We start from the raw sequence: 202,500 nt of genomic DNA, 5'->3' as shown, positions 1-202,500 counted from the left end.
TGGTCTTGGAAGTGATGTGCGTTCAGATGGATGTGCCCCACACCATCCAAAGCAGGGACCACAAGGGGCCAGGGACATGCACGACCTCGCCTAAACAGGCAGGCCGTCCAGGTACCTGAGGTGGAGACAAGGACACATCAAAAGAAGAAACATTGCACCCACCTGCCCTCTTGCCTACCAAACCCTGGGCTCAGGCCCCCACCTTAACTGTCTCCTAGGCAGCACCAGGCAACCATTCTGACCTACCTCCAGCTCTGTTACAATCCCTCTCCTCTGCACAGCCCTCCACCTCCCACCCCTAACCTCCCACCTCCCGACTCTACCCTACACCAACTACCAGGCACCACTCAGGAAACTTCTCTTTCCGTTCTCTAACTTCCTCAAGACCCTGTCAGGCATGGAACTCTCTGTATCCTCTGTGGACACCCACGTACCTGTGGCAGGGCCTAGGCACACACAGGATTCAGCTCTCTCAAGAGATTCAAGTGGACCAAGGACAGGCAACATAAAAGCTGAGGGACAAGAAGCAATTCTCACTCTTAACACCAGGATACCTGCAGCACACACCCACCCTGTGTGTCCTTATGGATTTCCCTAAACATTCCAGGTGTCATCACCAAAATTCCCTCCAGGGGCCCAGACCCATGGAACAGAAAAAAGTGTTCATAGACAGAGTGGGTCTGCCCACCAGCCTGCATGAAAAAAAACACCAACAATCACGAAAACCCCCAACATCTCACAGGCAGATTATCATTTGCTCTCACCTCACTTTCCTTCTCGCATTTATCTATCCTCCTCTACCTCCAACTCCAGCTCTATCTCTGTCTTTCTCTGTCCCTCTCCTATGTACAGTCCCATCCCTGGTATCCAGGGTAGCTAGGCCATGTTCAGTTGGGAAATGCTTAGCACTCCCAACATGAAGTCTTCCTTCAATGAGCACTGAAAGTCTCCAGAGGCTCTCCTCCACACTGCTGACATCTTCCATGATGGAGCCTTGAAGAAAATCACTCTCCCTGCCACCTGGAGACAAGCCTGTCTATGCTCTTCCAAATCTCCCTCTCCACAAAAGCTCCTGGAGACATTTGATGAGGCTAAAAAGGGAGCTTCATACTGCTGGGGGTGGAGGCCCTGACTTCCTAGACCTGCCTGGCAGGCCACTCTAAAGGATGGTCCTGTCACCTTTCCGATGGTTCCTACACAATGCTCTCATCCACCGTTCCCTGGCACGTCCATGAGACCCAAACCACAGATATGATGCACCAGTCTAAACCTTGTGCTCACCTGAGCTGGAGCTGAAGGATGGAGCCCTAAAAGGCTTCCCTACATGCCAACCTGTCCTTCACCTTCAACCCTGGCCTGACTATCATAACTCTTAAATACTGTGCCTGTCAGGCACTGCTTATGGACACTCACAGGATTAGGCCACAACAAACTCAGGCACACACAAACAACCAATACACATACACACACACACACACACACACACACACACACACACACACACACACACACATACACACATGCACACACACACAAAGCAGCTTTCGGAGTTCCAGCAGTTTTCTACATGAATCCACCCACCAGGGTGACCAGTACAGCTGCCAGGATGGCCTTGGGTCTTCTGGCCCACCCTTCTAGGTCAAGCCGGCCACCCAAAAAGGGGCCTCTCAGGCTGACTCTGGTCCTGCTAGGGCAGTGCCTTGGTGGTGACCCAGAACCCTGAGCACACGGGAAGATTTCAAACCAAGTGAGACGACCACCCAACTCCATGAGACGCTAGGTCCAGCACAGAAGTCCCACCTGGCAGAAGGCCGCTCCCAGATGGACACAAGGCAAAAGGGCAGGCCGCTGTGTGCACTGGTCAAGACTCCAGGGTCAGGGGCCTGAGTCCCGTGTCCCATGCTCCGTTGGTCTGATATTGAGATACGAGAAGAAAAGGGCTTCCTTCCAAAACCTTGGCCTCCATGGTGAAGTGAATTCAGGTGGATGCTGCTCCATATCACCAGAAGCAGGGACCACTGGGGGCCTGGTACTTCCACAACCTCGCCTTAACAGGCAGGCCAGCCAGGGCCCTGAGGTGGAGACAAGGACACATCAAAAGAAGAAACATTGCACCCACCTGCCCTCTTGCCTACCAAACCCTGGGCCCAGGCCCCCACCTTAACCGTCTCCTAGGCAGCACCAGGCAACCATTCTGACCTACTTCTAGCTCTCTCACAATCCCTCTCCCCTGCACAGCCCTCCACCTCCCACCCCTAACCTCCCACCTCCCGACTCTACCATACACCAACTACCAGGCACCACTCAGGAAACTTCTCTTTCCGTTCTCTAACTTCCCCAAGACCCTGTCAGGCATGGAACTCTCTGTATCCTCTATGGACACCCACCTACCTGTGGCAGGGCCTAGGCACACACAGGACTCAGCTCTCTCAACAGATTCAAGTGGACCAAGGACAGGTAACATCAAAGCTGAGGGACAAGAAGCAATTCTCACTCTTAACTCCAGGATGCCTGTAGCACCCACCCACCCTGTCTGTCCTTATGGATGTCCCACAACATTCCAGGTGTCCTACACAAAATTCCCTCCAGGGGCCCAGACCCATGGAACAGAAACAAGTCTCCATAGACAGAGTGGATCTGCCCACCAGCCTGCATGAAAAACAGCCACAAACTATAGAACACCCAACACCCCACAGGTAGATTCTCATTTGCTCTGGCCTCACTTTCTCTCTCTCCTCCTTCCCCCTCCTATTTCTGTCTCTCTCTCTCTCTCTCTCTCTCTCTCTCTCTCTCTCTCTCTCTCTGTCTCTCTTTCTTTCTCTCTCTGTGTCTCTCTGTCTCTGTCTCTCTGTCTGTCTGTCTCTTGCTCATTTATCTATCCTCCTCTACCTCCACCTCCATCTCTGTCTTTCTCTATCGATTGCTCCTATGTACATTCCCATCCCTGGTATCCAGGGTAGCTAGGCCATGTTCAGTTGGGAAATGCTTTGCACTCCCAACAGGAAGTCTTCCTTCAATGAGCAGTGAAAGTCTCCAGAGGTCCTCCTCCAAACTGCTGACATCTTCCATGATGGAGCCTAGAAGAAAATCACTCTCCCTGCCACCTGAAGACAAGCCTGTCTATGCTCTTCCAAATCTCCCTCTCCACAAAACCTCCTGGAGACATTTGATGAGGCTAAAAAGGGAGCTTCATACTGCTGGGGGTGGAGGCCCTGACTTCCTAGACCTGCCTGGCAGGCCACTCTAAAGGATGGTCCTGTCACCTTTCCGATGGTTCCTACACAATGCTCTCATCCACCATGCTCTGGGACGCCCCTGAGGCCCAAACCACACACAGGATGCACCACTCCAAACCTTGTGCTCACCTGAGCTCGTGCTGAAGAATGAAGCCCTAAAAGGCTTCCCTACATGCCAACCTGTCCTTCCCCTACATCCCATAGATGGCCATGAGAACTCTTATACACTGAGCCTCTCAGGCACTGCTTATGGCTTCTCACAGTACTAGAACACAATAATGCCAGGTGTACACACACACACACACACACACACACACACACACACACACACACAGAGACATCACAGTTCTAGGACTTCAGATAGTGCCCTGTTATTTTCAGAGCCTTCTCTAAGTATTTTTCCTGCTGAGATGATGCCTGGACATGTGAGTGCAGGACAAGAGGCTTTCCGACATTTGACCCTGGGAGTTCTCCCTGGGTTTAAGGCAAAGGGAGCTAGGCAAGAGAACACAAGAAGGAGTATGCGGCCTGCATGTATCCTGCATGACACAGAGGAGGCTTGTCAGGGGAGGCAGGGACCATGAAACCTGGCCACCATGGTACCTAAGTTCTGCCTGGCCTCTTTGTGAGCACACCAATGTCGATGCTTCTACTGGGATACACTTTGAGCCAGCACACTGCCTTACTGGATACACACAACCAGTCTGCATAGGATGAGGATGGGGGGGCGGGGCTGGCACACCACATGTAGGGATCAGGGGATGGGGCTCTGTAGCAGGAATCTTTTCTGACTAGTCCTAGTCCCTGAATTCCACCTGAAGCACAGCTCAAAGGGAAACCCTGTCAAAGGAACAAAAGGCAAGCCAGAGAGAAGGCCTGGCAGCCAGAGAGGAGAGAGATGTCAGGAGGAGTTAAATGGATGACAGACATTTGGCCAAGGCGGCTAGCAACCAGGCCTGAGACCCTGAGCACCTCCCAGAGATGCAGGGCAGACTTTGTGTGGTCTCCGGAAGTGAGCTGTGGATACTGCTGGGGAGGTTCAGACAAAAGCTAGGGGGTCCCTGCGTGGCCTTGTGCACCACGGTAAGGGCAGGCGGGACGGCACACGGGTAGGAAATTTGCCAAAAATGACCATGATGCAGCCCAGACTGCACAATCCCCTGCGGAGAGGTCCTCTCCTGCTCCCAGACATGGCGGCCACAGAACCCAGGAGGCTGTGCTTCCCTGAACCCCAAGCCAGCCACGTGTCGCCCGCCCAGAGCCGGTCATCTGGACCCTGCTTCCTCCTCCAGCTCTCCTGGGTCATGGAGCGGGCCAGAGAACCACTTTGGTCCTGGGGGACCCAGGCGGGAGCCCTTCCCTAGGCGGCATGCCTCCATTTCCCGGGTAGCACAGGGACCTGCTGGCGGAATTGCCAAACTGAATCCGCGGGATGGCAGCAGGGCACCGAGAATGCCAAGGGCCAAGGACGAAGGGTGCTCTCTCTCTCCGCCCTTCACAAAGCAAAAAAAAAAAAAAAGCCAAAGCTCCAAGATGGAGGACAACCATCTAGGCTAGGACTGGACAGACATGCCACTCTAGGGCTGCTGCTAGGGATTCAGTGGTGTGCAGAAGGTGAGGGTGTGGTGTGTAGATGGGGGTAACAGACTTTAACTGGTTCCTCCATTGTAACCTCCATGCACTGCACTTCCCTGACACACTCGGCTTTGTGCTAGCCCCTGAAGGCCCTGCCTGAGGGTATGGTGGGGTGCAGGGAGAGAGGGCAGGTGGTGGAGGGTGTCATGGAGGGGGCCAAGTGGGGAGTGTGTGGATGTGGGGGCAGGCTCACTTGAGAGTCTGAGCCACACCCTAAGGAAGTCCTCCACAAACCACATCTGAACTATAGGGGAGGAGCCAAACAAACATAATAATTGGGTTGGGGTTCTGGGGCAGAGCATCGCCCCCTAGCTGCCAAATCAGGGTATTCTAACAGCTGCATCCCTGCCCTAGCCCAGCCTTCAGCCCAGACACACAGACATACACACAGACACACACACACACACACACACACACACACACACACACACACAGCAGCTTTCAGAGATCCAGTGGCTGTCTACATGACTCCACCCACCAGGGTGACCAGTACAGCTTCCAGCATGGCCTTGGGTCTGCTGACCCAAGCTTCCAGGTCAAGGTGGCCCGGCAAGAGGAGCCTCCAAGGCTGTACCTGGTTCTTCTAAGGCAGTAGGATGGAAGGTGTTGCACCAAGGGAGACGACCACCCAACTCAATGGGACCCTAGACCCAGCTCGGGCTTCCCACCTTGCAGAAGGCCGCTCCAGGATGGACACAAGGCAAAAGGGCAGGCAGCTGTGTATGCTTGTAAGGGATGCAGAGTCAGCGGCCTTAGTCCCGTGTCCCAAATCCGATGGTCTAATACTAAGATGGGAGAAGAAGGACTTCCTTCCAAAACCTTGGCCTTGGTAGTGATGAGCGTTCAGATGGATGCTGCCCCACATCATGCGAAGCAGGGACCATAAGGCCCGGGACATCCACAACCTTGCCTCAACAGGCAGGGCGTCCAGGTCCCTGAGGTGAAGACAAGAACACATCAAAAGAAGAAACATTGCACCCACCTGCCCTCTTGCCCTACCAAACCCTGGGCCCAGGCCCCCACCTTAACCGTCTCCTAGGCAGCACCAGGCAACCATTCTGACCTACGTCCACCTCTGTCACAATCTCTCTCCTCTGCACAGCCCTCCACCTCTCATCCCTAACGTCCCACCTCCCGACCCTACCCTACACCAACTACCAGGCACCACTCAGAAAACTTCTCTTTCCGTTCTCTAACTTCCCCAAGACCCTGTCAGGCATGGAACTCTCTGTATCCTCTGTGGACACCCACCTACCTGTGGCAGGGCCTAGGAACACACAGGACTCGGCTCTCTCAACAGATTCCAAGTGGACCGAGGACAGGTAACATAGAATCTGAGGGACAAGAAGCAATTCTCACCCTTAACACCAAAATGCCTACAGCACACACCCACCCTGTGTGTCCTTATGGATTTCCCTAAACATTCCAGGTGTCCTCACACAAATTTCTCTCCACGGGCCCAGACCCATGAAACAGAAAAAAGTTTCCAGGGACAGAGTGGGTCTGCCCACCAGCCTGCATGAAAAAAAAAAAAAAAACACCAACAAACTAGAGAACACCCAACACCCCACAGGCAGATTCTCATTTGCTCTCGCCTTACTTTCTCTCTCTCTCATTTATCTATCCTCCTCTACCACAACCTCCACCTCTATCTCTGTCTTTCTCTGTCCCTCGCTCCTATGTACAGTCCCATCCCTGGTATCCAGGTTAGCTAGGCCATGTTCAGTAGGGAAATGCTTTTCACTCCTCAACAGGAAGCCTTCCTTCAATGAGCACTGAAAGTCTCCAGAGGCTCTCCTCCACACTGATGACATCTTCCATGATGAAGCCTAGAAGAAAATCACTCTCCCTGCCACCTGGAGACAAGCCTGTCTATGCTCTTCCAAATCTCCCTCTCTACAAAGCTTCCTGGAGACTTTTGCTGTGGCTTAAAAGGGAGCTTCCTGGTGATGGGGGTGGGTGTGGAGGACCTGACTTCATGGACCTGCCTGTCAGGCCACTTTAAAGGACGGTACTGCCACCTTCCCAATGGTTCCTACACAATGCTCTTACCAACCACGCTCTGGCATGCCCCTGAGCCCTAATCCACACACACGAAGCACCACTCCAAACCTTGTACTCACCTGAGCTGGATCTGAAGGATGGAGCCCTAAAAGGCTTCCCTACACGCAAACCTGTCCTTCCTCTACATCCCAGAGCTGACGACCATAACTCGTACATACTGTGCCTCTCAGGCACTGCTATGACTTCTCTCAGTACTGGGCCACAATAATCCCAGCTATACACACACACACACACACACACACACACACACACACACACACACACACATACACAAAAGCGCTCCTGCATGCTTAGTAGTTGTAGGACTCCAGATAGTGCCCTCTGTTAATTTCAGAGCCTTCTCTAAGTATTCTTCCTGTTGAGATGATGTCTGGACATGAGAATGCAGGACAAGGGGCTTTTGGACCTTTGATGGTGGGAGTTCTTCCTGGGTTTAATGCAAATGAAGCTAGGCAGGAGAAGACAGGACTATGTGTGTCCTGAATGACACAGAGGAGGCTTGTCAGGGGAAGCACGGGCAGTGAAACCTGGCCACTATGGTACCTAAGTCCTGCCTGGCCTCTTTGTGAGCACCCCTGAGTCCAAACCCTGTTCTGGATGCTTCTACTGGAATTCACCTTGAGCCACCACACTGCCACACTGGGTATGAACAATCAGGTTGAATAGGATGATGATTGGGGAGTTGAGGGTTCCAGATCCCTTACAGGGATCTGGGGATGTGGCTCTGGAGCTGGAACCTTTTCTAACAGGTCCCAGTGCCTAAATTCAACCTGTGGCACAACTCAAGAGAAAATCCAGTTGTAAAAGAAACAATAGGCAAGCCAGAGAGATGTCCAGGCAGCCAGAGAGGAGAGGGGATGGCAGGAGGAGATAAATGGATGACAGACATTTGGCCAAGGTGGCTAGCACCCAGGCCTGAGACCCTGAGCACCTCCCAGAGATGCAGGGCAGAGTTTGTGTGGTCTCCGGAAGTGAGCTGTGGATACTGCTAGGGAGGCTCAGACAAAAGCTAGGGGGTCCCGGGGTGGCCTTGTTCACCACCGTAAGGGCAGGCTGGCTGGCATGGAGGCAGGAAAATTTCCACACAACCACCCCCATGCAGCCCAGGCTGCACAATCCCCTGAGGAGAGGTCCTCTCCTGGTCCCAGACATGGCGGCCACAGGACCCGGGAGGCTGTGCTTCTGTGAACCCCAAGCCAGCCACGTGTCGCCAGCCCGGAGCCGGTCATCTGGACCCTACTTCCTCCTCCAGCTCTCCTGGGTCATGGAGTGGGCCAGAGAACCGCTTTGGTCCTGGGGGACCCAGGCAGGAGCCCTTCCCTAGGCAGCACGCCTCCATACCCAGGGTAGCACAGGGACCTGCTGGCGGAATTGGCAAACTGAATCCGCGGGATGGCAGCAGGGCACCGAGAATGACAAGGGCCAAGGGCGAAGGGTGCTCTCTCTCCGCCATTCACAAAGCAAAAAAAAAAAAAAAGCCAAAGCTCCAAGATGGAGGACAACCATCTAGGCTAGGACTGGACAGACATGCCACTCTAGGGCTGCTGCTAGGGATTCAGTGGTGTGCAGAAGGTGAGGGTGTGGTGTGTAGATGGGGGTAACAGACTTTAACTGGTTCCTCCATGGTAACCTCCATGCACTGCACTTCCCTGACACACTCGGCTTTGTGCTAGCCCCTGAAGGCCCTGCCTGAGGGTATGGTGGGGTGCAGGGAGAGAGGGCAGGTGGTGGAGGGTGTTATGGAGGGGGCCAAGTGGGGAGTGTGTGGATGTGGGGGCAGGCTCACTTGAGAGTCTGAGCCACACCCTAAGGAAGTCCTCCACAAACCACATCTGGACTATAGGGGAGGAGCCAAAGAAACATAATAATGGGGTTGGGGTTCAGGGGCAGAGCATCGCCCCCTAGCTGTTAAACCAGGGTATTCTAACAGCTGCATCCCTGCCCTAGCCCAGCCTTCACCCCAGACACACAGACACACACAGACACACACACAGACACACACACACACACACACACACACACACACACACACACACACACACAGCAGCTTTCAGAGATCCAGTGGCTGTCTACATGACTCCACCCACCAGGGTGACCAGTACAGCTTCCAGCATGGCCTTGGGTCTGCTGACCCAAGCTTCCAGGTCAAGGTGGCCCAGCAAGAGGGGCCTCCAAGGCTGTACCCGGTTCTTCTAAGGCAGTGGGATGGAAGGTGTTACACCAAGGGAGACGACCACCCAACTCAATGGGACCCTAGACCCAGCTCGGGCTTCCCACCTTGCAGAAGGCCGCTCCAGGATGGACACGAGGCAAAAGGGCAGGCAGCTGTGTATGCTTGTAAGGGATGCAGAGTCAGCGGCCTTAGTCCCGTGTCCCAAATCCGATGGTCTAATACTAAGATGGGAGAAGAAAGACTTCCTTCCAAAACCTTGGCCTTGGTAGTGATGAGCGTTCAGATGGATGCTGCCCCACATCATGCGAAGCAGGGACCATAAGGCCCGGGACATCCACAACCTTGCCTCAACAGGCAGGGCGTCCAGGTCCCTGAGGTGAAGACAAGAACACATCAAAAGAAGAAACATTGCACCCACCTGCCCTCTTGCCCTACCAAACCCTGGGCCCAGGCCCCCACTTTAACCGTCTCCTAGGCAGCACCAGGCAACCATTCTGACCTAAGTCCACCTCTGTCACAATCCCTCTCCTCTGCACAGCCTTCCACCTCCCACCCCTAACCTCCCGCTTCCCCACCCTACCCCACACAAACTACCTGGCACCATTCAGGAAACTTCTCTTTCTGTTCTCTAACATCCCCAAAACCTGTAAGGCAAGAAAATCTCTATATCCTCTTGGACACCCACCTACCTGTGGCAGGGCCTAGGTACACACAGGACTCATCTCTCTCAAGAGATTCAAGTGGACCGAGGACAGGCAACATAGAAGCTGAGGGACAAGAAGCAATTCTCACTCTTAACATCACGATGCCTGCAGCACCCACCCACCCTGTCTGTCCTTATGGATTTCCCACAACATTCCAGGTGTCCTCACACAAAATTCCCTCCAGGGGCCCAGACCCATGGAACAGAAAAATGTGTCCATAGACAGAGTGGGTCTGCCCAACAGCCTGCATGAAAATAACACCAACAATCACGAAAACACCCAACACCCCACAGGCAGATTCTCATTTGCTCTCCCTCCCTCTCTCTTGCTGTCACCCCCCTCTCTCATTTATCTATCCTCCTCCACCTCCACCTCCACCTCTATCTCTGTCTTTCTCTGTCCCTCACTCCTATGTACAGTCCCATCCCTGGTATCCACGGTTGCTAGGCCATGTTCAGCTGGTGGGAGTGGAGGCCCTGAATTCCTAGACCTGCCTGACAGGCTACTCCAAACGACAGTCCTGCCACCTTTCTGATGGTTCCTACACAATGCTCTCATCCACGATGCCCTGGTACCCCCCTGAGCCCCAAACTACACACAGGATGCACCACTTCAAACCTTGTGCTCACCTGAGCTGCAGCTGAAGGAAAGAGCCCTAAAAGACTTCCCCTACATGCAAACCGGTCCTTCCCCTACGTCCCCAAGCTGACCACCACAACTCTTACATACTGAGCCTCTCAGGCACTGCTATGACTTCTCTCAGGACTAGGCCACAATAATCCCAGGTATACATGCACACACACACACACACACACACACACACACACACACACACACACAAAAAAAAAAGCGCTCCTGCATGCTTAGCAGTTCTAGGACTCCAGATAGTGCCCTCTGTTAATTTCAGAGCCTTCTCTAAGTATTCTTCCTGCTGAGATGATGTCTGGACATGTGAGTTCAGGACAAGAGGTTTTCGACTTTCACTCTGGGGGTTCTCCCCGGGTATAAGATAAGTCCAGCTAGGCAGGAGAAGACAGGACTATGTGTGTCCTGCATGAAACAGAGGAGGCTTTTCAGGGGAGGCAGGAGCCATAAAACCTGCCCACTATGTTACCTAAAGTCCTGCCTGGCCTCTTTGTGAGCACACCTGAGTCCAAACCCTGTTCTGCCTGCTTCTACTGGAATTCACCTTGAGCCACCACACTGCCATACTGGGTACGAACAATCAGGTTGGATAGGATGATGATGGAGGGTTGAGGGGTCCAGACCCCTTACAGGGATCTGGTGATGTGGCTCTAGAGCTGGAACTTTTCTAACAGGTCCCAGTCCCTGAATTCCACCTGTAGCACAGCTCAAGAGAAAAGCCAGGTGTAAAAGAAACAAAATGCAAGATAGAGAGAAGGCCTGGCAGCCAGAGAGGAGAGGGGATGTAAAGAAGGGAGTTAAATGGATGACAGACATTTGGGCACAGGGGCTAGCAACCAGGCCTGAGACCCTGAGCACCTCCCAGAGAAGCAGGGCAGAGTTTGTGTGGTCTCCGGAAGTGAGCTGTGGATACTGCTAGGGAGGCTCAGACAAAAGCTAGGGGGTCCCGGGGTGGCCTTGTGCACCATGGTACGGGTAGGCGAGCTGGCACGCAGGCAGGAAAAGTTCCACACAACCACCCCAATGCAGCCCAGGCTGCACAATCCCCTGTGGAGAGGTCCTTTCCTGCTCCCAGACATGGCTGGTCACCTGGACCCTGCTTTCTCCTCCAGCTGTCCTGGGTCACGGAGCAGGCAAGAGAACCTCTTTGGTCCTAGGGGACCCAGGCGGGAGCCCTTCCATAGCCAGACCACCTCCATTTCCAGGGAAGCTCAGGGACTTGCTGGCGGAATCGGCAAACTGAAAATTCGTGATGGCAGCAGTGCACCGAGAATGCCAAGGGCCAAGAGCAAAGGGTGCTCTCCCTCCGCCCTACAGAAAGCAAAAAAAAGCCAAAGCTCCAAGATGGAAGCCATTTATCTAGGCTAGGACTGTCCAGACATTGTGCTCTAGGGCTGCTGCTAGGGATCCGAGGGTGTGCAGAATGTGAGGGTGTGGTGTGTAGATGGGGGTCACAGACCTTAAGTGGTTCCTCCATTTTAACCTTTAAGCACTGCACTTTCCCTGACATACTTGGCTTTGTGCCAGCCCCTAAAGACCCTGCCTGTGGGTATGGTGGGTTGTGGGGAGAAGGGACTGTTGGTGTAGGTTGTCATGGAGGGGGCCATGGGGAGAGTGTGTGGATTTGGGAGCAGGCGCATTTGAGAGCCTGAGCCAGACCCTAAGGGAGTCCTCCACAAACCACATCTGGATTCTAGGGGAGGAGCCTCACAAACATACTCATGGGGTTGGGGTTCAGGATCGTAGCCCCCAGCAGCCAAACCAAGGTATTCTCACAGCTGCATCTCTGCCCCTTTCCAGCCATCACCCAAGAAACACACACACACACACACAAACACACACACACATACACACACACACAGCTGCTTTTAGAGATTCAGCAGCTGTCTACATGACTCGACCCACCAGAGTGACCCTTACAACTCCTTGGGTCTACTGACCCAAGCTTCCAGGTCAAGGGTCCAGCAAAGAAGGGGCATCCCAGGCTGACCCCGGACTTGCTAGAGCAGTGGGGTGGTGGTGTCCCAGAACCAAGAGCACACGGGAAATTGTGTCACCAGGGGAGACTACCGCCCAACTCAATGGGACCCTAGGCCCAGCACCAGGTTCCCACCTGGCAGAAAGCCGCTCCCGGATGGACACAAGGGAAAAGGGAAGGCAGCTGTGTACACTGGTCACGACTCCAGGGTGGGGGGCCTGAGCTTCGTGTCCCATGGTCCGATGGTCTAATATTGAGATAGGTGAGGAGAAGGGCTTCCTTCCAAAACCTTGGCCTCCAAGGTGAAGTGCATGCAGGTGGATGCTGCCCCACATCACCAGGAGCAGGGACCACTGGAGGTCGGGGACATCCACAACCTCGCTTCAACAGGCAGGCCAGCCAGGGCCCTGAGGTGGAGACAAGGACACATCAAAAGAAGAAACATTGCACCCACCTGCCCTCTTGCCTACCAAACCCTGGGCTCAGGCCCCTACCTTAACTGTCTCCTGGGCAGCACCAGGCAACCATTCTGACCTACCTCTAGCTCTGTCACAATCCCTCTCCCCTGCACAGTCCTCCACCTCCCACCCCTAACCTCCCACCTTCCGACCCTACCCTACACCAACTACCAGGCACCACTCAGGAAACTTCTCTTTCCGTTCTCTAACTTCCCCAAGACGCTGTCAGGCATGGAACTCTCTGTATCCCCTGTGGACACCCACCTACCTGTGGCAGGGCCTAGGCACACACAGGATTCAGCTCTCTCAAGAGATTCAAGTGCACCGAGGACAGGCAACATAAAAGCTGAGGGACAAGAAGCAATTCTCACTCTTAACACCAGGATACCTGCAGCACCCACCCACCCTGTCTGTCCTTATGGATTTCCCTAAACATTCCAGGTGTCCTCACCAAAATTCCCTCCAGGGGCCAAGACCCATGGAACAGAAAAAAGTGTTCATAGACAGAGTGGGTCTGCCCACCAGCCTGCATGAAAAAAAAACACCAACAATCACGAAAACACCCAACATCTCACGGGCAGATTCTCATTTGCTCTCGCCTTACTTTCCTTCTCTCATTTAGCTATCCTCCTCTACCTCCAACTCCACCTCTATCTCTGTCTTTCTCTAGGCCTCACTCCTATGTACAGTCCCATCCCTGGTATCCAGGGTAGCTAGGCCATGTTCAGTTGAGAAATGCTTTGCACTCCCAACAGGAAGTCTTCCTTCAATGAGCAGTGAAAGTCTCCAGAGGTCCTCCTCCACACTGCTGACATATTCCATGATGGAGCCTAGAAGAAAATCACTCTCCCTGCCACCTGGAGACAAGCCTGTCTATGCTCTTCCAAATCTCCCTCTCCACAAAACCTCCTGGAGACATTTGATGAGGCTAAAAAGGGAGCTTCCTGCTGCTGGGGGTGGAGGCCCTGACTTCCTAGACCTGCCTGGCAGGCCACTCTAAAGGATGGTCCTGTCACCTTTCCGATGGTTCCTACACAATGCTCTCATCCACCATTCCCTGGCACGTCCATGAGACCCAAACCACAGAGACAATGCACCAGTCTAAACCTTGTGCTCACCTGAGCTGGAGCTGAAGGATGGAGCCCTAAAAGGCTTCCCTACATGCCAACCTGTCCTTCACATTCAACCCTGGCCTGACTATCATAACTCTTAAATACTGTGCCTGTCAGGCACTGCTTATGGACGCTCACAGGATTAGGCCACAACAAACTCAGGCACACACAAACAACCAGTACACATACACACACACACACACACACACACACACACACACACACACACAGAGCAGTTCTAGGACTGCAGATAGTGTCCTCTGTTAAATCCAGAACCTTCTTTAAGTGTTCTTCCTGCTGAGATAATGTCTGGACAGGGCAGTGTAGGACAAGTGGCTTTGTTAACTTTATCCTGGGAGTTCTCCTTGGGTTTAAGGCAAATGGAGCTAGGCAGGAGAACACAGGAAGGAGTATTTGGACTGCTTGTGTCTTGCATCGCAGAAGGGAGGCTTGTCAGGGGAGGTAGGGGCTGTGAAACCTGGCCTCCATGGCACCTAAGTCCTGCGTGGCCTCTTTGTGAGCACCACTGAGTCCAAAACCTGCTCTGGATGCTTCTACCAGGATTCACCTTGAGCCACCACACTGCCTTACTGGGTAAACACAACCAGCTTCCATAAGATGATAATGGGGCGGGAGGAGCTTTCAGACCTCTTGTAGGGATCTGCGGATGTGACTCTGGAGCAGGAACATTTTGAGACAGGTCCCAGTCCCTGTATTCCACCTGTAGCACAGCTCAAGTGGAAAGCTATTTGTAAAAGGAACAAAAGGGAAGCCAGAGAGAAGGACTGGCAGTCAGAGAGGAGAGGGGATGTCAGGAGAAGTTAAACGGATGACAGACATTTGGCCAAGCTGCCTAGCAACCAGGCCTGAGACCCTGAGCACCTCCCAGAGATGCAGGGCAGAGTTTGTGTGGTCTCCGGAAGTGAGCTGTGGATACTGCTAGGGAGGCTCAGACAAAAGCTAGGGGGTCCCGGGGTGGCCTTGTGCACCACCTTAAGGGCAGGCGGGCTGGCACGGAGGCAGGAAAAGTTCCACACCACCACCCCCATGCAGCCAAGGCTGCACAATCCCCTGTGGAGAGGTCCTCTCCTGCTCCCAGTCATGGCGGCCACAGGACCCGGGAGGTTGTGCTTCCGTGACCTGCAAGCCAAGCCTCGTAGTGCCCGCCCGGAGCTGGTCACCTGGACCCTGCTTCCTCTTCCAGCTCACCTGGGTCATGGAGCTGACAAGAGAACAGCTTTGGTCCTGGGGACCCAGATCAGAGCCCTTCCCTAAGCCGCTGGCCTCCATTTCCGGGGAAGCACAGGGACCTGCTGGCGGAATCGGCAAACTGAATCTGCGTGATGGCAGCAGTGCACCGAAAATGCCAAGGGCCAAGGCAGAAGGGTTCTCTCCCTCTGCTCTCTGCAAAGCAAAAAAAAAAAATAAAATTAAAAAAAAAAAAAACAGAAAACAAAAAACAAAAAACAAAGCTGTGCTACAAAGCTCCAAGATGGAGGCCAACCATCTAGGCTAGGACTGGCCAGACAGGGGCTATAGGGAGGCTGCTAGGGATCCGAGGGTGTTCAGGGGGTAAGGGTGTGGTGTGTAGAATGGGGTCACAGACCTTAACTGGTTCCTCCATTGGTTCCTCCATGCACTGCACTGCCCTGAGACACTGGGCTTTGTTCTACCACCTGAAGACCCTGCCTGAGGGTATGGTGGGGTGAGGGGAGAGGGAGCTGGTGGTGGAGGGTGTCATGGAAGGGGCCAAGCGAGGTGTGTGTGGATGTGGGAGCAGGCACACTTGAGAGCTTGCCCCAGACCCTAAGGGAGTCCTCCACAAACCACATCTGGATTCTAGGGGAGGAGCCTCAGGAACATACTCATGGGGTTGGGGACCAGGGGCTCAGCCTCGCCCCCTAGCTGCCAAGCCAAGGTATTCTCACAGCTGCATTTCTGCCCTTGCCTGCTCTCACCCCAAACACACAAACACACGCACACAAAGACACAGACACAGACACACACACACACACACACACACACACACACACACACACACAAAGCAGCTTTCAGAGTTCCAGCAGTTTTCTACATGAATCCACCCACCAGGGTGACCAGTACAGCTGCCAGGATGGCCTTCGGTATTCTGGCCCACCCTTCCAGGTCAAGCCGGCCACCCAAAAAGGGGCCTCCCAGGCTGACTCTTGTCCTGCTAGGGCAGTGCCTTGGATGTGACCCAGAACCCTGAGCACAAGGGAAGATTTCAAACCAAGTGAGACGACCACCCAACTCCATAAGACGCTAGGTCCAGCACGGAAGTCCCACCTGGCAGAAGGCCGATCCCGGATGAACACAAGGCAAAAGAGCAGGCAGCTGTGTGCACTGGACAAGACTCCAGGGTCGGGGGCCTGAGTCCCGTGTCCCATGCTCCGATGGTCTGATATTGAGATACGAGAAGAGAAGGGCTTCCTTCCAAAACCTTGGCCTCCATGGTGAAGTGAATTCAGGTGGATGCTGTCCCATATCAACAGAAGCAGGGACCACTGGGGGCCCGGGACGTCTACAACCTCACCTCAACAGGCAGGCCAGCCAGGGCCCTGAGGTGGAGACAAGGACACATCAAACGAAGAAATATGGCACTCACCTGTCCTCTTGCCTACCAAACCCTGGGCCCAGGCCCCCACCTTAACCGTCTCCTAGGCAGCACCAGGCAACCATTGTGACCTACTTCCAGCTCTGTCACAATCCCTCTCCCCTGCACAGTCCTCCACCTCCCACCCCTAACCTCCCACCTTCCGACCCTACCCTACACCAACTACCAGGCACCACTCAGGAAACTTCTCTTTCCGTTCTCTAACTTCCCCAAGACCCTGTCAGGCATGGAACTCTCTGTATCCTCTATGGACACCCACCTACCTGTGGCAGGGCCTAGGCACACACAGGACTCAGCTCTCTCAACAGATTCAAGTGGACCAAGGACAGGTAACATCAAAGCTGAGGGACAAGAAGCAATTCTCACTCTTAACTCCAGGATGCCTGCAGCACCCACCCACCCTGTGTGTCCTTATGGATTTCCCTAAACATTCCAGGTGTCCTCACACAAAATTCTCTCCAGGGGCACAGATCCATGGAACAGAAAAAAGTGTCCATAGACAGAGTGAGTCTGCCCACCAGCCTGCATGAAAAACAGCCAAAAACTAGAGAACACCCAACACCCCACAAGCAGATTCTCATTTGCTCTCCCACACTCTCTCACCCTGTCCCTCCCCCCTCTCTCTCCCTGTCGCCCCCCCTCTCATTTATCTATCCTCCTCTACCTCCACCTCCACCTCTATCTCTGTCTCCCTCTGTCCCTGTCTCCCATGTACAGTCCCATCCCAGGTATCCAAGGTAGCTAGGCCATGTTCATTTGGGAAATGCTTTGTATTCCCCAACGGGAAGCCTTCCTTCCATGAGCACTGAAAGTCTCCAGAAGGCATCCTCCACACTGCGGACATCTTCTTGATGGAGCCTAGGAGGAAATCACTCTCCCTGCCACCTGGAGACAAGCTTGTCTATGGTCTTCCAACTCTCCATCTCTACAAAGCCTCCTGGAGACATTTGGTGAGGCTAAAAGGGGAGCTTCCTGGTGCAGGGGGTGAGGTTGGAGGCCCTGACTTCCTAGACCTGCCTGGCAGGCCACTCCGAAGGACAGTCCTGCCACCTACCCGATGGTTCTGACACAATGCTCTCAGCCACCATGCCCCGGCACACCCCTGAGCCCCAAACCACACACAGGATGCACCACTGAAAACCTTGTGCTCACCAGAACTGGAGCTGAACGATGGAGCCTTAGAAGGCTCCACTACATGCCAACCTGTCCTTCCCTCAACCCTGGCCTGACCACCATAACTCTTACATACTGTGCCTCTCAGGCACTGCTTATGGACACTCACAGGATTAGGCCACAACAAAACCAGGAACACACAAACACCCAATACACACACACACACACACACACACACACACACACACACACAGAGCAGTTCTAGGTCTACAGATAGTGTCCTCTGTTAATATCAGAGCCTTCTTTAAGTGTTCCTCCTGCTGAAATGATGTCTGGACAGGGCAGTGCAGGACAACGGGCTTTTTGAACTTGACCCTGGGAGTTCTCCCTGGGTTTAAGGCAAAGGGAGCTAGGCAGGAGAACACAAGAAGGAGTATGCGGCCTGCATGTATCCTGCATGACACAGAGCAGGCTTGTCAGGGGAGGCAGGGACCATGAAACCTGGCCACCATGGTACCTAAGTTCTTCCTGGCCTCTTTGTGAGCACCCCTGAGTCCAAACCCTGGTCTGGATGCTTCTACTAGGATTCCCCTTGAGCCACCACACTGCCTTGAGCACTTGGATCACTGGGTAAACACAACCAGCTTGCATAGGATGATGATGCAAGGGGGGGGGGACCTCGCAGACCACTTGTAGGATTCTGGGGTTTTGCTTTGGAGGGGGAACCTTTTCTGACAGGTTCCAGTCCCTGAATTCCACCTGTAGCACAGCTCAAGGGCAAGCCCTGTCAAAGGAACCAAAGGCAATCCAGAGAGAAGGCCTGGCAGCCAGAAAGGAGAGGGGCTTTCAGGAGAAGTTAAATGGATGACAGACATTTGGCCACAGTGGCTAGCACCAGACCTGAGACCCTGAGCACCTCCCAGAGATGCTGGGCAGAGTTTGTGTGGTTTCTCAAAGTGAGCTGTGGATACTGCTAGGGAGGCTCAGACAAAAGATGGGCGGTCCTGCGTGGCCTGGTGCACCACGGTAAGGGCAGGCAGGCAGGCACACAGGATGTTTCCCCAAAACAACCATGATGCAGCCCAGGCTGCACAATCCCCTGCGGAGAGGTCCTCTGCTGCTGCCAGACATGGCGGCCCCAGGACCTGGGAGGCTGTGCTCTTGCCACCGGCAAGCCAAGTTTCGTGGCCCCCACCCGGAGCTGGTCACCTGGACCCTGCTTCCTCCTCCAGCTCTCCTGAATCAAGGAGCGGGCAAGAGAACCTCTTTGGTGCTGGGAGACCCAGTCGGAGCCCTTCCCTAGCCAGCCCGCCCCCAATTACAGGGAAGCACAGGGACTTGGTGGCGGAATCGGCAAACTGAATCCGCGTGATGGCAGCAGTGCACCAAGAATGCCAAGGGTCAAGGACGACAGGTGTTCTCCCTCTGCCCTTCGCACAGCAAAAAAAAAAAATTAAAAATTGAAAAAAGCCAGAGATCTCCTCCCAAGCTCCAAGATGGAGGCCAACCATGTAGGCCGGGACTGGACAGACATGAGGCTCTAGTGCTGCTGCTAGGGACCCCAGGTTGATCAGCAAGTGGGGGTGCGTGGGCAGATTGCGGTTACAAACCTTAACAGGTTCCTCCATGCCCTGCACTGCCCTGAGACACTCGGCTTTGGGCGCTTACCAGCCCAGAAGACCCCGCCTGAGAGTATCATGTGGTACCTGGAGAGGGGCCAGGTGGTGGAGGGTGTGATGGAGGGAGCCAAGTGGGGAGTATGTGGATGTGGGCATAGAAGCTCTTGAGAGCCCGCACCAGACCCTAAGGGAATCCTCCACAAACCACATGCCAATCTGGACTATAGGGGAGGAGCCTCAGAAACATACTCATGGATTTGGGGACCAAGGGCTGAGCGTCGCCCCCTAGCTGCCAAACCAGGGTATTCTCACAGCTGCATGCTGCCCTTGCCCCGCTAGAACTCCAAACACACACATACACACACACACACACACACACACACACACACACACACACACACACGAGTAGCTTTCAGAGATCCAGCCACTGTCTACATGATTCCACCCACCAGAGTGACCAGTACAGCTGCCAGGATCGCCTTGGGTCTGCTAACCCAAGCATCCAGGTCAAGGCTCCAGCCAAGAGGGGCCTCCCAGGCTGATTCTATTCCTTCTGGGGGCAGTGGGGTGGTGATGTCCCAGAACCCAGAGCACAGAAAAGGTGTCACACCAAGGGAGACGTCCAACCAACTGAATGGGGCCCTAGGCCCACCCCCAAGCTTCCCACCTGGCAAAAGGCTGCTCCCTGATGGACACAGGGCAAAAGGACATGCAGCTGTGGGCACTAGTCGGGGCTCCAGGATAGGGGGACTGAGTCCTGTATCGTCCCATATCCCATGGTCCCATTGACTAATATATAATGGGAGAGGAAAATGGCTTACTTCCAAAACCTTGGTCTTGGAAGTGATGTGCATTCAGATGGATGTGCCCCACACCATCCACAGCAGGGACCACAAGGGGCCAGGGACATGCACGACCTCGCCTAAACAGGCCGACCGTCCAGGTACCTGAGGTGGAGACAAGGACACATCAAAAGAAGAAACATTGCACCCACCTGCCCTCTTGCCTACCAAACCCTGGGCTCAGGCCCCCACCTTAACCGTCTCCTAGGCAGCACCAGGCAACCATTCTGACCTACCTCCAGCTCTGTCACAATCCCTCTCCCCTGCACAGTCCTCCACCTCCCACCCCTAACCTCCCACCTCCCCACCCTACCCTACACCAACTACCAGGCACCACTCAGGAAACTTCTCTTTCCGATCTCTAACTTCCCCAAGACCCTGTCAGGCGTGGAACTCTCTGTATCCTCTATGGACACCCACCTACCTGTGGCAGGGCCTAGGCACACACAGGACTCAGCTCTCTCAACAGATTCAAGTGGACCGAGGACAGGTAACATCAAGGCTGAGGGACAAGAAGCAATTCTCACTCTTAACTCCAGGATGCCTGCAGCACCCACCCACCCTGTCTGTCCTTATGGATGTCCCACAACATTCCAGGTGTCCTACAAAAAATTCCCTCCAGGGGCCCAGACCCATGGAACAGAAAAAAGTGTCCATAGACAGAGTGGGTCTCCCCACCAGCCTGCATGAAAAACAGCCACAAACTAGAGAACACCCAACACCCCACAAGCAGATTCTCATTTGCTCTCCCACACTCTCTCACCCTGTCCCTCCCCCCTCTCTCTCCCTGTCGCCCCCCAAACCCTCTCATTTATCTATCCTCCTCTACCTCCACCTCCACCTCTATCTCTGTCTCCCTCTATCCCTGTCTCCCATGTACAGTCCCATCCCTGGTATCCAAGGTAGCTAGGCCATGTTCATTTGGGAAATGCTTTGTATTCCCCAACGGGAAGCCTTCCTTCCATGAGCACTGAAAGTCTCCAGAAGCCATCCTCCACACTGCTGACATCTTCTTGATGGAGCCTAGAAGGAAATCACTCTCCCTGCCACCTGGAGACAAGCTTGTCTATGGTCTTCCAACTCTCCATCTCTACAAAGCCTCCTGGAGACATTTGGTGAGGCTAAAAGGGGAGCTTCCTGGTGCAGGGGGTGAGGTTGGAGGCCCTGACTTCCTAGACCTGCCTGGCAGGCCACTCCGAAGGACAGTCCTGCCACCTACCCGATGGTTCTGACACAATGCTCTCAGCCACCATGCCCCGGCACACCCCTGAGCCCCAAACCACACACAGGATGCACCACTGAAAACCTTGTGCTCACCAGAACTGGAGCTGAACGATGGAGCCTTAGAAGGCTCCACTACATGCCAACCTGTCCTTCCCTCAACCCTGGCCTGACCACCATAACTCTTACATACTGTGCCTCTCAGGCACTGCTTATGGACACTCACAGGATTAGGCCACAACAAAACCAGGAACCCAATACACACACACACACACACACACACACACACACACACAAACAGAGAGAGCAGTTCTAGGACTGCAGATAGTGTCCTCTGTTAATTTCAGAACCTTCTTTAAGTGTTCTTCCTGCTGAGATAATGTCTGGACAGGGCAGTGTAGGACAAGTGGCTTTGTTAACTTTATCCTGGGAGTTCTCCTTGGGTTTAAGGCAAAGGGAGCTAGGCAGGAGAACACAGGAAGGAGTATTTGGACTGCATGTGTCTTGCATCCCAGAAGGGAGGCTTGTCAGGGGAGGTAGGGGCTGTGAAACCTGGCCTCCATGTCACCTAAGTCCTGCATGGCCTCTTTGTGAGCACCCCTGAGTCCAAAACCTGTTCTGGATGCTTCTACTGGGATTCACCTTGAGCCACCACACTGCCTTACTGGGTAAACACAACCAGCTTCCATAGGATGATAATGGGGCGGGGGGAGCTTTCAGACCCCTTGTAGGGATCTGAGGATGTGACTCTGGAGCAGGAACATTTTGAGACAGGTCCCAGTCCCTGAATTCCACCTGTAGCACAGCTCAAGTGGAAAGCTATTTGTAAAAGAAACTAAAGGGAAGCCAGAGAGAAGGCCTGGCAGCCAGAGAGGAGAGGGGATGGCAGGAGGATATAAATGGATGACAGACATTTGGCCACAGTGGCTAGCAACCGGGCCTGAGACCCTGAGCACCTCCCAGAGATGCAGGGCAGAGTTTGTGTGGTCTCCGGAAGTGAGCTGTGGATACTGCTAGGGAGGCTCAGACAAAAGCTAGGGGGTCCTGGGGTGGCCTTGTGCACCACGGTAAGGGCAGGCGGGCCAGCACAGAGTAGGAAATTTCCCCACAAGGACCCCCATGCAGTCCAGGCTGCACAATCCCCTGTGGAGAGGTCCTCTCCTGCTGCCAGACATGGCGGCCACAGGACCCGGGAGGCTGTGCTTCCATGACCTGCCAGCCAAGCCTCGTAGTGCTCGCCCAGAGCTGGTCACCTGGACCCTGCTTCCTCTTCCAGCTCACCTGGGTCATGGAGCTGACAAGAGAACCGCTTTGGTCCTGGGTACCCAGGTCAGAGCCCTTCCCTAAGCCGCTGGCCTCCACTTCTGGGAAGCACAGGGACCTGCTGATGGAATCGGCAAACTGAATCCGGGTGATGGCAGCAGTGCACCGAAAATGCCAAGGGCCAAGGCAGAAGGGTTCTCTCCCTCCGCTCTTTGCAAAGCAAAAAAAAAAAACAACATTAAAACAACAACAAAAAAAAACAAAAAAAAGAAAAAAAAAAAGAAAAAAAAAACAAAGCTGGGCTACAAAGCTCCAAGATGGAGGGCAACCATCTAGGCTAGGACTGGCCAGACATGGGCCTGTAGGGAGGCTGCTAGGGATCAGAGGGTGTTCAGGGGGTAAGGGTGTGGTGTGTAGAATGGGGTCACAGAACTTAACTGGTTCCTCCATTGGTTCCTCCATGCACTGCACTGCCCTGAGACACTGGGCTTTGTTCCACCCCCTGAAGACCCTGCCTGAGGGTATGGTGGGGTGAGGGGAGAGGGAGCTGGTGGTGGAGGGTGTCATGGAAGGGGCCAAGCGGGGTGTGTGTGGATGTGGGAGCAGGCACACTTGAGAGCTTGCCCCAGACCCTAAGGGAGTCCTCCACAAACCACATCTGGATTCTAGGGGAGGAGCCTCAGAAACATACTCATGGGGTTGGGGACCAGGGGCTCAGCCTTGCCCCCTAGCTTCCAAGCCAAGGTATTCTCACAGCTGCATTTCTGCCCTTGCCTGCTCTCACCCCAAACACACACACACACACACAAAGACACAGACACAGACACACACACACACACACACACACACACACACACAGACACAGACACAGACACAGACACACACACACACACACACACACACACACAAAGACACAGACACAGACACAGACAGACACACACAGACACAGAAACACACACACACACACACACACACACACACACACACACAAAGACACAGACACAGACACACACACACACACACACACACACACACACACACACACACACACAAAGCAGCTTTCAGAGTTCCAGCAGTTTTCTACATGACTCCACCCACCAGGGTGACCAGTACAGCTGCCAGGATGGCCTTGGGTCTTCTGGCCCACCCTTCCAGGTCAAGCCGGCCACCCAAAAAGGGGCCTCCCAGGCTGACTCTGGTCCTGCTAGGGCAGTGCCTTGGTGGTGACCCAGAACCCTGAGCACACGGGAAGATTTCAAACCAAGTGAGACGACCACCCAACTCCATGAGACGCTAGGTCAAGCACGGAAGTCCCACCTGGCAGAAGGCCGCTCCTGGATGGACACAAGGCAAAAGGGCAGACAGCTGTGTGCACTGGTCAAGACTCCAGGGTCGGGGGCCTGAGTCCCTTGTCCCATGCTCCGATGATCTGATATTGAGATACGAGAAGAGAAGGGCTTCCTTCCAAAACCTTGGCCTCCATGGTGAAGTGAATTCAGGTGGATGCTGTCCCATATCACCAGAAGCAGGGACCACTGGGGGCCTGGGACTTCCACAACCTCGCCTCAACAGGCAGGGCGTCCAGGTCCCTGAGGTGGAGACAAGGACACATCAAAAGAAGAAACATTGCACCCACCTGCCCTCTTGCCTACCAAACCCTGGGCTCAGGCCCCCACCTTAACCGTCTCCTAGGCAGCACCAGGCAACCATTGTGACCTACGTCCACCTCTGTCACAATCCCTCTCCTCTGCACAGCCCTCCACCTCCCACCCCTAACCTCCCACCTCCCGACCCTACCCTACACCAACAACCAGGCACCACTCAGGAAACTTCTCTTTCTGTTCTCTAACTTCCCCAAGACCCTGTCAGGCATGGAACTCTCTGTATCTTCTATGGACACCCACCTACCTGTGGCAGGGCCTAGGCACACACAGGACTCAGCTCTCTCAACAGATTCAAGTGGACCGAGGACAGGTAACATCAAAGCTGAGGGACAAGAAGCAATTCTCGCTCTTAACTCCAGGATGCCTGCAGCACCCACCCACCCTGTCTGTCCTTATGGATGTCCCACAACATTCCAGGTGTCCTCACATAAAATTCCCTCCACAGGCACAGATCCATGGAACAGAAAAAAGTGTCCATAGACAGAGTGGATCTGCCCACCATCCTGCATGAAAAACAGCCACAAACTATAGAACACCCAACACCCCACAGGTAGATTCTCATTTGCTCTGGCCTCACTTTCTCTCTCTCCTCCTTCCCCCTCCCATTTCTCTCTCTCTCTCTCTCTCTCTCTCTCTCTCTCTCTCTCTCTCTCTCTTTCTCTCTCTGTGTCTCTCTGTCTCTGTCTCTCTCTCTGTCTGTCTGTCTCTTGCTCATTTATCTATCCTCCTCTACCTCCACCTCCACCTCTATCTCTGTCTTTCTCTGTCCCTCACTCCTATGTACATTCCCATCCCTGGTATCCAGGTTATCTAGGCCATGTTCAGTTGGGAAATGCTTTGCACTCCCAACAGGAAGTCTTCCTTCAATGAGCACTGAAAGTCTCCAGAGGCTCTCCTCCACACTGCTGACATCTTTCATGATGGAGCCTAGAAGAAAATAACTCTCCCTGCCACCTGGAGACAAGCCTGTCTATGCTCTTCCAAATCTCCCTCTCTACAAAGCCTCCTGGAGACATTTGCTGAGGCTAAAAAGGAATCTTCCTGGTGCCGGGGTGAGGGTGGAGGCCCTGACTTCCTAGACCTGCCTGGCAGGCCACTTCAAAGAATGGTCCTTCCACCTTCCTGATGGTTGCTACACAATGCTCTCATCCACCATGCTCCGGGACGCCCCTGAGGTCCAAACCACACACAGGATGCACCACTCCAAACCTTGTGCTCACCTGAGCTGGAGCTGAGAATGAAGCCCTAAAAGGCTTCCCTACATGCCATAGCTGGCCATGAGAACTCTTATACACTGAGCCTCTCAGGCACTGCTTACGGCTTCTCACAGGACTAGAACACAATAATGCCAGGTGTACACACACACACACACACACACACACACACACAATAGAGACATCACAGTTCTAGGACTTCAGATAGTGCCCTGTTATTTTCAGAGCCTTCTCTAAGTATTTTTCCTGCTGAGATGATGCCTGGACATGTGAGTGCAGGACAAGAGGCTTTCCGACCTTTGACCCTGGGAGTTCTCCCTGGGTTTAAGGCAAAGGGAGCTAGGCAGGAGAACACAAGAAGGAGTATGCTGACGGCCTGGTTGTCCTGCATGACACAGAGGAGGCTTGTCAGGGGAGGCAGGGACCATGAAACCTGGCCACCATGGTACCTAAGTTCTGCCTGGCCTCTTTGTGAGCACACCAATGTCGACGCTTCTACTGGGATTCACTTTGAGCCAGCACACTGCCTTACTGGGTACACACAACCAGCTTGCATAGGATGAGGATGGGGGGGCGGGGCTGGCAAACCACATGTAGGGATCAGGGGATGGGGCTCTGCAGCAGGAATCTTTTTGGACAGGTCTCAGTCCCTGAATTCCACCTGTAGCACAGCTTAAAGGGAAACCCTGTCAAAGGAACAAAAGGCAAGCCAGAGAGAAGGCCTGGCAGCCAGAGAGGAGAGAGATGTCAGGAGGAGTTAAATGGATGACAGACATTTGGCCAAGATGGCTAGCAACCAGGCCTGAGACCCTGAGCACCTCCCAGAGATGCAGGGCAGAGTTTGTGTGGTCTCCGGAAGTGAGCTGTGGTTACTGCTGGGGAGGTTCAGACAAAAGCTAGGGGGTCCCTGCGTGGCCTTGTGCACCACGGTAAGGGCAGGTGGGCCGGCACACGGGTAGGAAATTTGCCCAAAATGACCATGATGCAGCCCAGACTGCACAATCCCCTGCGGAGAAGTCCTTTCCTGCTGCCAGACATGGCGGCCACAGGACCCGGGAGGCTGTGCTTCCGTGAACCCCAAGCCAGCCACGTGTCGCCCGCCCGGAGCTGGTCCCCTGGATTCTGCTTCCTCCAGCTCTCTTGGGTCATGGAGAGGGCAAGAGAACAGCTTTGGTCCTGGGGGACCCAGGCGGGAGCCCTTCCCTAGCCGACCGGCCTCCCTTTCCAGGGAAGCACAGGGACTTGCTGGCAGCAATGGCAAACTGAATCCGCGTGATGGCAGCAGTGCACCGAGAATGCCAAGGGCCAAGGCAGAAGGGTGCACCCCCTCTGCCCTTGGCAAAGCCAAAGAAAAAATAAAAAAGCCAAAGCTAGTCTACAAAGCTCCAAGATGGAGGCCAACCACGTAGGCTAGGACTGGCCAGATGTGCCGCTCTAGGGCTGCTGCTAGGGATCGGAGGGTGTTCAGCAGGTGGGTATGTGGTGTGTAGATGGGGCTCACAGACCTTAACTGGTTCCTCCACTGTTTCCTCCAAGCACTGCACTTCCCTGAGACACTGGCTCTGTGCCAGCCCCTGAAGGCCCTACCTGAGGGTATAGTGGGGTGCGGGGAGAGGGGGCGGGTGGTGGAGGGTGTCATGTAGGGGGCCAAGTGGGGACTGTGTGGATGTGAGAGCAGGCACACTGGAGAGCGTGAGCCAGACCCTAAGGGAGTCATCTACAAACCACATGCCAATATGAACTATAGGGGAGGAGCCTCACAAACATATTCATGGGGTTGGGGTCCAGGGTCTGTGCATCTCCCCCTAGCAGGCAAAGCAGGATATTCTCACAGCTGCATCCCTGGACTCACCCCGCCTTCACCCCAGACACACAAACACACAGAGAAACACACACACACACACACACACACACACACACACACACACACACATCCACTGGCTGTCTACATGACTCCACCCACCAGGGTGACCAGTACAGCTGCCAGGATGGCCTTGGGTCTGCTGACCCAAGCTTCCAGGTCAAGGCAGCCAGACAAGAGGGTCCTCCCAGGCTGAACCCGGTCCTGCTAGGGCAGTGGATTGGTGGAGTCCTTGAACCGAGAGCACACGGGGAAGTGTGACAACAAAGGGAGATGACCACCCAACTCAATGGGACCCTAAGCCCAGCACGGGCTTCTCACCTGGCAGAAGGCTGTTCCCGGATGGACACAAGGAAAAGGCAGGCAGCAGTGGGCACTGGTCAGGGATCCAGGAACAGAGGCCTGAGTCCCCTCTTACAGGGTCCCATGGTGTAATCTTGAGATGGGAGAGGAGAAGGGCTTCCTTCCAAAACCTTGGCCTTGGTAGTGATGTGCATTCAGATGGAATTGCCCCACATCATTCGAAGCATGGACCACTGGGGGCCGGGGACATCCATAAACTCGCCTCAACAGGTAGGCCGTCCACGGCCCTGAGGTGGGGACAAGGACACATCAAAAGAAGAAACATTGCACCCACCTCCCCTCTTGCCTACCAAACCCTGGGCCCAGGCCCCCACCTTAACCGTCTCCTAGGCAGCACCAGGCAACCATTCTGACCTACCTCCAGCTCTGTCACAATCTCTCTCCTCTGCAAAGCCCTCCACCTCCCACCCCTCATCTCCTCCCTCCCAACCCTACCATACACCAACTACCAGGCACCACTCAGGAAACTTCTCTTTCTGTTCTCTAACTTCCCCAAGACCCTGTCAGGCATGGAACTCTCTGTATCCTCTGTGGACAACCACCTACCTGTGGCAGGGCCTAGGCACATACAGGACTGGGTTCTCTCAAGAGATTCAAGCTGACCAAGGACAGGCAACATAGAAGCTGAGGGACAAGAATCAATTCTCACTCTTAACACCAGGATGCCTGCAGCACCCACCCACCCCAGCATGCCCCTGAGCTCCAACCCACAAACAAAATGCACCACTCCAAACATTGTGCTCACCTGAGCTGGAGCTGAAGGGTGGAGCCCTAAAAGGCTTCCCCTACATGCCAACCTGTCCTTCCCCATCAACCTGGACCTGATCACAATAACTCTTATATACTGTGCCTCTCAGCCACCTCTTATGGACCCAAACAGGACTACACCACAATAAACCCAGGCACTCACAAACACCCAATACACACACACACACACACACACACACACACACACACACACACACACACAGCAGTTCTAGGACTCCAGATAGTGCCCTCTGTTAATTTCAGAGCCTTCTCTAAGTGTTCTTCCTGCTGAGATGATGTCTGTACAGGGGAGTGCAGGACAAGGGGCTTTCTGACCTTTGACCCTGGGAGTTCTCCCCGGGTTTAAGGCAAAGGGAGCTAGGCAGGAGAAGGCAGGAAGGAGTATGCGGTCTGCATGTGTGTCCAGAGGATGCTTGTCAGGGGAGGTAGGGGCTGTGAAACCTGGGCACCATGGTACCTAAGTCCTGTCTGGCCTGTTTCTGAGAGCCCTGAGTCCAAACCCTGCTCTGGATGCTTCTACTGGGATTCACGCTGAGCCACCACACTGCCTTACTGGGTGCACACACCCAGCTTGCATTGCATGATAATGGGGGGGGGGGCTCGTAGACCACTTGTAGGGTTCTGGGCATGTGGCTCTGGAGCAGGAACCTTCTCTGACAGGTCCCAGTTCCTGGATTCCACCTGTAGCACAGCTCAAGGGGAAACCCTGTCAAAGAAACAAAAGGCAATCCAGAGAGAAGACCTGGCAGCCAGAGAGGAGAGGGGCTGTCAGGACCAGTTAAATGGATGACAGACATTTGGCCACAGTGGCTAGCACCAGACCTGAGACCCTGAGCACCTCCCAGAGATGCTGGGCAGAGTTTGTGTGGTCTCCGGAAGTGAGCTGTGGGTACTGCTGGGGAGGTTCAGACAAAAGTTAGGGGGTCCCTGGGTGGCCTTGTGCACCACCGTAAATGCAGGCGCGCTGGCCATCTTGGAGGAAATTTCCTCAAAAAGACTATGATGCAGTCCAGGCTGCACAATCCCCTGTGGAGAGGTCCTCTGCTGCTGCCAGACATGGCGGCCATAGGACCCGGGAGGCTGTGCTTCTGTGACCTGCAAGCCAAGCCTCGTAGTGCCCGCCCGGAGCTGGTCACCTGGACCCTGCTTCCTCTTCCAGCTCACCTGGGTCATGGAGCTGACAAGAGAACCGCTTTGGTCCTGGGTACCCAGGTCAGAGCCCTTCCCTAAGCCGCTGGCCTCCACTTCCGGGGAAGCACAGGGACTTGCTGATGGAATCGGCAAACTGAATCCGCGTGATGGCAGCAGTGCACTGAGAATGCCAATGGACAAGGGCGAAGGGTGCTCTCCTTCCGTCCTTCCCAAAGCAAAAAAAAATAAAAAATAAAAAAATAAAAAAAATTTAAAAAGCCAGAGATTTCCTCCCAAGTTCCAATGTTGAGCCAACCATGTAGTCAGGGATTGGACACACATGAGGCTCTAGGGCTGCTGCTAGAGATCCCAGGGTGTTCACCGGCTGTGGGTTTGGTGGGCAGATAGAGGTTACCGACCTTAACAGGTTCCTCTATGCCCTGCACTGCCCTGAGACACTCAGCTTTGGGTGCATGCTGCCCATGAAGGCCCTGCCTGAGGGTATCACGAGGTACCTGGAGAGGGTGGTGGAGGGTGTGATGGAGGGGGCCAAGTGGGGAGTGTGTGGATGTGGGCACAGAAGCTCTTGAGAGCCCGCACCAGACCCTAAGGGAGTCTTCCACAAACCACATGCCAATCTGGAGTATAGGGGAGGAGCCTCAGAAACATGCTCCTGGATTTGGGGACCAGGAGCTGAGCGTCGCCCCCTAGCGGCCAAGCTAGGGTATTCTCACAGCTGCATCCCTGCCCTCGCCCCGCGGGAACCCCAAACACACACACACACACACACACACACACACACACACACACACACACACACACACAGCAGGTCTAGGACTCCACATACTGCCCTCTGTTAATTTCAGAGCCTTCTCCAAATATTCTTCCTGTTTAGATGGTGTCTGGACAGGGCAGTGCAGGACAAGGGGCTTTCCGACCTTTGACCCTGGGGGTTCTACCTGGTTTAAGGCAAAGGTGAGCTAAGCATGAGAACACAGGAAGGAGTATTCGGCCTGCATGTGTGTCCTGCATGACAGAGAAGAAGCTTCTCAGGGGAGCCAAGGGCCGTGAAACCTGGCCTCCATGGTACCTAAGTCCTGCATGGCCTGTTTGTGAGCACCCCTGAGACCGAACCCTGCTCTAGATGCTTCTACTGGGATTCACCCTGAGCCACCACACTGCCTTGAGCTCTGGGATCACTGGGTACACATAACCAGCTTGCACAGGATGATGATGGGGTGGGGGGTCCCGGACCAATTGTTGGATTCTGGAGATGTGGCTCTGGAGCAGGAACCTTTTCTGACAGGTCCCAGTCCCTGAATTCCACCTGTAGCACACCTCAAGTGGAAAGCCATTTGTAAAAGGAACAAAAGGCAAGCCAGAGAGAAGGCCTGGCAGCCAGAGAGGAGAGGGGATGGCAGGAGGAGTTAAATGGATGACAGACATTTGGCCACAGTGGCTACCAGCAACCAGGCCTGAGACCCTGAAAACCTCCCAAAGAGGCAGGGCAGAGTTTGTGTGGTCTCCGGAAGTGAGCTGTGGATACTGCTAGGGAGGCTCAAAAAAAGTTAGGGGCTCCCTGGGTGGCCTTGTGCACCAAGGTAAGGGCAGGCGGGTTGGCACTCTGGGGCGAAATTTCCCCACAAGGACACCAATGCAGCCCAGGCTGCACAATCCCCTGCGGAGAGGTCCTCTGCTGCTGCCAGACATGGCGGCAGTAGGATCCGGGAGGCTGTGCTTCCGTGAACCCGCAAGCCAAGCCTCGTGTCGCCTGCCTGGAGCCGGTCACCTGGACCCTGCTTCCTCCTCCAGCTATCCTGGGTCATGGAGCGGGCCAGAGAACCGCTTTGGTCCTGGGGGACCCAGGCGGGAGCCCTTCCCTAGCCAGCCGGACTCCATTTTTTGGGACGCACAGGGACTTGCTGGCGGAATTGGCAAACTGAATCCGCGTGATGGCAGCAGTGCACCGAGAATGCCAAAGGCCAAGGGCGAAGGGTGCTCTCCCTCTGCCCTTCGCAAAGCAAAAAAAAAAAATTAAAAAATTTAAAAAAAGTCAGCATTCTCCTGCCAAGCTCCAAGATGGAGGCCAACCATGTAGATAAGGACTGGACAGACATGAGGCTCTAGGGCTGCTGCTAGGGATCCCAGGGTGTTCAGTGAGTGGGGGTGTGGTGGGCAATGGAGGTTACCGACCTTAACAGGTTCCTCCATGCCCTGCACTGCCCTGAGACACTGGGCTTTGGGCACATGCCAGGCCATGAAGGCCCCCCCTGAGGGTATCATGTGGTACCTGGAGAGGGGGCGGGTGGTGGACGGTGTGATGGAGGGGGCCAAGTGGGGCGTGTGTGGATGTGGGCATAGAAGCTCTTTAGAGCCCGCACCAGACCCTAAGGGAATCCTCCACAAACCACATGCCAATCTGGACTATAGGGGAGGAGCCTCAGAAACATACTCATGGATTTGGGGATCAGGAGGTGATCGTCGCCCCCTAGTTGCCAAACCAGTGTATTCTCACAGCTGCATCCCTGCCCTCGCCCCGCCCTCACCCCAAACACAGAGACACAGACACACACACACACACACACACACACACACACACACACACAGATACACAGAGCAGCTTTCAGAGATCCAGCAGCTGTCTACATGACTCCACCCACCAGGGTGACCAGTACAGCTGCCAGGATAGCCTTGAGTCTGCTGACCCAAGCTTTCAGGTCAAGGGGCCTGGCAATGGGATGGTGGTGTCCCAGAACCGAGAGCACATGGGGAGGTGTGACAACAAGGGATACAACCACCCAAATCAATAGGACCCTAGGCCCAGCATGGGCTTCGCACCTGGCAGAAGGATGCTCCTGGACACAAGGGAAAAAGGCAGGCAGCTGTGTGCACTGGTCAGGGCTCCAAGTTGGGGGCCTGAGACCCGTGTCCCATGGTTCGAGGGTCTAACCTTGAGATAGGAGAGGAGAAGGGCTTCCTTCCAAAACCTTGGCCGCCATGGTGAAGTGCGTTCAGGTGGATGCTGCCCCACATCATCTAAAACAGGGAACACTGGGGTCAGGGATATCCACAACCTCGCCTCAACAGGCAGGCCAGCCAGGGCCCTGAGGTGGAGACAAGGACACATCAAAAGAAGAAACATTGCACCCACCTGCCCCCTTGCCTACCAAACCCTGGGCTCAGGCCCCCACCTTAACTGTCTCCTAGGCAGCACCAGGCAACCATTCTGACCTACCTCCACCTCTGTCACAATCCCTCTCCTCTGCACAGCCCTCCACCTCCCACCCCTAACCTCCCACCTCCCGACCCTACTCTACACCAACTACCAGGCACTACTCAGGAAACTTCTCTTTGTGTTCTCTAACTCCCCCAAGACCCTGTAAGACATGGAACTTTCTGTATCCTCTGTGGACACCTACCTACCTGTGGCAGGGCCGATGCACACACGGGATTCAGCTCTCTCAAGAGATTCAAGTGGACCGAGGACAGGTAACATCAAAGCTGAGGGACAAGAAGCAATTCTCACTCTTAACACCAGGATGCCTGCAGCACACACACACCCTGTCTCCTTATGAATTTCCAACAACATTCCAGGTGTCCTCACACAAAATTCCCTCCAGGGGCCCATACCTATTGAACAGAAAAATGTGTCCATAGACAGAGTGGGTCTGCCCACCAGCCTACATGAAAAAAACACCAACAATCACGAAAACACCCAACACCCCACAGGCAGATTCTCATTTGCTCTCGCCTCACTTTCTCTCTCTCTCAGTTTCTATCCTCCTCTACCTCCACCTTCACCTCTATCTCTGTCTTTCTCTAGACCTCCCTCCTATGTAAAGTCCCATCCATGGTATCCACGGTAGCTAGGCCATGTTCAGTTGGGAAATGCTTTGCACTCCCCAACAGGAAGTCTTCCTTCCATGAGCACTGAAAATTTCCACAGGCCCTCTTCCACAATGCTGACATCTTCCATGATGGAGCCTAGAAGAAAATCACTCTCCCTGCTACCTGGAGACAAGCCTGTCTATGCTCTTCCCAATCTCTCTATCTACAAAGCTTCCTGGAGACACTTGCTAAGGCTAAAAAGGGACCTTCCTGGTGCCTGGGTGAGGGGGGAGGCCCTGACTTCAAAGACCTGCCTGGCAGGCCACTCCAAAGGAGGGTCCCAAAAACTTTCCAGTGGTTCCTACACAATGCTCTCATCCACTATGTCCCGGCAAGCCCTGAGCCCCAAACACTACACATGAGGCACCAAACCTTGTGCTCACCTCAGGTGAGGTGAGGTGGACGTAGGTCAGAATGGTTGCCTGGTGCTGCCTAGGAGATGGTTAAGGTGGGGGCCTGGGCCCAGGGTTTGGTAGGGCAAGAGGGCAGGTGGGTGCAATGTTTCTTCTTTTGATGTGTTCTTGTCTTCACCTCAGGGACCTGGACGCCCTGCCTGTTGAGGCAAGGTTGTGGATGTCCCGGGCCTTATGGTCCCTGCTTCGCATGATGTGGGGCAGCATCCATCTGAACGCTCATCACTACCAAGGCCAAGGTTTTGAAAGGAAGTCCTTCTTCTCCCATCTTAGTATTAGACCATCGGATTTGGGACACGGGACTAAGGCCGCTGACTCTGCATCCCTTACAATCATACACAGCTGCCTGCCCTTTTGCCTTGTGGCCATCCTGGAGCGGCCTTCTGCAAGGTGGGAAGCCCAAGCTGGGTCTAGGGTCCCATTGAGTTGGGTGGTCGTCTCCCTTGGTGTAACACCTTCCATCCCACTGCCTTAGAAGAACCGGGTACAGCCTTGGAGGCCCCTCTTGCCGGGCCACCTTGACCTGGAAGCTTGGGTCAGCAGACCCAAGGCCATCCTGGCAGCTGTACTGGTCACCCTGGTGGGTGGAGTCATGTAGACAGCCACTGGATCTCTGAAAGCTGCTCTGTGTGTGTGTGTGTGTGTGTGTGTGTGTGTGTGTGTGTGTGTGTCTGTGTATGTGTCTGTGTGTCTGGGGTGAAGGCTGGGCTAGGGCAGGGATGCAGCTGTTAGAATACCCTGGTTTGGCAGCTAGGGGGCGATGCTCTGCCCCTGAACCCCAACCCCATTATTATGTTTCTTTGGCTCCTCCCCTATAGTCCAGATGTGGTTTGTGGAGGACTTCCTTAGGGTGTGGCTCAGACTCTCAAGTGAGCCTGCCCCCACATCCACACACTCCCCACTTGGCCCCATCCATGACACCCTCCACCACCTGCCCTCTCTCCCTGCACCCCACCATACCCTCAGGCAGGGCCTTCAGAGGCTGGCACAAAGCCAAGTGTGTCAGGGAAGTGCAGTGCATGGAGGTTACAGTGGAGGAAACCAGTTAAAGTTTGTTACCCCCATCTACACACCACACCCTCACCTTCTGCACACCACTGAATCCCTAGCAGCAGCCCTAGAGTGTCATGTCTGTCCAGTCCTAGCCTAGATGGTTGTCCTCCATCTTGGAGCTTTGGCTTTGTTTTTTTTTTTTTTTTTTTTTTTTTTTTTTTTTTTGGTTTTTAAAGGGCGGAGAGAGAGAGCACCCTTCGCCCTTAGCCCTTGGCATTCTCTGTGCCCTGCTACCATGCCGCGGATTCAGTTTGCCAATTCCGCCAGCAGGTCCCTGTGCTACCCTGGAAATGAAGGCGTGCCGCCTAGGGAAGGGCTCCCGCCTGGGTCCCCCAGGACCAAAGCGGTTCTCTGGCCCACTCCATGACCCAGGAGAGCTGGAGGAGGAAGCAGGGTCCAGATGACCATCTCTGGGCGGCGACACGTGGCTGGCTTGGGGTTCACGGAAGCACAGCCTCCCGGGTCCTGTGGCTGCCATATCTGGGAGCAGGAGAGGACCTCTCCACAGGGCATTGTACAGCCTGGGCTGCATGGGGGTGGTGGTGTGGAACTTTTCCTGCCTCCGTGCCAGCCCGCCTGCCCTTATGGTGGTACACAAGGCCACCCCGGGACCCCCTAGCTTTTGTCTGAGCCTCCCTAGCAGTATCCACAGCTCACTTCCGGAGACCACACAAACTCTGCCCTGCATCTCTGGGAGGTGCTCAGGGTCTCAGGCCTGGTTGCTAGCCACCTTGGCCAAATGTCTGTCATCCATTTATCTCCTCCTGCCATCCCCTCTCCTCTCTGGCTGCCTGGACTTCTCTCTGCCTTGCCTTTTGTTTCTTTTACAACTGGATTTTCTCTTGAGTTGTGCTACAGGTTGAATTTAGGCACTGGGACCTGTTAGAATAGGTTCCAGCTCCAGAGCCACATCCCCAGATCCCTGTAAGGGATCTGGAACCCTCAACCCCCCAATCATCATCCTATCCAACCTGATTGTTCGTACCCAGTATGGCAGTGTGGTGGCTCAAGGTGAATTCCAGTAGAAGCATCCAGAACAGGGTTTGGACTCAGGGGTGCTCACAAAGAGGCCAGGCAGGACTTAGGTACCACAATGGCCAGGTTTCACAGCCCGTGCTTCCCCTGACAAGCCTCCTCTGTGTCATTCAGGACACACATAGTCCTGTCTTCTCCTGCCTAGCTTCATTTGCATTAAACCCAGGAAGAACTCCCACCATCAAAGGTCCAAAAGCCCCTTGTCCTGCATTCTCATGTCCAGACATCATCTCAGCAGGAAGAATACATAGAGAAGGCTCTGAAATTAACAGAGGGCACTATCTGGAGTCCTACAACTGCTAAGCATGCAGGAGCGCTTTTGTGTATGTGTGTGTGTGTGTGTGTGTGTGTGTGTGTGTGTGTGTATACCTGGGATTATTGTGGCCCAGTACTGTGAGAAGTCATAGCAGTGCCTGAGAGGCACAGTATGTACGAGTTATGGTCGTCAGCTCTGGGATGTAGAGGAAGGACAGGTTTGCATGTAGGGAAGCCTTTTAGGCCTCCATCCTTCAGATCCAGCTCAGGTGAGTACAAGGTTTGGAGTGGTGCTTCGTGTGTGTGGATTAGGGCTCAGGGGCATGCCAGAGCGTGGTTGGTAAGAGCATTGTGTAGGAACCATTGGGAAGGTGGCAGTACCGTCCTTTAAAGTGGCCTGACAGGCAGGTCCATGAAGTCAGGTCCTCCACACCCACCCCCATCACCAGGAAGCTCCCTTTTTAGCCACAGCAAAAGTCTCCAGGAAGCTTTGTAGAGAGGGAGATTTGGAAGAGCATAGACAGGCTTGTCTCCAGGTGGCAGGGAGAGTGATTTTCTTCTAGGCTTCATCATGGAAGATGTCAGCAGTGTGGAGGAGAGCCTCTGGAGACTTTCAGTGCTCATTGAAGAAAGGCTTCCTGTTGAGGAGTGAAAAGCATTTCCCTACTGAACATGGCCTAGCTACCCTGGATACCAGGGATGGGACTGTACATAGGAGCGAGGGACAGAGAAAGACAGAGATAGAGGTGGAGGTGGAGGTAGAGGAGGATAGATAAATGAGAGAGAGAGAAAGTAAGGCGAGAGCAAATGAGAATCTGCCTGTGGGGTGTTGGGTGTTCTCTAGTTTGTTGGTGTTTTTTTTTTTTTTTTTTTTCATGCAGGCTGGTGGGCAGACCGACTCTGTCTGTGGACACTTTTTTCTGTTCCATGGGTCTGGGCCCGTGGAGAGAAATTTGTGTGAGGACACCTGGAATGTTTAGGGAAATCCATAAGGACACACAGGGTGGGTGTGTGCTGTAGGCATACTGGTGTTAAGAGTGAGAATTGCTTCTTGTCCCTCAGATTCTATGTTACCTGTCCTCGGTCCACTTGGAATCTCTTGAGAGAGCCGAGTCCTGTGTGTTCCTAGGCCCTGCCACAGGTAGGTGGGTATCCACAGAGGATACAGAGAGTTCCATGCCTGACAGGGTCTTGGGGAAGTTAGAGAACGGAAAGAGAAGTTTCCTGAGTGGTGCCTGGTATTTGGTGTAGGGTAGGGTCGGGAGGTGGGAGGTTAGGGGTGGGAGGTGGAGGGCTGTGCAGAGGAGAGAGATTGTGACAGAGGTGGACGTAGGTCAGAATGGTTGCCTGGTGCTGCCTAGGAGACGGTTAAGGTCGAGTCCTAGGCCCAGGGTTTGGTAGGGCAAGAGGGCAGGTGGGTGCAATGTTTCTTCTTTTGATGTATCTTGTCTTCACCTCAGGGACCTGGACGCCCTGCCTGTTGAGGCAAGGTTGTGGATGTGCCGGGCCTTATGGTCCCTGCTTCGCATGATGTGGGGCAGTATCCATCTGAACGCTCATCACTACCAAGGCCAAGGTTTTGGAAGGAAGTCCTTCTTCTCCCATCTTAGTATTAGACTATCGTATTTGGGACACGGGACTAAGGCCGCTAACTCTGCATCCCTTACAAGCATACACAGCTGCCTGCCCTTTTGCCTTGTGTCCATCCTGGAGCGGCCTTCTGCAAGGTGGGAAGCCCGAGCTGGGTCTAGGGTCCCATTGAGTTGGGTGGTTGTCTCCCTTGGTGTAACACCTTCCATCCCACTGCCTAAGAAGAACCGGGAACAGCCTTGGAGGCCCCTCTTGCCAGGCCACCTTGACCTGGAAGCTTGGGTCAGCAGACCCAAGGCCATGCTGGAAGCTGTACTGGTCACCCTGGTGGGTGGAGTCATGTAGACAGCCACTGGATCTCTGAAAGCTGCTGTGTGTGTGTGTGTGTGTGTGTGTGTGTGTGTGTGTGTGTGTGTCTGTGTGTGTGTCTGTGTGTGTGTCTGTGTGTGTCTGTGTGTCTGGGGTGAAGACTGGGCTAGGGCAGGGATGCAGCTGTTAGAATACCATGGTTTGGCAGCTAGGGGGCGATGCTCTGCCCCTGAACCCCAACCCCATTATTATGTTTCTTTGGCTCCTCCCCTATAGTCCAGATGTGGTTTGTGGAGGACTTCCTTAGGGTGTGGCTCAGACTCTCAAGTGAGCCTGCCCCCACATCCACACACTCCCCACTTGGCCCCCTCCATGACACCCTCCACCACCTGCCCTCTCTCCCTGCACTCCACCATACCCTCAGGCAGGGCCTTCAGGGGCTGGCACAAAGCCAAGTGTGTCAGGGAAGTGCAGTGCATGGAGGTTACAATGGAGGAACCAGTTAAAGTCTGTTACCCCTATCTACACACCACACCTTCACCTTCTGCACACCACTGAATCCCTAGCAGCAGCCCTAGAGTGGCATGTCTGTCCAGTCCTAGCCTAGATGGTTGTCCTCCATCTTGGAGCTTTGGCTTTTTTTTTTTTTTTTTTTTTTTTTTTTTTTGCGTTGTGAAGGGCGGAGAGAGAGCACCCTTCGCCCTTGGCCCTTGGCATTCTCGGTGCCCTGCTGCCATCCCGCGGATTCAGTTTGCCAATTCCGCCAGCAGGTCCCTGTGCTACCCTGGAAATGGAGGCGTGCCGCCTAGGGAAGGGCTCCCGCCTGGGTCGCCCAGGACCAAAGCAGTTCTCTGGCCCGCTCCATGACCCAGGAGAGCTGGAGGAGGAAGCAGGGTCCAGGTGACCGGCACCCGGCGGGCGGGCGACACGTGGCTGGCTTGGGGTTCATGGAAGCACAGCCTCCTGGGTCCTGTGGCCCTCATGTGTGGGAGCAGGAGAGGACCTCTCCGCAGGGGATCGTGCAGCCTGGGCTGCATGGGGGTGGTTGTGTGGAACTTTTCCTGCCTCCGTGCCAGCCTGCCTGCCCTTAGGATGGTGCACAAGGCCACCCAGGGACCCCCTAGCTTTTGTCTGAGCCTCCCTAACAGTATCCACAGCTCACTTCTGGAGACCACACAAACTCTGCCCTGCATCTCTGTGAGGTGCTCAGGGTCTCAGGCCTGGTTGCTAGCCACCTTGGCCAAATGTCTGTCATCCATTTATCTCCTCCTGCCATCCCCTCTCCTCTCTGGCTGCCTGGACTTCTCTCTGCCTTGCCTTTTGTTTCTTTTACAACTGGATTTTCTCTTGAGTTGGGCTACAGGTTGAATTTAGGCACTGGGACCTGTTAGAATAGGTTCCAGCTCCAGAGCCACATCCCCAGATCCCTGTAAGGGATCTGGAACCCTCAACTCCCCAATCATCATCCTATCCAACCTGATTGTTCGTACCCAGTATGGCAGTGTGGTGGCTCAAGGTGAATTCCAGTAGAAGCATCCAGAACAGGGTTTGGACTCAGGGGTGCTCACAAAGAGGCCAGGCAGGACTTAGGTACCATAGTGGCCAGGTTTCACAGCCCGTGCTTCCCCTGACAAGCCTCCTCTGTGTCATTCAGGACACACATAGTCCTGTCTTCTCCTGCCTAGCTTCATTTGCATTAAACCCAGGAAGAACTCCCACCATCAAAGGTCCAAAAGCCCCTTGTCCTGCATTCTCATGTCCAGACATCATCTCAGCAGGAAGAATACTTAGAGAAGGCTCTGAAATTAACAGAGGGCACTATCTGGAGTCCTACAACTGCTAAGCATGCAGGAGCGCTTTTGTGTAGGTGTGTGTGTGTGTGTGTGTGTGTGTGTGTGTGTGTGTGTGTGTGTGTTTGTGTGTGTATACCTGGGATTATTGTGGCCCAGTACTGTGAGAAGTCATAGCAGTGCCTGAGAGGCACAGTATGTACGAGTTATGGTCGTCAGCTCTGGGATGTAGAGGAAGGACAGGTTTGCATGTAGGGAAGCCTTTTAGGCCTCCATCCTTCAGATCCAGCTCAGGTGAGTACAAGGTTTGGAGTGGTGCTTCGTGTGTGTGGATTAGGGCTCAGGGGCATGCCAGAGCGTGGTTGGTAAGAGCATTGTGTAGGAACCATTGGGAAGGTGGCAGTACCGTCCTTTAAAGTGGCCTGACAGGCAGGTCCATGAAGTCAGGTCCTCCACACCCACCCCCATCACCAGGAAGCTCCCTTTTTAGCCACAGCAAAAGTCTCCAGGAAGCTTTGTAGAGAGGGAGATTTGGAAGAGCATAGACAGGCTTGTCTCCAGGTGGCAGGGAGAGTGATTTTCTTCTAGGCTTCATCATGGAAGATGTCAGCAGTGTGGAGGAGAGCCTCTGGAGACTTTCAGTGCTCATTGAAGGAAGGCTTCCTGTTGAGGAGTGAAAAGCATTTCCCTACTGAACATGGCCTAGCTACCCTGGATACCAGGGATGGGACTGTACATAGGAGCGAGGGACAGAGAAAGACAGAGATAGAGGTGGAGGTGGAGGTAGAGGAGGATAGATAAATGAGAGAGAGAGAAAGTAAGGCGAGAGCAAATGAGAATCTGCCTGTGGGGTGTTGGGTGTTCTCTAGTTTGTTGGTGTTTTTTTTTTTTTTTCATGCAGGCTGGTGGGCAGACCGACTCTGTCTGTGGACACTTTTTTCTGTTCCATGGGTCTGGGCCCGTGGAGAGAAATTTGTGTGAGGACACCTGGAATGTTTAGGGAAATCCATAAGGACACACAGGGTGGGTGTGTGCTGTAGGCATACTGGTGTTAAGAGTGAGAATTGCTTCTTGTCCCTCAGATTCTATGTTACCTGTCCTCGGTCCACTTGGAATCTCTTGAGAGAGCCGAGTCCTGTGTGTTCCTAGGCCCTGCCACAGGTAGGTGGGTATCCACAGAGGATACAGAGAGTTCCATGCCTGACAGGGTCTTGGGGAAGTTAGAGAAAGGAAAGAGAAGTTTCCTGAGTGGTGCCTGGTATTTGGTGTAGGGTAGGGTCGGGAGGTGGGAGGTTAGGGGTGGGAGGTGGAGGGCTGTGCAGAGGAGAGAGATTGTGACAGAGGTGGACGTAGGTCAGAATGGTTGCCTGGTGCTGCCTAGGAGATGGTTAAGGTGGGGGCCTGGGCCCAGGGTTTGGTAGGGCAAGAGGGCAGGTGGGTGCAATCTTTCTTCTTTTGATGTGTTCTTGTCTTCACCTCAGGGACCTGGACACCCTGCCTGTTGAGGCAAGGTTGTGGATGTCCCAGGCCTTATGGTCCCTGCTTCGAATGAGGTGGGGCAGCATCCATCTGAACGCTCATCACTACCAAGGCCAAGGTTTTGGAAGGAAGTCCTTCTTCTCCCATCTTAGTATTAGACCATTGGATTTGGGACACGGGACTAAGGCCGCTGACTCTGCATCCCTTACAAGCATACACAGCTGCCTGCCCTTTTGCCTTGTGTCCATCCTGGAGCGGCCTTCTGCAAGGTGGGAAGCCCGAGCTGGGTCTAGGGACCCATTGAGTTGGGTGGTCGTCTCCCTTGGTGTAACACCTTCCACCCCACTGCCTTAGAAGAACCGGGTACAGTCTTGGAGGCCCCTCTTGCCGGGCCACCTTGACCTGGAAGCTTGGGTCAGCAGACCCAAGGCCATGCTGGAAGCTGTACTGGTCTCCTTGGTGGGTGGAGTCATGTAGACAGCCACTGGATCTCTGAAAGCTGCTGTGTGTGTGTGTGTGTGTGTGTGTGTGTGTCTGTGTGTGTGTCTGTGTGTGTGTCTGTGTGTGTCTGTGTGTCTGGGGTGAAGGCTGGGCTAGGGCAGAGATGCAGCTGTTAGAATACCCTGGTTTGGCAGCTAGGGGGCGATGCTCTGCCCCTGAACCCCAACCCCATTATTATGTTTCTTTGGCTCCTCCCCTATAGTCCAGATGTGGTTTGTGGAGGACTTCCTTAGGGTATGGCTCAGACTCTCAAGTGAGCCTGCCCCCACATCCACACACTCCCCACTTGCCCCCCTCCATGACACCCTCCACCACCTGCCCTCTCTCCCTGCACCCCACCATACCCTCAGGCAGGGCCTTCAGGGGCTGGCACAAAGCCGAGTGTGTCAGGGAAGTGCAGTGCATGGAGGTTACAATGGAGGAACCAGTTAAAGTCTGTTACCCCCATCTACACACCACACCCTCACCTTCTGCACACCACTGAATCACTAGCAGCAGCCCTAGAGTGGCATGTCTGTCCAGTCCTAGCCTAGATGGTTGTCCTCCATCTTGGAGCTTTGGCTTTTTTTTTTTTTTTTTTTTTTTTTTTTTGCTTTGTGAAGGGCGGAGAGAGAGCACCCTTGGCCCTTGGTCCTTGGCATTCTCGGTGCCCTATTGACATCCCGCGGATTCAGTTTGCCACTTCTGCCAGCAGGTCCCTGTGCTACCCTGGAAATGGAGGCGTGCCGCCTAGGGAAGGGCTCCTGCCTAGGTCCTCCAGGACCAAAGCGGTTCTCTGGCCCGCTCCATGACCCAGGAGTGCTGGAGGAGGAAGCAGGGTCCAGATGACCGGCTCCGGGCGGGCGACACGTGGCTGGCTTGGGGTTCAGGGAAGCACAGCCTCCCGGGTCCTGTGGCCGCCATGTCTGGGAGCAGGAGAGGACCTCTCCGCAGGGCATTGTGCAGCCTGGGCTGCATGGGGGTGGTTGTGTGGAACTTTTCCTGCCTCCGTGCCAGCCCGCCTGCCCTTACGGTGGTGCACAAGGCCACCACGGGACCCCCTAGCTTTTGTCTGAGCCTCCCTAGCAGTATCCACAGCTCACTTCCGGAGACCACACAAGCTCTGCCCTGCATCTCTGGGAGGTGCTCAGGGTCTCAGGCCTGGTTGCTAGCCACCTTGGCCAAATGTCTGTCATCCATTTATCTCCTCCTGCCATCCCCTCTCTTCTCTGGCTGCCTGGACTTCTCTCTGGCTTGCCTCTAGTGTGTGTTCTTTTATGCCTTTGAAGATATCTGTGATGTGCAAAGGTTTTACCACACTGATTACATTCATTGGGTTTCTCTCCAGTATGGGTTCTTTTATGCATTTGAAGATGACTGTGATATGCAAAGGCTTTACCACATTCTTTATATTCATAGGGCTTCTGTCCATGATGTGTTCTTTTATGCATTTGAAAAGTACTGTGCCATGAAAAGACTTTACCACATTGATTACATTCATAGGGTTTCTCTCCAGTATGCTTTCTTTTATGTTCTTTAAGATGACTTTGCTGTACAAAGGCTTTACCACACTGATCACATTCATAGTAGTTCTCTCCAGTATGTTTTCTTTTATGTGTTTGAAAAACTTTGTACATGCAAAGGTTTTACCACATTGATTACACTCATATGGTTTATCTCCAGGAGGTGTCCTTTTATACCTTTGAAGATGACTGTGAAGGGCAAAGGCCTTACCACACTGATTGCAAACATATGGTTCCTCTCCAGTATGTGTTCTTTTATGACTATTAAGATGGTTATGACTTGTAAAGGCTTTACCACACTGATTACATTCATAGGGTTTCTCTCCAGTATGTGTTCTTGTATGCCTTTGAAGATTACTGAATTGTGCAAAGGCTTTACCACATAAATTGCATTGACAGGGTTTCTCTCCAGAATGGGTTCTTGTATGCCTTTGAAGATAACTGAATTGTGTGAAGGCTTTACCACACAAATAACATTCATAGGGTTTCTCTCCAGAATGGGTTCTTGTATGCTTTTGAAGACTACTGAATTGTGTATAGGCTTTACTACACGGATTACATTCACAGGGTTTCTCTCCAATATGAGTTTTTTTTATGCATTTGAAGACTACTTTGACATGAAAAGGCTTTATCACCATGATTTTTTTATAGGGTTTCTCTCCAGTATCCTTTCTTTTATGTTCTTGAAGGTGGCTATGAAATTCAAAAGCTTACCACATTGATTGTATTCATAGGGTTTCTCTCCAGTATGTTCTTTTTCATACATTTGAAGAGTACTGGGATGTGAAAGATCTTTAACACATTGAGTGTATATAGTATGTTTCTTTCCAGTTTGGTTTTGTTCATGACTGCAAAAATTATGGGACATGTAGAAATATTATCACATCTAATACACTGTTTAATCGTTACATCTGTATGAATTAATTTTACAATTTGGATCAGTTGTAAAGAAGAACGAGATATTAAGTTTTATCATTGTTCACACTCATCTTATTCCACTTTATTAAGAGTTGGTTTGTATCTGTGAAGACACTTGTGTTGGTAAGATCCTTTATTACATGATTCACATATACAGAATATTTTTATATATGAGGTTATTCATATATTTGAAGAAAACTGGAAAGTGACAGAGCTTCAACATCTGCATTGCATTAATAAATTTTCCTATACTGTGGTATAGGCATTAAGGTTTCTTCACAATAACTGACAGTAGACTCTTGACTCTAACTGCCCCCTCTCATAGCAGCACAATCACAACAAGTATACAAACTAGATTACCATTACTATTCACTATTTGTTTATTAAAAAGCTTTAAAAATATAATTATCACTTCTTCACTATGTATAATGTTATAATATGTGTGGAGCTCAGTACAACAGCATATGCTTGACATTTGCAAAGACTACATCCCAGGCCCATTGTCCAATAATATAAAAACAAAACAGCCAGGAATGTTAATTACCCACATTAGTCTGTGGACTTGGGAGCCAGAATCAGGGGTATTTGTGAGTTCCAGGCCAGCATGGGTTACAGAAATCCTTTCAGGACACTCAGGGCTACACAGACAAACCTTGTATTCAAAATAACCAACATAATTAAAAGACCAGGTTAACAAACTGCCTTAGCACTGAATAGCAACTGCTTCTACTCAACTTTATGTGATACAGAGATAGAATCTCTAATGGTGGTGAAGGCATGACAATAAAAGGAAGCTGGCTGATTAGTTTCAACCACAACTCAGTACACACGAAGAACAGGAAATCAGTTGAGGCTATAGGGATGCATATCACACAACTAGTGAGGAATTTTCTTCCAAAAGGCTCCTCCTCCTAAAGATGCAATCAAAAGAAAGTCACCAAGGACAGACTCATGTTCACATATATCCTTGTGTCTGAGAGGTTTTCCATTCAATCAAAGATGTTCTAAACCAGGTACCTATAGGCTCATGATCATCTAGGAATAAAATGCATTTAGTCACTTCAATGATCCTCATAGTTTGCAACATCCCCTACACTATTTCAAATGTTCAAAGCCTCTTCTGACATACAAGATGCTCTCTTCATGGTGACATTTGTGAAATCAGAAAATAGATTATAGCTTTCCAAAATACAATGGCACAGAAAACCATTTAAAATATAACATAGCGAAATGGAGACATATCAAGGGAAGATTAGGCAAAGACAATACTGAAATAGAGCAGGACAGACATCAAATTCTCTATCTCCATTTCAGATGCATGAGGATTCATTATCAACAGGCTCAGATGGCCCTATTCATGCAACTTCTCATATAATTCTCTCTTTACATCATCTCCATATATGCAGCTAGTGCTCCATGGGTGATGTCCCATAACTTAGGTATCCCAACATCATGTGATCACAAAATGTAATCCAGGCTGTTGCAAAATATTATTTTAAGATGTGTTATATTTGTCTATGCTGTGGAAAAATTATTTTAAGATACAAAAGTAACTTGTATCCTTGTATGTTGCATATGTTTAACTCTGTGAGGCTGTGATACTTTGTCTGTCTAAAATACCAACTGGTCTAACAGCCAGTAGCTTGGCAGAAAAAGTTAGGCAGGGCTGTCTGGCAGAGAGAACAAATTGGAAAAGACAACTGAAAAGAAAAAAGGAAGGAGCAAGAAAAAGAGAGGACACCAGGGGGTAGCCACCCTGCTACACAACAAACCATTGAGTAAAAAGTAAACAAAGATATACAGAATAGAGAAAGACAAAAACCCAGACGTGTAAGGTACATGAGAGAACTTAAGTTAGGAAAAGCTGCCTAGATATAACCCATACTAAGGCCAGACATTTATAAAAAAGAATAAGCCTCCCTGTGTGTGATTTATTTGAGAGCTGAGTGGCAGTCCCCCAAAAGAGTAAAGAGTTAAATAACAAAAACCAGCAACACCAGGCTTCATCCTCACAACTCCATGCAATGGACTCTCACAGTCTCCTCACTAGGTTTCTGACTCTTAAACATAGAATTCTGCAACAATGCTGAACTGAACCCCAGACTAAGAATCCATGATGTTAAATATTGATTCTTTATTGTTTCCAGGGCCAGTAGATAATGGGTGATCCTGCAAAGCTTGACTTCTTAATTCAGTGGACACTGACATGCTTGGACCACAGGTGCAGCAGGTTTTGTATGAAGTTGCTTTCTAGGAGTAGGAATTACCTTGTTTAATCGTTCCATGACTTAAAGCCAAATAAAATTTTGTAGTCAAAATATCATACAAATGGCCTCTAGCTTACTTACTTACTTACTTACTTTATTTATTTATTTATTTATTTATTTATTCATTCATTGATCCTTTTTTTTTTGTTTTTTTGGAGCTCACCAGATACCCCAGGATGACCTCAAACTCACAGAGATCCACCTGGTTCTGCCTCATAAGTGCTGGGATTAAAGGTGTGCAAAACCACAGCCAGGCTTAATAATTTAAGGGTTTTTTTTTGTTTTTTTTAGACAGGGTTTCTCTGTGTAGCTTCTGAGCCTATCCTGGAACTCACTCTGGAGCCCAGGCTGGCCTCAGATTCACACAGATACACCTGCTTCTGCCTCCCAAGCATTGTGATTAAAGGCATGGGCCCTCACTGCCTGGTTGCTTAATTTTTATTGAGTCTATTTCCTACTGAAATTCTATACTCTCAATCTCCACTTTCTGCTATTATTCTTAACATTTGTATCTTCCTGGTCATCCAGACAGGCCAGTAACGTTTTCTGTGAAACTTTCTATGATTTTTGCCCCCTAAAGTCCTGATATCTCCACATTCTTTCAAAAGACAACATTCTCAGGTTCTACGTACCAACAAAATCACCTTTGGTGTTCCATTTTTTGTTTTAACTTGCTCTTATCCTGCTGTGATTAAATTTTGCATTCCACATATTCTATCAAGCTTGTGACATAGAGGTTCAGGCTCCAGGTTGCACATTGAACAAGTTAAATAGGGACAGAAGACTGCAAGTCTACCCCCTTGTACACATGGAAAACTTACACAGTAAAGACATTTCCAAATTTATTACTTAAGTATCCAGTGATGTGAAACATCAGGACCTTCTTCAGTGATAGGGTCCTGAGGTGAAGATCACAAGGGATGAGAAAGAAAGCAAATATAAGGTAGAAAAGATAAAAGCTGGGGTGGGGTGTTCTTGCACAAGGTATGCCTCATGTCAACTATGCTTCTTAAGAAGAATAGCACCTTTATACTACTTCTAGGGGCAAAATGGAAGGAAATGGGGAACTTCTGGTAAGTCAGCAGAAAGTATCATACAACAGGATAGACTCAGAGAGGAGGCTAATCAAACCATGCTGCACAGGGGGGAAAAGGGTATCTCAAGCATATTACTGACTAAGCCCACAGTGATCTGTGGACGGATAACCATAGCCATATTTGGTGAAAGAGTGGGATTAATGGGATCTGAAGCAACCCCACCACAAAGGCCCTGATTCAAGACCATTGCCTGCTCTTCAAAGCATATTTCTGGTTTTAGTGAAGGAGCTCTGTTTTATTGTCAATATGTTATGCCTTTAGGGAAAGCTCCCAAGGCCTAGGCCCCAGGCTGTTACTAGCTCTCCCAAGAATTTTCCTAATCCCTGCCTGAAGGCCTAAAAAACGTAAGAGTGTTCTACTTTTCTTTCTTTCTTTCTTTCTTTTTTTTTTCATTGAGACAGGTTTTCACTGTGTCGCTTTGGAGCCTGTCCTGGACATAACTCTTCAGACCAGGCTGGCCCCAAACTCACAGAGATGAACCTGACTCTGTCTCTTGAGTGAGTGCTGGGCAAAGTCATGCACCACCACTGAACTGCTAGTGTTTTACTTTTCAAATAGTTTTCACCTGGTGTCATATTGCCCATATGGCAGACCTTGTTTTTTCTTAAGAAGAAAAGTAGAATTTTTTGGCATATGAGGATTTAAGGTTGGTTATGACCCTGTAATTCCTCAATGAGCAGTTTGTTAGAGTCCCATTCTTTGATACAGTGTTAGGCCTGGTGGCTTGTTGTAAATCAGGGGTGGCTCCTTTGTAATTGTTTGGTTGCAGCCAAAATTCTGGACAATCTTGGTAAACAAATGTGTATCCTATTGTCCTAAACTCTAACAAGCTTGGCTACAATACTCTTTACTTTGAGTGGTTTTATTTTCCTTCTTTTCTTTAACACAGGGTTTCTCCGTGTAGTTTTGGTGCCTATCCTGGATCTTGTTATGCATACCAGGCTGGTCTAAAACTCACATAGATCTGTCTGGCTCTGCCTTCTGAGTCCTGGCATTTAAGGTGTGCGTAACCACTGCCTGGCAGGGTTTTTTTTTTCCAGGCAGTACTCCCTCAGTTAAATTCTATTTTGTGAGACTTACTATCTCCTAAGAATTAATAAATCCTTTATATCACCATTTCAACTCTTCTCTCTCACCTTAGTTGTAGAGTGCAACGCAACACATGAGATGCCTTTTACAACCTCCACAAAATTAACTATAAATAGATCTTACACATGAAAGTTAAGTACAAAGTGCTGAACCTCTAGAAGGTACTGGACAAAGTAGGTCTGCTTTCAATGAGTGCACCAAAAGCATATTAAAGTTCACTACAAAGATGTTTCTGTACACACCTCCCTACTCCCAATTATGTGAACAGATTCGGCCCACAGAGAAAAGTTATCCAGAGTCCTGCCCTGGGAATAGGAAGTTTCAAGGACCATATGGGACCTCACAGGACAGGGATTCTGGCTGAAGTTTCCCACCCAGATCTGAGAAGGACCCACCACTCTGGCTCCTGAACCTTACTCACAATGCTGTGGTTTTCACGCTCACCTAGGTTGTCTGTTCAGCTCTCTGCACCAGCACACACAGCACAGCACACAACACAAAACTGCTGCTTCCAGTTTCTCTTCAAAGTCAAGCTTGAAGCTAGCAGCTGGAAGAACCCTGTACCACTCTGACTGACAGATCACCTGGAGGGCCTAATTGGCTAGTGAGGCCTGAGTGACCAGAGCACCTCCCATAGGGTTACACTGTGCTTAAAGTCACAGCACAATGGTTCCTGATCCTGCCTTCCACCACAGACCCAGACCTTTTCTAAACATTTGCATTTCAATAGCACTTGTCCCTGGATCCAATAGCAGACCCTGCTGTCTTTCTGCTCTTGGTAGGTACTTCTCCTTCTTCATCCTGGACACAGTGAGGCTAGCATATACAGCCCACTATACTATGTGGGGTGGAGTGATTCCAGGTCCCACAGGTGGAAGGGTGACCAGAATATTAACAACTAAAGAGAAATTAAAAGACAAAAAAGGAGATGTTTGTTTTGTTACTTCAAGTTGAGGTCAGGTGAACTGAACCCACTTTTTACCTAGTTGTTACAGGGACTTCATACAACCAGGAAAGAAATGGAGGAAGTGGATCACAAACAAGATAATAGGTCTTTCTCCCATCAGAAATGGCTTCATTGCTTTAGGATTTTTATTCCTGAAAATCAGAGCACACTGTTGGCAAATGAATAATAATGAAGCATAGGCTTCAAGGAAAGTTGAATATTTAAAGTATAATGAAGCTAGGAAGAATATACTTGCAAGCACTGTTAATAGTCAGCATATCATACTCCTAGGGCAGGTGAAAAAACAAAACAACAAAACCACTGCATTATTCAAACTTCTGTACATGAACCATGTTATGAATTTTGTAAAGAAGTCTCTGGCAGGTAGAGAGCCAAGGTTCCCTGCTGCTGGTTACAGACAAAAATGACATTCAGACAGCACTCAGTGAAGAGGTCTATTTAGTGGAGGAAGAGAGAAGGGGAAGAGAAAGAAGGAAAAAGTGGGTGGGGGAGAGTGAGGAATCCAAATGTGCTCACACTTCCTGGGAGAAAAAAGGACAGAGAGAGAGGGTAGTGGGTGTAAATTTCCCTTAAGAACAAGCTTTTATGTCAGGACATTGAGTGCTACCAAGGGCCAGGATCAGAATATTAATAAACAGGACTAGTAGAATGAATCTCTCCATGTGTGTACAAAGTGGATTTATTAGAATGTCTCACAAGCTGTGGTAGAGCTAGTCTAACAATGGCTGTCCACCAATGGAAATTTGAAAAGTCCAGTAGTTATTCATTACACGAGGCTGGACATCTCAGCTGGGCTTCAGTATACACCACAATTTTAAGGAAGTAGGCTCTAATGCTAGTGAACTAAAAAACTTGATAATCAGTGCTAGGGCAAGCAGGTGAAAAGAGAACTTCCTTTTTCAATATCCTTTATATATGTAGGCTGACACCAAGAGTTGCTACCCAGATTAAAGTTGGATCTTATTCTTTGTTGATTGGTTTTTTTGGTGATTTCAAGAAAGGTTTTATTGTTGTTGCCCTGAAACTCATTCTGTTGAGCAAGCTGCCCTCAAACTCAGAAAATCCAAATGCTTCTGCTTCCTGGGGTTAAAGGAATGCACTGCCACCAAGCAGCTAAAAGTGGATCTTATCACCTAAAATGATCCAGATTAAAGATGTGTCTTTAACTTCAAAACCTTTAAGAAAAATCCCTCACAGGTGTACACAAATTTTTGGGTTTTAATTAATTAAAAAGGTAGTCAGCAAGCCAGGCGGTGGTGGTGCACGCCTTTAATCCCATCACACGGGAGGCAGAGTGATGAGGATCTCTGTGAGTTCGCGGCCAGCCTGGTCTCCAAAGCGTGTTCCAGGAAAGGCATAAATCTACACAGAGAAACCCTGTTTCGAAAAACCAAAAAAAAAAAAAAAATAGGTAGTCAGCTTGACTATTAAGAATAGCCATCACGGCTAGGTGATGTTGGCACAGGACTTTAATCCCAGTACTCAGGAGGCAGAGGCAGGCAGATCTCTTCAGAGTTCAAGGCCATCCTGGTCTCCAAAGTGAGTGCCAGGAAAGTCACAAAGCTACACAGAGAAACTCTGTCTCAAAAAATAAAAAAAAAACCAAAACAAAAAACAAAAAAAGATTAGCCATTACCACAGACAAGACAGATAAAATGAGAAAGATTTCCTAACTGCAGAATGCAAGGAGAACATGGGAGTCATTTCCAAAACAATGCTTTTCCTAAACAAAGGAAGCATGTGGTTTTTGAGTAGGGAGCCTGGACACATTCCTGTAACACTCTTCATATTCTTAAGCATGCTCAGTTAACAAATCAACTTCTGATCAGGATCACAATGTAAAAGCAGAGACATTTACGGATATTCTTACCTCAAAGTTATGCAGAAACATATATTAATTATAAAAATGATGGAAAGAAATGTCTTTGACATGTTCATCTTGTACCACAAGATCTTAGCTGAAAATCAAGGAAATAACTTTGTAAAATGTAGATTGTTTTGGGGCCCAAGTGACCTGTCAATCTTGATGTTTGATCTAAAATATATCTGTACCATTGCCACAATTCTCACAGATACAAAAGATAGAGAACATAAATACAGAAACCTTCAAGGAAAAGTCACCTAACAGCACTGTTTACTTTGCTCCTAGACAGATGGTTATAATGATTTATATCAACCTCAGAACAAAACTGCTTTTCCCTCTGAGGAGGCTAGCCTAGCATGGGGGCACAGCTGCTTCCATGCAACACCAGCAGGAGTTCATTTGAATAAGCCCTGGCTTGTTTCATGGCTAAGGGCTATGACATCATAGTAAAAACTCTTATTGTTTCCTTTTCTAACTTTTTAAAAAATTATGTATACAATGTTTTGCCTGTATGTGTCTCTGTGTAGTGCCTAACAAGGCCAGAAGAAGGCAGAAGATGCCTGAAACTAAAGTTACAACAAATGGTTAGCTCCTGGTGGGTCTTGGGAATGGAACATGGGTCCTCTATGAAAACACCCAGTTCTTTTAATTGCTGAGCTGTCAATCTAGCCTCCTTTTCATTTAAAATTTCTTTCCATAAATTGATAAGCAAGAGATATTACATTACTTTCCCCTTTTATCTTTTCATTCTACCCCTTCCCACATACTTTCCAACTTATTACTTATTAGATGTTGGTGAATAAGAATGATGATATACATTAATACAAACTGCTGCATCCACTTTTGTTGGATATCTATATCTAAATCTATATCTATATTTATATCTATATATCTATATCTATATTTATATCTATATATCTATATCTATAGATATAGATATATATAGAGAGAGACAGAGAATGGGTTGACCATGTTGTATTAGATAAATAATTAGGGATCTCATCTTTGCCTGAGGTTAATTCTCTCTGGAGAATTCCACATTTTAATCAGCATCTGGTGTCTAACCATGACTGGGTTACCTTGGATGGGAAACATAATCAAGAATAGAAAACATAGGTAGGAAAATTCATCACCGGTTAAGAGCACTGAAGATGCTTTTGGAACATCCAGCTTTCATTCTCAATACATTTAAAGGGTCACTAATACCTGTAACTCCAGTACCAGGGGTCCTGACACCATCTCCTTGCCTCCCTGTCCACCATAAGAAAAGGAAACTTAGATCATAAAAATTATTTTTCAAGCTGGAAGTGGCAGTGCATTCTTATAGTGCCAGCAAACTGGACACAAAGGAAGGAAGATCATTGAGAGTTTTAAAGCCTATGCCACAGTCTACACAAACACATGCCCATACACACACAAACACACACATACACACACACATACAAACACACACACACACACACACACACACACACACACACACACACACACAAATAAGAAAACTGAATTACATACAAGAAAGGGAGCATTAGAACAATACAATACCACTTAAAGTCATTTCAAGTGTCTGCCACTGGTGCCCATAGAATCATTTTCAAAACTAAATGTGGCTCAGATCAAAAACACTGAAGACAGCTTATGTTGGAGAGTATGTGGAGCATGGGGAACACTCCTACACTGTTGGTGGGAGTGCAGACTTGTACGGACACTCTGGAAACCAGTATGGTGATTTCTCAGAAAACTGGAAATCAATCTCCCTAAAGACCTAGCTATACCACTCTTGGGCATATTCCCAAGGAGTGCTCATTTATACCACAAGGACACATGCTCAACTATGTTCATAGCAGCATTATTTGTTAGATTTTTCAAACAGGATGAAAATGCAGCTGTCCTGGAATTAATATGACTTCCCAGGGAGAAATCACACATAGGCTATTAATAAAGAAAAATACCTTTAATTATAGTATGCATCCATCTCTGGCAAATGCTCAAAGAGGAGACAACCTAGACATATTGTACATTCACCATATGCTGCCATCCTTGTGTCTTTTAGCTATATGCTCCAGGTTTCACTTTGAACAATATAAATACAGACAGGCAACTGTAGGTCTAGCCATTTGGGCAGATGGGTGAGTTAGACAGCAAAATTTCTCCCAGGATTCTTTCTTAAACATTACAGACACCTGAGACAGTAGGTCATTCTTTAGTGATATTGTGCTGGGTTGAAGCTGACTATGGATGACAATCATGAAAAAAGTGGAAGGTAGAAAAAAAAAGCTGGCATGGGATAGCCTTGTACAAGCTACATTGTAAGACATGTAAGCTTCTTAAAAAGAATAGTACCTTGGATACTACTTCCAGTGATGAAATGGAAAAGTTCTGGGAAGTAAGCAGAAACTATCATACAATGGGACAGACTCAAGAGGAGGCTAATCAAACAATGCTGCAAAAAAACACAGGATATTTCAAGATCATTACTGAGTAAGCCCATCAGTGTTCTTGGGACTGATAACCATAGCTCTATGTGGGATCTGAAGCAACCCCACAATAAAAGTCCTGGTTCTAGACCATTACCAGTTCACCCAAACATATTCCTGATTCTATGGAAAGAGCTCTGTTTTATTGTCAATCAATCAGGCACTTAGGGAAAGCTCCCAATGCCTAGGCCACAGGCTGTTAATAGCTATTCCAAGAATGATCCTTTTCCTTGTCTGAGGGTCTAAATGAAAGCCTTGCTTGATCAATCTAGTCCTTAATACAACATTGTTTTACTTTTCAAATTCTTGTCACCTGGTGTCATATTGACCTTTTGGAAGAAATAAGCTTTTCTCAAGAAGAAAACTGGAACTTTATGGCACACCAAGCCTTAAAGTTGGTTGTGACACTATAATGTCTCAATAAGATGCTTGTTAGAATCTCATTATTTTATATAGTATTGGGCCTAGTTTTTGGTAGTAAATCAGCAGTGGCTTCATAGTAATGGTTTGGAAAAAATGTCTGGACAATCCTGGCGAACAATAGTGTATCCTACTGTTCTAATCTCTAACAAGCCTGGCTAGAATATACTTATCTTTGTTTGTTTGGTTTTTTTTTTTTTTTTGAGACAGTCCTCTCTCCACTAAATTCTATTTTTTGAGACTTACTATCTCCTAAGCATTAGTAAATCATTTAAATCAACAATTCTACTAATCTACATCATACGTTAGTAGTGGCATGCTACCCAATACATGAGGTGCCTTTTACAACCACCCACAAAATTAACTGTAAATGGATCTTACACATAAAAATAAAATGCAAAATACTCATCCTCACTCAACAAGGTACTAGAAGGTACTCTCCAAGTTTGGCATCATGGTTTCCATGGGTTCATCAAAGCATATTTGAGTTCAAAGATGGCTTTAAGCACAGCTTCGTACTTTCAATTCTGTGAGCAGATTCAGCCAACAGAAGAGGTATTCAGAGGCCTGTCCCTTGATCCAGGGAGTGTCAAGTACCACATGGGACCTCAGAGGACAGGTATTCTGAAGACAGGTTCCCACCCAGACCTGAGAAGGACCCACCATACTGGATCCTCCACCTCACCATCTGCTACACCCCATCTAGAGATAGCAGCCCCTCACTCACCATGTCATAGTTTCCTAGCTCAGCCATGCTGTCTGCTCAGCTCTCTGCAGCAGCACTCACAGCACACCACACCACACAAAACTGATGGTGCCAGCTCCTCTTCAAAGAAAAGTCTGAAGCCAGTGGTGGCAGGAAGAACTCTGCACCACTTTTGACTGGCAGGCCACCTGGAGGACCTGATTGCCTAATGAGATCTGAGTGATAAGAGCACATCCCATAGGGTTACAATGTGCTTAAAAACACAGCACAATAGTTCCAGTCCCTCCCTTCCACCCCAGACAAAGACTTGTTCTAGATCAGGAGAGATATGCATATCAATAGCAGTTGCCCCTGGCTGCAAAAGTAAACCCTGCTCTCCTTAGGCACTTCCCCTTCTTCCTCCAGGACACAATATGGCTAGCTAGCTTGTAAATACTAGAAAAACAAACCACCACCATTTCAAGCAAGCCCCTTACCCCAGCTTGAAACAGGCCTGAGTATCAAAGTTCTCAGAGCTGCTTACATAGGTCCCAGGACAAATTTAGGATGTTTGAAGAGCCATCTGGTAACAAATAATTAACCATAGAATGCCCCAATACCGGAGATGGTCAAAAGTTCAAAGTCAGAATGTTTGAAGGACTATCTGGGAGCAACTGGTTAACCACAGAATGCTCCAATGCCAGAGGTAGTCTATAATGAAAGACAAACAACTGGTTAAATCTACAAAGTAAGATAACACAGAAAATCTGAAAAGCCCCTCAAACTTGAGCCAATCAAAATTGTACCCATTCTAGCATCCATAAATGATGTAACCTTATCCTTTTGCCTTTAAAACCTGAGCTTGCAGATGGTCAGGTACCTCCTCCAGCCTCTATGGTGTGGGATGGCTGGACAAGGTCCCTAGATCAGAAACAAGATATTAGGTCTTTCTCCCATCAGAAAGCTGGATGATGGTTCTGTTGAGCCCAGATCACGACCCCCAGAGAGATCACCAAAGATGAGCATGCCGGAATGCAAAAGCAAGGTTTAATTCTGGGATATCCAAAAGCAATACATGCCGAGGCAGGTACTTCGTCCAATACATCCAACACAGTGGAGGCTGGAAGAAGTGCCCGCCTGTCCGAAAGCTCAGTTTTGAAAGGGAAAAATCACAAGGTTACATCATTTAGGGGTGCTAGTATGGTTACAATTCTGATTGGCTTGCTTCTAGGGGCTTCTAGAAATTACTTCTAAGGGAGTGGTTGCAGGGTACCATTTCTCATTGGCTGCCCTCAGGTGGGGACATTTTTATGGTCAGTTACCCTGGAAACCAGGGAGAGGACATTCCATAGTCTGGCACGCATTCCCTCCTAACTATCTTGTGACTCTGTACTTTTACACTTCCTGGTTTCTGGAATCTGGACTGACAGGTTTCAGTAACTAATGGCCTATTCCCAAAAGGAGAAATCTTAGGCCTTAGTTTTTGGGTAAAGGCATTTTGGTCTTATTTCTAAGATGGCTCATTTTGGTCTCACAGTTCCATTGCTTAAGAAGTTTTATTCCTGAAATTCAGAGCAAACTGTTGGCAAATTAAGTAACATAAAGAGTAGTCTTCATGGAAAGTTGAATACTTAGAGAATAATGGACCTAGGAAGAATGCATTTATGAGCACCATTGTTAGCCAGCACATCTTCCTTCCTGGGCAGGTGAAAAAAAAAGACAACTGTATTATTCAAGTTTCTCTACATGATCAGGATTGCTAGAATAAATCTCTCCATGTATGTACAAAATTGATTTCATGGAATGTTTTACAAGCATTCAGGATGGGAAGGAGATCCTTTTAACTAGCCCTGCCTGCTGTCTGTCTCAGGGCTGGAACATCATTGCAGAGAATTCCATTTTTAAGCTTTATTTTATTTTATGTATGAGGGTATTTGCCTCCAGGAGTCTGTGCAGAGGAATTGCAAGGCCAGAAGAGAGTTACAGGAGATGTTTAAATATAATGGAACCTTTGTCCTATGTAACGTCCTGGTGCTGCTTTTAACTTTTAAGCTATCTCCCAGGGACACTTCTTTATTTAAAATTTATTTTCACATATTTTAATTAATATGTATAAGGAACATGTAAGGCCTAGGGTGAGCAACCCTGGTCAGGAGTGATAAGCAATAGAGTGATGTAAGTAAACCACAAATGGAGTAGTGATAAGCTATAAGCTATGTGTGGAAGTAAGGATAAGACTAGAAACCTAGCCAGAAAAGAATATAAAAGATGAGGCCTCAAACCCGACCAACAGGGCTCGTCAGTCCCTCACATGAGACGACTCTCCCCCGCCAGAGATGTGAGATCCTGTCCCCAGTGCAGATGTTGCTGACCTGAGGAAGGCTGACCCAAGATCTAGAGGAACAGACATGGCGAGTCCTGACCTGTACACTTAGAGAGGTACTCCTGCTTCCATTTGGAAGACAGGATGAATATTGCTTGTAATCTTACTGTGTGAATAAATGAGTGTTATTCCAAGTCTGAATCAAGAGTGATTATTCCTCCCCCATAACTGGAATACGTGCTCATTACAATATGTATTAAATCAATTTCCCCTTCCTTGTCCTCTCACCATCCCTTCCCAAATTCTTCCCTTACAGAATTTCTTCCATGTGAAGCATGTGAGAATATTTATGCACAAATGTATGAATAAAACCTTCTGAGTCCATTTCTGTTGGTTGTTCGGTTGGTTTATAGACAATCAAGGATGAATACATTGTATTAGGTATGCAGTTGGGGATCTCATCCTTGCCTGAGGCTAATTCTCCCACCTGAAGGATTATTCCACTATTTAATGAACAACAAGAGTCTTATCCCCAAGTGATCTAGGTTCTTTGGACAGAAAACATTATAAAGAATAAAAAATATTATCCAGAATAGTAAACTTGAGTTGGTAAATATAAGGTATTGGTTCTTAATTATGTCATCAGCTTTCAAAGGCATCCCAGGCTAAAAAGTGGTTGGGCCCTCTGTGCGCCCTTCCTCTTCCCTCTCTTTCCTCTCTGTTCCTCCCTTCCATCACCCTCCCTCTCCCCTCCTATGCTAATAAGGCTCTAAAAAGATAACTATGGCTTGTGATTCTCCTCCATGCATGGCCACTGTGGACAACAGCCAACCACGAGGAGCAGCACCAGTCTAACCAACAGTAAATACCTCAGCTAACAATTGCTGATGCCATGACCCTGAAGTTTTGGAGCTGCAGGGAAGACTATGGACACCCTCCTAAGCCAATTACAGTTTTCTTAAGTTCTCTGGTCCTCCCACCAGATCCCATTGACCATTCTCATTTTGGATGACTTTGTAAACTTGAAATTCCTACCTCCACATTCTAAGTACCATGATTACCGGCCTGAGCCACCATGTCTGGCTTAGTTTCCTTCAAATGCATTTAGTGAGGCATTAGAATGATGGGATGAGTTACATGAACATTTATACTTAACTATATTCAAAAAATACTTATCTCTGTGAGCCTGGCTTTCACCATCTGCAGAATAAGGACAGAACTCTTACCAGGTCATTCTTCAATTATAACAGACTCAATAATAAAGAAAAATAAAATTTCTCATAGTTTGAAGACAGTAGACATTAAGGCAGGAAGGCTACATTTGATGGGAACCTTTTTCTGTTACTGGAGATAGGATCAGAACCTGTGTCCTGGTTACTCTATCTAAGCAGGCTCAGTCATTCATCCCCAGTAAGCCAATCAAATGAACCACATTATCCAGTGAGTGACATGCCCAGCTACAATGCAAGCACTGTGGTGACAAGGTGATGAGATCTCTCTGATGTCCTAGGACAGGCTAGTCTATAGTGTGAGTTCCAGACCAGCCAAAGAGTCAAAGTAATAATATTCTCTACAAAAAAAGAAAACAGAAATAGAAAATGGAATAAAGCAAATTATTAATGAAAATTAAAAACATGATATTTATTAAAAATTGACTAATTTTGAACAATAAAGAAAATACAAGATAACTAACCTACCCTTGAGTTCTTAGATGGCAATAGATATGTAAATAAAGCCATATAATGAATTTTTCCCATCTATAAAACCCTCCCATATGCTCATTTGGAGAATTCAAGTCTTTTCCCTGAAAGACACACTCAGTGAAATTAAAATTTCATGTAGTAAAATTTCACTGTTTCACTTGTTGACAAAAGGAGAGATACAAGTGTCTCTTTAGAACATCCTTATTCCTACCAGGAGTGTAGGATTGAGAGGGTGGGGACTGAGGCGCTTTAAACCCCAAGTGTGAATCACAGAGTGTGGGCCTGCAGGAATTTGTCTCTTACACCTACATGTGTTTGTCAAAAACAGGAAAGAGTGGAAGACCTGGAGTGCACTGATTCACTGAAAACTTCAGGTAGAAAATATGTTACCAGATAAGAAAACTGATCATTCTTTCAGCACATCCAGCTTCCATTCCTAGTACATACAGAAGCTCACTACTATCTGTAATTCCAGGATCAGGAGTTTGTAGCTCCAGATCTAGGGGATCTGACACCTTCACACAGACATCTGTCAATCTTGATCTTATCTATTCTTATGTAAGAGTTGGAATGTTTGGAATGTCAGGTACTTTCCCTTAGATGCTGGCCCATCCTTGGGTGAATCCCTGGGTGGTGTCAGCATAAGGATCCAGATGTTGCCTACCAGTAAGCCTATTATGACAGATGTACCTGGGTCCCAAAGCCTGTCATGACAGCTTTGTGGTCAAGCTGTTTTGGGCTCTTACACATTTCACCAATATCTTCAGGCTTTTGCCCAAATGGGATTGAAATGCTGCAGCTGTCTACTTCTGGGTGGTGCCTGCATGATGTACAGGACCATCAACTGACCCTAGTCTTCTCTTAATTCAGCCAATCATAAGGAATACCTCATGAGACTCTAGGTGTGTGCTTGGCAGCAGAAGGCATTGTAAGAGGAGTAGAAGCCTGTAACTGGATTTTTCTCCAGGCCCACAGTTGCTCAGAACCAAATAAACACAGAGGCTTATATTAATTAAAACTGTATGGCCTAATGGCTCAGGCTTCTTGCTACCTAGATCTTACATCTTAAATTAACCCATTTCTTTAAAGCTATACCTTGTCACGTGGCTTGTAGCTTATCGGTATCTTTACATTTTGCTTTTCATGGCGGCAGCTGGTGGTGTCTCCTGACTCACCCTTCCTGTTCCCAGAATTCTTGTCTCTTTTTGTCCTGTGTATACTTCCTGCCTGGCTACTGGCCAATCAGCACTGTACCCACACCCCTTACTCCCAGTTTGCTCATGTAGAGCTCATCTATTTTTCCTTTGTTGGGCTATCTATGTGTCCCTCTTAGGGAGCACGACTGTGCTTTGAAATGTCCTTGTTGACATCACTGTGAAATGCCAGCACTATGTTTGTGTTGTTTCTATGAAACACAGAGTTCCAAACTTAAAAAGGCCTGGTCCCTCCCTTATCTTGCAGAAGTCCTACACTTTGAACATTTAACATTAAGATTTAAAATCTAACTGGAATTAATTTTAGGAGCTTGTAAAGAGTGTTTCCTCTGTAAAGTTGCACTCTAATGCTAAACTGTGATTTAGAAGAGTAGAATTCATGGTAATAGAATTAATGGTCCATGGTCTTTCCAGTTCTAGGAGAAATTAGTTCACAAAGTAGAATTTAGGTAAGAGAGGGCTGCATCCCAAATTCCCAAAAGATAAGTAGTATGATAACCATTCTGGTTAGAAATTACTATGATAAGATGTAAAAGTTTTTTCCCCAGGATTAACCAGCTACATTCTGTAACAATTGAGACAACCTTAATTTACAACCAGTGGAAATGCCCAATCTTTCACTAAAATCCTGGCCTCTATAACATGCTGCTCAAGAGACCGTTACAGGGTCACAACTAACATTAAGTCCTGGTATGCCATGGAGGTTTATTAATTCTTGAACAGGGAGTCTCCAGTCTTTTTGAAAAGCAGTTTTAAGTCAAGGTCTCCTACACTGGTTGAGGTGGACTTGAACTCTGTCTGTATTCCCACAAAACATTGCCTTTATTATTTCCAACTAATCACCCTAATTTCTGTATTAAATGTCTGCACCACCACAGAGTTCTAAAATTACCACTTTGAGTCACATAGTGGACTGTCCATTGCACAACAGGGAAAGGAAATGTGTGTGGAAAATGGCTTCTTCTTTCAGACCAGAAGGGGAGGAAGAGTGGAATTGACATGCAGACAGGGCTGGGACCTGCAGACAGGGGCACAGGCCACTGTGTACACTGCAGGGGGCACTAGACTAGGCAATAGCTTGATCACAGACTGAAGTTGAGTGCAGTAAGCTGCAGGGGTCTCTATTACAAAGAAGGGCTGATGGGGCATGGTGAGAGACTTTCTCTGTAATTTCTCTGCATGTATTAATTCCTCCCATGTGAATGAAGACTGACACTATTGTGTGATGTACAGTTTATGGAGGATAGCTTGAACTTCTAAGTATTCAGTTTCCAAATAGTGAATTCTCCTATGGAGATATTTGCAATCCTTATTGATACAGTGAAGTCAGATGAGAGGTTTGAGATACAGGCCACTGGCTGTAACTCCATGTGTTTGCTTACAACACTCAGTGACTATCATTTTATGTGGGACAAAGTCATACAGTCTCTTATTAATGGTATTCACTCTACCATGGAGGTGCCTAATCTGATTCAAAGTCAGTATAGCTACATATGCTTTCAATTATTTTGTCACTTTAAAACATCAATTATTGGTTTCCTTTTTAATATTCATTTTCTTTTAATGCACTACTGATAATTTTTTCTATGTTTCCCAGTTTAAGAATTTTACTGCATTTTTTTTTCTTAACTGGTGTTTGCTTGTGTATTCATTTAAGTCATTTTATAGCATCGCTACTCTACCTTAGAAATCATGGCTCCCTTTGGGGGATCAAATGACCCTATCACAGGACTGGCCTAAGACTGTCAGAAAGTGCAGATTTTATATTATAATTCATAGCAGGAACAAAGTTACAGTTATGAAGTTGCAGTGATAATAATTTTATAGTTGGGGTATGACCACATCATGAGAAACTGTATTAAAGAGTCACAGCATTAGGAAGGTTGTGAACCATTGGTTCAGGTCAATGTCTCTTGTAACCAAGGCTTGCCTCACACTATATAATTGAGAATTACTTTGAACACCTAATCCTTCCTCTGCCTTCCAGTGCTGGAAAGAGAATCCTGCAACTAATTCCAGGTTGGGCCTTGACTGATCTGTGGGAAGGAAAAATAGACCAGTGAAGGAGTATTCTCCAACTTCTCTAGATTTTATCATGAATTTACAAATGATGTGGAACTTGTGTAAGAATTGAGTTCACTGACCAACTATAAAGCAGGTGTAGTCACAGCAGAGTGAAGGATGAGCAAGAAAGAGAGTGAAAACTTTCCTTCTGTGATAGTAGTTGACCTTAGCAATGAGTAGTGAGATAATCAATGTTACAAGATCAATAAATGTTCTGACTGGCCATTTCTTGGGTCCTCAGACCAGGCAATCAAGAATCTGGATAAAAAAACCTGAAATTTGGTGAAACCAAATTAGAGTAGTTACACCATTTAAACCAAAGAAATAGAACTGGATAGAATGGTGTGTCACTGCCTAACTGTGTTTTCCAGGTTTAAGATGTATACCCCAGGAGAAATGGTGTGAGCAGTACTTGGTGTCCTCTAATACAAATCCCTGGTCTCTGGAACACATAGCCATAAAGCATGTTTCAACATTTTAACTAAATTATTTGGGATTATATTTACAATATTATCACTATGTCTTCCCTACATTCATACCCTCCCACAGACCCTTCATTGTGTTCTAATTCATGACTTCCTTTTGTTTCAGAACGGTTACTGTTTGAAAGTGTCCTGTGTTTGGTTGCAGGATTTCCTAGCTATGAAGCAACAGGTTGGTTGCAATGGACAATGAGTATGTAATGAACTGTGCACCTATAGAACCATGTGCCTTGTAAGAAAAACAGGAAGTGCTCTAGGATATTAGAGAATTTTAATAAACTACCAAATCCCCTGGTTAGTGTCCTATCCAATCATAGTGTGGAAGGACCCACCTGGGAGGGTTTTTTCTCTCTGAGTCCTTTGAACTCTGCTCACCCAGTAGGGAAACTGCTAATGTCCTGAAGCCCAGCTTGGTGGTACTAGCTGATGAGGGACTCTGGAAGTGTTAGCAATCAGGAACAGCAGCAGGAGGTAGCTTCCAGTTTCTTTACAGGATTATCCTCTTGTTCTGCTGTAAGGAAGTCCACAAGCCATGCCGTGGTGAGTGTAGCATGTTCAGAGCAGGTCTGTTGAGGAGTCTTTTCTGCTGGGACTTGGATGAACCATGATCCAGACTGTGGTTTTGTTGGTCCGTGTGGTGACATGGGCACTAGTCATTGTCCTCTGCGCCTTCTTGTGTATGGATTCCCTGGATATGTGGAGACTCTGAGGATCTGGCATGGGAAGATATGATGCTGGTAATATGACTGTCCAGTGTGCACACGGCACAGTTTTTGTGTGTAGTGGAAAGACAGATTGCAAAACTGAAAGTCTAGTGTCTATAAGTTCTGAACATTGCACTCCACTTTCAGGTTGGTCTTATAAATATTACAAATATTTTAGAAACTGATAGAAAGATGGTGATATGGATTGTCTTTCAGCAATACATGATTAGAATGCTTCTAACTTTGCTACAACCAGCTACAATTGGTATGATTTTGTGAAGTTTATTTCTGGGGATAAAGGCAGTTTCTGATCTGCAGAAAATTCTCAGGTGTGCATGGTGTTTTTAGGGTGGATAAGGCAGAATGTACATCTTGTGCCATAATCCATTTGACCAGAAAGCATCCATAACTAATAAGAAGTCTTTGTGTCATGATTTGGGAGCTGGTTGGTGTGCTAAATGAAAGCATGCTCCATTCTCCCACTCATTCTTTCTCAAACTGGTTTTCTCTTTAGATATTACTATTGCATATGTATTTATATGTCTATGAACATAAATAAATATGAGCTGCTGAGGCTATTTTTCATTTTTTCTATTTATATGATTTCAGTACAACCACTTTGTTTTGGATAACCAACTAGGAGTCTCATCCATGGCAAACACAATTCTCCCTCTCAATAGTCATTAGTTTCCCCTAGTACTTGGTCTAGCGAGAGAGTTCATTAGATCCCTTTAAACCTTCTATGTTACTATGTCTACTGGCCTTGTTTTCTCTTCCACATGAGATCTTCTTGCAGGGCTCAGCATCTGTGTACTTTGTCAGCTGTGGCTTTGGGTTCCCAGCTCCTGTATGAATGCAGGTCTAGAGTAGGTATCCTCTTCCAGAGCCCTGTGGTTGTAGTGGATGGGCTGCTCTGCTGTCTCCTCTGGCATTGATCTTAGGGAAGCTCTCCACTTTAGCTGCCAAGTACTCCCCATTCTGCTACTTTCCCAAAAACTGAGGTCACTACAGGATTCCCATATCCTCTGAGTCCGGCTAAAAATAGAAAGTGTCTAGAAGGTTATTTCCGGGGAGGAGGAATGCCTGTGAGAATGTTCTGTGGGTATGTCTGTGAGGGACTTGCCTGGGGGATGCATCTGGAGATTGCAGTGCTTGCGAGGAGAGAACCGGAGGAATTTCTGTTAGAGTTTGTCTCAGGGAGAGGGTGTGTTTAGTAGGTGATTTGTGGACTTGGCCCAGGGAAGTAGGAATGCAGGGCTGCAAAAGCTCACAGGCCTTGTGCACCGACACTGCTCTTTTCTTGCCTATCTCAAATATCTGTGGAACTGAAGGAGGTGTTCATGGAGTGTCACCTGGCCTGATCTTTTGCAGCCCTGGAACTGCTCCCTGGAAACAGCAGACCTGGATCTAGCTGAACAAGGACTCAACCAAGCCTGATGATGAAACCCAGAGATGTGGAGCTCAAGGTGCTGCTGCTGTAGTATTTAGGAGTAGCAGGATGCTGGGAACAGTGCAAGAACAGCTTACCATGGTCATAGAGGTGAGAACCAGCTGCAGGAAAAGTGAGACAGAAATCCACCCACTGTTTTTAAGGATTTTCCTGACACCAGGTTGCCTTCTGATTCTTTAGTATCTAAGCCAATCTCCAGGCCCTTGTTTGAGTCCATATGCCTTCCAAATATGTCCTAGTGCTCAGCTGCCATACTTAGCTTTCCAGGGGACCCCATTATCTCTGAGACCAGATATTGCTAGAGTCTTGGATTTTCCTGAGACAGCATGGTCGATCCTCATATGTGAGCTCCATGGGAAAACTGCAAATGTTATAAGGCAAATAATCTTGTTTCAGTTGTTTTGAGTCATTTGCTCTTTTGTATTTAAAACTCTTGTTATATTGGCTCTTATGAGAATTATGGAGCTTGTTGATATTATAAATTATTGCTGTTTCTATAGATTGTGGTTTTGGTCTGTTGGAAAGAGTTGTGGTAATTGAAAGGACCAAGCAGATGCCATAAAAGGCTGCTCAGTCTTCTCTCAGAGATCAGGCCTCAATTTCAGTTTCCTGAGACTGAGCAGGCAGTCTCTGGGAGGGCTGTGAACAAAAGACATAGTCCTTGCAGTAGTTCCCTTTCTGCATGTACTCTGACTGCTCAAAGTTCAGCCAGATGTTTACTGTCTGGGACCCCTCACCAACTTAGAGTTATGTGCACGAGCCAAGGACAGAGCCTAGACCACTGAACCAGCCCCCACAGTCAGTACGTGCTAGGCCAGCCAGCCCTCATGGCACCTCAAGGACAGAGCCTGGACCACTGAGACAGCCCCCACAGTCAGTACTTGTTTGGCCTGCCAGCCCCCATGGCAGCTCAAGGACAAAGGCTGGGACTTGTGCTGGACTGCCCCCAAAATGATAATTTTATCCCCCACCTGTAAAATCAAAGCTTCCATACCATCATCTGTGAGACCAAAATGAGCCATCTTAGAAATAAGACCAAAATGCTTTCACCCTAAAATTAAGGCCTAAGATTTTTCCTTTTGGGAATAGGCCATTAGTTACTGAAACCAGTCAGTTCAGATTCCAGAAACCAGGAAGTGTAAAAGTACAGAGTCACAAGATAGTCAGGAGGTAATGCCTGCCAGACTATGGAAAGTCCTCTCCCTGGTTTCCAGGGTAACTGACCATACAAATGCCCCCACCTGAGGGCAGCCAAAGAGAAATGGTGGTGGGCAACCACTCCCTTAAAAGTAAGATTAAGCCATGATTTCTAGAAAGCCCCTGGAAGCGAGCCAATCAGAATTGCACCTGTACTAGCACCACTAAACGATGTAACCTTGTGATTTTTCCCTTTAAAAACTGAGCTTGCAGATAGGTGGGCACATCCTCCAGCCTCCACTTCGTTGGATGTATTGGACAAAGTCCCTGCCTAGGCTTGTATTGGTTATCCAGAATTAAACCATGCTTTTGCATTCCGGCATGCTCTTCTTTGGTGGTCTCTCTGGGGGTCGCGATCTGGGCCCAACACTTCTAATTAAAAGAACAGAGACCTTCAAAAATAAAAATAAACCAATCTGAGTTGCACCAGTGCCAAACCCCCCAACTGGCCTGAATGGCTTGTGATTTTTGCCTTTAAATAGCTAGCCTCACAAAGAAAGAGCAAGTCCTCCCTGCCTCACTTTATTGGGTGTGGGAATGAATTCCCTGTCTAGACTTGTATCTATAGAATCAACCTTGCTGTTGCATTCTGGACATCCATGGTCTTCAGTGGTCTCTTTGGGATTACATTCTGGGCATAACAGTAATTACATTCAGAATGGGAAAGACCTGCCAAACAACTGACAACAAGTGCTGGAGAAGAACTGGGACAAGAGAGTAATGTCATGAGCAAGAATAATATGTGTAGTTAGTGTGACAAAAATTATATTTTATGATGTTGATGGTCATCACACAAAGTTCACACTCCTAATTCCTAACTAAGATCCTAAGACTCCTTCCTCAAGGCTGCTCACCTGTTCTAAGTATGTTTACTGAAGGTCAGGTCTAGTCTCTAATAGGCATCTGTTTTGAAGTTTGGGATCCTAGGGGGAGACTTTTCATATGTAGATCAATGTGGTGTCTCTCCAGATGTGTAGACCAGAGCATTGCTCTTGATTTCTGGTTATATATTGTCCAGTGTGTGTCATGGGGTTCTGGGACTGTATCGGCTTGTCATTAGTGAGAGATGTCACTGAGTTCTGTTTATCAGGTACAGGTTTGGGTGTAGTGAAGTTACTGACTAAGCTATTTTTAGTTGTCTAAAAGATCTTTCTTATAATGCTCATTCCAATTAGGGTTCTGATTCACATATACATATGACCATGAGTAACAAATAGTACACCAGGATTCCTTGGAATGAATAATGGTATAGCTTTTCATTATGTACCTAAAAATGGGAAAAATAAAAGTTTAACCTAAAAAAGTTATTGGCAGCAAAGTTATTAAAACAGTCAACTCAAAAAAACATAATTGATATTGAAGAAGTGCACAACTGGACACCCTAATCACTTCGAGGACAAGGAGCAACCTTGTCATTATTCCCACATTGGGTTAAATGTGAGCTGAATATTTCACGTAATCTGTCATGGGGACTTAGGTGGGCCCTAGCAAAATTTTTATGGTCTAATAAATTATAGTATGGAAACAAACTTATACTTTTAGTCTTTCTCAATAGAATGGGTTCATGGTTTTCTCACACTGGACATATCATACTTCTTTGTGAACATTATTACTTAGTACCTGTGGTAGTCTGGATGGAATTTTCCCCCATAAGCTCATAGGGATTGGCACTATTAGAGGGTGTGGCTTTGTTGGAGGAAGTGTGTCACTGTGGAGGTGGGCTTTGAGATCTCATATATGTTTAAACCATGTCCAGTCTCCCAGATTACCTGTAGGTCATGGTGTAAATGCCCAGCTCCTTCTCCAGCACATTGTCTGCTTACATGCTGCTATGTTCACCATGATGATAGTGGACTAAACCTCTAAAAATGTAAGCCATGCCAATTAAATATTTTTCCTTTGTAAGAGTTGCCATGTTCATGGTGTCTCTTCACAACAATAGAAACCCTAACTTAGGCAGTATATGATTCATTAGTCTTTAGGGAGGAAATACTTTTGAGAAACACTGCTAATTTCACTTTTTTGATAGAATCATATTATGTATAGACTTATGTGATTTCTCTTCATGTTTTATTAATTGAAATCCTAGTAATCCACTGTAGTCATTCTTTATTTCATCTTGCATGTAATAACAGGTATTTAACTCAAAGTGTTGATAGCCTACTAAATAATTGTATAATTGTTTATCAACAATCTCCTTCTATTTTGATTCCAGTAAAATTAAAAATAAAGGAATATTCCCAAAATTTCAATACAATTCTTGGAAAATTTCCATCTATTTTATAAAAATATTCTTAAAAATTCATTGTGTAACTGGTAGCTACAATATTTACTTTTATAGGCATCGTTTCAGCTTCCACAGTTGGAGTCTTACCATTAAAACAAAATAAGGAAATACCTCAATTTACAAATAAATTAGTTAAAATGTTTCTAAATTAGAAGAAGTTCAAGAAAAAATGGATATTAATTTCATAGAATGATTGGATGGAGGAGAAACAAGCTAGGAATGAAACAGTCTAAATTTTCTCCCACTTCCAGATCTACTGAAGTTTAAGGAAATATAAAGACCATTGTTTGAAAGGTCCCTCCTGTTTAGAAAACTGTCATTTTTGAATAATGAGCCATTGGTATAGAATGAAGTGTTTTCTGGGGTTTGTTTTAAAATATTCAATATATATTATCCATTAAACTATACAGTGTGAGGATTATGCTTAGTGAGATCTTGTCTCAAACAACAAAGCAAAGTATATTCAACAATATTTGTGTGTCTGTGGGTGTGTTTGCATGTGTGTGTGTGTGTGTGTGTGTCTGTTTCTGTGTGTTATTGATGAATGTCTTATTTTCATGTTCCCTTCATAGACCCAAATGTCTTGAATTCAAGGAGAACTGCTTGGCTCTGCTACCATACTAAGCTATATTATTTCTGAGAATGGTTTGACAGGGACCAGTGGCTGATATCTGAAATTACTTTAAGAGATATTGTCCTGAACCATGAGACCTCTGCTGAGATGAAACTGAGACACTTCAATTCATTTTGGAAAATGATTTCAGGATGAGACAATACAAATCAAACTTGAAATTTTATTTTGAGACAGGGTTTCTCCTTGTATTTCTAGCTGTCCTTGAACTCAGAATATAGATGAGGTTGGTCCCAAACTCCCAAAACTCTGCCTACCTCTGCTGCCCAATTATTGGAATAAAAGTAATGAGCCACATCATCCAATTGTAATTATATTATTTATTTGCTTATGACAGTTTTTATCTGTGTGCTAATTTATGTGTGGATAGGCATGCATGTGTTTTGTGGTTTAGTTATAATAGTCAGAGAACATTTTGCTTGTTGGTCCTTTCCCTTCAGCATGTTTGAGACAGGATCCTTAGTTTACTACCACATGTAAATAAACTTGCAAGATTTCTTCTGTCTGCCTTTTATCTTGCCTTAAAATTACTGGATTAGAAGCATGCATGTGGCAACTGTATTTATAAGACAGAAGTAAAGTGATAGTTGCAAGGTGAGTACTTTATTTGTCAAACCTTTTTAACAGCCATGAATTTTATTGAGTAGAGATTTTTGAGTGCATCTGTTTTGAGACTCAGTCTCACATTCTAACCCTGTCTTGCCTTGAACTCACTAAGTAGTAAATAGGCTAGGCCTGGAACTTGAAGAGACCCACCTGCTTCTGCTTCATGTGACCAGATGTGGATTAAAAAGAGACTTTTACTATAGATTTAACACAGATATTGGTAGGTAATAGGGACTTTGGGAAAGTGTCATTTTGTGAGGGAGAGCTACACTTAATTAATGCAGAGCCTTGTTACAGTTTGGGGGACATTGTGAGTTCAAGTTCAGTGAGTTTTTTGGGGGAGCTCCTCTCTCTTTCTGTGTTTCTCTCTCTTCTCTGTGTCTCTCTGCCTCTTTGTCTCTGTCTCTCCTTTTTTGATACAAAAAGGAGTAAAAGTACCAAGCCAGAGACATGTAAAAAGCATTTCATGGATAGAGCTATGTAAGCCCTTTGAGAATGAAGCTGCACCTGTCTGAAACAGAGCTACAGGATTTGTTATCTTTCCACACTGTGTCCACATTTCAATCTTTCTTTTTTATTTTTATTTATTCTTCTGTCATACAATACATCCCACCTGCAGTTTTCCCTCCCACCACTTCTCCAATCCTCTCCATTGTTCTCCTCTTCACCAGATCCACACTTCCTCCATTTCCTTTCAGAATAGAGCAGCTTTCCAGGGTTATCAACCAAACCCTGCATAACAAGTGACAATAAGAGTAGGGAGGAACCCTCATATCAAAGCTGGATGAAGCAAGCTAGTACAAGTCACAGAATGTCAAGAGCAGGCAAAGAAGTCAGAGACACACCACCCATTTCTACTGTTAGGAGTTGGACAATACCACCAAGCTATACAATGGTAACACATATGCAGGGGAACAGGTGTGGACACATGCAGGTAGTAAATGCATTTTCCATCTCTGTGAGCCTCTGTGAGCTCTGCTTAGTAGATTTTCTGGGCTATGTTCTCTTCTGTCCTTTTAGTTAGAAAAATTTGTTTGATAATCATTTTTGGGATTTGAGCTGAGAGTTTCCTCCTTCTACTCCTATTATTCTAAGGTTTGGTCTTTTAATAGTGTTCCACATTTCCTGGATCTTATGTTTCAGGAAATCTTTCAATTTAACATTTTCTTTCATCAATATAGCCATATTTTCTGTCATATCTTTAAAGCCTGAAATTCTCATTTCATGTTTTGTAATCTTTAGTGAAGCTTGCCTCTGTAGTTCCTGCTTGAATACCCAGATTTTCATTTCTAGAATTTCTTCAGTTTGCATTTTTTAATTGCTTCTATTTCCATTATCAGGTCTTGAAGAGGTCATTTATTACCATCAACTGTTTTTTGTCTTTGGCTGTCTTTAAGGTATTTGTTAATTTTTTCCTATATTACATTTATCCTTTCTATACTTTCTTTAAAGGGATTCAATTCACTTCCTCTTTAAGAACTCCCATCATCTTTATAATGTTTGACTTAATTGTCCTTTACCTGTGATGCAAAGTCAAGGGCATGCAGTAGTAGGATAGCAGGAATCTGGTAGTGAAAAATTACTCCAGCTGTTGTTATTATGTTCTTATTCTGGTGTCCAGGTATCTGGATTTGAGGTGATTGTGGCTCTGGGTGCTGATTTCTCAGTTGGTCTTTTTTGGATGGGTGTTTTATTCCTTGGTTTCTATTTGCTCTCTGTTCTTCTCTTCTTTGTGGTCTATGATTGAACAGGAGTTCTCATCTCAAGTGGGGCCTTGAAATCTTGCAGTGTTACCTTTGTTCCAGCAGAGAGTATCTGCCCAAGTTTCAGGATGACCAAAGGGAGGAGAAGAGGAAGTTTGGAGATAGGGTTGAGGGGGCATTGAGAAAGTAGGGGAGGTCTATGGGCAGGTGGCCTACATAGACATCTGGCAGATTGTGTGTCCTTTGTTAGAGAAAGGAGTCAACCCAATTTTGAGGCAACAACACAGAGATGAAGAGAGAAGTGGGATGGAGAATATTGTTAGGGGATTATTGAAAGACTGCATGATGTCCAAAAGTGAGCAGATTTTTTGGATTTCTGGTGGCTCGCCTGGCCTCTGGCCCAACAGGGCATCTTTACCACAGGTTGCCCATCTGTTCTTCTGACTGGTGTGGCTTGCTTTTGAGCAGAGGATATCCATCCAATTTGGGTTTGGGGATATGGATTTGGGAGTGGCAGCTGTAGGGTTGTTGGAGGATTGTGTGTGTGGAAATATGTGGATGGTGAAAGTTTCATGGGCTGGTGGCCTGGCTACTTAATCTTCTGGCTGGTGTGATATGCACATGAGCCAGGGATGTCTGCTTGTGTTGGGTCCAGGAACACAGTCACATTCCTTTTTTTTCTGAATGGTAATATATACTGTGGCATTATTTGTTGGAAATCCTTGTCTCTTAATTTGTACAAGATGTGAGAGGCAAGAGATTATCTTGAGTGTCAAAAGAAACTGAACATTTGAGCTGTTTGGGGCTCTTAAAAACAATGAGGATCATTGTACTAAGATTAAATGCATTTCCCTTTTTCTTTTTCTCTTGGTATTCTTCTCTCATACAATACATCCTAACTTGCAGCTTCCTTCCCCTTTCTCCACTCCTTCTAGTCACCACCCTGAAATCCTCATTCCTCCAAATCCACTGCTACTCTGTTTTCCTTCAGAAAATAGTAGGCCTCCCAGGGATATCAACCAAACACATCATAACAAGGTGCAATAAGGCTAGCAACAAACCCTCATATCAAGGCTGGACAAGGTAACCCAATAGGAGGAAAGGGGTCCCAAAAGCAATCAAAAGAGCCAGACACCAGGACTCCTACAGTTATAAGTCCCACAAACACACCAAGGTAAACAACTATAGAAAGTATGCAGATGACCTGGCACAGAACCATACAGGCTTTATGATTGCCACTTCAATTTCTCTGAACCCCTATGCACCCTGCTTTGTTGATTCTATGGGCCAAAATTTCCTTGTTTTCACAACCGTTCTGTATCCTACAATATTCATTCTCTCCTTCCACAGGATTTTTAGAGCTCACCCTCATGTTTCGGTAGGGATTTCTGCATGTGTTCCCATCATCTACTGAAACAATCCTTTCCGATGACAATTAGGCTAGGCACAAATCTTTGATTATAACAGAATATAGTTATACATCATCTCATTGTATTTTCCTTGGTCAGTTGTACTTGGTCCTTTCCTAGTTTTCTGGACCATCCTATTGCAGTTCCTATCCACCTAGGCTTTGTAAGGCATGAGCCTCCTTTCATAGCTTGGGCAACAATTTACCCTAGTCATTCCTTTGTTAGACACTCTGAGCCACGATTGCTCCAGCATATCTTTCAGGCAAGACAAGTGTTAGCTGAGTGTTTTGTGTCTAACTTGGTGTCCCAATCCTACCACTGGGAGTGTTGAGTGTTTATAGAAGATGGTTGGTTCAGCCTCTGTATTCTTTTTGTATGTTTGTTTATTTTTTCTCTTTGTAGCTTTTGGAGCCTGTCCTAGAACTCACTTTTTAGAGAAAGCTGGCCTCAAACTCACAGAGATCTGCCTGCCTCTGCCTTTTGAGTACTGGGATTAAAGGTATGTGCTATCACTACCTAGCCAGCCTCTGAATTCTTGATAACTAGGACTCCTCACTAGGGTCACCCTATTAGGTTCCATGAAGTTTGCACTGCACTGTGTCCATGTCTCCTGCTAAAATCTCCCCTAATCCAGTTATCTTTCCCTGTCTTCTCCTCTGTCCCTTCCTTACTCACCTGAACAATCCTGTTCCCATCTACAAATGCCTCCAGTGCACCAATAAAATCTATTCTATATACTTCTCCCAGTGAGATTCATGCATATACCCTAGAGCTGCTCTTCTTACTTAGCCTCTATGCATCTGTGGATTGTACTGTAATTAACTATGTTTATTGTGAGTGTACTTTACTTAACAGCTAATTTTCATGTATCAGTGAGTACAACATGTTTGTCTATGTGCTTCTGGGTTTTCTCACAAAAGATAATAAAGAACTCTAGAAACTAAACAACAAACCAAATAATGCAATTATAATGGGGTATACCTCTAAATAAAATTCTTAGTAGAAGAATCTAAAGTGGCTGAGAAACACTTGAAAAAATGGTCAATATTCTTAGCCATCAGGCAAATGCATATTGAAACTACTTTGAGCTTTTGTCTTACACTTGTAAGAATGGCTAAGATCAATAACACAAGTGACAGCTAATGTTGGAAAGGATATGGAGCAAGGGAATTCATTGCTGTCACAGGTTCAAATTTATACAGGCACTGTGGAAATCAATATGATATCCTCAGATAATTGGAAGTCAATCTACCTCAAGATCCAGTTATACCACTTTTGTGCATATACCCACTGTTACTCTTCCATCTTACCACAAGGACAATTGCTCATCTAGGTTCTATCTGTCTTGGACCTGATTACATAGACTATTCTGGCATTCAACTCTGAGGCAGATGTACCTGCATCTGGCTTTGAAGTGTTGGGATTAAAGTCGTTAGCCAATAGCTTGTCTATCTTATTTCTTCTTTGTAATTAGTTCATACAATTTCTCTCATGTGTACTCTGTAGTATTGTTTTGTTTACTTGTCTGTATATGTTTGTTAATTGGCATTTTTCTTGTGAGGTGATACCCCTTTCAAAGGGTACAGAATTGACAGATGTGAACATTCTATTCAGTTTTCCTCTACGTAGCAAAGTAAAGATTAATAGAAATGGGCTAAATATAAGAGTGAGAGCTAGACAATGATAGGCCTGAGCTAATGGCCAAGCAGTTTAAATAATGTAAGAGTCTGTTTGTTTATTTTATAAGTGCACTCTGGGACTGGCAGGACTTGGCGGTGGGAGCTGGAAAAAAATTCTCCAGCTACAAATGGCGCCTTATGGCTCGAGTTTCCACCTTAAATCTGAGAATATTTAATAACCAATTCTTTTTTTTTTTTTTTTTTGGTTTTTCGAGACAGGGTTTCTCTGTGTAGCTTTGCACCTCTCCTGGAACTCACTTGGTAGCCCAGGCTGGCCTCGAACTCACAGAGATCCACCTGGCTCTGCCTCCTGCGTGCTGGGATTAAAGGTGTGTGCCACCACCGCCCGGCTAATAACCAATTCTAAACAGAGCCAAAACCAGGTTCCTGCTTCATGTCTCATATGGGCAGCTAGACGCCCCAAAATGCCAGTTTGAACTACTGGCGGGTTCCTGGCCTGCGCATCTGACCGGCAGTATGGCGGAAATAAGGCTTCTGCCAGGAGCACATTAGACTGTGTGGTAGATATAGTCTTTACTAGTATATATATTTAAAAAAAAAGAGGTTTCTGGGCTACACACTACTTTGATAAAAGCGTAGACCCACTATTTCTGAGAGTTACAGCTCCCAGATCTGGCGGAAAACGGACTACCACCATGTTGGGAAGCTAAAGTGGGCGGAGCCAGCAGCCATAGCGCCATTTCAGGCTTAGAATGCTGCAGTTTAAAGCAAGAAGTTCACAATAAGACTGATTCAGATGGAATAGTTTACAATGTGTGTAAAATGTATGTAGGCTTAAAAGAGTCTGTGTGTTTATTTTATAAGTGCACTCCAGGACTGGCGGGACTTGGCGGTGGGAGCTGGAGAAAAATTCTCCAGGTGCAGAAGAACATTTTCAAAATTCTAGAAGACATGTACCGTAATTTTTTTGTGCAAGCTGATAAAAATATGGCTGTGAAGAAATTATATTGTGCCCTGGAAATTTTAAACAAAAGCAACAGTGTAAATAAGTACTACTTAAAGGGCATTGAGTATTATTAAATTCTCACAAAAACATAAATCTCAATTTCAGGTTGGTGAATTGCATTTGCAGGGCATTCTTTTAAGAACAATGTCAAAGAAACAATTCCTCAAAAGATATCACCATTAAAATCATAGCACCATGAGTGCTATGTTGTAGAACCAACAGCTTGTCAAAGTGAAGAGACCACCTTGGCATGCAGATAATGGGAGGAAGAAGGCCACATGCCACCCAACCAGGTGACAAAGAGAATGACTCATTGACCTTTACAGGGGGCTCTCCTACTTGCAAGCTGCTATCCCCACTGTGATCATATATAAAACCTGGAAAGCAAATGTGCAAAAAGCAAATGGTGCTGGACTTTGAACTTACTACCTCAAGGCTGTTCATAGCACCTCTCTCCTCATAGTGACATGAAGGTGTGTAATGTGTGACATCCATCTCCATCATTGGATTTTAGCTTCAGGCAGAGAAGCAGGGATTGATTGCCAAATGATTCTCACAAAAGACTCACTTCCCAGAACTACTGGTGCATGAACAAAAAAATAAACAGTTGCCTGTCATGAAAGTGGTGATGGGGTTGAATGTGTGTGTGGGGGGAATGTGTATGAGTAAAGTGATGAATTAAACACAAATGAGTTGAATGTTAAACAGGCTAATGTTACAGGAGGAAATGATGCTGGACCTAACCTTGACCCAGCTGCTTGTTCTTACCTGCTCTTTCTGTGTCTGGGGGTCTCTGACATTTTTATCTTTGCCACTGGTAGAGAAAAGGGAATTCCCGAAAGAATCATACTATTTCTGAAAACTCCAACAACAAAAGAATCCAAGAACCCATAGTAAGAAAACAGATTCTTCATTTGCCCTTCTCTGACCATGGAAATGGGGAAATATCAGCAAGCAGAGGACAAATCCTGTCTGAGTGAGGGTAGGAGACACAAGTGCTGTAGCAGTCCTATTGCAATAGACCCCTGCACAAAACCATACATGATATCCATCTCGTGTCGCAAACTGGACTTCTAAGTGTCATGACTCATTTGGTGACGGAATGACTCTTTCAAGGGGGAAACATCTCAGATACTCTGCATAACAGATATTTACATTAGGATTGATAACAGTAGTGATTACAGTTATGACATAGCAAGAAAAATAATTTTATGGTGAAATGTCAAAACATGAGGAATTGTACATCAATGGTCATGCCATTAGGAAAGTTAAAAATAGTATTTCTGCAGACTATTAAGTATGACAATTTGGTGTTGGGAGTAGCTAACAGTCTCTTTCACTATTGGCAATGCTGAGAATGAGAAGCAAAAGACAAAGCACTACTTGCTAAGGAAGCTTGCTAAGAGGCAGAAAGGCTGGAGCCAGAGCTTCAGACTCTGCAGTACAGCAACAAGGAAAGCCAGAGTTGGCCATTGCACAATGTTGTGGTCCCCTGAAATGAAGGTACTTAATAACTGAAGACTGACTCCTTGGACAGATCATTTAATTTCTCTGAGACCTTGGTGTTCTCATTCTTTAAGCTCTGCATGTGTGAAATGACCTGCTCATGCCCCATCTTGAGCTTTTCATAGAAAGGATTTGCCTGGTAGTAGGTCCTGGACCTAGAGGTAATGAACTCCATGAACATAGTCCTCAAGTATGACAGGAATTCAGGGTGTGTTCTAGACTACTGGATGTCACGGGATGCCACATCCTGTCTCCTAAGTAATGGGAACTTCTGGTATTTATTAAACTTGCTATTGTAGGGACAAGGGACTGGCTAAAAAAAACCCACCCTGACCCTGGAGCCCAGAACTAGGGAGGAAAGACTCAGATCAGGGCAGAAAGAAACACACTGTTTGTCTCAGATCACAGCCGTCTCTGCCCCTGCCCGACTGACTTGTGAAATCAACCAACCACAGAGCAGAACAGTAGAACTGTGGGCCCCAAGTCAACCCAAGGTTGACTGCACCTCCAAAACATCCAGTATAAACCGCCCTGCCTGGTCAGTTTTAAAAAAAAGGCTTTTCTGTCCACCCTGGTAGAGGCAGCTGCTCTTCTGGACTCCTCCTTCCCAAATAAATATTTTTTTCAAAAGAATTTTGGGTGTGATGATCTTCATTCACTGGCATGGAGAAGATCATTGTAGAGATGTCCCCCAGTGGACAGAGCAAGAGGGAGCTGAAAGAGCAGAGCATGGAGGAGCTGAACAGAAGATCTTTGCTGAGACGTCCCTCAGTGGACAGAGCCATAAAGAGGTAAAAGTAACACTTTTCTCCAGAGCCAGAGTACATTGCTACATTTCTGCAGGGTTTTTTTCCCTTTTTGCAGAGTGAAGCATAAGAAAGCCACAGCATGGGCAAGAGAAGCAGAGCTCTGCTAGGAAGCCCCCTGTAGCAGCTCTCCAGGAAAAGAGCAGGATTTTTGTGTCCTGCAGGGAGATCATCCCACATCAGTTCCAGGCCTGAATTTCCCAGGAAGTAAGAAAATTGTCCTGTCCAGGGTTGGGTTGCTTCTTTGCAGTTCCAGCTGTCAGAGCTGTGCACAACAGCTCCAGGTCTCTGGGACACCTTCAGGGCAGAGCTCTTGTGAGCAGCTTGAGGTGTCCAGGATACCTCACCCTCCAGGGCTAATTGTCCCTTGCAGTTTCAGCCATCAGAGCTGTGTTAAACAACTTCAGGTGTCCAGGGCACCTTCAGGGCAGAGCTGTTGTTATGAGCAGCTCAAGTTGTGTGGGATACCTCGTCCACCAGGGCTAAACTGTCTCCTTGCAGTTCCAGCCATCAGAGCTGTCCTAAGCAGATCAAGGTGTTGCCTGACTCCCCAGGTAGTCAGGACACCTTTCCCCAGAGTTGTTGCAACAAATTTACTTATATTGTTGGTACCCAAACCAAGGACCAACCCATAGATTTAAAAACAACTTACTTACACCTATGCTGACCCTACACCGGTAGAGGCAGGCTGTTTAGATGATGGGAGGTGGAGCTGCATGAGCTCTCTCAGGAGGCTTGCCAAAATAGCTGTCTAAGAATTTCCCTGGTGTCTACTCCACAGGTGTGTACCCTCCAGAGTATGTGAGGATGTTTCTCCTGTCTTCAAAAACAAATTCTCTATGATGGGACCTGTCACAATGGAGACCAAAATAACATCATGAACAGTTTTGAGGATGGGATACAACATCATGACACCTCCAAGGAAATATCTATGTGTCACTAAAGTAAGTAAACTGGTGGAACTATAATACTCAAATTGGTACTCCCAATTTTCACCAAGGTATCACCTGGGAACTGTGAGATAGGGAACTGCTCATGCCCAACCACAGATCCCTGACTGCAGGGACTATAGGAAGATACATGCACAAACACATAGAAAAATACACAACATAAACACATGTATGTGAGAGACAGAGAGACAGAGAAAGAGATACTTAGAGAGACAGAGAAAGAGAGACAGAGTGAGAGTGGGAGAACTCTATCAATTGGATGGTGAACAAATGAATGCAGGTGTGTCCTCTCAGAGGGGAACAAAAGGAGCAGGGATCAGTCTGAGTCCGGGTATAGACACATTTAGAAGTGTGACCAGGCCTCTCCAACTGCTGCTTGGAGAATCAAACGTACAAGGCCAACTCAAACTCACAGCACCTAACATCTCCCACTAGACAGCACTTGATAGAATCTCTTCAAAGTCATGCTGGGAATTCATACTACTGCCTCAGTCCATGAGTACTATGAATCATGTCACAGGCTCTGTTTTTGTTTTTTTTTTAGAGGAAGCAGAATAGTCTTTGTCCTCATATCATTCCTGTTCACATTTGAGTTTCTGCCCTTGGGAGGAGTTCAGAGACATGATTTTGGCATACCCTGAAGGCATACCCTGAAGAACTTGTAGTATCACTAGGTAAAGGTAATGGACAGACCACCCTGTGTCCTAATCAAATGTTTGAGAAAGCTTGTTTACCAGTGACTCCGTGACACTGCAAATTATTTTGTCCTGTGCTTCAGATGCCCCCTCTGGGGAACTCAGCTGTCTCCTCTATTTGAAGGGAAGTGGTTATCTCAGGTATTTGGTTTTCTCTGCCCTCATAGCACATGCTCCAAGTAACCAAGGAGATAGTCTCTTCAGGCCCATTCACAGCTGCAGACTCAGAATTCAACTTGGCTGCAGAGTCCACAAGCCTGTGGGTTTACAAGTCAGGAAAAAATTGCCATAGTTCACAATCAACCGAGTCATTTAGAGGTTCCCCAAATATTTTGACAGGTCACGCTATCCATATAACTATTGATGGAGAAGACATATAAGGGAAGAACATGGTCACCAGACTCAACAACTCTCCTCACTGACAACTGAGAAACACAGAGTGGCTGGGAAGTAACTAAAGTTAGCCACTGTGGTTAAAGAAGAGTGATGTCCTGCCTTGAAATGGGCACATCTCATTAATCCCTCCCGCTTTAATGTCAGTCTCATGTTCACATCTCAATGCCTATCTACCAAAAGGAATGAAAGCCAAGAGTTCCCAGCATAAAGCATTGGCCTTACCAGTTCCTGACTTCTGAGCGAGAACAATTAATATCCTGGAATCCTTGAATTTTAAGAGGCATGACAAGCAGGGATGTTCTATTGGTTCCCAGATACTCCAGCTTTCTGTTCCCCATTACTGGAAGATTCAGCACAAGCACACTTCCTCCAGGAAGATTCCCTTTTCTTGCACAGAACTCATTACATGATTCTCTTGACCATTTCTTTCTTGATGTTTTACATTGAGGCTGAAGGTCAGCTTTCTTCAGTCACTCTCTGGTTTCTCTAACCTCTCCATTCTCTTTCTGAATTAGACTCTTCAGTATGCCATCATGTTCATCAGTAAAAGGTGAAGGCACTGAATAAACTTCCCAAGGAGAGTGGGTGTTGCCACAACATAGTGACATCACAGAGGATGCCAGGGCTCTCCAGGATACAATAGAATGTCTAGGGAAGAGCTACAGATGTCATGGGAACTGATATTGCTAAGAACTTTCCTTACACTAGATGTCAAGTTGTCCTTTGCAGGAGCCTCTGCTGGGATACAAGGGAAGCCCTTCAGCATCCCCTTCATCTAAAGCCAGAGATCTCTCCCTGATTGATTGAACATCCTTCAGTTATTTCCCTGTATAGAACTGAATCTTTATCTCCTACTGAAATTTTATGTACACAAGGTAATAATATCATAGAAATTTATATATGCTAAAGTTCATCATAAGTACCTGCAACTGAGGTGACTGGCCACACGAGTGGAAACCCATGAACTGTGGACTGGTGGCTGTGGAGCCCCCGTGAGACTGGACTAGGTCCTCTGGATACAGAAGATGGTTGTTTGGCTCGAACTGTTTGGGAGGCACCCAGACAGGGGATAGGGATCTATCCATGGTCAATGGGCAGGCTTCTGGAACCCAGTGCTTCTGGTGTGACACCTTGAACAGCCTTGGTTTAGTGTGGAGGGGGTTGGATCTGCCTAGGCTCAGTGTTCTGGACTCTGTTGACTGCCCATGGGAGACCTCGATTTGGGGGATGTGGGGATGTGCAGTGGCTTGGGAGAGATGGATGGGGGTGGGTAGAGGGAGGAAGGGGGCTCTGTGGACAGTATGTGGGGTGAGGAGAAAATTTCTAAATAATGAAAAATAAAAAAACAATACAAAAAAATGTAAAATAAAAAAAAGTACCTACATCTCCTTATCTCCGTAGCCACAAGACATGATAGACTTAATGCTGACTGAGAAGGACACTTGTTGAACAACTTCCTGGTAAAGAGTCTACAGAAAACAGCTAGGCAGAGTTATGCTAGAGGAAGAGGCTGATACAGTCTAGGAACAAGCACTCATAGGAGCGTGATATGGTCATGGAACCCAGTGTGACTAAAATCTGTGTCATCAGCATGTGTGTAGTGGGTGTTGTACTCTCTGTTCAGTAGCTCAAAGTGGTCTGCTATTACTGGGTAGTAAAGATGGCCAGATAGCTAGAGTCTTCCACACAGAACATGAGTTTCCCTTAGAGCAAAGGATATTCAGGAAAATCCTTTGCAAGCCCCTTCATAGTTAGCAACAGAGACACTCGGGTTCCACTGGACACTCTAGATCAATGGTTATTTTTTTTCCAATTCTCTGACCCTTTAAATCTTTAAATAGCATGAACAGTAGTTTCTCGCATTGTGGTGAGCCTTAAACATAACTGTTTCATTGTTTCTTAACTTTAATTTTGCTACTGTTTTTTAAAAAAGTTTCATTTATTTATTATGTATACAGTATTCTGTATGCACATATCCCTGCGGGCCAGAAGAGGGCACCAGATCTCATTACAGATGGTTGTGAGCCACCATGTGGTTGCTGGGAATTGAACTCAGGATCTTTGGAAGAGCAAGCAGTGCTTTTAACCTCTGAGCCATCTCTCTAGGCCTAATTTTGCTACTGTTATGAATTGTAATTCAAATATTTGATGTGCAGTATATCTGATATGCGACCCTCAATGGGGTGGTGACCCACACAGGTTGAGGACCACAGCTCTGAATGCAGGCAGAAATCTCCTAAAATCTTGGCAGTGATGCTGGGATGGTGTGATTCTTAGTTTTTATTATCAGACTGAATCAAACTAGTCACCTGGGAAGAGGGATCCTCAATGAGGAATTATATAGATGAGATTTTTCTTTGAACTTGTCTCTGTGGGATTTTATTAATTGTTAATTGAGATAAGACTCCCTAAAATGGGCAGAATCATTTCATTGTCTGCAACCCCTACTGTGTAAGTATGAAGTAGTTAGAGCATAAGCATAAGAAAACAGATAGCATGAGTATATTTGTTTATCTCTGTTTTTGGCTGTGGATGTGATATGATTAGCTGAGTTCCTATCTTGATTTTCCAAAAATGGAACTATTACCTGGAATTGTGGGCTATGATCAATTTTTCCCATTCTAAGTTGCTGTGCCTGATAGTTCAGTGCAATAAAGATATTAAGAAAGCACTATATGACAGAGGGGTTTTCACAAGTCAGTGACATATGTGTTTCATGAAATTCTCAACAGCACCTTATCTGTCTCAGAAGAAGAGATCCTACTTCCTCCTGAACCCAACCTGTGTTTCCCTGTCACAGTTTTACAAAGACCCAGAGACACCCAAAGACTCACAAACCACTTCACCCTGTCAATAAGTGTCCCCTGATATTGTCTTGCCATAACAAGTACCATGCTAAATTCTTCTAATGTGTTATATACAAGCTTCATTTCAATGAATGTATTTTTCCTTGAATTTACTGACCATTGGAATTTTCAGATATGGGGAACTGGGTCTGAATTCACTGCCTTGACAATGAATTTCAATCTTATGCTATGTCCTTCCTTGAAGGTCAGAAGAGGCTCCTTAAAGCTGAGAGCAATGTAGCACCATAAATTCCAGGTATGCGGGGGTATAAGTAATGATTGGCAATGTGTCCACTAGTTACCTTATATTGGAGATTATCTCCAGGGCTGATGTACATAGATCCCTGTGAAAACTTGTCAGTATCACACTAACTTCTGTGCCTCTTCAACAAGGTTTCTGTAAACGGATCTTTGACAAATTTCCTCCTTTGAAAGTAAATAGACCTTATCAGATGTGAAAAATCACTTTGATTTTTTTCCTTCTCCTCCTAGGAAATGAAACAGACCCTTTTGAGCTACATGAAAGGTTATCCAAGGAGAATAAGTTCTGAAATAGCCACAGGAAAAGCTTTAAATGCAGGTCTGAGGAACAGAGTGCAAAACAAGGGCAGGACAGCAGGCACACCCAGGAAATTCTTGGTTATGTCTTCGGCAGTTTAGTCTCTCTGCATGCCAGTTTCTTCTACCTAGAGAAAGATGGGTTGGGATACACCATGGAGATGGGTACCGTCACAAGGCATGACTTACAAAATCACTTCCTTCATAAGTGGGACTTTGTTTTTTTTCATGTTTCTTTTTGTGTGTGGGGTTACAAGCTAGCATTTATATGAGCTAAGTTGCACATCTATTTCTGAAGAACATCTCTTTCTGGAAACAAAGGAATCAAATATTAAACTTACAAAAATGCTGAAAATTATGCTTTAGAGCAAAGAATCACTTCACTTGGTTGAAAAAAAAATAACACCTCTTTTCATGACCATTACCAAATACTGCTAAGGCAGTGCAGCACCATGATAGGTTCAACATCACATGTTCCTCCTATCCAATGACACCACAATCATTGCCCAAGAGGAAGGAGTGGTGAACTCAGAGCCCAAGTGATGCTCCATGAGACTCTTATCCAAACCTGACTCTGCCACGGTGGATGCAACACTGGAAAGGGCCATGGGAAAGGATAAATGATCACACAGCAGAGTGCAAAAAAAGGGAAGAGGAAAGCAAAAGGCAACAGGCTAAAGTGGCTGACCAACAACTACAGATCTGCCACCAGAAAGTGGAGACACTGAAAAACAGAGTCCAGTCTCTGAAGTAGAAGAGAAAGAAGCCAAGTCTGACTAATCATCCATCATGTCTGTCATTATCCCTGCCTCGCTACTTGTAAAATCCAGAGGAATATTTTAACCAACTATTTTGTAAATGTGTTTTTTAGTAGCTCTAGAAACATTTTTAAGTGGTGGGGTGGAAATCTCATTTCATTCCATATTTTAAGTATAAATGATTTTTTACGAAGTTAAAACACTTGACAGTTTTGTTTTTTTAATACAATCAGAAAATATGAGGATAGTGAATCAGGAGAGGATGTGACTGTCTCAGGGGTCACCATAACATTCGGTATTGGGGGCTAGTTTTATATTGTACAACATAAAGGATTCTTAATGAAATTTGAAGTCTCTTGGTGATGCATTTGTATCCAGAATATTCTTAGTTATATCTGCGCTCATATTTCTAGTAGAAATGTTTCCTAAAAAACCACTCCTTGGTCCTTTCCTTGTCAGAACTGTCTCTGTTCATGCTGTCCATTTTTCTACCTTTTGTGAAAATGTGCTATGAGAAATTTTGAATTTGATCTCTATGTGGCATAAAACTGAGTCAATGGAATTCATAATTGCAAGCATTTGATTGTTATGTGAAGGCTTAGGGAAAACTTGCCAAGTTTAGGATGGACCATCACTAGAATAAGTTCAAAGAAAAACAACACATGGCTCCTTTGGATACATGAACACAATGTATGACTCTTAAGAGTTTGAGTATGTTTCAAGAATTGAAATGTCTGTGTACTCTGCTCCTCAACCAATAAAATCTCATTTGGGGAAGAGTAAAAACAAATTCTTGGAGCACCAAGTCTTACGTAGTTTTGGGTGGTATCAATCTTATATTTCTTCTGGGTAACCTGTGCTGAGGTAAAGATGAACTTAGATCAGCCATCCACACCTTACTATATTAATGGCATGTTCATTGGCTTGGATAGAAGGCTCAGCACTGAGAACACTACCTGTTCATACACAGGGCCTGACTCTCATTTGCTGCACTCACAAGACAGCTGACAACTGACAATACTTCCAGTCACAGGGGATCAGACACCATATTCTGGTCATCATTGTTACCTAGTATGAACATGGTATACTAACTTGCAAAAACTTATGCACTTAAATAAAATTTCACTCTTTTCTAAGATGACAGGCACATAAATAAAGACTTTCTTACAATATGGAATCACATATATATCTGTCCTTTTACCATTTGCATATCTGGTTTCCTAAGAGGCAAGGTGAATGCACTCAAGTCCATGGAAATACAGGTAGATGTGACAAATCTGATGTAGGTGCTAGGAATCAAACTTGGATACCCAATAGGACCAGTACTACTGAGCCAACTCTTCAGGTTGCAAATATGTCATAATTGTGGTGATGAAGATGTCCTATTGCTCTTTCTGTCTCCTGTGACTTGAGGGTGAAGGAAGTCTCCTCTAGATGGTTGTCAAAGGATTCAATGGATTTCTATACCTCTATAAATGGACTCTCTATATAGTTTTTTCATTGTTAACACATTTCTCTTGATGTGAGTAAAGATAACAAAAGCTTTTGTTGAAACCTGTCACAGTCCAGCCAGATTATATTATGAAAAATCCCATAATTTGAGATATGCTTTTACTTTTGGAATTTTTTTGAGACAGGATGTGTCCAAATAGGCTGCCCTTGAATTTACCATGGGGACCAAGCTGGCCTCAAACTAACAGAGATTGGCCCAACATATTCTCCCTGGGCTGGAATTACATCCATGCACCTCTAAGTAAAGAAATATGGGTTTCTAAGTGACCTACAATGGAATCAGAAAGAGAAGGGATAACACATATTTAAAAAGGAACAATAAATGTTTTGAAGAACATAATTTTTTTAATTCTATAATTTAAATGGGTGAATCATTTTATATGTTCTCAATAATTGGGTTATTTTCTTTACTGGTATTTTCATCCACTTAAAAATGTTTGAACTGCACTTGTGTGTCTATACCTGTGTGAGGAAATGTATGCAGCACTGAGAGGGCAACTTACATTTGTCTTTTATCTACTTCCCCTATGTGAAATCTAGTGATGAAACTTATGGAGCCATTTAGATGCAAATGACCTCAATGGCACTTATTCAAGTTTAAAAATAATTTATGTATGTCTTGATGTAGGAGTGTGCATATGTCCATGCCCAAGTATAGAAATAAGAAAAAAAAAGTTCTAGGAGTAATATGGATCACCCAGAGGTAGAACTCAGGTCCTCAGGCTTAGCACAAACAGTTTTACAAATTGACACAATCCCCTGACATTTGATTGTGGTCCTGAGATAATGTTATAAACAAATGCTTAGTCCCCATGATAAATTTTGAAAAATATATGGTTGCAAAAATATTTTAAGATGCTAAGAAGATTTATTATTCAAATTGTTCTTTGTTCTTCTATCCCTCTATGAAGTTACATTTACAATCTGAAAATATGACAATAATTTAATGTTGAAGTATTTCTACAAATCTTATTTGAGCACCTGTGAGATGACTCATTGGTAAAGTCTTTGGTGTGCAAAGCTGGAAACTAGACTATGTTCACCCTATTAAGAGGACCACAAAGCTGTCTTCTGGTCTTCACATATCTGCCATGAGCCTACGACCCATAACCATTTCACACGTCAAAACAAAAAAAAAAAAACCACTACATTATTCAAGATTCTGTACATGAACCGTGTTATGAATAGTATAAAGAAGGCTCTGGCAGGTAGAGAGCCAAGGTGCCCTGCTGCTGGTGACAGACAAAGACGACATTCAGACAGCACTCAGTGAAGAGGTCTATTTAGTGGAGAGAGAGAGAAGGGGAAGAGAAAGAAGAAAAATGTGGGGATAGGGGTGGAATCCAAATGTGCTCACACCTCCTGGGAGAAAAGCAGGAGAGAGAGAGAGAGAGGGTAGTGGGTGGAAATTTTCCTTAAGAAGAAGCTTTTATGTCAGGACAATGAGTGCCGTCAAGGGCCAGGATCAGAATATTAATAATCAGGACTGGTAGAATGAATCTCTCCATGTGTGTACAAAGTGGACTTATTAGAATATCTCACAAGCTGTGGTAGAGCTAGTCTAACAATGGCTGTCTACCAGTGGAAATTTGAATTATGAAAAAATACACAGATTGACCTAATATGACTTCTATACTTACTACAAAGCAATAACATTTGAGAATGTGTAAAATATTAATGTAAGAACAAAGGAGACAGATACAAAAACCAAAAATAAAGGCAGGAAAGTACAGTCAACTATTAATCAGAGAACAAAGGAAACTTAACCAGAAAAGTGTGATCTTGATCACAGTTACCCAGGCAACTATAATTCTATGTGTATAGAAACTAAATAAGCACAGACTTCACAACTACCACAAAAAATTAACTCAAAGTAAATCTTGTATAATTGTTTCTGACCCTCAAGCTAATGATGCTTTTCCAAAGACAAAAGCCCCATGCTCTAGAGCTCTCACTGCAAAAGGAGGTGATCTCTTGCTATGACTATGCAGCCCCTTATGCCTCCTTCTGCTTTCAGGTAAACCCGGCCCCACTCTTTCACAATCCAAAAGCAACATAGAATTACTTAATTCTATGTTATGTTAATTCTGCTTCCTGTCCCATGGATTACAGCACAAGATGTCAATTTTGCCCCATCTACCTGCCAACACCATGCACACCTGAGAAACATCTGCAGCTCAGAAATGCCTTTTGTCCCTGGAAACTAAATTTCACTGAAACATACCATTGCAGCTGATGGTAGCAGAAAGTTAAAAGCATTGTAATCATGTATTTCCCAAAGGGTGAACCACATCACCATCTTTCTTACAGTTTTTAAATGATTTGTAACATTTGTAGACAAACCTGAAAGTGAAACGCAATACTCAGAACTTCTAGAAACAAGACATTCATTTTTCCAAACTGTATTCACACTGCACACCAAAAGCATGCCTGTGTGGGCAAAATGAACTATGATATTACAAACATCATATCCTCCCATGCTAGGTCTGCAGAGTCTCCTACCTAGGAAATCCATACACAGGGAGGCACAGAGGACAAGGGTGACTGCCCAGGTCAGCACATGGACCAACAAAACCATACTCAGGCTAATGGTCCATCCAAATCCAAGCAGAAATAACAGCTCAACCCACCTTCTCTGAATACCCTATACTTACCCTGGAATAGCTTGTGTTCTTCCTTATAACTTATTACAGGAGAGACAGAGGATAAACCCAAAAAGAATCTGCAAGCTACATGCCACTCTTACTACTGATTGCAAAGCATTCTTAGAGTCCCTCATTGGCTAGGGACACCCAGCTGGGCCTCACAATACTAGCAGCTCACCTATTTGGTGATCAGAGATCAAATGACTCAGAGAGCACAGTACTTACAGCTCTGCCCTTCTAGCCCAGCAGACAGGGACCTAGTCTAGAAAATTTAAATTTTTTAGTAGACATTCTTCTACTTTCCTAGAGTGTATCCTGTTCCTCATCCAAAGGACAAGTTCCTATCTGTGCCCATTCCATTATACACTCAATGTGCAGTGCAGCCAACCCATTGCCTCATAGCTGGGAAATTGTGTGGTCAAACAAAGGTCACATTGACACAGTAAGTGTTGTTACTGTATAACTGTTGTTAAAGAAAAGCAGGTCAAAAAAAAAACAGGCCATGAATTAGAAAACAATGAGTGGTCATGGTATGTCTTAGAGACAGGAAAGAGAATGTGGATATGATGCAGTTTTGATATCCAAAAATTATTTTTTGAAGTTGCCACAGACTATGGCCATGTGCTGCACAGTCTAGGGATTTGTATTAGAGTACATGAAAAACTTCTCAAACCTTTTATCTCTGGGTGTATATCTAAAACCTGAAAAATGATCGTTCCATTAGGCATGGCCACAACATTTTATCCACATCTATTATGAGTAAAGTACTGTAACTATAGCAATTTGGTTTCATGATAAGGTCAGTCCTTTATCCAGATTCTTGATTGCCCTTGTCTGTGGGCCTCAATCAGGAAATTTTGGAACATCTAAAATTGATTACATAATTCCTCATTGCTAATCTAAGGTACTGTTGAAGTAGGAAATCTCACAACACCCACCCTACCTTTCCCTTCTTGTGCTATGACTCCACTAGCTTCAAACTTGGTCAATGAACTCAATTCTTGCAGAGGTTCCTCTTCATTAATAAGTCTCCCATAAAAGACAGAGAGATTGGGGGTCACTCATTTACTGGTTTACTTTTCCTTCTGACTGACCAGTCAAGGCCCAGAATGGAAGGAGTTGCAGAACTATTTTCCCAGCACTGGACAGCAGAGGAAGGATTAGGTGTTCAATGCAATTCTCAATTACATAGAATGAGGCAAGCCTAAACTAAAGGAGAAATTGCTCTACACAGAAATAATATCAATAATCAACATGACTTCACAGAAAAGCAATAAAGCTCTTGATTACATAGAGACATTGGAGAACAGAAACAAATAGAGATAAGAGCAGGAATGTACTAAAAGAAAGTATTTAAAATGATACCAATACGTCATTTTAAATATTATAAATAATGTATTTTTAAGATAAAAAAATTGGCAATATTGATTTTGAAAAAGAGTAGGTCCTTCCCTAGTAGAAGTAATGTCATTAATATGAGATAGATTCATCTTGCTCTTATGCATGTGTTGGCTGCTGAGGTCTATAACTTCAAACATCCCGTTACTGTTAATGCTCTGTTTCTCAAACGATGAGCTGATAAACTATGTCAAGCAGGAATGGACATATCTGCATAGCAGAGTTTCCTAATTGCAAATTCAAAATCCATTGGCTCAAGATAACCTTCCCAAACTCTACACTCACACAATCTGGTCTGTGATCATTCATATGACATGATGGAAAATTATAAAATAACTCCTGCTATCATAATCAGGACCTTTGTTATAACAGTGACTCCAGCTGCTAATTACCTACCCTGCTTCACCCTGCAGTGTGCACAATAAACTATTTCTGCTATTTGGTTTGAAGTCAGAAGCAATGCTCCACATGTGAAACCTTTCCTGGTGACTGCATTAGATTATCAACTACATGACTCAAATGAATAATTTTAAAACTCTGTGGGGCTAAAGTCATTTAATTTAAGAATTTTGAAGGTGTAGTATGGAGAACAGTGAGATCATTGGCCTGGAGATCAACAGAATGGAATCCTTGTGTGTTTTAGCTTCATGCTCCAGGTTGCACTTTGAACAATTTAAACAAAGATAGACAACTTGTAGGTCTAGCCATTTGGGCCAATGGGTGAGTTAGACAGCAGAAATATTCCCAAAATTGTTTCTTAAATAGACCAGACACTTGAAACAGCAGGTCATTCTTTAGTGACATTGTGCTTGGGTGAAGCTGACAGTGGGTGAGAATGATGGAAAAAGTGGAAGGTAGAAAAAATAAAAGCTGGTGTGAGGAGATCTTGCACAATCTATATTACATGTCATTTAAGCTTCTTAAAATAATAGCACCTACTTCCAGGGAGGAAATGGAAGGAAATGAGGAACTTCTAGGTAGTCTGCAGAAACTACAATAAAGTGGGACAGAATCAGGAGGAGGCTAATCAAACAATGCTGCAAAAGGGAACACAGGATATCTCAAGATCATTAATGAGTAAACCCATCAGTGGTCTTAGTACTGATGTCCATAGCTCCATATAGGACCTGAAACAACCCCACCATAAAAGCCCTGGTTCCAGACCATTACCAGTTCCCCCAAACATGTTCCTGATTTTATGGAAGGAGCTCTGTTTTATTGTCAATAAATCAGGCACTTAGGGAAAGCTCCCAAGGCCTAGGCCCGAGGCTGTTAATTGCTTTCCCAAGAATGATCCTTTTCTTTGTCTGAGGGCCGAAATGAAAGCCTTGCTTTATCAGTCTAGTCCTTAATACAACATGTTTTACTTTTCAAATACTTGTCACCTGGTGTCATATTGACCTTGTGGCTGAACCATGCTTTTCTCAAGAAGAAAACTGGGGCCGGGCGCTGGTGGTGCATGTCTGTAGTCCCAATACTCGGGAGGCAGAGGCAGGTGCATCTCTGTGAGTCAAGGCCAGCCGGGTCTACAAAGCTAGTCCAGGATAGGCTCCAAAGCTACAGAGATACCCTGTCTCAAAAAACTAAGAAAAAAAACACTGGAACTTTATGGCACAACAGGCCTTAGGGCTGGCTGTGACATGTAATGTCTCATTAAGCAGCTTGTTAGAATCTCATTCTTTGATATAAGTTTGGGCCTAGTTGCTTGTTGTAAATCAGCAGTGGTTCCTTTGTAATGGTTTGGAAACAAATGTCTGGACAATCCTGGTAAACAAATTTATCCTACTGTCCTAATCTCTAAAAGCCATAGCTAGAATACACTTATCTTTGGGGATTTTTTTTGAGACAGTCCTCCCTCATCTAAATTCTGTTTTGTGAGACTTACTATCTCCTAAGCATTAGTAAATCCTTTAAATCACCAATTATACTCATTTACATCACATCCTAGTAGTGGAGGGCTACCCAATGCATGAGATGCCTTTTACAATCACCCAAAAAATTACCTATGAATGGGTCTTACACATAAAAATTAAATGTAAAGTACTGATCCTCATTCAAGAAGGTACTAGAAGGTAATCTCCAAGTTAGGCAACCTGCTTTCTATGGGTGCAACCAAAGCATGTTGAAGTTCAAAGATGGTTTTAAGCACAGCTTCCTACTTCCAATTCTGTGAGCAGATTCAACCCACAGAACAGGTATTCAGAGGCCTGCCCCCGGATCCAGGGAGTTTCAAGTACCACATGGGACATCAGAGGACAGGGATTCTTCAGGCAGGTTCCCACCCAGACATTAGGAGGACCCACCACACTGGATCCTCCACCTCACCATCTGCTCCACCTCATCTGGGGACAGCAGCCTCTCACTCACCATGTCATGGTTTCCCAGCTCAGCCATGCTGTCTGCTCAGCTCCCTGCAGCAGCACTCACAGCACAGCACACCACACACAACTGCTGGTGCCAGCTCCTCTTCAAAGGAAAGTCTGGATCCTGGGGTGGCAGGAGGAACCCTGCACCACTTTTGACTGGCAGGCCACCTGGAGGACCTGATTGGCTAATGAGACCTGAGTGACAGTACCACATCCCATAGGGTCACAATGTGTTTAAAAACACAGCACAATTCTTCCTGCCCCTCCCTTCCACCCCAGACAAAGAATTTTTCTAGATCAGGAGATATGCATATCAATAGCACTTGGGCCTAGCTGCAAAAGTAAACCCTGCTCTCTTCCTGCTCTCCTTAGGCACTTCCCCTTTTTCCTCCTGGACACAAAGTGGCTAGCTAGATGTACAGACCACTATACTATGTAGAGTGGAGTGATTCCCTGTGACACAGGTAGTAGGGTGCCCAGAATTTTAACAACAAAAAAGATACTTAAAGATACACAAGGAATGTTTGTTGTGTGACTTCACACTGACATCACCTGAACTGAAGGTATTATTTCCCTGTTTGTCACTGGGACTTCAGACAACCAGCAAAGAAAAGCAGGAACTAGATCATACACAAGATAATAGGTCTTTCTCCCATCAAAAAGTTGGATGTTGGCTCCATTGCTTAAGGAGTTTTATTCCTGAAATTTAGAGGAAACAGTTGGAAAATTAAATAATAATAAAGAGTAGTCTTCATGGAAAGCTGAATACTTAGAGAATAATGGACCTAGGAAGAATTCATTTATGAGCACCATTGTTAGCCAGCACATGTTCCTTCCTGGGCAGGTGAAAAAAAAGACAACTGTATTGTTCAAGATTTTCTACATAATCAGGATTGTTAGAATGAATCTCTCCATGAATGCAGAAAATTGATTTCATAGAATGTCTTACAAGCATGCAGTATGGGAAGGAGATCTTTTTAACTAGCCCTGCCTGCTGTCTGTCATCATTGCAGAGAATTCCATTTTTAAGCTTTATTTTATTTTATGTATATGGGTGTTTGCCTCCAGGCATCTGTGCAGAGTTCTTACAGGGCCAGGAGAGAGTTACAAGAGATGGTTAGGTATAATGGAACCTCTTTCCTATGTAACAACACCTGGAGCGGCTTTTAACTGTTAAGCTATCTCCCTAGGCCACTTCTTTATTTAAAATTTATTTTCATATATTTTAATTGATATGTATTAAATCAGTTTCCCCTTCCTTGTCCTCTCTCCATCCCTTCCCAAATTTTGCCCTTTTAATTTTTTCCTTGTTATGCATGGGAGAGTATTATGCACAAATATTGAATAAACAATTCTGAGTCACATTCTGTTGGTTTTGTTTATAGGGATTCAAGGATGAATACATTGTATTGGACATGGAGTTGGGGATCTCATCCTTGCCTGAGGCTAATTCTCCCACCTGAAGGAGAATTCCACTATTTAATGACTAACAAGAGTCTTACCCCAAGTAATCTAGGTGCCTTGGACAGAAAACATTATAAAAAATAGAAAATATTATCCAGAAGAGTAAACTTGAGGTGGCAAATACCACCTCAATGTTAATTGCTGATGCCATGACCCTGAAGTTTGGACCTGAAGGGAAGACTATGGACACCCTCCTATGCCAATTACAGTCTCCTTTAGTTCTGTGGTCCTCACTCCAGACCTCATTGACCATTCTCATTTTGGATGACTTTGAAAACTTGAAATTCCTTCCTCCACATTCTAGGTACCATGATTGCAGGCCTGAGCCACCATGTCTGGCTTAGGTTCCTTCAAATGCATTTAGTGAGGCATTAGAATGATGGGATGAGTTACATGAATATTTATACTTAACTATATTCAAAACATACTTATCTCTGTGATTTTATTTTATGTATATGGGTGTTTGCCTCCAGGCATCTGTGCAGAGTTCTTACAGGGCCAGGAGAGAGTTACAAGAGATGGTTAGGTATAATGGAACCTCTTTCCTATGTAACAACACCTGGAGCGGCTTTTAACTGTTAAGCTATGTACCTGGCTTTCATCTGTAGCTTAAGTTTTCCTGCCTGGCCCACAGTCAGGACAAATCTCTTTCACCTGCCAGTCCCCCAGCCACTCAGACCCGACCAAGTAAACACAGAGACTTATGTTGCTTTCAAACTGTATGGCCGTGGCAGGCTTCTTGCTAACTGTTCTTATAGCTTAAATTAATCCATTTCCTTTAATCTATACCTTGCCACATGGCTCGTGGCTTACCAGCGGCATCTTCACATGCTGTTTGTCATCGTGGCGGCTGGCAGTGTCTCTCTGACTCAGCCTTCCACTTCCCAGCTTTATTCTCCTCCTTGCCCCGCCTACACTTCCTGCCTAGCCAACGGCCAATCAGTGTTTTATTGATTAATTAGCAACACATTTGCCATACATCCCACAGCACTTTCCCCTTTTTTTTTTTTCAAAAAGGAATGTTTTAACCTTAACAAAGTAAAATTACATATAATTTGGGAATTTGGGCGTAGCTTCTCTTACTACTTCCTGCTGGAAGGGGGCGCTGTATCTTATGGGAAAACAAAGAAAATTTTAGAATTATGGAATAGTCCATGAGGCTGTATCGTCTGAGCCAGATGCCTTCAAACCATTCTGGATGTTGGATCATCTGAGCCATGGTGTCATTGGAGACCTTTCAGGGGGTCTTGGCTGGTCAAACCTGATGTATCTTAATCTGGAACAATTCCATAGCCTTTGGCTTTCTGTGGGAACAAAAGCAGAGTCTCTTTTCCAAAGTAACATATCTTTATATCCAAATTTTAAAGTCAAGGTACCTTTAAAATATACATTTTGATTTAACTCAACAGCTTTTACAATCAAATGTTTTTCTGCAGTTAAAAATCCCAAAGACAACACAATCCAGATTCTCTGTGTAATATTCATCTTTACGTGGCTTATTTTTCATACTACCTTTACTGTCTCTTTAAAGACTTTATTTTTAAAAACTATTTCTTTATATAACTGTATATATTCCTGTTTCTTTCTCTTTCAAGCCTACGTACATTTTTTACACACATTGTAAACTATTACACCTGAATCTGTCTTATTGTGAATCTATTGCTTTAAACTGCAGCAGCTGTGGCTGCTGGCTCTGCCCACCTCAGCTTCCCAACATGGCTACGTTTACCACCAGCTCTGGGAGCTATCGTGGGTCTATGCTTTTATCCAAGCAGCATGTAGTTCAGAAACCTCTTTTTTTGTTTTGTACTGTCAAAGTCTAAATCCACCATGCAGCTTAATGTGCCACTTGCAGAGGCCTCATTCCCGCCAGTAGCTCCAACTGGCAGCTGCCACTCATTTGAGAGAGACAATTAGGAAGCTGGTTTTAGCTCCGTTTTAGAATCTTTTTTCTCAGTTTTTAGGTGGAAACTCTTGCCACCACGTTGGACGCCATTTGTAGCTTAAGTTTTCCTGCCTGGCCCACAGTCAGGACAAATCTCTTTCACCTGCCAGTCCCCCAGCCACTCAGACCTGACCAAGTAAACACAGAGACTTATGTTGCTTTCAAACTGTATGGCCGTGGCAGGCTTCTTGCTAACTGTTCTTATAGCTTAAATTAATCCATTTCCTTTAATCTATACCTTGCCACATGGCTCGTGGCTTACCGGCGGCATCTTCACATGCTGGTTGTCATCGTGGCGGCTGGCAGTGTCTCTCTGACTCAGCCTTCCACTTCCCAGCTTTATTCTCCTCCTTGCCCCGCCTACACTTCCTGCCTAGCCAACGGCCAATCAGTGTTTTATTGATTAATTAGCAACACATTTGCCATACATCCCACAGCACTCATCATCTGCAGAATAAGGACAGAACTCTTACCAGGTCATTGTTCAGTTATAACAGACTCAATAATAAAGAAAAATAAAATTTCTCATAGTTGTAAGACAGTAGACATTAAGGCAAGAAAGCTACATTTATTGAGAACCTTCTTCTGTAACTGGAGATAGGATCAGAACCTGTGTTCTGGCTACTCTAACTAGGAAGGCTCAGTCATTCATCGTCAGTAAGCCAATTAAATGAATCAAGTTATTCAGTGAGTGACATGCTCACCTATAATGCAGGCACACTGGCAGCAAGGTGAACAGATCTCTCTGATGTGATGTCCTAAGACTGCCTAGTCTATAGTGTTAGTTCCAAGCCAGCCAAAGAGTCAAGCAATACTATTCTCTACAAAAAAAAAAAAAAAACAGAAATAGAAAAGGGAATAAAGCAAATTGTAACTGAAAATTTAAAATGATATTTATTCAAATTGACTAATTTGGAACTATAAAGTACATATGGGATAACTAACCTGTCCTTGGGTTCTTAAGAGGTTTAGGTAGAGGGCAAAAGATATGCAAAACTAAGCAATCTAATAAAGCCATATAATGAATTTTTCCCATCTACAAAACCCTCCCATATCCTTATCTGGAGGATTCAAGTTTTTTCCCACAATGACATGCTTAGTGAAATTAAAATTTCATTAGGTTCACTGTTTCACTAGTTGTTAGACAAAGAGAGATATCAGCGTCTCTTTAGAACATCCTTATTCCTACCAGGAATGTAGGTTACAGGGATTGAGAGGGTGGAGAAACAGGAGCTTTAAAGCCCAAGTGTGAATCACAAAATGTGGGCATGCAGGAACTTGTCACTGACAGCTACATATAGTTGTCAAAAACAAGAAAGAGTGGAAGACCTGGAGTGCACTGGTTCATTGAAAACATAGGGTAGAAAATACCTTACCAGTTAAGAAAACTGAAGATTCTTTCAGAGCATCCAGCTTCCATTTCTAGTACATACAGAAGCTCACTACTATCTGTATCTACAGGATGAGGAGTCTGTAGCTCCAGATCTAGGTGATCTGACACCTTCACTCAGACATCTGTCAATCTTGATCTTATCTATTCTTATGTAATATTTGGAATCTTTGGAATGTCAGGTACTTTCCCTTAGATTCTGGCCCATCCTTGGGTGGATCTCTCGGTGGTGTCAGCTTAAGAATCCAGATGTTGCCTACCAGTAAGCCAGTTATGACAGATATACCTGGGTCCCTAAGCCTGTCATGGCAGCTGTGTGGTCAAGCTGTTTTGTGCTCTTACATATTTCACCAATATCTTTCAGGCTTGTGCCCAAATGGGATTGAAATGCTGCAGCTGTCTACTTCTGGGTGCTGCCTGCATGATGTATAGGACCATCAACTGACCCTAGTCTTCTCTGTCTTCAGCCAGTCATAAGGAATACCTCATGAGACTCTAGGTGAGTGGTTGGCAGCATAAGGCATTGTAACAGGAGTGGAAACCTGCAACTGGAGTTTTCTCTGGGCCCACAGCTACTCAGAACCAAATAAACACACAGAGCCTTGTATTAATTAAAACTGTATGGCCTAATGGCTCAAGCTTCTTGGTAACTAGATCTTACATCTTAAATTAATCTTACATCTTAAATTAAAACTACCTCTTGCTTTTCATGGTGGCAGCTGACGGCGTCTCCTGACTCAGTCTTCCTGTTCCCAGAATTCTTGTCTCTTTTTGTCCTGCATATGCTTCCTGCCTGGCTACTGGACAATCAGCACTGTCTTTATTAACCAATCAGAGCAGCACAGTCACAGCATACAGAGCAATATCCACAGCAGAAACCATAGGCATTTTGACAACTTCTTCATGGAGCTTGCTTGTTCCTTTAGGACCTGCTTGGGCCCAATCACTTATACACCACTTCCATTTCATAAGAGATTGTTGCTGTTCATGTCTTACTTTATGACTGGTTGGTCGGATCACACCCAGTTCACGATGGGCAACATGTTCAGGTAACATGTTTATGGTGGTGGCCTACCTTCAAATATTCAGTTTCTCAGTTTGATGGCATATGATTGTATGCTTGGTCATACTTATTTTTAAAAATGGTTCTATGGGAACAAGTGCAGACACTTGAATTGATTTTAATAGGTATTGTATTGTTCCAATTTTCAAATTCTCCTATTCCTGTATTTTTTTTAAGTTTTGTTTTTTTACTGTGTATATGTGTGTGAGTATGTGTCCATGTGTGCATTTGTAGACTATGTAGCACAGGCTGTGAACCTCAGAGTCATCTTGTTGCCTCTGTCCAGATGGCTGGTACTAAAATAATGCACTACCACACACGGCTTGAAAAATAGTTTGAAATGGTCTAAGTTTCCTTTTCTTATGGTGGCCAGCAAGACCATGAGTGTTGTGTCCACCTCGACCAGCAAGGAAGATGCAACACCGGGCTCTTCTCCAAGCAGTTTATTCAGGAACCTTGAGACAATGTTCTGACACCGGGGAATGCCATCTTCTGACTCTGGGGAAAGCCAGCCCATGCCCTTTATAGCCACTGGGCAACTAACCCCGTAGTGCCACATGGACAATGCTGATAGGGTCAGACTTATGCAAGCAAGCCAGATACCATGCCCAAGACAAATAAAGAGTTGTTTATCCCAGAAAACACCTGCCATCGGGAAGGCTGAAGCCGGATGCTGGCGCCATCTTTGAGGCGTGGCCATGGACGGCTCTCTACACATGAGATGGTGTCAGAGCCCCTGATGCTGGAGCTATAGATTGTAGCAAGCTTCTATATGTACTGGGAATGGAAGCTGGGTGCTATGAAGGAAACTTTGGTGCTCTTAAATGGTAAGACATTTTCTACCATAAGTTTTATGTTCTTCTTTATATTTCAAGTACAAGGCAGCCTAGTCAGGGTTAAATACCTGATGTGGATTACAAAGTAGAATTCTCCTATATTTGTGAGAATAGAGCAGGGATCAGATCCCTAACTATTTGGCCAATACAACATGGTCACTCAAACGTCCATAAATGTACAACTAACAAAAATGAATGCAGCAGATTGTATTCATGTATTTCAGCATACTTGTTCACTCACACTTAAAAAGGAAAAATTCAGAAGGGATTTTGGAAGGGAGTGAATGAAAAGATAAAAAGGAAAAGGAATGTAATTTCATTTAATTAACAATTTTCTTCTTTTTTATTACTAAGAAAGGTTCTATTCATTTCACATACCAGCTACAGACCCTCCCTGTTTTTGCCCCCTAGCATTCCTCCCCAACATACCCTGTATTCCCACCTCCTGCAAGTCAACATCTCCCATGGGGAGTCAGTAGATCCTGGCCCACTTAGCTGAGGCAGGTCCAAGGCCCTCCCCACTGCACCAAGATTGCACAAGGTGTCATACCCTAGGCACTGGGCTTCAAAAAGCCCACCCATGTACCAGGGATGGATTGCAATCCCCCTGTATGTAGGCCCCACAAATGATTTAAGCTAAACAACTGTCTCAGGTATCCAGAGGGTGTTGTCCAGTCCTATGGGGGCTCCACAGTTATTGGTACTAAGTTAATGGGTTTCCAATAGTGTTGTTGGTCATCTCTATGTGTTTTCTCATCATGATCTTGATGTTCCCTGCCCACAGAATCCCTCCTCTCTCTCTTCAGTTGGATTCCCAGAGATTGGCCTGGCACCCTGCGATGGATCTCTGTATCTGCTTCCATCAGTCACTTGATGACGACGCTATTATTACAGTTTCGGTACTGAGACATCTGATCACTGGAATAACACAGTTCAGGCACCCTCTTCATTATTGCTAGTAGTCTAAGGTGGGGTCTTCCTTGTAAGAACCTGAGAACTTTCGTAGCACCCTGTTTTTTTCTCATTCCCATGATGTCTTTATTTATCATGGTATCTCTTTCCCTGCTCTCCCACTCTGTCCATTTCCAGCTCAAACCTCCTCTTCCCCTACATGCTCATCTCCCATTCTTTGCCCTCCACCCACGCCCATTACTCCCAGTTTGCTCATGTAGAGCTAATCTATTTTACCTTTGTTGGGCTATCTATGTGTCCCTCTTATGGTTGTCCTTGTTAGCTAGCCTTCCTGGAACTATGGGTTGCACTCTGGTTATCCTTTGCTTTACATCTAGTATCCACTTATGAGTAAGTACATACCATGTTTGTCCTTCTGAGTCTGGGTTACCTCACTCAGGATGATAGTTGCTAGATCCATCCGTTTGCCTGCTAATTTCACAATATCCTTGTTTTTTACTACTGAGTAGTTCTCCATTGTTTATATGTGCCATATTTTCCTCAGTTGAGGGTCATCTAGGTTGTTTATAGGTTCTGGCTATTATAAATAATACTGTTATGAACATAGCTGACCATTTGTCCTTGTGGCAAGATTGAGCATTCCTTGGGTATATTCCCAAGAGTGGTGTAGCTGGGTCCTAAGGTTTTTGACTGCCAATTTTTTGAGAAACAATTTATAGAAATAAATTCTAAATAAAAAGAAAGGCTAGAGATATGGCTCAGTAATTAAGAGCACTAACTATCATTACAGAGGACTCAGGTTCCATTTCTAGAACCCACATGCAGCTAACAATTTGCTGTAACTTCAGTCCCAGGCATCTGTTGCCTTCTTCTGACTTTTCTAAGTACTGTGCACTGACACATGCATGGACAATACTCATAAAATTTCATTTTGTTAAAAGTTACAAAAATTGAACAATGGAATTTTCTACAGGGATGTCACAGCCCTCAGACAGGCAGTAGACAGGGCTAGTTAAATGACTTCCCTAAGGTCTTGCAAGGAAGGAACTGTGGCCTTCCACTGATCCAGCTTGCTCAGAGGCAAAAGTAGCTTCATTCTGAGGTTAATATAGTTCATCATAACCATTCATTTGAGACCAGAGTACAGTGTGTTGTGTCTTTTTCTTGAAGTTTTCTTTATTTGTGTTCTCTATCTTTTCTATTGGTGAGAATAGCATTGGTACAGTTATCTTCGACATTGAACATCAAGATTGACAGGTTGCATAAGCTTCAAAGCAATATTTATTTTACTGTGTGATTCATTGATTTTCAGCATGCCAGAGACAATTTTTTTTCAAACATTTTATAATTTATATACATTTCTACATGACATTGGATTAAGAATACTCCTGAATGTCTCTTTTACATTGTTATCATGTTCAGAAGTGGATTTGTTTACTTGCCTGCTTAGGAATAGGAAGAATTCTATGTGAATATGTCCAGTTTTCCAAAGTAAAATCCACATACTTCCTTTGTTTAGGAAAAGCATGCTTTCCCTGCCTCCTGCAGGTAAGAACTTTTCTCATTTCTTCTTTCTTGGCTGTTGTGAGGGCTATTATTGGTAGTCACACCTACTCCTTGTGGAATTAACTAAAACCCTAAGAGTTGGGTATACCTGTGATGGAATTTTTTGAATGTTTTAAAAAAGGTCCATCTTTAATCTGGATCATTTGAGGTGAAATCCACCTTCAGTTGCTTGGTGTCTATGTACACTTTAACCAAAGCACTCAGGAGGTAGAAACAGTTGGATTTACCTGAGTTTGAGGCTGGCCTGGCCTACAGAAGGAGTTTCCAGGCTACACAGATAAACCCTATCTCAAAAACACCAAAAAAAGTAAAAATCAAATGAATTTTAAGATCCACCTTTAATCTGGAATGCTTCTCTGGTGGCATCCTGCATATATGAAGCATGTTGAAGGAGGAAGCTCTCTCTCTTTGTCTCTTTGCCCTAGCACTGGCTACAAAGTAAATTACTTTCCCAGCATTAGATCCTTCTTCCTTGGTATTTTGGTGTATACTGAAGACCAGCTGAGACATGCAGCCTCATGGAATGAACAACTACTGGCTTCTTCAAATTTCCATTGGTAGGCAGCCATTGTTGGACTACCTGGACCACAGCTTGTAAGACATTGTAAGAAATCAACTTTCTACATACATGGAGAGATTCAATAATACAGGTTTTTTTTTTTCATCTCCCCACTGGGTAACAACGGTGGACATAAAGTTGTTCTTCCTAGTTACATTATTCTCTAAGTATTCAACTTTGCATGAAGACTACTCTTTATTGTTATATAATTTGCCAACACTTTGCCCTGAATGTCAGGAATAAAACTACTTAAGTAATAGAGCCATGATCCAGCTTTCTGATGGTGAAAAACCTATTTATCCTGTTAGTGATCTAGTTCCTGCTTTTTTTCCTGGTTGTCTGAAGTCCCTGTAACAAGCAGGTAAAAAGTACATTGAATTCACCTGACCTCCCTGTGAAGCTACCTAAAAAAACATTTCCCTTTGTCTCTTAAATCTCTTTTAGTTGTTAATATTCTCAGTGTTCTTTCACCTGTGTGACAGGGAATCTCCACCCCACATAGTATACTGGGTTGTCCAAGCTAGTTAGCCACATTGTGTCCAGGAGGAAGAAGGGGAGTGCCTATGGAGAGCAGGAAGACCACATTGTCTGCTACTGGAGCCAGGGGCAAGTGCTATTGAATTGCAAATCTTTGCTGGTTCAGAAAAGGTCTGGGTCTGGGGTGGAAGGCAGGATCAGGAATCATTGTGCTGTTTCTTTAAGCCCAGTGTAACCCTATGGGAGCTGCTCCTGTCACTCAGGCCTCACTAGCCAATCAGGCACTCTAGGCGACCTGCTAGTCAGAAGTTCTACAGGGTCTTTCTGGCCTCCCGCCTCAGAATTGGCTAACAAGAGAATCTGTCCCTGTGGTTTTGTGTGCTATGCTGAGAGTGTTGCTGCTGTTGTTGCTGTGAGCTGAGCAAAGAGCATGGCGGAGCTGGAAATCTACAATATGGTGAGCGAGGGGCTGCTGTCCCCAGACAGGGAGGAGTGCTCAGTTGAGTCATGGGAGTCAGTGTGTCGGGTTCTCCCCTTGCTGGGTGGGAGGAAGTGGTCAGGTGCAGAGTTCTGCTTGTTCTTTCCTTGTCCTGCACTGTCCAGCATGGTCCTGCTCATCCTGCATGCTCCAGTATGTGGTCCCTCATAATTTCGGCAGGCAGTATGGGGCCTGCTGGCAGCCTCCGAATAACTTCACTCTGTTGGGTGCACCTGTGCAGACATTGGGAGCAGGACTGTGCTTTGAAATGTCCTTATTGACATCACTGTGAAATTCCATCACCATGTGTGTGTTGTTTCTATGGAACAGTGACTTCCAAACTTAAAGAGGCCTGGTCCCTCCCTTATCTTCGAGAAGTTCTACACTTTGAAAATTTAACATTAAGATTTAAAGTCTAACTGGAATTAATTTTAGGAGCTTGTAAACAGTATTTCCTCTGTAAAGTTGCAATCCAATGCTAAACTGTGATGTAGAAGAGTAGAACTGATGGTAATAGATTTAATGGTACATGGTCTTTCCAGTTCTAGAAGACATTAGTTCACAAAGTAGAATTTAGGTAAGAGAGGGCTGCAAATACCCAAATACCCCAAAGATAAGTAGTATGCTAACCATTCTGGTTGGAAATTACTATGATAAGATGTAAAAGTTTGTTCCCCAGGATTAACCAGCTACATTCCATTACAATTGAGACAACCTTGATTTACAACCAGTAGAAAGGCCGATCCTTCCACTAAAATCCTGGTCTCTAACATGCTGCTCAAGAGATCATTACAGGGTCACAACTAACATTAAGTCCTGGTATGCCATGGAGGTTTACTAATTCTTGAACAGGGAGTCTCCAGTCATTATGAAAAGAAGTTTTAAGTCAAGATCTCCTACATTGGTTGAGGTGGACTTGAACCCTGTCTGTATCCCCACAAAGCATTGCCTTTATTATCCCCAACTAATCACCCTAAATTCTGTATTACATGTCTGCACCTCCACAGAGCTCTAAAATTACCAGTTTGAATCACATAGTGGACTGTCCATTGCACAACAGGGAAAGGAAATACGTGTGGAAAATGGCTTCTTCTTTCTGACCAGAAGGGGAGGAAGAGTGGAATTGACATGCAGACAGGGCTGGGGCCTGCAGACAGGAGCACGGGCCCTGTGTACACTGTAGAGGGCATTAGACTGGGCAATAGCTTGATCACAGACTGAAGCTGAGTGCAGTGAGCTGCAGGGGTCTCCATTACAAAGAAGGACTGATGGGGCATGGTGAGTGACTTTCTCTGTAATTTCCCTGCATGTATTAATTCCTCCTATGTGAGTGAAGACTGACACTATTGGGGGGTATACAGTTTATGGAGGATAGCTTGAACTACTAAGTATTCAGTTTCCAAATAGTGAATTCTCCTATGGAGATATGTGCAATCTTTATTGATACAGTGAAGTCAGATGAGAGGTTTGAGATACAGGCCACTGGCTGTAACTCCATGTGTTAGCTTACAACACTCAGTGGCTATCATTTTATGTGGGACAAAGTCATACAGTCTCTTATTAATGGTATTCACTCTACCATGGAGTTTCCTAATCTGATTCAAAGTCAGTATAGCTACATATGCTTTCAATTATTTTAGTCACTTTAAAGCATCAATTATTGATTTCCTTTTTAATATTCATTTTATTTTAATGCACTAATGATAATTTTTTCTATGTTTCACAGTTTAAGAATTTTACTCCATTTTTTTTCCTTTTTTTTTTTCGTTGTTGTTTTTTGAGACAGGGTTTCTCTGTGTAGCTTTGTGCCTTTCCTGGAACTCACTTTGGAGACCAGGCTGGCCTCGAACGCACAGAGATCCACCTGCCTCTGCCTCCCCAGTGCTGGGATTAAAGGCGTGCGCCATCACCGCCTGGCTCCACTTTTTTTTTTTCCAGTTTTTCGAGACAGGTTTTCTCTGTGTAGCTTTGCGCCTTTCCTGGGACTCACTTGGTAGCCCAGGCAGCCTCGAACTCACAGAGATCTGCCTGGCTCTGACTCCTGAGTGCTGGGATTAAAGGCGTGCGCCACCACCACCCGGCTCATTTTTTTTTTCTTAACTGGTGTTTGCTTGTGTATTTTTTTTTATGTCAGTTTATAGCAGCACTTCTCAACCTTAGAAATCATGGCTCCCTTTGGGGGATCAAATGACCCTATCACAGGACTGGCCTAAGACTGTCAGAAAGTGCGGATTTTATATTATAATTAATAGCAGGAACAAAGTTACAGTTATGAAGTAGCAGTGATAATCATTTTGTAGTTGTTGTATGACCACATCATGACAAACTGTATTAAAGAGTCACAGCATTAGGAAGGTTGTGAACCATTGGTTCAGGTCAATATCTCTTGTAACCCAGGCTTGCCTCACACTATATAATTGAGAAATGCTTTGAACACCTAATCCTGCCTCTGCCCTTCAGTGCTGGAAAGAGAATCGTGCAACTCCTTCCAGGTTGGGCCTTGACTTGTCTGTGGGAAGGAAAAATAGACCAGTGAAGGAGTATCCTCCAACTTCTCTAGATTTTATCATGAATTTACAAATGATGTGGAACTTGTGTAAGAATTGAGTTCACTGACCAACTATAAAGCAGGTGTAGTCACAGCAGAGTGAGAGATGAGCAAGAAAGAGAGTGAAAACTTTCCTGCTGTGATAGTAGTTGACCTTAGCAATGAGTAGTGAGATAATCAATGTTACAAGATCAATAAATGTTCTGACTGCCCATTTCTTGGGTTCTCAGACCAGGCAATCAAGAATCTGGATAAAAAAACTGAAATTTCGTGAAACCAAATTAGAGTAGTTACACCATTTGAACCAAAGAAATAGAACTAGATAGAATGGTGTTTACCTGCCTAACATGACTGTGTTTTCCAGGTTTAAGATGTATACCTCAGGAGAAATGGTGCGAGCAGTACTTGGTGTTCTCTAATACAAATCCCTGGTCTCTGGAGCACATGGCCAAAAAGCCTGTTTCAATGTTTTAACTAAATTATTTGGGATTATATTTACATTATTATCACTATGTCTTCACTACTTTCATACCCTCCCATAGGCCCTTCATTGTGTTCTAATTCATGACTTCCTTTGTTTAAGAATGGTTACTGTTTGAATGTGTCCTGTGTTTTGTTGCAGGATTTCCCAGCTATGAAGCAATAGGTTGGTTGCAATGGACAATGAGTATGTAATGAACTGTGCACCCATAGGACCATGTGCCTTGGAAGAAAAACAGGAAGTGCTCTAGGATATTAGAGAATTTTAGTAAACTACCAAATCCCCTGGTTATTGTCCTATCCAATCATAGTGTGGAAGGACCCACATTGGAGGATTTTTTTCTCTGAGTCCTTTGAACTCTGCTCACCCAGTAGGGAAACTGCTAATGTCCTGAAGCCCAGCTTGGTGGTCCTAGCTGATGAGGGACTCTGGAAGTATTAGCAATCAGGAGCATCAGCAGGAGGTAGCTTTCAGTTTCTTTCCAGGATTATCCTCTTGTTCTGCTGTAAGGAAGTCCACAAGCCATGCCATGGTGAGTGTAGCATGTTCAGAGCAGGTCTGTTGAGCTGTCTTTTCTGCTGGGACTTGGATGAACCATGATCCAGACTGTGGTTTTGTTGGTCCATGTGGTGACCTGGGCACTAGTCATTGTCCTCTGAGCTTTCTTGTATATGGATTTCCTGGATATGTGGAGACTCTGAGGATCTGGCATGGGAAGATATGATGCTGGTAATATCACTGTCCAGTGTGCACACAAGGCCAAGTTTTTGTGTGTAGTGGGAAGACAGATTGGAAAACTGAAAGTCTAGTGACTAGAAATTCTGAACATTGCACTCCACTTTCAGTTTGGTCTTATAAATATTACAAATAGTTTAGAAACTGATAGAAAGATGGTGATATGGATTGTCTTTCAGCAATACATGATTAGAATGCTTCTAACTTTGCTACAACCAGCTACAATTAGTATGATTTTGTGAAGTTTAGTTCTGGGGACAAAGGCAGTTTCTGATCTGCAGAAAATTCTCAGGTGTGCATGGTGTTGTTTGGGTGGATAAGGCAGAATGCACATCTTGTGCCATAATCCATTTGACCAGAAAGCATCCATAACTAATAAGAAGTCTTTGTGTCATGATTTCAGAGCTGGTTGGTGTCCTAAATGAAAGCATGCTCCATGCTCCCACTCATTCTGTCTCAAACTGGTTTTATCTTTAGATATTACTATTGCATATGTATTTATATGTCTATAAATGTAAATAAATATGAGCTGCTGAGTCCATTTTTCATTTTTTCTATTTATATGATTTCAGTACAACCACTTTGATTTGGATAACCAACTAGGAGCTCATCCATGGGAAACAGAATTCTCCCTCTCTATAGTCATTAGTTTCCCATAGTTCTTGGTCTAGGGAGACGGTTCATTAGATCCCTTCAAACCTTCTATGTTACTATGTCTACTGGCCATGTTTTCTCTTCCACATGAGATCTTCTTGCAGGGCTCAGCATCTGTGTACTTTGTCAGCTGTGGCTTTGGGTTCCCAGCTCCAGTATGAATGCAGGTCTACAGTAGGTCTCCTCTTCCAGAACCCTGTGGTTGTACTGGATGGGCTGCTCTGCTGTCTCCTCTGGCCTTGATCTTAGAGAAGCTCTCCACTTTAGCTGCCAAGTACTCCCCATTCTGTTACTTTCCCCAAAACTGAGGTCACTACAGGATTCCCATATCCTCTGAGTCTGGCTAAAAATAGTAAGTGTCTAGGAGGTTATTTCCAGGGATGAGGAATGTCTGTTAGCATGTTCTGTGGATGTGTCTGTGAGGGACTTGCCTGGGGGATGCATCTGGAGATTGCAGTGCTGGTGAGGAGAGAACTGGAGGAATTTCTTTTAGAGTTTGCCTCAGGGAGAGGGTGTGTTTAGTAGGTGATTTGTGGGCTTGGCCCAGGGAAGTAGGAATGCAGGGCTGCAAAAGCTCACAGTCCTTATGCACCAACACTGCTCTTTTCTTGCCTATCTCAAATATCTGTGGAACTGAAGGAGGTGTTCATGGAGTGTCACCTGGCCTGATCCTTTGCAGCCCTGGAACTACTCCCTGGAAACAGCAGACCTGGATCTAGCTGGACAAGGACTCAACCAAGGCTGATGATGAAACCCAGAGATGTGGAGCTCAAGGTGCTGCTGCTGTAGTATTTACTAGTATTAGGATGCTGGGAATAGTGCAGGAACAGCTTACCATAATCATAGAGCTGAGAACCTGCTGCAGGAAAAGTGAGACTAAAACCCACCCACTGTTTTTAAGGATTTTCCTGACACCAGGTTGCCTTCTGATTCTTTAGTATCTAAACCAACCTCCAGGCCCTTGTTTGAGTCCATATGCCTTCCAAATATGTCCTAGTGCTCAGCTGCCATACTTAGCTTTCTAGGGGACCCCATTATCTCTGAGACTTCAGATATTGCTAGAGTCTGGGATTTTCCTGAGACAGCATGGTCAATCCTGATAGGTGAGCTCCTTGGGAAAACTGCAAATATTATAATGCAAATAATCTCATTTCAGTTGTTTTGAGGCATTTGCTATTTTGTGTTTAAAACTCTTGTTATATTGCCTCTTATGAGAATTATGGAGCTTGGTGATAGTATAAATTATTGCTGTTTCCATAGTTGTGGTTTTGGTCTGTTGAAAAGACTTATGGTAATTGAAAGGACCAAGCAGATGCCATAACAGGCTGCTCAGTCTTCTCTAAGAGATCAGGCCTCAATTTCAGTTTCCTGAGACTGAGCAGGCAGTCTCTGGGAGGGCTGTGAACAAAAGACATAGTCCTTGCAGTAGCTCCCTTTGTGCACGTACTCTGACTGCTCAAAGTTCAGCCAGATGTTTACTGTCTGGGACCCCTCACCAACTTAGAGTTATGTGCACGAGTCAAGGACAGAGCCTAGATGACTGAGCCAGCCCCCACAGTCAGTACATGCTAGGCCAGCCAGCCCCCATGGCACCTCAAGGACAGAGCCTAGACCACTGAGCCAGCCCCCACAGTCAGTACTTGTTTGGCCTGCCAGGCCCCATGGCAGGTCAAGGACAAAGCCTGGGACTTGTGCTGGACTGCCCCGAAAATGATAATTTTATCCCCCAACCTGTAAATTCAAAGTTTCCATACCATCACCCAATTAAAAGAACAGAGACCTTTAAAAATAAAAATAAACCAATCTGAGTTGCACCAGTGCCAAACCCCCCAACTGCTCTGAATGGCTTGTAATTTTTGCGTTTAAATAGCTAGCCTCACAAAGAAAGAGCAACTCCTCCTTGCCTCACTTTATTGGGTGTAGGAATGAGTTCCCTGTCTAGACTTGTATCTATAGAATAAACCTTGCTGTTGCATTCTGGACATCCAGGGTCTTCAGTGGTCTCTTTGGGATTACAATCTGGCATAACAGTAATTACATTCAGAATGGGAAAGACCTGTCAAACAACTGACAAGAAGTGCTGGAGAAGAACTGGGGCAAAAGAGTAATGTCATGACCAAGAATAATATGTGTAGTTAGTGTGACAAAAATTATATTTTATGATGCTGATGGTCATCACACAAAGTTCACACTCCTAATTCCTAAGATCCTAAGACTCCTTCCTCAAGGCTGCTCACCTGTTCTAAGTATGTTTACTGAAAATCAGGTATAGTCTCTAATAGACATCTGTTTTGAAGTTTGGGATCCTGGGGGAGACTTTTCATATGGAGATCAATGTGGTGTCTCTCCAGATGTATAGACCAGAGCATTGCTCTGGCTTTCTGGTTATATACTGTCCAGTGTGTGTCATTGTGATCTGGGACTGTATCTGCTTGTCATTAGTGAGTGATATCACTTAGTTCTACTTGTCAGGTCCAGCTTTGGGTGTAGTGAAGTTACTGACTAAGCTATTTTTAGTTGTCTAAAAGATCTTTCTTGTAATGCTCATTCCAATTAGGGTTCTGATTCACATATACATATGACCATGAGTAACAAATAATACACCAGGATTCCTTGGAATGAATAATGGTATAGCTTTTCATTATGTACCTAAAAATGGGAAAAATGAAAGTTTAACCTGAAAAAGTTATTGGCAGCAAAGTTATTAAAACAGTCAACTCAAAAAACATAATTGATATTGAAGAAGTGCACAACTGGACTCCCTAATCACTTCGAGGACAAGGAGCAACCTTGTCATTATTCCCACATTGGGTTAAATGTGAGCTGAATATTTCACGTAATCTATCATGGGGACTTAAGTGGGCCCTACCTAAATTTTCATGGTCTAATAAATTATGGTATGAAAACAAACTTATACTTTTAGTCTTTCTCAATAGAATGGGTTCATTGTTTTCTCACATTGGACGTATCATACTTCTTTGTGAATGTTATTACTTAGTACTTGTGGTAGTCTGGATGGAATTTTCCCCCATAAGCTCATAGGGATTGGCACTATTAGAAGGTGTGGCTTTGTTGGAGGAAGTGTGTCACTGTGGAGGTGGGCTTTGAGATCTCATATATGTTTAAACCATGTCCAGTCTCCCAGATTACCTGTAGGTTATGGTGTAAATGCCCAGCTCTTTCTCCAGCACATTGTCTGCTTACATGCTGCTATGTTCACCATGATGATAATGGACTAAACCTCTAAAAATGTAAGGCATGCCAATTACATATTTTTCCTTTGTAAGAGTTGCCATGTTCATGGTGTCTCTTCACAACAATAGAAACCCTAACTTAGGCAGTATATGATTCATTAGTCTTTAGGGAGGAAATACTTTGAGAATCACTGCTAATTTCACTTTTTTGATAGAATCATATTATCTATAGGCTTATGTGGTTTCTCTTCATGTTGTATTAATTGAAATCCTAGTAATCCACTACAGTCATTCTTTATTTCATCTTGCATATAACAGGTATTTAACTCAAAGTGTTGATAGTATACTAAATAATAGTAAAATTGTTTAAGAACAATCTCCTTCTATTTTGATTCTAATAAAATAGAAAATAGAGGAATTTTCCAAAAGTTTCAATACAATACTTGGAAAATTTCCATCTATTTTATAAAAATATTCTTAAAAATTCATTGGGTAACTGGTAGCTACAATATTTACTTTTATAGGCATCATTTCAGCTTCCACATTTGGAGTCTTACCATTAAAACAAAATCTGGAAATACCTCAATTTACAAATAAATTAGTAAAAATGTTTCTAAATTAGAAGAAGTTCAAGAAAAATGGATATTAATTTCATAGAATGATTGGATGGAGGAGAAACAAGCTAGGAATGAAACAGTCTAAATTTTCTCCCACTTCCAGATATACTGAAGTTTAAGGAAATATAAAGACCATTGTTTGAAAGGTCCCTCCTGTTCAGAAAACTGTCATTCTTTGAATAATGAGCCAATGGTATAGAATGAAGTGTTTTCTGGGGTTTGTTTTAAAATATTCAATATATATTATCCATTAAACTATACAGTGTGAGGATTATGCTTAGTGAGATCTTGTCTCAAACAAAAAAGCAAAGTATATTCAACTATATTTGTGTGTGTGTGTGTCTGTCTGTCTGTCTGTCTGTTTCTGTGTGTTAGTGAGGAATGTCTTACTTTCATATTCCCTTCATAGACCAAAATGTCTTGAATTCAAGGAGAACTGCTTGGCTCTGCTACCATACTAAGCTATATTTATTTCTGAGAATGATTTGACAGGGACCAGTGGCTGATACCTGACATTACTTTAAGAGATATTGTCCTGAACCATGAGACCTCTGCTGAGATGAAACTGGGACACTTCAATTCATTTTGGAAAATGATTTCAGGATGAAACAATACAAATCAAAACTAAAATTTTATTTTGAGACAGGGTTTCTCCATGTATCTCTAGCTGTCCTTGAACTCAGAATATAGATGGGATTAAAGGTATGTGCTATCACTACCTAGCCAGCCTCTGAATTCTTGATAACTAACTCTCCTCACTAGGGTCACCCTATTAGGTTCCATGAAGTTTGCACTGCACTGTGTCTATGTCTCCTGCTAAAATTTCCCCTATCCAGTTATCTTTCCCTGTCTTCTCTGTCCCTTCCTTACTCACCTGACTAATCCTGTTCCCATCTCCAATTGTCTCCAGTGCACCGACAAAAATCTATTCTATATACTTCTCCAAGTGAGATTCATGCATATACCCTAGAGCTGCTCTTCTTACTTAGCCTCTATGCATCTGTGGATTGTACTGTGATTAACTATGTTTATTGTGAGTGTACTTTACTTAACAGCTAATTTTCATATTCAGTGAGTACAACATGTTTGTCTATGTGCAACTGGATTTTCTTACAAAAGATAATAAAGAACTCTAGAAACTAAACAACAAACCAAATAATGCAATTATAATGGGTTATACCTCTAAATAGAATTCTCAGTAGAAGAATCTAAAGTGGCTGAGAAACACTTGAAAAAATGTTCAACATTCTTAGCCATCAGGCAAATGCATATTGAAACTACTTTGAGCTTTTGTCTTACACTTGTAAGAATGGTTAAGATCAATAACACAAGTGACAGCTAATTTTTTTTGCAAAGAATATGGAGCAAGGGAATTCATTGCTGTCACAGGTTCAAATTTATACAGGCACTGTGGAAATCAATATTATATCCTCAGATAATTGAGAGTCAATCTACCTCAAGATCCAGTTACACCACTTTTGTGCATATACCCAATGTTACTCTTTCATCTTACCACAAGGACAATTGCTCATCTAGGTTCTATCTGTCTTGGACCTGATTAAATAGACTATTCTGGCATTCAACTCAGAGGAAGAAATACCTGCTTTGGAGTGTTGGGATTAAAGTTGTTAGCCAATAGCTTGTGTATCTTATTTTTTCTTTGTAGTTAGTTCATACAATTTCTCTCATGTGTACTCTGTACTGTTGTTTTGTTTACTTGTCTGTGTATGTTTGTTAATTGGCATTTTTCTTGAGAGGTGATACCTTCAATGGGTACAGAATTGACAGAGGTGAACATTCTCTTCAGTTTTCTTCTAAAGTGACTTGATGATTACATTACAACAACTGTGTAATGGAGTAAGATAGTGAGCACCAGAATTGTATGAATATACTGTCAAAGAATTATACATTTACAATGTTGTCAGTATCATGCTTTCTGTTGTTCACATGTATGGATTGTTTTAGAATGCAGTGACCTATGATGATGTGCATGTCAACTTCACTTGGGAAAAGTGGACTTTCCTGGATCCTTCCAGAAAAAATCTCTACAAAGTTGTGATGATTGAGAACTACAGGAACCTCACTATTATTGGTAAGATAGTGGATTTTCCTTCACGTATTAAAATAAGTGGACAACTGTTTTTTGGTTTTTGGATGTTCCTGTGTAATTTGATTGAGAAAGAAGAGTGAGGTGAATAAATCAGTCATGTTTCTAAGATTCACTGAAGATAGTAACATAAGTTTTACAATGTTTTCAATAATATAAGTTTTCTGGTATTCTATCTTAAGATACAGTTGGGAAAATCATAATATTGAAGAACATTTTCAAAATTCTAGAAGACATGTAAGGTAATTTTCTTGTGCAAGCTGATAAAAATATGCCTGTGAAGAAATTATATTGTGTCCTGGAAATTTTAAACAAAAACAACAGTGTAAATAAGTACCCCTTAAAGCCCATTGATGATTAATAATTTCTCACAAAACCATAAACCTAAATTTCAGGTTGGTGAATTGCATTTGCAAGTCATTCTTTTAAGAAAAATGTCAGGGGCTGGAGAGATGGTTCAAAGGTCAAGAGCACTGGCTGCTCTTCCACAGGTCCTGAGTTCAATTCCCAGCAACCACATGGTGGCTCACAACCATCTATGAGATCCAGCCCCCTCTTCAGGCATGCAGGCAACATGCAGGCAGAACATTGTACACATAATAAATAAATAAATCTTAAAAAAAACTTTAAGAGTTCCCATTGATTGATTGTTTCTCTCAGTGTCTGTGCTACTGGTGTTCTATTTAGGAAGTGGTCTCCTATGCCAATGCGTTCAAGACTACTTCCTACTTTCTCTTCTAGCAGGTTCAGAGTAGCTGGATTTATGTTGAGGTCCTTGATCCACTTGGACTTAAGTTTTGTGCATGGTGATAGTTATGAATCTATTTGCAGCCTTCTACATGTTGATATCCAGTTTTGCCAGCACCATTTGTTGAAGATGCTTTCTTTTTTCCATTGTGCACTTTTGGCTTCTTTGTCAAAAATTATTTGTTCATAGGTGTGCGGATTAATGTCAGGATCTTCAATTCGATTCCATTGGTCCACATGTCGGTTTTTATGCCAGTTCCAAGCTGTTTTTATTACTGTAGCTCTATAGTACAGCTTGAAGTCAGGGATCGTGATGCCTCCAGAGGTTGTGTTATTGTACAGGATTCTTTTGGCTATCCTGGGTTTTTTGTTTTTCCACATGAAGTTGAGTATTATTCTTTCCAGGTCTGTGAAGAATTGTGTTGGTATTTTGATGGGGATTGCATTGAATCTGTAGATTGCTTTTGGTAAGATTGCCATTTTTACTATGTTAGTCTTGCCTATCCATGAGCATGGGAGATCTTTCCATTTTCTGACATCTTCTTCAATTTCTTTTTTCAGGGACTTAAAGTTCTTTTCATATAGGTCCTTCACTTGCTTGGTTAGTGTTACCCCAAGGTATTTTATGTCATTTGTGGCTATAGTAAAGGGTGATGTATCTCTGATTTCCTTCTCTGCTTCTTTGTCCCTTGTATATAGGAGGGCTATATGGAATACTACTCAGCAGAGAAAATCAATGACATCATGAGGTTTGCAGGCAAATGGATGGATCTAGAAAAAATCATCCTGAGTGAGGTATCCCAGACTCAGAAAGACAAACATGGTATGTACTCACTCATAGCAGGATACTAGATGTGGAACAAGGATGACTGGACTGCTACTCACATCACCAGGGAGGCTACCTGGAAAACAGGACCCCAAGAAAGACACAGGGATCGCCCAATGACAGAGAAATGGAATGAGAGCTACATGAACAGCCTGGACATGAGTAGGGGTAGTGAAGGGCGAGGGTCAAGGGAAAGAGAGCTTGGGGGAGCGGGAGATCCCAGCTGGATCAACAACAGAGAGGGAGAACAAGGAATAGGAGACCATGGTAAATGAAGACCACATGAGAATAGGAAGAAGCAAAGTGCTAGAGAGGCCCACAGAAATCCCCAAAGATACCCCCACAACAGACTGCTGGCAATGGTCGAGAGATTGAAACCACAGGGTTTGAAAGAATGAATACGTATTCTTCATGCTCTCTTCTGTGATAAAGATCAGGGGATCTCACTGCTAATTTCTTTCAATAGTCATTTGGTGTAGCTGACTGGTGAGTCTCTGCACCTTCTGCTTCACCTGCATCTTTGTCAGGAAGGATGTTTACACTGCACTATATTTTCATATCCCTCACTAAAAGATTCCCTACTCCAGTCATCTTCTCAGTAGTCTTCTCCTCTGTCATTTTCTTACTTACCAAATCCTTCCCATTCCCATCCCCACCTGCCTCCAGTGAACTCACAAAATCTATTCTATTTCCTCTTCTCAGGGTGATCCATGAATCTCCCATAGAGCTGTTCTTACCACTCTTTATCTAACTATTGTACTATGATTGACTGTGCTAATATCCACTTATAAATGAGTAAACTATGTTTTTGTCTGTGATTCTGGGTTACCTCTCTCAGAATAATAAATAAATCAAGAAATTAGGCAACAACAAACTAAATAATCCAAATATAATGAGACATACCACTAAGCAGAACCATACACAAGGCCAGCAAGAGCTCTTTACTTTTGAACCATCTCTTTGGCTCTGTGTTGATTATTTATGATCAACATTTATATTGCTAAAGTTTTCATCTGTCCATTTGAAACTGTTTAAACATGATTTGAACATGATTTTAGTAAAATCACAGTGATGTTATAGTTTAAATTGAAGCATTTCAGGTTTCTGGAAGATGAATACAGAACTGGAATGAGTACATAACTCTTTGTAGAAATGCCAATAAAAACCTCTGAGTTCTTTCTATATATTTTGTTTTTTTGAATAATTTTTGCATGAGAAACAGCAACTTAACATGTACTTCTGGCTATCCTGCAACTGATTGCATATATAAGACTGGCATTCAACTCTGAGGCAGATATACCTTGCTCTCACTTCTGAGTGCAGGGGTTAAGGTGTGAACCAATACACCCAGCATGTCCATCTTGTTTTTTTTTCTTATACTTAGTAACTGTTCATACATTTTCTCTCATATGTACTCTGTACTGTTGATCTGTTTACTTGTGTCTCCATATTTTTAATAGGCATGTCTCTTGCAAGGTGATATCCCATTCACAGGGTACAGAAATGACAGAGGTGAATGTCTTATTCAGTTCCCTTCTAAAGTAGCTTGGTGATTACATTATAACAGCTATGTCATGGAATAAATGTGGGAATCACCAGAATTATATGACTACATTGTCAAAGAATTATGCATTTACAGTGTTGTCAGTATCATGCTTTCTGTTGTACACATGTATGGTATATTTTAGAATGCAGTGACCTATGATGATGTGCATGTTGACTTCACTTGGGAAGAGTGAACTTTGCTGGATCCTTCCCAGAAGAATCTCTACAAAGATGTGATGATGGAGACCTACAGAAACCTGACTACCATAGGTATGACCGAATTTTACTTCACTTTTTAAAATAAGGAAACAATTGTTCCTTAGTTTGGGATGACTATTCTGTAATTTGATTGAGAAAGAAGAGTGAGGTGAATAAATCAGGCATGCTTCTAAAGTTCATTAAATATAGTAATTTAAATTTCACACAGTTTTCAATAATAGGCCATATATTTTCTGGTACTGTATTATAGGATACAGTTGGGAAGACCATAATACTGAAGAACATCATCAAACCTCTAGAAGACATGAAAGGTAATTTTCAAGTGCAAACTGATGCAAATGTGCCTCTGAAAAAAATCATGTGTCCTGTAAGATTTATACAAAAGTAAATGTGTAAATAAGCACATATTAATGTGCTTTGATGATTATTAAATTCTCACAAAAACATAGACCTCAATATCAGGTAGATGAATAGCATTTGCAAGGCATTATTTTAAGAAAGAAGACAAGAAAACAAATCCTCAACACATATCACAATTTAAACCATAGCACCATGAGAGATATGCTGTGGAATTGTCAATCTATTTATTTCATACAACTCATATTACAAAATATATACACATTGAGGAGGTTTTAAGTATATCTTCAAAACCTTTTAGTAAGCAAAGAGTCCATAGTAAAGCTAGTGTTACTCATATACATTTTATGACTGGGCTAAATTTAATAAGTGTAGCAGTTAGAGTCAAGAGTCAAGGAACATTTTTGTGGAGAATTCTTTATCACTTACCTCATGTCTATGAGAAACAGAAATTCAGACTGTGTGAATTCAATGTGGAACCCTTTTATTTGTTATTTTTCCATTCCTAAGTGTATCATATGCAACTATGGATACAAGGCATATGAGAATAGGGATATGGAAAAACATAACATACTTCTCTCTCAGAACAATGTGAAGATATGTAGCAATCCCATATTGAGTGTATTGTTGAATTTGATTCAAGAATACAAGTAATTGATTTTATAGTTTCATTGTTAATATATCAACAAACTTACAAAGCAGAAAAGTCTTATGAATACTAGTACTTTATCAATAATCTGTTGGGCTTAGTTCACTTAGCAAATGTAATATGAATCAAAGTATAGGAAAGTTTATGAATGCAATAAGGGTGGTAAAGTTCTACGTTTTTCCAGTTCTCTTCAAATATGTGAAAAATCCCATACAGAGAAAATTTCTGTAAATATGAACCGTGTAACAAAGAATGTTACCATCATAGGTATCTTCATAAGTGCAAAACAACTATTAATGAACAGGAACAAAATGAATGTAAACATAATGATAAAACTTTATGCTCTGATTCTTCTTTACAATTGGACCAAATGAAAAAATTAATTTATATGGATATAAAGATTCAAGTGTGTGTTGAATGTGTTAAAGCTTTTACATCTTCTAATTATCCCTGCAACCATGAAAGAAGAGATTCTGGAGAGAAAGTTTCTGTATATGTTCAATATGTTAAATCCTTTGCATGTAACATTCACCTTCAAAGGGATAAAAGAATACACACTGGAGAGAAACCCTATGAATGTAATCAACGTGAAAAAGCCTTTGGCTGTCACAGTCATATTCAAGTGCATAAAACAACACATAATGGAGAGAAATCATACAAATGTAATCAATATGGTAAGGCCTTTGCACAACACAGTATTCTTCAAATACATAAAAGATCCCATATTGGAGGGAAACCCTATGAATGTATTCAATGTGGTAAAACCTTTGTACAACATGGTAATCTTCAAAGGCATTTAATAACACATACTGGTGAAAAACCCTATAAATGTAATCAATGTGAAAAAGCCTGTGCTCATAACAGTACTCTTCAAATACATAAAAGAAGGCATACTGGAGAGAAACCTTATGAATGTAATCAGTGTGGTAAAGCCTTTGCACAACATGGTAATCTTCAAAGTCACAAAAGAACACATACAGGACAGAAACCCTATGAATGCAATCAGTGTGGTAAAGCCTTTGCAAAACACAGTCATCTTCAAGTACATAAAAGAACACATACTGGTGAGAAACCCTATGAATGTATTCAATGTGGTAAAGCCTTTGCACAACATGGTCATCTTCAAAGTCATAAAATAATACATCCAGGAGAGAAACCCTATGAATGTAATCAGTGTGGTAAAGCCTTTGCATATCATCAAACTCTTCAAATACATAAAAAGAACACATACTGGAGAGAAAACCTATGAATTTAATCAATGTGGTAAAGTCTATGATCATCACAGTACTCTTCAAATACATAAAGAAGACATGCTGGAGGAAAAACCTATCACCATAATCAATGTGGTAAAGTCTATGCTCATCACAGTACTCTTCAAATAACCTAAAAGATGACATCCTGGAGAGAAAACCTATGAATGTAATCAATGTGGTAAAGTCTATGATCATCACAGTACTCTTCAAATACATAAAGAAGACATGCTGGAGGAAAAACCTATGACCATAATTAATGTGGTAAAGCTTTTTGTCATCACAGTCATCTTCAAATGCATGAAAAATCACATCCTAGAAAGAAACCCCATGAACTTAATCAATGTTAATCAATGTGGTGAGGTCTTTTCACACACAGTACTCTTCAAATGCATGAAACAACACCTACTGTACAAATGCAATCAGTGTGATGAAGTCTTTGTATGTATCAGTAGTCTTTAAAATAATTAGAAAAAGTCATACTGCAGAGAAACCCTACAAATATAGTCAGTGTTGTACAGTTTTGCTCTTTATACATGAATGAACTTTTTTTTCAGTTCAGTCAATTTCTTAAAGCCTTTGCATATTGCAATAGTCTTTGAGTACCTGCAAAAAAGTACTGAGGGCTTATTATTATGAAATATTTGGTAAGATCCTTATCCAAAATAATTGCATTCAGTTACACAAGGGTGTTCATTTTGCAAAAAAAAAAAAATTGACAATGTCAGCAATCTGTTCATGCATTATGATGTCCATTTTTGCAATGTTTGCCCTTGTAAAATCATGGATTAATTGAATTTAGTAGTTTATAAAGCCCTGTGTGTAAGATAAAAGGTCAAACAAAGAAACACACCTGGAAACTAAAACCAGAGCCAGTGAAAAAAATTCAGTTTTACACTGAAACCAGAGCCAAAGAAATACACTCTACCTCTGACCACCTGAGCACAAAGTCAACCAATCCATGAGCAGAAAAATCAACCAATCCCTGAGCACAAAACCAACCAATCATGGCACATGAAAGCCTCCCAATCTCTGAGCTTGAGATTGAAAACCAACCAATACCTATCCTCAAAATCTTTTCCCTTGAAATCTCCACCACTATCAAGCCCCATATAAGTCCTGTGTCTGTTCAGCAGGCAGCTGCCCTTTTTCACACTGACATAGGCAGCCACTATTCTGGATCCCTCTCCCCTATATAAATCTCTTGAATTAGATTTAGGTGAAGATCTTTCGACAGAGCAGAGCAGAATCTGCTGGGAATCTCCCTAGTGGAGTCAAGCAGAGAAACAATGGACATCTCTGCTGGGAAACTTGCTAGTGGGGTGGAACAGAGAAATAATGGACACCTTTGCTGGAAAATTCTCTTCGAGGAGTGGAGTAGAGCAGCAAAGGACAAATCTGCTGGAAATCTGTCTTAGCTGAGTGTAGCACAGATAATCTGTAATTGCTCATTTTTGGAGAGGAGCATGTTTGTCACATCCTTCAAGTAAACCATCCCACACTGGGACAAGCTTTCAGGACTAGCCTAACTTTCTAACAAGTCAGTATTCCTATCTCCTCACAGCTTTAGGTATCCAGCTTCTTTGCACAGCTTTTTTTTTTTTTGAGAGCTGTAGGTATCCTGGAAACCTTTCCTGCACAGCTTCAGGTAGAGCCTGACACTCCAACAGCCAGGATATCTTTTTCCTTTCAATTGTATATATCCAGGATACCATCTACTCCCAACTTTAGGTGTAGCCTAACTTTTGATACTCAGGGAACTTTTCCTTCCAGAGCTAAACACTTCCACCATGAATTTAAATAATAATGTAGTATTTTTAGATTTTATACTCCTCTTTAATTACATGAAATAACTAATTCAGGTGTCAAACTTTATGGATTTGTATTAGTTACTTTTCTGTTCTTGTTATGTAATGTCTATATCAACTTATGAGTTTTTTTGGCCCCAGGGTCAGCATGTAAGTGGCATGGCATCAATTGTCAGACATGGCAGATAAATCGAGAGCTCACATCCTTAGATTGCATCATGAAGCAGAGAGTGGGAACTGAAAATGATGTGTGGATGTAAATTATCAAATCCTACCCCTGATGACATATTTCCTCAGCAGAATAGCATTTCCCAAACCTTCACAAATGATACCACCAACTGAAAAGGATTTCTTTGAATTCAAGTGCACATGCTTGCTTTCTGTTATATGAACCAATTCACAATGAAGAAAACCTTTGATTGTCTCAATATCTGTGCTACAGCAATGCATGCTTACAAATGAAAAAATTTCATCAATGAAAAATTGTTTTTTTAAAGAGTTGTTTTAATTTTAATTATGTGATGTCAGTACATGTTTTTTGGGGATATATGAATTTGAATGCTAGTTTCTGAAAATGGTAGGCTTTTGGATCTTCTTGTAGCAAGAACTGAAGGAAGTTGTCAAAATCAGGTCTTATTTCTAGGAATAAACTTTCCTTAACTGCCCAACCATGTCTCTAGTTGTGAAAATATTTTAAAGCCTATTTATAACACATTAAAGTCAGGAAATAGGGACAAATTTATACAAGAGAAAAAAATTATTCATGTAAAAAACTTGGTATAGATTTTAGAAATCACAGTTGTCTTCAGCTTAAAAAAATCTTACATCATTTTCTTTGCAGTATAGCCTTGAAGGAAGTAAATTAGTTACTATGTTTATTCAAGACTGATGGGGGAGACCAATGCATTTTCATTTCTATTTTGAAACATTTCAGGTAGATAGCAAGGTGCAGTATATGTGGGGCAAATTCATTTAGTTAAATTTGTTTTTGTGGTCTTTATATTTCTTCTGTGGCTTTTGATCATCTTCCTTTGAGTTTTTACTTAGTGATATGTATTTTTATGCTATAATATATAGAATGGGAAATACATCATCTTACTAGTCTATTGTTTATTTAAATATGAGGCAGTGTAGGATCATACTTTCTGAGTAAGAGTGTCTGTGAAAAAGGTGGTGGGTTGTAGTGTTTGGTTTTGATTTCATTTTTCACAAATTCCCTTGAGATTTTGTTGTTTATGTTAAGCCTGGCATGGATTTCAGGAATGCTTCAAGGACACATTTGAACTCATGATCCTCATGTGTCTAATTCCAGAGTACAACACCAAGAGTACATAATCTATGCCCAATGTGTGCTGTTTTGTCAACCCAACAATGTTAATTTTAAAATGCTTAATAGAAAAGAATACAAGAAACATTAAACACTTTATATGTGCATTCAAAGTGGTATTTTCACGTGTCTGGTAGAAATGTAATAAAGTAGGATAATCAGCAGTCAATTGTGTTTCTTATATCATAGCTTGACGATTTCTTTCTGTATACATAATTTGAAGTTCCATGCATCTTCCTTTCCCCATCACTTATCCATTTGGCACTTCACATTGAAGTACTGCCCTGTAAGGGAATTACCCAAGATGGCAGATAATGTAATGACACTAAGATTTTTCTTTTTATTATTAAGATATTTCTCTTCATTTTACATACCAATTACAGATATTCATGTCCTCCCTTGTCCCACCTCCCAGCCTTCAGTCCAACCCACCACCCCAATCCCACCTCCTCCAAGGCAAGGTCTCCCATGGGGAGTCAGCAGAGCCTGGTACATTCAGTTGAGACTGGTCCAAGCCCCTTCTGCCTGCACCAAGGTTGCACAAAGTGTCTCACTGTAGCCACTAGGCTCCAAAATGTCAGCTTATGCACTAAGAACAGGTCCCAATCCCACTGCCTGAGAGCCCACTAAACAATTCAAGCTAATCAACTGTCTCAACTATCCAGAGGGCCTAGTCCAGTACCATGGGGGCTCCTTAGCTATTGGTCCTCAGTTCATGTTTTCCACAAGTTTGTCTAGTTTTCTCTGTACTTTTTCCCAGCATGGTCTCAATGTCCCTTGCTCATACAATTCCTCTTCTCTCTCATCAATTGGACATGTGGAGCTTTTCCTGGCACCTGGCAGTCCATCTGTGCATCTGCTTCCATGAGTCACTTGATGAAGTTTCTATGATGATTGTTAGCGTATTTAACCATCCAAACACTGAGTAGGCCAGCTCAGGCACCCTCTTGACTATTGCCAGTACTCTAAGGTGAGGTTATCTTGTGGGTTCCTGAGAAATTTCCTTGCACCCTGTTTCTCCTTATTCCCATGATGTCTTCATGTATCATAGTATCTCTTTCCTTGCTCTCCCACTCTGTCTCTGTTTCAGCTTGACCATCCCATTCCCCTGTATTCTCATTCACCACTCCTTGTCCTCCATTACCCACCTCACTACCAGTTTGCTCATGTAGATCTCATCTATTTCTTCTTTGGTGGACTATCTATGTGTCTCTCTTAGGGTACTCCTTTTTAGCTAGCTTCTCTGGCGTTATGAGTTGTGGTCTGGTTATCCTTTGCTTTACATCATATATGGAGACATGAGATCCTTCCTCTTTACCAAACTAAGTCTAGGAATCCCTTTTGTTGCTGACAAATCTTCTTTATTCATGAGGGCAAGCTGTAAGGTATAAAAGGGAGCTTGTTATGTATTTCAAATCTCTGAGTATCTGATTTCTACATTTTGAGCCAAGAGGCTCACCTGTTCTCTCAAAAGAATAAATAATTACCCTGAGAAGGGTAGATTTGTCTCTTTTCTGATCACTGGACTATAACCTGCTATAACTTCAGCTACTCTTGAACCATGTGGTTATATATGGCTTTCACCAAAACCCAATTTTGTTCCTATTTTAAACTTGGATAATGCTAACAGTAGATATGGCATCCTATACCTACTACATGCAAAAATCACTCTGTGATGTCTTCAGAATCTTTTGAAGACTGACTTCTTCTCTAGAGTATATAGAATGTTTTCTTCTTTGCCAATTCATGGGTTCTCTGAATTCAAACCCTGTCTTAGATTATAAGTAGGCATTATTATGCTCCCCATTATTGTACCTGCGATCACACAGTATCTTAAATAGACAATATCAATATGTGTGGAAGAGCGTGGAAGAAAGATTTTTAAACTTTGACCTTGAACAATCTGCATGAGATTTTTAACATGTTAGTGTGTAATGTCATCCAAGTTAAAAGTGAGTCAATGATTTCAAGTTGAATATTTGCTATTAAGTCACAAAGGCAAAGGAAACTGGAAGAAAGGAAGCTTTTCTTATTTCACAGGTTTGAAATAACATTCCATTACAGCATGGAAGTCTCCTGATAGTGTTCACACAGAGAAAAGACACTGCATTCTACTCATTGATACTACAAATCCACTACCCAAAGAGATGCCTGCAAGCAAAGCAAGGTACAATTTTTTACCATCTCCTATTAATTACGTATATGTGGTTCACTTGCAGTAATTTTTTCTGACATGAGCTTGGTCTGTGAAATAAATCATCAGCTCTTATAAAGAAGGACATTACATAGAAGAAAAATGAAAGAAAGGAAGGAAGAATGAAAGAATAAATGATGGAAGGAAGAACACAAGTAAAGAGGAAAAATATGTAAAGGAAAATAAAATGTATATGAGTATAGTGCATAATAATAAAAGATAAAGGATGAAAGGTGGATGAGGGAAAGTAGGTAGGAAAGAAGAATCAAGGAAGGAGAAAGGAAAGGAAGCTAGAACAGATAACTGAGAAGATAATATTTATGATATTAGAAATTTTTGTGCTTACAAATGATTTAGAGTTTGTAAAAAAATTACTGATAAAAGAATCCTTTAATGTGTAAACAAAGGAATATATGTGGTATTGTTCACGCGTAGGAAGAGTATTTTAATATAGTATAATGCAATCTAAAAAAAAGAACAATATCAGTTAACATATTGTCCTATTCCATTGGGAAGAAAATTTATCCCATGCCCAACATCCCTGAGTTTCTGCTAGATTATTATGTAGGACTGTGGCCTCCTGGTTTTTTTCTCATGCAAATTGGCATAGCAATTGCCAATTTGTTGGATTATTTAGCTCCTGTTTGGGTATTCATATTGTTAAATTTTTATCAAATGCATAGAATAATAAACATAAATGGGATGTTTGTGAGTCCACAAATCAAGAGGAAATAACATAATCATATTATAATCTCAATAGTAAATAAAAACAAACACTAGGAGGAATACCAGTATTCCTTCAACTTCATGGGAAGAGAGAACAACAACCTGGATATGTTGGGTTTTCTGGAAATGTGGAATGGTGCAGCAATAAAGCACATGCTACCACCACCCATTCACCATGTCTGAGTGAGGGGCTGTGGATCAAAAAACAGACACAAAGACAGCAGGTCATTCGCCTGAGGAGAATGCCAAATGCCCTTTATTGAAAGAGGGAGGAAACCTTAAATACAGGCTTACAGCACAATGGGAGAACCCCAGAGGCAGAAGTTCCCTACTGATGTTTACAATCTTGCATCTAAGCTGTTAATGCCCAATATGCAGGATACACATCAAAGAACTTCCCTTAAGCATTCAGGAGGGTGGAACCCAGCAGGGAATTAGCATAGGGAGGACATCTGGTCAAGGTCTGCAAGCAGGCAATGGCTTTACACAATATGAGAGGATACCAGGGCCCTACAGAGTGGTTTAGTTTAAAGACCCAAAGAACAGCTAGGGACACTGAGTGTGGCTCTGTAGAATTTGTGTCTCCATTTTCTATCAAGTGTGAAGAAAGAAAGCCCAGGCAACTTTCCTTCTTAACTAAGCACCATGTGTACACTCCTGGGGTGAGCACTCCTGGGGTGAGAATTTTTGTTTCCCTGCTAAATACAACAACTTTTGTAACTGGAAGACTGTTTTTCTCTTTCTGTTTGGTCAAGAATTCAAGAGCCCTGCATGCTTTGGGAATGTACACTGTCCACCAGGTCCACAGATCTTAAATCAACTTGGATGTCTTGAAGAATGCAGACTCCATTACTTGCAATCTCTCACATGAAACCAAAGGGGAAAAAAAAACTGAGTGTATTACTAAAACAAATCGGTTTCAGAATAGAATTTCCATAGAATTAACATAGGTTTACTCACTTGATTCCAAGACCAGAGTCACTCTTCTAGTGTCAATGGCACCTCCACAATTTACAGTAACTATAAATATTGAAAAATTAATGTAACCCCATTATTAGCAGTAAGAGGGTCCAGAAACATCAGAATAAATATTATCAACATTGGTCTAGAGCCAGAGACTGAGACTTCTCAATAAGTAACAATAACATCCTAGCTTGCACAGTGTGGCAGGAACCTCATCTATCTTCAGACCCCAAGTTCAAAAGTGACACACAATGCCTTCAATTTTCATAAGTGGTACTGTCCCCATTCATCTAGGGTTTTAGAGTGTATCAGATAGGTTAAGTTAGGCATCTGTCTCAGAGAAAAGCAACTCCTACTTCTACATCAATCTAGTATAAGAAATGGCTTAAAACCTGCCAGAAAGAAGGTAACAATAGAATAGTTGTTACCCTGGAAGATAACTCTGAGGCTTTTATTTCTTATTCCATAGTTTACTTCTTAGTTAATGGGACATCCACCCAGAAAAGGCTCTGAACATCTATTGCTCAGGCAGTATTCAGTGGGATTAGTAATAGTGCCAGGGGCAAGGTTAATGTCCAAGGGTTTGGCCATGGACTGATTGAAATCACCTCCCACTTTGTGCACAATAAAGGTTTTATGGTCCACTTATTTTGGATAATAATGTGTCTTAAGAAAACACTGCATTTCAGCTGCTCCCTGCTTTTTGGTCCCATGACATGGGCAGAGAGAATCCTACTTGCGTTGCCAGGCAATAATATTGATCTCACAATCTGTCACAATAGCCACATGGCAAATCAATCCCACCCAATCATGACCTCACTTTATGTCCTCATTTTTCTACTCCTGAAAACACAAGTCTCTCTGTAAGTTGTAAGTATTTTTCCTTCTACCTTTAATATGGCTGTAGTAAACCAAGCATTATTGAAGGCATCATTTTTTATACCAGTAGATTGTTGAACATTAAGACATGGTCCATATAATCTACTTCTCATATCAGGAAAACGGAAACAACGCCATTCTTGTGTCCGTTATTTACTCAGGCCCTTGTTACTTTACCTCTTTTTAATGTTATTTTTTTTTCTGCCTGAGGCTGTATGTCTATTATGAATAAATTAAGTTTTTAAAAATCACTGATAATTTCAATAATTTGTCATATGAGGTTACTGGTGATTAAAAGAGAAACCTTTAGGGTAAGTTTTACTATTACATCAGTCATTCAAATACAATCAATAGTTTGGGTAACTTATAATGTCATTGTGCCACAAATAAATTATGCAGTACTATCAAAAGGCTTTACAGAATATGGACACAACTACAATTTTACAAGCTTGGATAAGGTAGCTTAAATTATCTAACACCCTTCTGTTTTGCCAATCATAGCCTACAATGATGTCATTTTCTCCTTGGGTGAAATTGAGTAGTGTTATCTTTAAAACTCTATTTATTAAAAAATTGTTGTATTGAATAATATAAAATAAAACTTACATTCAGAATGTATTCATCTTTGGTGCATTTAAGGTAGCTACCTTAAATGTCTTTATCTAAAGACAAAGATTGCAATGAATCCTATGAATGTATCCTATAAAAACAAACAAAAATAATAAGGTAGAAGAAAGCATTCCCATAACCAAAGCAAGAAGAAGAGAACTGGGAAGCTTGAGTATAAATGTACGTGAGAGAGTCCAAATACATCATTAGACTAAAAATATTAAAGTAAAAACTATCTTGAAAAATTAAAACATATAATAAAGGAGATATAATAAAATGACAGTAATTATTTTACAACTTGAGATAATTCTGATGTTTAAGTGTCTTACATTCCAATTAGAAGAAATAGCCTGACAGAATAGACTACATAAATAAAAGAGAGTTGTTATTGGAGGTCATTGCTCTTTTGATGGACCTCCATCCAGCTCCCAAGTAAATCATACACAGAGGCTTATTCTTACTTATGAGTGCCCAACCTTAGTTTGGCTTAATTTCCAGCCAGGTTTTCTTAAATTAACCCTTTTATCTTTTACCTCTGGCTTTTCTTATTCTCTAAATTCTGTAAATCTTACTCTTACTCTGTGGCTTGCTGTGTAGCAGGGTGGCTGGCTCCTGGAGCCTTCCTCATTCTCTGACTCCTTGATTTTAGAGGTCTCCACCCAGTTTTCTCCTTCTATATATACTCTAAGCCTGCCAGCCCACCTATCCTTTGTACTTTCTTGCCTTCATCCAGTTCTTTATTAAATAATCAGGTGTTTTTCACAGGCACAGTAATATAGCTTCACAAAGTGAAACAAATTCAACGTAAACAAAAGCAGTACACCATAAATAATATTCTATTACATAGAGCGATTTGGTACCTGCAACAAATGAATTTCAGTGCCAAAGAAATAGGCAGAAAATCATATTTGGAAACAAACAAGTATAACCACACTGATAGTCCACAGTGTGCACTTTAAAGTTAAATTAGTGAATGAGAAAATGAAGGTCACTACATATTGATAAAGTGAGAAATTCAACAAGAGTCCATAAACACACGTTCTTGTGACATTGATGTTCCCAATTTTATAAAGCACACACTACTAAACATGAGCTAACAGATAGAACTCAACATTATTTTGGGTGATTTTAATACATGATTATATCAGTTATCAAGACAAAAGCAAAGCAATGAAGAACCGATACACAAATAAATGGACGAATTTAACATTTACAGAACTTTCATGGAACAGTAGCAGAATTAATTTTTATCAGCAGCCTGAGCAATTACTTTTCAAAATGTTTTTATGTGAAGCAAATCTTCTCAAAACAAGGTAATTGAAAAAGCTTTTATTTTTATAAGATCACAGTATAAAAAATACAAAATAAAACAAAAATAAACTATAGAAAATATACAAATACATGGAGGCTAGAAAATAAAACACTGAATAATCAGTGAGATGCTAAAGAAATTGGGAGTAGGTTCCAAAGTTCTTAGACACAAATGGTGGTAGGAATAGAGCATAACATTCTTGAAATGTCCAAAAATAACAGAACATTGGATTCTACAAAAAAAAAGGTGATGCAAGAGGGAAGTTGAAGTCTATTGGTACAAAGGTAAACATTTAAAAAATTCAGGACTAGTAGATGGTTTAGCAAGTAAAGGTACATGCCAACAAGTCTGAATTCAATTTCTGGGAAACATGGTATAACAAAGGCATTTTTTAGTAAACTTTTCCCATCCACCATCCACATGTGAGTTACAGTGTGTACACAGCTGAGTGAATGCTATATCTGCGAGTTTATACACAAATAACTGTGTGCTGAAAACATAAAAATGAAATGTCATTAGTCAGCAAGAAACAGCAAAGATCAGAACTCATGTAAATTGGTTCTGAATCTTAACTCATATTGTACAAGAGAATACTCAGCCAATACTAATAAAATCAAACCTGAACAAACCATACAAAAGAACCAATGAAACACACAGTTCTATAAAAGGAACACCATGTATGACACACTCCTGTAGTAAGAATGACACCACTTCAAGTTAAGAGAACACGCAACTGGAAAGAATATGGAACCCCACTATTAACTGGGACAGGGTTCAGAAGCTTCAGAAACAAAAATTACTGATTCTGGGTCAGGGGCAGAGCTCAAGATCTCTCAGCATGGCACAGATACATACTGACATGGAGAGTAGTACAATCCCTCAGCTATGACATGGGCATCACGTTCAAAAGTGACAGTTCATTCAGTCTTTCCCTAGTGTTATTGACACTGTGTTTCCAACATTTTGGAGAGTATCAGGTAGGGGATTTGTTCAATTACTATGGGAGAGGACAAAAGAAAAGAGAACAGAACACACAGTAAACTCTTTTGCCCAACTCCCACTGAGGTCTCTATGAGTGTGAATCAACAGCTTCCTAAAGTGAAGAGACAAACTTGGCATGCAGAGAATGGGAGGAAGAAGGCCACATGCCACCCAATGAGGTGACAAAGACCATTGCAGGGGGCTCTCCTACTTGCTATCCCCACCTTGACCATACATTAAACCTGAAAAGCATATGTGCAAAAAGCAAATGGTGCTGGACTTTGAACTTACTCTCTCAAAGCAGTTCATAGCACCTCTCTCCTCATAATGACATGAAGGTGTGTGATGTATGACTGAATCCACCCCCATCATTGGACTGCAGCTTCAGTCAGAGAAGCAGGGATTGAATGCCAAATGATTCTCACAAAAGCCTCACTTCCCAGAACTACTGGGGCATGGACAAAAAAATAAACAGTTGACTGTCATGAAAGTGGTGATGGGGTTGAATGTGTGTGTGTGGGGAATGTGTATGAGTAAAGCAATGAATTAAACACAAGTGGGTTGAATGTTAAACAGGTTAATGTTACAGGAGGAAATGGTGCTGGACCTAATCTTGACCCAGCTGCTTGTTCTTACCTGCTCTTTCTGTGTCTGGGAGGTCTCTGATATTTTCCTCTTGGCCAATGGTAGAGGAAAGGGAATTCCAGAAAGAGTCATACTATTTCTGAAAACTCCAACAACAAAAGAAATCCAAGAACCTATAGTAAGAAAACAGATTCCCCATCTACCCTTCTCTGACCATGGAAATGGGGAAACATCAGCAAGCAGAGGACAAATTCTGTCTGAGTGAGGATAGGAGACACGAGTGGTGTAGCAATCCTATGGCAATAGACCCCTGCCCAAGACCATACATGATACCCATCTCATGTTGCAAACTAGACTTCTAAGTGTTGTGACTCATTTGGTGATGGAATTACTCTTTCAAAGGGGAGGCATCTCAGATACTGCATAACAGATATTTACATTATGATTAATCACAGTAGTGATTACAGTTATGACATAGCAAGAAAAATAATTTTATGGTGAAATGTCAAAACATGAGGAATTGTACTTCAATGGTCATGCCATTAGGAATGTTAAAAATAGTAGTTCTGGAGGCTATTAAATATGACGATATGGGGTTGTGAGTAGCTAACAGTCTCTTTCACTATTGGCAATGCTGAGAATGAGAAGTGTAAGACAAAGCACTACTTGCTAAGGAAGCTTGCTAAGAGGCAGAAAGCCTGGAGCCAGAGCTTCAGACTCTGCAGTACAGCAGCAAGAAAAGCCAGAGATGGCCATTGCACAATGTTGTGGTCCCCTAAACAACAGGCACTTAACAATGGAAGACTGACTCCTCGGCCAGACCATTTCATTTCTCCGAGACCTTGGTGTTCTCATTCTTTAAGCTCTGCGTGTGTGACATGACCTGCTCATGCCCCATCTTGAGCTTTTCATAGAAAGGATTTGCCTGGTAGTAGGTCCTGGACCTAGAGGTAATGAACTCCATGAACATAGTCCTCAAATATCACAGGAATTCAGGGTGTTGTCTAGACTACTGGATGTCATGGGATGCTGCCACATTCTGTCTCCTAAGTAATGGGAACTTCTGGTATTTATTAAACTTGGTATTGTAGAGACAAGGGGCTGGCTAAAGAAACCCCCCCTGACCCTGGAGCCCAGAACTAGGGAGGAAAGACTCAGATCAGGGCAGAAAGAAACACAGTTTGGCTCAGTCAGATCAGAGCTGTCTCTACCCCTGGCCAACTGACTTGTGAAATCAACCAATCACAGAGCAGAACAGTAGAAGAGGGGGCCCCAAGTCAACCCGAGGTTGACTGCACCCCCAAAACATCCGGTGTAGACCGCCCTGCCTGGTCAGTTGTTTTTTTTTAAAAGGCTGTTCTGTCTGCCCTGGTAGAGGCAGCTACTCTCCTGGACTCCTCCTTCCCAAATAAATCACTTTCTCAAAAGAATTTTGGGTGTGATGACCTTCATTCACTGGCATAGAGAAGATCCTTGTTGAGATGTCCCCCAGTGGACAGAGTAAGAGGGAGCTGAAAGAGCAGAGCAAGGAGGAGCTGAACAGAAGTTCTTTGCTGAGACATCCCTCAGTGGACAGAGCCATAAAGAGCTAAAAAGTAACACTTTTCTCCAGAGCCAGAGTACATTGCTACATTTCTGCAGGAGTTTTTCCCTTTTTGCAGAGTGAAGCAAAAGAAAGCCACAGCACAGGCAAGAGAAGCAGAGCTCTGCTAGGAAGCCCCCTTATGAGGGGACTGAGCAAAGCTCAGCTGTAGCAGCTCTCCATGAGAAGAGCAGGATTTTTGTATCCTGCAGGGAGATCATCCCCCATCAGTTCCAGGCCTGAATTTCCCAAGAAGAAAAATTTTCCTTACATGGTTGGGCTGCTTCTTTTCAGTTCCAGTTGTCAGAGCTGTGCACAACAGCTCCAGGTCTCTGGGACACCTTCAGGGCAGAGCTATTGTGAGCAGCTTGAGGTGTCCAGGATACCTCACCCTCCAGGGCTAATTGTCCCTTGCAGTTTCAGCCATCAGAGCTGTGATAAACAGCTCCAGGTGTCCAGGACACCTTCAGAGCAGAGCTGCTGTTCTGAGCAGTTCAAGGTGTGTGGGATACCTCGTCCTCCAGGGCTAAACTGTCTCCTTGCAGTTCCAGCCATCAGTGCTGTCCTAAGCAGATCAAGGTGTTGCCTGACTCCCCAGGTAGTCAGGACACCTTTCCCCAGAGTTGTTGGAACAAATTTACTTATATTGTTGGTACCAAAACCCGGGACCAAACCACAGATTTGCAAACAATTTACTTACACCTGTGCTGACCCTACACCTGTAGAGGCAGGCTGTTTAGATGATGGGAGGTGGAGCTGCATGAGCTCTCTCAGGAGGCTTGTCAAAATTGCTGTCTAAGAATTTCTCTGGTGTCTAATCCACAGGTGTGTACCTTCCAGAGTCTGTGAAGATGTTTCTCCTGTCTTCAAAAAGAAATTCTCAATGATGGGACCTGTCACAATGGAGACCTAAATAACATCATGAACAGTTTTGAGGATGGGACGCAATATCATGACAGATTTATAAACTCCCCTAGTGAATATCTATGTGTCACTAAAGAAAGTACACTGGCAGATCTATAATACTCAAAGTGTTTTTCCCAATTTTCACCAAGGTATCACCTGGGAACTGTGAGATAGGGAACTGCTCATGCCCAACCACAGATCCCTGATTGCAGGGACTAGAGGGAGATACATGCACAAACACATAGAAAAATACACAACATATACACATGTATGTGAGAGACAGACAGAGAAAGAGATAAAGAAGAGAGATAGAGAAAGAGAGACTGAGTGAGAGTGGGAGAACTTCATCAATTGGATGCTGAACAAATGTATGCAGGTATGGCCTCTCAGAGGGGAACAAAAGGAGCAGGGATCAGTCTCAGTTCCTGTATCCACACATTTAGATGTGTGACCAGACCTCTCCTATTGCTGCTTGGAGAATCAAACGCACAAGGCCTTTTAAAGCAAGTAACAAAAAATTAACTCAAACTCACAGTAACTAACATCTCACACTAGCCAGCACTTGATAGAATCTCTTCAAATTCATGCTGGGAACTCACATACTACTGCCTCAGTCCATGAGTACTATGACTCATGACACAGGCTCTGTTTTTGTTTCTTTTTAGAGGAAGCAGAATAGTCTATGTCCTCATGACAATCCTGTCCACATTTGAGGTTCTGTCTTTGGGAAGAATTCAGGGACATGATTTTGGGCAAAGGCATATCCTGAAGATGCAGCCTACCAGAAACACAGACCTTATGTAAAATGAATTAATGATGACAGAGTGGAACTGAGATTGAAACCACAGGGTTTGAAAGAATGAATACGTATTATTCATGCTCTCTTCTGTGATAAAGATCAGGCGATCTCACTGCTAATTACTTTCAATAGTCATTTGCCGTAGCTGACTGGTCAGTCTCTGAACCTTCTGCTTCACCTGCATCTTGGTGAGGAAGGTTTGGTGGGATAGTGGCTCCTTGGTGCTCCTTGTGGGTAGATGAACACAAATTAACTTGCAGTATGACAAGGCAAAGATAATGGACAGACCACCCTAAGACCTAATCAATTGTTTGAGATTGCTTGTTTAAAAGTGACTCAGTGACACCCCAAATTATTTTGTCCCCTGCTTCAGATGCCCCCTCTGGGGAACTCAGCTGTCTCCTCTATTTGAAGTGAAGTGGTTATCTCAGGTATCTTGGTCTCTCTGCCCTCACAGCACATGCTCCAAGTAACCAAGGAGATAGCCTCTTCAGGCTCATTCACAGCTGCAGACTCAGAATTCAACTTGGCTGCAGAGTCCACAAGCATGTGTTTTTACAAGTCAGGAAAAAATTGCCATGGTTCACAATCACCCCAGTCATTTAGAGTTTCCCCAAATGTCTTGACTGGTCACTCTAACCATATAACTATTGATGGAGAAGACATACAAGGGCAGAACATGGTCACCAGACTTAACAAGTCACCTCACTGACAACTCAGGAACACAGAGTAGCTGGGAAGTACCTAAAGTTAGCCAGTGTGGTTGAAGTACAGTGATGTTCTGCCTTGAAATGGGCACACCTCATTAATCCCTCCCACTTTAATGTTGATCTCATGTTCACACATCAATGCCTATCTACCAAAAGGAATGAAAGCAAGAGTTCCCAGCATAAAGCATTGGCCTTACCAGTTCCGGACTTCTGAGCCAGAACAATTAATATCCTGGAATCCTTGAATTTCAAGAGCTATGATAAGCAGGGAAGTTCTGTTGGTTCCCAGAATCTCCAGCTTTCTGTTCCCCACTACTGGAAGATTCAGCTCAAGCCCACTTCCTCCAGGAAGCTTCCCTTTTCCTGCACAGAACTCATTACACCATTCTCTCGACCATTTCTTTCTTGATGTTTTACACTGAGGCTGAAGGTCAGCTTTCTTCTGTCACTCTCTCGTTTCTCTACCCTCTCCATTCTCTTTCTGAATTAGACTCTTCAGTATGCCATCATGTTCATCAGTAAATGGTGAAGACATTGTATAAGCTTCCCAAGGGCAGTTGGTGTTGCCACAACATAGTGACATCACAGAGGATTCCAGGGCTCTCCAGGATACAGTAGAATGTCCAGGAAAGAGCTGCAGATGTCATGAGAACTGACATTGCTTCCCTGCTAATGAGCTTTCATCATAATACACCAGAAGTCAAGCTGACCTTTAAAGGAGCCTCTGCCGTGATACAAGGGAAGCCCTTCATCCAAAGCTAGAGATCTCTCCCCGCTTGATTGGACATCCTTTAGTTCTTTCCATGTGTGGAACTGAATGTTTATCTCCTACTGAAATGTTATGTACAGAAGGTAATAATATCATAGAAATTTATATATGCTATAGTTCATAATTTGTACCTGCATCTCCTTATCTCCTTAGCCACAAGACATTACAGACTTAATGCTGACTGAGAGGGACACTTGTTAAACAATTTCCTCATAAAGAGTCCTCAGGAAACATCTGGGCAGAGTAATACTAGAGGAGACCCTGACACAACCAAGCACCAAGTACCCATAGGAGCGTGATATGGTCATGGAGCTCAGTGTGACTAAAATCTGTGTCATAAGCATGTGTAGTGAATGTTGTACTCTCTGTTGAGTAGCTCAAAGTGTTCTGCTGTTACTGGGTAGTAAAAGTGGCCAGACAGCTGGAGTCTTCCACACAGAATATGAGTTTTCTATACAGCAAAGTGTATTCAGGAAAATCCTTTGCAAGCTCCTTCATATTTAGAAACATAGACACTAGGGTTCCACTGAACACTCTAAATCAATGTTTCTTAATTTTTCCAATTCTCTGACCCTTTAAATAGCACTAACAGTAGTTCCTCATGTCATGGTGAACCTTAAACATAATTGTTTAATTTCTCTTAATTTTAATTTTGCTACTGTTATGAATCAAAATTCAAATATTTGATTGCAGGATATCTGATATGCAATCCCCAATGGGATGGTGACCCACAGATTAAAAATCACAGCTCTGACGCCGGGCGGTGGTGGCGCACGCCTTTAATCCCAGCACTCGGGAGGCAGAGCCAGGCGGATTTCTGTGAGTTCGAGGCCAGCCTGGTCTCCAAAGCGAGTTCCAGGAAAGGCGCAAAGCTACACAGAGAAACCCTGTCTTGAAAAACCAAAAAAAAAAATCACAGCTCTGAATGCAGGCAGAAATCTCCTCAAATCCTAGCAGTGATGCTGGGGTGGTGTGATTCTTAGTTTTTATTATCAGACTGAATGAAACTAGTCACCTGGGAAGAGGGATCATCAATGAGCAATTATACAGATCAGATTTACTTTGAACATGTCTCTGTGGGATTTTATTTATTGTTAATTGAGATAAGACTCCCTAAAATGGGCAGAATCATTTCATTGTCTGCAACCTGTACTGTGTACATATGAAGAAGCTAGAGCATAAGCATAAGCAAACAGGCAGCATGGGTCATTTGTTTATCTCTGCTCTTGGCTGTGGGTGTGATATGATTAGCTGAGTTCCTACCTTGATTTTCCAAAAATTGAACTATTACCTTTAATTATGGGCTATGATCAATTTCTTCCATTCTAAGTTGCTATACCTGATAACTCAGTGTAATAAAGATGTTAAGAAACCACTCTATGACAGAGGGGTTTTCACAAGTCAGTGAGATGTGTATTTCATGAAATGCTCAACAGCACCATATCTATCTCAGAAGAAGAGATCCTATTTCCTCCTGAACCCAACCTGTTTCCCTGTCACAGTTTTACAAAGACACAGAGACACCCATAGACTCACAAACCACTTCACCCTGTCAATAAGTGTCCCCTGATATTGTCCTGCCATATCAAGTACCATGCTAAATTCTTCTAATGTGTTATATACAACAAGCTTCATTTCAATGAATGTATTTTTCTTTGAATTTCCTGACCATTAAAATTTTCAGATATGGGGAATTGGGTCTGAATTCACTGCCTTGTCTATGAATTTCAATCTTATGCTATGTCCTTCCTTGGAGGTCAGAAGAGGCTCCTTACAGCTGAGAGCAATGTAACACCATAAATTCCAGGTATGCGGGGATATAAGTAATGACTGGTAATTTGTCCACTAGTTACCTTAGGTTGGAGATTAACTCCAGGGCTGTGTACACAGATCCCTGTGAAAACTTGTCGGTATCCCTCTAACTTCTGTGCCTCTTCATCAAGGTTTCTGTAAACAGATCTTTGACAAATTTCCTCCTTCAAAAGTAAGTAGACCTTATCAGATGTGAAAAGTCACTTTGATTTTTGTCCTTCTCCTCCTAGGACATGAAACAGGCCCTTTTGAGCTATATCAAAGGCTATCCAAGGAGAATAAGGTCTGAAATAGCCACAGGTAAAGCTTTAGAATGCAGGTCTGAGGAACAGTGCAAAACAAGGTCAGGACAGCAGGCACACCCAGGAAATTCTTGGTTATGTCTTTGGCAGTTTAGCCTCTCTGCATGTCAGTTTCTTCTACCTGGAGAAAGATGGGTTGGAATGCACCATGCAGATGTGTGCTGTCACAAGGCATGACTTATAAAATCACTTCCTTTATAAGTGGGATTTTGTTTTTTTCTTTGTTTGTTTGCATATTTTTTGTTTTTTTGTTTGTTTGTTATGGTGGGGTGATGAGCTAGCATTTACATGACCTGAGCTACACATCTCTTTCTGGTGAACATCTTTTTCTGGGAACAGAGTAATCAAATATTAAACTTACAAAAAATGCTTAAAATGATGCTTTAGAGTAGAGAATCACTTCACTTTGTTGAAAAAAAATTAACACTTCTCTTCATGACTGTTACCAAATATTGTGTGTGGCTCCTGTCCTTTATCATTCGGAAAGACTCAGCAGCTAGCTATTCTTTATTGATTAAGCACTTTCCGATGCTAAAAGCAAAGAAGATGGAGAGGGAAGGTAGAAATCAACATGTTTGATCCTAAATATAGAGTTGTGTTTGCGTTTTCCAATCTCAGAATTCTAATCCTTATCGGGCTAATCTAACAACAAATAAATGCCACCTGTGCCCATTGGTGTATTTAATAGAAGTGTATAAATGATTTTGGTGACTTACTAGAACTCAAGTAGTATATATTGAGTTCAGCTATTAATATTTTCTTCTCTGTCTTGTAATTCTTTTTTGAAAGGTTTGTTGTTTGAGTGAAAGTGAACCGCCCCAATTTAAATGGGAGAAAAATTTTTTTTAAAATAAACTACTGTAACAGAATATGTTTGGGAGTTGTAAAGTTTTTCCATTGAAAAAAAATCAGAATTTAGGAGGATCCTGTTACATGCTGGGGGCAGAAGTCAGAGTCACCAAAGCTTGCAAAACAGATTTTTTTATTTTAGCAATTTAATGGAAGAAGCACTTTGTTTTCTTTAATTTAATAATTAATTTAATTTTATGTATCAGCCATGTATTCCCCTGTCCTCCCTCCTCCGGTTTCCCCCCTCCCTGGCCTTCCCCCAATCAACCCCCCCATTCCCATCTTTTCCAGGGCAAGGACTCCCCTGGGGATTCAGCTCAGCCTGGTAGTTTCAGTTGAGGCAGGTCCAGTCCCCTCCTCCCTTTACCCAGGCTGAGCAAAGTGTCCCAGCATAGGCCCCAGGATCCAAAAAAGCCAGCTCATGCACTAAGGAAAGTTTCTGGGACACTGCCTGGGAGCCTCCTAGATTGTTCAAGCTAATCAACTGCCTCACTTATCCAGAGGGCCTGATCCAGTTGAGGTCTGCTCAGCTATTGGCTCATAGTTCATGTGTTTCCACTAGTTTGGCTATTTGTCCCTGCGCTTTTTCCAATCATGGTCTCAATCTCTCGCTCATACAATCCCTCTTCTCTCTCATCGATTGGACTCCCAGGAGCTCCACCTGTGGCCTGGCCATGGATCTCTGCATCTGCTTCCTTCAGTCATTGGAGGAGAGTTCTAGCATGACAGTTAGGGTGTTTAGCCATCCAATCACCAAAGCAGGTCAGTTCAGGCTCTCTCTCGACCATTGCCAGTAGTCTTTTGTGGAGGTACCTGTGTATTTCTGGGGATCTCTCTACCACTTTGCTTCTTCCTATTCCCATGGGGTCATAATTTATCATATTCTCTTTTTCCTTGTTCTCCCTCTCTCTTCCTGATCCTGCTGGGACCTCCCATTCCCCTAAACTCTCTTTCCCCCAACACTTGCCCTTCATTACCTGCACTCAAGTCCAGTTTGCTCATGTAGACCTCATCCATTTCTCTGTTGTTGGACAATCCCTGTGTCTTTCTTAGGGTCCTGTTTTCTAGGTAGCCTCCCTGGAGTTGTTAGTAGCAGTCTTGTCATCCTTTGTTTTACATCTATTATCTTCCTATAAGTGAGTACATACCATGTTTGTCTTTCTGAGTCTGGGTTACCTCACTCAGGATGATTTCTTCTAGATCTATCCATTTGCCTGCAAACCTCATGATGTCATTGTTTTTCTCTGCTGCACAGTACTCCACTATGTATATGTACCACATTTTATTTATCCATTCTTCATTTGAAGGGCATCTAGTTTGTGTCCAGGTTCTGGCTATTACAAATAATACTGCTACGAACATAGCTGAGCATGTGCCCTTGTGGTATGATTGAGCATTCCTTGGGTATATGCCCAAGAGTGGTATAGCTGTATCTTGGGGGAGAATGATTCCCAATTTTCTAAGAAAGTGCCATATTCATTTCCAAAATGGAAAAGTACAAGCTTGCATTCCCACCAACAATGTAGGAGTGTTCCCCTAGCTCCACATCCTCTCCAGCATAAGCTGTCTTCAGTGTTTTTGATCTTAGCCATTCTGATGGGTGTAAGGTGGTATCTCACAGTCCTTTTGGTTTGCATTTCCCTGATGATTAGGGAGGTTGAGCAATTACTTAAATGTCTTTCAGCCATTTGATCTTCCTCTGTTGAGAATTCTCTGTTTAGCTCTATAGCCCATTTCTTAATTGAACTGTTGAGCATTTTGATGTCTAATTTCTTGAGCTCTTTATATATTCTGGATATCAGCCCTCTGTCAGATGTGGGGTTGGTGAAGATCCTTTTCCATTATGTAAGCTGACGCTTTGTCTTGTTGACTGTGTCCTTTGCTCTATGAAAGCTTCTCCTGTTTGAGGTCCCATTGATTGATTGCTTCTCTCAGTGACTATGAAACTGGTGTTATATTTAGGAAGTGATCTCCTATGCCAATGTGTTCAAGACTACTTCCTACTTTCTCTTTTATCAGTTTCAGAGTAACTGGATTTATGTTGAGCTACAAATATACATATATATATATATAAATTTTGATATAAAATTTATACTTTAAGGAAAGTTTAAATAATCAAAATAGAAGTAAAATATTATAAAAGCAGTGGCAATAGAATCATCCCTTAATTTTAGTTTTCTTCTGTCCCATATCAGTAGACTCTTCTGACATGATACAGAAATTATGCATTTTCTTTTTAACATGTTTGGCTTTAAAGGAGAGACTCATTCTCCAACTCCAAAGCCAGCTTTAATTTTTAAATGAACTGGGACTACATAAACATCATTTGTGATAAGTGTTTGTAGAGAAGAGCAGAAACAAACATTTAGGAAGACATGAAATTTATGTGTGATGTAATACCATTAGGACAAGTTATTTTAAATTGGATGTTCATGCTGGTTGAGGAACTATCACCTCTTCTAATTAAGAAGTCTGTCTTGTTCAAATCAAATATTTATCATTTTTTTTGTGGAGCTGAGGATTGAACCCAGGGCCTACCTCATGCTAGGCAAGCACTCTACCCCTGAGCTAGATCCCCAACCCCACAATTTTTTTTTTTTGGTTTTGTTCGAAACAGGGTTTTTCTGTGTAGCTTTGTGCCTTTCCTGGATCTCGCTCTGTAGACCAGGCTGGCCTCGAACTCACAAAGAGCCACCTGGCTCTTCCTCCCAAGTGCTGGGATTAAAGACATTGGCTACCACCATCCAGCCCTTTACCAATTTTGATGGTATTTATAGCTTATCTTCTCTTGTAGAAACAAAAGCAAAACCTCATCCCCAATATAACATATATCCTGGTATCCATTCTGAGGTTAGTACGTCCTTAAAATATACAGGCTGATTTAATTCTGTAGGTTTTTTTTCTATTATCCAATGTCTCTCCACAGCTATTGTTCATTTCTTATTAGCATTGAGAAAATACAAAATTAATAAAGCATTATGTAATCTATTTCAGGGGGGTTTTGCTGCTCTTTTTGTTTATTTAGCATACCTTTTAGAGTACAAATTGTTATTTCTGTGACTTCTCCTGTAGGATTGTATGGTATACCTGTAATATGTTTTATATTGTAATAAGCAAAAAACTGTTTCATTTTATCAGAGACATATGCTAGATCATTGTCAGGTTTAACTTATACAGGTATACCCATGAAGGCCAAAACTTCTAGCAATTTCTTGGTTACAGAATCAGCCTTTTTGAAACTCAGAGCAGTTGCCCATGGAAATCCTGAGTAGGTATCAATTGTGTGGTGCACATGTTTCAATTTTCCAAATTCTACAAAATGAAACACATCTATCTTACAGATTTCATTCTTCTGAGTTTCCTTCGGATTATATCCTGCAGGTAGTGGAGTCTGATTGTAAAATGAACAAGTAGGACATTTCCATATAATTTCCTTAACTTGTTTCCAGGTTATGGAAAAATCCTTTTTTAAAACCTCACTATTGACATGATTTTTTTATGAAATTCTGAGACCTCCCACACATTTCCTATCAATGGTTGATCAATCTCCTCATTTTTTTGTGCTAAAGGGCCTGACAGACTCATATGGTATTAGATGTGAGTTTTATATAAGGGATTTCATAGAGCTAAGATGTAGTAGCTTGCTATCTACCACTCTAATCTTTCAGCTTTTACCCCAATATCTGGCTCTAGGTTTTTTATTAATAAGACCTTTTAAGATCTGTGTTGCAGGGAAGTGGCTTTACTGCTCCTTGAACCCAAAGAACCTTAAGATAAAGAAGTCTGTAACAATGTAGTATGCTTTGTTGATGCTCCCTTGTCTATTGCTCAGCTGTATATAAGCAATAGGTAGAGTAAACTGGATACAACAGTATTCAGTGATAGTCCTCCCAAATCTATCCTATGTCTCTGTCTTTCTTGTATGTCTCTGTTTTTCCTATCTGTCTTTTCTTAATCCACACTCCCCTATTCAGGTATTGTTTGACAGGTCCTGACAAGGGTCTGAGAAATATAAAGGTCTGATGACATAAAGGCTTGCATTATATGGGTCTAAAAGTTCCACATAAGGTTATAAATTTTAATATCTGTTCCTAGTTTATATCTGTCTCCACAGGTTTGCACTTTGCTGACAGACACATCCAAGCATCAATTGTTAATGATATCTGCTCCATGTGACTATGAGCCCTGAACTTCATGAAAGCTGATATAAAATAATCCAACTGAAGCAAATGCTGTTTCTTCAGCTGGTCAATGAACCAGAGGTTTCTAAATTGCCTCCTTACCTTTGACTAACATTTTAGCCTTCCAAGGCCCTGATAATAATGTGCCAATGTCAGCAGGAAGTAATTACAGAAGCCAAAACACTGTTTTCCAAGCGTGCCTCTGCCAAGGTGGATGCAACACTGGAAAAGGCCATGGGAAAGGAGAAAGGATCACACAGAAGAGTGCAAACAAAAGGGAAGAGGAAAATAAAGGCAACAGGCTAAAGTGGCTGACCAACAACTACAGATCTGCCAGTGGAAAGTGGAGACACTGAAAAACAGAGTCCAGTCTCTCAAGTAAAAGAGAAAAGCCAAGTCTGACTAACCATCCATCATGTCTGTCATTAACCCTGCCTTGCTTCTTGTACAATCCAGAGGAATATTTTAACCAACTATTTGAAAATGTGAGTTTTTTAGTAGCTCTATAAACATTTTTAAATGGTGGGTAAAAATCCTATTTCATTCTATATTTTAAGTGTAAATGATTTTTAAGAGGTTAAATCACTTGAGAGTTTTTGTTTTTTTAATACAACCAGAAAATATCAGGATCCTGAATGAGGAAAGGGTGTAAGTGTCTCAGGGGTCACCATAACATTCAGTACAGGGGGCTAGATTTATATCCTACAACACAAAGCATTCTAAATGGTAATTTGAAGTCTCTTGGTCATCCATTTTTATCCAGAATATTCTTAGTTATATCTGGTCTCATATTTCTAGTAGAAATGTTTCCTAAAAAACAACTCGTTTGGCCTTGCCTTGTCAGAACTGTCTCTGGTTATGCAGTCCATTTTCCTAACATTTGTGATAATGTGTGTAAAAAATGGAAATTTTGAAGATGAACTGTATGTGGCATAAAACTGTGTGTCAATGGAATTGATTATTGCAAGCATTTGCTTGTTATGTGAGGTCTTAGCGAAAATTTGCCAAGTTTAGGATGGACCATCACTGGAATAAGTTCAAAGAGAAACAACACATGGGTCTTTTGGATACATAAACACAATGTATGACTCTTAGAGGTTGGGTACATGTTTCAAAAATCAAAATGACTGTATACTCTGCTCCTCAACCAATAATTTCTCATTTGGGGAAGAGTAAAAACAAATTTTTGGAGCACTAACTCTAAAGTAGTTTTGGGTTCTATCAATCTTATATTTCTTCTGGGTAACCTGGACTGAGGTAAGGATGAACTTAAATCAGCCATCCATACCTTACTACTATTAATGACATGTTCATAGGCTTGAATAAAAGTCTCAGCACTGAGAACACTACCTTTTTATATACAGGACCTGACTCTCATTCCCTGCACTCACAAGACAGCTCACAACTGACAGTGCCTCCAGTCACAGGGGATCAGACATCTCTGGTCACCATTGTTACCTAGCATGAACATGGTATAACGATTTGCAAAACTTATGCACTTAAATTAAATTCCATTCTTTTCTAAGATAACAGACACATGAATAAAGCCTTTTTTACTATATGGAATCACATACATATCTGTCTTTTTACCATTTGTATATCTGGTTTCCTAACAGGCAAGGTGAATGCACTCAAGGACATGGAAATACAGGTAGATGTGACAAATCTGATGTAGGTGCTGGGAATCAAACTTGGGTAACCAAGAGGACCAGTACTACTGAGCCAACTCTTCAGGTCCCAAATATGTCAATATAATTTTGATGATGAAGATGTCCTACTGCTCTTTCTGTCTGCTGTGACTTGAAGGTGAAGAAAGTCCCCTCTAGATGGTTGTCAAAGGATTCAATGAATTTCTACATCTCTGTGAATGGACTCTCCATATTGTTTTTTATTTTCAATGTTAACACATATGTTGTGATGTAAGTGAAGATAACAAAAGCTTTTGTTAAACCAGTCACAGTCCAGTCAGATTATATTATCAAAAATCCCATAATTTGAGATATGCTTCTTCTTTTGGAATTTTTTGAGACAGGATGTGTCCAAATAGGCTGTCCTTGAATTTACCATGGGAACCAAGCTGGCCTCAAACTCACAGAGATTGGCCCAACATATTCTCCCTGGGCTGGAGTTATATCCATGCACCTGTAAGTCCAGGAAAATGGGTTTCTAAGTGACCTACAATGGAATCAGAAAGTGAAAGGATAACACATATTTAAAAAGGAACAATAAATGTTTTGAAGAATAGAATTATTTTTTAAATTCTATAATTTAAATGGCCAAATCGTTTTATATGTTCTCAATAATTGGGTTATTTTCTTTACTGGTATTTTCATCCACTTAAAAAAGTTTGTGTGTCTACACCTGTGCGAGGAAATGTATGTAGCACTGAGAGGACAACTTACATTTGTCTTTTATCTACTTCCCCTATGTGAGATCTAGTGATGAAACTTATGGAGCCATTTAGATGCAAATGAACTCAATGACACTTATTCAGGTTTAAAAATAATTTATATATGTCCTGATGTAGGAGTGTGCATATGTCAATGCCCAAGTATAGAAATAAGAAAAAAAAAGTTCTAGGAGTAATATGGATCACCCAGAGGTAGAACTCACGTCCTCTGGCTTAGCAGAAACAGTTTTACAAATTGAGACAGTCCTCTGGCATTCAATTGTGGTTCTGAGATAATGTTATAAACAAATGCTTAGTCCCCATGATAAATTTTAAAAAATGTATGGTTGAAAAAATATTTTAATATGCACAGAATATTTATTATTCAAATTGTTCTTTGTTCTTCTATCCCTCTATGAAATTAAGTTGACAACCTGAAAATATGACAATAATTTAATGTTGAAGTATTTCTACAAATCTTATTTGAGCACCTGAGAGATGGCTCATTGGTAGTCTTTGATGTGCAGTGCTGGAAACTGGACTATGATCACCCTATTAAGAGGATTCCAAAGCTGTCTTCTGGTCTTCACATATCTGCCATGAGCCTACGACCCATAATCATTTCACACGCCATTAAATGTTTTGTACAAGAGAAATCTTAGTGATATTACATTACCTGACATCTCTATAATTCTCATGAAGGAAGTACTTGAAGATGCAATGCCAAATGATTAACTCATGTGGATGGGACAATCATGAAACATTAAATTATATAAATATTCATATATAACATAGCAAGCTATGGTATGAGGTGCATAGTGGATTGCTGATTATCCTACTTTATTACATCTTTATCAGATGAATGAAAATACTGCTTTGATTACACAAATGAGGTATTTAATGTTTCTTATATTCTCTTCCATTAAGTATTTTAACATTAACATTGTTAAATTGGGTTGAAAAAAGCATACATGATGGGAGTACATCATCTAGCTTTGGACTTGTACTCAGAAGGTGGACACATAAGGATCATGAGTTCAAATGTATCCCTGAATCATTACTCACATTCAAGCCAAACAGAACTACAAGCACATATCTCAAGGGAATTTGTGAACATATGAAAAACAAAGCCAACAACAAAAAAACACCACCATTTTACAGACAACCTTACTTGAAAAGTATGATCACACACTGCTTGATATTTAAGTAAACAGTGGACCACTTAGATTATGGGTATACCATTCTATACATTACAGCAGAAAAATACCTATCACTAAGAAACGTACAATAGAAAATGAAAAAAAAGACATAGGAGAAATACAAAGGCAGCAAAATAAACATCACTAAAAGTACTTTTCACACATATAGCACACTTTAGTATCAACCTCAAAAGTTTCAAGATAGAAATCACAATGCAGTGATCTCCACCATTAGTCCTAAGAGAACATGGTAACTAATTTATTTCCTTCAACTGTGTGATGAAAAATAAATGAAACATGAATTTTTTTTCTTGAAGCTGAAGAAAACTGAGACATCTTTACCAAATTGTTTACATGAATAGTGTTTTTCTCTTGTATGAGTTTGTCCTCATGTCCACACTTCAAAAGGATATAAATAGACTTTAAAAAATTGACAGCACTAGAGATAGGACTGGACAGTTAAGAAATGTTCATTCCCAGAACCAAGGTCTGATTTTTGATAACTTCCTGTCATTCATCTCCAAGATCCAATGATCTAACATTTTCAGGAAACAGTTCATATGATCACATACCCAAACAAACATAGACACATCACATAATTACAGGTACAACAACTGTTTAAAGAAATAATTTTAAATGAAGGGATTTTTTTTCTCTTGTAAGCATTAATTACTATAACAGTTGTTGAAGCATCTAACAGCTTTCAAAGTTTTCTTTATCATGAATTGGTCTATGTAACAGAAATCTAGCATGTAGGCTTGAAGCCAAAGAAATCAATCCTTCTAAGCTGGTGGTAACATTTCAATTTTTTTAGAAAATGCTGCCCTGCTGGAGTAAACATGTGAGTGTGGTTAGGCTTTAAGAAATTATATCCACACATCATTTCCAGGTCCCATTCTCTGTTTCAGGCTGCAGTTTAAGGATGTGAGTTCATAGCCTCCTGCTTTAGCTGCCATGTCTGACAATTATTGCCATACACTTTCATGCGGATACTGTATCCCGTTGATACTAAAGGCCAAATTATACTGGTTTATAAGTTAATCCGGACATTATATCACAACAGAAAGGGAAATAATACAAATACATAAATTTTTATACCTGAATTAGTTATTTAATGAAATTTAAGAGGACAATATCTAAAATGGTTACATTATCATTTAAATCTGTAGTTCAAGTTTCAAAACTACAAAGAGAAACGCTGTCTCAAAAAATCAAAAAAATAAAAAACAGTACAAGTTTTTACACTTCTGAAAGGAAATATACCCCAACTGTCAGAAGTCAGCCATTAACTAGAGCTATGAAGGGAAGATATCCTGGATACCTCCTATTGTGAGGGAAAAGGTAACCTGAATATTGAGAAGTCAGACTACACCTGATGCTGTGCTTCAGTGGAAAATAGTCTCCATGCAAAAGGCATTAATCCTGCTCATCTCCAACAGGGAGCCCTTACAGCTGAACTCAGCTCCACACTGCTAAGAGAGTTTCCCAAGAGAGATGTCAATTGCTGCGGTTCTGCACTCCCTTGAGGGAGTTTCTCAGCAGAGCTGTCAATTCATTTTCTGTTCTGCTTTATTAGAATTTCTAACAGAGATGTCCGTTTTTTCTCAGCTACAGCTCAATTTGTTCCTTCTATGCTTCACTCAAGCAAAGGGTGAAATACTGCAGAAATTTAGCAGTCTCTGGTGAAAAGTTGTTACTTCAGCTCTGATCTTTTAAGAGAGTTTGCCAGTAGAAGGATCTATAGTCAGATTCTCATCTACTCCAGGGAAATGTCTTCACCCAAAATGCATTATATATATATATATATATATATATATATATATATATATATATATATATATATGATAGCAAGGAATCTAAGAGAGGTCCAGAATTCCCAAGGAAGAAAAAGGCAGCTGCCAAATGAACAGGAACAGGGCTTGGGAAAGCTCAAATAATGGGTGGGTTTCATGCTCAGGAATTGGTTGGTTTCAGGATCAGGGAATGGTTGGATTTGTACTTAGTTGGTCAAGGTTAGATTGTGTTTGTTTGGCTCTGGTTACAGGTCCAAAGTGTGTCTGTTTTATTGGCCCCTTTTAAAATTTTAATTCTGGTTTCAGGATTAGGGTGTTTCTGTAACTGGTTCTGGATTCAGGAAGAAAGTGTGTTTCTTTAACTCTGATTTCAATGTCTGGATGTTTTTCACTCTGATATCAGGGCCAAAAGGTGTGTCATTCACTGGCCCTATTTTCAGGGTCAGTGTTTGTTTAAGTGGCTGCCTCACTTCCCCTATACAAAAGGCTTCATATATTCATAAAATTTTCCATGAATGTTTTGCTGTAAACAATATAAAAGCAGCCACCATAATGCTTGAACATTTTTTGACACTGTCAAATACTTTTCTATTGAAGACATACTATTCTGTAACTGATTATATGTGTGTTGCCTAAAGTCTTAACAAATATTTATAAGCAGATTGCCTCCATAACTTTTTCATATAGGTGCATATTGAAATTTTATATTGAAGACAATTGAGTTGTGCAGAGTTTCTACCACATTAATTACATTCATATGTTTTCTCTCCAGTATGTGTTCTTTTATATATTTGCTGATTGTAATGACATGCCAAGGCTTTACCACACTAATTACATTATTACATTAATAGGGTTTATCTCTAGTATGTGTTCTTTTATGCCTTTGAAGATATTTGTGATGTGCAAAGGTTTTACCACACTGATTACATTCATAGGGTTTCTCTCCAGTATGTGTTCTTTCATGCATTTGAAGATAATTGTGATATGCAAAGGCTTTACCACATTCTTTACATTCATAGGGCTTCTCTCCAGTATGTGTTCTTTTATGCATTTGAAGATTACGATGAAATGCAAAGGCTTTACCACACTGATTACATTCATAGGGTTTCTCTCCAGTATGTGTTCTTTTATGCATTTGAAAAGTACTGTGCCTTGAAAAGGCTTTACCACAGTGATTACATTTATATGGTTTCTCTCCAGTATGCTTTCTTTTATGTTCTTTAAGATGATTTTGATGTCCAAAGGCTTTACCACACTGATCACATTCATAGTGGTTCTCTCCAGTGTGTTTTCTTTTATGTGTTTGAAAAACTTTGTGACATGCAAAGGTTTTACCACATTGATTACATTCACATGGTTTATCTCCAGGAGGTGGCCTTTTATGCCTTTGAAGATGACTGTGAAGGGCAACGGCCTTAATGCACTGATTGCAAACATATGGTTTCTCTCCAGTATGTGTTCTTTTGTGTCTATTAAGATGGTTATGACTCGTAAAGGCTTTCCCACACTGATTATATTCATAGGGTTTCTCTCCAGTATGTGTTCTTTTATGCCTCCGAAGATGACTATGATATGCAAAGGCTTTACCACATTCTTTACATTCATAGGGTTTCTCTCCAGTATGTGTTCTTTTATGCCTGTGAAGATGATTATGATTTGCAAAGGCTTTACCACATTCTTTACATTCATAGGGTTTCTCTCCAGTATGTGTTCTTTTATGCCTGTGAAGATGATTATGATTTGCAAAGGCTTTACCACATTCTTTACATTCACAGGGTTTCTCTCCAGTATGTGTTCTTGTATGCCTTTGAAGATAACTGAATTGTGCAAAGGCTTTACCACACAAATTACATTTATAGGGTTTCTCTCCAGAGTGGGTTCTTGTATGCTTTTGAAGACTACTGAATTGTGTAAAGGCTTTACTACACAGATTACATTCACAGGGTTTCTCGCCAATATGAGTTTTTTTATGAATTTGAAGACTACTTCGACATGAAAAGGCTTTACCACAGTGATTTCCTTCATAGGGTTTCTCTCCAGTATGCTTTCTTTTATGTTCTTGAAGATGGCTTTGAAATTCAAAAGCTTTACCACATTGATTATATTCATAGGGTTTCTCTCCAGTATGTTCTTTTTTATACATTTGAAGAGTACTAGGATATGAAAGATCTTTAACGCATTGAGTGTATATAGTATGTTTCTTTCCAGGTTGATTTTGTTCATGACTGCAAAAATAATGGGACATGTAAAAACATTATCACATCTAATACACTGTTTAATCTTTATATCTGTATGAATTAATTTTACAATTTGGTTCAGTTGTAAAGAAGAACCGGATATTAAGGTTTTATCATTGTTCACACTCATGTTATTCCACTTTATTAAGAGTTGGTTTGCATCTGTGAAGACACTTGTGTTGGTAAGATCCTTTATTACATGGTTCACATATACAGAATATTTTTATATATGAGGTTATTCATATATGTGAAGAAAACTGGAAAGTGACAGAGCTTCAACATCTGCATTGCATTAATAAATTTTCCTATACTGTGGTATAGGCTTTCTTCACAATAACTGACAGTAGTCTCTTGACTCTAACTGCCCCCTCTCTTAGCAGCACAATCACAAGTATACAAACTAATTACCATTACCATTCACTATTTCCTTATTAAAAAAACTTTAAAAATATAATTATTACCTCTTCACTATGTATACTTTTATAATATGAGTAGTATGAAATGAATTAATTCCCAGTTCTATAGCATATTTCCCATGGTGCTATGATTCTAATTGAGATATATGCTAAGGCATTGTTCCCTTGTCTTTTTTTTAAGAATGCCTTGTGAATTTACTTCAACAACTTAAAGTATAGATATATGGTTTTCTGAAAATTTAATAATCACTGCTGTACTTTAATCTGTGCTTATTTACACTGCTGCCTTTGCTTAAAACTTCCAGGACACATTTTATTTTATTTTATTTATTTATTTATTTATTTATTTATTTATTTAGGGGGGTTTTCGAGACAGGGTTTCTCTGTGTAGCTTTTTGCTTCTCCTGGAACTCACTTGGTAGCCCAGGCTGGCCTCAAACTCACAGAGATCCGCCTGGCTCTGCCTTCTGAGTGCTGGGATTAAAGGCATGTGCCACCACTGCCTGGCTACCGGACACATTTTAATTTCTTCAGAGGCACATTTGTATCAGCTTGCACAAGAAAATTACCTTTCATCACCTCTAGAACTTTGAAGATGGTATTCAGTATTATGGTCTTCCCAATTGTATCCTAAAATAACGTACCAGAACATATATGTTATTTTCTTTAAAACTGTCCAAAATTTATGTTACTGTTTTCAATGAAACTTAGAATATGACTGATTTATTCACCTAATATTCTTTCTCAATCAAATTACAGAGGAACATCAAAAACCTAAGAACAGTTGTCCTTTCATTTTAATATGTGAAGAAAACTCTATCTTTCCTATAATAGTGAGGTTCCTGTAGGTTTCCAGCATCACATCTTTGCAGAGATTCTTCTGGGAAGGATCCAGTAAAGTCCACTCTTCCCAAGTGAAGTCGACACGCACATCATCATAGGTCACTACATTCTAAAATATCCCATACATGTGTACAAGAGAAACCATAATACTTACAACATTGTAAATGTATACTTCTTTGAGAGTATAGCCATATAATTCTGAAGTTCCCCACACTTACTTCATGACATACAAATTATATGTAATCAACAAGTCCCTTTAGAAGGAAACTGAATAGGAGGATCACTTCTGTCATTTCTGTACCCTTTGAATGGGATATCACCTTGCAAGAGAAATGCTTATTAACAAATATAGAGGGACAAGTAAACAAATCAACAGTACAGAATACACACGAGAGAAATTGTATCAACAATTACTAACTATAAGGAAAAATTAGATGAACAAACTGGGTGTATTGGCTCATGTCTTTAACAGCAGGACTCAGAAGGCAGAGGCAGGTATATCTGTGTCTGAGTTGAATTCAAGCCTAGTCTATGCAATCAGGTCTAGGAAAGCCTATAGTACATGATAAGACCCTGTCTCCCAAGCAAAAGTCAGCAGAACAAGAAAGAAAGAACTAAGAAGTTTTTACTGAAGTTCCTACAAATTTACTTTACTTTAGTTCTGTATTTCTCAAGAATGCTGAAGTGCCACAATTCATACTATAACATATGTAAAAATTTACTAAAAAGTAGTGCATGTTTAAATAGTTATAAAATGAAAGATGACAGAATTAACCATATAAATGTTGATTATAAATAATCAACACAGATTATGCAAGAGAGATGGCAAGCTAGTAAAGAGCTCTTGCTGATCTTGCATAGAGGTGGGCTCATTTTCCAGTACTTAAATGAGGAAACATATCTATCCATGATTCCAAGTTCAGGGTTACTGAGACCATCTTTTGATCACTGTGAGGATCAGGTACCCACATGGTGTATATCCATGCATTCAAATAAAATACTCACATTCACTTCAAAATCAAAATAAATTTAACAGGCAGGAGGAAGTTCATGCACCTGCCATGCAGTGACTCAGAAGGCTCAAGAATGTTAATATCATGAATACATGCCAAATAGAGAAATAGAATGATAACCTGTGTCAAATTTTAAAATTCAAGTTATATGTGGAGCTCAGCAAAACAGCATATGCTTAATATTTATGAAAACCTACATCCCAGGCCCATCATTCAATAATATAAAAACAAAAAAGGCAGGAATGTTCACCCACATTAATCTGTGGACTTGGGAGACAGAATCAGGGGGTTTTGTGAGTTCCAGGCCAGCCTGGTTTACAGAACTCCTTTCAGGACACTCGGGGTTACACAGACAAATCTTGTATTCAAAAATAACCAACAATATTAAAAGACCAGGTTAACAAACTGCCTTAGCACTGAATAGCAATTGCTTCTACTCTACCTTATGTGATATAAAGATAGAATCTCTAATGGTGGTGAAGGCATGACAGTAGAAGGAAGCTGGCTGATTAGTTTCAACCACAACTCAGTACACACAAAGAACAGGAAGTCATTTAAGGCTATAGAGATGCATATCACAAAACTAGTGAGGAATTTTCTCCCAAAAGGCTCCTCCAACTAAAGAGGCATTCAAAAGAAAGTCACCAAAGAGAGACACATGTTTACATATATCATTGTGTCTGAGAGGTTTTTCATTCAATCAACTATATTCTAAACAAGGTACCTATAGGCTCATGATCATCTAGGAACAAAATGCATTTAGTCACTTCAATGATACTCATACTTTGCCATATCCCCTACACTATTTCAAATGTTGAAAGCTTCTCCTGACAAATAAGACGGTCTCTTGATGGTGACATTTGTGAAATCAGAAAATGGATTATAACTTTCCAAAATACAATGGCACAGAATACCATTTAAAATCTAAAATAGAAGCCAGGCGGTGTTGGCGCAAGCCTTTAATCCCAGCACTCGTGAGGCAGAGCCAGGCGGATCTCTGTGAGTTTGAGGCCAGCCTGGGCTACCAAGTGAGTTCCAGGAAAGGCGCAAAGCTACACAGAGAAACCCTGTCTTGAAAAAAAAAATCTAAAATAGAGAAAAGGAGACATAACAAGGGAAGATTAGGCAAAGGCAAAACTGAAGTAGAGCAGGACAGACATCAAATTCTCTATCTCTGTCTCAGATGCATGAGGATTGAGTATCAGCAGGCTCAGATGCCTCTATCCATGCAATTTCTCATACATTTCTTTGTTTACTTCATCTCAGCTAGGGCTCTGTGGGAGATGTCTCATACTTTAGATATCCCAACATCATATGGTCACAAAATGCAATCCAGGCTGTTGTGGAATATTATTGTTAGATGTGTTATATTTGTCTATGCTGTGGAAAAATTGTTTTAAAGATGCAAAGATATGTTGTATTCTTTTATGTTGCATATGTTTAACTCTGTGAGGTTGTGATACTTTGTCTGCCTAAAATACCAATTGGTCTAATAAAGAGTTGAACAGCCAATAGCTTGTCAGAAAAGGTTAGATAGGGCTGGGAGGCAGAGAGAACAAATGGGAGGACAAAACTGAAAAGAAAAAAGAAAGAAGCAAGAAAAGGAGAGGACTCCAGGGGCCAGCCACCCAGCTACACAGCAAACCATGGAATCAAAAGTAAAGAGAGGTATACAGAATAGAGAAAGATAAAAGCCCAGAGGCATAAGGTAGATGAGATAACTTAAGTTAGGAAAAGCTGGGTAGATACAAGCCAAAATAAGGCCAGGTACTTATAAAAAAGAATAAGCCTCCCTGTGTGTGATTTATTCGAGAGCTGATTGGCAGTTCCCCAAAAGAGTAAAGAGTTAAAAAACAAAAACCAGCAACACCAGACTTCATCCTCACAACTTCATGCAATGGACTCTCACAGTCTCCTTACTGGGTTTCTGACTCTTAAACATAGAATTCTGCAACAATGCTGAATTGAACCACCAGACTAAGAATCCATGACCTTAAATATTGATTCTTTCTTGTTTCCAGGACTAGTAGATGATGGGTGATCCTGCAAAGCTTGACTTCTTAATTCAGATGGACACTAACATGCTTGGTCCACAGGTGCAGATGGTTTTGTATGAAGTTTCTTGCTAGGAGTAGGGATTACTTTGTTTAATGCTTCCATGACTTAAAGCCAAATAAAATTTTGTAGTCAATTTATCATACAAATGGCCTAGCTTATTTTATTTTTTATTTTATTTATTTTATTTATTTATTTTTTTTTGCTTTTTTGAGGCAGGTTTTCTCTGTGTAGCTTTGTGCCTTTCTTGGAGCTCACTTGGTAGCCCAGGCTGGCCTCAAACTCACAGAGATCCACCTGCCTCTGCCTCCCAAGCACTAAAGGCATGGGCTATCACTGCCCAGAAGCTTAATTTTTATTGAGTCTATTTCCTACTGAAATTCTATACTCTCAATCTCCACTTTCTGCTATTATTCTTAACATTCCTACCTTTCTGGTCATCCAGACAGGTCAGTAAAATTCTCTGTGAAACTTTCTATTATTTTTGCCACCTATAGTCCTGACATCTTCAACATTCTTTCAAAAGACAACATTCTCAGGTTCTATCTACCAACAAAATCACCTTTGGTGTTCCAGTTTTTGTTCTGACTTGCTTTTATCCTTCTGTGATTAAATTTTGCATTCCACACATTCTATCAGCCTTGTGACATTTAGGTTCAGGCCCCAGGTCACACACTGAACAACTTAAATAGGACAGAAGACTGCAAGTCTACACCCTTGGACAGATGGAAAACTTACACAGTAAAGACATTTCCAGAATTATTACTTAAGTACCCCAGTGATGTGAGACAGAAAGACCTTCTTAAGTTATGGTGTCCTGAGGTGAAGATCACAAGGGATGAGAAAGAGAGGAAAAGTATAAGGTAGAAAAGATAAAAGCTGGGGTGGGGAGGTCTTGCACAAGGTATGTCTCATGTCAACTATGCATCTTAAGAAGAAGAGCAGCTTTATAATACTTTTAGGGGCAAAATGGAAGGAAATGGGAAACTTTTAGGAAGTCAGCAGAAAGTATCTTACAATAGGACAGACTCAGAGAGGAGGCTAATCAAACCATGCTGCACATGGGGGAACAGGGTATCCTAAGAATATTACTGACTAAGCCCACAGTGATCTGTAGATGGATAACCATAGCCATATTTGGTGAAAGAGTTGGATTCTTGGGATCTGAAGCAACCGCACCACAAAGGCCCTGGTTCAAGACCATCACCAGTTCTTCAAAGGATATTCCTGGTTTTAGGGAAGGAGCTCTGTTTTATTGTCAATATGGTATGCCTTTAGAGAAAGCTTCCAAAGCCTAGGCTCCAGGCGGTTACTAGCTCTCCCAAGAGATTTCCTAATCCCTGTGTGAGGGCCTAAAATAAAGCATTGCTTGGTCAGTGCAGAACTTAATGTAAGACTGTTCTACTTTCCTTTTTTTCTTTTCTTTCGTTCTTTTTTTTTTATTGAGACAGGATTTCACTGTGTAGTTTTGGATCCTTTCCTGAACATAACTCTGTAGGCCAGGCTGGCCCCAAACTCACAGAGATGAACCTGCCTCTACCTCTTGAGTTTGTGCTGAGCAAAGTCCAGCACCACCACCACTGAACTGCTAGTGTTGCCCATCTGTCAGAACTAGGATTTTCTGAAGAAGAAAACTGGAACTTTATGGCATGCCAGGACTTAAGGTTGTTTATGACCATGTAATGCCTCAATAAGCAGCTTGTTAGTGTCCCATTCTTTAATATAGTGTTAGGGCTAGAGGCTTGCTGTAAATCAGAGGTGGCTCCTTTTTAATGGTTTGTAGCCAAATATCTGGAAAATCTTGATAAACAAATGTGTATCCTATTGTCCTAATCTCTAACAGGCCTGGCTACAATAATCTCATCGTTCAGTGTTTATCTTTGTTTTTGTTTTATTTTTTAAGATAGGGTTTATCCATGTAGTTTTGTAGCTTGTCCTGGATCTTGCTATGTAGACCAGGCTGGTCTAAAACTCACAGAGATTTGCCTGGCTCTTCCTCCTGAGTCCTGGCATTTAAAGTGTATGCAACCACTGCCTGGCAGTTTTTTTTTCAGGCAGAACTCCCTCCATTAAATTCTATTTTGTGAGACCTACTATGTCTTAAGAATTAGTAAATGCTTTATATCCTTATTTCAACTCCTCTCTCTCACACCTTAGTTGTGGAGTGCTACCCAATACATGAGATGCCTTTTACAACCTCCACAAAATTAACTATAAATGGATCTTACACATGAAAGTTAAATACAAAGTGCTGAAATTCTAGAAAGCACTGGACAAAGTAGGCCTGCTTTCAATGAGTGCACCAAAAGCATGTTGAAGTTCACTACAAAGATGTTTCTATACACACTTCCCTACTCTCAATTCTGTGAACAGATTCGGCCCACAGAGCAAAGTTATCCAGAGGCATGGCCTGGAAATAGGAAGTTTTAAGGACCATATGGGACCTCACAGGACAGGGATCCTGGCTGAAGTTTCCCACCCAGATGTGAGAAAGACCCACCACTCTGGCTCCTGAACCTTCCTCACAATGCTGTGGTTTTCCAGCTCACCCAGGCTCTTTGCTCAGCTCTCTGCACCAGCACACACAGCACAGCACACAACACAAAACTGCTGCTGCCTGTTTTTCTTCAAAGTCAAGCTTGAAGCTGGCAGCTGGAAGAACCCTGTACCACTTCTGACTGGCAGGTCACCTGGAGGGCCTGATTGGCTAGTGAGGCCTGAGTGACAAGAGCAACTCTCATAGGGTTACACTGTGCTTAAAGTCACAGCTCAATGGTTCCTGATCCTGCCTTCCACCACAGACCCAGACCTTTTCTAAACATTTGCATTTCAATAGCACTTGCCCCTGGCTCCAATAGCAGACCCTGATATCTTTCTGCTCTTGGTAGGCACTTCTCCTTCTTCATCCTGGACACAGTATGGCTAGCATGTACAGCCCACTATACTCTGTGGGGTTGGAGTGATTCCAAGTCACACAGGTGGGAGGTGCCCAGAATATCAACAACTAAAGAGAGAATGAAAGACAAAAAAGGAGATGTTTGTTTTGTGACTTCAAGTTGAGGTCAGGTGAACTGAACCCACTTTTTACCAAGTGGTCACAGGTACTTCATAGAACCAGGAAAAAATGCAGGAAGAAGATCACAAACAAGATAATAGGTCTTTCTCCCATCAGAAATGGCTTCATTGCTTTAGGATTTTTATTACTGAAAATCCGAGCACACTGTTGGCAAATGAATAATAATAAAAAGTAGGCTTCAAGGAAAGTTGAATATTTAAAGCATAATGGAGCTAAGAAGAATATGTTTACAAGCACTGTTATTAATCGGCATATCTTACTCCTAGGGCAGGTGAAAAAAAAACCCCAAAACCACTGTATTATTCAAGCTTCTGTCCATGAACAGTGTTATGAATTGTATAAAGAAGGCTCTGGCAGGTAGAGAGCCAAGGTGCCCTGCTGCTGGTGACAGACAAAGAGGACCTTCAGACAGTGAAGAGGTCTATTTAGTGGAGGAAGAGAGAAGAGGAAGAAAAAGAGGGGAAAAGGCAGGGGGGAGGAAGGAATCCAAATGTGCTCATGCTTCCTGGCAGAAAAGCAGGAGAGAGAGAGAGAGGGTATTGGGTGGAAATTTCCCTTAAGAATGAGCTTTTATGTCAGGACATTGAGTGCCGCCAAGGGCCAGGATCAGAATATTAATAAACAGGACTAGTAGAATGAATCTCTCCATGTGTGTACAATGTGGATTTATTAGAATGTCTCACAAGCTGTAGTAGAGCTAGTCTAACAACGGCTGTCTACCAATGGAAATTTGAAAAGTCCAGTAGGTATTGAGTATATGAGGCTGGACATCTCATCTGGTCTTCAGTATACACCACAATTTTAAGGAAGAAAGCTCTAATGCTAGTAAAGTAAAAAACTTGGTAACCAGAGCTAGGGCAAGCAGGCAAAAAGAGAACTTGCTTTTTAAATATCCTTTGTATATGTAGGCTGACACCAAGAGTTGCAACCCAGATTAAAGTTGGATCTTATTTTTTTGTTGATTTTTTTTGGTGATTTTAGGAAAGGTTTTTATCATTGTAGCCCTGAAACTCATTCTGTTGAGCACTGCAGATTCTTTCAGAGCATCCAGCTTCCATTCTCAATACATTTAGATGGTCAATAATATCTGCAACTCCAGTATCAGGGGTCCTGACACCATCTCCTTGCCTCCCTATCCACCATAAGAAAAGGAGACTTAGATCATAAAAATTATTTTTCGAGCTGGAAATGGCAGTGCATTCTTATAATGCCAGCAAACTGGACTCAGAGGCAGGAAGATCACTGCAAGTTTTAAAGCGTATGCCACAGTCTGCACAAACACACACACACACACACACACACACACACACACACACACACACACAAAGAAGAAAACTGAATTACATACAAGAAAAGGAGCACAGGTGAATTAGAACTATACAATACCTCTTAAAGTCATTTCAAGTGTCTACCACTGGTCCCATAGAATCATTTTCAAAAATAAAGATGGCTAAGATCAAACACTCTGAAGACAGATTATGTTGGAGAGGATGTGGAACAAGGGGAACACTCCTATACTGTTGGTGTGAGTGCAAACTTGTACAGCCGCTTTGAATATCAGTATGGTGCTTTCTCAGAAAATTGGAAATCAATCTCCCTAAAGACTCAGCTATACAATTCTTGGGCATATACCCAAGGAATGGACAATCATACCACAAGGACACATGTTTGAACAGAGCAGCATTACTTGTAATAGCCAGAACCTGGAAACAGCCAAGATGCCCTTCAACTAAAGAATGGATAAAGAAAATGTGGTACATATACATAATGGAGAACTACTCATCAGAGAAAAACAATGACATCATGAAGTTTACAGGCAAATGGATAGATGCCTGGTCCCGCGGGCCAGGTTATTTGATGAGACCCGAGGAGGCACCTCCTGAAAGATCAATGGGGGCAAGAGAGAAAGGAGACCAGGCGCGTAAAGGAAGACAGAGACATTCTGAGTTCCGTCGAGGTCTCCGTTTATTGACTGGGTATTGAGGCTTATAAACAGGGCTTCAGGCAGGGAGGGGGAACAGGGGAAGCACGGAGAGAAGGATGGAAAATTCCTAAGGGTGGGTGAGGTCGCTTTGGTCCCAGGCCCCTGCAGCTGGCTGATTAGCAGGTACTCCAGGAAGTTTTACAGCCCGAGGTTAGGCCAGGAACTTCCTGCTTTTGTAAGGTTTGATAAAGTAAGGACACCGCTGTCCGGAATCGGTCCCCAACAGTTCCCCCTCTTTTCTCAAAAATGGATCAAGTCCATGTGATCGGGGTGGCTAAGGTCCGAGAGAGTCCCTGTCTTAGGCTACACAGGGGGCTTCCCACGCTCGGCAGCATGCCGTGTTGAGCCGGTCTCGGGCGACCTCTGTATGCTGTTGTCTCCAGCGTGGGCCCTGTACTATTCCCATCATTGAGTACCCTCTAGCAGGACCGTGGAGACGTTAGGGCCTTAGGACACTGAATCTGAGTCCTTGATGGGGCTCCTGGCCGGCCTCCTCGGAATCTACTCTGTGACAATGAATCGAGACGTGTTGTGGTAAGGCCAAATCAATCTGATTTTTGATAAACTGAGTCAACCACTGAAAGGCCCAGGGACCAAAGGTCAAACCACCCGTGCTGATTTTCAAACTCCCTTTTTCTTTGAGCCAGCCTTTCCCTTAATTTTTCCATCGATTCCCTGACAATACCAGTATGGTTGGCATAAAAGCAGCATTCTCCCTTCAAGGCTGCACTTAATCCCCCCTCCTTTAAAAATAGTAGATCCAGACCTCTTATGTTTTGTAACACAACCTCAAAGAGCGAGGTTAAAGATTTCTCCAGAGCAGAAATGGATCTTTCTATGGCCTCTAGGTCAGTAGTCATAGCCATTTGTAACTGCATAAGGTGGTTGCTCTGCACGAGAGCAGTAGTTCCTGTACCAATTCCTGCAGTGATGCCCCAATACCTAACAAGAGGGCAATAGTCATAGACACAGGTTCTCGAGTGTATCTGCCTCTCTGCTCAAAGAATTCCATATCAGAGACTAATTGGACCACAACATAAGAGTTTTCCCATTATCAATGGCAAAGCGAGCTTCCCCTTATTCAGTTTTTGCCATCTGCAAGTGTGTCATGGGTTCCGAGGTGGATATTTGAATTCTAGCATCCTCAGTTTAGTGGTACCCAGACATGAATCATCATTTAGTTAAGACATCAGTGATATAAGAGCCAACAGTAATTAGCAGAAGCACAAGGACCAAAAGCCTTATGATGGCTGACAGAGTTCCTTATCCTCAAGGAACTTGGAACTTTATCTCAGGTTCCCTATGACAAGAAATTCCCTTTTGATCTAACATTCCAGGGTGGGGGGGAAACAAGGGTGATGTTTTCTCTTCTGTAATTACTTCCTGCTGACATTGGGACGTTGTTGTCAAGGCTCTGGAAAGCAAGAATGTTAGTCAAAAACAAGAGGGAACGTTTTATTGACCAGCTGAAGAGATGGTATACATATCGGCTGAATTGGTCCATATCAGCTTTCAGCAAGTTCAGGCCTCATAGTCATTTGCAGTAGGTTGTCACCAGCAAATGATGCTTGGATGTATCTGTCAGCCAAGTGGAGACCTGTTGAGATAGATATAAACTAGGAACAGGAGTTAAAACTAATGAACTTATTTGGAACTTTTAGACCCATAGTCTTAGTAATTGTAGTATTATCAATTTGCCCTGAAATCCATAGTGTCTTTTCTATCTAGAGAACCAAGTATAGATTGGACTGAAAGTTCCTTGGCCCAATGAAAAGCATCTGTAAGTCTATATTTAGAACCTGTTTATCTTTTTTAAAGAGACTTATTAGCTTTAAATAATTAATCCATTGATCAATCAATTACTAAGCTGAGAAAGCTATAGCTAGTCCAGTCATAAATGTCATCAAAGATCTGAGAAGGATAAACTTTACCTGAGTGCAGACTTTTAAATCTATTTAAAAACAACAGAGACTATCCATTACTCAGACTGCCATCATCCCAGGCTCCTATAGTCTTCATAGTGTTGGCAGGACAGGTGTCAGGATAGCATCAGTCTTGGCTGCTGGGCCCATAATGTGAAATTCTCCCTGTGGAGGAGAAAGACTGACCTTATCTTGTCAGTGTCTCATAGGCCAGATCCCTGGCAGCAGGTGTTGAGTCACAGCGTCTTGCCCAGTGGTCAGTGTTGTCCACAATTCAGGTGGCATCTTCTTGTCATTGTTCCATATCTTCTTTAGAGACCTTGGGAGTCATTGCTAGGAGCTGGGGAGCTCGAAGTCTCTGTTTGCTATAGTAAGCTTTTTATCAAATAATGTAAATGCCATAGTCATCAGATCTTTGACAGGTTTGAGGACCATTATCTATTAAATGTATCTGAGCCAAACAAATCTAGGCCTAATCTTCAAAATATCTCTAAGTTTGGTAACAATAATCAGGCCAATTTGTTCTCCTATCAATATATTAGTCAAATATACCGCTTAGTTTTTTTTATTTAAATAGAACAGTTTATGCTTTAAACTAGTATCTGAATAGCCAGATGACTAGTATTAACTTGTATTCCTTTACACAAAGGACATGCAAACTCAGACATTCAAAACCAAACATACATGTGACCACATTTTTCATTCATACCTGTAGAGTAGACAGACATTTTTACAACTATGACCCTTTGGAGTCTCAATGTAGCAGCAGAATAGCAAGACAAAGAAATCTGAAACATTTTTATAAAAACATTATATTTTATCTTTTTTTTGTTTGTTTTTCGAGACAGGGTTTCTCTGTGTAGCTTTGCGCCTTTCCTGGAACTCACTTGGTAGCCCAGGCGGGCCTCAAACTCACAGAGATCTGCCTGCTTCTGCCTCCCGAGTGCTGGGATTAAAGGCGTGTGCCACCACCGCCCAGCAGGGTATATTTTATCTTAACCAACAATAATTTGAAACCAATTCTCTTAAATGATGGCAAGTATTTGTAACCCACTGAACTCAAATGACCAAAACCCATTGTTATGCCCAGATTGCCCCCAAAGAAGCCATTGGGAGACTTAGGTACAGAATGCAAAAAGCAAGGTTTATTCAGATGAAGTCAAAGTTTACAAGCCTCGGCAGGGGGCTCGTTCCAAATCTCTCACGCACAGCAGGGAGATTGGAAGGAGCATGCCCTTTCTTTGTGAGGCTAGTTCTTAAAGACACAGACCACATAATTCATCTCTAACAGCCTGCCTCCCTTCTTTCTGGTTCACATCAGTAATTTTTCATGTTATCTTTATTTCTTGTTTGTTAAACAACCGTGTCTAGGAGTTTTACGAGCTGTCTCTGGGGTTCGAGAAGTTTGGGATGTTTTATGACCACTTAGCCTCTGCCAGATGGTCCTATATTCTGACTCTGTGTTTTTCTAAGTTTCTGTAGCTGATAAAGCCACCTGAGAAAAAAGGTGTCTAACTTCTTATCTACACTTAGGAATCCTTGTTTAGGCTCCTCTTTGTCTGTAGGGGATAAAGGAAGGGGGGTTATTGAGGTTTCACACCATGTAAATTTTTATTTTTCCTGTGGAAACAAAAGCATAATTTTCCCAGTATCTTGAACTGGTAATTCAACATTTCTTTTTAAGCAATATCAGGACAGAGAAGGGTTAACAAGAGAAGCTGCTGGCCGGCAGAAGAGACCTTGAAGTTATCACAGTAAAGGAAGGGAGGGTCAGATTTTCTCTTTAGTGTTCACACAGTTTTTGTCAATTGCAGGCAGTCCCCATTGCCCTGTCCAAAGCTCCCATCTTTGCCCGCCTGTACCGAGAGCATGCACCCCCACCCTCCTGAGAGCAGCCAGCTGGCTGCAGTCCTGATAGCAAGAGAGCTATGGAGGGAGGGAAGTGGCCTTTGCTATGACTGTCTCTCCTCCTCTTCCTCTAGGAAAATAAGGGAGCTTAGTAGACAGAAACAAATAACATTTACACAGACAATCCAAGTACTGGTACATCAGCACTGAGACTATGGCCTCATTCACAGCTAGTGAGCCCCTCTTACAGTATGCAAGCCCCACCTGGCAGGAGCTACCTGTTTATCTCAGTTCAGTTGGAGAGTGGGGGTGGGGGACCCAGTTCCCTCTATTGTAACTCGCACATCCTTTCAGTGGGCTAGGCAAAGGTATAGTGGAGAAGAAGGGAACTGTCCCATAGCGTCTGTCACAGTCAAGTCAACAATGAGAACAATTAACATATTATACATAAGACCAAGGGCACACGGAAAAAAAACTTTGCCCCAAGGAGACAACCAACAAAGCTCCAAGAACAATGACAGCCTCATGTGCTCTGCGGGGGATGGGGGGGCCTGGGGGGTTAACCCTCCAGGCTCAATCACACCAAAAGCAATCCAGACTCGAGGATCTCTGTCCTTGATCAAACAGACATCAGGGGCTTCCACATCCCTGTCAGACATGCACCTTTTTTTCTTGGAAGAGAAGGAGAGAGTAAAGTAACAATGATCACAACAAAATATACAAAAAAAAAAAACCCACAAAATGGCTCTGACAAATTCCCGGGACAAAATACAAAGTGGCACTTCCTCTCACCACCGTGGGGGAAGATACCCAAAGATGCTCCTAAACCAAATGGTCACCTCGGAGGTGGCCTCAAATGGCTCGGGACCAAGAGGTCTCTTGCCCAAATCAGGGAATGAGACGTCTGTCTTTCCCTCCCAGGATCACTGTCTGGACAAGTCTGTCCCAGTGAGAGCCTGCAAAGTACAAATCGAGCCTGCAAAGTACAAATCGATGGACTGGTACAAAACAAAAGTAACATGACAGACACAGACAGGACAGAGAGCGCTCTTACTGGTAGATGTCAATAAACCTCTGGACACTTGAGGGTCCTGGTGGGGTCTCTGGGGTTTCCCGGCCAATCCACCAAATGTTGTGCCCAGATTGGGACCCCAAAGACTTCACCACAGACCTTAGGTACAGAATGCAATAGCATGCTTTATTTCTGTTTGTTTACAAGCCGCAGGCTGGAAAGCTCGATCCAAAGCACTCACTTGTAGTCGTAAGGCCAGGAGGAACTTGCTTTTTCTTTGTGTGGCTAGCTTTTTAAAGGCAAAATCCACAAGCCCTTCAGGGGTGTTGGGGGAGTTTTGCACGGGTGCAACTTGGATTGATTTATTTTTATCTCTGTTCTCTTTTAATTGGGTGAGGGTATATAACCTTTGAATTTACTGGTTGGTGGTTACAATTTATTACTTTGTGAACTTTAATATTTAGTACCTGTGGTAGTTTGGATGAAATTTCCCTCCATAAGCTCATAGGGGTTGGCACTATAGAAGGTGCGGCTTTATTGGAGGAAGTGTGTCACTGTGGAGGTGGGCTTTGAGATCTCATATATGTTTAAACTATGTCCAGTCTCCCAGATTACCTGTAGGTCATGGTGTAAATGCCCAGCTCCTTTTCCAGCACCATGTCTGCCTACATGCTGCTATGTTCACCATGATGATAATGGATTAAACCTCTAAAAATGTAAGCCATGCCAATTAAATATTTTTCCTTTGTAAGAGTTGCCATGTTCATGGTGCCTCTTCACAACAATAGAAACCCTAACTTAGGCAGTACTTGATTCATTAGTCTTTAGGGAGGAAATACTTTTGAGAAACACTGCTAATTTTTCTTTTTTGATAGAATCATATTATCTATAAGCTTATGTGATTTCTTTTCATGTTTTATTAATTGAAATCCTAGTAATCCACTATAGTCATTCTTTATTTCACCTTGCATATAACAATAGGTATTTAACTCAAAGTGTTGATAGCCTACTAAATAACAGTAAAATTGTTTATCAATAATCTCCTTGTATTTTGATTCTAGTAAAATTAAAAATAGAGGGATATTCCAAAAATTTCAATACAATACTTGGAAAATTTCCAGCTATTTTAGAAAAATATTCTTAAGAATTCATTGGGTTACTGGTAGCTGGATATTTACTTTTATAGGTATTGTTTCAGCTTCCACAGTTGGAGTCTTAGCATTAAAACAAAATCTGGAAATACCTCAATTTACAAATAAATTACTTAAAATGTTTCTAAATTAGAAGAAGTTCAAGGAAAGATGGCTATTAATTTCATAGAATGATTGGATGGAGGGGAAACAACCTAGGAATGTAAACAGTATAAATTTTCTCCCACTTACAGATCTTCTGAAGTTTAAGGAAATATAAAGACCATTGTTTGAATGATCCCTCCTGTTCAGAAAACTGTCATTCTTTGAATAATGGGCCAATGGTATAGAATGAAATGTTTTCTGGGATTTGTTTAAAAATATTCAATAGATATTATCCATTAAACTATACAGTGTGAGGATTATTCTAGTTGAAGCTTTCTAATGAGACCTTGTCTCAAATAGCAAAGCAAAATATATTAAACTGTATTTGTGTGTGTGTGTGTGTGTGTGTGTGTGTGTGTGTCTGAGTGTATGTGTGTCTGTGTCTGTGTCTGTGTTTATTGAGGAATGTCTTACTATCATATTCCCTTCATAGACCAAAATGTCTTGAATTCATGGAGAACTGCTTGGCTCTGCTACCATACTAAGCTATATTTATTTCTGAGAATGATTTGACAGGGACCAGTGGCTGACACCTGAAAGGATTTTAAGAGATATTGTCCTGAACCATGAGACCTCTGCAGAGGTTAAGATGGGACATTTCAATTCATTTTGGAAAATGATTTCAGGATGAGACAATACAAATCAGAATTGAAATTTTATTTTGAGACAGGGTTTCTACGTGTATCTCTAGCTGTCCGTGAACTCAGAATATAGATGAGATTGGCACCAAACTCTCATAACTCTGCCTACCTCTGCTGCCCAAGTATTGGAATAAAAGCCATGTGCCACATCATCCAATTGTAATTTTATTATTTATTTGCTTATGACTGTTTTTATCTGTGTCCTAATTTATATGGGGATAGGTATTCATGTGTTTTGTGGTTTAGTTATAATAGAGAACATTTTGCTTGTTGGTCTTTTCCCTTTAGCATGTTTGAGACAGTGTCCTTTGTTTACTATCACATGTAAATAACCTTGCAAGATTTCTTCTGTCTGCCTTTTATCTTGCCTTAAAATTACTGGATTAGAAGCATGCATTGTGGCAACTGTTTTTAAAAGACAGAAGTAAAGGAATAGTTGCAAGGTGAGTACTTTATTTGTCAAACCTTTTTAACAGCCCTGAAGTTTATTGAGTAGAAATTTTTGAATGTGTGTGTTTTGAGACATGGTCTGACATTCTAACCCTGTCTTGCCTTGAACTCACTAAGTAGTAGATAGGCTAGGCCTGGAACTTGAAGAAATCCACCAGTTTCTACTTCATGTGTCCAGACTTGGAAAAAAAAGAGACTTTTTATATGTATTTAACACAGATATTGGTAGGAAGTAGGGACTGTGGGAAAGTGTCATTTTGTGAGGGAGAGCTACACTTAATTAATACAGAGCCTTGTTACAATTTTGGGGACATTGTGAGTTCCAGTTCAGTGAGTTTTTTGGGAGCTCCTCTCTTTTTCTGTGTTTCTCTCTCTTCTCTGTGTCTCTCTGCCTCTCTGTCTCTGTCTCTTCTTTTTTTAATACCAAAAGGAGTAGAAGTAGCAAGCCAGAGACATGTAAGAAACATTTCATGGACAGAACTATCTAAGCCCTTTGAGAATGAAGCCACACCTGTCTGAAACAGAGCTACAGGATTTGTTGATTTTCCACACTGTGTCCACATTTCAATCTTTACTTTTTATTTTTTTTTATTCTTTTGTCATTCAATACACCCGAACTGCAGTTTTCCCTCCCTCTACTCCTCTGCATCCTCTCCATTTCTTCCTTTTTCACCAGATCCACTCCTCCTCCTTTTCCCTTCAGAATAGAGCAGATATCCCAGTGTTATCAATCAAACCCTGCATAACAGGTGACAAAAAGACTAGGCAGGAACCCTCATATCAAAGCTGGATGAAACAAGCTAGTAGGAGTTAAAGGATTTCAAGAGCAGGCAAAGATGTCAGAGACACACTACCCACTTCTACTGTGAGCAGTTGCACAAAAACACCAAGCTTTACAAAAGTAACACATATGTAGAGGAACTGGTGTGGACCCATGTAGTAAATGCTGTTTCAGTCTCTGTGAGCCAGGGTGAGCCCCTGTGAGCCCCTGTGAGCTCTGCTTAGTAGATTATCTGGGCTATGTTCTCTTCTGTTCTTTTATTTAAGAATTTTTTTTAATCCTTTCTGGGATTTGAGCTGAGATTTTCCTCCTTCTATTCCTATTATTCTTAGGTTTGGTCTTTTAATAGTGTTGCAGATTTCCTGGATCTTATGTTTCAGGAAATCTTTCAATTTAACATTTTAGTTCATCAATATAGCCATATTTTCTGTCATAATTTTAAAGCCTGTAATTCTCTATTCTATGTCTTGTATTCCTTTGGTGAAGCTTGCCTCTGTAGTTCCTGTTTGAATACCTAGATTTTCCTTTCTAGAATTTCTTCAGTTTGCATTTTTTAATTGCTTCTATTTCCATTATCAGTTTTTGAAGAGGTCATTCATTACCATCAACTGTTTGTTTGTCTTTGGTTTTCTTTAAGGGATTTGTTAATTTTTTCCAATATTAAATTTATCCTTTCTCGGCTGTCTTTAAACATATTCATTCATTTCCTCCTTAAAAACTCCTTATAAAGTTTGTCTTAATTGTCCTTCACCTATGATGGAATATCCAGGGCTTGCTGTAGTAGGCTATAAGGAATCTGGTAGTGAAATATTGCTCCAGCTGTTGTTGATTATGTTCTTATTCTGGTGTCCAGGTGTCTGGATTTGAGATGATTGTGGCTCTGGGTGCTGATTTCTCAGTTTGTCTTTTTTGGATGGGATTTTTATTCCCTGGTTTCTATTTGTTCTTTGTTCTTCTCTTCTTTGTGGTCTATTATTGAACAGGGGTTCTCATCCCAAGTTGTGGCCTTGAAATCTTGCAGTGTTACCTTTGTTCCAGCAGAGAGTATCTGCCCAAGTTTCAGGATGACCAAAGGGAACAGAAGAGGAAGTTTGGGGATACGGTTGAGGTGGCATTGAGAAAGTAGGGGAGGTCTATGGGCAGGTGGCCTGCATAGACATCTGGCAGATTGTGTGTCCTTTGTTAGCGAAAGGATTCAACCCAATTTTGAGACAACAACACAGAGATGAAGAGAGAAGTGGGATTGAGGATATTGTTAGGGGATTATTGAAAGACTGCAGGATGTCCAAAAGTGAGCAGATTACATGGATTTCTGGTGGCTGGCATTGCCTCTGGTCCAGCAGGGAATCTCTACCTCAGGTTGTCTACCTGTTCTGGCTGGTGTGGCTTGCCTTTGAGCAGAGGATATCCATCCAATTTGGGGTGGGGACATGGACTTGGGAGTGGCAGTTGTATGTTTGGTGGAGGATTGTGTCTGTAGGTATGTGGGGATGGTGGGAGTTTCATGGGCTGGTGGCCTGGCTACCTAACCTTCTGGCTGGTGTGACATGCACATGAGCTGGGGATATCTTCATGTGTTGAGTCCAGGAACAGAGTCACATTTCTTTTTTCTGAATGGGAATATATACTGTGCCATTATTTGTAGGAAATCCTTGTCTCTTGATTTGTACAAGATGTGACAGGCAAGAGATTATTTTGAGTGTCAAAAGAAACTGAACATTTGAGCTGTTTGTGGCTGTTACAGACTATGAGGATCATTGTACTAAGATTAAATGCATTTCCCTTTTTCTTTTTCTCTTGGTATTTATTCTTCTCTCATACAATACATCCTAACTTGCAGCTTCCTTCCCCTTTCTCCACTCCTTCTAGTCACCACCCTGAAATCCTCATTCCTCCAAATCCACTGCTACCCTGTTTTCCTTCAGGAAATAGTAGGCCTCCCAGGGATATCAACCAAACACATAACAAGGTGCAGTAAGGCTAGGAACAAACCCTCATATCAAGGCTGGACAAGTAACCCAATAGGAGGAAAGGGGTCCCAAGAGCAAGCAAAAGAGCCAATCCTACCAGGACTCCTACAGTTATAAGTCCCACAAACACACCAAGCTAAACAACCATAGTATGTATGCAGATGACCTGGCACAGAACCATACAGGCTTCATGACTGCCACTTCAATTTCTCTGAAACCCTATGCACCCTGCTTTATTGGTTCTATGAGCCAAGATTTCCTTGTTTTCACAACCCTTCTGTATGCTACAATATTCATTCTCTCCTTCCACAGGATTCTTAGAGCTCATACTCATGTTTGGGTAGGGATCTCTGCATGTGTTCCCATCATCTACTGAAAGAAGCCTCTCTGATGACAATTAGGCTAGGCACAAATCTTTGATTATAACAGAATATAGTTATAGATCATCTCATTGTATTTTCCATGGCCAGTTGTACTTGGTCCTTTCCTAGTTTTCTGGACCATCCTATTGCAGCTCCTATCCATCTAGGCTTTGTAAGGCATGAGCCTCCTTTCATAGCTTGGGCATCAATTTAGACTAGTCATTCATTGGTTATACACTCTGAGCCATGATTGCTCCAGCATATCTTTCAGGCAGGACAAGTGTTAGCTGAGTATTTTGTGACTAGCTTGGTGTCCCAATCCTACCACTGGGAGTGTTGTGTGGGTAGAGACGATGGTTGGTTCAGCCTCTGTATTCTTTTTGTTTGTTTGTTTATTTTTTCTCTGTGTAGCTTTTGGAGCCTGTCCTAGGACTCACTTTTTAGAGAAAGCTGGCCTCAAACTCACAGAGATATGCCTGCCTCTGCCTTCTGAGTACTGGGATTAAAGGTATGTGCTATCACTACCCAGCCAGCCTCTGAATTCTTGATAAGTAGGACTCCTCACTAGGGTCACCCTCTTAGGTTCCATGAAGTTTTCATTTCACTGTGTCCATGTCTCCTGCTAAAATCTCCCCTAATCCAGTTGTTTCTCCCTGTCTTCTCCTCTGTCCCTTCCTTACTCACCTGACCAATCCTGTTCCCATCTCCAAATGCCTCCAGTGCACCCACAAAATCTATTCGATATACTTCTCCCAGTGAGATTCATGCATATACCCTAGAGCTGCTCTTCTTACTTAGCCTCTATGCATCTGTGGATTGTACTGTGATTAACTATTTTTATTCAGATTGTACTTTACTTAACAGCTATTTTCATGTATCAATGAGTACAACATGTTTGTCTATGTGCTTCTGGGTTTTCTCACAAAAGATAATAAAGAACTCTAGAAACTAAACAACAAACCAAATAATGCAATTATAATGGGGTATACCTCTAAATAGAATTCTTAGTAGAAGAATCTAAAGTGGCTGAGAAACACTTGAAAAAATGGTCAACATTCTTAGCCATCAGGCAAATGTATATTGAAACTACTTTGAGCTTTCATCTTACACTTTTAAGAATGGCTAAGTTCAAAAATATAAGTGACAGCTAATGTTGGAAAGGATATGGAACAAGGGAATTCATTGCTGTCACAGGTTCAAATTTATACAGGCACTGTGGAAATCAATATGATATCCTCAGATAATTGGGAATCAATCTACCTAAAGATCCAGCTATATCACTTTTGTGCATATTCCCAATGTTACTCTTCCATCTTACCACAAGGACTATTGCTCATGTAGGTTCTATCTGTCTTGGACCTGATTACATAAACTATTCTGGCATTCAACTCAGAGGCAGATATACCTACACCGGGCTTTGGAGTGTTGGGATTAAAGTCGTTAGTCAATAGCTTGTCTATTATTTTTCTTATTTGTAGTTAGTTCATACAATTTCTCTCATGTGTACTTTGTACTGTTGTTTTGTTTACTTGTCTGTGTATGTTTGTTAATTGTCATTTTCCTTGCAAGGTGATACCCCTTTCAAAGGGTACTGAATTGACAGACATGAACACCCTCTTCAGTTTTCTTCTAAAGTGACTTGGTGATTACATTATAACAAGTATGTAATGGAATAAGATAGTGAGCACCAGAATTTTATGAATATACTGTCAAAGAATTATACATTTACAATGTTGTCAGTATCATGCTTTCTGTTGTTCACATGTATGGATTGTTTTAGAATGCAGTGACCTATGATGATGTGCATGTCAACTTCACTTGGGAAGAGTGGATTTTCCTGGATCCTTCCCAGAAGAATCTCTACAAAGAGGTGATGATTGAGACCTACAGGAACCTCACTATTTTAGGTAAGACAGTGTATTTTCCTTCATGTTTTAAAATAAATGGACAACTGTTTCTTGGTTTTGGATGTTCCTGTGTAATTTGATTGAGAAAGAAGAGTGAGGTGAATAAATCAGGCATGTTTCTAAGATTCACTGAACATAGTAACATAAATTTTACAATGTTTTCAATAATATAAATATTCTGGTACTCTATTTTAGGATACAGTTGGGAAAATCATAATACTGAAGAACATTTTCAAAATTCTAGAAGACATGTAAGGTAATTTTATTGTGCAAGCTGATAAAAATGCCTGTGAAGAAATTATATTGTATCCTGGAAATTTTAAACAAAAGCAACAGTGTAAATAAGTACCACTTAAAGTGCATTGATGATTATTAAATTCTCACAAAAACATAAATCTCAATTTCAGGTTGGTGAATTGCATTAGCAGGGCATACTTTTAAGAACAATGTCAAACAAACAATGCCTCAAAAGATATCACCATTAAAATCATAACACCATGAGAGCTATGCTGTAGAACTGTCAGTCTTTTTATTTCATAACATTTGTATTACAAAAGTTACACACAGTGAAGAGGTGATGAGTATATTGTCAAAGCTTTCTATTAAGCAAATAGATCATAGTAAAGCTAGTGTAACTCATATACTTGTTGTGACTGTGCTGTTTAGTGAGTGGGGCAGTTAGAGTCAAAAGTCAAGGGATGTTGTCGAAGAGAAACCTTAATCCCTATACCACAAGTCTATGAGGACAGAAAGTCAAACAGAATTTATGGGGAAATATAATATCTGTTATTCTTCCTTTACCAGCTATATCACATGTCCTTCTGGAAACAAGCCATATGAGCATAGGAATATGGAAGACATAACATACCTCATTCTTATAAAATCAGAAGATATGTAGCAGTCTCCACATTGAGTATACTTGTTGAATTTGATTAAAGTATACAAGTAATTTATTTTCAATCTTCATTGTTAATATATTAACAAAATCCCACTACAGAGAAGCCCTATGAGTACTAGGACTGTTTAAATAAAACATGGGTGTAAAAACAATGATGAAATCTTAAGAACTGATTCCTCTTTACAATTGCACCAATTGAGATTGTGTAGTTTATATTAAGCCTGGCTTTGATTTCAGTAAGGAATCATGTATACATTTGAACTCATGGTCCTCATGTTTCTACCTCCAGAGTAGTCCAAGTGTAGATAATCTACTCCCAATGTGTGCTGTTTTGTCAAGACAACAATGTTAATTTTAAAATGCTTACTAAAAAAGAATATGAGAAACATTAAATACTTTATGGGTATATTCAAAGCCATATTTTCATGTATCTGGTAGAAATGTAATAAAGTAGAATAATCAGCAATCATTTGTTTATCTTATATCATCAGGGCAGAGATGTGAGCAGCTTGAGGTGTCCAGGATACCTCACCCTCCAGGGCTGAACTGTCCCCTTGCAATTCCAACCATCAGAGCTGTGCTAAACAGCTCCAGGTGTCCAGGACACCTTCAGGGCAGAGCTGCTGTTCTGAGAAGCTCAAGGTGTGTGGGATACCTTGTGCTCCAGGGCTAAACAGTCTCCTTGCAGTTCCAGCCACCAGAGCTGTCCTAAGCAGATCAAGGTGTTACCTGACTCCCCAGGTAGTCAGGACACCTTTTCCCAGAATTGTTGCAACAAATTTACTTACATTGTTGTTGCCGAAACCTGGGACCAAACCCACAGAGTTGCACACAATTTACTTACAGCCATTCTGACCCTAGGCCAGCAGAGGCAGGCTATTTAAATGATGGGAGGTGAAGGTACATGAGCTCTCTCAGCAAGTTTGCTGAAATAGCTATCTAAGAATTTACTTAGCATCTACTCCACAGGTGTGTACCCTCCAGAATCTGTAAAGATGTTTCTCCTGTATACAAAAACAAATTCTCCATTTCTGTACCTGTCACAATGGAGATGAAAATAACATCATGAACAGTTTTGAGGATGGGACTAAACATCATGACATTTATAAACTCCCCAAGGATACATCTGTATGTCATTAAAGTAAGTACACTGGCAGAACTATAATGCTCAAAGTGGTGCTCCCAATTTTCACCAAGGTATCACCTGGGAACTATGAGATAGGGAACTGCTCATGCCCAACTACAGATCCATGATTGCAGGGACTATTGAGATATACATGCACAAACACATCAAAAAATACATAACACATGGATATGTGTGTGAGAGACCAAGAGACAGACAACGACATACTTAGAGAGACAGAGAAGGAGAGACTGTGTGAGAGCAGGAGAACTCTATCAATTGGATGTTGAATAAATGCATGCAGGTGTGTCCTCTCAGAGGGGAACAAAAGGAGCAGGAATCAGTCTCAGTCCACATATCCTCACATTTAGATGTGTGACTAGGCCTCTCCAACTGCTGCTTGGAGAATAAAACACACAAGGCGTTTCCAAGCAAGTTACAAAACAATCAACTCAAATTCACAGCAACTAACATCTCACACTAGCCAGCACTTGATAGAATCTCTTCAAATGCATGCTGGGAACTCACATACTACTGCCTCAGTCCATGAGTACTATTATTCATGCCACAGGCTCTGTTTTTGTTTCTTTTTAGAGAAAGCAGAATAGTCTTTGTCCTCATGTCATTCCTTTCCACATTTGAGGTTCTGCCTTTGGGAGGAGTTAAGAGACATGATTTGGGGCGAAGGCATACCCTGAAGATGCAGCCTACCAGAAACACAGACCTTATATAAAATGAATTAATGATGACAGAGTAGACCTGGGATTGAAACCACAGGGTTTGACAGAATGTACACATATTCTTCATGCTCTCTTCTATGATAAAGATCAGGCGATCTCAATGCTAATTTTTTTCAATAGTCATTTGAAGTAGCTGACTGGTCAGTCTCTGAACGTTCTGCTTCACCTGCATCTTGGTGAGAAACGTTTGGTGGGATGGTGGCTCCCTGGTGCTCCTTGTGGGTAGATGAACCCAAATTAACTTGCAGTATGACAAGGCAAAGAGGACGGACAGACCACCCTAAGTCCTAATCAAATGTTTGAGAAAGCTTGTTTACCAATGACTCAGTGACACCCCAAATTATTTTGTCCCCTGCTTCAGATTCCCCCTCTGGAGAACTCAGCTGTCTCCTCTATTTGAAGTGTAGTGGTTATCTCAGGTATCTTGTTCTCTCTGCCCTCATAGCACATGCTCCAAGTAACCAAGGAGATAGCCTCTTCAGGCTCATTCACAGCTGCAGACTCAGAATTTAACTTGGCTGCAGATTCCACAAGCCTGTGGGTTTACAAGTCAGGCGAAAATTGCCATAGTTCACAATCACCCCAGTCATTTGGAGGTTCCCCAAATATCTTGACAGGTCACTGTAATCATATAACTATGGATGGGGAAGACATATAAGGGCAGAACATGGTCACCAGACTCAACAAGTCACCTCACTGACAACTCAGGAACACAGAGCAGCTGGGAAGTACCTAAAGTTAGCCAGTGTGGTTGAACTAGACTGATGTCCTGCCTTGAAATGGGCACATCTCATTAATCCCTCCCTCTTTAATGTTGGTCCCATGTTCACTCACCAATGCCTATCCTCCAAAAGGAATGAAAGCCAAGAGTTCCCAACATAAAGCATTGGCCTTACCAGTTCCCGACTTCTGAGCCAGAACAATTTATACCCTGTAATCCTTGAATTTCAAGAGGCATGACAAGCAGGGAAGTTCTGTTGGTTCCCAGAGACTCCAGCTTTCTGTTCCCCATTACTAAAGATTCAGCTCAAGCCCACTTCCACCAGGAAGCTTCCCTTTTCCTGCACAGAACTCATTATACCATTCTCTCGACCATTTCTTTCTTGATGTTTTACACTGAGGCTGAAGGTCAGCTTTCTTCTGTCACTCTCTGGTTTCTCTACCCTCTCCATTCTCTTTCTGAATTAGACTCTTCAGTATGCCATCATGTTCATCAGTAAATGGTGAAGACATTGAATAAGCTTCCCAAGGGCAGTTGGTGTTGCCACAACATAGGTGACATCACAGAGGATGCCAGGCCTCTCCAGGATACAATAGAATGTCCAGGGAAGAGCTGCAGATGTCATGGGAACTGACATTGCTTCCCTGCTAATGAGATTTCCTCATCATACACTAGAAGTCAAGCTGACCTTTGCAGGAGCCTCTGGTGGGATACAAGGGAAGCCCTTCAGCACCCCCTTCATCCAAAGCCAGAGATCTCTCCCCAATTGTTTGGACATCCTTTAGTTCTTTCCATGTGTGGAACTGAATGTTTATCTCCTACTGAAATTTTGTGTACAGAAGGTAATAGTATCATAGAAATTTATATATGCTATACTTCTTCATAAGTTCCTGCATCTCCTTATCTCCTAAGCAACAAGACATTACAGACTTAATGCTGATTGAGAAGGACACTTGTTAAATAATTTCCTGGTAAAGAGTCTACAGGAAACATTTGGGCAGGTTTATGCTAGAGGAGGAGGCTGACACAGCCTAGCAATAAGTAACCCTAGGAGTGTGATATTGTCATGGAACTCCATGTGACTAAAATCTGGTCATAAGCATGTGTGTAGTGGGTGTTATACTCTCAGTTGAGTAGCTCAAACTGGTCTGCTGTTACTGGCTAGTAAAGGTGGCCAGACAACTGGAGTCTTCCACACAGAATATGAGTTTTCTGTACCAAAGGATATTCAGGAAAATCCTTTGCAAGCTTATTCATATTCAGACACATAGACACTAGGGTTCCACTGGACACTCTAGATCAATGTTTCTTAATTTTTTCCAATTCTCTGACCCTTTAAATAGTACTAACAGTAGTTCCTCATGTTGTGGTGAACCCTAAACATAATTGTTTCATTGTTTCTTAACTTTAATTTTGCTACTGTTATGAATCATAATTCAAGTATTTGAAATCCAGGATATCTGATATGCAATCCCTAATGGGGTGGTGACCCACAGGTTGAGGACCACAGTTCTGAATGCAGGCAGAAATCTCCTCAAATCCTGGCTGTGATGCTGGGGCAGTGTTATCCTTAGTTTTTATTATCAGACTGAATCAAACTAGTCACCTGGGAAGAGGGACCCTCAATGAGGAATTGTATAGATCAGATTTACTTTGAGGATGTCTGTGTTGAATTTTATTTATTGTTAATTGAGATAAGACTCCTTAAAATGGGCAGAATTATTTTATTGTCTGCAACCTGTACTGTGTAAGTATGAAAAAGCTAGAGCATATGTATAAGCAAACAGGCAGCATGGGTACATTTGTTTATCTCTGCTCTTGACTGTGGATATGATATGATTAGCTGAGTTCCTACCTTGATTTCCCAAAAATGGAACTATTACCTGGAATTGTGGACTATGATCAGTTTTTCCCATTCTAAATTGCTGTGCCTGATTACTCAGTGTAATAAAGATGTTAAGAAACCACTCTATAACAGAGGGGTTTACACAAGTCAGTGAGAATTGTATTTCATGAAATGCTCAACAGCACCATATCTATCTCAGAAGAAGAGATCCTACTTCCTCCTGAACCCGACCTGTGTTTTCCTGTCACAGTTTTACAAAGACACAGAGACACCCATAGACTCACAAACCACTTCATCCTGTCAACAAATGTCCTTTGATAGTCTTGCCATATCAAGTACCATGCTAAATTTTTCTAATGAGTTATATACAAGAAGTTTCACTTCAATGAATGTAATTTTCTTTGAATTTCCTGACCATTAAACTTTTCAGATTTGGGGAATTGGGTCTGAATTCACTGCCTTGACTGTGAATTTCAATCTTATGCTATGTGCTTCTTTGGAAGTCAGAAGAAGCTTCTTAAAGCTAAGAGCAAAGTATCTCCTTAAATTCCCGGTATGCGGGGGTATAAGTAATGACTTGCAATGTGTCCACTAGTTAACTTAGGTTGGAGATTAACTCTAGGGCTGTACATAGATCCCTGTGAAAACTTCTCGGTATCCCTCTAACTGCTGTGCCTCTTCATCAAGGTTTTGGTAAACAAATCTTTGAAAAATTTCCTCCTTCATAAGTAAGTAGACCTGATCAGATGTGAAAAGTCACTTTGATTTTTTTTTCCTTCTCCTCCTAGGACATGAAACAGGCCCTTTTGAGCTACATGAAAGGTTATCCAAGGAGAATAAGGTCTGAAATAGCCACAGGTAAAGCTTAGAATGCAGGTCTGAGGAACAGGGTGCAAAACAAGAACAGGACAGCAGGCACACCCAGGAAATTCTTGGTTATGTCTTTGGCAGTTTAGCCTCTCTGCATGTCAGTTTCTTCTACCTGGAGAAAGATGGGTTGGGATACACCATGGAGATGGGGGCTGTCACAAGGCATGACTTACAAAATCACTTCCTTCATAAGTGGGACTTTGTTTTTTTTTTCTTGTTTCTTTTTGTGTGTGGGGTTACAAGCTAGCATTTATATAACCTAAGCTGCACATCTGTTTCTGGAGAACATCTCTTTCTGGGAACAAAGGAATCAGATACTAAACTTACAAAAATGCTGAAAATTATGCTTTAGAGCAGAGAATCACTTCAATTGGTTGAAAAAAATTGACACTTCTCTTCATGACCATTACCAAATATTGTGCGTGGCTCCTGTCCTTTGCCATTTGGAAAGACTCACCAGCTAGCTATTCTTTATTGATTAGCCACTTTCAGATGCTAAAAGTAAAGAAGATGGAGAGGGAAGGTAGAAATCAACGTGTTTGATCCTAAATATGGAGTTGTGTTTGCCTGTTCCAATCTCAGAATTCTAATCCTTATCTGGCTAATCTAATAACAAATAAATGCCACCTGTGCCCATTGTTGTATTTTAATAAAAGTACATAAATGATTTTGGCGACTTACTATAACTCATGTAGTATGTGTTGAGTCCAGCTATTAATAATTTCTTCTTTGTCTTGCTATTCTTATTTGGAACATTTGTTAGTTTGAGTGGAAGTGAACCGCCCCAATTTAAATTGGAGAAAAATTTTTAAGTAAACTACTGTAACAGAATATGTTTGGGAGTTGTAAAAGTTTTTCCACTGAAAAAAATCAGAATTTAAGAGGATCCTGTTACATGCTGGGGGCAGACATCAGAGTCAGCAAAGCTTGCAAAAACAGATTTTTTTTGTTTTAGCACTTTGATGGAAGAAGCACTTCATTTTCTTTAATTTTATAATTAATTTAATTTTATGTATCAGCCATGTATTCCCCTGTCCTCCCTTCTATGGGTCCCCCCCCTCGCTCTCACCCTAATCCACCCCCAATTCCCATCTGCTCCAGTTCAAGGACTCCCCTGAGGATTCAGCTCAGCCTGGTAGATTCAATGGAGGCAGGTCCAGTCCCCTCCTCCCTTCACCCATGCTGAGCAAATCTCTGGGCTCCAAAAATCCATTTCATGCACTAAGGACAGGTTCTGGTCCCACTGCCTGGGGGCCTCCTAAATAGTTCAAGCTAATCAACTGCCTCACTTATCCAGAGGGCCTAATCCAGTTGGGGGCTCCTCAGCTATTGGTTCATAGCTCATGTGTTTCCACTAGTTTGGCTATTTGTCCCTGTGCTTTTTCCAATGATGTTCTCAATATCTCTTGCTCATACAATCCCTCTTCTCTCTCACTGATTGGAATCCTGGAGCTCCACCTGGGGTCTGGCCGTGGATCTCTGCATCTGCCTCCATCAGTCATTGGAGGAGAGTTCTAGCATGACAGTTAGGGTGTTTAGCCATCTGATCACCAGAGAAGGTCAGTTTGGGCTTTCTCTTGACCATTGCCAATAGTCTATTGTGGAGGTATCCTTGTTGATTTCTGGGGACTTCTCTAGCACTTTTCTTCTTCCTATTCCCATGGGGTCTTCATTTATCTTGGTCTCTTTTTCCTTGTTCTCCCTCTCTGTTCCTGATCAAGCTGGGACCTCCTGCTCCCCTAAGCTTTCTTTCTCATGACACTTGCCCTTCATAAACTCCCCTCATGTTCAGTTTGCTCATGTAGACCTCATTCATTTCTCTGTTGTTGGGTGATCCTTGTGTCTTTCTTAGGGTCCTGTTTTCTAGCTAGCCTCCCTGGAGTTGTGAGTAGCACTCTAGTCATCCTTCGTTTTACATCTATTGTCCTTCTATGAGTGAATACATACCAAGTTTGTCTTTCTGAGTATGGGTTACCTCACTCAGGGTGATTTTTTTTCTAAATCCATCCATTTGCCTGCAAACCTCATGATGTCATTGTTTTTCTCTGTTGAGTAGCACTCCATTGTGTATATGTACCACATTTTATTTATCCATTCTTCAGTTGAAGGGCATCTAGGTTGTTTCCAGGTTCTGGCTATTACAAATAATAATGCTATGAACATAGCTGAGCATGTGCCCTTGTGGTATGATTGAGCATTCCTTGGGTATATGCCCAAGAGTGATATAGCTGTGTTTGGGGGAGATTGATTCCCAATTTTCTAAGAAATCGCCATATTCATTTCCAAAGTGGAAAAATACAAGCTTGCATTTCCACCAACAATGTAGGAGTGTTTCCCTTGCTCCACATCCTCTCCAGTGTTTTTGATCTTAGCCATTCTGATGGGTGTAAGGTGGTATCTCACAGTCCTTTTGATTTGCATTTCCCTGGTGATTAGGGAGGTTGAGCAATTCCTTAAATGTCTTTCAGCCATTTGAGCTTCCTCTGTTGAGAATTCTCTGTTTAGCTCTATAGCCCATTTCTTAATTGGACTGTTGGATATTTTGATGTCTAATTTCTTGAGTTCTTTATATATTCTGGATATCAGCCCTCTGTCAGATGTGGGGTTGGTAGATCTTTTCCCATTCTGTAGGCTGTCACTTTGTCTTGTTGACTGTGTCTTTTTCTCTACAAAAGCTTCTCTGGTATAAGAGGTCCCATTGATTGATTGTTTCTCTCAGTGATGTGATACTGGTGTTATATTTAGGATGTGATCTCAATGCAAATGCGTTCAAGACTACCTCCTACTTTCTCTTCTATCAGGATCAGAGTAACTGGATTTATGTTGAGTTACAAATTTATATATATATAAATTTTGATATAAAATTCACACTTTAAGGAAAGTTTAAAGAATCAAAATAGCATCAAAGTATTATGAGAACAGTGGCAATAGAATCGTCCCTTAATTTTGGCTTTCTTCTGCCCCATATCAGTTGATTCTTCTGACATGATACAGAGATTATGCATTTTCTTTTTAACAACATCCTTGGCTTTAAAGGAGAGAGTCATTATCCAACTCCAAAGCCAGCTTTAATTTTTAATTGATCTGGGACTACATAAACACCATTTGTGATAAGTGTTTGTAGAGAAGAGCAAAAACAAACATTTAGGAAGACTTATGAAGTTAATGTGTGATGTAATACCAACAGGCCAAGTTACTTTAAATTGGATGGTCATGCTGGTTGAGGAACTATTACTTCTTCTAATTAAGAGGTCTGTCTTGTTCAAATCAGACTTTTATCAATTTTTTTTTCTGGAGCTGATGATCAAAGCCAGGGAATTGTGCATGCTAGGCAAGCACTCTACCACTGAGTTAAATCCCCAAGCCCATAGTTTTTTTTTGTTGTTGTTTTTTTTTTCAAGACAGGTTTCTCTGTTTAGTTTTGTGCCTTTCCTGAATCTCGCTCTGTAGACCTGGCTGGCCTTGAACTCACAAAGATCTGCCTGGCTCTGCCTCTCGAGTGCTGGGATTAAAGGCATGCGCCGCCACCACCGCCCAGCCCTTTATCAATTTTGATGGTATTTATAGCTTACCTTCTCTGATAGGAACAAAAGCAAAACCTCTTCCCCAATGTAACACATATCCTGGTTTGCATTCTGAGGTCAGCACCTCCTTAAAATATACAGGCTGATTTAACTCTGTAGTTTTATTTCTATTATCCAAAGTCTCTCCACAGCTATTGTTCCTTTCTCAATAGCATTGAGAAAATACAAAGTTAATAAGCATTATGTGGCTGGGTGGTGGTGGCGCACACCTTTAATCCCAGCACTGGGGAGGCAGAGGCAGGTGGATATTTGTGAGTTCAAGGACAGCCTGGTCTACAGAGCGAGATGCAGGAAAAGGCACAAAGCTACACAGATAAACCCTGTCTCAAAAAATAAAAATAAATAAATAAATAAAAAATAAATAAAACATTATGTAATCTATTTCTAGGGGATTTTGTTTCTCCTTTTTGTTTATTTAGCATACTCTTTAGAGTTCAATTTCATGTTTCTATGACTGTTTCTCCTGTAGCATTGTGTGGTATTCCTGTAATATGTTTTATATTGTAATAAGCAAAAAACTGTTTCATTTTACCAGAGACATAGGCTAGATATTGTTAGGTTTAACATATATAGGTATACCCATGATGGCCATAACTTCTAGCAATTTCTGGATTACAGAATCAACCTTTTTGAAACTCAGAGCAGTTGCTCATGGAAATCTTGAGTAGGTATCACTGGAGTGATGTACATGTTTCAATTTTCCAAATTCTACAAAATGAAATGCATCCATCTGCCAGATTTAATTCCTCTGAGTGCCCTTTTGGTTGCATCCTTTGGGTAGTGGAGTCTGATTGTAAAATGAACAAGTAGGATATTTCCATATAATTTCCTTAGCTTGTTTCCAGGTTATGGAAAAATCCTTTTTTAAAACCTCATTATTGACATGATTTTTTTATGAAACTCTGAGGCCTCCTGTATATTTCTTATCAATAGTTGATCAATCTCCTCATATTCTTGGGCAAGATCTTTAAATTCTTTGTCAAGAGTTTTCAATTCCCTTAAAAGCTCAACATGTTCCCTACAAGCCTGGAGGGCCTGTCCCAGTGAGCCGAGATCTGGGACAGGGGGAGCCAACTCATCAAGAATAGGCCCGCAAAAATGGGAAGACACAGAAACATAGGGAGGGGCCATTGCAGAAGGGGGAACTGCCGGAGATTTTTGAGGTGGTATAAAAAGGCCCAAGGACTCCTGTGTTAAGGGGAGATTTTTGCAGGGGGGCCAGTCTGGATTATGGTAACGGGCCACCCCTTTCTCTAGGGAAGCCTCCTTGGTGGGGTCTAGAGGGGAGATAGAGGTCAAATTAACAGAGGGATGAGGATGGGCAGGAGCGGACTCCTGGGGATTTCTAGGTATAAAAGTTGTGAGCATCCCCTCTTCCATAGAGCTCAGGTCATGAACTAAGAGACAGACTGATGGCGGGCCAGAAAGCACTCGGGGGTCTTAGGGCAGGTAGAGGGAGAGCGAAAGGCTTCTTTGGAGATTTTTTTTCTCCTATATTAATAAGCTTTTGTATGTCAGGGTAATATTTATAGACACTGAGAATGTCATTAATAATCAACAAAGGCTTTAAGGTCTTTTTTCTTTACCCTAGTTCCTTGTATCTGCTAAAACCATCTCAAAATTCTAGTAAATAGAAGAGTAAGCCTCAGCCTGTCTTGGCATTTCCTGTTAGCAGAAGCCAGACCTATGGGGACTCATCCTCGGTGGCCACCCAGAGCGGCCCCTCAGGGGGTTTGTGAGATCAAAATGAGAAGGGGGAGGGGTGGAGGCGGCGGCGGCAGAGGAGGAGCCTTCACCAGAGGACCCCCCCGCCAGGACAGATTTATCACAAATTAAATTTCCGCCTTTTGAAAAGCTGATATCCGCCTGTGCTCAGTATGGTCCTAACGCTCCTTTTACATTAGCCTTAGTGGAAAACCAGAGTGAACATTGGTTGACCCCTGATGACTGGTATTTTCTTACCCATGTGGCTCTTTCTGGGGGTGACTTTGTCCTCTGGAAAATAGAATTCACAGAAAATTGTCAAGAAGTTGCTCAAAAAAATATTGAACAGCCGTCCTCAAAAACTTGGACATTAAAGAAACTCCTCGGCAACCCCCCTTACGATACAAACGCAGCACAGGCAAAATTTTCTCCTGGCCTTCTGGCCCAGATTCAAAACGCAGGGGTCCTGGCCTGGAAACACCTGCCCCAAAAGGGCTCAGCTACAACCTCATTAGCAAAGACTCCTCAGGGCCCTGATGAACCTTTTAGTGAATTTGTCTCTTGCTTAAATGATGCAGCTGAGAGACTTTTTGGGTGGAAGAAACAGGAAAGCACCTTTGTTAAACACTTGGCCTTTGAAAATGCAAACCCTGCCTGCCAGGAAGTCCTCTGCCCTCATAAAAACAGAGCGGACCTGTCTGAATATGTGAGACTCTGTTCAGGTGTTGGCGCCACCCATGCCATGGGATCAGCTATAGGTGCTGCCCTCAGGGCTTCACAAAAGCCTGGAGCCCATACCTGTTATTTCTGTAAACAACCAGGACATTTCCCTAGGGAATGTCCCCAGAAAGGTCACAGCCTCACGCCCTTAGCCCAGCCAGCTCAGGAGGCCGCCTCTATGAGGGCCCTGCCTTCCACTCTCTGCCCTCCCTGCAACAAGGGTCGTCATTGGGCTACAGAATGCAGGTCAAAAGTCAATTATCTCGGTCAGCCCCTTCCTCCCCGGGTGCCAGGAAACTTCCAAAGGGGCCAGCCCCTGGCCCCAATGCCTCCAAGAGTGCACCCTGGGGCCTTGAGGTCCGCTCACCTCCTGCCTCCCCAGCCTCAACAAATTCTCTCGCCCCAGTTCCATTCTCCTCCCTCCGGAGAGCAACTCCAGGCAGTGTCAGATTGGACTTGTGTGCCGCCGCCGCCGAAACAGTATTAAACTCCCTTGAAGGGGCTCAGGTCATCCCTACAGGGGTGACAGGGCCCCTACCTCCTAATGTTTGTGCGCTTGTCCTTGGCCGTGCTTCTGTGGCCCTCCGAGGGGTCCAGGTCTACCCTGGCGTAATAGATAGTGATTTCACAGGTGAAATTAAGATTCTGGCCACTGCTGTAAATGGCATGGTCACGATTCCTCAAGGTACACGCCTGGCACAGCTAGTTCCTCTACCTTCCTCTGTCTGTGATAATCCCTCAATTACAAACACCCTTCGGGGGTCAGCTGGATTGGGCTCCTCGGACGCCTACTGGGCCCAGCCTGTTACTCAGGATCGCCCTACTCTCACCCTTACTATAGAGGGAAAGAAGTTTCAGGGTATCTTGGATACAGGGACAAACAACACAGTCATTTCACATTCTCACTGGCCGTCTGCTTGGCCACTGGTTCCATCCCTCACTGATTTAAAAGGAATCGGGCAGTCTAATAATCCTTTAATTAGTCTCACCTTAGATGCTGCAGGGCACTCTGCCGCTGACAGGCACTGGCACCCTTCTCCAGATGCCACCCGGCCACTAGCCATGTGGCGAGATCCCCTCACAGGGGATCGGCCCCGACCCGATCCTTATTTGGGGACGAGGTTCGGCCTGCATTCTTGACAGGATACACTCTGCTCCCAGATGGTTACCAGAATGCCTGGTTAGAGCTGTAAATATACCTGATCTGCCCAGGACAGATAGCCCCTCTCCTGAGGAAACTTCTTCTGTTTTAAATGCTGTCCCTCTGACAAGCCCTCCAGGCTGTTGTCTTCACCCACAGCAACCCCCACCAGCCCTTTAGCTCTGTTATCACTCTGCTCAGAGTTCCTGTGGGGGGGACAGTGGGAACTTTACAGCAAACTGTGTTTGAGACTTTTCACAGAGTATACAAGTCCCATAGTCAATCACGTTCTGGGCTGTGACACTGCTTGTCACAAATCCAGTCTGACAGCAGGGGTCATGTTTCCAAGGGCAGTGCTGAATTTTTATCCAAAGTGTCAGAAAGGCTTGTCGGACCTGCTGGCCTTGGTGTCACAGGTGGTCATAGCCATGTTGGGCCAGCTTGACACAGCCTGTGGCTGGTAGGTAGCACAGCAAACAGGGTAACACCAGAGATGCCACTCAGGGCACTTAGGTCCCTTCCACCTAGACTAACCTATTATTCCTCAGATCAATTCCTAGATCTCTAGGAAGAGAAGCCACGCTGAGATTACTGCCTTGACGGGAGCCTGTTACTGCCATCACCTTAGCAGTCCTTCTGGAGGTTGGAGCAATGGGAACAGGCACAGGAATTGCCTCTCTGGTCCTGTCCAACTAACATTAATCTGAGCTTTGACTGTCCATAGACGAGGATATTGCTCAATTTGAACAGGGAATTTCAGCCCTCCAGTCATCCCTTTCCTCCCTAGCTGAGATAGTTTTACAGAACAGGAGAGGCCTGGATCTCCTCTTTCTACAACAGGGTGGCCTTTGTACTGGGCTCAAAGAGGAATGTTGCTTCTTTACAGACCACACCGGGGTAGTCAGGGACAGTATGGAAGGTTAGAAAAGGACTAGAAAAAGAAAAAAAAAGAGAGAGAGAGAAAAGGAGAATAAGAGCTTGGGTGGCTCTAGAATTGGTTTTCCAACTTCCCTTAGCTAACAACCCTTTTTCCCTCCCTCCTAGGACCTGTTGTAGGCCTGCTCCTGGTCCTTGCCTTTGGGCCATGGGCACTTTCCTGGCTCACTCGGTTCATCCGAAGCCAAATAACAGACCTGCCAGCCAGGCAGATCTAGGTTCATTACCACTGCTTTGATATGCAGGACTCCAGGGTTGAAATTTCCCCTGACAGAGATGCCCCACACAGACCCCTTCACTCGGGGGAGGCTGCACCTGTGTGCGGGGAAAAAGGCTCGCTCAAGGCATGATTGGAGTGCAGCTGGGACTGCACAGGCTGGGGACCATGGTACCCCAAAATCCCGAGAGCCTGGATTATATGCCCTGTTGCATAGCGGTTGTGCAGTAACAGCCTTGCGCTTACCCATTTCCGCTCCCTCAAAAAACTGCACGGTCCATTGATTCCTGCACTATGGGGACTCCTGTGGTGCTTGAGTCTGGAGAGACATTCCCTCTGGGACCTTTTTTCACAACCTTTAGAGGGATAGGGCCTCTGTAATCCTCCATGCAAAGCCTCTTTCAGAGTCCTCCTTTTAGACCATTCGAACCTGGTTTATGTTGGCCCTTAGATTTATTACTAAAAAGGGGGAGATGTCAGGGACAAGGATAGAATCTCTAGTTAGTGGAAAAATACAGACCCCCATAAGACAGGGAACTAGATCATCTTACAGTCAGGTTGCCTAGCAACAAGGACATTGAGGCAGAGCCCTTGACCCTTTCACCCTGTAAACATCCTATACAAACATCCATAGCTTGCCCCACCTTATGCAGATGACAGCTTCTTGCTCCCCCCACCCAGCAGAAACTATATAAACCCTCTTGGAGAAAAATAAAGTTGCACATTGATCAGAATCCAGACTTGGTGTATTTCCTTGTATCTCCTGTCCCTATCATTCCACCCTTAGAGTGGTCCAGAACGCATTGAAGCCCTGCAGGCGGAACAGAGAACACCCAATACCCCACCGGCAGATTCTCATTTGCTCTCGCCTTACTTTCTCTCTCTCTCATTTATCTATCCTCCTCTACCTCCACCTCCACCTCTACCTCTGTCTTTCTCTGTCCCTCGCTCCTATGTACAGTCCCATCCCTGGTATCCAGGTTAGCTAGGCCATGTTCAGTAGGGAAATGCTTTTCACTCCTCAACAGGAAGCCTCCCTTCAATGAGCACTGAAAGTCTCCAGAGGCTCTCCTCCACACTGCTGACATCTTCCATGATGAAGCCTAGAAGAAAATCACTCTCCCTGCCACCTGGATACAAGGCTCTCTATGCTCTTCCAAATCTCCCTCTCTACAAAGCTTCCTGGAGACTTTTGCTGTGGCTAAAAAGAGAGCTTCCTGGTGATGGGGTTGGGTGTGGAGGACCTGACTTCATGGACCTGCCTGTTAGGCCACTTTAAAGGACGGTACTGCCACCTTCCCAATGGTTCCTACACAATGCTCTTACCAACCACTCTCTGGCATGCCCCTGAGCCCTAATCCACACACATGAAGCACCACTCCAAACCTTGTACTCACCTGAGCTGGATCTGAAGGATGGAGCCCTAAAAGGCTTACCAGCATGCAAACCTATCCTTCCTCTTCATCCCAGAGCTGACGACCATAACTCGTACATACTGTGCCTCTCAGGCACTGCTATGACTTCTCACAGTACTGGGCCACAATAATCCCAGTACACACACACACACACACACACACACACACACACACACACACACACACATATACAAAAGCGCTCCTGCATGCTTAGCAGTTGTAGGACTCCAGATAGTGCCCTCTGTTAATTTCAGAGTCTTCTCTAAGTATTCTTCCTGCTGAGATGATGTCTGGACATGAGAATGCAGGACAGGGGACTTTTGGACCTTTGATGGTGGGAGTTCTTCCTGGGTTTAATGCAAATGAAGCTAGGCAGGAGAAGACAGGACTATGTGTGTCCTGAATGACACAGAGGAGGCTTGTCAGGGGAAGCACGGGCTGTGAAACCTGGCCACTATGGTACCTAAGTCCTGCCTGGCCTCTTTGTGAGCACCCCTGAGTCCAAACCCTGTTCTGGATGCTTCTACTGGAATTCACCTTGAGCCACCACACTGCCATACTGGGTACGAACAATCAGGTTGGATAGGATGATGATTGGGGGGTTGAGGGTTCCAGATCCCTTACAGGGATCTGGGGATGTGGCTCTGGAGCTGGAACCTTTTCTAACAGGTCCCAGTGCCTAAATTCAACCTGTAGCACAACTCAAGAGAAAATCCAGTTGTAAAAGAAACAAAAGGCAAGCCAGAGAGAAGTCCAGGCAGCCAGAGAGGAGAGGGGATGGCAGGAGGAGATAAATGGATGACAGACATTTGGCCAAGGTGGCTAGCAACCAGGCCTGAGACCCTGAGCACCTCCCAGAGATGCAGGGCAGAGTTTGTGTGGTCTCCGGAAGTGAGCTGTGGATACTGCTAGGGAGGCTCAGACAAAAGCTAGGGGGTCCCGGGGTGGCCTTGTGCACCACCATAAGGGCAGGCGGGCTGGCACGGAGGCAGGAAAAGTTCCACACAACCACCCCCATGCAGCCCAGGCTGCACAATCCCCTGCGGAGAGGTCCTCTCCTGCTCCCAGACATGGCGGCCACAGGACCCGGGAGGCTGTGCTTCCGTGAACCCCAAGCCAGCCATGTGTCGCCCGCTCGGAGCCGGTCATCTGGACCCTGCCTCCTCCTCCAGCTCTCCTGGGTCATGGAGCGGGCCAGAGAACCGCTTTGGCCCTGGGGGACCCAGGCGGGAGCCCTTCCCTAGGCGGCACGCCTCCATTTCCAGGGTAGCACAGGGACCTGCTGGCAGAATTGGCAAACTGAATCCGTGGGATGGCAGCAGGGCACCGAGAATGCCAAGGGCCAAGGGCCAAGGGTGCTCTCTCTCTGCCCTTCACAAAGCAAAAAAAAAAAAAAAAAAAAAAGCCAAAGCTCCAAGATGGAGGACAACCATCTAGGCTAGGACTGGACAGACATGCCACTCTAGGGCTGCTGCTAGGGATTCAGTGGTGTGCAGAAGATGAGGGTGTGGTGTGTAGATGGGGGTAACAGACTTTAACTGGTTCCTCCATTGTAACCTCCATGCACTGCACTTCCCTGACACACTCGGCTGTGTGCCAGCCCCTGAAGGCCCTGCCTGAGGGTATGGTGGGGTGCAGGGAGAGAGGGCAGGTGGTGGAGGGTGTCATGGAGGGGGCCAAGTGGGGAGTGTGTGGATGTGGGGGCAGGCTCACTTGAGAGTCTGAGCCACACCCTAAGGAAGTCCTCCACAAACCACATCTGGACTATAGGGGAGGAGCCAAAGAAACATAATAATGGGGTTGGGGTTCAGGGGCAGAGCATCGCCCCCTAGCTGCCAAACCAGGGTATTCTAACAGCTGCATCCCTGCCCTAGCCCAGCCTTCACCCCAGACACACAGACACACACATACACACACAGACACACACACACACACACACACACACACACACACACACACACAGCAGCTTTCAGAGATCCAGTGGCTGTCTACATGACTCCACCCACCAGGGTGACCAGTACAGCTTCCAGCATGGCCTTGGGTCTGCTGACCCAAGCTTCCAGGTCAAGGTGGCCCGGCAAGAGGGGCCTCCAAGGCTGTACCCGGTTCTTCTAAGGCAGTGGGATGGAAGGTGTTACACCAAGGGAGACGACCACCCAACTCAATGGGACCCTAGACCCAGCTCAGGCTTCCCACCTTGCAGAAGGCCGCTCCAGGATGGACACAAGGCAAAAGGGCAGGCAGCTGTATATGCTTGTAAGGGATGCAGAGTCAGCGGCCTGAGTCCCGTGTCCCAAATCCGATGGTCTAATACTAAGATGGGAGAAGAAGGACTTCCTTCCAAAACCTTGGCCTTGGTAGTGATGAGCGTTCAGATGAATGCTGCCCCACATCATGCGAAGCAGGGACCATAAGGCCCGGGACATCCACAACCTTGCCTCAACAGGCAGGGCGTCCAGGTCCCTGAGGTGAAGACAAGAACACATCAAAAGAAGAAACATTGCACCCACCGGTCCTCTTGCCCTACCAAACCCTGGGCCCAGGCACCCACCTTAACCGTCTCCTAGGCAGCACCAGGCAACCATTCTGACCTACGTCCACCTCTGTCACAATCCCTCTCCTCTGCACAGCCCTCCACCTCCCAACCCTAACCTCCCACCTCCCGACCCTACCCTGCACCAAATACCAGGCACCACTCAGGAAACTTCTCTTTCTGTTCTCTAACATCCCCAAGACCCTGTCAGGCATGGAACTCTCTGTATCCTCTGTGGACACCCACCTACCTGTGGCAGGGCCTAGGAACACACAGGACTCGGCTCTCTTAAGAGATTCCAAGTGGACCGAGGACAGGTAACATAGATTCTGAGGGACAAGAAGCAATTCTCACTCTTAACACCAGGATGCCTACAGCACACACCCACCCTGTGTGTCCTTATGGATTTCCCTAAACATTCCAGGTGTCCTCACACAAATTTCTCTCCACGGGCCCAGACCCATGGAACAGAAAAAAGTGTCCACAGACAGAGTGGGTCTGCCCACCGGCCTGCATGAAAAAAAAAAAAAAAAAACACCAACAAACTAGAGAACACCCAACACCCCACAGGCAGATTCTCATTTGCTCTCACCTTACTTTCTCTCTCTCTCATTTATCTATCCTCCTCTACCTCCACCTCTATCTCTGTCTTTCTCTGTCCCTCGCTCCTATGTACAGTCCCATCCCTGGTATCCAGGTTAGCTAGGCCATGTTCAGTAGGGAAATGCTTTTCACTCCTCAACAGGAAGCCTTCCTTCAATGAGCACTGAAAGTCTCCAGAGGCTCTCCTCCACACTGCTGACATCTTCCATGATGAAGCCTAGAAGAAAATCACTCTCCCTGCCACCTGGAGACAAGCCTGTCTATGCTGTTCCAAATCTCCCTCTCTACAAAGCTTCCTGGAGACTTTTGCTGAGGCTAAAAAGGGAGTTTCCTGGTATTGGGGGTGGGTGTGGAGGACCTGACTTCATGGACCTGCCTGTCAGGCCACTTTAAAGGACGGTACTGCCACCTTCCCAATGGTTCCTACACAATGCTCTTACCAACCACGCTCTGGCATGCCCCTGAGACCTAATCCACACACGAAGCACCACTCCAAACCTTGTACTCACCTGAGCTGGATCTGAAGGTTGGAGCCCTAAAAGGCTTCCCTACATGCAAACCTGTCCTTCCTCTACATCCCAGAGCTGACGACCATAACTCGTACATACTGTGCCTCTCAGGCACTGCTATGACTTCTCACAGTACTGGGCCACAATAATCCCAGGTATACACACACACACACACACACACACACACACACACACACACACACACAAAAGTGCTCCTGCATGCTTAGCAGTTGTAGGACTCCAGATAGTGCCCTCTGTTAATTTCAGAGCCTTCTCTAAGTATTCTTCCTGCTGAGATGATGTCTGGACATGAGAATGCAGGACAAGGGGCTTTTGGAACTTTGATGGTGGGAGTTCTTCCTGGGTTTAATGCAAATGAAGCTAGGCAGGAGAAGACAGGATTATGTGTGTCCTGAATGACACAGAGGAGGCTTGTCAGGGGAAGCACGGGCTGTGAAACCTGGCCACTATGGTACCTAAGTCCTGCCTGGCCTCTTTGTGAGCACCCCTGAGTCCAAACCCTGTTCTGGATGCTTCTACTGGAATTCACCTTGAGCCACCACACTGCCATACTGGGTACGAACAATCAGGTTGGATAGGATGATGATTGGGGAGTTGAGGGTTCCAGATCGCTTACAGGGATCTGGGGATGTGGCTCTGGAGCTGGAACCTTTTCTAACAGGTCCCAGTGCCTAAATTCAACCTGTAGCACAACTCAAGAGAAAATCCAGTTGTAAATAAACAAAAGGCAAGCCAGAGAGTAGTCCCGGCAGCCAGAGAGCAGAGGGGATGGCAGGAGGAGATAAATGGATGACAGACATTTGGCCAAGGTGGCTAGCACCCAGGCCTGAGACCCTGAGCACCTAACAGAGATGCAGGGCAGAGTTTGTGTGGTCTCCGGAATTGAGCTATGGATACTGCTAGGGAGGCTCAGACAAAAGCTAGGGGGTCCCGGGGTGGCCTTGTGCACCACCTTAAGGGCAGGCGGGCTGGCACGTAGGCAGGAAAAGTTCCACACAACCACCCCCATGAAGCCCAGTCTGCACAATGCCCTGTGGAGAGGTCCTCTCCTTCTCCCAGACATGGCAGCCACAGGACCCGGGAGGCTGTGCTTCCGTGAACCTCAAGCCAGGCACGTGTCGCCCTTGCGGAGCTGGTCACCTGAACCCTGCTTCCTCCTCCAGCTCTCCTGGGTCATGGAGCGCGCCAGAGAACCGCTTTGGTCCTGGGGGACCCAGGTGGGAGCCCTTCCCTAGGCGGCACTCCTCCATTTCCAGGGTAGCACAGGGACTTGCTGGCAGAATTGGCAAACTGAATCTGCGGGATGGCAGCAGGGCACCAGGAATGCCAAGGGCCAAGGGCGAAGGGTGCTCTCTCACCGCCCTTCACAAAGCAAAAAAAAAAAAAAAAAAAGAAAGCCAAAGCTTCAAGATGGAGGACAACCATCTAGGCTAGGACTGGACAGACATGCCACTCTAGGGCTGCTGCTAGGGATTCAGTGGTGTGCAGAAGGTGAGGGTGTGGTGTGTAGATGGGGGTAACAGACTTTAACTGGTTCCTCCGTGTAACCTCCATGCACTGCACTTCCCTTACACACTCGGCTATGTGCCAGCCCCTGAAGGCCCTGCCTGAGGGTATGGTGGGGTGCAGGGAGAGAGGGCAGGTGGTAGAGGGTGTCATGGAGGGGGCCAAGTGGGGAGTGTGTGGATGTGGGGGCAGGCTCACTTGAGAGTCTGAGCCACACCCTAAGGAAGTCCTCCACAAACCACATCTGGACTATAGGGGAGGAGCCAAAGAAACATAATAATGGGGTTGGGGTTCAGGGGCAGAGCATCGCCCCCTAGCTGCCAAACCAGGGTATTCTAACAGCTGCATCCCTGCCCTAGCCCAGCCTTCATCCCAGACACACAGACACACACAGACACAAAAACACAGACACAGACACAGACACACACACACACACACACACACACACACACACACACACACAGCAGCTTTCAGAGATCCAGTGGCTGTCTACATGACTCCACCCACCAAGGTGACCAGTACAGCTTCCAGCATGGCCTTGGGTCTGCTGACCCAAGCTTCCGGGTCAAGGTGGCCCGGCAAGAGGGGCCTCCAAGGCTATACCCGGTTCTTCCAAGGCAGTGGGATGGATGGTGTTACACCAAGGGAGACGACCACCCAACTCAATGGGACCCTAGACCCAGCTCGGGCTTCCCACCTTGCAGAAGGCCACTCCAGGATGGACACAAGGCAAAAGGGCAGGCAGCTGTGTATGCTTGTAAGGGATGAAAAGAGAGCGGCCTTAGTCCCGTGTCCCAAATCCGATGGTCTAATACTAAGATGGGAGAAGAAGGACTTCCTTCCAAAACCTTGGCCTTGGTAGTGATGAGCGTTCAGATGGATGCTGCCCCACATCATGCGAAGCAGGGACCATAAGGCCCGGGACATCCACAACCTTGCCTCAACAGGCAGGGCGTCCAGGTCCCTGAGGTGAAGACAAGAACACATCAAAAGAAGAAACATTGCACCCACCTGCCCTCTTGCCCTACCAAACCCTGGGCTCAGGCCCCCACCTTAACCGTCTCCTAGGGAGCACCAGGCAACCATTCTGACCTACTTCCACCTCTGTCACAATCTCTCTCCTCTGCACAGCCCTCCACCTCCCACCCCTAACCTCCCACCTCCCGACCCTACCCTACACCAACTACCAGGCACCACTCAGGAAACTTCTCTTTCCGTTCTCTAACTTCCCCAAGACCCTGTCAGGCATGGAACTCTCTGTATCCTCTGTGGACACCCACCTACCTGTGGCAGGGCCTAGGAACACACAGGACTCGGCTCTCTCAAGAGAGTCCAAGTGGACCGAGGACAGGTAACATAGAATCTGAGGGACAAGAAGCAATTCTCACTCTTAACACCAGGATGCCTACAGCACACACCCACCCTGTGTGTCCTTATGGATTTCCCTAAACATTCCAGGTGTCCTCACACAAATTTCTCTCCACGGGCCCAGACCCGTGGAACAGGAAAAAGTGTCCACAGACAGAGTGGGTCTGCCCTCCAGCCTGCATGAAAAAAAAAAAAAAAAACAACAAACTAGAGAACACCCAACACCCCACAGGCAGATTCTCATTTGCTCTCACCTTACTTTTTCTCTCTCTCATTTATCTATCCTCCTCTACCTCCACCTCCACCTCCACCTCTATCTCTGTCTTTCTCTGTCCCTCGCTCCTATGTACAGTCCCATCCCTGGTATCCAGGTTAGCTAGGCCATGTTCCGTAGGTAAATGCTTTTCACTCCTCAACAGGAAGCCTTCCTTCAATGAGCCCTGAAAGTCTCCAGAGGCTCTCCTCCACACTGCTGACATCTTCCATGATGAAGCCTAGAAGAAAATCACTCTCCCTGCCTCCTGGAGACACGCCTATCTATGCTCTTCCAAATCTCCCTCTCTACAAAGCTTCCTGGAGACTTTTGCTATGGCTAAAATGAGAGCTTCCTGGTGATGGGGGTGGGTGTGGAGGACCTGACTTCATGGACCTGCCTGTGAGGCCACTTTAAAGGACGGTACTGCCACCTTCCCAATGGTTCCTACACAATGCTCTTACCAACCACGCTCTGGCATTCCCCTGAGCCCTAATCCACACACACGAAGCACCACTCCAAACCTTGTACTCACCTGAGCTGGATCTGAAGGATGGAGCCCTAAAAGGCTTCCCTATATGCAAACCTGTCCTTCCTCTACATCCCAGAGCTGACGACCATAATTCGTACATACTGTGCCTCTCAGGCACTGCTATGACTTCTCACAGTACTGGGCCACAATAATCCCAGGTATACACACACACACACACACACACACACACAAAAAAAAAAAAAAAAAAAAGCACATATTTGCAGTATGGTTAGGAGGACATTATTAAGACAATTCCCAACAATACTACCATCTTCATGGAAATGGACAATAAATGATACAACTGTATGTATTTGTCACAACAGGAAACTAGTTTCCTCACCATCAGAACATATTCTTCCCTCCAAATCAGTTAAAAATCATCTCCAGCTAAAAAATTCATTGATTTACTACCTATACCAACAGAAGAAATATCAAAAATTTTTATTAAGTAACAAAATATTTCGCAGAAATGACTATATATCTATACCAATTTTGCTTATTTGTCCACCTTTGTTGCCTTACTATTGCTAAAAAATTAACAACAACAAAAAAAAGAAAAAAAAACTGTAGTCATATGAGTAAGTTTCTGCTTGGTAGTAGATCTTCCAAACAGCTATGCCATACTGTATTATCTGTATAAATAAACTTTAGTTAAATGTGATGCCAAATTCCTGTACCCCTGGCAACCAGAGGTAGAGGCAGGAAGATCAGGAGTTTGAGACCATCCTGGGCTATATGACTCTATATCAAAGAAAAAAAATTAAGGAAACAAGGCTAGAAGAGTCTTATATTATCAGGACTAAACTATGGTCCATCCATTAAATGGTATACTATGCAACTAAAAGAGGAAGAGGAAACAGCATGAGGCTGTGAAGTAAAATCTGTAACAGCCAAGGCTAGGCATTAGTGGCTCATACCTGTCAATCCAGCACTTACAAGTCTGAGACAGCAAGAAGATGGCTATGAGTTCAACACCAACCAAGGCTACAGTGCCAGACTTCTGTGTCTCAAGAAACAATAAAACAAAGTAGCAGCCAAAAAAGTATGCATTTTTGTGTAAGACAGGGAAAAACACATGAAAGGTTACACCCATTTGTTTATATTTTCAAAGACAAATAATGAAAAGATAAACCTAACACATGTGGGTTGTGGACGCAGCTCTGTGGTAGGACATTAGCTAGCATGCACGAGGCCCTGGGCTTGATCCCAAGCGCTACTACAAAAAAAAAAAAAAAAAAAAAAAAAAAAAAAAAAAAAGCCTTCTCTCAGGAAGAAGAAAGGAGAAAGCAGTGGGGAGAGAGGGAAGGAAGAGGAGTGGGGAGAGAGAGAGACGGAGGAAGGCTAGCTTTCTCTGAACTATGGGTTTAGTCTTTTGTTTTTATATCTGAGACAGGGGTCTCATATATATATCCCAGGTTGGCTTGAACTCACTGTGCAGCTAAGGGTGATCTTATAATCCTTAGTGTAGTTTGAATATGTCCCCCATAGGCTCATGTATTTGAATACTTGGTCCCAGCTGGAGGCACTGTTTGGGATGGTTATGGAACACCTTTAAATGGTGGAACCTTGCTGGAGGAAATAATTCACTAGAGGTAGGGTTTGAGGTGTTCTAGGCTGGCCCTATTTCCTATTCTCATTCTACTACAGTACTTCCAAAATAACATGACTGGTTGGCCTTGAGGCCATTTCGTCCCCATAATAAACCCTTTCTCTCCTAAGCTGCTTCTGTCAGTGTATTTAACGAGAGCAACAGAAATGAAACTAATACACTTTGACCCTTTATCTCAAGTGCTGGAACTGCAGGTTTATCCTTCCGCACAGTTTACATGGGGTTAAGAGGATCAAACTCAGAATGGCATGCACAATAGATAAGCACTCTATCGCCGAGCTACACTCCCAACTGTGTTTCATGATTTGACTTTAGAACTTTATGAACATAGTTATGTATAAAACTACTATAATTTTGAATTAAATAAAAAAGGAAAGGACAAGATACGCACTCATGAGCACTGCAGGAACAGACAGTGAACACTAAGCAAAGGTTCATGAAGCAAGGCAGAAATGAGTTTTCATCCTTCAGACAGGTCACATTCAGGTAAACAAGTAACTTTTCCCCTCAACCACATGTTTTCCTGAGGTGCTGTGAAGTGTGTGATTCCTCTGTCCACCTTTAACTTTGTTAACTGCCAATAAACTAATTTTGTTGTATTTTTCAAATTATGCTCTTTATAAGAAATGGTAAGAGATGGTACTTTTTAAATTTTGTGTTTAACACAAGACTTGAACACTTAATGACCATTCTTTCACCTTAAAAATGCTTGTACATAGTTTGGGATGAAATCACTATTTTGCTCCTATTCCTATTTTTATTGGCAAGTGAAATAGCAGCCATGATACCCTGTGAATATTTCCTTAAGCAAGCACTTGGGGGGATTCAGGAGATGAGGAGTTCAAGGTCATTCTCAGCTTCAAAGGGAGACTGAAACCAGCATTTCTCTATACAATGTATTTTGTCTCGGTAAGGAAGGGAGAGTATGTTTTTCATTTTTATAAAAAGAAGATGCAATTCAAACTAGACTATTCCAGAGCAATGTATGGATTTAAGAAATAGATAATAGATGATGAACAAGTAAAAGTTTAAAGAGTACCACAAGACCACTTTCACATCAGAAAAATCAGGGACACATTAACTGGTACAAATATGAAAAAGTACTAGAAAAGGGGACAGCAGGATAAGGATAAGGAGTAACATGAGAACAATCTGGATAAGGAGTAACATGAGAACAATCTGGAAAAAGAGACCCATCACAAGAAATACCTGTATATAATGAGGATTCTTTCAATTCCATGAAAGTGTCTTTCCAATTACTGTACCAAGGAACACTAGCTTTAATTGACCGATCTGATGAAGAAAATACGGCACCGTTAAGCCAAGCTATGAGGTAAATATCTAACATTTACTGCTTAAACAGAATGAGTGAAAAGTATGCCAACTCCCTCTAACAGCAAAACCTCAATGCAAACTTCTGGACATTTAACTAATGCTGCATTAAAATGGATAAATAAGCTTTTAAAATAACCCCCAAAGTACCAATCTGTCATGATGGTACCTTATTCAAATTAATTCCGTACTTTATTGTATCTCATTCCAAGTTTCCAGAGACAAAATGTAGCTCAGTGGTAAGGTAAAGTGCTTATACTTAGCATGTGTAGGGCCTGAGGCTCAATCCCCAGCAGCCAGATAAATAAACTGAAAGGAGTTGTTTTGAAGTAATAAGGGAGAAGCGAGAAGCTGAAGAACTCCTTTTCTTTTCGTTTATCCTAATAGTTGGGTTTTTTCTAAAAATTTGTCTAAACAGTTCAGCTTCAGTAGTATCTCTGCCTGCTTTTAAAAGCAGAGAGTACACAAACTCTCTTAAGTAGAAATGCTGGAAGACCTCTGAGAATCCAAGTAATGTAATTAAATAAGTTTTCACAATCAAATAACTATACTATTCCTATAAACCATCTAGAGAAAACCATTTTAACAAAATTCTTAAAATTAAATCTGTTCCATAGTTAACAAACAGCAATTTAAAAAAATTCACCTCTAGAGAAACTATATGGCCCCAAAGAAAACAATTACAAATAATTGTAATAAAACTGAAAACCAGACACTTCCAACTCTACACAGCCTCACCACAAAATGAAGAACTGACTGATGAGTTTTCCCTGTACCCAGTAAACATCTGAACACCTCAATGTGAAATAGAAAGTTTTCAACAAATGTGAAGAACTTTTCAACATGAAAAAGACAAAACAGAAAAAGAATATGAACGAGATAAAAGGTGCAGAATAAAAGAAAACTGAAAAATAAAAGGTCACTAACAATGAATTAAAATTAATCTATCAATATCCTGAGTTAACATTCTTAAAAAAGAAAGAAAGAGAGAGAGAGAGAGAGAGAGAGAGAGAGAGAGAGAGAGAGAGAGAGAGAAGAAAGAAAGAAAGAAAGAAAGAAAGAAAGAAAGAAAGAAAGAAAGAAAGAAAACAGAAATCAAATACATATCTTGGGGGTTGGGGTGGAGACCAGGTCTCACTATGTAGCCCTGGCTGTCCTGGAACTCACTATGTAAACCAGGCTGTCCTCGAACTCAGAGATCCTCCTGCCCCTGCTGGGATTAATAGCATGTGCCACCACACCTGGTCTCAAAGAAATATCTTTTTAAAAAAGACAACATTAAAATTTCAACAGAAGAGCCTTATAAAGTAAACAGACAAAACTCTGCAATATTCATAAAAATGATCAGAACACTGAATATCAATTCAAATTCTACAGCCAACTAAGAATAGCTCCAGGAAAGAAAAATGAAGAAATAAAGAATTCAAGAACATTCCCAGGACTAAAGACCATGAGTGACCAGATGGTTACAATTGCTCACTCCCGGGAACTCAGAAGCCCTAAGTGGCCCAATGTGCATCTCAAACAGCAGAGCAAAGAGCCTCTTCTGAGTTATTTAAAGCTGAAAATAAGTAGGGTTCTTAAGAACAACACTAAAAGCTCAGAGGAAAAGTATCAAATCTGAAGCATTTCTAACCGGTACCGGTAAACCATCAGTCAATCATAAACTACATTTTCATTAACTTCTCAAAAATTTTATCCTAAGTGGTTGGAGAGATGGCTTCATGATTTTTTTTAAAAAATACATTATACACACACACACACACACACAGACTTTTTTTTTTCAGTTTCTCAAGACAGGGTTTCTCTGTGTACCCACCATGGCTGTCCTGGAACTCACTTTGTAGACCAGGATGGCCTCGAACTCACAGAGATCCGCCTGCATCTGCCTCCCGAGAGCTGGGATTATAAGCATGCACCACCACCACCCAGTAAGATGACTCCTTGTTTAAGAGAATTAGCTGCTTTTCCAGAGGACCCAAGTTCTGTTCTCAGAACCTAGTGAGCCATGTGGTGGTTCACAACTATCTATAACTCTAGTCCTGGAGAATCCAATGATCTCTTCTGGTCTCCATAGGCACTGCGTACATGTGGTGCACAGAAATACATACAGTTAAAACACCCATACAAAAAATAAAAGGAAAGCATTCTAAGAAATTTTTAATTTCTTAAAAAAATATATTTAAAAAGCATTATCTTCTAAACACCTTTCCCAGAAAGCTACTAAGGAAGACCCCTCCATCAAATCAAAGATATACACCACAAAAGATAAAAATGAGTCAAGCCCGGTTACTCTTGCCTATCATCCTAAACTTCAGGAGCTGAAGCAAAAGAATCCAGCACTGAGTTGGAAATGAGCCAGAGCCAGTGAGTTCTAGTGCAACATGTATCACAGAGCAAGATCAGACAGAGAGAGAGGTTTGAATGAAAGAGAGAGTATAAAGAAAGAAAAATTGACTAGCTGGTTCAGCAGGTAAGGCCCTTGCTACTTGATGTAAGCCTGAAAATGAGTATGATCCACAGAACCTACAAAGACCTCACAATGTCCTCTGACCACACATGCATCATGGTACACACTTCATACACACATACACCCACAATAATAATGAGGATGATGACACTAATATTTGTAAAATAAAGTGAGAGAAGGAAAGGAAATCTCTAGGATAACTGTGGAAAGTGCCTTGGAGTCAATAGTCCAGGATGGAGTAGATGAACATTTTCCAACTTTTTTTTAATCTTTCACCAGTGAGTATTTTTGTTTTGAGACAGAGTCCCATTGTGTATTCCAGGTTGGCCTGGAACTATGTAGCCCAGGCTGGCCTTGAACTGGGAGCAACCCTCCTGCCCAATTAGATTACATGCATGAGCCACCATTCCCTGCTGTCTCTAGACTTTCTTTTTTCCTCATTACTCCCTCCCTTCCAGCTTTCCCCAGCTTGAGGTCATGCATATGCTATGCATATGCTCATTCACTACACTATATCCCTGGCCCAAAAATGTTTGAAATTATACATGAACATGCAGGGACATGACCCTTTGGAGAAATAAGAACCTGTGTAATAACTAAAATATTTTGTCCCCAAAGCAATTTTCAACTCCCTGGGGGATGATATCGTCCTTACTGATGGCATCAGTGATACAGAAAAGACTCTGGAAGAAGATCGTGATAAAGAATTACTTGAAAACTGATCTAACCAATTCAAAGTCCTACTCAGGAACTTTAAGAGACTACAAAGACTGAACAAAATGATTTTAAGGATTACTATAGTGGTTCGAATAGGTATGGCCCCCACAGACTCATGTCCGAATGCTTGGCCCATAGGGAGTGGCACTATTAGGAGGTATGACCTTGTTGGAGGAAGTATGTCACTGTACGGGAGGTTTCAGATATGCTCAAGCTATGGCCGGTACAGTCTCTCCTTCTGCTACCTGCAAATCTAGATTTATAACTCTCAGCTCCTTCTCCAGTACCATGTCTGCCTGCATGCCACCATGTTCCACCATGACAATAACGGACTAAACCTCTGAAACTGTAAGCCAGCCCCAATTGAATGTTTTCCTTTATAAGAGTTGCTGTTGTCATGGTGTCTCTTCCCATCAATAGAAACCCTAAGACAGAAGTTGGTACCAGGGACTGGGGTATTGCTGTGATAGGCCTGACCATGCTTTTATTTGGAGGAATGTGAACTTTGGTACTTTGGGTTAGGAAAGCAGTGGAATGCTTTAAGCACTGCTTATTGGATCATACTAGTAGGAGCAGAGAAGACAGTAGTGCTGGGGGTGACTAGATCTGTGAGGGCTACCTCAAGAGATTTCAGAGAAGAATTTTAATACGTGGCCTAGAGATTGTTCTTATGATGTTTTGGCTAAGAATGTGGCTGCTTCTAAAGTGAAGAAATTTGGATTAATTGCGCTGGCAAAGGAAATCTCAAAACAGTCTAGTATAGGCTATATTGTGTGGTTATTAGTGTTCACTCTTATAAGCAAGCTGAACAAGGAAAAACACAAAATATACAATTTGAGGAGAAAAGGAGTATCAGGAAGCAGAATGGAAATAAATCCTGTATTCAAGGAGATAAACAGATTAAAGATATTAAATGGAATAAAAGGAGTGGTAACTTTTATTCAGAGCAAGAGCCTACCCAATTAAGCTTCCAACTTGTGAAAAGGAATTAACAGCTTAGGCCCAGGCATGATGGAACAAACTGAAACTTCAGTACTTTAATCCTAGTACTCAGAAGGCAAAGGCAGGCAGATCACTAAGTTTGAGGCCTGCCTGGTCTACAGATAGAGTTTCAGGACAATCAAACTTAGGGAGCGAAGGAAACCATGGAAAACAGAAAGCTGGTGAAGATATAATTAAATAAGGGGGCCATGTTCCTGCCTCAGTAAGCAGCAGAACTTGGCAACTTCGGTCAAGTGGTTCTGGCTTTAGTATTAAGGACAGAAGAAAGGGGTTACAGAATCTCCCTCTGCGACTAAGGAAAGCTGTTGAGGCCAGGCATGTGTCAGAGGTATCCCTGAAGGGAGGCCGAGAGAGGCCACTGTGTGAAACTATGAAAGTGAAGCCTAGATTGCCTCGGAGACCCCAAGATGCTGGAGATGCTGGACTCGTGAAATACCTACCAAGGAAAACTGCCAAGTGGGAGTGGAAACAGCCCAAGAGAAAGAAATGTGTTATAGTCAACAAAGTTCAAAGGAGTTGGAGATCTGAAGAGCACTTTGACATCAGACATGGAGATACAGAGTTTGGAGTTTGCACAGATGGTTTTCAGTCTTGCTTTGGTCCAGTATTTCCTTATTATGTTCCATTTCCTCCATTTTGGAATGGTAATTATATCCTATGCCATTATGTTAGAAGTATGTGATCTGCTTTTTGATTTTATAAGGGATTACAATTAAGAGACTACATGAATCTCAGAAGAGACTTTGACCTTTCAACTTTTAAACACTGTTGAGATTGTGAGAGACTATGGGGACTTTTGAAGTTGGACTAAATGCATTTTGCATTATGATATGGCTACAAGCCTATGAGGGCCAGGGAGTAGAATGTGGTG

The 202,500-nt window shown here is 43.5% G+C and overlaps 2 protein-coding genes and 3 long non-coding RNA genes across 9 annotated transcripts in view; 2 read left to right on the top strand and 3 right to left on the bottom strand.

The window, feature by feature from the left end:
• The window catches only part of LOC131901285 (uncharacterized), a 40,146-nt gene extending 39,637 nt beyond the window's left edge, over window positions 1-509 (bottom strand). The window contains exons 1-2 of the mRNA XM_059252495.1: window positions 435-509; window positions 1-115 (exon numbers count right to left, since the gene is read on the bottom strand). The exon at window positions 1-115 is cut by the window's left edge and continues 11 nt beyond it. Coding sequence (XP_059108478.1) covers window positions 1-115; window positions 435-507 — 188 coding nt within the window. The 5' untranslated portion in view covers window positions 508-509. The remainder of the gene's footprint in view (window positions 116-434) is intronic.
• Window positions 510-9,796: 9,287 nt separating this feature from the next.
• Window positions 9,797-190,038, bottom strand: LOC131901287 (uncharacterized). The gene is made up of 3 exons (XR_009376457.1): window positions 189,958-190,038; window positions 189,371-189,637; window positions 9,797-9,875 (listed from the first exon to the last, which is right to left on the bottom strand). It is a non-coding gene; the product is annotated as an uncharacterized LOC131901287 (long non-coding RNA).
• Window positions 23,712-32,854, bottom strand: LOC131901283 (uncharacterized). Of its 5 annotated transcripts, none has more exons than XR_009376453.1 (4): window positions 32,538-32,808; window positions 28,347-28,424; window positions 27,759-28,027; window positions 24,599-24,684 (listed from the first exon to the last, which is right to left on the bottom strand). XR_009376453.1 is itself a non-coding variant. In XM_059252494.1 (3 exons), the coding sequence occupies exons 1-3, from the start codon at window positions 32,839-32,841 to the stop codon at window positions 23,992-23,994; spliced, it is 678 nt and encodes a 225-aa protein (XP_059108477.1). In that variant the 5' UTR covers window positions 32,842-32,854; the 3' UTR covers window positions 23,712-23,991. The 5 variants fall into 5 exon arrangements, 1 of the variants encoding a protein (XP_059108477.1); XR_009376454.1 differs by lacking the exon at window positions 32,538-32,808 and adding an exon at window positions 29,733-29,900 and having other exon boundaries at window positions 28,343-28,424; XR_009376452.1 differs by lacking the exon at window positions 32,538-32,808 and adding an exon at window positions 29,733-29,887.
• Window positions 34,055-41,282, top strand: LOC131901286 (uncharacterized). The gene is made up of 4 exons (XR_009376456.1): window positions 34,055-34,390; window positions 37,406-37,484; window positions 37,804-38,070; window positions 41,115-41,282. It is a non-coding gene; the product is annotated as an uncharacterized LOC131901286 (long non-coding RNA).
• LOC131901288 (uncharacterized) lies at window positions 134,899-143,893 on the top strand. Its single transcript, XR_009376458.1, has 3 exons — window positions 134,899-135,005; window positions 142,000-142,551; window positions 143,683-143,893. It is a non-coding gene; the product is annotated as an uncharacterized LOC131901288 (long non-coding RNA).
• Window positions 190,039-202,500: the final 12,462 nt, after the last annotated feature.

This window comes from Peromyscus eremicus, unplaced genomic scaffold (assembly GCF_949786415.1).
Source record: "Peromyscus eremicus unplaced genomic scaffold, PerEre_H2_v1 PerEre#2#unplaced_70, whole genome shotgun sequence".
Taxonomy (NCBI): domain Eukaryota; kingdom Metazoa; phylum Chordata; class Mammalia; order Rodentia; family Cricetidae; genus Peromyscus; species Peromyscus eremicus.
This window is presented reverse-complemented; position numbering and strand designations above follow the sequence as displayed.

Coding starts and splice junctions, on each gene's coding strand:
- LOC131901283 (XM_059252494.1), bottom strand. CDS start 32,841: ATGTTTCTTCTTTTGATGTGTCCTTGTCTCCACCTCAGGGCCCTGGCT. Junction 28,425..32,537: donor CAGGAGCATCCTTCTGCCAG/GTGCGAAGCCCA, acceptor CTTGTCCCTCAG/CTTCTATGTTGCCTGTCCTT. Junction 24,288..28,346: donor GTGCCTAGGCCCTGCCACAG/GTAGGTGGTTGT, acceptor TCTCCACCTCAG/GGACCTGGACGCCCTGCCTG.